Source organism: Bos grunniens, chromosome 3, assembly GCF_055505025.1.
Source record: "Bos grunniens cultivar Pamir isolate PY7600 chromosome 3, Bosgru_T2T1.0, whole genome shotgun sequence".
NCBI classification, from domain to species: Eukaryota; Metazoa; Chordata; class Mammalia; order Artiodactyla; family Bovidae; genus Bos; species Bos grunniens.
The window spans coordinates 10,857,479-11,075,213 of NC_141167.1; the positions used below are offsets into that span (position 1 = coordinate 10,857,479).

General features: G+C 37.8%; 1 protein-coding gene and 2 pseudogenes across 17 annotated transcripts; all 3 read left to right on the plus strand.

The window, feature by feature from the left end:
- The first annotated feature begins 45,586 nt into the window (after window positions 1-45,586).
- Window positions 45,587-211,438, plus strand: ZMYM4 (zinc finger MYM-type containing 4). Of its 16 annotated transcripts, XM_086378745.1 has the most exons (32): window positions 47,373-47,640; window positions 60,201-60,244; window positions 77,537-77,609; window positions 94,206-94,251; window positions 133,185-133,709; window positions 135,381-135,442; window positions 135,793-135,963; window positions 142,788-142,872; window positions 143,111-143,366; window positions 147,676-147,850; window positions 147,963-148,175; window positions 151,855-152,005; window positions 152,471-152,586; window positions 153,030-153,305; window positions 153,475-153,625; window positions 154,404-154,576; window positions 155,296-155,446; window positions 155,999-156,139; window positions 156,474-156,511; window positions 157,559-157,703; window positions 164,011-164,129; window positions 164,977-165,148; window positions 174,790-174,843; window positions 175,247-175,426; window positions 175,836-175,930; window positions 184,016-184,187; window positions 184,372-184,467; window positions 186,685-186,836; window positions 195,483-195,594; window positions 197,034-197,282; window positions 207,839-207,968; window positions 208,810-211,438. In XM_086378745.1, exons 3-32 carry the CDS (start codon window positions 77,607-77,609, stop codon window positions 209,015-209,017), a joined length of 4,617 nt encoding a protein of 1,538 aa, XP_086234871.1. In that variant the 5' UTR covers window positions 47,373-47,640; window positions 60,201-60,244; window positions 77,537-77,606; the 3' UTR covers window positions 209,018-211,438. The 16 variants fall into 16 exon arrangements, with proteins under 16 accessions (XP_086234806.1, XP_086234817.1, XP_086234828.1 ...); XM_086378718.1 differs by lacking the exon at window positions 77,537-77,609 and having other exon boundaries at window positions 47,237-47,640; XM_086378739.1 differs by lacking the exon at window positions 60,201-60,244 and having other exon boundaries at window positions 47,266-47,640; window positions 77,537-77,749.
- Window positions 85,766-91,879, plus strand: LOC147374973 (large ribosomal subunit protein eL6 pseudogene; annotated as a pseudogene). Its single transcript, XR_015155731.1, has one exon. The product of XR_015155731.1 is annotated as a large ribosomal subunit protein eL6 pseudogene (transcript).
- On the plus strand, window positions 102,348-102,507 carry LOC147374974 (U2 spliceosomal RNA; annotated as a pseudogene).
- Window positions 211,439-217,735: the final 6,297 nt, after the last annotated feature.

The following is a 217,735-nucleotide window of genomic DNA, read 5'->3' on the forward strand; positions in this document are numbered from 1 at the left end:
AAAAAATATTTTTGATCTGCAGTTGGTTGACTCCATAAATATGGAACCCATTGATATGGAGGGCTGTCTACAGTTTTGGTCATTATGTCTCCTCAGGCTCCTTTCCTTGTTTTTGATGACCTTGATAGTATAGGGGATAGTCAGTTGTTTAATAAGATTTGTTTGATGTTTTTCTCTCAATTAAACTGAAGTTATAGGTTTTAGGAAAGACCAGAGAAATAGAGTACCATTCTTATCACCTCAAGAGTCAGTCAGTTCAGTCAGTTCAGTCGCTCAGTCATGTCTGACTCTTTGTGACCCCATGAATTACAGCACGCCAGGCCTCTCTGTCCATCACCAACTCTCAGAGTTCACTCAGACTCACGTCCATCGAGTCAGTGATGCCAACCAGCCATCTCATCCTCTGTTGTCCCCTTCTCCTCCTGCCCCCAATCCCTCCCAGCATCAGGGTCTTTTCCAATGAGTCAACTCTTCACATGAGGTGGCCAAAGTACTGGAGTTTCAGCTTTAGCATCATTCCTTCCAAAGAACACCCAGGATTGATCTCCTTTAGAATGGACTGGTTGGATCTTCTTGCAGTCCGAGTACTTAATCACTTTTTGGTATGTTGTTCAGTAGCTAAGTTGTGTCTGATTCTTTGTGATGCCAGGACTGCAGGACACCAGGCTTCCCTGTCTTTCACTATCTCTTGGAGTTTGGTATGTTATTTTTGTAATAAAAAGTAATATGCTTTTTAAAGTTCTAAGAACAAACAATGCATTTTTATATATTTGTTAAGGATGAAAGTTTGGCTGTTACAACAGAAATAAAAAATATTAAAGCATGATAGAAATTAATTTCTTTCTCTCAAAAAGGTCTAGACAGAGCAGTCTAGAGCTGATGGGGCAGTTTGCTTTACAAGGTTGGCAAAAGACCCAGATTCCTTCTGTCTGATAGTTCTGTTTAACAAGTAGTCATCATGGCTACAATGGAAGTTTTGGTTGTTGTATGACTAAGATGGGTGCTCTAGAGGCTGCCACAGCATCCACATTCAGTAGAAAAAGGATAGTATACTCTTTTTTAAAGACATACTTGGAAGTTGCACAGTTCATTCATTCTGCTCACATTCCATTGGCCAGAACCTAGTCACATGGCCATAGCTAGCTGCAAGGGAGGCTGGGAAGTGTAGTCTCATAGTAGACAGCTCTGTGCTCAGCTAAAGTTTCTGTAAAGATTAAAGAAGAGGAGGCTGAATTTGGGGAAGACCATCAGCAGTCTCTGCCAAAGCTGGGGTGCAACCATCCTAAGAGTAGAAGATGGATCTGGGAAAATCCAACACTTTAATGGCTATTCATCATCATCTTCATTACATTACCACCAAAAATTCCCGTGAGAACACCAGACATTCCTTTTCTAATGTTATTTGGTTACCCTACCACTAAGGAATTTATACCAGCCATTTTTACTCCACATACTCTCCAACCTCATAACATTTCCATATTTCTCTGTCCCACCCCATTCTTCTTTCCTCTCCCTCTCAGGAGTGAAACCAAACTCCCCAGTTTGCTTGAAGTGGTTTATCCAACCACAGTCATCCCCTTAGGGGTTCACCTTCTACTTTAAGAGGATTATCAAGATTTTTTTTCAAGGAAAAACTTTTGCTTAGAAAAGCTGTTAAAATTTTCACACCTTTACACTAAGAACATCCTTTTCACCAACAGATGAGATAAAATTCCTTTGTGTCTGGCACTCTTTGAACATTTCTTCACGTGACAATCAGAAGTATCAGCTGAAAACAGTTGTTCTCAGTCAGCTTCCTGGCCCCATATAAACTGTAATGTTGGAAAAATTTGTTTTCAGATACCTTCAATTTTTCTCTACACTCTTCCCCTCTCCTTCCTTTTCCTTCATGTCACCCCCAAGAGGTCCTCCTGCCTTTGCTTTCCCAAAACAATTCATGAAGCACTTTGACTATGTCATACATAAGAGTAGGGTATCTAGTTACTAATGCCAGGGTTATTTTCATTTTAGTGTAGTAGTGTTAGTTGCTTGGTCATGTCCAACTCTTTGTGACCCCATGGACTATAGCCTACCAGGCTCCTCTGTCCGTGGGATTCTCCAGGCAAGAATATGGAGTAGGTAGCCATTCCCTTTTCCAGGGGTTCTTTCCAACCCTGATCGAACTCAGGTCTCCCACATTGCAGGCAGATTCTTTACCATCTGAGCCACCAAGGAAGCCCCAAGAAAACAAGGACTAAAGGCTGAAGCCTAACAAAGTGAAAATGAAGTCGCTCAGTTGTGTCCAACTCTTTGTGAGCCCATGGACTGTAGCCTACCAGGCTCCTCTGTCCATGGAATTTTCCAGGTAAGAGTACTGAAGTGTGTTGCCATTTCCTTCTCCAGGGGATCTTCCCGATCCAGGGATCAAACCCGGGTCTTCCACATTGCAGGCAGACACTTTACCATCTGAGCCACCAGGCATCTCTAAATGGGAGAATTTCAGGTATCTCAGTTCTTAGGCGGAAACTCTAAATCCTTGACAGCAAAAAAATGAGACAAAAACTAACTTTTACTGAATAACTGGTCCATACTAGGCATTATATACAACACTTTCACATAAATTGATATATTTAATCCTCATATTAATTATGAATAGCAATAGTATCCCTATTTTATGGATAAATCAGCCTCAGAGAGATGTCACAATTGGAACCCAGATCTGTCCAAATTCCCAAATTTGCATTGTTTTCACTATAGTAGCTGTGAATATTTGCCTGAGGAATAGAAATTAAGGATTACCACAAATCCATGGGCCAAATCTTCTCAGAAAGTATCTCCAGACAGATCTTGGACCAGAGTTAGCAATGTATGGAGTGGTTGTAGGAGATAATTAAATTCTATACCAGCCAGGCCCAGTCCCTTTTGCTGCATTTCTCAAGAAGTAGACTACATCAGAATCACCAGGGGGTCCTTAATCAAAATGTGCCCTCCTGAATCCCTTCCCAGACTACTGATTCCAACCCCCAGGGCCACAGTCCTGGAATCTGCATTTAAAATAAGACTGTAAAACACACTGAGTTTGCAAATCACTGGTTCAGTGAATAAACACTCCTCCTTTCTACACCTGCCCATATTTTTGTAATTTTATAGCTTGTTTGCACTCTTCTCAGAGACTGAGAGCCAGAAAGCCTAGGATTTGTTCTTCTAAATTATTCATTTAGCACTTATTTATTGCATGCTTTCAAATGTGCCAGGCATAGGAAAGCCAACACATTGCTTCTGAAATGTATTAGAAAGGAAGGCAAACAACTGGGGGAGAGAAATTTGAAAACAACGGTCAAAAGAAGAAATTGAGAAATTATTTGAATGATCAGTTACAGAGACGCTCAGGGTCCCCAGTGAGATAGCTGTAATAATCTGGGACTACACAGGAGTCACTGGTCACCCATGTGCTCTGTTTTATGGTAGTGGAGCATGCCTTCCTGGATATGCTGATCAAAGATAAGCAAGCAAGAGAGCCATTTCTCTTCTGCTTCCTGTGAAGAAGTCAGATCACTAGCTACTATCTAGCTTGGGAAGGATGGGTGTCTATATGCGCAATGGATCTAGGTTTTGTAAGAGCTGAGTTTCTACAGGCCCAAAGACCTGCTCCAAGAAAAACCATACAAAATTGTGAGTATAATATTAAGTATGAAAGTGAATGTTTGTTTAGAATGAGAAAAGAAGTCAAGACAAAGTATTGAAGACTCAGTTTCAGATCCCTCTTTTCTGAGATCTTCAGGCAATTTTTCAGAAATGCTTCTTGACTGCAAGCCGCTTCCTCTCCTCAACTCTCAGCCAACAAATCCCAGCAACTCCCACCTTTCATAGGGGCTCCTGCAAGTGAGGGACCCTGAAACTTAAACCTCATTGCTGCTGCTGCTGCTAAGTTGCTTCTGTTGTGTCCAACTCTGTGTGACCCCACAGACAGCAGCCCACCAGGTTCCTCTGTCCCTGGGATTCTCCAGGCAAGAATATTGGAGTGGGTTGCCATTTCCTTCTCCAATAAGCCTCATTAACTTCACAATAAATCTTATTTCCTTCCTTCTTTCCTTATAGGACAAAGTGCTAATCTTTGCTCCAGTGGTCTTTTGTTACCGACTGGCTCCAGCAAATGTGCAAAAGGCTCAGTCAGTTCAGTTCAGTTGCTCAGTCATGTCCGACTCTTTGCGACCCCATGAATCACAGCACGCCAGGCCTCCCGGTCCATCACCAACTCCCTGAGTTCACCCAAACTGATGACCATCAAGTCAGTGATGCCATCCAGTCATCCATCCTCTGTCGTCCCCTTCTCCTCCTGCCCTCAATCCCTCCCAGCATCAGAGTCTTTTCCAATGAGTCAACTCTTTGCATGAGGTGGCCAAAGTATTGGAGTTTCAGCTTCAGCATCAGTCCTTCCAATGAACACCCAGGACTGATCTCCTTTAGGATGGACTGGTTGGATCTCCTTGCAATCCAAGGGACTCTTAAGAGTCTTCTCCAGCACCACAGTTCAAAAGCATCAATTCTTCGGCGCTCAGCTTTCTTCACAGTCCAACTCTCACATCCATACATGACCACTGGAAAAACCATAGCCTTGACTAGATGGACCTTTGTTGGCAAAGTAATGTCTCTGCTTTTGAATATGCTATCTAGGTTGGTCATAACTTTTCTTCCAAGGAGTAAGCGTCTTTTAATTTCATGGCTGTAGTCACCATCTGCAGTGATTTTGGAGCCCCCAAAAATAAAGTCTGACACCGTTTCCACTGTTTCCTCATCTATTTACCATGAAGTGATGGGACCAGATGCCATGATCTTAGTTTTCTGAATGTTGAGCTTTAAGCCAACTTTTTCACTCTCCATTTTCACTTTTATCAAGAGGCTTTTTAGTTCTTCTTCACTTTCTGCCATAAGGGTGGTGTCATCTGCATACTGAGGTTATTGATATTTCTCCCGGCAATCTTGATTCCAGCTTGTGCTTCTTCCAGCCCAGCGTTTCTCATGATGTACTCTGCATAGAAGTTAAATAAGCAGGGTGACAATATACAGCCTTGACGTACTCCTTTTCCTATTTGGAACCAGTCTGTTGTTCCATGTCCAGTTCTAACTGTTGCTTCCTGACCTGCATAAAGGTTTCTCAAGAGGCAGGTCAGGGGGTCTAGTATTCCCATCTCTTGAATTTTCCACAGTTTATTGTGATCCACACAGTCAAAGGCTTTGGCATAGTCAGTAAAGCAGAAATAGATGTTTTTCTGGAACTCTCTTGCTTTTTCGATGTTCCAGCAGATGTTGGCAATTTGATCTCTGGTTTCTCTGCCTTTACTAAAACCAGCTTGGACATCTGGAAGTTCACAGTTCACGTACTACTGAAGCATGGCTTGGAGAATTTTGAGCATTACTTTATTAGCATGTGAGATGAGTGCAATTGTGCGGTAGTTTGAGCATTCTTTGGCATTGCCTTTCTTTGGGATTGAATGAAAACTGACCTTTTCCAGTCCTGTGGCCACCGCTGAGTTTTCCAAATTTGCTGGCAGATTGAGTGCAGCACTTTCACAGCATCATCTTTCAGGATTTGAAATAGCTCAACTGGAATTCCATCACCTCCACTAGCTTTGTTCATAGTGATGCTTTCTAAGGCCCGCTTAACTTCACATTCCAGGATGTCTGGCTCTAGGTGAGTGATCACACCATGTGATTATCTGGGTCGTGAAGCTCTTTTTTGTACAGTTCTTCTGTGTATTCTTGCCATCTCTTCTTAATATCTTCTGCTTCTGTTAGGTGTATACCATTTCTGTCCTTTATTGAGCCCATCTTTGCATGAAATGTTCCCTTGGTATCTCTAGTTAAACTGATTTTGCTGGGGGAGCAATCTTGAAAGAATAAAATCTGATGATGGTGGGGGTCTAGGCTGGGGAAAATGATTTATTGGATCTCACTCCATTCACTCTGGGGAATCTGAAAACAGCAAAGATGGTCTGTGAGGATTTCAATATAGTTTTTTTATTTGTTTCAGCTGGGCTGTGCAAGCTGGATAATAAAATTCTTTCAGCTTGAATTTGTTAATTAACTTAGCTTGCAAGAGATATCTTGCCCCTGCTATTCAGAAATACTTGCTGACTCTCACACCTTGTATGAGTAGTACACAAAGGAACGAGAATAAATGATTTCTTAGTAAATGCAATTTGTTTAGAAGATAAAAACACGGTGTTCAAAGGAAGCACCTTAGTGGAAAAATTTTCGGGAGTACTGTTCTGGTCCAAGCACCTCATTTTACAGATACTAAAACAGATACTGAGGTCAGAGAAAGAAAGAAATATGTTCAAAACCAAGTAAGCAGGCAGTAGCAGATCCAGAATAGAATTGCTGATCCAGGTTTCTCTTTGACCAAACAAACTTCCCAGTTGAAAATCTTGGTTTATGGACTCCCCTGGTGGTCCAGTGGTTGGGACTCACACTTCCAATGCAGGGAGCACAGATTTCATCCTTGGTCGGGGGAAAAAGAATACCATATGCTATGGAGCGTGGCCAAAAACAAAATCTTCGTTTCTAATAGCAGGCACAGGAATGATCTGGGAGGCAAACAAGAATAATCTGTTAAATTGGGTTTGGAGCTGCTGACAACCTGTTGGAGAGGTGATGGGCTAGGCTAGCCCTCTTTGATGGGAATGCAAATCAGCCTAGCACTACCAAAGAGTTATTTGGCAACTAGTATCAAGAACCATGAACATGTGCATTCCCCCCAACCCTGAAATTTTATCTTTTGGAACTGATTGTAAGGGCATAATCAGAAATAAGTATAAAGATATATATATTTGGGCTCCCCAGGTGGTGCTAGTGGTAAAGAACCTACCTGCCAATGCAGGTAGATATAAGAGACATGTGTTCCTTCCCTGGGTCAGGAAGATCCTCTGGAGGAGGGCATGGCAACCCACTCCTGAGTACTCTTGCCTGGAGAATCCCATGCACAGAGGGGTCTAGTGGGCTACCGTCTATAGGATCAGAAAGAGTCAGACATGCCTGAAGAGACTTAGCATGCACGCATGCCTGTGTATATGTATAGCAGCATCATTTATAATTTTAAAAATTGAATATTAAAGTTTTATATTATTTTATATATTATTATAATTATTTTAATTATTACAATACAGTATGTTGTTATAATATATAATTATTTATAATATAATATAATATATTATATATAATAATATAATATAATAATATATTATATATAATAATATAATAATGTATTATATGTTATATAATATGTGTTAATTATATAATTACATGTTATATAATATTATATTATATTAATTATATTACTATATTTTATATTATGTAATTAAAATATCAGTATGAGCTGGCTTTATGAAACCTAGTCATCCTTTTCCTACCAGTCCCTGCCCACTAATTCCACTCCCCAGACCTGTACAGCATGTTATCTATATTTTTTCCTGATAACTATTTTCATGTTTTTTAATCATATGCATCTGTCACTATTCGCTTCTTTTTTCTTTTTTGGCCATGCCATGTGGCTTGTGTGATCTTCCTCAACCCAGCTCATGACAGTGGAAGCCCGAAATCCTAAGTACTAGGCTACCATGGAACTCCCTCATACCATTATTTCTTGATTTTTCCTAATTTCGGACATTATTCATTGATTTTCACTATGTAAAGTGAGGATTTAACTCCTTACATTTACCTCTCCCTCTTCCTCTCTTCATTCTCCCAGTATCACAATTGTTTGTTAAATTGGTAAGCAGTACTTTATATTATTATAATTTAATAAGCATTATTCACTTCTGTGCCATGTGGTACAGAAATGAATAATAAATGCTTGAAATTTAAATTTTTTCTTTTTTTTGGCCATGCTGTACTACTTGCAAGATCTTAATTCCCCAACCAAGGATTGAACCTAGGCCATGGCAGCGAAAGTGCTGAATCCTAACCACTGGAGGACTAGGGAATTCTCTTGTTCTTTTGCTGTTTCTTCCTGCAGTTATTGCTTCATTTTTATATTTGTTTAGTTTTCAATAATCATAAAATTAGCTTGCTTTGAGTGTTCCATGGAGTCTGCTATATGTCTATCAATATTATTTTTCAACTGGTCAAACATATCAGATATTCTATCAACTTCATTTTTTTCCCCCAGACACCTCATTACTAGAGCCTCATTTCGTTGCTCTATTCTGGAGTAAGATCAAGATTTCTAGGGGCTTCCCTAGTAGCTCAGGGGTAGAGTCCACCTGCCAATGCAAGAGACACGGGTTCTATTCCTGGTCCAGGAAGATCCCACGTGCTGTGGAGCAGCTAGCCCCTGCGGCACAACTATTGAGCCTGTGCATTAAGCCGGAGAAGCACAACTCCTGAAGGCCTGCGAGCCACAGAACCTGTGCTCTGCAACAAGAGGAGACACCACAATGAGAAGCCCGCGTGCCACAACCAGGGAGTAGGCCCTGCTCACCACAACTGCAGAAAAAATTTTGTGCAGCAATGAATACCCAACACAGCCAAAAAATAAAGAGGAAGATTTCTAGATCTGACACAAACTATTTCCATAGCGCTCTTTTTCACCATTTAGCTGTATTGTGTCTTCTGTTTCCTCCGTCTTATTTCATTAGAAATAAAAGAAATTTATTTCATTAGACTTATTCCTTTGTTTTACAGGAACACACCCTCCAGTAGTTTCTCTATTAAGGGGGCATGTAAGGAAAATCTACTGAAAGCTTGTAAATGTCTTAATTTTACTGTTATATTTCACAGTATGGTAAGGTGAAGAAAACAAGGTTGATACTCCATTTTTTTCTCTCAGAATTTGGAAAGTCTTGCTCCATCATCTTCTAGCTTCCAGTGTTACATTATGATTTCAGAATATCATCTGTTTTCCTCCTCGCTCTGTAAACTTTTAAGAATTCCTTTTTATAGCTTGTAATCTGAGTAGCTATGGTTTTTCCAGTAGTCATGTATGGATGTGAGAGTTGGACTGTGAAGAAAGCTGAGTACCGAAGAATTGATGCTTTTGAACTGTGGTGTTGGAGAAGACTCTTGAGAGTCCCTTGGACTGCAAGGAGAGCCAACCAGTCCATTCTAAAGGAGATCAGTCCTGGGTGTTCTTTGGAAGGAATGATGCTAAAGCTGGAACTCTAGTACTTTGGCCACCTCATGCGAAGAGTTAACTCATTGGAAAAGACTCTGATGCTGGGAGGGATTGGGGGCAGGAGGAGAAGGGGACGACAGAGGATGAGATGGCTGGATGGCATCACCGACTCAATGGACATTGAGTTTGAGTGAACTCCAGGAATTGGTGATGGACAGGGAGACCTGGCGTGCTGCGATTCATGGGGTTGCAAAGAGTCAGACACGACTGAGCGACTGAACTGAACCGAACTGAATCTGAGTTCTTCTTTATTTTTTTAGGCCACGCCATGCAGCATTCAGGTTCTTAGTTCCTCAACCAGGAATTGAACCCATGACCCCTGTATTGGGAGATTGGGATCTTAACCACTGGTCCACCAGGGAAGTCGCTGTAACCTGAGATTTTTAAGAATGTATGCTTTAAGGTGACCCTCTTTTTTTCATTTGTTAGGCTTTTTCAATCTAGAGATAATTTCTCTTAACACAGTTTCAGTCTCTTACACGTTCCCATATTAAATTCTAAAACTTCCCAGACTTAGAAAATGCAGGGACTTTCTGGTGGTCCAGTGGTTAAGACTGCACTTCCACTGAAGGGGTGGCAGGTTTGATCCCTAATCTGGGAAACAGGATCCTGCATGCTACTAGGACAAAGAAAAAAAAGAGAGAGAGAGAGAAGATGCAGACCAGAAAGGGAGACATTTACTGAAGTTGTGAATGACCACAGAAATACTGAACTCTCCTTAAAATTGTTAAATCAGTACTCATTAACTTCAAGTGGAGTGTGATAACAAGCCTATGTTAAATATGCACATTTCCTAATTTTTTCTTCTTCAATTAGTTGATTGAATTTTGCATTTCCAGGGCTTTTGAATATGTATATGTCATTTCTTCTTAATTATTAAAACCACTGGATTTGAGGGAACCCAAGGATATGTTTACTTCCACTTAAAAATTTAAGTTTTAAATACTTTGGGACTTGAAGGAATCTTGCATTCTCACATAACCCTAGAATGAGAGAAGTATTACTTTTGAATATCTTAAATATCTCATTTAATTTTTAATATCTCATAGATTGTGTGAAACTTGCAGCCAATAGCCAAAAACATTATTCTACCAACTTTTGAGTGCCCAAGCTTCTCCAGGAAACCCTAAAAAGACTCACAAGACCAAATAAGCAGGAGGAAAGTCAGAGGACCATGGAGAGAAGACTAGATTTGCCTTGAAATAAAGAATCTGCTCCAGGTGTTCTAACAGCAACTGTTTGGTTCAGTTCGGTCGCTCAGTCATGTCCAACTCTTTGCGACCCCATGGACTGCAGCACGCCAGGCCTCCCTGTCCATCACCAACTCCTGGAGTTTACTCAAACTCATGTCCATTGAGTCGGTGATGCCATCCAACCATCTCATCCTCTGTCATCCCCTTCTCCTCCCACCTTCAATCTTTACCAGTATCAGGGTCTTTTCAAATGAGTCAGTTCTTCACATCAGGTGGCCAAAGTATTGGGGTTTCAGCTTCAGCATCAGTGCTTCCAATGAATATTCAAGACTGATTTCCTTTAGGATGGACTGGTTTGATCTCCTTGCAATCCAAGGGACTCTCAAGAGTCTTCTCCAATACCACAGTTCAAAAGCATCAGTTCTTCGGTCGGTGCTCAGCTTTCTTTATATTCCAACTCTCACATTCATACATGACTACTGGAAAAACCATAGCTTTGACTAGATGGACCTTTGTTGGCAAAGTAATGTCTCTGCTTTTTAATATGCTGTCTAGGTTGGTCATAACTTTTCTTCCAAGGAGTAAGCATCTTTTAATTTCATGTAGTCACCATCTGCAGTGATTTTGGAGCTCCAAAAATAAAGTCTGTCACTGTTTCCACTGTTTCCCCATCTATTTCCCATGAAGTGATGGGACCAGATGCCATGATCTTAGTTTTCTGAATGCAACTGTTAGGGCTTCATAATCCTAGTATTATTTATTAATAACCAATTCAAGATCACAGACATTTCTCTAAATCCCCTTGTGAACTTTACAATGCTTCCTATCAAATCTGTGGAGTCATCTGTTCATTCAACCTATACTGAGGGAGGCAAGGGTCTTCTCATTTATTGAAGGGCTACAGTGTGACTGGAGCTAGGCTAGGCATCCATAGACATGACCTTACTGAATTTCCCAAGAATTTGCAAGATGGAAATTATTATCTCCTCCTTACGAATGAGGAAACTGAAGTTAAGATAGCAGCTAATTTGCCCAGGTTCTGCCAAGAAGGCACTTTGCTGATTACGCTGTGAGAGAAACAGACTCACTCTGGAAGGTTTACAGTCTAATGGCAAGACAGACATACAAATGACTATAATATAAAGCAAAAGAAATAAATGAGAAGTTAAAAGTGCCAGCAAAATATCCAGAGAGCACACAGAAAGGAGAATTTTTGTCTGAGTTGGTGGGGACAGGTATGTTGGCTAGGCCCCAAAGGATGAGTAGAGTGTTAAATAAAATAAGAAGGTAGTCCCTACAATATTGCTTGAGCACAGCCAGTGAAGTGTTTTGTGTTTGGGAGATAGCAACTGTCTGTGTGGTTGAAGCACAGAGAAGTAGAAGCAGAGAAGGGAAGTGAAGCCAGATCATGTATGGTCCTGAAGGCTATAACATGGAGTGTGGGCTTCATTTTGAAGGCAATCAGGAGCCAACAGATGATTTAGAGCAACAGTTCTCAAGGTGTGGTCAATGGAAGTCCCTGAGACCTTTTCAGAGTGTCCGTGGGGTTAAAACTATTTTAATACTAATAAATATCTTGCCTTGGGACTTCCCTGGTGGTCCTGTGGCTAAGGCCCTGTGCTCCCCATGCAGGGGATCCAGGTTTTATCCCTCGTCAGGGAACTAGATTCTCAGTGCCACAATTAAAGAACTCACATGCCCGCAATGAAGATTGAAGATCTTGTGTGTTGCAACTAAGACACAGAACAACCAAATAAATAATTTTTTTTTAAATCAGCACACATTGCTGGGAGAAATATCAATAACCTCAGATATGCAAATGACACCACCCTTATGGCAGAAAGTGAAGAGGAACTAAAAAAGCCTCTTGATGAAAGTGAAAGAGGAGAGTGAAAAAGTTGGCTTAAAGCTCAACATTCAGAAAACGAAGATCATGGCATCTGGCCCCATCACTTTGTGGGAAATAGATGGGGAAACAGTGGAAACAGTGTCAGACTTTATTTTTGGGGCTCCAAAATCACTGCAGATGGTGACTGCAGCCATGAAATTAAAAGACACTTACTCCTTGGAAGGAAAGTTATGACCAACCTAGATAGCATATTGAAAAGCAGAGACATTACTTTGCCAACAAAGGTCCATCTAGTCAAGGCTATGGTTTTTCCTGTGGTCATGTATGGATGTGAGACTTGGACTGTGAAGAAAGCTGAGTGCCGAAGAATTGATGCTTTTGAACTGTGGTGTTGGAGAAGACTCTTGAGAGTCCCCTGGACTGCAAGGAGAGCCAACCCAGTCCATTCTAAAGGAGATCAGCCCTGGGATTTCTTTGGAAGGAATGATCCTAAAGCTGAAACTCCAGTACTTTGGCCACCTCATGCGAAGAGTTGACTCACTGGAAAAGACTCTGATGCCTGCAGGGATTGGGGTCAGGAGGAAAAGGGAATGACAGAGGATGAGATGGCTGGATGGCATCACCGACTTTATGGACATGAGTTTGAGTGAACTCCGGGAGTTGGTGATGGACAGGGTGGCCTGGTGTGCTGCAATTCATGGGGTCACGAAGAGTCAGACACGACTGAGCCACTGAACTGAACTGAACAGTTTCTATACACTAACAACTGATTATCTGACAACTTATAAAAAGTAAATATTTTGCCTTTTTAAAATGGTGGCAAAGAGCACATGCCATAAAATCTACCATCTTAACCATTTTTAAGTGTACGGTTCAATACTACTACTACTACTAAGTCGCTTCAGTCATGTCCGACTCTGTGAGACCCCATAGACGGCAGCCCACCAGGCTCCCCCGTCCCTGGGATTCTCCAGGCAAGAATACTTGAGTGGGTTGCCATTTCCTTCTCCAATGCATGAAAGTGAAAAGTGAAAGAAAGTCGCTCAGTCATGTCCAACTCTTAGCGACCCCATGGACTGCAGCCTACCAGGCTCCTTCATCCATGGGATTTTCCAGGCAAGAGTACTGGAGTGGGGTGCCATCACCTTCTCCGTACAGTTCGATAGTGCTAAGTATATTCATATTGGTGTGCCACCGTCACATCATCCACTTCCAAAACTTTTTTTTTTCAGAACTGAAACTTTATACCCATTAATAACTTCCTATTTCCCATTTCCACTAGCCCCTGCTAATCACCCTTTGACTTTCTGTTTCTGTGAATTGGACTCTATAGATACCTCATATAAGTAGTGAAAGCTTATGGTATTTGTCTTTTGGAAGTGAAAGTGAAGTCGCTCAGTCATGTCCGACTCTTTGCTATCCCATGGACTATAGTCTACCAGGCTTCTCTGTACATGGGATTTTCCAGGCAAGAGTACTGGAGTGGGTTGCCATTGCTTTCTCCGAGTACCCCTTTGAGATCCTACTTTCAATTCTTTTGGATATATATCCAGAAGTGAGGTTGATAGAGCATATGATAATTGGATTTTTAATTTTTTTGAGGAGCCATCATAGTTTTCCATAGTTGTCGCACCATTTTACATTGTTATTTGCCTTTTTAGCTACGTTAACATTTTCACTGACATTGTAAATCAATGGTGGGTTAATGGTGGGTCAGCATAGCCCAGTGGCCCCAGATTGAATCTGTATTCTTTGCATACAATCACAGTAAAACAAGTATTCTTGATGAAGCAGTAAAAAAAAAATTCTTAATTTTATTAAATTTTGACTCTCGAGCACATATCTTTTGAATATCCTGTTTGGCAAAATGTGATGAAGACATAAAGCACTTTAGCTGTGTATCAAACTATGAAGTTTATTTCAAGGAAAAGCTCTTGTGAGATTGTTTGAGCTGGGAGCAGATCTAGCAGCTTTTCCACATAACACCGTCTTTACTTGAAAGAATGATTGATGAATGATGGTTATACAGACTTGTGTAATTGGCAGACAAGTTCCCAAAATAGACTGAAATGCAACTATTACCTCAAGGAAAACAACTGACAATATTTGTTGCCAATAATAAAATCCAAGTTTTCGTGTGAAATTATAATTTTGGAAAACTTATATCTTCTATCATGACCTTGACAGGTTTGCAATACTTGAAGACTTTTATGATAAGGCTGATGGAGACATTAATGAATGAGATTTTTTATATTTTATAATGAAATGTGTCAGTGTTTGGAAGATTAGGGTAATGTGGTGAATCAATATTTTCCACGTGACCAATGCCTGATGCTATAAAATTATTCATGGGTGGAGCATCTATTCAGGGTGTAAGATAGATTGATGAATTTTAATGTAACAGAATACAGAATTCATTGATATGGCTTCAGATTCCACATTGAAAGTAGCCTTTCATAAATTACTCCGTGTATGTTGATTATTGGTGTCATGCCAAAGAAGAATATCCACATCCCAAAAGGCTTTTAAAATACTTCTCCTTTTCCCAATAATACATCTATATCAGATTAGATTTTTTCATAGACTTCAACCAAAACAGCATACTGCAATAGATTGAATGCAGAAGATATGAGAATCCAGCTGTTTTCTATTGAGCCAGACACAAATGAGGTTTGCAAAAATGTAAAACACTTCATTTTGCTCTCTAATTTTTTTTATTTTGGAAAATATACTTATTTTTCATAAGTTATATTAACACAGTGGATTTATTGCTATCCTCTTAAGTACATGAAAATATATTTTAATACATTCTAGTTCTAATTTCAGATATGGTAAATATACATAAACAAAAGCTCAATATTTATTTATTTTTGACTGTGCCGGGTCTTCATTGCTAGTTTGCAGCGAGTGGAAGCTATTGTTTACTTGCGGTAGGTGGGCTTCTCATTGCAGTGCAAGGACTTCTCATTGCAGTGGCTTCTCTTGTGGAGCATGGGCTCTCGGGCACATGGGCTTCAGAAGCTGTGGCACGTGGGCTCAGTAGTTGCGGCTCCCAGGCTCTCGAGCACAGTCTCAGTAGTTGTGTCCCATGGACTTTGTTGCTTGGAAGTATGTGGGATCTTCCCAGACAGGCATCGAACCCATGTCTCCTGCATTGGCAGGTGGATTCTTTACCACAAAGCTACTAGGGAAGCCCCCAAAGCTCAATAATTTTAAGAGTGTAAAGGGGTCCTGATATAAAGAACTTCAGGACTGGTGATTTAGGGGTCAGGTGCAACAGGATTAGGACTTTTAGGGCTCTTTATTGGCTGTGCCAATTCTTAGTTGTGGCACGTGGGGCCTAGTTCTCTGAACAGGGATCCAGCCTGGGCCCCCTGCACTGAACGTGAAGTCTTAGCCCCCGAACCTCCAGGGAAGTCCCGGGACTGCTTTTAAGAATATAATTCTGAAGATGGTGTTTGGAAGGCCTGAAAAAGGTGAAAATTTAGAGGTATTGAAGTCAGTGGGGAAACTATTAAAATAGTTGTGCTGAACATTCCACAATCTGAATGCAAAGTAAGAAAAGTGCGGGAAAAGGTTGCAGCCCAATAGAAACTTTAAGAACACTCACAATTAAAAGAAAATGCCATTTAAAATCTAACTGATTGCTAACTGAATGCTCAAGAAGTCTGATGATAGGTGAAGGTAGGTGAAGGTATAGAGATATAGTCCCATTTATACACAGCTGGGGGATGAATTGGGCTTCACGAAATATTAATATCTATCAGTATTTAAAGTATTTATGTGTGTTGACCCAGACATTTATATTAAGAATTTATACTACAAATATATGCACATTTGTTCAAAATTACACACACACATGTATTTATATGCAATGGAAAGAGTTTAAACGTTTGTAGAGGATGGTTAAATATTTGAGTTAAGCTATCCATACAATGTGGAGAAGGGAATGGCGGCCCACTCTATTCTCCCCTGGGGAATCCCATGGATAGAGTAGCCTGGCAGTCTGCAGTCTAGTGGGTCACAAAAGAGTCGGACGGGAATTAGTGACTACTAACACACACACACAAACCATGCAACGACATAGTATGAAGTCACTGAAAAGAAGGAATCAGTTTTTATGGGTACGAATATAGAACTATCTCCAAAATACATTGTTAGTGAAAATAAAGACTGAGAAAAATGTGCTATCACGTGTGAAAAAAAGTGTGTGTGTATGGTAGATTTGTAACCTCTCAAAAGATATACAAGAAACTGTGATAGTAGCTGCCTCTGAAGTAGAGAATTAGATGGCTGAAAGACAATAGTAGAAGGGAGATTTACTCTTCCCTATATAACCTTTTATATCTTAAAAATTCCACGTCAGATATATGTATTATGAGTCCAAACTTCACTTAAATGGTTAAGAACAAGAAGATAGTTTCAGTGACAGTAGGAGTCTTATCTATGGTCCTGCATGAAATGGAGAGCAGGAGATAGCACAGACGTTGTAAAAGTGGAATTGATTGGTTTTTAAATCTTTTTTTGGCTGTGCTGGATCTCAGTTCTCTGACCAGGGATTGAACCCTTGGTCCCTTGCTGTGGAATCGTGGAGTCTTAACCAAGCAAGTCCTAGAATTGATTAATTTTGATGACTGGTTTCATTTTGAAGGTATGAGTGGTGCTGGGGCTAAAAAGAAAGATAATAAGGAATTAAAGATGATTTCATTCTCCAGACAGAACGATTGATGGCACCCATAACCGCTGTGTGTGCTCAGTTGTGTCCGAGTTTTTGTGACCCCATGGACTGTAGCCCACTGGGCTCTTCTGTCCATGGAATTTTCCAGGCAAGAATACTGGAGTGGGCTGCCATTTCCTACTCCAAGGGCCATAACATTGAAAGAAACACAAAATAAGAAGCTGGTTTATGGGGGTGGTAGAGATGGGGTGAAAATTTATGAGTTTCAGGCCCAGATGCTCCAATCATTTATAAGAAGACACCTATAATTGACTAAATATATTGTTCACAAACATAGTCTCTTAAATTCAAACCAACAAACAAAATAAGTATATAAGGTAGGAATTACTACCCCTGCTTGATAGGAACAAAGTAGCCTCTACGATGTTAATAAACTTGCATAGGGCTGAACATCTATTAAGTGCAAGAGGTGGCTTTGAATTAAGTTGTTCTTGTTCTCCAAAAATGTTGTCCCCCCCATCTATCAGATGCCAGGTGTTAAACTGGCAGAAGAGGCTAAAAGAACAGGTTGTGGACTTGAATAGACTTGGATTCAGATCCCAATTCTGCTAATTCCTAACTGTATGACCTTGAGCAAGTTACCTAAGCTGTCTAAACCTCACTTTCATCTTGATGTTGTTTGGTAGCTAAGTCGCGTCTGACTCTCAGTGACCCCATGGATTGCAGCATGCCAGGCTCCTCTGTCCTTCACTATCTCCTGAAGTTTGTTGAAATTCATGTCCATTTAGTCGGTGATGGTATCTAACCATCTCATCCTTTACCACCCCCTTGGAAAATACCCTGATGCTAGGAAATATAAAAGGCAAAGGGAGAAGGGGGCGGCAGTATCTAGAAATGAGATTTAAATTAGATGACATACCGAAAGGTTTTGGCAGACACGCATGATGGCTTAATATATGGCAGATCAACTGTCATATCGATTAGATGTGGGACTTGTCATTACAGTAAACTGAGAGTAAGAATTTTACATCTGGAGTTAAGGGAGGAGTACAGATTTACCTCACATAATGATAACCAGTTTTTGCCATAATGGCTCTTGGAAAATTATTCGACTTTTCAGTCAATGACTCATTTTTCCTAATACTACAGTTTTTTCACTTAAAAATAGTAAAAGTATGCTCTATTTTTATTATGTAATATTTCAATCTTATGGTTTCCAGTAAAAATACACTCATCACTTTACTTGGCTCAACAGATTTAGTCAGAGAATATCATATGGACAAATTTGTATTGGACTCTAGATTTAGATGAGCACAAATGTTTTGTTTTGCATATATATACAAAGTGAGAAAAATGAAGCATCTTCTATGATCAGTTGAATGAGTGCTTATGTCATTTCCATTTTTCAAAGCACATTTGGAGTTAGCCTTTATTTTGCCCTAGAGATATTTTTCCTTGTTATAAATTTATTTCTAAGTGCAGTTCAAGGGCAAGAAAACCATGAGCTTCTAAAAGATTGAAAAAGTGGTACAAATGGCCAACAAAAGAATACACCTTCTAGAGAATAATTTCCCTGTATCCATCCTCCACCAACCACCTCTCACAAACAAGTCTTCTCTTCTTTTTTTGATAAGTTTAAAAGATTGATTGAATTATATTTTATCTACAAAAGATATTAACCTTCAAATAGCTGTTTATTTGAAGATTAATATATATATGTTACATGGTATGGGCTTTCCCTGTGGCTCACATGGTAAAGAACCTGTCTGTAATGCGGGAGACCAGGTTCGATCCCTGGGTGGGGAAGATACCCCGGGGAAAGGAATGGCAACTTGCTCTAGTATTCTTGCCTGGAGAATTCCATGGACAGAGGAGCCTGGCAGGCTACAGTCCATGGGGTCACAGTATCAGACACGACCGAGCAAGTAACACACACAGTATACCTCAAATAATATTATATTATGCAATGGTATATATTGCATTATAATATTATTATGCAATTATATATTGTATTATATGAAATGGTATATACATGTGATAGATATCATATAATATACCACATAATGGTATATATTTACAGATATATATTATATTACATTATACTATTATACATTATACATATACTATGGTATAACATAATTATGATACTTAAGTGAAAACAATTATATGTTATAAACCATGTTATAGCTATATATACCATCATGTAATGATATGTGTGCTCAGTTGCTTCAGTCACGTCTGATTCTCTGCATTCCCACAGACTAGCCTACTCCAGTACTCTTGCCTGGAAAAACCCATGGACAGAGGAGGAGCCTGGTAGGTTGCAGTCCACAGGATAGCTAAGAGTCGGACATGACTGAGTGACTTCATTTTCACTTTTCACTTTCATGCATTGGAGAAGGAAATGGCAACCCACTCCAGTGTTCTTGCCTGGAGAATCCCAGGGATGGGGGAGCTTGGTGGGCTGCCATCTATGGGGTCGCACAGAGTCGGACACAACTGAAGCAACTTAGCAGCAGCAGCCTACTAGGCTCCTCTGTCCATAGGATTCTCCAGGCAAGAATACTGGAGTGGATTGCCATGCCCTTCTACATGGGATCTTCCTGATCCAGGGATGGAACCCATGTCTCCTGCATTGCAGGCGGATTCTTTACTACTGAGCTACTGGGGAAGCCCAAAATGGTACACATATCATATAATCTATTGCATAATAGATTATATAATATAATATATATAATTTACATATGATGTGTTTGCTGTGCACCGTTATTTATTATAATTAATATATTATCTACTATAATAGATTATAATATATACCATTATAGTACATAATATATAAACCTATTTTCACTGCTTAATAAATGTATTTATTTGTTTATTTTTGCTTTAGTTGAATAATTTAATATGCAGATTTGGGACTCAGATCTTGAAGGAGGAGGCACAGCTGGCTGCTGATAGAACTTCAGGAGGGTGAAAAGAGGTACCATAGAGCTGGGACTCAGACCTCCAAAGAGGGATTGTGTGCTGCTGGGTCTAGGAATATGAAAAAAGCTGGAGGTTGGAACCAGTTGCTGTTGCCGGGGTGAAGTGATCATTGACGGGAACAGTGAAGGAGCCAGTCCTTTATTCTACCCCCAACACTGCAATCTCCCTCTACATCCTCTATTTCTTTACCTTTAAAAATTGTTTGCAAATCTTGGGTTCTAAGTTGGCTCCCAAAGTTTCCATCTCTTGGTATGCACATTTATAAAATCCCTACACTCAAGAATGGGTGGGATCTATAAATATGATGAGCTATAATGTGTGATTCTGCTGCTGCTAAGTCACTTCAGTCGTGTCCGACTCTGTGTGACCCCATAGCCCTCCAGGCTCCCCGGTCCCTGGGATTCTCCAGGCAAGAACACTGGAATGGGTTGCCATTTCCTTCTCCAATGCATGAAAGTGAAAAGTGAAAGTGAAGTCGCTCAGTCGTGTCTGACTCTCAGCGACCCAATGGACTGCAGCCCACCAGGTTCCTCTATCCATGGGATTCTCTAGGCAAGAGTACTGGAGTGGGGTGCCATTGCCTTCTCCAATAATGTGTGATTAGGTTATCTTAAACAGCAAAAGTGAGGAGATTTTTGAGATGTAATAAGGTTTCATGTATGGATGTGAGAGCTGGACTATAAGGAAAGCTGAGCACTGAAGAATTGATGCTTTTGAACTGTGGTGCTGAAGAAGACTCTTGACAGTCCTTTGGACTGCAAGGAGATCCAACCAGTCCATCCTAAAGGAGATCAGTCCTGGGTGTTCATTGTAAGGACTGATGTTGAAGCTGAAACTCCAATACTTTGGCCACCTGATGCAAAGAGCTGACTCATTTGAAAAGACTCTGATGTTGGGAAAGATTGAAGGCAGGAGGAGAAGGGGACGACAGAGGATGAGATGGTTAGATGGCATCACCGACTCAATGGACATGAGTTTGGGTAAACTCTGGGAGTTGGTGATGGACAGGGAGGCCTGGTGTGCTGTGGTTCATGTGGTCTCAAAGAGTCAGACAGGACTGAGCGACTGAACTGAAACTGAAAGTTTTCTAATCAGTTGACTTTAAGGTAATCAAAAGGGAGATTATCCTGGATGGGCTTCACCTAGTCAGCAGGGCTCTTTGAAAAGGGTTAGAGACAGAAAGATCTGAAGCACAACCGCCTTAAAGAAGCAAACTGCCCTGTTGTACAGTGGTCTATATAGCAGGACATTGTGACTGGCCACTAAGAGTTGAGGGCCTCAGTCCAATGACTGGAAGAAGTGGCATAGCCAACAACCAGCAAGTTTGGAAGAGGACCCTGAGCCTCAGATGACATCAAAGTCCTGGCTGACATCTTGATTTCAGCAGAGAAAGAACAGAGCAGAGGATCCAGCTAACCCATGTCCAGATTTCTGACTCATGTGTGTGCAATGCTTAGTCACTTCAATCGTGTCCAACACGGTGCAACCTGTGACTATAGCCCTCCAGGCTCATCTGTCCATGGGAATTCTCCAGGCAAGAATACTGGAGTGGGTTGCCATTCCCTCCTCCTAGGGATGTTCCTTTGGAGAAGGAAATGGCAACCCACTCCAGTGTTCTTGCCTGGAGAATCCTGGGGACGGGGGAGCCTGATGGGCTGCCATCTCTGGGATCGCACAGAGTCGGACACGACTGAAGCAACTTAGCAGCAGCAGCAACAGGGATGTTCCAGATCCAGAGATCAAACCTGCGTCTCTTATGTTTCCTGCTTTGGCAGGTAGTTATTTTACCACTAGGGCCATGTGGAAAATCTAAGACTGAGATAATGAATGTGTTGTTTTAATCCACTAAGTTTCTGATAATTTGTCATGCAGCAGTAGAATACTGGTATAGATGTGTATAAATGATCTATGGCCACAATAATTCTGTATAACAAACCATCCCCAAACTCAGAAGCTTAAAGGAACTACTATTTATTACTTCTCAGGTCACCCAGGCTGCTCTTTTGACCTGGGCTGGTTGAGGCTAATCTCAGTCGGACTTGTTCATGATATAACACCTGTTGAATTGCCTGGAAGTTGGCTAGTCTAGAAAGACCTGAGGTGGGATGACCTGGCTTCTCTCCACATGGTCCTTCATTTTCCAGCAGGCTAGACTGTGTTTGTTCTCATGGTAATAACAGGGTTAGAGAGAGGAATTAAAATTTACAAAAGCGAATTTCAAATTGTTTGCATCAAATTTGCTCAGTTCAGTCCAGTTCAGTCACTCAGTCATGTCCGACTCTTTGTGACCCCATGGACTGCAGCACGCCAGGCTTCCCTGTCCATCACCAACTCCCAGAGTTTACTCAAACTCACACCCATTGAGTCGGTGATGCCATCCAACCATCTCATCCTCTGTTGTCCTCCTTCTCCTTCTGCCTTCAATCTTTCCCAGTATCAGGGTCTTTTCAAATGAGTCAGTTCTTCACATCAGGTGGCCAAAGTATTGGAGTTTCAGCTTCAGCATCAGTCCTTCCAATGAATACTCAAGACTGATCACCTTTAGAATGGACTGGTTTGATCTGCTTCCAGTCCAAGGGACTCTCAAGAGTCTTCTCCAACACCACAGCTCAAAAGCATCAATTCTTTGGTGTTCAGCTTTATTAATAGTCCAACTCTTGCATCCATACAGGACTACTTGGAAAAACCATCGCTTTGACTAGACGGACCTTTGTTGTCAAAGTAATGTCTCTGTGTTTTAATAAGCTGTCTAGGTTGGTCATAACTTTTCTTCCAAGGAGCAAGCATCTTTTAATTTCATGGCTGCAGTCACCATCTGCTGTGATTTTGGAGTCCAAATAAATAAAGTCTGTCACTGTTTTCACTGTTTCTCCATCTATTTGCCATGATGTGATGGGACCAGATGCCATGATCTTAGTTTTCTAAATGTTGAGTTTTAAGCCAACTTCTTCACTCTCGTCTTTCACATTCATCAAGAGGCTCTTTAGTTCTTCTTCACTTTCTGCCATAAGGGTGGTGTCATCTGCATATCTGAGGTTATTAATATTTCTCCTGGCAATCTTGTGCTTCATCCAGTCCAGCATTTCTCATGATGTACTCTTCATATAAGTTAACCAAGCAGGGTGACAATACATAGCCTTGACATACTCAGTTCCTGATTTGGAACCAACCTGTTGTTCCATGTCCAGTTCTAAATGTTGCTTCTTGACCTGCATACAGATTTCTCAGGAGGCAGGTCAGGTGGTCTGGCATTCCCATTTCTTGAAGAATTTTCCACAGTTTGTTGTGATCCACACAGTCAAAGGCTTTGGCGTTGTCAATAAAGCAGAAGTAGATGTTTTTTTGGAAGTCTCTTGCTTTTTTTGATGATCCAACAGATGTTGGCAATTTGATTTCTGGTTCCTCTGCCTTTTCTAAATCCAGCTTGAACATCTGGAAGTTCACGGTTCATGTACTATTGAAGTCTGGCTTGGAGAATTTTGAGCATTACTTTACTAGCATGTGAGATGAGTGCAATTGTGCGGTAGTTTGAGCATTTTTTGGCATTGCCTTTCTTTGGGATTGGATGAAAACTGACCTTTTCCAGTCCTGTGGCCACTGCTGAGTTTTCCACATTTGCTGGCATATTGAGTGCAACACTTTCACAGCATCATCTTTTAAGATTTGAAGTAGCTCAACTTGAATTCATCCCATTAACTAAAGCAAGTTACATGAGAAAAGAAATTAAGATGTAGCTATATAGAGTTGTGAAAAAATATTTATAGTAGTTTTAGTAATAAGAGCCAACAACAGGAAACAAATCCAAATGTTCATCAATAAGAGGAAGAATAGACAAACTGTGGCATATTCACAAATGAAGTATTACTCAGCAATAAAAGAATAAACAACTGATACAAGTAGCAACACAGATGAAAATAAAAAATATTATGTTGCGCCAAAGAGGTCAGACCTAAAACACTGCATGTGAATAGATCCATTTATTTGAAGCTAGAGAACAGGTAAAGCTAACCTATGGTGATAGAAATCAGGATAATGGTTAAAGGATATGAAGGTTGAGTGGAAGAGGCATAAGGGCATTCTCTGGGTTCACAGAAATGGGCTTCATCTTGACTGGAGTGCTGGTTACAAGTATATATTAATTTATCAGAATTCACTAAACTTGATATTTTATGCTTTTAGTTGTATGCTTTAGATCTACACATTTCACTGTTATCAAAATTTTACCTTTAACAAACTGATGTAGTAGTAAGAACATAAGCTTTGATGTTAAAAAGCCTTATATTTGGATACCATTTCCAATTCCTAGCTACATAATCTTTTTTAAAATATTTATTCATTTATTTTATTTAAGACCTGAAGGAGGTCTTAATTTACACATGCTAACTCTTACTTGTAGTGTGTGAGATCTACCTGCTGCTGCTGCTGCTAAGTGGCTTCAGTCGTGTCTGACCCTCAGCAACCCGATGGACTGCAGCCTTCCAGGCTCCTCCGTCCATGGGATTTTCCAGGCAAGAGTACTGGAGTGGGGTGCCATTGCCTTCTCTGGGATCTACCTAGATAGCATATTAAAAAGGAGACTTTGCCAACAAAGGTCTGTCTAGTCAAAGCTATGATTTTTTCAGCAGTCATGTATGGATATGAGAGTTGGACTATAAAGAAAGCTGAGCACTGAAGAATGGATACTTTTGAACTGTGGTGTTGGAGAAGACTCTTGAGAGTCCCTTAGACTGCAAGGAGATCAAACCAGTCCATCCTAAAGGAAATCAGTCCTGAATATTCATTGGAAGGACTGATGGCTGAAACTGGAACTCCAATACTTTGGCTACCTGATGTGAAGAACTGACTCATTTGAAAAGATCCTGATGCTGGGAAAGATTGAAGATGGAAGGAGAAGGTGACAACAGAGGATGAGATGGTTGGATGGCATCAAAGACTCAATGGACATGAGTTTGAATAAACTCTGGTGATGGAGTTGATGATGGACATGGAGGCCTGGCTTGCTGCAATCTATGGGGTCGCAAAGAGTCGGACATGACTGAGCAACTGAACAGAACTGAGTTCCCTGACCAGGGATCGAACCCAGCCCCCACTGCATTGGGAACTTAGAGTCTTAGTCGCTGGATCACTAAGGAAGTCTCTAAAGTTAATTAACCTGGATAAGCTTTATTTATCTATAAAATAGGAAGTTCACAGTTTTTTTTGAAATTGTGGTCAAGTGTATATAACATAAATTTACCATTTGTGTATAGTTCTGTAGCATTTACATTCATGTCACTGTGCAACCCTTACCATCATCCATCTCCAGAACTTTCTCATCTTCCCTAACTGAAACTTTGTACCTGTTAAACAGTAAATCTCCATCATCCTCTTCTTCCAACCCCTGGCAATCACCTTTCTAATATCTATGAATTGGGCTACTCTAGATACTTTATGTAAGTGGAATGGTAGAAGATTTGTCCTTTTGTGATTGGCTTTTTTCACATAGCATAATTCTTCAAGGTTCATCTATGTACTGCATGTCAAGATTTCTATCCTTTTAAAGGTGGAATAACATTCTGTTAGATGGATATACCACATTTTGGATATACCACATTTTGTTTACCCTTTCATCTGTTGATAGACACTTGGATTGCTTCTGTCTTTTGGTTACAATGAATAATGCTGCTATGAATGTGGGTATACAAATACCTGTTCAAATCCCTTCTTTATTTCTTTGGAGTATATATCTAAGAGTAGATATGTTGCAATATAAAATAATTCTATGTTTAATTTTTTGAGGCATTGTGATGCCCTTTTCCACAGTGATTGAACCATTTACATTTCTATCAGCAATGTACATGGGTTCCAATTTGTTTGCAGTCTCATCAACAGTCATTATTATTATTATTATTTTTAATAACAATCATCCTAATGTGGGTGGAGTGGTATCTTATGGTGTTTTAATTTGGATTTCCAATGACTAGTGATGTTGAGCACCTTTTCTTATGCTTATTGGCCATTTATATTTCTTCTTTGGAGAAATAAAATCCTGTACTAACTTTTTTTGGGGGCCGTGCCACATGACTTGCTGGGTTTCAGTTCCCCGACCAAGGACTGAACATGGGCCATGGCAATAACAGCCTGGAATGCTAACTACTAGGCCACCAGGGAGCTCCCTCCTTTACTAATTTTTTAAAATTATGTTATTTTTGTTGTTGTGTTGAACTCTAGGAGTTCTTTAGATATTCTGGATATCAATCCCTTCAGACACATGATTTGCAAATATTTTATCATATGCGGTGGGTTGCCTTTTCATTCTGTTGACAATGTCCTTTGATGCATAAAAGCTTTGAATTTTGATGAAGTCTAACATCAAACAAAAGAAAAACATTTTTTTCTTTTCTTGCCTGTGTTTTTGGTGTCATGTCCAAACAGTGGTTGCCAAATCCAATATCATGAAGTTTTTCCCTTAAGTTCTCTTTTAAGAGTTTTATAGTTTTAGCTCTTATATTTAAGCCTTTGATCCATTTTGAGTTATTTTTTAATACAGTGTAAGGCAGGGGTCCAAATTTTCTTTCTCTTGAATGTGGATATTGAGTTTTCCCCGTACTATTTGTTGAAAAGACTATCCTTTTCCTGTTGAGTGTCCTTGCCCCTTACCTTGCTCCTTGCCTCTTATCTAAATTATTTCAGCAGGAATTCCTTGCTGGTCCAGTGGTTAAGGATCTGTTTGACAATGCAGAGGACATGGGTTCAATCCCTGTTCTGGGAGGATTCCACATACCTCGGAATAACTAAGCCTGTGTGTCCCAGCAAGGAAAATAACTGAAATGAGAAACCCATGCACCGCAACAAGAGAGTAGCCCCTGATGGCCACGACTAGAGAAAGCTAGCATGCAGTAACGAAGACCTAGTGTGGCCAAAAATTAACTAATTAATTGAAAAAAAAATCATTTGACCATATAGAGGAGGGCTTTTTCTGAGCTTTCTATTCTATGCCAATGATCTTTATGTCAGTATCACATTATTTTTTGATAAATTTTAAAATCAAGAACTATGAGTCCTTCAGCTTTGTTCTTCTCTCTTATGAATATTTTGGCTATTCCAAGTCCCCTGAGATTTTATATCAATTTTGAATGGGTTATTTTAGTTCTGCATAAAAGTTCATTAGAATTTTGATTGTAATTGCATTGAATCTGTAGATTTCTTTGGGTAGTGTGAAATTTTGACAATAATAAGTCTTCTAATCCATGACCATGACATGTGTTTAAATTTATCTATGTTTCTTTAATTTCTTTAAGGAATGTTTTATAGTTTTCATTGTATAAGTCTTTCAACACTGTGGTTAAATTAATTTCTAGATCAGTCAGTCAGTTCAGTCGCCCAGTCATGTCCAGCTCTATACAACCCCATGGACTGCAGCATGCCAGGCTTCCCTGTCAATCACAAACTCCCAGAGCTTGTCCAAACTCATGTCCATTGAGTTGGTGATGCCATCCAACCACCTCATCCTCTGTCGTCCCCTTCTCTTCCTGCCTTCAATCTTTCCTAGCATCAGGGTCTTTTTAAGTGAGTCACTTCTTCACATCAGGTGGCCAAAGTATTGGAGTTTCAGCTTCAGCATCAGTCCTTCCAATGAATATTCAGGACTGATTTCCTTTAGGATGGACTAGTTGGATCTCCCTGTAATCCAAGGGACTCTCAAAGTTTTCTCCAACACAAGTTTTTTCTCTCTCAATTCTTCGGTGCTCAGCTTTCTTTATAGTCCAACTCTCACATCCATACATGACTACTGGAAAAACTATAGCTTTGACTAGATGGACCTTTGTTAGCAAAGTAATGTCTCTGCTTTTTAATATGCTGTCTAGGTTGGTCATAGCTTTTCTTCCAAGGAGCAAGTGTCTTTTAATTTCATGGCTGTAGTCACCATCTGCAGTGATTTTGAAGCCCAGAAAGATAAAATCTGTCACTGTTTCCACTGTTTCCCCATCTATTTGCCATGAAGTGATGGGACCAGATGCCATGAACTTAGCTTTCTGAATGCTGAGGTTTAAGCCAACTTTTTCACTCTCCTCTTTCACTTTCATCAGGAGGCTCTTTAGTTCTTCACTTTCTGCCATAAAGCTGGTGTCCTCAGCATATCTGAGATGATTGATAATTCTCCCAGCAGTCTTGATTCCAGCCTGTGCTTCATCCAGTCCAGCATTTCTAGATATTGCATTCTTTTTAATGCTATTATAAATGGAATTGTTTTTGTAATTTTCTTTTCAAATTGTTCATTGTTAGTGTATAGAAATACAAATGATTTTGTGTAATTTTATATCCTGTTATAAAAATTTGCTAAATTCATTTAGTAATTCTGTATATCTGAAGTTACTGGTATTTCTTCCAGCAATCTTGATTCCAGCTTGGGCTTCATCCAGCCCAGCATTTCACAAGACATACTCTGCATATAAGTTAAATAAGCAGGGTGACAATACACAGCCTTGACGTACTCCTTTCCTGATTTGGAACCAGTCCCTTGTTCCAAGTCCGGTTCTAAGTGTTGATCCTGACCTGCATACAGATTTCTCAGGACGCAGGTCAGGTGGTCTGGTATTCACATCTCCTTAAGAAATTTCCACAGTTTGTTGTGATCCACAATTCAAAGGTTTTAGTGTAGTCAATGAAACAGAAGTAGATGTTTTTCTGGAATTCTCTTGCTTTTTCGATGATCCAACGGATGTTGGCAATTTGATGTCTGGTTCCTCTGCCTTTTCAAACTCCAGCTTGAGCATCTGGAAGTTCTCGGTTCGTGTACTGTTGAAGCCTAATTTGGAGAATTTTGAGCATTCCTTGCTAGCGTGTGAGATGAATGCAATTGTGCGGTAGTTTGAACATTCTTTGACGTTGCCTTTCTTTTGGATTGGAATGAAAACTGACCTTTTCCAGTCCTGTGGCCACTGCTGAGTTTTCCAACATTGCTGGCATATTGAGGAAAAGAGGAGTGACTCCACAAGAGACTGAACCAGACTTGCCTGTGAGTGTCCAGGATTCTCCGATAGAGGCGTGGGTTAACAGTGGCCTGCGGTGGGATTAGGGTCACTGAATAAAACAGTCCTGCACCATGCTGGTGTAAGTCCTTTTGATGGCGGTCACCATTAATGCCATTAGCCCTACAATAGTTTGACCTCAGGCCAATCTACAAGGAGGGAACACAGCCCCTCCCATCAACAGAAAATTGCATTAAAGATTTACTGAGCATGGAGCTCATTTCCACTCTATAATCGTAAGGGATTTCATTTAGGTCATACCTGAATGGTCTAGTGGTTTTCCCTACTTTCTTCAATTTAAGTCTGAATTTGCAAGATGGTGTTCATGATCTGAGCCACAGTCAGCTCCTGGTCTTGTTTTTGCTGACTGCATAGAGCTTCTCCATCTTTGACTGCAAAGAATATAATCAATCTGATTTCTGTATTGACCATTTGGTGATGTCCATGTGTAGAATTATCTCTTGTGTTGTTGGAAGAGGGTGTTTGCTATGACCAGTGTGTTCTCTTGGCAAAACTCTATTAGCCTTTGCCCTGCTTCATTCTGTTCTCTAAGGCCAAATTTGCTTGTTACTCCAGGTATTTCTTGACTTCCTATTTTTGCATTCCAGTCCCCTATAATGAAAAGAATATTTTTTGGGGGGTGTTAGTTCTAGAAGGTCTTGTAGGTCTTCATAGAACCATTCAACCTCAGCTTCTTCAGGATTACTAGTCAGGGAATCAACTTGGATTACTGTGGTGTTGAATGGTTTGCCCTGGAAACAAACAGAGATCATTCTGTCATTTTTGAGATTGCACCCAAGTACTGCATTTCAGACTCTTTTGTTGATAATGATGGCAACTCCATTTCTTCTAAGGGATTCTTGCATACAGTAGTAGATACAATGGTCATCTGAGTTAAATTCACCCATTCTAGTCCATTTCAGTCCCCTGATTCCTAGAATGTCGATGTTCACTCTTGCCATCTCCTGTTTGACCACTTCCAATTTGCCTTGATTCATGGACCTAACATTCCAGGTTCCTGTGCAATATTGCTCTTTACAGCATTGGACTTTACTTCCATCACCAGTCACATCCACAACTGGGTATTGTTTTTGCTTTGGTTCCATCTCTTCATTCTTTCTGGAGTTTTTTCTCCACTGATCTCCAGTAGCATATTGGGCATCTACCGACCTGGGGAGTTCATCTTTCAGTGTCCTATCTTTTTGCCTTTTCATACTGCGGCTGCATCCTTACGATTATACAAAGGACGTGAGAAATAGATTCAAGGGATTAGATCTGATAGACAGCGGGCCTGACTGCCTGAAGAACTATGGATGGAGGTTCATGACATTGTACAGGAGGCAGGGATCAAGACCATCCCCAAGAAATGCAAAAAGGCAAAATGGTTGTCTGAGGAGGCCTTACAAATAGCTGTGAAAAGAAGAGAAGCAAAAGGCAAAGGAGTAAAGGAAAGATATACCCAATGCAGAGTTTCAAACAACAGCAAGGAGAGATAAGAAAGCCTTCCTCAGTGATCAATGCAAAGAAATAGAGGAACACAATAGAATGGGAAGGACTAGTGATCTCTTCAAGAAAATTAGAGATACCAAGGGAACATTTCATGCAAAGATGGGCACAATAACGGACAGAAATGGTATGGACCTAAGAGAAGCAGAAGAGATTAAGAAGAGGTGGCAAGAATACACAGAAGAACTATACAAAAAAAAATCTTCATGACCCAGATAACCAGGATGGCGTGATTACTCACCTAGAACCAGGCATCCTGGAATGTAAAGTCAAGTGGGCCTTCAGAAGCATCACTATGCACAAAGCTAGTGGAGGTGATGGAATTCCAGCTGAGCTATTTCAAAACCTAGAAGATGATGCTGTGAAAGTGCTGCTCTCAATATGCCACCAAATTTGGAAAACTCATCAGTTGCCACAGGACTGGAAAAGGTCAGTTTTCATTCCAATCCCAAATAAAGGCAGTGCCAAAGAATGCTCAAACTACCGCACAATTGCACTCACCTCACATGCTAGTAAGGTAATGCTCAAAATTCTCCAAGCCAGGCTTCAACAGTACGTGAACCGTGAACTTCCAAATGTTCAAGCTGGATTTAGAAAAGGCAGAGGAACCAGAAATCAAATTGCCAGCATCCATTGGATCATCAAAAAAGCAAGAGACTTCCGGAAAAACATCTGCTTCTACTTTATTGACTATGTCAAACCTTTGACTGTGTGGATCATAATAAACTGTGGAAAATTCTTCAAGAGATGGGAATGCCAGACCACCTGATCTGCCTCCTGAGAAATCTGTGTGCAGGTTAAGAAGCAACAGTTAGAACTGGACATGGAACAACAGACTGCTTCCAAATCGGGAAACAAGTACATCAAGGCTATGTGTTGTCACCCTGCTTATTTAACTTATATACAGTGTACATCATGAGAAATTCTGGACCGGATGAAGGACAAGCTGGAATCAAGTTGCTAGGAGAAATATCAATAACCTCAGGTATGCTGTTGATACCACCTTTATGGCAGAAAGCAAAGAATTAAAGAGCCTCTTAATGAAAGTGAAAGAGGAGAGTGAAAAAGTTCGCTTAAACCTCAGCATTCAGAAAGCTAAGATCATGGCCTCTGGTCCCATCACATCATGGCAAATAGATGGGGAAATAGTGAAAACAGTGGCTGACTTTATTTATTTGGGCTCCAAAATCACTGCTGATGGTGACTGCAGCCATGAAATTAAAAGACACTTGCCCCTTGGAAGGAAAATTATGACCAACCTAGACAGCTTATTAAAAAACAGAGACATTACTTTGCCAACAAAGGTCCGTCTAGTCAAAGCTATGGTTTTTCCAGTAGTCATGTATGAATGTGAGAGTTGGACTATAAAGAAAGCTGAACACTGAAGAATTGATGCTTTTGAACTGTGGTGTTGGAGAAGACTCTTGAGAGTCCCTTAGACTGCAAGGAGATCCAACCAGTCTATCCTAAAGGAAATCAGTCCTGAATATTCGCTGAAGCTGAAACTTTAATACTTTGGCCCCCTGATGCGAAGAACTGACTCATTTGAAAAGATCCTAATGCTGGAAAAGATTGAAGGCAGAAGGAGAAGGGGATGACAGAAGATGAGATGGTTGGATGGTATCACCGACTCAATGGACATGAGTTTGAGGAAACTCTGGGAGTTTGTGATGGACAGGGAAGCCTGGCATGCTGCAGTTCATGGGATTGCAAAGAGTTGGACATGACTGAGTGATTGAACTGAACTGAACCAAACTGATCACATGGACAAAAGCCTTGTCTAATTCAATGAAACTATGAGCCATCCCTTGTAGGGCCACTGAAGATGGATGGGTCATGGTTGAGAGTTCTGACAAAATGTGGTCAACTGGAAAGGGGAATTGCAAACCACTTCAGTATTCTTGCCTTGAGAGACTCATAAACAGTATGAAAAGGCAAAAATATATGACACTGAAAGGTGAGCTCCCCAGATCAGTAGGTATCCAAGATGCTACTCGAGAATAGTGGAAAAATGACCCCAGAAAGAATGAAGAGATGGAGCCCAAATGAAAACAATGCCCAATTGTGGATGTGACTGGCGATGAAAGTAACATCCGATGCTGTAAAGAACAATATTGCACAAGAACCTAGAATGTTATTTCCATGAATCGAGGTAAATGTGTAGTGGTCAAACAGGAAATAGCAAGAGTGAACATTGACATTTTAGGAACCAGTAAACTAAAATGGACCAAAATTGGCATATTTAATTCAGATGACCATTATAACTGCTACTGTAGGCAATAATCCCTTAGAAGAAATGGAGTAGCCATCATAGTCAACAAAGAGTCTGAAATGCAGTACTTGGGTGCAATCTCAAAAACGACAGAATGATCTCTTTTTGTTTCCAAGGCAAACCATTCAATACCACAGTAATCCAAGTGTACTCCCCAGCCACTAATGCTAATGAATGGTTCTATATGACTTACAAGACCTTCTATAAGTAACACTACAAAATGATGTCCTTTTCATCATAGGGGACTGGAATGCAAATGTAGGAAGTCAAGAGATACCTAGAGTAATAGGCAAGTTTGGCCTTGGAGTACAAAATGAAGCAGGGCAAAAGCTAACAGAGTTTTGCCAAGAGAACACACTGGTCATAGCAAACACCCTCTTCCAACAACATAAGAGAAGACTCTACACATGGACATCACCAGATGGTCAACACCGAAATCAGATTGATTATATTCTTTGCAGCCAAAGATGGAGAAGCTCTATACAGTCAGCAAAAACAAGACCAGGAGCTGACTGTGGCTCAGGTGATCAACTCCTTATTCCCGAAATCAGAATTGAATTGAAGAAACTATGGAATACCACTAGGCCATTCGGGTTGACCTAAATAAATCCCTTACAATTATACAGTGTAAGTGACAAATACACTGAAGGGATTTGATCTAATAGAGTGCCTGAAGAACCATGGGTGGAGGTTCATGACATTGTACAGGTGGCAGTGATCAAGACCATTCCAAGAAAAAGAAATGCAAAAAGGCAAAATGGTTATCTGAGGAAGCCTTACAAATAGCTGTGAAAAGAAAAGAAGCAAAAGGCGAAGGAGAAAAGGAAAGATATACCCATTTGAATGCAGAGTTCCAAACAACAGCAAGGAGAGATAAGAAAGCCTTCCTCAGTGATCAATGCAAAGAAATAGAGGAACACAATAGAATGGGAAGGACTAGAGATCTCTTCAAGAAAATTAGAGATACCAAGGGAACATTTCATGCAAAGATGGGCTCAATAAAGGACTGAAATGGTATGGACCTAACAGAAGCAGAAGATATTAAGATGAGGTGGCAAGAATACACAGAAGAACTATACAAAAAAGATCTTCATGACCCAGGTAACCACAATGGTGTGATCACTCACCTAGAGCCAGGCATCCTGGTGTGTGAAGTCAAAAGGGCCTTAGGAAGCATCACTATGAACAAAGCTAGTGGAGGTGATGAAATTCTAGCTGAGCTATTTCAAATCATAGAAGATGATGCTGTGAAAGTGCTGCACTCAATATGCCAGCAAATTTGAAAAACTCATCAGTAGCCACAGGACTGGAAAAGGTCAGTTTTCATTCCAATCCCAAATAAAGGCAGTGCCAAAGAATGCTCAAGGTACCACACAATTGCAGTCATTTCACATGGTAGCAAAGTAATGCTCAAAATTTTCTAAGTGAGGCTTCAACAGTGTATGAACTGAGAACTTCCAAATGCTCAAGCTGGCTTTAGAAAAGTTAGAAGAACCAGAGATCAAATTGCCAACATCCGCTGGATCATAGAAAAAGCAAAAGAATTCAGGAAAACATGTACTTCTGTTTCATTGATTATGCCAAAGCCTTTGACTGTGTGGATCATAACAAACTGTGGAAAATTCTTCAAGAGATGGGGCTACCAACCCCTTTACCTGCCTCCTGAGAAACCTGTATGCAGGTCAAGAAACACCAGTTAGAACCAGATATGGAAGAACGGACTGGTTCCAAATTGGCAAAGGAGTATGTCAAGGCTATCTATCATACCCTGCTTATTTAACTTATATGCAGAGTACATCGTGTGAAATGATAGACTGGATGAAGCACAAGCTGGGATCAAGTTGCTAGGAGAAATATCAATAACCTCAGATATGCAGATGACACCACCCTTAGGGCAGAAAGTGAAGAGGAATTAAAGAGCCTCTTCCTGAAGGTGAAAGAGGAGAGTCAAAAATGCTGGCTTAAAACTCAACATTCAAAAAACTAACATCGTGGCATCTCGTCCCATCACTTCATGACAAATAGATGCAGAAACAATGGAAATATTGACAGACTATTTTCTTGGGCTCCAAAATCACTGTAGATGGTGACTGCAGCCATAAAATTAAAAGATGCTTCCTCCTTGGAAGAAAAGCTATGACCAATCTACACAGCATATTAAAAAGCAGCAATTTTATTTTGCAGATTAAGTTTCATATAGTCAAAGCTAAGTTTTTGTCAGTAGTTACATATGTATGTGAGATTTGGACCATAAAGAAGGCTAATTGTCGAAGAACTGATGCTTTTAAACTGCGGTGTTAGAGAAGAGTCTTGAGAATTCCTTGGACTGCAAGGACATCAAACCAGTCAATCCTAAAGGAAACCAGTCCTGAGTATTCATTCAAGGAATGATGCTGAAGCTGAAGCGTCAGTACTTTGGCCACCTGATTTGAAGAGCTGCATCATTAGGAAAGACCCTGATGCTAGGAAAGATTGAAGGCAGGAGAAGAAGGGGACAGAATAGAATGAAATGTTTGGATGGAGTCACCAAGTCAATGGACATGAGTTTGAGCAAGCTCTGGGAGATAGTGAAGGACAGGGAAGTCTGGAGGGCTGCAGTCCATTGGGTGGCAAAGACTTGGACAAGACTGAGAAGGAAGTACCCATTTTAGTTTTGGTCTCATATGCAGATATCCAAGATTAGAACAATGGAAACTGAAGAGGACAGACAATCAGCGCTTAGGAGGAAATGAATGGTCTTTTCCCTGTGATTTCCTCTTTTGCCTCCTGGGAGCTGGAGCCTGCTGTGCCTTCAGGCTACTCCTGTTGTTCCTGTGACGCTACAACGGGAGTTAACTGTGCTGACTTGTCAGCTCTGTGCCTGTCTGTGTTTTCAGTGTTCTTTTCCACCCAAAGTTTGCCTGAATGTCTTCTCTTATTGCTGTTCCTTATCCTTCACTTTACAATTAGGTGATATTTATTCGAAGCTTTTGGAGACATTACAAATAGTGGGCTTTCTAGGTAATTTTTCTTAGTTCAGCTCAGTGGCTTATTTGTGTCCAACTCTTTACAACCCCATGAACTGCAGCATGCCAGACTTGCCTGTCATCACCAACTCCCTGAGCTTGTTCAAACTCACGCCCATCGAGTTGGTGATGTCATCGAACCATCTCATCCTGTGTGGTCCCCTTCTCCTCCTGCCTTTGATCTTTCCCAGCATCAGGGTCTTTTTTCAATGAGTCAGGTCCTTACATCAGGTGGCCAAAGTACTGGAGCTTCAGCTTCAGCACCAGTCCTTCCAATTTTTGTTAGCCTATGTGGAAAGTTCAAAACTGTTTGACTTAATTGACAGCACTGAAATATTTGTAAATTTTATGGTGTGTCCATACAGGAGAATGTTATCCAGTTATATAAAGGAATGAAGTACTGATACATGTTACAACATGGATGAACCGCAAAAATAGTATGCTAAATGAAAGAAACTGTTCACAAATGCCACATATTATATGATTCCATTCATATGAAATTTCCAGAATATTGAACTTGGCAGAGACCGAAAGTAGGTTAATAGTTGCTTATGACCAGTTGGGTTGTGGGAGAGATTGGACAGTCAAAGTGTATTTTGGAGGTAATGCAAATGTTCTAAAAGTGATGGTGATGTTGGTTGTACATATCTGTGAATATAGTAGAAACTATTGAATTGTATCCCAGGTGGTGAAGTGGTAAAAAAAATTTACCTGCCAATGCAGGAGAGGCAAGAGACGCAGGTTCAATCCCTGGGTTGGGATGATCCCTGGAAGGAGGAAATGGCAACCAGCTCTAGTATTCTTACCGGGATCATCCGAAGGACAGAGGAGCCTGATGGGCTACCTATATGTGGTATCTAAATAGTCCAATTTATAGAAACAGAAAGTAGAATGGTGGTTGCCGGAGAAGGAGGAGATAGCTATTTTTTAAGGGGTAATAATAATAATTACTTATTTTTGTATTTACATAATTAACAATATTTTAAAAGTATATGATTAAGATTATTCCTCCCCCATCTTCCCTTATCTGGTCCCAAATAGGTAACTACTATTCATTTCCTGTGTGTCTTTCCAGATTTTTAAATGCATATTTGAGCAAATACATATTCTTTTCAGGGGGGTGATTTTTAAATTTAACTCTTTGAAACTTTCCTTTTGAAAAATAATTTCCATATTATTGAGAGCAATGTTGTTATTATTATCATTACTGTTGTAGTAGAAAATAAGAATATTTCGTGATTATTCAGCTGGCCTACGACAATTATTGTGACTGGCCAAGCTCTGTCCTTTATCTTTTCTTCCTGCAATTTCAAAATATCTAACTCATCAGCATTAAATATACTCATTTTTATCCTTATTAATCATGAATTTTACTCTCGTGCTAGGACCTGAAGAACAAGGCTTATAGAAGAAGCAGTACAATGATATTCACCTTCTTTCACAGAAATAAACCAATAACTATGACAACTCTGCAGGGCTTCCCCAGTGGCTCAGCGGTAAAGCACACTCCTGCAATGCAGAAGCCACAGATTCGGTCCCTGGGTTGGAAAGATCCCCTGGAGGAGAGCATGGCATCCCATTCCAGTATTTTTGCCTGCAGAATCCCATGGACAGAGGAACTTGGCGGGCTACAGTCCATAGGGTCGCAAAACAACTGACGGGACTTGGCATGCACGCATGACAATGCTACAGAATGCATTTCCCAAGGATTAACTGTTGGATGGAGCACTGGTTTCTGAAGATGGCTTGGCCCCATGATGCATGATTTCTTCTTTTTCACCCACCTCTTCATCCACTTCCTGGCCTTCACCTAATCTTTCAGCCTTGTCTCCAAAATTTGTGTCATCTTGAAGGCAGAGGTCTTTCATACCGTTTTGTCCAGATGATCTTTCCAATATATTTGGTGATGCTTTACTATTTGTAATATGCTTTAATGATTCCCATCTTTAAAAAGATCAACCCTCTTGACCCACAATTCTCCTTATAGTAGTATAGGGTTACTTGAAGGGACTTAGGTTCTCACAAGTCATGTCAGTCTCCATAGTTTGCATTTCATCTGTTTTTAGTTTCTTGAAGTATCAGTTTGGGTGGGGACAAAGTTAATGGGTTCAAGTTGAAACACCCTTGCATTAACTGGAGTCTAAAAAGCTTCAGTACACTTCCTCTGTGCTCCCTACCATATCAGGCTCATTTCTCTCGTATCACCGGTTTTAATTGTTTAATTACATGTCCATATCAATTCTTATCTTATTTATCTTGGTATCCTTAATTTCTGACAGATGCTAGGCTTATAAATAAGTAAATTATGTTAAATCATCATGTAGTGGATATGAGGTTCTAGAGCTCAGAGTAAGGCCTGCACTGAAGATGTCAATAGAGGTAGCCAATGAGTTATGTGATGGATAAAATTTACCAGGGAAAGTTCCCATCTTCCAGGCCTGTAAAGCTTACTCTGCTCCAGTCTCTGAGCCTCTCTCACATGCCTAGAGAATATTCATACCTTAGTGGGTCACTTTTTAGTGAAGGGAAATGGGGAAAATATCTTCACATGAGGACAATGTAATGAGCACTCATTGTTTGGGTGTTCAGTTCAGTTCAGTCGCTCAGTTGTGTCCACCTCTTTGCGACCCCATGAATTGCAGCATGCCAGGCCTCCCTGTCCATCACCAACTCCCGGAGTCTACCCAAACCCATGTCCATTGAGTTGGTGATGTCATCCAACCATCTCATCCTCTGTCGTCCCCTTCTCCTCCTGCCCTCAATCTTTCCCAGCATCAGGGTCTTTTCCAATGAGTCAGCTCTTCACATCAGGTGGCCAAAGTACTGGAGTTTCAGCTTCAACATTAGTCCTTCCAATGAACACCCAGGATTGATTTGCTTTAGGATAGACTGATTGGATGGACACTCCCTGAAAAAACTGAATTGAAAATGTGGGTATTCTGTTAATAAAAGGTACAGTAAACACGTCATAAGGGATCCAAACAACTTCAAGTCAGTAACAACTTCTCTGCAATTTACTGCATGCTATTTTTTTGAAAAATGACAAACAAAATGTCCCTATTGCTTCAGTGTACGTCAAGATGTAAGTCAGGAAAGATTCAGCCCAACACCCCATACCGTCTGTTAGAAAGTTAAGATGCTTGACTTAATAACCCAGCGGCACTACAAAATCTTAGACTGTCTTTAAACCACCAAAGCAAGATTAAATTCTAATCTGAATAGTTTTTATGTGAATTATAGTCTCATATTCTAAATTTTTGAAAATTAATTCATGCAGAACATATGTATTAACTATCAGTTAAACTGAATATTCACCATTTCTCCTGTCATTTTTGGCAGATAGTTGCTAATTTTATTTGTATTTATGTGTTAAGTCCTCTGAACCGCTCACCTCAGACACACAGGTCCTTGAAGCTGAAAAGCTTCCATGATCCTTCTTACTATTATTTTTTATTTTCTCACAAAGGAACAGAAACTTACTTTATTATTTGCTTAACTTTAATTTTTTCTATTGTCCTCATTTCAGAATGAGAATCTTTAAATTGTTTTTTAATTTAATTAAAAAATAAGATTTGAAGATCACTCTTTAAGACAAAATTTTCTGCACAAAGGTCTGGTACATGAAAAGGAGATAAGCATTATTTTCTCCATATTAGGACAAGAAAAATAAGAGTTATCCTTTAACAAAAGAATCCATCTTCAGTTTTTTTTGCAGCTAATTAAAAAGCTTTGGTTCAAGAAAAAGCTGTGGACCAGATTTCTGGATCTTCATTACTCAAAGGGCAGTGTTAAATTGGAGGATCAATTCTTTTTTTCCATCCCTTCTCTCCATTCCTACTGACATAATGGCAAATAGTCAAAACAGTGAGATTAAATTGCTACATCTCAACAGCAGTCACGTAAATTTATAGAATCAAAAAAACCTAGAAAGGGGGTAATTAGTAGAGCATTTAGCTTAGGGATGGCCTATGTAATGGGCAATGTAGTTCCCTCCACCCCTGTCTGATCTGTGGCAGACATCACTCATTAATTACTGAAACTAAACGTGTTTTCTAACATTCCAAGAGATGTTTTCTGCGTAACACCCCCAGTGGTCATTCCAGGTAATTGGCGCTACCAGTGAGACCCTACCTGAACTAATCACCTTACATTTGAACGTTGAGGCCCACAAAGGTAAGGTAACTGTCCCAAGGTCATTCAGTGACTGACATGTGTGCAAGTGTGCTCAGTGGCTCAGTCGTGTCCCACTCTGCGACCCCTTGGACTGTAGCCTGCCAGGCTCCTCTGTCCATGCAATTTCCCAGGCAAGAATACTGGAGTGGGTTGCCATTTCCTCCTCCAGGCTTATTTTCCACCCAGAGACTGAACCCATCTCTCCTGTGTCTCCTGCATTGCAGGTGGATTCTTTACCCACTGAACCATCAGGGACGCCAGTGGCTGACAGAGAATCCTTCTTTGTATAATGCAAAAATCTGCTCTCTCTGAGCTTTGAATCAATTGACTATGCTTCAGGTCCCAGCAATGGCAAATAAGAGTCTGTATACGGTAGACCATTTCTATCTGGGAAGACAGGTTCCTATGACATTAAGAAACCCAAGGGAGAAGCCAGGGATAAACAATAGATTACTCTTCTTCCTCATATTCTGCTGAAAGCAGGTGATACAAAGAGGGGAAATTCAGATCTTCTGCAAGTCTTCTAATTGTGGTATTCTTGAAACTGTCCTACCAACAGGGAAGGAAGGAAGGTGTCCCTCTATAAGCGGCAGTCCACAAAAGGGGCACCTAATTCCCTTTCTAATTGTTCAGGTTCCCAAAACCAGGGTTTAGAAGTTCTTCAGAAACTAAATAACTGAAGTAGCCCTACTCCATTCACTTTTTATCCCAGCACCCTGTTACTTTCTTTTAAACACTCTCAGAATTTATCTAATATACCCGAGTGTCCAATTTTGTTTAGGATATATTTGAATCTAAAGGATGGAATTCCTTTAGGTAATAACCTCTTTGGGGAAGAAACGCCAAGAACTTCCTACAGCTTCTTTCCACTTCTGCACATGTCCCTAAGATAGTGTTGTCGTGGTTGTGTAGGAAACATTATATTGCTGAGGAAGGACTTGGGACCCAAATGGACCTTGGGTCCATTTGATATCCTTGTACTGTTCTCTGACTTCTCTGGATGCCCAGCAACCTGTTCATCACGAGCAGTGTAACTTGTAGCTTGGCCTTACTAAGCTTGCTGGGAGCCAGGAAGCAAACCACAGTTCTTCCTAAGGTCTGGCTATTACTACTTTTTGTTCTCAGATCGAGCTGTAGAGTTATCTCCTCCAACACTTGCCAGCCAGTTCTCTTGGCTACCTTCCCTATTCCTCTGCAGGGTGTGTGGGAACTTCTGGATACATTCCATATCACACTGGAGCTAAAGGGCCACTCACTTGCATAGCTCCTTCAAAAACACTGTATCTAATAATTGTGTATATGGAATTTTACACAAATTGGGAAGATATAGACATATATCTCTCAATCATTCTCTTTCTTATCTTTCTTTTCCTTCTTCCCTCTACACTTTGAGTTAGGTTTAATGTCTGAGTATGTCATGGCTTCCTGACTGAACTGTCCTCGTTGGAAGCAGTATCATTTCTGGAGTGTGGAAGAATATGAGATTCTTCAGTTCAGTTCAGTTCAGTTGCTCAGTCGTGTCTGACCCTTTTCGACCCCATGAATCGCAGCACGCCAGGCCTCCCTGTCCATCACCAACTCCCAGAGTTCATTCAAACTCACGTCCATCGACTCGGTAATGCCATCCAGCCATCTCATCCTCTGTCGTCCTCTTCTCCTCCTGCCCCCAATCCCTCCTAGCATCAGAGTCTCTTCCAATGAGTCAACCCTTCGCATGAGCTGGCCAAAGTACTGGAGTTTCAGCTTTAGCATCATTCCCTAAAAAGAACACCCAGGGCTGATCTCCTTTACAATATACTGGTTGGATCTCCTTGCAGTCCAAGGGACTCCCAAGACAACACCACAGTTCAAAAGCATCAATTCTTCGGCGCTCAGCTTTCTTCACAGTCCAAGTTTCACATCCATACATGACCACTGGAAAAACCATAGCCTTGACTAGATGGACCTTTCTTGGCAAACAAATGTCTCTGCTTTGTAATATGCTATCTAGGTTGGTCATAATTTTCCTTCCAAGGAGTAAGCGTCTTTTAATTTCATGGCTGCAGTCACCATCTGCCATGATTTTGGAGCCCCCCAAAATAAAGTCTGACACTGTTTGCACTGTTTCCACTCTTTCCCCGTCTATTTCCCATGAAGTGATGGGACCAGATGCCATGATCTTAGTTTTCTGAATGTTGAGCTTTAAGCCAACTTTCTCACTCTCCTCTTTGACTTTCATCAAGAGGCTTTTTAGTTCCTCTTCACTTTCTGCCATAAGGGTGGTGTCATCTGCATTTCTGAGGTTATTGATACTTCTCCCGGCAATCTTGATTCCAGCTTGTGCTTCTTCCAGCCCAGCATTTCTCATGATGTACTCTGCATAGAAGTTAAATAAGCAGGGTGACAATATACAGCCTTGACGTACTCCTTTTCTTATGTGGAACCAGTCTGTTGTTCCATGTCCAGTTCTAACTGTTGCTTCCTGACCTGCATAAAGGTTTCTCAAGAGGCAGGTCAGGGGGTCTGGTATTCCCATCTCTTAAAGAATTTTCCACAGTTTATTGTGATCCACACAGTCAAAGGCTTTGGCATAGTCAATAAAGCAGAAATAGATGTTTTTCTGGAACTCTCTTGCTTTTTTGATGATCCAGTAGATGTTGGCAATTTGATCTCTGGTTCCTCTGCCTTTTCTAAAACCAGCTTGAACATCTGGAAGTTCACGGTTCACGTATTGCTGAAGCCTGGCCTGGAGAATTTTGAGCATTACTTTACTAGCGTGTGAGATGAGTGCAACTGTGTGGTAGTTTGAGCATGAGATTCTTAGGAAGTACTAAATTTCACAGGTTAAATGGAATTAAGGAAATTTAGCAAATTCGTTTTCGCTCCACTAAGTCTGTTCTAGGAGAAAAGGAAAGATATAAGCATCTGAATGCCGAGTTCCAAAGAATAGCAAGAAGGGATAATAAAGCCTCCCTCAGAGATCAATGCAAAGAAATGCAGGAAAACAACAGAATGATAAAGACTAAAGATCTCTTCAAGAAAATTAGAGATACAAAGGGAAAATTTCATGCAAAGATGGGCTCGATAAAGGACAAAAATGGTATGGACCTAACAGAAGCTATTAAGAAGAGATGGCAAGAATACACAGAAGAACTGCACAAAAAAAATCTAGACAACTAAGAAAATCACGATGACCTAGAGCTAGACATCCTGGAATATTTAGTCAAGTGGGCCTTAGAAAGCATCACTATGAACAAAGCTAGTGGAGATGATGGAATTCCAGTTGAGCTATTTCAAATCCTGAAAGATGGTGCTGTGAAAGTGCTGCACTCACTATGCCAGAAAATTTGGAAAGCTCAGCAATGGCCACAGGACTGGAAAAGGTCAGTTTTCATTCCAATCCCATAGAAAGGCAATGCCACAGAATGCTCGAACTACCGCACAATTGTACTCATCTTACATGCTAGTAAAGTAATGCTCAAAATTCTCCAAGCCAGGCTTCAGCAATACGTGAACTGTGAACTTCCAGATGTTCAAGCTGGATTTAGAAAAGGCAGAGGAACCAGAGATCAAATTGCCAACATCCACTGGATCATGGAAAAAGCAAGAGAGTTCCAGAAAAACATCTACTTCTTCTTTATTGACTATCAGTTCAGTTCAGTTCAGTTTAGTTGCTCAGTCGTGTCCGACTCTTTGCGACCCCATGAATCGAAGCACGCCAGGCCTTCCTGATCATCACCAACTCCTGGAGTTCACTCAGACTCATGTCCATCGAGTCAGTGATGCCATCCAGCCATCTCATCCTCTGTCATCCCCTTCTCCTCCTGCACCCAATCCCTCCCAGCATCAGTCTTTTCCAATGAGTCAACTCTTTGTATGAGGTGGCCAAAGCTAAAGCCTTTGACTGTGTGGATCACAATAAACTGTGGAAAATTCTTCAAGAGATGGGAATACCAGACCCCCTGATCTGCCTCTTGAGAAACCTATATGCAGGTCAGGAAGCAACAGTTAGAACTGGACATGGAACAATAGACTGGTTCCAAATAGGAAAAGGAGTACGTCAAGGCTGTATACTGTCACCCTGCTTATTTAACTTATATGCAGAGTACATCATGAGAAACACTGGGCTGGAAGAAGCACAAGCTGGAATCAAGATTACTGGGAGAAATATCAATAACCTTAGAAATGAAGATGATACCACCCTTATGGCAGAAAGTGAAGAGGAACTAAAAAGCCTTTTGATGAAAGTCAAAGAAGAGAGTGAAAAAGTTGGCTTAAAGCTCAACATTCAGAAAACAAAGATCATGGCATCTGGTCCCATCACTTCATGGGAAATAGATGGGGAAACAGTGGAAATAATGTCAGACTTTATTTTTGGGGGCTCCAAAATCACGGCAGATGGTGACTGCAGCCATGAAATTAAAAGACGCTTACTCCTTGGAAGGAAAATTATGACCAACCTAGACAGCATATTACAAAGCAGAAACATTTTTTTCCCAAGCAAGGTCTGTTTAGTCAAGGCTATGGTTTTTCCAGTGGTCATGTATGGATGTGAAACTTGGACTGTGAAGAAAACTGAGGGCCAAAGAATTGATGCTTTTGAACTGTGGTGTTGGAGAAGACTCTTGAGAGTCTCTTGGACTGCATGGAGATCCAACCAGTCCATTCTAAAGGAGATCAGTCCTGGGTGTTCTTTGGAAGGAATGATGCTAAAGCTGAAACTCCAGTACTTTGGCCAGCTCATGGGAAGAGTTGACTCATTGGAAAAGACTCTGATGCTGGGAGGGATTGGGGGTAGGAGGAGAAGGGGAGGACAGAGGATGAGATGGCTGGGTGGCATCACTGAGTCGATGGACGTGAGTTTTAGTGAACTCCGGGAGTTGGTGACGGACAGGGAGACCTGGCATGCTGCACTTCACGGGGTCGCAAAGAGTTGGACACAACTGAGTGACTGAACTGACTGAAGCCTGTTCTACTCACTCTTGATTAGGGAAATAAGTCTCAGAGCTACACTTCAGACAATAGTCTATACTGGAACATAACTTGATGAAGAAAATTAAAATAATATTCACAAAATACTACACCATTATATTCTACTTGTTCACAGAGAAGTCAGAAAATTTTATGTGATATTTGCATGTGAATTAGCCCATTTTAAAGGTTGGCATGCAGTAAATATTTTAAGTTAAAACATTTTTTAAAGTCTATAAAATGATATGGTCTTTTGGTGTTTGGAACCAAAAGTATCCTAAGCGATTTAGAGGTATTAACTAATTCTCCCAGCAACCTATTTTACAGATGAGGAAACCGAGGCAAAGAGCAGGTAACCTGACTAAACTGTACATGGTGAATCAAATACAACTACAGGAAAGATGGTGTGCAAGACTGCCAATTTGCAATCCACAGGTTATTACATATTTGCATAAGCTAGAAAGAAAAAGGCTTTTAATTCTGAATTGGTTTCTCTGCTGAATGGCCTTGGACTGTCACTTAACCTCTAAAATTCCCTCTACAAAATTCAGATAATATGAGTAACCTTGCAGTGCCCACTAAGCGTTGGTTTTCTCTTTTCTCCTTCCCTGACATGGATGATTGCTCTGAAAATTGATTGTATGCTTGTATTATCATGTGGAATGTACAAATCCCACCTATTGTTCAGGACCCAACACATTCACAATACCTCTAGAAACAGTTGGAAGTAAGAAACAGCTTTAGGCTGTCTGTTCCAGTTCTATTGTTGTTCCTAATTCTTTTTGTGATCTCAAGCAAGTCAAATCTTATTTCTGGGCCTCAGTGGCTCCATCTTTAAAAACGTGGAGGAAATAAATGGCTTTAAACTGTGTTCAGAGAAACACATTTCTCTAACAGTGGGAGGGGGCATGAAAGGAAAACACTGAGGGCAAGGGGGAAGCTGGGGAGCAGGCTTATAGGTTCCCCATTTCCTCTTCAAATTTAGCAACTCCAACTTCAAACTTAAGTCACCAGATTTTATTAGAAGAGATGACTAGACCTTTCATGTACCCATATTCCCTGAAATTTTCTTTTCTTGGCTGCTCTTTTTAATTCCTTCTTGTTCTTAACATGGAACTGAAGGGTCTGACATCTCTTTTTCTTTTGGGCTGAAACATACTTTTTTTTGTCTTTTTCTCCTCTTTCTCATCCACAAGTGAAATTAAAGATGAACAAGAGTGAGCAAAGATCAGCATGGAAACCTAGCAATCTTACACATTCTTTTCAATTAAGTGTGATGGATTATAAAACTTCTTAGTTTAAAAACATCTATCAAGCAATATGCAAAAATTAAAGTGACACACAAACATTACGTCCCATTATCTTGTAATTTTTGGAGTTGCTCATTTGCATCTAAATGTCTCTTGTCACGAGGAAAGACTCTTCGGGAAGCAAATTCTTTGTACTTCTTTCTTATATGATTACCCCTAGCTACAACTCCATTAGGGCAATTTCTCCCCACCTGGGGATGGGAGACTGGAATGGATCAAGTCCTCAGTTTCTTCAGCAATCTTCAGCTTTGGTTTCAGGGCAAATTAGATCCAAATCTATTTCACAGTTTTCTGCTTAAAGATGCTCATTCTTTAAGTCATATTCTCAAAGCTCCTTCAGTGGAAGTGAATGAAGACACACAGTATTTGCAAACCGTCACACATCTTCAGAGGATAATTACAGTATTCTTGAAATATCATGAATTTTCACTTTTAATCTTCTAGATAAGAATGAATTTATTTCTTGCTTCGAAGACAGTCTGGTGCGTTGAAAAGCCTGGAGGATTGTGACTCAAGTCTTGTTCTAATTACACACCAGCCTCTACATGCTTTGGGGCAAATGACTTTCCTTGTTTCGGCTGCAATTTTACCAATGGGAAAGCGTAGATGGTTCCTAAGATACTTTTCGATTTAGACAAAGGACAAATTTGAGAAAATTGTCTCCAGCTGTTGCTTCAGTCTTCAAAATCACCAAAGGCTTTGGCTTTGAAGTTAGGCTGTCAGAGGTGGCCCTTAATCGTCTACGCCCTGTGCTTCTGACCAGGCTGTCTAAAGGCAAGAAAGGTGGATCTTCTTGAGGTGACTGGCTTCTTCTCTTGTTGCTTGGGATTCTTCACATTCAGAGGTCCACGGTGAACTTCAGCTCACCATCATTTTCCCCTTACAATGGTATCACTGCAGTCAGGTCCAAGATGGTGATCTGGACCCCTCACTGACATTTCACCCAATACTCCAGATAGCCCTTTCACTAATTTCTTGCATTCCTCCTTCATCATTGCGTCATGGCCCCTTTAAGGAAGCGGCCATAGTTGAGTAGTGGGACCAGCTGCTGGCAGCAAAGAGACTTGCAGGATTTGGCCTACCCTGGGCTACTCAACGCGCACGCTCGGGACCGGGGGCTTGGTGGGAAAGGAAGGAGGGGCTTAGGGTGCGCCTGCGCATCAAGGGCGCGCGCAAGGGGCTGGTTTGGTGATCCCTTTAAGAAACCGCAGGCGGAGGAATTTCTCTGAGAGAAAATAATCCTACTCACGGGGCCCCTTGGAGGCCATTAACCCCCCGAGTCCCGGCCCCCCCCTTTCCCGGGCAGGCCCTACCGCCTACGCTCGCACCCGTGGGATCTCAAGATCTCCGACCCGGCGCGCGGCATCCGCCCCCTCCCCACTCTAAGCGCCAGGCCCGGCCAGGTTCGGGGACGCTGCCGCGAGGCGGCTATTCCTGCAGTGTGGGCGGGGGCCGGGGGCCCGAGAGGTTCCGCCGCCACCGTGCTGGGAGCCGCAGCGGTTCCGAGCGGGGCCCAACATGGCGGAGAGAGAGGTGGAGTCCGGCCCCCGAAAGAGGGTAGGTGAGGTGAGGCAGAACTCGGGCGGCGGGGGGCGGGGCGGGGGCCGCGTCCCGGGGCCCGGGAGGGGAATGGGCCAAGCGTAGGCTCGTGGAGGCGTCGCCGAGGCCCGGTTGGGGAAAGGTTCCGGGCAGGACTGAGGCAACCTTGAGTCTGGAGCGCGTTTAGAGTGGTCCTTCGGCAGGTGGGACAAAGATTTGCTGCTGGTTGGGAGGGGAGGGGGAGGGGCTGTTGTTTTTGTGTTTTTAATTTTTCCAGCCCTGTTGGTGGGTTATCTGGGCCGGGAGAGGAAAGGTGTCAGATACTTAAGTGCATCTTTAGTGAACCAGAGTCTGGAAGTTTTAACAGGAGAGAGGTCAGGTGGGGGTGGTGGTGGCGGGAATGAGTCGTGGAGGGGTCTTCTGAGGAATAACCAAGAGGGTGTTTCAGGAGTACCATTGCAAATTCATTTTCCTGCCTTCTTTCCCCTCCCCCCATAACCGTTATCAAGACCAAGGTGAAGGTGGTGCTCTTACCTAAGAAGAAATGGGTTCGTTGGCTTGTCCTGATTTAGGAGAAAGATGTTGGCAACTATAAATGTCATGTTCTAGTCTAGTCCCTTTAGCAACAATTAAGAATATGGAAGAGTGTGACAAGTTTTGTCATAACAAGGATGTATCCAACCAACCTGCAGAGGTGAAGCCAATTCTACATAGGAGTTGCTGAGTGCTTTTTAAAGTTTGTCTTGAAACTTTTCTTATTTAATTCTGAGTGATTTTCTTTTTTTCAGATGGAGAACAATACTGTACTGTCAATTGAGCAGTATTTTTTAGATTTTTCTTTTATCACCCGTCCCCCCCTCCCCCTCGCCTCCCTTCTCCCTTAGCCTGCGTGTTAAGCAGTAAGTTTCCTACCAGGAATCTTCCTTTTTGTAAATGGTGTCAAAATGATCAACTCAGTGTTAAGACAGCTGCCTAGAAAATTACTGCTTAAATCCTAATCTTTCGATTTATCATAAAATTAGCAATCTCAGTGATACTACAGCTAACATTTCGAGTGCTTACCATGTGCCTGGCACTGTGCTTTATAGGAAGAATTAAACCTCAACATTTACTATGGGCTTCCCTGGTGTCTCAGCTGGTAAAGAATCTACCTGCAGTGCGGGAGAGCTGGGTTAGATCCCTGAGTTGGGAAGTTGGGAAGATTACCTGGAGAAGGGAAAGGCTTCCCACTCCAGTATTCTGGCCTGGAGAACTCTGTGGACTCTATAGTCCATGGGGTTGCAAAGAGCTGGACACGACTGAGTGACTTTCAGGAGGAAACGTAGGTGTATAGGGGTTAAGTAACTAATATTAGAGAGCTAGTTAGGAGATTTAGCTGGGATTTGAATCCGTGTTTGTCCCAACTACAGTGCCCACATAGGGGTTTTTAAAGTCTATGTTTCTCTCCTTAAAAGCTTAAATGATAAATAACCAAAGAAGTGTCAAGTAGTGTTTTTTCCACAATTTATTAGGAAAATATTTTCAACTACTCAGCAAAACTGAAAAAAAAAATGCAGGATGTGTCCATAATGACCAACATTTAGATTCTGTCATTGACATTTTACTATACTTGTGTTATCAAATATTTATCAACATCTATCACTTTATCAGTTCTTATTTGCATTTCACTGTAGTATACTGAGCAATTGAAGTTTATCGTTGATAGTCTTAGGTTTAGAAAACTTTAGATCTCTCATGCAATAGTTAGATCTTCCTCATAGGACAAATTAAATTGTATGATAGTATGCCCAAATAGTTCACTTAGGATTAATATTGGTTATGGAATGCATGCATTTTGAAAGTTTTAAATTGTTGTTTATACTTTGAGCCAGTTTTAAACTGGATCCTCATTATGCTTGAGTGAAGGCATATGGCATGTGGGCCACCTGTTAAAATATAAAGAATAAATTATCTTAGTTGAGAATTCAAGATCATCTCTGAACCCAGTTGCAGCTAATACTGTTGTTATTTTCACCATAGAAGATAGAATGTTCTAGAAAACATCTGTGCACTTTAGTAACAAATTCAACTAGATTTTAAATACTACTTTCTCTTCTAATACACTTAAAAGGTGCTACACTGATATCAGTGTAAACTTAATATTGTTTTTAACAGCATGTAACATACAGAGCACTTGTATAGGTTTTCCATGTTATTTTACCAGTTTCATTGTGGAAGAAGGTTACAGCCAGTCTCTTTTAGGCTCCATAATCTATTTTGGTTTTGATATTTGGTTAGAATGTTTAGTAGAGTTGTTTTAAATGGTGCACATGATGCATGTGCTTCCCCCCCGCCCATATTTTTGTCTCCCTGCACTAAACTCTACATGGGTTCCATGTGTACATTCTGAGCAGTTAGTGGGAAGTGTGTACAAAAGTATAGTATCTTTTTAAAGAAGCTGTGGTACATATATAAAATGGAATATTACTCAGTCATAAAAAGGAACACGTTTGAAACAGTCCTAATGAAGGGGATGCATCTAGTGAGTCAGAAAGAGAAAAACAGTTACCATATACTAATGCATGTATATGGAATCTAGAAAGATGGCACTGATGAACCCGTTTGCAGAGCAGCAGTGGAGACAATAGACATCGAGTACAGACTTATGGACATGCCTGGGTGGGGGAGGAGGGGGAGTATGGCCAGAGTAACATGGAAACATGTATTACCATATTTAAAATAGATACCAAAGGGAGTTTGCTGTAGACTCAGGGAACTCAAACTGGGGCTGGATAACAACCTAGAGGGGTGGAATGGGGAGGGTGGTGGGAGAAATGTTCAGGCGGGAAGGGACATGGGTAAACCTATGGCTGATTCCTGTTGATGTTTGGTAGAAACAAATGTAATACTGTAAAGCAATTATCCTTTACTTAAAAATAAATTTAAAAAGTACAATATCTTTTAAAATAATCTGTTTGCCTTGAGGTAGTTTAAACTATATAGGCCTAGATAATAAATTTATTTAATCTGAAATTGCATTGATGTTGTTTTGGTGTTGTGTTTATGATACTTACTGCCTTTGACTTTTATAATCACAAGTCACAAAAAAATTGTTGAGTACCTGTGCCTGTTGGTGAACTGTGTTTTAGGCATTGTGCTACGGTATATGGTATGTATGATCATTTAGAATTACATATTCTGACTTGTCTGCTAAATTGTGAACTCCATAAGCATAGGGCCATTATATTCTTTTTTGAACCTCTAATACGTATGACCTCCATGTGATAGGGACTCAAAAATTGACTTTTGGTAGTTTACTTGTATTAGAGGCTCTATGGCTTGGGTACCAAGTTATCTGGTTTGTAGTTTTGCGACCTTCTGTTAATCTTTGATATCACCCTTTATATTCCAAATTCTCCTTTGTGAATTTAGATTTAAGGATCTTGTGATTGTTTTGGATTACAGTTAGATGGGAGAGTGTGTTTTAAAACCATTGACTTAACAACCTTAAATTCTTTGTAGGTCTGTCTCATGTCTTATTTTTATGTTTATGGGCACTTAGGACAATAGTAATACCTAAGGTAAGACTGATTTAATTGTATTCAGACTATATCTGAATGCCAGTCTCTCAATTTGTAAACATGGAGAAGCTGAATATGTGGGTGGGTGAGTACCACATCCATCTATCATCTCTGCTGTACAAAGAACCAAGTTCATATGAAGGCCAGTATTATACACACACACTCACATACTCTTTAAAGTCAGGATATTTTTCAGATATTATTTATGAGTTTGTTTAAGATTATAAAATTTTTATTTTCTGAACTAAGCTTTAAAATTCATAAGATAGGCTTATAAGTAGTGGGATTATTTTATGCATGGTTATTGTAATAAACTCTTATGAAGCATGAGCTCTGACTAAATCTGGTGACCATATTTTTTTGTGAAATTCCTTTATCTTTTCAAAGGTTACATACAAAATTATAATAACTTTTGTAAATGTATGTATTATTATCTGGTTTAGTAGATTGTATCCATTTTCTTATTTAAACTTTTCTGTATATTAACTTTGAGATATATGTGTGGCATATGTTTAAAAGAAAGAGAAAGCATATGTATATAAGTATTATACTTCCATTTTTGTAAAAACAAACTGACCTTTCTCTCCTCTTTACATATGTGTCTATACTTGTATATGTATGAGCTTGGAGAAAGTTGTGAAGGACGTATGTCAGCTGTTACCATTATCTTCAGCAGATGGGGATGAGAAAGGAAAAGGGAGACTAAGGGAAAATTTTGCAAAATGGAAAATTTCATGGGGTATAAAATTAAAGTGAAAATGTAAACTATGTTCTCATTGTAAATATGTTAAAATTGAACATGCATGTAGACAAGGAATAGAAAGTAACATGAACAAATGAAAACATTGATTTTACTATGTGATGGGATTATGGAGAAGTTTTGTTTTGTATTTCTGTTATTTTAATATTTTATAATAAAAAAATTGCAAAAGGTTAATCCCTCTTAATTCCTTAATGAACTTTTTATCTTTGGTTTTTCTATTAAATGTGTTGCTTAAGAACATGGTGGTACATATCATTAAAAATATTTGCAGTAAACATGTGCATAGTGTAAGTTATCTACTTACATATCTACTTCAAAATGCTCCTTATACATTGAGTGTATAAAGAGCATTTTGGAGAGACCATTCTAATGATGACAGTGATCCTGAATTGTTTTCACAGTGCGCATCTTGTAACTAGCAGAGAATTCTACAAATAATGATAATATTTATAAACATTTATGTGCCATTCTAAAGGTTTTACATGCAGTGTATTTTTTAATTCTCATTAATTCCATAAATAGTAGTCAACTATTACTGTCCTGTTTTATACAGGAGGAAACTGCAGCACAGAGAGAGCTCAAGGTCATGATATATTAGGCTAAAGTAAGATCAAGTGCCACTTGAAAAATTGTACTGTTTGATAAGTAGTATAGGTTAGAATTCATTATATTAACATACAGTAATTAATAAACATTGTACTTAGTTGCTCATGTCTGACTCTCTGTGGTCCCGTGGACTGGAGCCCAGTAGGCTCTTCCATCCATGACATTTTCCAGGCAAGAATACTGAAGTGAGTTGCCATTTCCTCCTCTGGGGAATCTTCCCGACTCAGGGACTGAACTCATGTCCTCTCTTGCATTGGCAAGTGGAATCTTTACCACTAGTGCCACCTGGGAAGCCTTTAGTAAACATATACATTAGTTATTAATATATGTGATACAAGGTAATATGTGTACATAATAGTATTGGTTCAGAATTCATTGTCTGGAATTTTTGGTTTTTAAAATAATATTGTAGTTAAGACTGCACTTCTACTGCAGGGAGCATGGGTTTGATCCCTGGTTGGGAAACTAAGATCCTACATGCCCTGTGGTGTGGCAAACAAAGCATTGAAATATATTTAAATCAAACTGATACAAATTATTTCTCAAGAAGCATCACATTAACTTTCTGCCTGTGAAATATATCTTGCGATAACCTTAAAGCATATCTTTGCATCTCACAGGCTTGTTTTTAAGAAATATACACTAAATATTTTAAAGCTATGATTCACTTAAAAGATAAAGCTTATGCTTCCTTTGAAAATGGAATGCTTTTATTATGTGATAAAATATAAGTAGATAAATGTACAGTTGCAATTTCTCTGGATATTTAGAAAATGTTTTTGAGCTCTGTGTTAGATCAATCACTTTTTTTTTTTAAGATCAACCACTTTTTAAAGAAGACTGACATTTCCTTTAAATATGCTGATTATTTTACTATGAGTTAACTGTATGTAATTATTTTCGCAAAAGAAAGAGAAAGGAATTTTAACATAGTATTAGGTTGTACCATACAGAATTGCTAATATTTGATCATTTTAACTACATAGATGCCTTTCCATGTGGCTCAACTCAGTAGTAGGAGCATGGACTTTACAAAGTCAGGTTATGTACAACCTCTAGTATTTAGCAATAGTATTCCTATGCCCAGTTTTTTATGCTTAGGGAATACTAATAATGTTATTTTAATTTCATTCATTCTGGTCTCACAGAAGCTTGAGCTAGCTGCCTTCCTGTCTTTGATGAAAGACAGTACATAAGCAAACCTTTTGTTGTCCAATATTTAGGCTCCCCACTATTCCTTGAGGCCAAGGATCACGTGTGTTCATTTTTTTTTTATATTTCCCAACATATAAATATACACAGTCACATATATACTACATATTCATAGGCAAGATTAAAAAACTGTACTGTATTTCATAATTCCGTATCAATGCCGAATATGAAAAATATATTGGGGCAGTGAATCCCCATGTTCTTAATACCCAGCTTTGACAAGTAAACAGTTATCAACATTTTGCCATTTTTTATCTCATCTTATTTCTTCCTGCCTTCCTTCTCTTTTTTTTTTTTGATGCAATAACTTCAAAGAAATCTCAGGTATCACATCATTTAATCTATAAATACTTCCGTATGCATTTTTAACAGGTAAACGACACAACCACAATGCTAAACAAAATTGATTTCCTTAATCCAGTTTAGATTTCTCTGATTATTAATAAGTGTCTTTTTACAATTGTTCTGTTTAAATTACTGTGCAAATGAGATTTACCTCATTTACTGTGCAAATGAGGCTTATATGTATCTTAAGTTTCTGTTAACTTTAACCATCCACCCTCCCACTTTTTCCCATGCTCTTTATTTGTTAAATATATTCCCTCTTTTGACCAGGAGAGTTTCCCACATTCTGGTTTTCGCTGATTGAATTCTCATGGTGTTTAACCTTTCATATTTCCCACAAAATAGATATAGAGCAGTTGTTCTCTATTTTGGCTGAAACATTAGGATTACTTGGAGAGCTCTTAAATATCTTGATTCTCAAATCAATTAAATCAATTCACAAGGTGGATTCTAGGCATCAGTATTTTTAAAGGCAATTTGATCTCTGGTTTCATTGCCTTTTCTAAATCCAGCTTGTACATTTGGAAGTTCTCGGTTCGTGTACAGCTGAAGTCTAGCTTAAAGTATTTTGAGCATAACTTTGCTACCTTGCGAAATGAGCACAATTGTATGGTAGTTTGAACATTCTTTGACATTGCTTTTCTTTGGGATTGGAATAAAAACTGACCTTTTCCAGGCCTGTGGCCATTGCTGAGTTTGCCAAATTTGCTGACATACTGAGTGCAGTATTTTTTTTTTTTAAACTTTACATAATTGTATTAGTTTTGCCAAATATGAGTGCAGTATTTTAACAGCATCATTTTTAAAGATTTGAAATAGCCCAGTTGGACGTCCATCACCTCCACTAGGTTTGTTTGTAGTAAAGATTCCTAAGGCTCCCTTGACTTCATACTCCAGAATGTCTGGCTCTAGGTGAGTGACCACACCATTGTGGTTATCTGGGCCATTAGGAGCTTTTTTGTATAGTTCTGTGTATTCTTGCCACCTCCTCTTAATCTCTTCTGTTTCTGTTAGGTCCATACTGCTTCTGTCCTTTATTGTGCCCATCTTTGCATGAAATGTTCGCTTGGTATTTCCAATTTTCTTGAAAAGATCTTTAGCCTTTTCCATTCTATAACTTTCCTCTATTTCTTTGCATTGTTCACTTATCTCTCCTTGCTATTCTCTGGGACTCTGCATTCAGTTGGGTTTATCTTTCCCTTTCTCCTTTGCCTTTCACTTCTCTTCTTCTCTCTATTTGTAAGGCCTCCTCAGACAACCATCTTGGCCTTGTTACATTTCTTTTTCTTGGGGATGGTTTTGAATACCACCCCCTGTACAATGTTATGAACCTCTGTCCATAGTTCTTCAGGCACTCTGTCTACCAGATCTAATTCCTTGAATCTATTTGTCACTTCCACTGTATAATCATAAGGAATTTGGTTTTTCCCTGGGTAGCGCACGTGGTAAAGGATCTGCCTGCAGTGCAGGATCTGAGTTTGATTCCTGGGTTGGGAAGATCCCCTGGAGGAGGAAATGGCAACCCACTCCAGTATTCTTGCCTGGAAAATCCCATGGACAGAGGAGCCTGATGGGCTACAGTCCATGGGGTCATGAAGAGTTAGACACTACTAAGCGACTAAACACTACCTGAATGGTCTAGTGGTTTTCCCTTATTTCTTCAGTTTAAGCCTGAATTTTGCAAGAAGGAACCTGTGATCTGAGGTCAGCTCTAGATCTTATTTTTGCTGATTGTGTAGAGCACTCCATCTTTGCTTGCAAAGAATATAATTAATCTAATTTTGATATTGACCATCTGTTAATGTCCATGTGTAGAGTCATCTTTTGTCTTCTTGGAAGAGGGTGTTTGCTATGACTAGTGTGTTCTCTTGGCAAAACTCTGTTAGTCTTTGCCTTGCTTCATTTTGTACTCCAAGGCCAAACTTGCCTGTCACTTCAGGTATCTCTTGACTTTCTCCTTTTGCATTCCAGTCCCCTATGATGAACATCTTTTTTTGATGTTCTAGAAGGTTTTGTAGATTTTTGTAGAACCTTTCAACCTCAGCTTCTTTGACATTAGTGATTGGAGCCTAGACTTGGATTACTGTGGTGTTGAATGGTTTGCCTTGGAAATGAACAGAGATCATTCTGTTGATTTTGAGATTGCATGCAAGTACTGCATTTTGGGCTCTCTTTTGACTGCGATGGCTACTCCATTTCTTCTAAGGGATTCTTGCCCACAGTAGTAGATAAAATGGTCATCTGAATTAAATTCGCCTATTCTGGTCCAGTTTAGTTGACTGATTCCTAAAATGTTGGTGTTCCCTTTTGCCATCTCCTACTTGACCACATCCAGCTTACCTTGATTCATGGACCTGAAATTCCAGGTTCCTATGCTGTTTATTTAACTTACATGCAGAGTACATCATGAGAAACGCTGGACTGGAAGAAACACAAGCTGGAATCAGGATTGCCGGGAGAAATATCAATAACCTCAGATATGCAGATGACACCACTCTTATGGCAGAAAGTAAAGAGGAACTCAAAAGCCTCTTGATGAAAGTGAAAGTGGAGAGTGAAAAAGTTGGCTTAAAGCTCAACATTCAGAAAACGAAGATCATGGCATCTGGTCCCATCACTTCATGGGAAATAGATGGGGAAACAGTGAAAACAGTGTCAGACTTTATTTTGGGGGGCTCCAAAATCACTACAGATGGTGACTGCAGCCATGAAATTAAAAGACGCTTACTCCTTGGAAGAAAAGTTATGACCAACCTAGATAGCATATTCAAAAGCAGAGACATTACTTTGCCAACAAAGGTCCGTCTAGTCAAGGCTGTGGTTTTTCCTGTGGTCATGTATGGATGTGAGTTGGACTGTGAAGAAGGCTGAGCGCCGAAGAATTGATGCTTTTGAACTGTGGTGTTGGAGAAGACTCTTGAGAGTCCCTTGGACTGCAAGGAGATCCAGCTAGTCCATTCTGAAGGAGATCAGCCCTGGGATTTCTTTGGAAGGAATGATGCTAAAGCTGAAACTCCAGTACTTTGGCCACCTCATGCGAAGAGTTGACTCATTGGAAAAGACTCTGATGCTGGGAGGGATTGGGGGCAGGAGGAGAAGGGGACGACAGAGAATGAGATGGCTGGATGGCATCACTGACTCGATGGACGTGAGTCTGAGTGGACTCTGGGAGTTGGTGATGGATAGGGAGGCCTGGCGTGCTGCAATTCATGGGGTCGCAAATAGTTGGACACGACTGGGCGACTGATCTGATCTGATCTGATGCAATATTTTATTCACAGCATTGGACTTCCACCACTTTCACAGGCACATCAACACCTGAGTGTTGTTTCCGCTTTGGCCCAACCTCTTCATCTTTCTGGAGCTTTTCTCTGCTCTTTCCTGGTAGCATTTTGGACACTTACCCTGGGGATTTATCTTCCAGTGTCATATCTTTTTGCCTTCTCATATTGTTCATGGGCTTTTCAAGGCATGAATACTGGAGTGGTTTGCCATTATCTTTTCCAGTGGACTATCTTTTGTTAGAACTCTCCACCATGATCCATCTGTCTTGAGTGACCCAAACCTGTGTCTCCTGCATTGCTGGCAATTATTTTCTGAATCACCAGGGAACCCCCTCAAATTCCACATTTTTAGATATTTATTGCAGCAGCATGCCTCTGTGTTCCAAAGGAAGTTGGTGGCTTTAAACAACAGAAATTTATTTCTACACAGTTCTGGAGGCTAGAAGTCCAAAATCGAGGTGTCAGCAGGGCCATGCCATGCCTGAAGACTCTAGGAAAGAATCCTTTGTCTCTTCTAACCTCTGGTGGCTCCACATGTTCTTTGATTTTTGTGGCAGCATAATTCTAGTCTTTCCCTCCATCTTCACACAGCCTTCTCTTTCTGTTTGTTCTTTTCTGTCTAAGGATGATTGTCATTGGATTTAGGGCCCACCCTAAACAAAGGTGATTTCGTTTCAAGATCTTTATATTAATTATATCTGCAAAGAAGTTTATTTCAAAAAGGTCACATTCTGAGATTCTAGGTACACAGATCTTTTGGGGGCCACAGTTTAACCTACAGCAGGATCTTTTACTTCCTGAGTCCTTTTTAAAGATGATTATTTTATATTTAAACAATTACTTGAAAAATTTCTTATGTCTTCAGTTAAGTTCAGTCACTCAGTCGTGTCTGAGTCTTTGTGACCCCATGGACTGCAGCATTTCAGGCTTCCCTGTCCCATTACCAACTCCATGAGCTTGCTCAAACTCATGTCCATTGAGTTGGTGATGCCATCCAGCCATCTCATGCTCCATTGTTCCCTTTGTCTCCTGCCTTCTATCTTTCCCAGCATCAGGGTCTTTTCCAGTGAGTCAGTTGTTCACATCAGGTGGGTAAAAGGAGCTTCAGCTTCAGCATCATTCCTTCCAATGAATATTTAGGACTGATTTTCTTTAGGATTGACTGGTTTGATCTCCTTGCTATCCAAGGGACTCTGAAGAGTCTTCTCCAACACCACAGTTCAAAAGCATCAATTCTTAGGTGCTCAGCTTTCTTTATGGTCCAACTCTCAAATCCATACATGACTACTGGAAAACCATTGCTTTGACTAGACGGACCTTTGTTGGCAAAGTAATGTCTCTGCTTTTTCACATGCTGTCTAGGTTTATCATAGCTTTTCTTCCAAGGAGCAAACATCTTTAAATTTCATGGCTATAGTCACCATCTGCAGTGATTTTGGAGCCCTCAAAAATAAAATCTCTCACTGTTTTCATTGTTTCTGCATCTATTTGCCATGAAGTGATGGGACCGGATGCCATGATCTTAGTTTTCTGAATGTTGAGTTTTAAGCCAATTTTTTCACTCTCCTCTTTCACTTTCATCAAGAGGCTCCTCAGTTCCTCTTTGCTTTCTGCCATCTGCATATCTGAGGTTATTGATATTTCTCCTGGGAATCTGGATTCCAGTTTGTGCTTCATCCATCTGGGCATTTCTCATGGTGTACTCTGCCTATAAGTTAAACAAGCAGGGTGACAGTTTCCCAATTTGGAACCAGACTATTGTTCCATGTCTGGTTCTGTTGCTTCTTGAAATATATATAGTGTCCAGTTTATGACTTTAATCATTTAAAATGTATAAGTCCGTGGCATTTGATACATTAACAGTGTTGTGCAACTGTTACCACTATTTCATCCCAAACAGAAACTCTGTATATTCATTAAGGTATAAGTCTCCATTGCCCTTTTCTCCAGCCTTTGGTGTGTTTGCTGCTTATTTTAGGTATTTCATATAAGTGAAATCTTAAGTATTTGACTTTTGGTGTCTGGCTTATTTCACATAGCATAATGTTGTAGGATATGTCAAAACTTCATTTTTTAAAATGGCTGAATTATGTATATAGCACATTTTGTTTTATCTGTTCCTCGGTTGATACTTTGGTTGTTTCTGCCTTTTGGCTGTTGTGAAAAATGCTGGTGTAAACGTTGCCATACAAGTATTTGAGTTCCTTCCTTCATTTTTTGGTTGGGTACCTAGAAATGAATTTGCTGGGTCACATGGAAATTTTATGCCTGTCGTTTTGAGGAGTCACCAAACTTTTCAACAGAGGCTGCACTGATTTCCATTCTCACTAGCAGTTCATGACTGTTCTGTTTTCTCTACATCCTCACCAATACTTGTTCTTTTCTTTTGGTAATAGCGGTCCTGGTGGGTGTGAAGTGTATCTCTTTGTGGTTTTTACCCCCAGTTTTATTGAGATCTAATTGACATACCAGATTGTAGAAGTTTAAGGTATACAGTATAAGGATTTGACTCACATACATCATGAAATGATTATCATAGTAAGTTTAGTGGACATCCATCATCTCATACAAATACAGACTTAGAAAAAAAGTTTTTTCTTGTAATGAGAATTCTTAGGACTTACTAACAACTTCCATATGTAATATACAGCAGTGTTAATTTTATTTATCATGATGTATATTCATTGTGGTTTTGATGTTTTTTCCAAGTATAATTTACAGTATTCAGTTGTACAGTAGGGTGATTAAATTATACAAACATATATATATATATGTATACATTCTTTTTCATATTCTTTTCTAATACAGGTTATTAGAAGATGTTGAATATAGTTCCCTGTGCCGTTCAGCAGGTACTTGTTGTTTATCCATTTTTATATACAGTACTGTGTTAATCCCAGATTCCTAATTTATTCCTCATTGTGTGTGTGTTTGTTGTTGTTGTTGTTTTGGCTGCCCTGCATGGCTTGTGGGATTTTAGTTCCCCAGCCAGGGACTGGGATTGAACCTGGCCCTCAGCAGTGAAAGCATCGAGTGTTGAACACTGGACCCCTAGGGAAGTCCCTGTTTTGATTACTGTAGTTTGTAAGAAGTTTGAAATTGGAAGGTACAGGTCCTCCAACTTTACTTTTTTTTCTAGATTGTTTTGTCTTTACTTGGGGTTTTTTAAAATTCGTAAGTTTAGGATTTTTGTTGATTTCTGCAGTAGTGCCATTGGAATTTTTATAGGCATTGGATTCAATCTGTGAATCTCCTGAGTAGTATGTTTCATCCCAGCACTATTAAATGTTGTGAATCAGTGAACATGGGATGTCTTCCAGTTTATTTAGGTCTTCTTTAATTTCTTTCATCAATGTTTTGTACACGTCCCTCAATGTGTAAGTTTTATACCTCCTTTGCTACAATATCAGTCAGAGTAATAGACCACACTGATAGAGTGAAGGGAAAAAGCATGATAATCTTTGTTGATGTAGGGGAAATAAAGCATTTGAAAAGAACCAACATCCTTTTATAAAAACACTCAAGAAACTAGGAATAGAAGGAAACTTTCTCAATATGATAAAGTCTATATATGAAAAATCGTAGCTAACATCATTTTTGATGATGAAAGACTGAAAAAATTTCCCCTCAGAGTAGGAATAAGACAGAGATGCCCTCTTTTGGCATTTCTGTTCAACGTGGTATATGAAGTTTTAGCCAAAGCATTTAGGCAAGAAAGAAATAAAAGATCCTAATTGCAAAGAAAGAAGTAAAACTATATTTACAGAGGATATGACCTTGTATGTAGAAGCCTGTAAAAATCCTCCTCCTCCCCAAAAAATCAAGCCCTCTGAGAAATTAAAGTTCAGGATACAAAAAATAAATAACTTAGTTTTATTTCTATATACTATCAATGAACAACCCCAAAAGGAAATAAAAAAATGATTTTGTTTATATTATAATCAAAAAGAATAAAATACTTGTATTTATCCTTTTGACTTAATTCCAGTAGTCCTCGAGTCTCCCCTTTTGGCCAAAAAGATGTTCCTAGGCTCATTGGCTCATCTTGTATATTACCACTTCAGCCTTGGAATTAACTCCAAGTGGGAAATGGTAGTTTATAGACCATAGACTGAACTCAGGCAAGTCTTTTGACTTTGGAGTTTTTTTGAGATGGTATCAGCTGAATATTTCGCATTTACTCCTCAGTCACACCTATGCTTTTCCTTCTGTTTCACCACTTAAATTCTCTTTAAAATCACTGAAATGACCTGATAATCACCAAGTCTAACGGATGCTTTTTCAGAACTTTCCTTTTTTGATCTTTGTTAAACATCTGACCCTATTACCCATTCTTTCCTTGAAACTTCTCCCTTAGGTATAAGATGGCATTCTCGTGGTTCTTCTCTTGAATTGATTCTTTTCAGTCACCTCTGACTTTGCTTGCCCAGTAGGTCTTGTTCCCCCAGCTGCATTTTTGTTGGGTAATTCCTTCTACAGTGATTTTAGCCATTACCCATTAAATACATTATGTGATTTCCTTCCTTTGCTTCTCTGTTGTCTCTAAAATTCAAAATCAGTGTTTCCAAATGTGAGCTTTGACTCACATTTTGATGTCTTGTGAGTATTGCTAACTCAGTATACCTAAAATGGAATTCTCTATATCCTTGACAGGTACTTAATCTTCCAAATAGTGCCCTATTCCTTCTGAACCTGTTTTTCTTCCTGTATTATCACCCAACTTAGAGACTTCTGAGTCATCTTGCTTATTCCTTTTCCCTTATCAATCCAGTTTAGATTGGTAAATCTTGTTGAGATTATCTGAAATTATTTTTAAAACTTCAGTGCTACTGCCAACACCCTAGTTCTAGTACTTAAAATGCTTTGTCTTTTTACTTTCTATGCCTTTACAATTCTTGTTTTCCCTTTCTGTAATCTACTGTTTCCTATTCCCCATTCATTTTATACACCGGAGACTGAAGTATCTTCAGAAATGAAAATCTGTTCATCTATAAGGTAACATGTTGACCCCCTCACTATTCTAATTCCCTTAGATACTCTTTGAATTCTCTCCCTGTGGCAAGAGGCAGGTTGCTTCACAGCTCTTACTCTCATCCTGGAAATTTTCTTTTCCTTCATGGGAGAGTTTCTTTCTGGTTGTCTTTGCTGCTATTATGTTACCTTGGTGGGGGTTCTGCTTGGGCTCTGCAACCCAAATATGGAGACAAAATCTTAGCTTAATTCCACCCAATACAGCTGAGACCAGGCTATGATTTTTTACACAGGACTATTAAAAAAGTTTGCTTTTAACTTTTAATAGAGAATGAGATGGCTGGATGGCATCACTGAGGCAATTAACATTTACTTGGGCTAACTTCGGGAGGTGGTGAAGGACAGGGAGGCCTGGTGTGCTGTAGGTCATGGGGTCTCACCGAGTTGGACACAACTGGGTGACTGAACAACAACAGTTAAAAGTTTAGCATAGTAGGAGGGAATTTGAAAACAAATATAGCTGGCTTTTACATAGGCTGATCTAGGAGAAATGGGTAACATTTACCTACTAAGCCTTCGGCTTATTGTCTAGTGAATAGAGGATGTCTTCTCTTTGCAACCTGGAAGCAGTTTGAGATCTGAGGGAAAGAACTTATTTCCAGGATGAGAGTAAGAGCTGTGAAGCAACCTGCCTCTTGCCACAGGGAGAGAATTCAAAGAGTATCTAAGGGAATTAGAATAGTGAGGGGGTCAACATGTTACCTTATAGATGAACTTATTCCTCTCTCCTTTCTTCTGAGGATCTAGCATCCTGACCTGTAATTTCTTGTTTTTTGGCTGACTAACATTGGGACTAGTTCACTTCAGGAGATTCAGTCTCCTTTCTGCAGAGATGTAGTGTTATGTTAGTCTTTGGCTACAATAGAGCAAACAGACCAACATTTGTGTAAGACAGATTGGCTTATTCAACATATATATAAGATGTGTCACACAGCCATGGAGTTTCAGAGTTGGACACGACTGAGCCACTGAACTGAACACATGGTTCTAGGTGCTGGAGAAATAGTAATGAACAAGAAAGACAAGGTTCATGCTGGTGGTGGGGGTGCAAGACAGAAAATAAGAAATGGATAAAATAATTTCAGGTAGTGAAGAAAATAAGAGAGCATAAGATAATATGGTAGTGAGTAATTGGGGTGGAAACAAACAATATTAGATATTTCTCTAAGAAGCCAGCTTGTGGTTTTTAAATAAGATCTCTTAAAAAGGTTCCTTTAGTTCCTGTGTATAGGGTGATCTTCAGGCAGCATGATGGGAAAGAGGATGAATTAGGAGGTTCTCGGTGTAATTTTTGTGTAAAGGTAACCATTGTTTGAGGAAGGTAGAGATGGTGAGAATTGGTTGTAATACATTTTGGAGATGGAGTCAGTACAACTTGTGGATTGATTGAATAGGGAAATAAGACTGCAGACCTCTGGGTTTTCACCTGGATGAGCTAGATACTTCGTGGCACCATAAACTGAGATGGGAAAATGGAAAAGAATACACATAGTAATGAGGATAAGGGAAGTGAAGTGAAGTGAAAGTCGCTCAGTTGTATGACTCTTTGCGACCCCATGGACTGTATAGCCTGTCATGCTCCTCTGTCCGTGGAATTCTCCAGGCCAGAATACTGGAGTGGGTAGCCGTTTCCTTCTGCAGGGATCTTCCCAACCCAGGGATCGAACCCAGGTCTCCCACATTGCAGGTGGATTCTTTGCTGTCTGAACCAGCAGGGAAGCCCTGGAGGTTTTACCAAGATAGGAAGAAACTGTTATTTCCTTACATTAGATTACTGGTCTAAATTGCTTGTGATAAGAATATAACAGCTTCACTGTAAAGTATACATCAGAGTCTCAACTTTGATATTGTTGAGGTTTTGAACCAGGTAATGTGTATGGGGTAGAGCGAGTTGCCCTGTGTATTTTGGATGTTTAGCAGTATACCTGTTCTTTACCAACTGCATGCCAGTAGCACTGACTCCCCATTGTGAGAACTGAAAATACCTCCAGGCATGGCCAGATGTCTCCTGAGGGGCATGATTGCCCCTCGTTGAGTACCACGGCTCTAGATATAGCCTAAAGACCTATCAAATGGTTCCAACTACTTCTCATTCCGTTCTCTTATATAAATTCTGTCAATACAGCTATGTTGATTGACATGCTACTTTTCTTGCTTTTGTGCCTTTTAAAAAAATCGTGTTTTATTCAGCCATAATTGTTTCCTGATTTTTTAACCTAAATTTTTACCCCGAGCACTGCTTCTGTTATTAAAAATATGCTTGTAAACATAACTTTAATGGCTTTAAAATGATAATATTTTTAAGTTGTAATACTTTATAACTTTAAAATATTTTAAATTGTAATAATCTGTGGTATAGATAGACCATAATGTGGGAATATCCTCCAATTCTTAGGTTGTTTAAAATCTTTTCCTGTTAAAAGTGAGGCTAAACTGGTTGGATGAAGCACAAGCTGGAATCAAGATTGCTGGGAGAAATATCAACAACCTCAGATACGCAGATGACACCACCCTCATGGCAGAAAGCAAAGAAGAACTAAAGAGCCTCTTGACGAAAGTACAAGAGGAGAGTGAAAAAGTTGGCTTAAAACTCAACATTCAGAAAACTAAGATCATGGCCTCTGGTCCCATCACTTCATGGCAAATAGATGGGGAAACAGTGGAAACAGTGAGAGGCTACTTTTGGGGGCTCCAAAATCACTGCAGATAGTGACTGCAGCCATGAAATTAAAAGACGCTTGCTCCTTGGAAGAAAAGCTATTACCAACCTAGACAGCTTATTAAAAACCAGAGACATTATTTTGCCAGCAAAGGTCCCTCTAGTCAAGGCTATGGTTTTTCCATTAGTCATGTATGGATGTGAGAATTGGACTATAAAGAAAGCTGAGCGCTGAAGAATTGATGCTTTAAAAAAAAAAAAAAAAGAATTGATGCTTTTGAACTGTGGTATTGGAGAAGATTCTTGAGAGTCCCTTGGACTATGAGGAGATCCAACCAGTTCATCCTAAAAGCAATCAGTGCTGAATATTCATTGGAAGGAGTGATGCTCAAGCTGAAACTCCAATACTTTGGCCACCTGATGCAAAGAACTGACTCATTGGAAAAGACCCTGATGCTGAGAAAGATTGAATGCAGGTGGAGAAGGGGACGACAGAGGATGAGATGGTTGGATGGCATCACTGACGCAATGGACATGAGTTTGAGCAAGCTCCGGGAGTTGGTGATGGACAGGAAGGCCTGGTGTGCTGCAGTCCATGGTGTTACAAAGAGTCAGACATGACTGAGCGACTGAACTGAAACTGGCTAAACTGGTTGGGGGATGTTGGGACCAGTGAGTGATAGCCAAGGGTTTGAGGTTTCCTCCTGGGATAAGAAAAATATTCTAAAATCGATTGTGGTCATGGTTATGTAACTCTGAGTATACTAACACTCATTGGGTTGTGTACTTTAGATGTGTGATGTGAATTATGTGGCATCTCATTGAAGTTGTTATAGAAAAAGGTTTAAAGCAAACAGCTTTCTGTGTAACTTTTTACAAGTTTTTTTTTTTAAACTATTTTATTTTTGGTTGTGATGGGTCTTTGTTGTTGGTCACAGGTTTTCTCTAGTTGCAGCAGGTGGGGTCTGCTCTTCATTGTGGTGCACCGCTTTCTCATTGAGGTGGCTTCTCTTTTTTTGGAGAACAGGCTCTCAGCACACGGGCTTCAGTAGTTGGGGCACAGAGGCTTAGTTGCTCTGTGGCATGTGGAATCTTTCTAGACCAGAGATCGAGCCTGTGTTCCCTGCATCGGCAGGCAGGCTCTTATCCACTGTACCACCAGGGAAGTCTGATTGTGTGTAACTTCTGTCTGTAACTCTAGAAGTGAAACTACTGATTCAAGGCATGTGAAAAATATATTTACGGTTTATTGAGGTATTCTATATGGAGTAACATTTATCCCTTTTACTGTACAGTACATTCTGTAACTTATTGAACTACCAACAGAGTCAGGATCCAGAACAGTTCCATCAACCCCCAAACCCTCATGTCCCTTACAGCCAGCCGTTCCCCTACCTCTGCCCTGATCCGTTTTCTCTTCCGCAATTCTGCATTTTCAGAAAACCATATAAATAACATCATACAGTATGCAGCCTTATGAATTTTGTTTTTTTCACTTAGCATAATGCATTTGAAATTTATCCATATTGTTGCATGTGTCAGCAGTTCCTTTTTATTGGTGACTAACATTCCTTTTTGTGGATGTACCAAAATCTATCAACTTTCCAGTTGAAAAACAATTGTTTCTAGTTTTTGGTGATTATGAGTAAAGTCATAATAAATATTTGCCTATAAGTGTTTTTTATTTGGCTGCCCTGGTCTTTGTTGTGGTGTGCTGACTTCTCTAGTCGTGCGTGCAGGCTTCTCTTTGTGTAGTGTGGGCTTCTTGTGTTGTGGAGCTCAGGCTCTAGAGTGCATGGAGTTAATTGCACCATGGCATGTGAGATCTTAGTTCTTCAACCATGTCCCCTGAATTGGAAGATGGATTCTTAACCACTGGACCACCAGGAAGGTCCCTGCCTATAGATTTTTTTCTTTTCCTAAGCACTATATTATTGCAGGGATATACTATAACACTTTGCTCTTTCAAAAAAAGTTTAAAGCAAAGTATACAAATGGGGAAAACCCCTTCATTTTCAAGAAGGAATTAATGAGGAAAAAGCTTATTACGTTGGGTGTAATTTCTTTATACTTGTTCATAATGAACAATGATTTTGAGGCAGTTTATGAAAAGATGTATAGGGAGAAAAGATTAAAAGAAATAAGAACCATAATAGGAAAATATAGATAATTCTAATGTGATTGATGAGAGAATACGGTTAGGTATGTATGTGCCATTATTAACTGGAGCAAACATTACTGAATCTGCTAAAAAAAACCAGTATCTTCTAGCACTTATTCTAAAAGTAATTTCAGACGTGAATCTTCAGTAGGAGACTCTGAGTAAAGGAACAATAACATCTCCTTTTCAACAGGAAACATCAGTCTGAACTTCTTGCTTATAGGTTTTTGTATACACATACATTTTCATTTCCTTTGGGTAAATAATTAGGTGTGGGATTGCTGGGTCATATCTGTTTTCTTATGTTGCATTTTAAGAGTTATTTTTGTATTTTGGATATAAATCTTTTACTTGATATGTGTTTTGGAAATATTTTTTCCTAGTCTGTGGCTCAACTTCATATTCTTAAGTATTTTTCAAAGAGTAGAAATTGAGATTGAAGTGGGTGAATACACACACAGACACAAATTTAATTTTGTGGGAATAAGCACGTAGATCATGTCAAAGGACCCAATAGAAAACATCATGATGTATTTCTTTTTTTTTGTTTCAAAAAAAGCAACTATTTGCATTTCCCTGAATGCTAGTGAGATTATGCATTTGTTTTGACTAGCTGTGTTTCATCTGCCAAGAATTATTTGCCTCTCCATACCATTTGTTTAATTTCACATTGGAATATTTCTCTCTTTATTGTTGGATTTGAAAGAGAACTTTATATATTGTAGATATTATGCCTTTGAATATTATATGCATTGCAGATATTTTCTTCCAGTTTATTGCTTGTCTTTTCACATTTTTAAATGGGTAGAAAATGTTTTCATTTTTATGTAGTTGAACTTGTCACTTTTTCTTATTTATGCCTTAGTAGTTTTCTGTATTGCTTAGAAATATCTTCCCTAGTTAAAGATCATAAAGAAGTTTCTACTTTATTTTCTTCTAGGAATTTTACTATGTTGTTATTTTGTTGGCATTGTTGTGCATTTATTTTTTTACATTAAATTATTACTTCCCCTGAAAAAAAAAAAACCAAAAAAACAAAAAAAGCAACTTGTTATTGAATTATAGTTGATTTACAGTGGTGTGTTAGTTTCAGGTGTGTGGCAGATTGAGTCAGTCATACATGTATTTATCTATTTTTTTCATATTTCTTTTCCATTATAGTTAATTACAAGATACTGAACATAGTTTCATGTGTCATACAATAAGTCTTTGTTGTTTATTTAGTATAGAGAAGTGTGTCTCTGTTAATCCTACATTCCTAATTTATCATTCCTCCCTTTTCCTCTTTGGTAACCATAAACTTGTTTTCTATGTCTGTGAGTCTGTTTCTGCTTTGTAAATAAGTTCATCTGTATCATTTTTTCAGATTCCACATGTAAGTTTCTAGATCATTCATATTGCTGTAAATGACATTATTTCATTCTGTTTTATGGCTGAGTAATACTCCTTTATATATTTTCATATATATACACACACACACACAGGCACGCGTGCACACATACCACATCTGGTTTCTGCATTCATCTGTCAGTGGACATTTAGGTTAATTCCCTGTGTTTATGTCAAAGAGTGTTCTGCCTGTGTCTTCCTCTAGAAGTTTATAGTATCCCGTCTTATATGTAGGTCTTGAATCCATTTTGAGTTTGTTTTGTGTGTAGTGTGTATCTGATTTCACTCTTTTACGTGTAGCTGTCCAGTTTTCCCAGCATCACTTGTTGAAGAGGCTGTCTTTTCTCCACAGTACATCCTTGCCTCCTCTGTCATAGATTTGTCAGACGTAAGCATATGAGTATATTTCTGGGCCTTCTGTCCTCTTCCATTGATCTAGTGTCTGGTTTGGTAATTTGAGTTTGATTACTGTAGCTTTGTAATATAGCCTGAAGTTAGGGAGTCTGACTCCTTCAGCTTTATTCTTCGTTCTCAAGATTGTTATGGCTATTCAGGATCTTTTGTGTTTCCATACAAAATTTAAAATTATTTGTTCTAGTTCTGTGAAAAATGCCATGGTAGTTTGATAGGGATTGCATTGAATCTGTAGATTGCCTTGGGTAGTATGGTTATTTTTAACAGTATTGATTTTTCCCATCCAAGAACACAATATATCTTTCCATTTGTGTTGACTTCAATGTCTCTCATCAGTGTCTTACAGTTTTTGGAGTACAAGCTTTTTGCCTCCTGAGGTAGATTTATTCCTAGGTATTTTATTGTTTTTGGTGCAGTGATAAGCAGGATTGTTTCTTTAATTTCTGTTTTTGATAATTTGTTGTTAGTGTGTAGAAATGTAAAAGGCTTCTGTATGTTAATTTTGTATTTGGTAACTTTACCAAATTCACTGATGAGTTCTAGTAGTTTTCTGGTGGCATCTCTAGGATTTTCTGTCTATACTATCATGTTATCTGCAGACATTGACAGTTGTAGTTCTTCCTTCCCATTCGGATTCCTTTGTTTTTCTTTTCTGAGGCTATGGCTAGGACTTTGCAAACTGTTGAATAACAGTGGTGAAAGTGTCCTTCCTTGTCTTGTTTCTGGTCTTGGAAGGAATGCTTTGAACTTTCCATTGTTGAGTGTGATGTTAGCCATGGGTTTGTCATATGTGACCTTTATTATGTTGAGATATGTTCCCTCTGTGCCTGCTTTCTAGAGAGTTATTTTCAATGGATATTGAGTTCTGTCAGAAGCATTTTCTGCATCTATTGAGATGATTCTGTGGTTTTTATTCTTTAGTTTGTTAATATGATGTACCATATTGATCTTTGGATATTGAAAAATCCTTGCTTTCCTGGGATAAATCACACTTTATCACGATGTATGATCCTTTTAATGTATTGTTGGGTTTGGTTTGCTAGTATTTTGTTGAGGATTTTTGTATCTGTTGTTCATCAGTGATAAGTTCAGTTCAGTTGCTCAGTTCTCTCTGACTCTTTGCGACCTCATGGACCGAAGGATGCCAGGTTTCCCTGGCCATCACCAACTCCCAGAGCTTGCTCAAACTCATGTCCATTGAGTCGGTAATGCTATCCAACCATCTCATCCTCTGTTGTCCCCTTCTCCTGCCTTCAGTCTTTCCCAGTATCAGGATGTTTTCTAATGAGTCAGTTCTTCGCATCAGGTGGCCAAAGTATTGGAGTTTCAGGCAGCATCATTCCTTCCAATGAATATCAGGGCTGATTTTATTTTAGGATTGACTAGTTTGATCTCCTTGCAGTCCAAAGGACTCTGAAGAGTCTTCTCCAACACCATAGTTCAAAAGCATCAATTCTTTGGTGCTCAGCTTTCTTTAGAGTCCACTCTCACATCCATACATGACTATTGGAAAAAACATGACTTTGACTATATGGACCTTTGTTGGCAAAGTAATGTCTCTGCTTTTTAATATGCTGTCTATGTTGGTCATAGCTTTTCCTCCAAGGAGCAAGTGTCTTTTAATTTCATGGCTGCGGGCACCATCTACAGTGATTCTGGAGCCCAAAGAAATAAAGTCTGTCACTGTTTCCATTGTTTCTCCATCTGTTGCCATGAAGTAATGGGACTGGATGCTGTGGGAGCTTCGTGTTTTGAATATCGAGTTTTAAGCCAGCTTTTTCCCTCTCCTCTTTGACTTTCATCAGGAGGCCCTTTAGTTCTTCATCGCTTTCTGCCATGAGGGTGGTGTCATCTGCATATCTGAGGTTATTGATATTTCTCCCAGCAATCTTGATTCGAGCTTGTGCTTCATCTAGCCTGGCATTTCTCATGATGTACTCTGTATATAAATTAAATAAGCAGGGTAACAGCATACAGCTGTTGACGTACTCCTTTCCCAATTTGGACCAGTCTGTTGTTCCATGTCTGGTTTTAACTGTTGCTTCTTGACCTGCGTGCAGATTTCTCAGGAGGCAGGTAAGGTGGTCTGGTATTCCCATCTCTTGAAGAGCTTTCACAGTTTGTTGTGATCCACACAGTCAAAGGCTTTGGCATAGTCAATAAAGCAGAAGTAGATGTTTTTCTGGAATTCTCTTGCTTTTTCTGTGATCCAGTGGATGTTGGCAATTTGATCTCTGGTTCCTTTGCCTTTTCTAAATCCAGCTTGAACATCTGGAAGTTCTCAGTTGAACCCTAGCTTGGAGATTATCATCAGTGATACTGGCCTGTAATATTTTTTGTGTGTGATATCTTTGCCTGCTGTTGGCAGAGGTGTTCCTTTCTCTGCAATAAAAAGCAGTAGAGAAGATAAATGAAATTAAAAGCTAGTTCTTCGAAATGATAGACAAAATTGACTAACGGTTACCCAGACTCATCAAGAAAAAATGGAGAGAGCTCAAATCAGTAAAATCGGATGAAAAAGGTGAAGTTGCAACTGACTCCACAGAAATACAAAGGGTCATAAGAGACTACTGTGAACAGCTGCTGCTGCTGCTGCTAAGTCACTTCAGTCGTGTCCAACTCTGTGCGACCCCATAGACAGCAGCCCACCAGGCTCTCCCGTCCCTGGGATTCTCCAGGCAAGAACACCGGAATGGGTTGCCATTTGCTTTTCCAATGCACAAAGTGAAAAGTGAAAGTGAAGTTGTGCCCGACTGTCAGCAACCCCATGGACTGCAGCCCATCGGGCTCCTCCGTCCATGGGATTTTCCAGGCAAGAGTACTGGAGTGGGTTGCCATTGCCTTCTCCAACTGTGAACAGCAGCATGCCAATAAAGTGGACAACCTAGAAAAAGTGGACAAATTCTTAGATACAATCTCCTAAGACTGAAACAGTAAGAAATAGAAAATATGAACAAACCAGTTATCAGTACTGAAACTGAATCAGTAATTTAAAACAAGTCCAGGATCAGATGGCTTCACCGGTGAATTCTACTAAACATTTAGAGAAGAGTTAACATCTGTTCGTCTCAAAGTCTTTTAAAAAATTTCAGAGGAAGGAACATTTCTGAAGTCATTTTATGAGGCCACCATCACCCTTATACTCAAAGCAGACACATTTATCACAAAAAAACAAAATTCCAGACTAATATCACTGATGAGCATAGATGCAAAATAGTCTTCAACAAAATACTAGCAAACTGAATCCAGCAATATATTTGAGAGATCATACACACTGATCAAGTGGGATTTATCTCATGGATATAAGTATTTTTCAATATCCAGAAATCAATCAATGTAATATACCACATTAACAAATTGAAGAATAAAAACCATGGTGTATTTTTCAGAATCCCCTGAAGGAATTCACCACCCGTCCCCCCTTTACAATACACAAATACCCATCCAGTTTCTGTCTATCCCAGACCTTTTGAAGTAGAATATGGGGGAGAAAGTGGAAGATTGCAGAATAGGAACCATTGACAGTAGAATTTGGCCCTGGTCCTTAGCAGTAACAACAGTTTGTGTTTCCTTATGTATAAGATGGAAATAAAGACACTCTAACTCTCTTAGTAGGTTTCAGTAGGTTAGTGCACATGGAATACATTAGGTGGTGATTTCTAAAAGCAAAGGGAAAGACTAAGAGCCAAAGATCTTGTCATGGAAGGCTTTCAGATCATTGCCAGAAACTGGTAGTGAACATTAGTCTTTTCTTCCTTTCCATTTCTGTGTGGTGCTTGAATTATTTAAGAAGCAAATGTTTGTTTCAGTTTTTCTCTGGTTCAGTCCATTTATTCTCCTGAAATTGACTATGTTGTTTTCAGAAGTTCTTGAATTCTAATATAGCATAGTAAATTTTTTGCTTTTTTATATGCTTTTCATATGAGTTTTGATGAATTTATATCAAAGTTGAAATGGTCCACTAAAGATAGTTTAAAAAAATATGCATGTTTACTGACGTTCAGTTATTTTTCATGCTTGATGTCTTAACATATGTATTGGAGAAGTAAATACTTTTTTTACTGTAATTTTTATATATGAAAAATAATTTCACTTTAATTGAAAGAGTATTCAACCATGATAAAAAGGAAAAAAGGGTCCTCTGCCTGTTACCAAAAGAAGATGTGCTTTGTTTTGTTGCCATTTGTTGGATGAAAGGAGTAAAGAAAGGCCCCCAAATAGTTATTTTTCAGTTCAGTTCATTTCAGTCGCTCAGTCGTGTCTGACTGTTTGTGACACCATGGACTGCAGCACGCCAGGCTTCGCTGTCCATCACCAACTCCCAGAGCTTATTCAAGATCATGTCCATCGAGTCGGTGATGCCCTCCAACCATCTCATCCTCTGTCGTCCCCTTTTCCTCCTGCCTTCAATCTTTCCCAGCATCAGGGTCTTTCCATTGAATCACTTCTTTACATCAGGTGGCCATAGTATTGGAGTTTCAGCTTCTGCATCAGCCCTTCCAATGAATATTCAGGACTGGTTTCCTTCATGATGAATGGTTGGCTCTCCTTGTAGAGAGTCAAGGGATTCTCAAGAATCTTCTCCAACACCACAGTTCAAAAATATCAATTCTTGGTGCTCAGTTTTCTTTATTTTTTTTTTCTCTCTCTTTTTTTTTAAATTTTATTTTATTTTTAAACTTTACAATATTGTATTAGTTTTGCCAAATATCGAAATGAATCCGCCACAGGTATACCCGCGTTCCCCATCCTGAACCCTCCTCCCTCCCCTCCCCTCCCTCTGGGTCATCCCAGTGCACTCAGTTTTCTTTATAATCCAACTGTCACATCTGTACATGACCACTGGAAAAACCATAGCTTTGCCTAGGTAAACCTTTGTTGGCAAGTAATGTCTCTGTTTTTTAATATGCTGCTGAGGTTGTTCATAGCTTTTCTTCCAAGTAGCAAGCATTTTTTAATTTCATGGCTGCAGTCACCATCTGCCATGATTTTGGAGCCCAAAAAGATAAAGTCTGACATTGTTTCCACTGTTTACCCATCTATTTCCCATGAAGTGATGGGACCAGATGCCATGATCTTCATTTTCTGAATGTTGAGCTTTAAGCCAACTTTTTCACTCTCCACTTTCACTTTCATCAAGAGGCTTTTTAGTTCTTATTGGCTTTGTGCTATAAGGGTGATGTCATCTACATATCTGAGGTTACTGATATTTCTCCCGCAGTCTTGATTCCAGCTTGGGCTTCTCCCAGCCCAGCGTTTCTCATGATGTACTCTGCATATAAGTTAAATAAGCAGGGTGACAGTATACAACCTTGACGTACTCCTTTCCCGATCTGCAACCAGTCTGTTCCATGTCGGGTTCTAACTATTGCTTCTTGACCTGCATACAGATTTCTCAGGAGGCAGTAAGGTGGTCGGTATTCCCATCTGTTTAAGAATTTTCCACAGATTGTTGTGACCCAAACAGTCAAAGGCTTTGGTGTAGTCAATGAAGTAGATGTTTTTCTGGAACTCTCTTGCTTTTTTGATGATCCAAAGGATGTTGGCAATTTGATCTCTGGTTCCTCTGCCTTTCTAAATCCAGCTTGAACATCTGGAAGTTCATAGTTCATGTACTGTTGAAGCCTGGCTTGGAGAATTTTGAGCATTACTTTGCTAGTGTGTGAAATGAGTGCAATTGTATGGTAGTTTGAGCATTCTTTGGCATTGCCTTTCTTTGGGATGGGAATGAAAAGAAACCTTTTCCAGTCCTGTGGCCACTGATGAGTTTTCCAAATTTGCTGGCATATTGAGTGCAGCAGTTTGACAGTATCATCTTTTAGGATTTGAAATAGCTTAAATGGAATTCCTTCACCTCTGCTAGTTTTATTCGTAGTGATGTTTCCTAAGGCCCACTTGACTTTGCATTCCGGGATGCCTGGTTCTAGGTAAGTAATCACGCCATCCTGGTTATCTGGGTCATGAAGATATTTTTTTGTATAGTTCTTCTGTGTTTTCTTGCCACCTTGTCTTAATATCCTCTGCTTCTGTTAGGTCCATACCATTTCTGTCCTTTATTGTGCCCATCTTTGCATGAAATGTTCCCTTGGTATCTAATTTTCTTGAAGAGATCTCTAGTCTTTGCCATTTTATTGTTTTCCTCTATTTCTTTGCATTGATCACTGAGGAAGAGTTTCTTATCTCTCCTTGCTGTTGTTTGGAACTCTGCATTCAAGTGCATAATATCTTTCCTTTTCTCCTTTGCCTTTTGTATCTTGTCTTTTCTTAGCTATTTGTAAGGCCTCCTCAGACAACCATTTTGTCTTTTTGCATTCTTTTCTCTTGGGGATGTTCTTGATCACTGCCTCCTGTACAAATGGTTTGTTAAAAGAAAAAGTGGCTTGTTTAGTGTGAGGAATACAACTTTTAAGAGATTTCTACTTGATTACTACTTTGCTTAACCTTTGTTATGAAAATTTTCAAACATAAATGTGAGTAGATAAACTAATGCTCATGTATTCATCATTCATCTTTTTAAAGATTCATCAACTTTTTGCCTCATTTTTCATCTATTCTTCCCACATTTCTTTCCCTACAATATACATGTGTGTATGTGTGTGTGTGTGTGTGTGTGTGTATAAAGTATTTATTTGGCTACACCAGGCCTTAGTTGCAGCGCACAGGATCTTTGATCTTCATTGTGGGCATGTGGAATCTAATTACCCAACCAGGGCTCAAACCTGGGCCTCCTGCATTCAGAGCGCAGAGTCTTAGCCACTGGACCACCAGAGAAGCCCCTCCCTGTCATATTTTAAAGCAAATCCTGGACATACGTTTTTTTACCTATTAATACATAAAATATGTATCTCTGAAAGATGAGTCTCTTTTTTACAAAAAATAAGCCATAAATACCATTATCGCACTTAACAAAATCATTAGTAATTTTTCAGTTTCACTTAATGCCCTGTTCATCTGTTGAAACTGTTTCAGAAAGTTAGTAGCTAAAATAAGATTTGTGTGTTGCTAAAACAGAGTCTGTGGGTTGTTGTGTCTTTTCAGCCTCTTTTCATCAGTAAATCTTCCCCCATTAAAAAAAAAGCCATTTATTTTTAGAAGATACTGTTTGATTTGTTGTACAGCATTTCCTACATTCTGTGTTTTGCTGGTTATATCCTGGTGTCATTGAACACATTCCTCCATCCCTTATGTTCCCTGTAAGCTGTTAGAAGTATGATTAGATTCATGCTTAATTGTTTTTTTTTTGCAAAGACTTCTTCATAGGTGGTCCTGTGTTCTTTCTATGACACTGGCAATGGTAGCACATCACTCTTCGTGATGTTCATCCTAGGTCAGGTGATATCAGCCTAATTCATATATTAAAAAGTTCTCCTTCAGTTTTGATCTAATGCTTTTATCATTCGTTGATTAGTTCTTGATTCACTATTTAATTAGTAGTTATAAAATGATCGTTTCCTGATTCTTTTATTTCTGCAGTATCTGTTAACTGTAATAGTTCCTTGTCAGTTAACTCTCTCGTTTTCTTATTGCTTTGAAATATTGTCAATGCAGGAAAGACAAGATAAATGCTTAATTCTTTTTTTGTCATTTTAAAAAATAAGTTGATACCCTCACAGGCTCTACAGATGACAGGTAAAGGTTGTTTTTTGGGTGGGTGGGGGAATGAGGGAGCTATCCTGGTAAGTCATCAAAAATGGATTTATGTATTGTTTATTGTACTGTATTATACTTCATGGCAAATAGATGGGGGAACAGTGGAAACAGTGACGGACTTTATTTCTTTGGGCTCCAGAATCACTGAAGATGGTAACTGCGGCCATGAAATTAATAGATACCTGCTCCTTGAAAGAAAAACTATGACAAACCTAGACAGCATTATTAAAAAGCAGAGACATTACTTTGCCAACAAAGGTCCATATAGTTAAAGCTGTAAAGCTATGGTTTTTCCAGTATTCATGTATGGATGTGAGAGTTGGACCATAAAGAAGGCTGAGCTTCAAAGAATTGATGCTTTTGAACTGTGGTGTTGGAGAAGACTCTCGAGAGTCCCTTGGACAGGAAGGAGATCAAACTAGTCAATCCTGAAAGAAATTAGCCCTGAATATTCATTGGAAGGAATGATGCTGAAGCTGAAACTCTAATACTTTGTCCACCTGATGTGAAGAACTGACTCATTAGAAAAGACACTGATGCTGGGAAAGATTGAAGGCAGGAAGAGAAGGGGACGACAGAGGTTGAGATGGTTGGATGGCATCACTGACTCGACAGATGTGAGTTTGGGCAAGCTCCGGGAGTTGGTGATGGACAGGGAAGCCTGGCGTGCTGCAGTCTATGGGGTTGCAAAGAGTTGGACATGATTGGGCGACTGAAATGAACTGAGAACTGATATACGTCAGTTGTACCATCTGTGGTCAGTAAAATCCTCAGTTAGCCCTTGAGTCATTCTGTCATGACTTCAGTAGTCTTTGGTAATTTACTTGCTTTTTGATGCAGGATGAAGCACCTTGATGCTGGGAATGATTGAAGGCAAAAGGAGAGAACAGCAGAGAATGAAGAGGATGAGATGGTTAGATAGCATTACCGACTCAATGGACATGAACTTGAGCTAAGTCTGGGAGATGGTGAAGAACAGGGAAGCTTGGCATGCTACAGTCCATGGCAAGGAGTCAGACATGACTTTGTAGCTGAATGATGAAGCAGCTTCATGTGTGTATTCCCTATTCTGGATCTGAAATCAACCATTTCTGCCAGGAGTCCTGATCCCTCTTAGTGGGAAATAGTATTTAGGGAACATAACACTTGATAATCTTTTTTTTTTTTTTTGACTGTACTTGGAAGATGTTAGTTCCCTGACCACAGGTTGAACCCATGCCCTTGGCAGTGAAAGTGTGGAGTCCTAACCACTGGGCTCCCAGGGAATTCCCAGGACTTTTTAAAGTTATATCATCTTAGTTTCTAGATTTAGGAAAGTTCTCTGGAGTTTCTACCGAGTGTGGGAATCTGTGTCCTAAGCATTTTGCACATTCATGGTTGGACTCCTTTGGAGCCCATTTAAAAAAGTTAGGTGATCAGATTCTTTTGTTCAGTATGAGCTCTACTTGATGTTGCTCATAAGAAATCTAAAATGAAATGAAACTAAAAAAATTAAAAATAAAACAGTGTATATAAAGCATATGCAGCAAAATCAGAATTTTAATATTAAAAGAAAACTATGTAAAAAAATGATCTGCCACAGATTTCTGACTTTATTCATAACAGATATAATTCACTTTGAGAATGTAATTGCCATGAATTTTTATGTATCAAAAAGCCTTGTAGTGAAGTATATAAAACAAAAATTTAAACGGTTTAGAGGTTTATAGTTTAATTGAACCTGGTACAGAATGAGGAGACATTGCCTTTTTACATTCTCATGGAACATTTACAGAAATTAATCATAATTTATACTTTGAAGAAGATTGCAAATTTTAAAACCTTAGAATTTAGAGATTACATTCTTTGACCATAGTGCATTAAAACTGAGATGAGTAGAGTATCAATTAAAACAATCCAACAGTTTTGAAATTTTAAAACTTTTAAGCAACTCTTGGGTTAAATAAGTTATAACTAGCTTCAGTTGTTTATAGAGTATAATAATGGTGTTATATGTTAATTATACCTTAGTAACAAAAAGAGTATAGCAATGAGAACATGCCATATCACAACTTGGGATATGAGCAGAGCTATACTGTAAAGAAAATATTTAAGGCAGTTCCTTGGCAGTCCAGTGGTTAGGAGTTTGTGCTCTCACTGCCAAGGGCCCACGTTCAGTCCCTGATTGGGGAACTAGGATCCTATAAGCCAGAAGATGGGGCCAAAAAAAAAAAATGGGAGTGGGCAGTCCTAACTACTGGACTGCCAGGCAAGTCCCTGTAACCACTGTGCTTTGATGACTCTTGGAAAAAATAGAGTAATATATCATGTTCCTGGATGGGAAAACTCAATGTTATTAAAATGGGACACAGTATGCTATAGTGGAAGGGGCATTGCAGTTTTAAACAGGGGCATCTAAGCAAAAATCTGAAGGAAATGAGAAACCCATACAAATCTCTGAGAGGAAGAACATGATAGGAGAGGGCAAACAAACAAGGGCAGTAGCTCTGAAGCAGAAGAGTACTGCGCATGTTTTATGAGCATCGAACAGGCAGTTGGAGGTGAAAGAGCAAGGTGGTGAACAGTCAGAGAAGAGATCAGGGAGATAACTGTCTAGATCATGTAGGGTCTTTTAAGGCCAGATAATTCTTTGCTGTGGTGGCTGTTGTATACATTGATGTTTTGCAGCATCCTTGACCTGTACCCACTAGATGTCAGTTGAACTCCCTAGTTGTGATGACCAAAAATGCCTCCAGACACTGCCAACTTTTCTAGATTTGGGAAGTGAAATTGCCCCTGATTGAAAACCACTCCTTATTAAGTGGCTGTGGATCCATCTTGGGGGAGGCTTGGAGGAAGATTTATGGTTGTGTTAGGGGCTTCCCAGGTGGCTCAGTGGTAAAGAATCCACCTGCCAAGCAGGACACATGGATTTGATCCCTGGGTTGGGAAGATCCCGTGGAGAAGGAAATGGCAACCCACTCGAGTATTCTTGCTGGGGAAATCCCATGGACAGAGGAGCCTGCTGGGGCTTTAGTCAATGGGGTTGCAAAGAGTTGGATATGAGTTAGCCACTAAACCACTACCACCACCACCACTTGTGGTAATGGTGCAGAGTCCTTCCTCAAGAGAACCAAATCTCCCCACAATTAAGAGGCAATGGGGGACTTCCCTAGTGGTCCAGTGGTTAAGAATCTGTCTTGCAATGCAAGGGATACCAGTTCAACCCCTGGTCTGGGAAGATCCCAGCTGCGTTGGAGCAGTTAAGCCTGTGTGCCACAACTACTGAGCTTGTGCTTTAGAGTCTGTGAGCCACAGCTTCTGAGCCCATGTGCTACAACTACTGGAGCTCCATGCCCTAGAGCCCGTACTCCACAAGAGAGAGTGTGCGTGCAGTTGTGTCCAACTCTTTGAGACCCTGTGGACTGTAGCCCGCCAGGCTCCTCTGTCCATGGAATTTTTCCCGGCAAGAATACTGGAGGGATTTGCCATTTCCTAATCCAGAGGATATTCCCAACCCAGGAATTGAACCTGCATCTCTTGTGTCTCTACATTGGCAGGCGGATTCTTTAGCACTGTGCCATCTGGGAAGCCACAATAAGAGAAGCTGCCGCATTGAGAAGGCACAGTGAAGAGTAGCTCCCGCTCTTCACAACTAGAAAAAGCTTGCCTGCAGCAACAGAGCCCCACTATAGCCGAAAATCAATCAGTCAATCAATAAATCTTAATAAAAAAGAGCCAGTGAGTCAGTTAATTAACTTGGTCTGGAAACTGGTCACATGTCCTTAACTTCCACTCTGATGCCTTAAGTGAGTTTCTGGCAACCAGATTTAGACATTTTTCTGGTAGATTACGCTGCCCATGTATTTCATTGCTAGAATCATTGTGAACAGTTAGCCACTGCCAGGCTCCTGCAGGCCAGGCACTCTGATTACTGGTGCCTCTCTGCTGCCCTTATCTTGGGGTTGAGTGCTGCCACTTGGCCTTTGCTGCCTGGGCCCCCATCTCAGGGGGCTGGCTTCCATATCTGACTTCCAAAAGAGAGCCGCCACACAGCTTCTCAGGGTATGCGCTTCTCTCACTAGTGTAGCGTCCTCTGGGCCTTCTCAGAGAATGTAGTTGGGTAATAGGTGTGTAGGTTGCAGAGGATAAATGAACGATGTTCCTGTCTCCCTGAGCCTTTGGATTTCCTCTCCTACATAATGCCAGTGGAACTTTGCTCTCTCAGTCTCTAAACTTTATTACATCTTCATTGTTAGTGTAGTTTTGATTTGCATTTCCCTAATGATTATCAGCTATTGTTGAGTATAAGTTTAAACCAACAACTAAGCCGGTAGAGCCACCTCCAGCTGCACAGCTAGCACATTACATTCTGAATCTGTAGTTATCTCACTCATTTTAATGAATTATATAATCTCCTTGGTCTAATACCCTCAGCATCTGTTTTCACACGCAGTCCCAGGTTTTTGCCTTTATATGTTAGCAAGGTTTTGGCATTTTGGACATGTAATTTCTTCCCTGTTGGGTCATAGTGTGTATTTGTCTTACTGCAACCAATTCGTGGGTCTAGTGATAACAGGGTTGGTTGTGGTTGATCTTGAAGAGAGTTAACATCTTCTCGCAAGTCATTTGTGTCACATAAGGATGTCACAGATATTCAAGAAAAGAAAGGCTGTTCTTACATACAGGATGGTAAGTTATTTCTCCTGGAGATTTGAAGTTGTCTTTTTCATTCTGGTTCAATCACACGTTCCCATTCCAGGTTTAAGGATCCATTCTTTTCCTAGTCATTGCCCTTACTTTCATATTAGAAATGGTTCGACTGTGAATTCATGTGATAATTGTAGTTCAGCTGTTTGCACAGTTAGATTTTGCATTTCATTTTTAGTAATACCAAGCTAGGAAAGTGGAAGTGAAAGTCACTCAGTTGTGTCTGACTCTTTGGGACCCCATGGACCATACAGTCCATGGAATTCTCCAGGCCAGAGTTCTGGGGTGGGTAGCCTTTCCCTTCTCCAGCGGATCTTCCCAACCCAGATATCAAACCCATGTCTGTCACATTGCAGGTGGATTCTTTACCAGCTGAGCCATCAGGGAAACCCTTCAACCTATGGTTATAAGAATTAAGACTTTTTTTTTTAATACCATCATGAAAGTGCTCTGTTTCTCAGACTGTGATTTGATTTGAGAGTTAATGGACCTGAACTTGTTATTCTTTAACTGCTGAAGAGCACTTGGAGAATCCATCTCATAAATCTGTTACATGAGATGGATATAACTCATCATTACTGCCTTAACAGTTAAGTGTAACAACTCTAATGGCACTGTGTGGCAGGGATTACTAGCCTCCTATTTCCTCTTTGAGCCCAATGCTTAAACCCAGAGACACAATCAAGCCAATCTCCAAATCTCATCCTTGTGGGTCTGTCTACTGTCAACACTGCCACTACCTACCCTGTATTAGTCAGAGATCAGAAACTGAAAAGTAAATTGAATAAGAAAAGTTTAGTGTAAAGAATTATCAACCAGTAGCAGAGAATTATGGAGAAGGTGATGGCACCCCACTACAGTACTCTTGCTTGGAAAATCCCATGAACGGAGGAGCCTGGTGGGCTGCAGTCCATGGGGTCGCGAAGAGTCGGACATGACTGAGTGACTTCACTTTCACTTTTCACTTTCACGCATTGGAGAAAGAAATGGCAACCCACTCCAGTGTTCTTGCCTGGAGAGTCCCAGGGACGGGGGAGACTGGTGGGCTGCTGTCTATGGGATCGCCCAGGGTCGGACACGATTGAAGCAACTTGGCAGCAGCAGCAGCAGCAGAGAATTAACTCTTAAGGGCAAAAGAGAATATTAAAGTTTACAGACTAGCAGGTAAAAGGAGTAGCCACTAGCTGTAGGACTGAGGCAAAGTACCAGTGATGGAAAGATGTGAAGATGCCTGTCTCCCACCTTCAGGGCTGAGATTCAAATTTTGGAGAGGGTGGAATGCCAGTAGATGCTGAAGAAGTTTTAGGTGCTGCAGATTTTTGCTGGCAGGGAGGAAACCTTCCTCGGGTGCTGACAAAAGTCACTAGAAAACCCCTTGCTGAACCTGAGAAGAAGCCACCTGGAGTATCGGCATAATTCTCTGGGAAACCTGCTCATTGGAGTACTGCTGAAACTTGCTTGGTATGCTACCCTCTAGGGAGCTGACCAAATCTGATAGGAAACTGCCTGCGGGTGTGTGTGTGTGTCTGAGTAGGAAACCACCAGTGGAGTTGTGTGTGTGTTGCTGAGACTGGTGGGGAGTTGGCACCTGGGGAGAGGGCCATCGACTGTCTCATAGACCACTGGCCTCCACTGGAGCCAAGCAGATTAGAGCACAGTGCAATGAGAAGAGGACCCATTCTTTCCAGAGTATTCTTTGGGTGCAATCTGTTGTCAAAAGTTAACACTGCCAGATGACAAAGGAGAAGTGTTTATAGATGCCAAAAACAAGGCAGAGAAAATCAGATTTGAAGTTGAAAGACAGTAGGTATATAGTTGGTAACTCAGATACTTACATTTCTTGTGCTCTTCATTCCTTTGAAAATGAAAGTGAAGTCGCTCAGTCGTGTCCAACTCTTTACGACCCCATGGACTGTAGCCTGCCAGGCGCCTCCACCCATGGGATTTTCCAGGCAAGAATACTGGAGTGGGTTGCCATTTCCTTCTCCAGGGGATCTCTCCGACCCAGGGATTGAACCTGGGTCTCCCGCAATGCAGGTAGACTCTTTACCATCTGAGCCACCAGGGAATCCCTCATTCCTTTGGGTTTACCTTGATTTCCATGTGGTGTAATTTTTCTTCTTTCTGAAAAGTGAAAGTGAAAGTCGCTCAGTCGTGTCCGATTCTTTGTGACCCCATGGACTGTAGCCTGCCAGGCTCCTCCATCCGTGGGATTTTCCAGGCAAGAATACTGGAGAGGTTTGCGATTTCCTTCCTAATGAGCTTGAGGTCATATCTCATTGTAGTTTTGATTTGCATTTTTCAAGTAATTAGGGGCATTGAGTATCTTTTCTCCTGCTTATTGGCCATCTGTATATTTTCTTGGGAGAAATATCTGTTCAAGTCCTTTGCCCCTGTTTTTTTTAATCAAATTTAATTTTTGGTGACACCACACAGCATGTGGGATCATAGTTCCCCAACCAGGAAATGAACCCACACCCCTTGCAGTTGAAGCATGGAGTCTTAACCACTGGACTGCTAGGGAAGTCCTGCTTTTGAATTGGGGTGGTTTTCTTGTAGGTTTTAGGAGTTTTCTATATATTCTCAGTATCCTTTATCAAAAAGGAGATTTGTAAATACAGTTGACCTTTGAACAGCATGGGGGTTGGGGCACCAGCCCTCCATGCAGTGGAGCACCCCACATGGAATTTATAGTTGGCCCTCTGTGTCTGTGATTTTTCCATATCTGTGTAGTACTGTAGTATGTACTGTTAAAAAAAATGCAGACCAACCTAGATGGCATATTCAAAAGCAGAGACATTACTTTGCCAACAAAGGTCCAGCTAGTCAAGGCTATGGTTTTTCCTGTGGTCATGTATGGATGTGAGAGTTGGACTGTGAAGAAGGCTGAGCGCCGAAGAATTGATGCTTTTGAAGTGTGGTGTTGGAGAAGACTCTTGAGAGTCCCTTGGACTGCAAGGAGATCCAACCAGTCCATTCTGAAGGAGATCAGCCCTGGGATTTCTTTGGAAGGAATGATGCTAAAGCTGAAACTCCGGTACTTTGGCCACCTCATGAGAAGAGTTGACTCACTGGAAAAGACTCTGATGCTGGGAGGGATTGGGGGCAAGAGGAGAAGGGGATGACAGAGGATGAGATGGCTGGATGGCATCACTGACTCGATGGACGTGAGTCTGAGTGAACTCTGGGAGTTGGTGATAGACAGGGAGGCCTGGCGTGGTGCGATTCATGGGGTCAGAAAGAGTCAGACACGACTGAGCGACTGATCTGATCTGATAAGTGGACCCATGCAGATCATATCTTTATACATCATGTGCCTAAAAACATAAAGTAAGAATTTTAAGTTTCATTAATGTCTTGAATTATGTAGAAAAATGACTTGAGTTATAAACCAAAATTACAGTAATTCTAAGTTTTTTAATTGCCCATATATTTACCTTTATTAAGATCTTTATTTTTTCATATGGCTGTGAATTACTATATTATTTTGTAAAATTATTTTTAAATTTTCTTTATTTTTAATTGGAGGATAATTGCTTTACAATATTGTGTTGGTTTCTGCCATATATCAACATGAATCAGCTATAAGTTATGTATATCCCCTCCCTCTTGAACCTCCCTCCCACCCCATTCCCACCCCTCTAAGTTATCATACAGAGCATCAGATTTGAGCTCCCCGCTTCATACAGTAAATTTCCGCTATCTAGTTTTATATATGGTACTGTATATGTGTCAGTGCAACTCTCTTAATTTGCCCCACCTTCTCCTTTCCTGCTGTTTCCACAAGTCTGTTCTCTATGTCTGCATCTCCATTGCTGCCCTGCAGGTAGGTTCATCAGCACTATCTTTCTAGACTCCATGTGTTTTCATTAATATATAATATTTGTTTTCTCTTTCTGACTTCCTTCACTCTGTATAGGTTCATCCATCTTGTTAGAACTGAGTCAAATATGTTCCTTTTTATGGCTGAGTAATATTCCATTGTGTACATGTACCAGAACTTCTTTATCCATTTATCTGATGATGGACATCTAGGTTGCTTCCACGTCCTAGGAATTGTAAATAATGCTGCAATGATCATTGAGGTGCATGAATTTTTTTCAGTTAACGGTTTCCTCAAAGTATATGCCCAGTATGTGAATTACTTTCTATTGCCCTTTCATTTCATTGTCCTTCAGTAGTATGAACTTTCTCAGGCTTTATTTATTTGGTAATGTCTTAATTTCTCCTTGAAGGAGAGTTTTACCGAATAGAAGATTCTTGGTTATCTGCTTTTTCTTTTAACATTTTGAATATATCAGCCTGCTGGCATACAGTCTTTCTAATGAGTTCAGTTCAGTTCTTTCACTGAGTCATGTCCGACTCTTTGTGCCCCTGTGGACTGCAGCGCACCAGGCCTCCCTGTCCATCACCAGCCCCCGGAGTTTACTCAAACTCATGTCCATTGAGTCAGTGATGCCATCCAACCCTGCTTACATACTTACTGCGGACACCTTGTGTGTGATGAGCCAGTTGTGTCTTGCTGCTTTCAAGATTTTCTCTTTATCTTTGGCTGTTCAAAGTGTCTTTATGTGGATCTCTTTGAGTTTATCTTTACATGGTGTTTGTAGAGCTTCTTGGACATTTATGTTCGTGTTTTTCATCAAATTTGGGGACGTTTTCAATTATTAATTTTTCAGATATTCTGTCTGCCCCATTTTGCTCTTTCTGCTTCTGGGACTCCCACAATACATATGTTGGTACACTGCTTTGTGTCCTATAGATTCCTTACCGTGTTTATTTTTCTTCTATCAGTTTTCTTTCTTTTCCTCAGACTTGATAATTTCCATTGTTCTGTCTTCAAGCTTGATGATTCTTTTGTTTGCCTAAATCTGCCTTTGAATCCATTTAGTGAATTCCTTTTAGATATTGAACTTTTTGTCTCTAGAATTTCTTTTTTGGTTTCTTTATGTATTTTCTCTTTATTGATATTTCTGTTTTGTCTGTATAACATTTTATTGATTTTCTTCATATCTCATATCAGTTTTTCTTGCTAAGTGTTGACCACTCGTCATTCTGGTTTGTGAACCATTGACTCAGGTCATTTAAAAAATTCTGAAGTCAGACAGTTGATAGAATTGATAATCACAGTTAATAACTATATTATTATATATTATATAATAACTATATGTTATAGGTTCTTCAAAAATGAAAATGAAAATGAATGTAAATAAAACAGCAAAATACAAACTTAAATGAGATAACATCTTTTTCCTACCAAATGGAGGATGATGAATAAAACTTTATGCCAAGTAGTGGAAGAGTTCTGTAATACTGTATTTGGAAAGAATATCTGATCACAGAACTCTTTTTTTCACTTAGGGCCTCATGCAGGTTTTGTATAACAAATATTGAGAGATGCAGAGTTACGGTATTCAGTTAATAAAAAAGATACAGAAAGGAGATACAACACAATATGCTAGGACCTGTAGGTATCCCAAGATGAAAAAGATTTATCTAGAAAGTGATACTGACACATATATGTTAACTGTGCCACAAGTAACTGTAAGTGAAATATAAATGTAGTGCTACAGAGAAGTCAAGACTTCTAAATGGTTTATCAGAAAGTTTAAGTGAAGTCGCTTAGTCGTTTCCGACTCTTTGCGACCCCATGGACACTAGGCTCCTCCGTCCATGGGATTTTCTAGGCAAGAGTACTGGAGTGGGTTGCCTTTTCCTTCTCCAGGGAACTTCCTGACCCAAGGATCAAACCCAGGTCTCCCACATTGTAGACAGACGCTTTACTGTCTGAGCCACCAGGGAAGTATCAAAGAGCTTTATTTTAAATAATTATTGGAGAGAATTCCCTGGCAGTCTAGTGGTCAGGACTCTGGGCTTCCACTACTGGTGACTTGGATTCAGTCCCTGGTTGGGGAAGTAAGATCCTGAAAGCTGAGTAGCACCTCTTCCCCCGCCGCCCTCCACCCCACAAGAAAAGTAAGCATTGGAATTTCATCTGGTAGAACTCATTCCCAGTTGGAAGACAATAGTATGGGAATGGTATGATGAGAACTTTAGTGAGGAGTAATAAATAACCTTACGCCATAACCAGAGTAATTGTTTTCAGAACTTAGATCTCCTTTCTACTGTCTCCTTCAGTGTTTTTACTTAGGATAAAGTCCAGCGTCTAAACATGACTAATACTTAGGGTGACAAACTGAGACAGTTTTGAGAGTGAAAGGGAGCATGTTAATGATTACATGGGGATAGTAGGCATAAGCTGCGATGCTTTGGGCTAACTGGAATATGTGGTCACCCTTTCCATAAAGAATGTCCATTGTTTGGCCCATGATTTGTCATCAGCTTTGTCTTACAGTGCTGACTTGCTTTAGTCCCAGAATTCTTACCCACCTAGCCTTTCTGTTGTTTGAATTTTCAGTTTTTTCCTGCTAAGTTTTTTCCTTTACATTTGCTGTTCTTCTCTTGAATCTTTTCTTCTATCTTTTCACTTAATTCTTAGTTATCCTTCAGAAATTAAATTATGGAACAGTTTCTATTTCTTTCTTGACCTCCTCTATAGGTTAGCTAATCATGGAAAGTTAAGATTTATCTAAAACTGAAGATGTGTTAGAAATAGAAATGATAGTTCTTACGATCAGCTGAAGCGGGTGGTGGTTTTAGTAGGTAAGTCATGTCCAACTCTTGCAACCTCATGGACTGTAGCCCGCCAGGCTCCTCTGATCATGGAATTTCCCAGGCAAGAACACTGGAGTGGGTTACCATTTCCTTCTCCAGGTGATTTTCCTGTCTCAGGAATCAAACCTACATCTCCTGCATTGCAGGCAGATTCTTTATGAATGAGCCACCAAGGAAGCCCAATTGAATGGCAGAAAATATTTTGAGAGTTCTTTGAATTCTGGGGTGTTGGGGCTCCTACTGAAATGAAAAAAAGGAATCAGTGGTGAAAAGAGTAAATTTTAGAGAAGAAGACAGTGAAAGACATTTGACAGTTTTCAGTCTCTACTTAATCATTGAAAAATCCAGGTTCAACTTTCTGAAAATAGAGCTTTTGGTTTAGTTTTCACTGAATAAGTTTATCATATAAACTCTTAAATTGTTGCAGATATTAAAACCAGTTTGAGAAAGGTGTTTATGGTGTTAGGCATTTTAGCAGTTATGTCCAGAGAATTTGCAAAATTGTATGGTGGATTTCCCTCATAGCTCAGTTGGTAAAGAATCTGCATGCAGTGCACGAGTCTGCCTGCAATTCAGGAGATCTGGGTTCGATCCCTGGGTTCGGAAGATCCCCTGAAGCAGGCAGTGGCAACGCACTCCTATGGCATTCTTGCTTGGAGAATCCCATGGACAGAGGAGTCTGGTCGGCTACAGTCCATGGGGTTGCAAAGAGTAGGACATGACTGAGCAACTAACACACACATGGTGGATAAAAGAGAAAATTAACATTTTAAAATAAAAATTATTGGTCCAGGATTCAATAAATTTCTGTGGGTTTTTTTTGCCCACACCACACTGTGTGCAGATTTAGTTCCCCAACCAGGGATGGAATCTGGTTCCCTTGCAGTGGAAATGTAGTGTCCTAACCCTGGACTGCCAGGGAATTCCCTCTGTGATTTTTTAAATGTTTTAATTTTTTCCCGCAGGTGGTCATGGGTGGTATTTATCAATTCACAGTATATTGGGATTTTTAGCTCCCTCTAGGGTTAGGGAACTTTAGTGTTCTATTTGGTAAGTAAAAATATACTTTATTCCCAGTGCTTAATTTTTGGAATAAAGAGGGATAAGTCATTTCCCCAGTGCTTTCCTTTAATTTTAAGCAGTGGATACATTTTTACAAACAAATGTTGTAGTGAATCCTAAATTTTAAGATAAGGGAGGATATCTTTTATTAATGTCATCTTATTGCTCCCTGGTGGCTCAGACAGTAAAGAATCTGCCTGTGATATAGGAGATGGGTTCAATCCCTGGGTCAGGATGATACCCTAGAGAAGGGAATGGCTACCCATTCTAGTATTCTTGCCGGTAGAATTCTATGGTCAGAGGAGCCTGGTGGGAGTTGGACACGATTCAGTGACTAACACTTTCACTGCATATTTCTGATTTGCTAATCATATGCTAAATGCTTTTCATTTAATCATGCTAACAATTCTGGGAAGTGTAGGTATCACTATATCTTTATTTTATGGGTAAAGAAATTTGAAAGTAAAAATCCCTTAAAGTTGTAGCATTTATTTTATAAGTTTAAATATGCAACAGTTACATGTTTTGAAAGGGGTAGAACCCATAAGACTATTTTGGTAACTAAAAATGAACTGGTATTTTTTGTCTTAAGTTAATATCCATATTCATTTGTTTATTTTTTTAATATTAGGTTTTGTGGTATTGAGAAAATCCTTGCCTATACAGAATAATTATTACAGATTCTTAAAATCAGCTTGGCTTTTAAGTCCAGTTAAATCTTTTATGAAACTTGAGGATTGAGTAATAACATTATTCAAAGCTAAATTACAGTTTATATCTAATTCTTATTTGTAAATATACAGGTTAGACAAGAAGCACCCAGACACATTTAGCAAAACCACCGTATTACAGTCTTACTTGTACATTTGTTGTTACCCCAATGTTAGATTTTAGGCCAAGCAGGTGTTCTGCAGTTCTGATGTAGTCCATATTTGAGAGTAGTGTTAGTGTTAAGTGAGCAGTCACCAACAGATTTGAATTAAAAGATCAAAAAGCCAAACAACCCAATCAGAAAACGAGCAGAAGGTCTAAATTAGACATTTCTCCAAAGAATACATGCGGATAGGCAACAGACACATGAAAAGATGCTCAACATCACTATTATGGGTTTTTAAAAAATTTATTTAGTTTTACTTGGAGGATAATTGCTTTACAGTGTTGTGTTGGTTTCTGCCATGTATCAGCATGAGTCAGCCATAGGTATACGGATGTTCCTTCCTTTTTGAACCTCCCTCCTACTTCCCACCCCATCCTACCCAGCTAGGTTGTCACAGAGCACCAAGTTGAGCTCCCTGCATCATACAGATCTGTTTTACATATGATAATATATATGTTTCAATGCTGTTCTCTCAATTCATCCTGCCTTCTTCCCCTGCTGTGTCCACAAGTCTTTTCTCTATGTCTGCTTCTCTATTATTGCCCTGCAGATAGGTTCCTTAGTACCATTTTTCTGTTGTTGTTTAGTAGGTAAGTTTTGTCTGACTCTTCTGTGACCCCATGGACTAGCCCACCAGGCTCCTTTGTCCATTGGATTTTCTAGGCAAGAATACTAGAGTGGGTTGCCATTTCCTTCTCTAAGGGACCATTTTTGTAGATTCCATATATATGTGTTAATAAACGATAATTGTTTTTCTCTTTTTGACTTAATTCACTCTATGTGACAAACTCTTAAGTTCATCTACCTCACTAGAACTGACACAAATTTGTTCCTTTTTATGGCTGAGTAATATTCTATTGTATATAACATCACTGCATATTAGAGAAATTAAATCAAAATTATAGTGAAGTGACCTCACACCAATCAGACCTCACACCAGTCAGAATGGCCTCATGAAAAAGTCTACAAACGGTTCTTTCCCATCTTGCAAGATGGCGGGTGAAAAGGCTGAGAAGCCAGATACTAAGGAGAAAAAACCTGAAGCCAAGAAGGCTGATGCTGGCAACAAGGCTAAAAAGGTGGAAAAGGTGAAGAAAGTTAAGAAGGGGAAGCCCCACTGCAGCCGAAATCCTGTCCTGGTCAGAGGAATTGGCAGATATTCCCGATCAGCCATGTACTCCTGAAAGGCCTTGTACAAGAGAAAGTATTCAGCAGCTAAATCCAAGGTCGAAAAGAAAAAGAAGGTTTGTGTTCTTGCTACTGTCACAAAACCAGTTGGTGGAGACAAGAATGGTGGTACCCGAGTGGTCAAACTTCGCAAAATGCGTAGGTATTACCCTACTGAAGATGTGCCTCGAAAACTGTTGAGTCATGGCAAAAAACCCTTCAGTAAGCATGTGAGGAAGCTGCGTGCCAGCATCACTCCTGGGACCATTCTGATCATCCTCACTGGGCGCCACAGAGGCAAGAGGGTCGTTTTCTTGAAGCAGCTGGTCAGTGGCTTGCTACTTGTGACTGGGCCTCTATCCCTCAATCGAGTTCCTCTGCGTAGAACACACCAGAAATTTGTCATTGCCACCTTCACCAAAATCGATATCAGTGGTGTGAAAATCCCAGAACATCTCACTGACACTTCAAGAAGAAGAAGCTGTGTAAACCCAGACACGAGGAGGGCGAGATCTTCGACACAGAGAGAGAGAAATACGAGATCACAGAGCAGCGCAAGGTTGATCAGAAAGCTGTGGACTCACAAATTCTGCGAAGAATCAAAGCTGTCCCTCAGCTCCAGGGCTACCTCCGCTCCGTGTTTGCTCTCACAAATGGAATTTATCCTCACAAAGTAGTGTTCTGAACTTCTTGCAAAGAACCTAATTAAATAACTTGTCATTTCAAAAAAAGAAAAAGTCTACAAACAATAAATGCCAGAGAGGGGATGGAGAAAAGTGAATCCTTCTACACTGTTGGTGGGAGTGTTCTCCATTTCACTATAGTAAATCAACTATACTCCAAGGTAAAATAAAATTCTGTAAATAAGAAAAACAAAAACAAAATCAAAGTGAGTCAAAAGTAGATTCTCCCTTAATTGAAGCTCTACCATAGTAAGAAGTTCAAATACACAGAGAGGCTAACATTAAAAGGAGATAACCACATAACACTGGAAATTGTACTTGAGGGGCTTCAATGTATTGAAAATATTATTTATTTAATGGATTTGAATATATATTTTGAAAATTTCTGTTTAAAAAATACTGGCATATGCTGACATACCGTTTCCCTAGTTACTCTTGTTTCATTTGTGCCTTTCAGTTTTTAATATGCAAGACTTCATGGAAATAGTTTTCTTAATGTGTTTTTAGAACAGCTTAATAGAGATGTAGTTCATATGTCATGCAATTCACCCATTTAAAGCATATAATTCAATAGTTGTATTTTCACAGTTGTGCAACCACATCAGTTTTAGATCATTTTCATCACCAGAAAAAGAAAAAGGCAGTGTTGTCCAAAAAATGCATTTTCTTCAGACACTCAAACCCCTTTTCAGTGTAGCCCAGTGCTTTCATTCTTTGGCTTGCAGAGTCATGTCTCCCGTTTCCCTTTTATTCACATAGCTCATTGAGTGGAATGGTAGGTAAAGTGGCCTTTACTGTTTCTTTCCTTTTTCACTGTTTATATAGTTGAATTCAGTTATGTTAAATGTGTTTAATGAATCATCTGCATGATAATTTTTTATTTTTCTTTTTGTTTTCTTTTTGAAATTTTGAAATTTCACCAGGATGTGCCTTCCCGCCCCCCACTTTCTCTTTGGTATTTGGTATACCCATTCAATCTCAAATATCCATTTATTTAGTTCAGGGAAATTTTCTTCTATTATTTCACCTGTTTATTGTTCTCTTCCTTGGATTTGCCTTTGAGATTTCTTTTATACCTAATTGCTTAATCTTTCATGTTTTCATATAAAATATCTTTCAACTCTAACTTTTTGTTTTGTTTTTTTTTGGAAGTTTTTAGAACTCTTGTCAAAAGCTTGCCCAGCAAAATTTTTATTTTCTTGTCTGCTAATATTTTCATATGTCTCCTTTTCATGGCCATCTGGGTTTAGTTTTTGTATCTGTAGCCTCTCACGTATCTCAGCACTTAAAAGTAGAAACTTCTTTTCTGTAAATTGTTTCCTCCTGGAGTGGTTATTCTTTAATTCTTCTTGAACCTTCTCTTTCACATAGTTAATTTCTTTCAGAAATCTGGGATCCTTGATTGTCTTTTTGTTCAATGAATCTTAGATATTATTGATTACTATAGCTAGCTGTTGTGTTTTATTTGTAGTTATGTAGGTAGCTAGGTAGTTCTTTTTCCCTGAAGTTTCCCCTTTGAATGGGGAGACTCACCTGTAGTTTAGTGGGTTTATCATGAAGCAGAGTTACTTCTCTTCTTGCCTCATGGATGAATAGTAGGTAGGGAGGCAGGAGGTTGGAATGCTCACACTGCCAAAATGAGGAGGGCTTTAAAGACTAGAAGTGAAAAATGCTAGTTGTGTCTTTATCAGCTTCTGAGTGGAGTTCCCTCTGCTTTAGATTTCCCCTTCTCTGTGTCTGTTTTAAAGGTCTGAAGTTACTTTATACTTGGCTCTGTTTCTGTATTGGGCCCTAACATACTCAAAAAGGAATCGTTTCTGTAATTTGACTAACTTTGATTTAAAGAGCAGCAGATTTCTGGCTTTCGCCTGAGAGTAAAACCTATTGATGCGATTGTTCTGTTCAGTTTTGATTAGAAGTTTAACATAGTTCTAATAATAAGTGTTGAAAGTTCTCAGTAAGTGTTGGCTGTGTTTTATTATTATTACAAATGTATATCATCTTTTGTGTTATGTGATAGAAAAGTGATTTGTAGCTTTTCCAAATCACTTTGTTGTATACCTGAAACATTGTAGATCAACTATACTTCAGTTTTTATAAAACCTTAAAAAATAGCTTTTTTAATAGGGAGAGTATGTATGTATCTCTTAACTTTTGGTTTGGAAGTTTTGGCCTGAGAACCCTTTTATCCGTACTAAATTTTTGTTTTACTCTATTTGGTAGTGTTTTTGTTTATATTGTTATGAATTTGCATACTTTGGGTGAAGATTACGACTCTTAAGGGAGGAAGAAGGGATACTAAAAAGTATGAATGAAGAATGATAATAATGTTACTTTTCTTTTTTTGCTTTTTCAGTTTGAGCAGAAAACTGGTGCAGTTTTTGATGAAATTGTAGAGAACTGTAAGTACCATTCTTAAAAAAAAACCCAAAACAGTGGTGTCTTAGATAATAAATACAAGTCTAGAGAAGGCATTTATCTATCACAGTGATTAGTTAGGGCTAATTAGTGTGATGGTCCAACTTGATTTGGTTTAGATCTTTCCACACCATCTTAGTGTTTTAATAAAGTTAATCTGACTTGTAAGAATCTTACTCTTTTCTTTAAATATTCTTGTAGTTACTACTATTGAAATATAGCCATGGTTTGTATATGTGTGGATCATGTTGAACTTATCACTCAAACTTTGTTTACAGGGTCTCTTAATTCTCTCTTCATATTTTTTCCATTGTTACATGATTTTCTTAAAAGAAACTTTGTTTCTTAGATTATAAAAGTAATACATTCAATTTTATAATACAAAAATGAATAAAGCAGAAAATAAAAACCTTTATCTTTACCATTCTCCAAAGAGAATCTGGTTTGAAAGTGTAATATATATCTTTCCAGACTTTTTTCTATGAATGTAAATACATATCTTTATGTGATGGGCGGGAAGAGTGTACTGTTCTTGCATTTTTCATACAACTGCCTGGACATCTTCTGTTAGTGTTTATGGACCCATTTTATCCTTTTTAGTGTGTACTCAGTATTTTATTGTCTCACTGTACTGTAAGTTAACCAGATTCCTCTTTTACATGTGTGATATTATTTTCAACTTTTTACTGTTACAAACAGTGTTAAGTATGCATTTCTGTACACGTTTTTGTCTACTTATTGAAGTGTTTGTGTAGAATAAATTCCAAGAATAGAATTTTTTCTTCCAGTTTTATTGAGATATAATTGGCATGTTTTGACTTATGTACATCATTAAATGATTGCCACAGTAAGTTTAGTGAATCTAAGAATAGAATTGATGAATCATCAAAGGATGTTCATGCACTTGCTTATGATGGATAAATTTCATCATCTAAAATTCCTAAGGCAAGGGAAATGGGCTTTTCTTTTGTTTTGTTTTCTGTTTACCTTCACTAAAGGGATCTAGTAGTACCTTCCTTCTCTTTGGAATTAGTTTGTTAATATTTTTTGGGTGGTAACAGTTCTTTAGATTGCATATTGAAAAGTAACTAGCGTTCCTGATCTTCAGTGGATTTAATTATTAAATGTCCTTTTTATTGCATGCAAGTTTCAAAAATAGACTTTTGCTTGCTTGTCTCAAGAAAAAACATTTAGAAGTGTACTGGGGTATTTCACAAATATCAGGGAGGAGATAAAGAACACATTTCCTCCAGGGAACTCAATGAAACGTGATCATGGGCCTGCTCTGTCTAGTACTGCCAAAAAGCAGTTATGCTCCAGTGACTTTTAGTCTTTTTGTTTATCCATTTTAGATTTTAAGTTCCTAGTAAAAAGATTATAATTGGTCCAGCTGGTGTATCTTTGAACCAGTTGTCTGTGGTCGGGGGAACAGGGTCAAAAAGTAAAACATGCTGTTAGAAGGTATTCCTCAGCCATTGCTTCACGTTCAGCAAGTAATTTTTGATTTCCTGCTTCTGGATATGCCTTTGCTCAAGTCTGTATGCCAGAAATAGTAATTAATAGTAATAGTAATTAATCAAATAGCTTTCTAATGATGCTTTTGATTGGATACTTCTTTTGTGAAAGATGTTGCAGTACCAACAGTTTTAAAGCAGAAATCTTAAGGCAGTGAAGTACTAAGCATGCTGCTCCATGTGGCTCTTGACACACAACGTTTGGAATTTGTATTTCTGGTGCAGGTACTCTTTTTTGCTCCAGCCCTGCAAGCATTTTTAGGCTAGGGGTTTGCATGCAGGGGATTTTAAACCAAATGTTGAATGCAAATGGTGTGGTAAAGATTACCGTTTATCTCCCTCTTTCTGGTAGTTTATAATTAAGGGGCTGTTGAAGGCAGAGAAGTAACTAGCTTGGAAGAGGAGGCTGCTCTGCCTCCATAAGGGAGCTCAGGAACATAGACCTCTACATATAGAGAGAAGGGCAGACCACTATATAGATGGTATTCTGGAAGTTTCTGATTCCAAAGATGGCCATTTGAGGCCTACCATTTTGTCTTGATGTCCAGAAAAAAAGGAGATTCACTGTATCTCAGGCAGGTGCCTGAAAATGTTTTGTGTAATACCAGACCTAACTGTGTGTTCATTGCCCAAGACCACTAGGATGGGAACTTCAAGTATTTGTTTTATAAATCAAGTTCAGCCCTTCTAGGGTGCAACCTTTCAGCAAACTACAGTGTCTGCTACTGTAACCCTATCAGTGAGGCCTTCGGGAAATTTGGTTTAAACATGAAAATAGTTAAATTGGCGTTCCAAATATATAGTGTTTTCAATGAAAGAGATTTAAAAGAAAAAAAAAATCTTTAATATTTTATGCAAATCAGAAGAGAAAGTAGAGTTGTCCACCTTCTAGTTTGTCATTTGTCTGGAGAATTGTACTGTCGATTTTTTAAGGTAACATGTTGGTAGTGGAAATGACTGATGTATAACTGATGTTCCTTTAACTATTGCTTCACATTATTTATGTGCAGTTTGAAAGAAGTTCAAAAATAATTTTTATTGACATATAGTTTATTTACAATGTCAATTTCTGCTATACAGCAAAGTGATTGTGTTATACATTTTTTTAATATTCATTTCCATTTATAGGATATTGAGTATAGTTCCCTGTGTTTATACAGTAGGACCTGGTTGTTGAGAGATTTTTTAAAAAATGCTTTTAGATAACTGCTTCTTTAAATCAAGGACTTCCATTGACTGAATGGCTCTAAGGTAACCACCAGGGAAGAATCCACCTGCCAGTGCAGTTTCAGTCCCTGGATTGGGAGGATCTCCTGGAGAAGGAAGTGGCCACCCACTCTGATATTCTTGCCTAGGAAATCCTATGGACAAAGGAACCTTGTGGGCTACAGTCCATGGGGTTGCAAAAGAGTCAGGCACGACTTGGCGAGTAAATGATAATAACAAAGATAACCACTTGGTCATTTACCAGTGGTTAATTTTCTTACTAATAGAAAAAGTTCATTGAATGTAACAAACTCGACAACTTCAAGGGAAAAATAAGAGCATTGTTGAATTTTCGTGTGCAGTCTTTGGATTAAAAAACTATTCTTATTGTTTTGATCACTTGCAGTATACTAGTTTATTTGTGAAAAACTTTACGTGTATTACTTTTTTAAAATCTTGATCATTATATAACTGGTAGATTAGATTCAACCATGTGTTGATATAACAGAAACACAATAGAAAAACTTATTTATTTATTTATTTTTTAAATTTTATTTTATTTTTAAACTTTACATAATTGTATTAGTTTTGCCAAATATCAAAATGAATCCGCCACCGGTATACATGTGTTCCCCATCCTGAACCCTCCTCCCTCCTCCCTCCCCATACCATCCCTCTGGGTCGTCCCAGTGCTCTAGCCCCAAGCATCCAGTATCGTGTATCGAACCTGGGAAAAACTTATTTTCTATGTGAAAAAAGCCTAGATGAAAAAATGCTCTGGTTATCAGGAATACAGGGTATTCTGGTTTTCTTTATCACTTCCTTAGTGTTTGGCTTCCATTCTCTGATGTTCTGAGATTCCTGCTGTGTCTTCAGCTTGTGATGGGTTAGGGAGGAAGGCAAAAAGGCATACTTCTCAATGGAATCAGCCTCTTAAAGAACTTTCCTAGAAACTCTACATATATATATTGGTTTCCATTTCATTAGCCATCCTGATTTTGAAGAAAACTAGGATTGTCCTTTAGCTGTGCCTGTTGGTCCAGCAGTAAAATTAAGGATCTCTTAATGAAGAGAAAGGGAATTGTTACCAGGTGTGTAATCTCTGCCATAACAACCCTCTGGATGAAGATATTACAGCTGTTTCTGTGTTACTAAGGAGGAAACTAAGGCTTAGAGACATCATTTAAAGTGGTACAACCAGGATTTGAATGCAGGTTTATCTTAACTCCCAAGCTCCTCTAAGCTCCTCTTAAATCTCTTGTTACCTAGTTCTGAACTGCCCCCTGGTTCACTGGAATCACAGGTCTTGAATAGTAATTGTTATTCGGTAGAAATAAAAGAATATTTTGTAAAGTAATTTAGAGATATTTTAATGAGTGTTAACCATGACGAGTTTTTGGTACCGTCTATCAGCAGTAAAGAATCCGCTTGAAATTCAGGAGACACAGGAGACGTGGGTTCGAGACGTGGGTTCAATCCCTGGGTTCGGAAGATTCCCCTGGAGTAGGGTGTGGCGACCCACTCCAGTGTTATTGCATGGAGAATTGCCATGAACAAAGGATCCTGACAGGCTGCAGCCCATAGAGTTGCAGAGAGTCAGGCACAGCTGAAGCAACTGAGCACACAGAGTGTCAACATCAGTTTGTGTTTGAATTATAAAACATCTGTCTTATCAGTGCAGTTCAGTTTTTAAAAGAACTAATAAGTTGAGCAGTGTTGTTTTTTTTTTTAACCTCAGAGCTACTTAAAAATTTCTGTTTATATGGCCTATTGCTGAGTATTGTTTTTGTCCTTCCAGCATTTGAAGGAATATCTTCTTTATGAAAATGTTGAAATCAAAACCTAGAGTTGTCTTTAAAGATAAAAACATGGGAATAAAACTGAGATGACTTTAACTTAAAACACCTCACCATTCTTAATAATTTTCTAGTTTATTAAATAAAAACATAGTTTTTTTTGAATTAAGCATTGTATTAAGTTTTTAAACTAATTTTTTCTTTATTTCTATGTTGCTAAAAGGAATATGTATTTGAAAACAAGTTACACTTTTATTTTAAGATTGTTATCTTTAAAACTGAGTGGTGACAGGAAAACTTAGAGACTGAAAGGAAGACATGAGTTGCATATGAATTTTAGTTTATGTTGATAACTAGTATAAAAGATTGGTAGAGTTGAAAGTATAAGACAAATTTTTAAATATAAGATGATTCAAATACAGGGTTCTCATCCATTTTCCAATGAAAAGATCACAACACTTAAGTTTTTAATTTCTACAGTGCATGTTGTCTTAGACATATAGATGAAAATCAGGTGTCTGTTGATCCATGTTAATTCAACTATTGTTAATTTAAATATATACATCTTTAAACTTCATGTTGCTGCTGCTGCTGCTAAGTCACTTCAGTTGTGTCCGACTCTGTGCAACCCCGTAGATGGCAGCCCACCAGGCTCCTCCGTCCTTGGGATTTTCCAGGCAAGAGTACTGGAGTGGGGTGCCATTGCCTTCTCCAAAACTTCATGTTAAGTAATATTAATTTAGAAAATACTTCTTTTCTCACAGTTATTTTGTGAAAGAATTTTAAGTACCTAACATGCATATTTTAGAAATTTGACTTTGTTAACACTAGTGTCATTTCTTAAATCAGTTAATAGTTTTCTAGAGCCTGCTGTCTAAATTATTTAAGATAAAGCATAGTTTGAATTTGCATTCTTATTACTGATAATGTGCTGCTTAACAGATCACCATAGTGGTTTAAAACGACAGTTTTATTATGCTTGTCGATCTGTGGCTCAGATATTCCGAAACGATACACGTGAGATGTCTTGTTTTTGTTCTGCAATATCTTGGTTCTTGGCTAGGAAGATTTGGAAACTCAGTAGGGAGAATCTGGAAGTGTGTTGTGTATCACATTTATCCTTTCATCTGTTGATGGACATTTAATTTGCTTCTATGTCTTAGCTGTTGTAAATAATGCTGCTGTGAACATTGGTGTGCATGTATCTTTTCAAATTTGTTTCCTCTTTCCTGGATATGTGTCCAGGAATGGAATTGCTGGATCATATAGTAACTTTTTAGTTTTTTAAGAAAACTTCAGATTGTTTTCTGTGGTGACTGTCTCAGTTTACATTCCCACTAACAGTGTAGGAGGCTTCCTTTTCCTGTACACTCTCTCCAGCATTTATTATTTGTGAACTTGTTGACGATGGCCATTCTGACCAGTGTGAGGTCATTGTAGTTTTGATTTGCATTTTTCTAGTAATTAGCTATGCAGAGCATCTTTTCATGTGCCTGTTGGCCATCTGTATGTCTTTAGAGAAATGTCTATTTAGGTCTTATGCCCATTTTTTGGAGTGAATTGTTTTTTTGATACTGAGTTGTATGATGTGTTTGCTTATTTTGGAAATTAAGCCTTTGCCAGTCACATTGTTAGCAAATATTTTCTTCCATTCTGTAGGTAGGTTGTCTTTTTTTTTTTTTTTTTAATGGTTTTCCTTTGCTGTGCAAAAGCTTTTTAAGTTTGGTTAGGTTCCATTTATTCTTGCTTTTACTTCTTTTACCTTGAGAGACTGATCTAAGAAAATTTTATGTCTGAGAATGGTTTGCTTATGTTCTCCTCTAGGAATTTAACGTTTCATGTGTTATCTTTAAGTTTTTAAGTCATTTTGCATCCATTTTGATGTCTGGTGTTCGGGAGTGGTCTAACTTTAGTGATTTATATGACACTGTCCAACTTGCCGAACACCACTTACTAGAAAGACTGTCTTTTCTCCATTGTATATTGCCCCTTTGTTGAGGATTAATTGACTGTAGGAATGTGGTCGTATTTCTGGCCTCTCTGTTTTGTTCTGTTGATCCATATATCTGTTTTTGTGCCAAAACCTTCATGTTTTGATTGCTGTAGGTTTGCAGTATTGTCTGAAGTCTGGGATGTTGTTCCTCTACCTTTGTTCTTCTTCCTCTGAACTGCTTTGGCAATTGTCGGTCTTTGTGATTCTGTGTAAATTTTAGGATCATTTTTTCTTTTAGGATCGTTTGTGGAAAATGTCATGGATAATTTGATAGGGATTGCATTAAATCAATAGATTGTGGTGTATAGTGTGGCCATTTTAGCAATATTAATTCTTCAAATCTGATGTCAATATTTTATAGTTTTCAGCATATGTCGTTTACCTGCTTGGTTAGGTTTATTCCTTTTTTTTTTGGTTTAAACAATTTTAAATGAGATTATTTTTAAACTTTCTGTTTGTGACTTCATTGTTAGTGTAAAGAAATGCAACAGATTTCTATATATTGAACTGTGTCCTATTATCTTGCTGAATTCATTTATTCTAATTGTTTTGTGTGGAGTCTTTAGGGTTTTTTGTATGAATATTGTATCATCTGCATACAGTGACAGTTTTACTTCTTCCCTTCCAATTTGGATATGTCTTCTTGTTCTTGTCTTTGCTGTGGCTAAGATTTCCAGTACTGTGTTGAAGAGAAGTGATGAGGGTGGACATGCTTGTACTGTTGGAGAATTTAGCAGGAAGGCTTTTAGGCTTTCACTGTGGGGTGTTACATTGACTGTGGGTTTGTCATAAATAGCTTTTATTATGTTGAAATACGTTCCCTTTGTACTTGTTTTGGTAAGTTTTTAATGAATGGGTGTTGAATTTTATCGTTTAGAGTTTCTGTTGCCTTATTGGTTTTCAGTTTGGACAGTCTGTCCGTTGATGTCAGTGGGGTTTTGAAATCCCCTACTGTTGTTATGTTCCCCTCAGTTTCTTTTTTATGTCTGTTTGTACACTGTTTTATGTGTTTAGGTGCTCTGTATTAATGATCCTTTTGTTATTATATAGTGTCCTTCTTTGTCTGCCTTTACGATGTTTGTTTTAAAATCTTTTTTTTTTAATGTTGCTATCACTTTGTTGTCATTTCCATTTACATGAAATGCAGTTTCCATTCCCTCACTTTCAGTCTGTTCATGTCTTTTGCCCTAAAGTGGGTCTCTTATAGGCAATATGATTGTACATTCTTGTTATCCAATCAGCTATCATGTGTCTTGTGATTGCAGCTTTTACTCCATTGACATTTATAATTGTTATTGATAAATATGTATTTATTGCCATTTTTCTTTGCCTGTCTTTATAGTTTTTAACCACATTTTCATTATTGATCAGTATATTGTTTGGTTTTGCTTATTTATGAATTTTGTATTATTTTTGAATCATTCTATATGTTACCACTTTGTTTTTTTCATTATACTTGGTATTTGTCTGTATTCATTGTTTAGCTCTCATTCATTCATCACTGATGTGTAATTCATTATTAACGCCCACCCTAATAAATTTCTGTTTATTCATTTTTAATTGTGGTAAAAATCGCTTCTCGGCCTTTTGGCTAAGATCAAGTGTAGTATCTGTTCTTATCAGTTTAATTGTGGTAAAAAACACATAATGCAGAATTTACCATCTTAATCATTTTTAAGTGTACAGTTTCGTAATATTAAGTACATTCACATTTTTGTGCAACAAATCTCTGAAACTATTTTGTCTTGCAAAACTGAAATTTCTATACCCATGGAACAAAAATACCCTCCCGTCTTAAGGTTTTTACGTGTTGTAACATGTATTAGGGTTTTCTTCTTCTTTTTTTTTTTTTTTTTTGGTTTTCTTCTTTTTTAAGAATGAGTAATACTCTGTTGTATGGCTAATACCACATTTTGTTTATCTGTTTTATTGATGGGCATTTGGGTTGCTTCTGCCTCTTGGTCTATGTGAGTAATGCTGCAAATACCACCTTTTGATATGCTTGTTGGCCATTTGTGTTCTGGCAGAAATGTGTTTTTCAAGTCCTATGATCATTTTTGATTTTTTATTCTTACTGTTGATTTATGAGTTCTTTATGTATTCTGGGTATTATTCCTTATCAGATGTATGATTTGCAAATACTTTATTCCATTCCATGTGATGCCCTTTTACTCTGTTGATAGTTTCTTTGGATGTGCAGAAGTTTTAAAAATTGTTTGTCCCATTTGTTTATTTTTGCTTTTGCTGCCTGTGCTTTTGGTGTCATATACAAAAATATATTGCCTCTTCCAATGTAATGAAAGTTTTTCCCTGTGTTTTCTTTTAGGAGTTTTATACTTTTAGGTCTTCTGTTTAAAATATATCACAATTTCAAAATCTGCTTTACTGTTTATAGACTGCTTGATATTTCTAGTTTTTCCATTGCCAGTCTTTCCTCTATGAACATCCTTGTATGTCTTTTGATTCATTTAAGAAAGTATCATGTGTGGAATTCATGTAAAATCTATTATGGTGAGTCTCTGTCAAAAAACAAACTTAGAATCTTTTGGTTTAGGATAGGAATTGACTAACTGTTTCTCTAAAAGACCAGATAGTTAATATTTTAGATATTTTGCCATCTCTGTTGCAGCATATTCACCTCTGTCTTTTCGGCATGAAAGCAACCATAGACAATACATGAAGAGATTAGTGTTTGTTTCCAGTGAAACTTTATTGGCACTGAATTTTGAATTTAACATTATTTTCATGTGTCTTTTTTGTTTTTTAACTGTTTAAAAATGTGAAAATCATTCTTAGCTCATGGGTTATGTAGATAGGACACAGGTGGCTTTTGGATTTAGCATTCAGACATAATTTACATACCCCTGCTCTAGAGTGCATATGGAAGGTGATTGCTCAGGCATTGGATGTGTACATTCTCAACTTACTAGAACTGCAAAATTTACTGTTTTCATTTGTTTATATTTCTACCATTATTTAGAGTTTTGGTCACTATGCATCTGGGCAACACTTATTACTAGACTTAAATATTTTGTAATTATAGTAGAAGGAAATGGCAGCCCACTCCAGTGTTCTTGCCTGGAGAATCCCAGGGACGGGGGAGCCTGGTGGGCTGCCGTCTATGGGGTCGCACAGAGTCGGACATGACTGAAGTGACTTAGCATAGCATAGCATAGCATAGCAGGTATAACATGGAATTCATTTTTAAAATATTTATATTTAACTGATTAATAATTTAGTTGAATATTTTTTCATGTTTTTGGCTCTTTCTGGTTCCTCTACTGCAAAATCTGTTGCCCATTTGCTGTTGCACTGCTGACCTTTTCTTAACTGCATTGTAGGAGTTCTCTAAGTATCCTAAAGAAGAAACATGTCAGTTATAAATATTAAAAAAGAATTTTCCTAACTCATGACTTGACCTAATAAGTCTTTACATAAGCTGAAATTAATTTTAATATATTTGAATGATAATAAATATTAGAGTCTTTTATGATTTGATTTTTTAAAAATTTTATTTAGATAAACCTTTTCTAGGCTGACATCAGAAGGATATTTCATGTTGTTTCCTAAAATGTTCATTGGTTTTACCTTTAACACATAGCTCTTTGAATTCTTATAGAGTTAAGTGTTTCAACTGTTTTATGGTTTGGGTTAGGGAATTAATTTATTTCTTGCCATAATACTAACAAATTATCTCATTACCAATCATCAAATACTGTTTTCTTCACACAGTTACTTGAAAAGCTATTCTGTAGTGTATACCTATGGGCTTTCCCCCACATTGTCCAGTGGAATTTTTGTTTATTTCTGTGCCATGTTCTTTTAATTAATTTAGCTTTGCAATAAGTCTTGTTTGATAACCTGATAGTTCACATATCCTTGAAAATTTTTCTTCAGGAATGTATCACCTATTCTTGTTACTGTTAATTTTAGAAATACTTTACCAAGTAGCTAACAAAACAAAATTGTAAGAGCAGAATTTTGATGGACTGTTTTTTGAGTCTGTCGATCAACAGACAATTGGCATGTTTATGATATTGACTGACTGTGAACTTTGTGTGTCTTTTTATTTATTTAATTCTTTATTGCCTTTCAATAAAATTTTATAATCTATAAAGATTATCTTGTAAGCTTTTTATTTTATATTTTAGCATTTAAATCTTACTTAATTTGATATTTATTTTTGTATGCAGGATAAGATTGGGGTACAGTTTTTTCAGATGAGTAATTACTTGTGGTAACATATATTAAATAACTTATCTTTTCATCTAAATAGTTGATATTCATCAGTGAACTCAATTGGCACTACTGAGATGTATTTAAGTCATATATATGTGGGAATCTTTTTCTGAATTTCTTTTACATTCTGTTAACATTTACATAGTAATATTTATCATAAACATATATTTATTGCTATATTATCTTCAGTGATTTCATTAATAGTATGTATTATTATAAAAATATGTTAATACTGTATACTTTTTGGATTTGAGGTATTGGCTTTGCTCTGCTCTGTCAAGCCAGTGTCTTAGTTTTAATCTGTTAAAGCTTTTCTTTAGGCTCTTCACCCACTAAATTTTAATATGATTTATTGAATATCTGAAAATAGTCTTTTGGAATTCTGATTGAAAATACATACATTTATATGTTATTTTTTTGGAGAATCAGTATTTTACTATATTTTTCTGTTCAGAAACAAACTAGATTTTAATACAGATTTTGATTTATGCCATTTACTTAATTTTTAGAGTTGCTTTCAAGTAACTGTATTGTGTTTTTCTTCTATCATTTATTCTTAAATATCTTATTTTTGTTAAGTGTAATAGTTCTCATATTTTATCACTTAGGGATAATTATTGTTGGTTTCAGTCACATTTGCTAAGGCTTTATTACATTAAAAACTCCCCATTTTACAAGGAATGGCCGAAGAATATTTATATATTACTGAACTCAATTTGCTAATATTTCATTAAGGATTTTTTCTGACAGACTTTGTGTACAGCTAGAGTTATATCTTCATTAAATGTTTTATAGAATTCATAGGAAAACCACCTTGGCTTACAGATTTCTTGGTATGAGGTTTTTGGTTTTAAAGGCATACATTTCCCATTTATTTTAAAATTTTGAGCATAATTGTTTTCCAAAATATTTTTGATGTCTGTTGTAGAACTTCTCGCCATGAAACCTCAGTTCCTGACCCTGAAGTGCTACTCTTTTCTGTGAGAATGAATGTGCCTCCAAGGGACCTGGCGCATCATGCACTTTTCACAAGGGTGTGCAAGAACTAATAAATCAGTCCTTATGAGATTGAATATGCATTTGGTATGCACTTTAATTTTCCTAGGTATATAGAATACTCTTTCAACTTTGTCCTTTAATACTAAAGGAAAGAAGAAAACCTATGCATGAGTACTAAAAAATCTGATCTCCAGAAATCAAAACAGTATCAAATAACAGTTGTCCTTCAGAACCAAATATGTGACTGTTAGTTAGTGATTTTTTTTTCTTTCTCATTCTTTCTTTTGAAAGTGAAAGTCACTCAGTTGTGTCTGACCTTTGCGACCTCATGGACTGTAGCCCACCAGGCTCACCTGTCCGTCGAATTTTCCAGGCAAGAATACTGGAGTGGGTTGCCATTTCCTACTCTGTGCTGTGAGGTTTTAAGTTATGAATTCAAAATTTTCAATAAATACAGGATTATTTATATATTTACTCTTGTGTCAGGTTTGTTATGTTTTCAAGTAGTTTGTTCATTTCACTTAACTGGTCTTTTCCTTTTAGGTTATAATTATTTTAAAAGTGGGAAGGAGGGACTTCCCTGGCAGTCCAGTGATTAAAACTCTGCCTTTCAATGCAGGCAGTGCAGGTTCAATCGCTGCTCAGGGTGCTAGGATCCCACATGCCTAGGGGCCCAAAAACCAAAATATTAACCACATAAAAAATATTTTCCACATAAAAAATATTGTATAACAAATTCAAAAAGACATAAAAAAGCTGGTTCCCATCAATAAACTCTTTCTAAAAAGTAAGGGAAAGGATGGATACTTTGCTGACAAAGGTCTGTCTAGTCAAAATCTATGGTTTTTCCAGTAGTCGTGTATGGATGTGAGAGTTGGACTATAAAGAAAGCTGAGTGCTGAAGAATTGATACTTTTGAACTGTAGTGTTGGAAGAGATTGTTGAGAGTCCATTGGACTGCAAGGAAATCAAATGAGTCAGTCCTAAAGGAAATGTGTCCTAAATATTCATTGGAAGGACTGATATAGAAGTTGAAGCTCCACTACTTTGGCCACCTGATGTGAAGAACTGACTGACTGAAAAAGACCCTGATGCTGGGAAAGATTGAAGGCGGGAGGAGAAGGGGACAACAGAGGATGAGATGGTTGGATGGCATCCCGAGCTCGAGTTTGAGCAGGCTCCTGGAGTTGGTGATGGACAGGGAAGCCTGGCATGCTGCACTCATGGGGTCGCAAAGAGTTGGACACGATTGAACAACTGAACTGAAGGATGGATAGTGGCAACTGTTTATGGTTTTAATTTACATTTCCCTGCAGACTAATGATTTCAAACATTTTTTCAGTGTGTGTATTAGCCTTTCTTAAAATGTTTCCTTTGTAAAGTGTCCCGAGTCTTTGCCCATTTTTTGAATTGTTGGTTTGTTTTTTCTATTATATTATTATAAGGGTTTTTTACATATTCTGGATATGAATCTTTTATTTTGTAGATGATTAGATAGAAATAGTTTCATTGAGTTAGACAAAGCTGTGGTCCGTGTGATTAGATTGACTAGTTTTCTGTGATTATGGTTTCAGTGTGTCTGCCCTCTGATGTCCTCTTGCAACACCTACCATCTTATTTGGGTTTCTTTGACCTTGGACGTGGGGTATCTCTTCACGGCTGCTCCAGCAAAGTGCAGCCGCTGCTCCTTACCTTGGATGAGGGGTATCTCCTCACTGCTACCCCTCCTGACCTTGAACGTGGAGTAGCTCCTCTAGGCCCTCCTGCACCCGCGCAGCCACCGCTCCTTGGACGTGCCCTGCCCTAACTAAGCCATGCCCTGTGGGGCAACCCAACGGGCAGGTCATGGTGGAGAGGTCTGACAGAATGTGGTCCACTGGAGAAGGGAATGGCAAACCACTTCAGTATTCTTGCCTTGAGAACCCCATGAACAGTATGAAAAGGCAAAATGATAGGATACTGAAAGAGGAACTCCCCAGGTTGGTAGGTGCCCAATATGCTACTGGAGATCAGTGGAGAAATAACTCCAGAAAGAATGAAGGGATGGAGCCAAAGCAAAAACAATACCCAGTTGTGGATGTGACTGGTGATAGAAACAAGGTCCGATGCTGTAAAGAGCAATATTGCATAGGAACCTGGAATGTTAGGTCCATGAATCAAGGCAAATTGGAAGTGCGCAAACAGGAGATGGCAAGAGTGAACATTGACATTCTAGGAATCAGCCAACTAAAATGGACTGGAATGGGTGAATTTAACTCAGATGACCATTATATCTACTACTGCGGGCAGGAATCCCTCAGAAGAAATGGAGTAGCCATCATGGTCAACAAAAGAGTCCGAAATGCAGTACTTGGATGCAGTCTCAAAAACGACAGAATGATGATCTCTGTTCGTTTCCAAGGCAAACCATTCAATATCACAGTAAGCCAAGTCTATGCCCCAACCAGTAACGCTGAAGAAGCTGAAGTTGAACGGTTCTATGAAGACCTACAAGACCTTTTAGAACTAACACCCAAAAAAGATGTCCTTTTCATTATAGGGGACTGGAATGCAAAAGTAGGAAGTCAACAAACACCTGGAGTAACAGGCAACTTTGGCCTTAGAGTACAGAATGAAGCAGGGCAAAGGCTGATAGAGTTTTGCCAAGAGAACACACTGGTCATAGCAAACACCCTCTTCCAGTAACACAAGAGAAGACTCTACACATGGACATCCCCAGATGGTCAACACCGAAATCAGATTGATTATATTCTTTGCGGCCAAAGATGGAGAAGCTCTATACAGTCAGCAAAAACAGGGGGCTGACTGTGTCTCAGATCATGAACTCCTTATTGCCAAATTCAGACTTACATTGAAGAAAGTAGGGAAAACCACTAGACCATTCAGGTATGACCTAAATCAAATCCCTTATGATTATACAATGGAAGTGAGAAATAGATTTAAGGGCCTAGATCTGATAGATAGAGTGCCTGATGAACTATGGACAGAGGTTCATGACATTGTATAGGAGACAAGGATCAAGATCATCCCCATGGTAAAGAAATGCAAAAAAGCAAAATGGCTATCTGGGGAGGCCTTACAAATAGCTGTGAAAAGAAGAGAAGTGAAAAGCAAAGAAGAAAAGGAAAGATATAAGCATCTGAATGCAGAGTTCCGAAGAATAGCAAGAAGAGATAAGAAGCCTTCCTCAGGGATCAATACAAAGAAATAGAAGAAAACAACAGAATGGGAAAGACTAGAGATCTCTTCAAGAAAATTAGAGATACTAAAGGAACATTTCATGCAAAGATGGGCTCAATAAAGGACAGAAATGGTATGGACCTAACAGAAGGAGAAGAGGTTAAGAAGAGGTGGCAAAAATACACAGAAGAACTGTACAAAAAAGATCTTCACGGCCTAGATAATCATGATGGTGTGATCACTCACCTAGAGCCAGATATCCTGGAATGTGAAGTCAAGCGGGCCTTAGAAAGCATCACTACGAACAAAGCTAGTGGAGGTGACGGAATTCTAGTTGAGCTATTTCAAATCCTGAAAGATGATGCTGTGAAAGTGCTGCACTCAATATGCCAGCAAATCTGGAAAACTCAGCAGTGGCCACAGGACTGGAAAAGGTCAGTTTTCATTCCAATCCCAAAGAAAGGCAATGCCAAAGAATGCTCAAACTACTGCACAATTGCACTCATCTCACAAGCTAGTAAAGTAATGCCCAAAATTCTCCAGGCCAGGCTTCAGCAATACGTGAACCGTGAACTTCCAGATGTTCAAGGTGGTTTTAGAAAAGGCAGAGGAACCAGAGGTCAAATTGCCAACATCTGCTGGATCATGGAAAAAGCAAGAGAGTTCCAGAAAAACATCTATTTCTGCTTTATTGACTATGCCAAAGCCTTTGACTGTGTGGATCACAATAAACTGTAGAAAACTCTTCAAGAGATGGGAATACCAGACCCCCTGACATGCCTCTTGAGAAACATATATGCAGGTCAGGAAGCAACAGTTAGAACTGGACATGGAACAACAGACTGGTTCCAAATAGGAAAAGGAGTACGTCAAGGCTGTATATTGTCACCCTGCTCATTTAACTTCTATGCAGAGTACATCATGAGAAACGCTGGGCTGGAAGAAGCACAAGCTGGAATTAAGATTGCTGGGAGAAATATCAATAACCTCAGATATGCAGATGACACCACCCTTATGGCAGAAAGTGAAGAGGAACTCAAAAGCCTCTTGATGAAAGTGAACGAGGAGAGTGAGAAAGTTGACTTAAAGCTCAACATTCAGAAAACGAAGATCATGGCATCTTCATGGTCCCATCACTTCATGGGAAATAGATGGGGAAACAGTGGAAACAGTGTCAGACTTTATTTGGGGGGCTCCAAAATCACTGCAGATGGTGATTGCAGCCATGAAATTAAAAGACGCTTACTCCTTGGAAGAAAAGTTATGACCAACCTAGATAGCATATTGAAAAGCAGAGACATTACTTTGCCAACAAAGGTCCGTCTAGTCAAGGCTATGGTTTTTCCAGTGGTCATGTATGGATGTGAAACTTGGAATGTGAAGAAAGCTGAGCGCCGAAGAATTGATGCTTTTGAACTGTGGTGTTGGAGAAGACTCTTGAGAGGCCCTTGGACTGCAAGGAGATCCAACCAGTCCATTCTAAAGGAGATGAGCCCTGGGTGTTCTTTGGAAGGAGTGATGCTAAAGCTGAAACTCCAGTACTTTGGCTAGCTCATGCGAAGAGTTGACTCATTGGAAAAGACTCTGATGCTGGGAGGAATTGGGGGCAGGAGGAGAAGGGGATGACAGAGGATGAGGTGGCTGGATGGCATCACCGATTCGATGGACGTGAGTTTGAGTGAACTCCGGGAGATGGTAATGGACAAGGAGGCCTGGTGTGCTGTGATTCATGGGGTCACAAAGAGTCAGACACGACTGAGCGACTGAACTGAGATAGGAATAGATGTGGATATATCTGTCTCCATCTATTCAGGTATTCTGTGGCTGATGTTTTCATTATATTTGGTGTCTTTTGAAAAGCACAAGTTTTAATTTTGATTAAATTCCATGAAATTCGATTTTTTGTTGTTTAGCCACTCAGTTGTGTTCGACTTTCTGACCCCATGGACTTCAGCTCGCCAGGCTTCTCTCTCCTTCACCATCTCCCGGAGCTTGCTCAAACTCATGTCCATTGAGTTGGTGATACCATCCAGCCATCTTGCCCCCTGTAAGACCCTTGCTCATTGCTCATTGCTCATTGCTCATTGCTCATTGCTCATTGCATAAGGTGGCTAAAGTATTGGCGCTTTAGCATCAGTCCTTTCAATGACTATTCAGGGTTGATTTCCTTTAGGATGGACTGGTTTGATCTCCTTGCTGTCTAAGGGACTCTTTTCCAACATCACAGTTTGAAAAGTATCAATTCTTCAGCACTCAGCTTTCTTTATGGTCCAGCTCATACATCCATACATGATTACTGGAAAAATTATAGCTTTGACGGTATGGACCTTTGTTGGCAAAGTAATGTCTCTGCTTTTTAATATGCTGTCTAGGTTGGTCATAGCTTTTCTTCCAAAGAACAAGTGTTTTTTCACTTCATGGCTGCAGTCACCATCTGCAGTGATTTTGGAGCCCAAGAAAATAATCTTTTTTCTGATTGATTTATTTTGATACTTTTTTGAAGATTAAATGTTCTGTATGTTTGGTTTTATTTTGGGCTCATACTGTTCCAAGGATCTATATGTCGTTCCTTATGTCAGTACCACATTGTATTAATTACTTTTAAGTTTTATATGAGATCACATAGTCTAAGCCATTTTTTTCAAAAGTTGTTTTTTGTATTCCAGATCTTTTGCATTTTCTTGCAGTTTCTTAGAAACACCTTGTTATTTTTCTATAAAAAAGCTTCCTGGGATTTTGATTGGGATTCTCATCTATAGATGAGTTTGGGGAGAATTGACATCTAAAAGAGTTTTCCTGTTCATGAATGTTTTGTATCTTTTAAAAAATTTATGTAGATCATCTTTCCTTTTAGCAGGGTTTTGTAATTTTTAAGTATGAGTCTTATGCATATTTTGTTATCCCTGTACATTTAAAATTTCTTGTGCTATTGTAAATGAAATTAAAAAAATTATATTTGCTGATGTATAATTTACATATAAGATGTACTATATCATGAAATCATTTTCAACTTTTTACTTCAAAATAATTACAGACTTATAAAACAAGTTAGTGTAAGCCATTCATTTCTTCTTAAAATTTGCTTTGTGTATTTAACTCCTTTGTATTTACACAGACATTTTATAATCAACATGTAAAGGTATATAGATAAACCATTGGCTATTTGATTAGAGTTGCATTAAATTTGTGGATTAATTTGGAGGAGAATTGACATCTTAAATATATCCATGAGCATTGCATATTTCTGAGTTTATTTAGTTCTTCTTTAAATCTGTAAATAATAAATTATTTAATTTCTAAATAACCTTTTATAGTTTTAGCCTATAGATTTTGCATATATTTAAGAAATTAGCATTCCTGTTTTTCTTTTGGTCTTTTAAATATTTTGCTTCAGTTTTGTGTGTATTTGGATAAATTAAGGGACAGTTTTCCCCCATACTATCCAATTTTTCTCTTCCAAGTCAGTTAATAACAGTCCATTCTTTCCTTACTAATTTGAAATTTAATATTCCTATTTTTTATTCTATTATAATGATTAAAAAAATTTTTTTTCATTTTCCAGTTGATGTTTATTATCTTTGTAGATGCCTTTTCTCTGGTTGAGGACCTTCTCTTCTCTGTATTTGCGAGATTTTTTTCATGAATGACTATTTTGTCAAATGGTTTCTTTTCATATGCTGAAATGATCATGTGTTTTTCTTTATTGTGTTCATGTAGTGAATTGATTTTTGAATCTTAAACCCACCTTGCATTTGTGATATAAATCGTACTTTGTCATGATCTATTCTTTGTTTTGTATCTTTTAAAATCCAATTTGCTAATATTTTAAGTATTCTGATTTTTTAGCACCTATATTTATGAAGGATATTGGTATGTAGTTTTTTTTTTTTGGTCACATCTTTCTCTGGCTTTGGTTCCAGGATGATAATGGCCTCATAATATTAGTTAGAAAGTGTTCCTTTCTCTTATATTTGCTGAAAGAATCCATGTAAGGTGGGTATTACTTCTTCCTTAAGTATTTAATTTGCTAGTGATGTCATCTAGTCTTGATGTTGTTCATATTTTCTATTTCTTCTGTGTAATTTATACTTTTCAAGGCATTTTCTCATAAGTCAGCACAGTCTGGTAGAACTTTCTCTGACTATTGAAATATCTACATTGTACTACACCATTAAAGTATAGTAGCAACTGTCTGTGGCAGTAGAGTACTTGAAATGTGATTAAGTGCAGAACTGAAGTTCTAATTTTATTTAAGTGTGTAACTGGTGACTTACTGTACTGAATAGTATAGATCTTAAGTTGTTAATTTCATTTCCATAGAATTATTAATAATTCTTAAATGATTGTCATATACTGTGAATAATAGTTTTAGTTTATGTTCATAGTTTTAAAATTTTTTTCTACATAATTGTTCATAGGGAATTCCCTGGTGGTCCAATGGTTATTAGGACTCTGAGCTTCCACTACAGGGAACCTGGATTTGATCCCTGCTTGGGGAGCTAATGTCCTGCAAGCTGTGTACTGTGGTAAAAAACACAGACACACACACAATTGGGAGATATAAGGTTGTTTTTAATATTAACTTATTTTTACTCTAATGAAACCTTTATTGCTGTCTCTTTTACTCCTGAGGATTGGTAATTTGTGTCTTCTCTTTCTATCCTTTCCTCCTCTATGTATTTTTTATTAAAATATTTTAAGTGTAAAAATACACATAAATTAAAATTTACCATTTTTATCATTTTTAAATGTTCAGTTCAGTACTGTTAATTACATTTAGATTGCTGTGCAGCCAATCTATTAACTTTTCATCTTGCAAGACTGAAAGTCTGTGTCTATTACACTCCCTATGTATCCTTTCAGCGGTGTTATCTACCTCTTTACTGTCTGCCTCTATGAATTTTACTCTTCTGGGTACCTCATAGAAGTGGAATTATACAGTATTTGTCTTTATGGGACTGGTTTATTTCATTTAAAATGATGTCCTCAAGGTTCATCTGTGTTGAAGCAGATGTCAGAATTTCCTTCCTTTTTAAGACTGAGTACTATTCCACCATGGGCTTCCCTGGTGGCTCAGCTGTAAAGAATCTCCTGCCAACGCAAGAGACATGATTTTGACCCTTGGGCTCCAAAGATCCCCTGGAGAAGGAAGTGGCAACCCACTCTGGTATTCTTGACTGGGAAATTCCATGAACAGAGGAGCCTGGCGGGCTACAGTACATGGTGTTGCAGAAGAGTCAGACAGAACTTAGAGACTGAAAGCAACAACAGCGACAGTATTTCATCATATGGATATACCACATTTTATCAGTTCAGTCAGCAGTGGACAGATACTTGAATTACTTCCATCTTTAAGCCATTGTAAATAATGCTGACTTCCCTGGTGGCTCAGACATTAAAGCATCTGTCTACAGTGTGGGAGACCTGGGTTCAATCCCTGGGTCAGGAAGTTCCCAGGAGAAGGAAATGGCAACCCACTCCAGTACTCTTGCCTAGAAAATCCCATTGGACGGAGGAGCCTAGTGTCCATGGGGTCGCAAAGAGTCGGACACGACTGAGCGACTTCACTTTCACTTTTTCTTTCTTAAGCCATTGTAAATAATGCTGCAGTGAACATGGTATACCGATATAAATATCTCTTACAGACCATGCTTTTTATTCTTTTGAGATGATGTGGTAATTCCATTTTCAACTCTTGAGAAACTGCCGTACTGTTTTATGTAGCAGCTGTACCACTTTCCATTCACACCAACAATGTGCAAGGGTTCCAGTTTCTCCACATCTTCACCTCTGTGGTTATTTTTGCTTTTTTGATAGTAGTTAGCCTACTGAATGTGAGTTGATACCTGATTTCAGTTTTGATTACGTTTCCCAAATACTTAGTGATGTTGAACATCTTTTTCATATATTTGTTTGCCTTTATTATTTCTCTCTGTTTATGGTTAATTTGTCTAGAAGCTTATCATTTTTGTTCTTTTTGAAGATCTTGCTTTTGGTTTTTCTTTACTGTTTATTGTCTGTTATATAGATTTTTCTTTTTATCTTCATTACTTCTTCTGTTGAGTTGGCCAAATGTTCATTTGCTTTTAAGTAAAATTAAAAGACATTGATATTTTCACTTTTACCAAGAACTTTATTGAACAGTGTATTCACTAACCAAATAAACTTTTTGGCCAACCAAATGAACTTTTTGGCAAGTCCAATCAATACTTGTGCTTAATTTGATTTTTTTTCTTGCTTATAAAGGTGGAAGTTTAAGTCATAGGTTTTAAATGTATAAATCTGTAAGTTCCCCCTCTAAGGACTTCTTTTATTGCCCTTCTCAAGCTCTGTTGTGTGTTCATGAACTTTATTAAGTTCATGTGCATGCATGCATGTTAAGTTGCTTCAATCGTTTCTGACTCTTTGCGACCCTATGGACTGTACCCACCCTGGCTCCTCTGTCCATTGGCATTCTCCAGGCAAGAACACAGGCATGGGTTGCCATGCCCTTCTCCAGGAGATCTTCCATACCCAGGGATCGAATCCGTGTCGCTTGTATCTCCTGCACTGGCAGGTGGGTTCTTTACCACTGGGTTCTTGCCCACCTGGGGAGCCCCTACTCATTTTATAATATTTTCTAATTTTCCTTGTGATTTCTTTTTTGACCAGTCACTTTTTTAAAATGAAGTTTTTATTTCTAAATATTTGGGGTTTTTTCACATGTGCTTTTGTTACTGAGTGCATTTTGGTCAAAGTAATTATTCTGTATGAGTTCCATTCTTTGATAATTCTTCCATACAATATTTCCATCACTTATCACGTGATCTATATTGGTGATTGTCCCATGTATATTGGAAAAGAGTATGTGTTTGCCATTTATGGGTTAACATTTTATAAATATCAGTTAGGTTTAGTTGGTTGACAGCATTTTTTTGGGTCTTTTATATTTTTGTTGATTTACTGCTATTCAATTAATGGCAGAGAAGTGTTAAAACTATTCAGATATTGCAATAAAGTTATCTACTTTTTCCCCTTAAATTTTATTTATTTATTTATTTTATTTGGCTACATGGGATCTTCTTTGCTGCACTATGGCACGGGGGATCTTTAGTTACTTCATGAAGAATATAGTTTTCTGACCAGAGATTGAACCTGGGCCCCCTGCATTTGAGAGCAGGGAGTCTTAACTACTAGATCACCAATGAAGTCCCTATTTTTACTTTTAATTGTGTTTGTTTCCAGTATTCCTTGTCTAGGTCTAGGTTTCCATCCGGTGTCTTTCTTTAGGCAGAACTTTCTTCAACATTTCTTGTCATATAAGTCTGCTGATAACACATTCTTTCATATGTAATAATAATAATATAGTTTTTTTTTTATTTCTGTCTCCTCCTGTTTACTGTTTTCATCTGTATAGTCTAATGTACAGTTAACTCATTCAGTTAAATTTTCATTTCAGATATATTTTTCAGTTTTAGAAGTTTCTTTTTTAAAAATATAGTTTCTACTTTTATTCTCATTAAGATCATGCTTTGCATTAAATCTTTCTACTTTTTTAAAAAATAACTTTTGAAGTATTTTCTGCTAATCTAATCCCATCATTTATATTCTTTCTGGCTCCATTTCTGTTGGCTGAGTTTTCTTCTGGTTATGACTCTCATGTCTTTTTCAAATGTGTTACAGTTTTTGATTGGATGTGGTATATTGTTAATGTTACATTAAGTGTTAGATTATATTTTATATTTCATATTATATTTCCTTTAAGGAGCATTGAGTTTTATTCTGACATTCAGTTTGCTTTGATTCAGCTTGATTTTTTGTTTTGTTTTGTTTTGTTTTTGAGATTTGCTTTTAAAGCTTGTTAGGACAGCTCTAGGGTTGGCTTTTGTAGCTCACTTGGTAAAGAATCTGCCTGCAGTGCAGGAGACCTGGGTTCGATCCCTGGGTTGGCAAGATCCCCTGGAGAAGGAAATGGCAACCCACTCCAGTATCCTTGCCTGGGAAATCTCATGGACAGAGGAGCCTGGTGGGCTACAGTCCATGGGGTCGCAAAGAGTCGGGCACGACTGAGCGACTAACACTAACCCCAGTCCTACTTTTAACGTGTGACTTTTTGAGGTCTCCATTGATTCTCCTAGTTGTTTGATGAGGTTTCTTGCCGGGGTCCAGCCCCGACTGATCCAGGGTATTCGAAGGGGAGACGGAGTCGGCGACTATTTACATATTTATCAAAGATATAAAGAGTAATAGAATGAGGATAGCTCAGTAGGAAAATTCAGTGGAGAAAAGAGGCTGAGTAGCTTGGTTTACGCGGGAGACCAATAAAACTTCAAGACAAGAAGTTTGCACCAGTTACGTAGGCCGCAGGCGCCCTCTTGAATAGCGGAAGGTGCCCCACCCTAGACACCTTCTCGAGTGGGTCTTAGAAGCCCAGGCATAATAAGTAAGCATGGTGGGTTCCACGCTCCAGATGGAGACTCCGCTGGAAGTTAAAGGGAAGAATGACATGGGGAGACCAAGCGTTGGTGAGCAAGGCCTGTAGCTTTATTTTCAACAGGGGCTTATATACCCTAAGTTACACATAGAGGATAATAGGGGATGCAAAGTCAGCAGTTTTTGATCCTTATCAAAAACCAGGGTTTCTTTCCTGCGCATTTATCGTATACAAATGGTTTAGGTGATTTACATCATCTTCTGGCCAGAAGGCCTATTAACATTTTATGACTCTTGACAAGGACTTATCAACAAAGACTTATTTTCTCTAAGAGTAATTATTTTAAGGTTTGGCGCCATCTTCCAAAGATAACATTGCATTCCTATAGGGCGGATGTGTAATGGGTTTACAACAAAGGAAAGAATTTATTACCTTAAGGGTCTAAAGTTACTAACACCAAGGCCACTACTTATTTTTTCTACATACCAACTGTATTAATTAATACACATTCAAGGATACAATTCAGGGGATGTGGAAACTTGGCAACAAGCATTGGCTCATCAATGAAATCTTTTACTAGTTTTATTCTGACAGTTTCTAACTCTCTGAGAGGCTCTAAGCTATTTGAATATCTTAAGCTTCCCGTGCCTCTCGAGGCTGGGAGACTGTAAACAATCGTATGCATAGCTGTAGGAGTCCGAGTAAACTTGTCAGGCGAGTTAGAGAGCCATCTGAGGGGTTTGGATTTAAACACTCCTAATTGCCCAGGAACTTTATTAATTGGAGCTGTAAGTTAACTCTTTGACAGAGAGAGCGAGATGGTGGTGGGGGACAGCCCCCAGTAAAGTCAGAGGTGAGAGCACAAAGCAATAAAGTAGGCAGACTCTGGTTTTTTGGGGGAAGATGCTTGAGAATATCTGGGGAGACTCCTGAGGCTCAATCCCGCCTTTGCCTTTGCGTATGCCGAGCCTCCTTCCTCATGACCTTTGTCACGAGCGGAATGTCTCTCGCCGGCTCCCGGCAGTTTCTTTGTTTTTTTAAAGATAGGCTTTAATTTTTAGAGCATATTTTTAGGTTCACAGCAAAATTGCGCAGAATGTATAGAGTTCTTATGTGTTGCATTCTCTCACAGAACCGTAACCTTCCCCACCTTCTTATGTGTGGCTTTCTGTTCAGCCAAAGAATTTCTAGGGCTCTTTCAGTGTATATTTGTCTCTTCTTTTTGGTGGCGTGTCCTCCAAATACCATCTGCTTCAGTTTTCTCAGTCTCTTGTCTCCCCAGTGTACTGAGCCTGGTGTGCTCTGCTTGAGTTTTCCCTCTGTATACTGGACCCTGCTAAATGTCCCCAGGCAGAAGGTGGAGGCTACTCACCTCAGTAGTTTATTTTGTTGGAGATCACAGTCTTGTGTTTATTGTTGTCCATACTTTGGGTGTATTTGTTTTATATATTTCGTCAAATTTTTTATTCACAGCAAAAGGGTTATTTGGGTACCAGAACTCTCCTAGAGATGCAAGTAGTTTTATGATAGTATATTATACCTAGTGCCTAATTTGCAGTTGCTTTGTTCTGAATCATTTTGGCTGTAACTCAAGAGATAGTTCTGTAGATAATTGCCCTGAGGGCTTTTCTAAGCCTATTTAGTGCTGTATGTTTTCCTAGCATGATGCAAATTATATTGTGTGAACTACACTCAGCAATATTCCTATAGATAGGGGTCAGGAAACCTTTTTCATAAAGGGCTGAATGGGAAACATTTAAGCTCTGTAGGATGTAGTCAAAAATAGGGTCTCCCATGTATTCTTCTCTTCCTCCTCTTCCCTCCCCTCTCCTTTACTTCTTTCTTTTACTGTCTCAAAAATGTAACTATTTCTGGCTCAGGGGCCATCCTTTGATCAAGAGTTTACCAGCCCCTACTGTAGATAAAGTTGTTCAAGTGGGATTTTTTGTTTCTCTGTTTAAATCTCTGTTGACATTGTTGCAGGTAATATGAGATAGTAGAATTGATGTTTCTGAGTTTAATGAGTTCAAGAGAGTAACAGCATGAAATGGTTATAAGTTTACTAATGCCTTTGAAGACAGAAAAATGAAAGTTACTCTAGTTCTAGGGCTTTAAAGCTCTTAAAAATGGCTATTTTACCATTGCATTTTTTCCCAGTTAAATAGGATGGGATAAAAAGTAAGGTTCAGGACTGGAACAGATCCTTGTTTATCTGTGCAGAAAAGGATATTCAGCTAAATTTGGTGTGGCAAGAAGGGAGAGAAGATGAAAATTAAAACATTGTATTTTATATATAACAATGGTATCACAGAAATTTAGAATTAGAACGAATAACAGGGAAGTTGTAGAACTGTAGATTGGGACACAGTTGGAACTGGCTCCTCATACCTCTGTAGAATTGTGCTTCTGCAGCTATTAGTATGAATTATTTTTGCTTTTATTGTTTTGTTAAAATTTCATTGTTTTCTCCTTATAGAAGTAATATACTCTCTAAAATGTTATTAAAATATATAAATATTATACTCGATTAAAATGTATGATATTCTGTTGTAGTGATATGCTTCAGTTTTAACAGACCCTGGACAGTTTTTAGGTACATTCTGAATATTTCTATTTATAGACATCTCTAATCTTCTTGATCATTGCTTTCAGAGCACTGTAAATATCAATAACCATTCAAAAAAACTAGTCTGTTGTATTTGCTTTAGTTGTTCTCACAGTAAAGAACAAATAGTTACTTGTTTTATAATGTGTGTTAAATCTTTTTTTAGCTCTAAAAATAGTATACATCTGGACTATTGAAATTGACAAAATCTAACCAATTTCTGTCAGAGGTGTTAGAAGTGTTCACATTTGTCATTCACCTTTTAGCAAGTTATAAAGTCAAATTGTTCTGGATATTCCCGTTTTTCCCCAGTGTGGGAACAAATAAAAGCAAATTAATGAAAAGTTCTGTGAATCTCACTTGGGAGTCTCATCTCTCTTCATTGAATGTATAGAATCATCAATGGCATTCTTTAATAATTCCACAGTAACAATACATATTTAAATGAAAATAAGAAAGGAGAGCAGTAATCTCGAGTCATGACTCCCTGAGAAAACTAATTCATTTTCATTAGTACTTAACATGGATTATTTTTGAACTATCATAAATAGTTCATAAATGGTTCATCTGTTGTATGGTGGTAGATCATTCAGTGGTTCATCTTTGTTGGTTTAACATTCAGAGGGATGGTTGACCATTTAGGGTTTTGTGAAAGAAATTCAACCATCTGATAACAGATTGGACTTGATGAAGATTGCTTTCAGCCTCCGGGTATAGTGTTTTATTTTCTGATGTTAATTATGCCTGGTTCATAAAAACTAGAGCCTATTACCTCAAATGTGGTAGGGTATTAGCATCACCTAGAGCTGTGTTAGAAATCAGATTTTGACTGCCACCCTTGACTTGCTGAGTCAGGATCTTGAGAAATTAATTTAGGAATCCGTTTCCAAGCTCACCTAGAGAGTCTGATATCCAGTAACCGTTGAGAAGCATTGCTCTTTAGTTCAGTTCAGTTCAGTTTAGTCGCTCAGTCGTGTCCAACTCTTTGCGACCCCATGAATCGCAGCACACCAGGCCTCCCTGTCCATCACCAACTCCCGGAGTTCACCCAAACACCTGTGCATCGAGTCGATGATGCCATCCAGCCATCTCATCCTCTGTCATCCCCTTCTCCTCCTGCCCCCAATCCCTCCCAGCATCAGGGTCTTTCCAATGAGTCAGCTCTTTGCATGAGCTGGCCAAAGTACTGGAGTTTCAGCCTCAGCATCAGTCCCTCCAATGAACACCCACAACTAGTCTCCTTTAGGATGGACTGGTTGGATCTCCTTGCAGTCCAAGGAACTCGCAAGAGTCTTCTCCAACACCACAATTCAAAAGCATCAATCCTTCGGCGCTCAGCTTTCTTCACAGTCCAACTCTCACATCCATACATGACCACTGGAAAAACCATAGCCTTGACTAGACGGACCTTTGTTGGCAAAGTAATGTCTCTGCTTTTCAATATGCTGTCTAGGTTGGTCATAACTTTTCTTCCAAGGAGTAAGCGTCTTTTAATTTCATGGCTGCAATCACCATCTGCAGTGGTTTTGGAGCCCCCCAAAATAAAGTCTGACACTGTTTCCACTGTTTCTCCATCTATTTCCCATGAAGTGATGGGACCAGATGCCATGATCTTCGTTTTCTGAATGTTGAGCTTTAAGCCAACTTTTTCACTCTCCTCCTTCACTTTCATCAAGAGGCTTTTTAGTTCCTCTTCACTTTCTGCCATAAGGGTGGTGTCATCTGCATTTCTGAGGTTATTGATACTTCTCCCGGCAATCTTAATTCCAGCTTGTGCTTCTTCCAGCCCAGCACTTCTCATGATGTACTCCACATATAAGTTAAGTAAGGAGGGTGACAATATACAGCCTTGATGTACTCCTTTTCCTATTTGGAACCAGTCTGTTGTTCCATGTCCAGTTCTAACTGTTGCTTCCTGACCTGGATACAAATTTTTCAAGAGGCAGGTCAGGTGGTCTGGTATTCCCATCTCTTTCAGAATTTTCCACAGTTTATTGTGATCCACACAGTCAAAGGCTTTGGCATAGTCAATAAAGCAGAAATAGACGTTTTTTTGGAACTCTCTTGCCTTTTCGATAATCCAGAGGATGTTGGCAATTTGATCTCTGGTTCCTCTGCCTTTTCTAAAACCAGCTTGAACATCTGGAAGTTCACAGTTCACATATTGCTGGAGCCTGGCTTGGAGAATTTTGAACATTACTTTACTAGCTTGTGAGATGAGTGCAATTGTGCAGTAGTTTGAGCTTTCTTTGGGATTGGAATGAAAACTGACCTTTTCCAGTCCTGTGGCCACTGCTGAGTTTTCCAGATTTGCTGGCATATTAAGTGCAACACTTTCACAGCATCATCTTTCAGGATTTGAAATAGCTCAACTGGAATTCCATCATCTCCACTAGTTTTGTTCGTAGTGATGCTTTCTAAGGCCCACTTGACTTCACGTTCCAGGATATCTGGCTCTAGGTGAGTGATCACACCATCGTGATTATCTGGGCCATGAAGATCTTCTTTGTACAGTTCTTCTGTGTATTCCTGCCACCTCTTCTTAATATCTTCTGCTTCTGTTAGGTCCATACCATTTTTGTCCTTTATCGAGCCCGTCTTTGCATGAAATGTTCCCTTGGTATCTCTAATTTTCTTGAAGGGATCTCTCATCTTTCCCATTTCTGTTGTTTTCCTCTATTTCCTTGCATTGATCGCTGAGGAAGGCTTTCTTATTTCTCCTTGGCATTACTTGGAACTCTGCATTCAGATGCTTATATCTTTCCTTTTCTCCTTTGCTTTTCACTTCTCTTCTCACAGCTATTTGTAAGGTCTCCTAAGACAGCCATTTTGCTTTTTTGCATTTCTTTTCCATGGGGATGGTCTTGATCCCTGTCTCCTGTACAGTGTCACGAACGTCCGTCCCTGTTGCTAGGAGGGATTGGAGGCAGGAGGAGAAGGGGACGACAGAGGATGACATGTCCATCACTGACTCGATGGACATGTTTTTGAGTAAACTCCGGGAGTGGTGATGGACAGGGAGGCCTGGCGTGCTGCAATTCGTGGGATCGCAAAGAGTCAGACACGACTGAGCAACTGAACTGAACTGATTTTGAGTCTGAACTATGTTTCTGTTGTAGTCTATTTAAAAAAAAATTACAGCCCTGACTCATTAATGAATTGACACTTTCAGTTTGAGAGAAGAATGGTTTGTTGTATTCCAATTATTGTTTATTTCCATGAAAAGTTTTCTGTTGGTTATTGACCTGTTAATAGGCAATATGCTTTTTACCTTAGGATCATAAGCTGAGATTACAATCTTTTTGTTACTATAAGTGTGCCAAATTCTGGGAGATGGTAGGGACAGGGAGGCCTGGTGTGCTGTAGTCCATGGGATCACAACTTAGCTACTGAACAGCAATAAATGTGCCCCAATGAGAATGAGGGCCTGTCGTTAAGAGAGGAAGCTAGAATGACTGTTGAAGAGCATCTAGTAGTTTCAGAAGAATACAACTTGATTTAGCTTTTGATGAATTGAGTGCTTACAAGAATCAGAATTTCCTATATTTGTTTATTCTAGTGGTACTTTTTATTGTAATTAATTTTAGTTGTACCATTTTTGACAATAATGAAATTTCCTCTGAAAAGTAAAATTGTTTCTGTGAATAATTTTAATGCTTTAGGAAGACTTAACTCGGTCAAGTCAGTAAAAACGTGGAGGTGCCTTTATTTTCTCATTCCATTCTAAAGAAACCAAAGTTGCGATCTGGAAGGTTGTTTTAGGGCTGTAATTTGTTCAAGGAAGAACTCAAATTAGCAAACCCATTTCCAAAGTCTTACTGATCATCAGTGATAGGTCAATGTGCTTTTTTTATACATACCAAGTAAAAATAAATGTTTAAAGCATGTATGTTTCATTTTTAATTCCTGACTTTATTGGACTTTTAACTGGTAAACTATATTGCTGATCTTATAGTTTAAAGGGGCTTTTATTACATTGTTGTTGTTGTTCATTTGGTGAGTCATGTCCAGCTCTTTGGAACCCATCGATTGCAGCATGCCAGGCTTCCCTGTCCTTCACTATCTCCTGGAGTTTGCTCATTGAGTTGGTGATGCCATCCAGTCATCTCCTCTTCTGTCATCCCCTTCTCCTCCTGTGCCTAATCCTTCTCAGCATCAATGTCTTTTCCAGTGAGTTGACTCTTCACGTCAGTTGGCCACAGTATTGGAGCTTTAGCATCAGTCCTTCCAGTGAATATTCAGGATTGACTTCCTTTAGGATTGACTGGTATGATCTCCTTGCTGTCCAAGGACTCTCAAGAGGCTTCTCCAGCACTGCAATTTGAATGCATCAGTTCTTCAGTGCTGAGCCTTGTTTATGAGTCAACTCTCATATCTGTTTATGACTACTGGAAAAACTATAACTTTGACTATATGGACTGTTGTTGGCAAAGTGATGTCTCTGCTTTTTAATATGCTGTCTAGGTTTGTCATAGCTTTACTTGCAAGGAGCAGGCGTCTTTTTATTTTGTGGCTGCAGTCACCATCTACAGTGATTTTGGAGCCCAAGAAAATAAAGTCTGTTGCTGCTTCCACGTTTTCCCCATCTGTTTGCCATGAAGTGATGGGACTGGATGCCATAATTTTAGTTTTTTGTATGTTGAATTTTAAGCCAGCTTTTTCACTCTCCTCTTTCATCCTCATCAAGAGGCTCTTTAGTTCCTCTTCACTTTCTGCTATTAGAGTGGTATCGTCTGCATATATGAGGTTGTTGATATTTCTCCTGGCAGTCTTGATTCCAGCTTGGGCCCTACATTTTGCGTGATATACTCTGCATATAAGATAAATAAGCTGGGTGACAATATACAGCCTAGACGTACTCCTTTCCCAATTTTGAACCTGTCTGTTGTTCCATGTCCAGTTTGCTTATTGACCTGTATACAAGTTTTGCAGGAGGCAGGCAAGGTGGTCTGGTATGTCCATCTCTAAGAATTTTTCCATGATTTGTTCTGATTCACACAGTTAAAGGCTTTAGCACAGTCAATGAAGCAGATGGTTTTTTTTTGAAATTCCCTTTTTTTATGATCCAACGGATGTTGGCAGTTTGATCTCTGATTCCTCTGCATTTTCTCAATCCAGCTTATACATTTGGAAGTTCTCAGTTCATGTACTTTTGAAGCCTAGCTTGAAGAATTTTAAGCATTATCTTGCTAGCATGTGAAATGAACGCAATTGTACACTAGATTGAACATTCTTTGGCATTGCCTTTCTTTGGGATTGGGATGAAAAGAAACCTTTTCCGGTCCTGTGGCCACTGCTGTTTTCCAAATTTGCTGGCATATTGAGTGCAGTACTTTCACAGCATCATCTTCTAGGCTTTGAAATAGCTCAACTGAATTCTATCAGCTACACTAGCTTTGTTCGTAGTGATGCTTCCTAAGGCCCAGTTGACTTCACATTCCAGAATGTCTGGCTGTAGGTGAGTGACTACACCATTGTGGTTATCCAGGTTGTTAAAACTTTTTTTGTGTAGTTCTTCTGTGTATTCTTGCCACCTCTTCTTTTTTCTTAAGTTATTAAATTTATTTTTAGTTGAAGGATAATTGTTCTACAATATTGTGTTGGTTTCTGCCAGACATCAACATGATTCAGCCATAGGTTTACCTATGTACCCTTCCTCTTGAAACTCCCTCCTCAGCCCACCCATCTAGGTTGTTTCAATGCCCTGGTTTGAAGTCATATAGCAAATTCCCATTGGCTATCTGTTTTACATATGGTAATGTATATGTTTCCATGTTACTCCCTCCATCCATCCCACCCTCTCTTTCTCCCCCTCCCCCTGTGTCCATGCGTCTGTTCTCTATGTCTGTGTCTCCACTGCTACCCTTCAGATAGGTTCATCAGGACCGTCTTTCTAGATTCCATATGTATGCATTAATACACAATATTTGATTTTGTCTTTCTGACTGACTGCCGTTTGTTGAATAGGCTCTAGGTTCATCCCCCTGATTAGAACTGACTCAGATGCATTTCTTTTTATGTTGCCACCTCTTGTTAATCTCTTCTGCTTCTCTTAGGTCCTTGCTGTTTCTGTGCCCACTTGGAGACGGTTTTGTCACCACCTCCTGTACAGTGTTTCAGACCTTCGTCCGTAGTTCTTCAGGCATTCTGTCTACCAGATCCAATCCCTTGAATCTATTCGTCTCCTCTACTGTATAATCATAAGATTGTATTTTATTGGAAACAAAAATAAATCATCTTCTAGAACTATTTCAGTGTCAAAGCAAAATGCTAATTTAAAAGTTTAAAAGGAACCAGATTACCTTGCTTTTATGCTTGCTGTTGTTTATTTCTGCGTTCTTTGGAGTTTGTGTTTTTTCTTTTGATCCTTTATTTCTTTAATAAGAGAGAAAAACAGTGTCAGAATTATTAGAGAACCATCTTCTAAGGTTGAAATTACAATTGACATTATTTTATTTCTGAAAGTTATCATTTATTGAAATAAAAATATATAAAATTAATTTATAATATATATTATTGGAAATAATATATTGGAGTAATATATTGGAAATGAGTAATAGCCCTTTCATAATGTTCATTTATGTAGGTTCCTTTAATGAGTTCTTTAGTTGGTGGTTGTACTTTAAAGTAAAATGATTCTTGGGTATAGTATACAAATACCAATATGCCACTAAATCAAAAGCAAAAAGAAGGACAAGGCATAAAAGTTCATTTGACCTCATGAAATTTAATTTCATATTCAAACACACATAATTGTACTTAAGTGCTTTAAATAACTTTCTTTCTTCTTTCTGAAAATCTTAACAGCCTACCTGCATTTAACCAGTATGCTCATTTTATTTTTTCACAGAGGAAATTTATGTACTGATCACATCCCTGTTGCACAGATTTTCCCTTTTAATAGTTTTTCCCTTTATTGAAAAAATATTTGTTTATTTGGCTGCACTGGGTCTTCCCAGGTGGCGCTAGTGGTAAAGAACCTGCCTGCCAGTGCAGGAGATGTAAGAAACTTTAGTTTGATCCCTGGGTTGGGAAGATCCCCTGGAGGAGGGCGTGGCAACCCACTCCAGTAGTCATGCCTGGAGAATCCCGTGGGTAGAGGAGCCTGGTGGCCTATAGCCCATAGGGTTGCAAAGAGTTGGACACGACTGAAGTGACTTAGCGTGCAAGGGTCTTAGTTGCCGCTCTCAGGATCTTCAGTCTTTGTTGCACCACACAGGATCTTCAGTTGCAGCATGTGGGGACCTAGTTCCCTGATCAGGATCAAACCCAGGCCTCCTGCACTGAGAGCACAGAGTCTTAGCCACTGGACCACCAGGGAGCTCTCCTCCCTCTTTTTTTTTTTTTAATAAATTTTTCTTATTGGAATACAGTTGTTTTACAGTGTTAATTTCTGTTATACAGCAGAGTGAGTCAGTTATATATGTACAAATAGCCACTCTTTTTTAGATTCTGTTCCCATTGTTATTCCCTCTTTATTGAATCATTCCTAGAGGTATGCTATAAGCTGTGATAGTCTTCATCTTAAAAAACAAAACTCCCCCCTCCAGAAAACTACCCAAAACAACGAAAACAAAACAAAAATACAGAGTCAAAAGAACTTTTCAGTCTAGATTTTACTCCAGTTTCTGCTCATTTTCTTTAATTTAGAGCAAAACTCCTCTGTAGAGTTGTTTGTACTTAAAGTTCTCTCCTCTGAGTCTCTTTATGGGATCACCCCATTGCAGCTTTTGTGTATCCATTTTCCACTGATAAAGCTCCTGTCAAGTAAGAAGTTTGTTTCAACTTTGCCAATATTAATAATCAGTCTTCAGCCTTCATTTTTCTGTGTTAGCTCAGCAGCATTCATGAAGGTTGCCCACTTCTTTCTAATTGAAATATTTTCTTCACTTTGCTTCTGTAATATCACCTCCCTAATTTTCCTCCTACCTCATTGGTTGTTCCATTTTAGTCTCTTTCCCTGATTCCTTCCTTTCTACCAGATTTCTAAAAGTTGAATGAAGTATCTCAGGACTCTCAGCTCTCTTCCATCAGTAGTAAGTTCAATCACTAGGTTATCTTAACTAGTCTCATGAACTTTAAGTACCATCATTTCATCTATGACTCCCAAATTTATATATCATTTTTTGACAAGAGTTTCTTCTTTACCTCGTTAATATGTCCAGTTGCCTTCTTGATATCTCCATTTTCAAGTTTTGTAAGGTTCTCAAAATTAACAGGTCCAAACCAAACTATTCATGCTACCCCTCTCAGTCTGTTCCTCCCTTAGTGTTTACGTCTCAAGACATGGCACCCTTTTCTGCTATTTTTGATTCCTTTCATATACAGCTTCTCATATACCAGGAAATGCCTCTACTTTCAAATTATATCCAAATCTGAGTACTGTTGCTCACATCCACCATTCTATCCTGGTCTGAGCCACCAGTTTTTCCTTGGATTACTGCAGTAGCCTCCTACATGATATCCTTGCTTCCCTTCTTCACTCCCTGTAACATTTAACAGCTTTAAAGTAGTCCTGCTACTTTACATCCTGTTCCTTGTAAAACATAAATCATATTATTTCCTCTTCGGGATCTTTTTTGTATGGTTTGGAAATTCCTAATATATCTGTCCTGCATTTTCTCTTTTATCATTTTTAAGAACTCTTCCTTACACTTATTCATTTCCAGCCTCACACTTATTCATTTCCAGCCATATACCATTTTTTCCCTCAAACATACCGGTCCAGTTCAGTGTCTAAAAATTAGGTAGGAGTCTTTTGTGGGAAATTTGCTTTCAAGTGTTTCATTATCCACTTGTATCCCCAAATACAATTTAGTGTTGTATTTTTTCTGTAGATGTAGGCTCTGAGAAACAGAACCTATTTCTTTTATTTGGGCCACAAGGATGAGTACAATTCTGTTCTATTTAATTATGTATACTAATAGAACATAATTTAATCTCATGTACTTTTATTCAGCCTGTAGATTTATTGTGTGATAACTATCAAAATTGCAATTCAAATTAGATAACTTAATAGCAGTTGCCACCTCTGAAAATCTTGAGTGCATTCTCAAAATGAGAATAAATTTTGTTTTTTTCAATAGATAATAGATGTGCTTCAAAACTCAAGATACAAAAGGATATGTTTTGAAAGTTAGTGTTTCTGTTTCATAGCCACCTGATTCTGGTGTCACAGAAAATCAGTGGAAGGTATATTTAACGTATACACAAACATACACAGAAATTATAAAACATATAGCAGTGATAGCCTAATATATATATATATATATTCTTTCTCAGTTTAGGTATTTTTACTAATTGACTCTGAGAACTCTTATAAAGCTGCCTCATTCTTTTTACCAACTATATAATATTCTGTTATAGGTATGTACTATAGTTAATTGAGCCTCATTGTTGAACAGATAGACTGTTTCCAGTCTTTGCTGTTTATTCATGTTCTTTTTCATAGATCTTTTGAGAAATGTCTATAGGATAAATTCTTAGAAATTGAATTACTGGATCAAAGGTATGTGTAAAGTCATATACCTATTACCTGTTTGCTTTTTTTTTTTAATGATTGTGCCATCTTATCCAGTGTTCTTGCCTGGAGAATCCCAGGGACGGGGGAGCCTGGTGGGCTGCCGTGTATGGGGTCGCACAGAGTCGGACACGACTGAAGTAACTTAGCATAGCATAGCATAGCATACTTTGCCTATTAGGGATTATAGTAGGGATTCTCTACTACAGGGATTGACAAACTTTTTTTTCTCTTAAGGGCCACATAGTAAATATTTTAGGCCTTACAGCTCACATATGGTCTATGCCACACTGTTTGTGTATTTTTTGGCCTCGGGCCATAGTTTGGCAGCTTTGGCCAATAGCATAGCTGCCAGGCTGTTATCAAAACCTTAACTGCATTATTAATTTGCATTTCGTTTATGAGCAAAGTTCAACCTTAGTGTTTCCATTCTTGTGAAATGTTCATTTAGATCCTTTGCTTTTATAAATGTATTTGGTTTTGGTATCTTTAGTGAACTAAGAGTCTAATCTTTATCCATTAGGGAAAGGATCTGTTGTGATGTAAAGTGCAGTAAAATGTTTTTGACAGCTTTGTCTTTGATCTTTTGGTTTGCCTTATGTTTCCTTCTCGTTAGGAATTTTTTATAGTCACATTTGGTCTTTTATTCTTTTATTCAGTCAGTTTTTTATTCTGGGTTTTGTGTCATTCTTAGAAAGGCTTTTCCCTAAAAATAATTCTTCCATTTTTTTTTTAATATTAGCGTTTTATTTTTTTATGTCTAAAAGTTAAATACATCTGGACATCGTTTTGGTGTGAGTTAGAGATCCAGTTCTTTTCAGGTGGTTCCCCTTTCCTCCCAATATCATATCCTGAATTTAAACATAAAGATTTTGGAAGTCTCTTGGCAATATTACATTTTAGTTGATTTCTTATATACTGTAGTACTTAGATTAAAATGTTGATCACAGGAATGCATATTCTTTCATTCATTGAACAGTTACTGAGCATATATCATGTGGTCAGGTAGTAAGGATAAATTTCTGTAGAGAAGGCTCTAACCTTGACCTTTGGTTGCCTTATGATCTGGTAAATTTATCTCACTATGTGTGTGTTTTAACACCTGCTTCTTTATATTTTCTCCCTATTCTTCTGTTACTAGGAAAATTTTCAAATAAAACACTCTAAAGAATAAAAATAGTATAGTGAATATCTGTGCTATTGTACATACTTTCTCTTCCCTCCATGCTTTTCTTTGTGTGTTATGCTTTCTTAACTATGTGAAAGTAAGTTGTGGAAATTCATATGATTTCACCATCTTTATTTAAAATTAATTAGTTATGTGAAAATGGTGATTTTCTAATTTTATTATTTTCTCTGTTTCTCTAGTTCTCTGAAGAGAGGGAATCACAGCTATCTTTTCCATCATCATATCCCTAGAACGTAGCAGAGTAGTTACCATGAAGCGATTTCCTAATAAATAGGTGCTGAATGAATGAATGAGTACTTTTAGGCCAAGGGATATTTTTGAAGGATTTCAAGTGAAGGTATAATGTGGAATGGTTAATGGTTTCAAAAGATAGTTCTGATATCTTTATGAAGGGGGCAACTTGAAGAAAGCTTTCATTTGGACCCTATATTAGTTAGGACTTGATTAGAAGTATTCCAACTCAAATCAGTTTGAACAAAAAGAGAAATTTATCCTGGATCATGGAACTCAGGGAATGATTTGAAGATCCAGCCACATGAAATAAAAGCAAAGCTGTTGGTGCCACTAATATTTTTAGTTTTTGCTTCACTCTGTGTTTTCACCAGTTCTAGTTTGTTTGCTCATGGACCAATTAAATGTGGTTTGAGGGCAGGATTTGTAAGAATGTGGTTGCCTACTAGATATGCTGTGGATTGAGTTAGTGCACTGTCAGTAGGAAGAGATGTGAAGTGTTGGAATGGTACCAAAGAAGGAGATGAATTTGAAAGAGATATTAATACAGTTAACAGAATTTGGCCAAGAGAAAGGAGAATTGGAGTGAGTCTTTTTTTTTTAATCTTGATCAGTCTGCTGATTTGGCAATTCTATTAATTGACAGAAATAAAGTACAAGAAAGTATTCTTGGGATGGGTACATGATGAATTTGATTTCAGAGGTGTTAAGTTGAAGGTTCTTAGGGGTCCTATAGAAGCTAGTTGAATATAGACATCTGAAGTTTGGAGGAAAGTTCTAAGCTAAAACATTTGGGAAGTCATCAGCAAAAGTCAAGGCTATGATGGTGAATAAAATGGTCTGAGTATATGAAATGAGATGATAATTGGAATATTGAACACATAAAATAGGAAGACAAGAATGGAATAAATTAATAGAATAGTAAGTGAAGTGAGTGAAGTCGCTCAGTCGTGTCTGACTCTTTGCGACCCTATGGACTGTAGCCTACCAGGCTCCTCTGTCCTGGGATTTTCCAGGCAATAGTACTGGAGTGGATTGCCATTTCCTTCTCCATAGAATAGTAAGGAAAATAGGAAATAGTGCATGTCAAAGAAACCAAAGTATTTTATCTTGGAGGGATATGACACATAAAGATTGAAAAAATAATTGAATTTGGCCATGAGGAAATCATTGATGATCTTAATGAGAAAGGTTCCAGTGTGAAATTGGGAACCAGACTGCAATAAGTTCAAAGGATTAATGACTGGGAGATGAAGTAGAAACAAACCAACGTAAACTTTTCCCCTAGAAGTTTGGGAAAGAAAGGTGAATTAGGGCAGGAAAAAGAAATGCAGGACTGAGTTTTCTTGTTTGTTTTATTTTGGAATAGGAGAGACTTGAGCATTTAGTTCAAACAGTAAACAGGTTTTAATATTTATTCTGACCTGGATAAATTTTATTTTTATGTTTTAATATTTACTACTGTAAACAGTAACTGCTGTGTTTATTAAGGGTTAGTGTAGGGAAGTTAGGACTCTGAGGTCAGAGAACTGGGTTCTGATCTCAGCTCCCCAGAATAGTCTCTATGATAACTGTAATTATCACTTTCATATTCCCTTCTGTGTGTCAGTCTCTATGTTAGTAGGCCCTTTATACATACTATCGTTAAACCTCACCACAAATTAATCTGCAAGGTGAGTATTACACTGTTTTATAGCTAAGGAAGCCTTAGAGTTTCTTCTCAGTATCCCATAGATTTTCAGTAATTATGCTATGATTCCAACACACATATGTCTCATTCTGAAGTTGGTACTCTTTCTTTCTATATTGCATTGACTTTCTTTCGAACTTAAAATAGTTTCTCAAGTTTTATGTCCCTGTTTCCTTATCTGTCAGATAGGGCTATCTGTCACACCTATTGAATATTGCAGTATTATTATCTATATTTTGTTTGAAAAGAAAAAATATATAATTTGTTATATGCCAGACAGACCTTATAAATATGGTCATCTTTAGCACTATCATTTGTCTAAACAGTATTTTACTTTTTAAGGTGGTGGTATCATGGATACAGAAATGTCTGAAGATATAGACCACAACTTAACTCCTACCCTTGACAGCATGTCTTATGGAATGCCGAATCAAACAGGATCTGAAAATTCATTGCTGGATGAAGATGATTATTTTTTGAACTCTGGGGATCTTGCAGGAATTCCAGTCGTTGGTAGTGACAATGAGGATGAACAGGATTTTAGTTCAAAGGACAATCTTGTTTCTTCAATTCATACTGATGATAGCTTGGAAGTAGAGAGAAGAGTCACACAGCATGAATCAGACAATGAAAATGAAATACAGATTCAAAATAAATTAAAAAAAGACTTTCCTAAACAATTTGATCAGGTTTCTGTCTTTAAATCAATACGGAAAGATTTTAGTCTAGTAAGAGAAAACAGCAAAGAGACATTTTCTGGAAAGGAGAAAAATAGAGACCTAACTTATCATGAACGTGAAAAACGGTTGGATAAACCCCATAAAGAGTTGGATTCAAGGTTGAAAAGCAGTTTTTTTGATAAAGCAGGTAATAATTGTTGGAATAGAGCCATAAAACACAATAAATAACAACATACTGATAATAATACAGCTTTTATTACTTCTGATACTAAGCAAAGTGTGAACAGTTAAATTCATTGTAAGCTTGTCATTTTTCTTTTATCCTTGTTCTTTGCAGAGTGACTGAATTTCTCCCAGTAACTATTGGTAATGGTATAAATGGTTGAAAAATAGCTCTAAACCTCATTTCTCCCTCCCCTGGTTGCAATATTTTGATGAGAAGGCAAGATACTCGAATCACCTGTTCATTTTCTTTGGTTGAACATTGGAACCTGAAGTTGGATTTAACTTCTTTGTGCTGTAAGCACTAATTCAAACTGCTGTCCCACCAATTAGTCCAATTTAGGGAGGGTTTTCCTTTTTGATATCATTTCTATTTTATGTTTTAAAAGTTTCTTGAGACTCCTCTTGAGCCTCTTTGCCCAGCATACCCTATACTGTAGCTTCAGTTCCATTCTTGAATATACATTTTCTTATTTCTATGCCTTTCTTTTCTCTTGCTGTTCCATTTGCCTGCATGTCATTTTCTCTCTTGTATATGTGCCTGTAAAAGTGCTTCTTATCTGACAATACCTAACTCATAAACCTCTTCTACCCTGTGGTCATCCCTAACCTCTCTGCATCAAGAATGTTTGTTTCCTCATCTATATTTCCATAGCATTTTGTTTATGCCTCATTTATTTATAGTAATTATCACATAGTATCATAGCTGTTTGTTTTGCCTTTCCTTGTTAGTGTGAGAGTTTATTGAGGGCTGGACTGTATCTTACTCATTTTTGTGTTCTTGGGGCCTAACCTGGTGTAGTGAAAATAGTAAAATTTCAATAAATATTCAATAGGTGTGAAAGAAAGCAAGGTTGAATATTCTAGTCCTTGTATTACTATTTCTTCTGACAGTGCTAGGAAAACTGTGATAGAACAAATCAGTATCATTATAAAGAACAATTAGTTTAAGTATCTATTATGTACAAGGGTATACTGTGTTTTTCAGTATATATTATTTAATGCATTTTCAGTATGCCTAGAAGGGATAAATTATATGGGTACTTATCTTCAGGGAACATAATATCTAGTAGCAGAAGGGACAAGTCAAGTAGTTGAAGTGTTAATGACCAGTTGAATAGCATAAAATTTAATTTATAATTGAAGACACTGGTAGAAGAGTTTTTAATAAAGCAGTACAATAATATTTCTTTGAAATAACTGAAACTGTGTTTTAGGTATTCTTAGAAGAGAAATGATTTTTAACTTAGTGGCCAAGGGAAGGTTTTCTAGAGGAGAGGTGATTTTTGAACTGAGCTGAATCTGGAAGACTGTGTAAAGATTAGGATAGTGGGGACTTGGAATGATATAAGCAGAGATGGGGAAGAACAAACTTAAGTAATTTTTAGAACATAGTGAATAAAGTAACCACTTTATTTAGGTTTGAGCAAGGAGATAGCTAAAAGTTAGGTGGGGCCAGATTGTTTATTTTGAGTGAAACTACCTGTGGGTATTTTTTTGTACCCTTTTCACTCTAAGGAGCATCTTTGTTGGAAAGAGAGGTGATTATCAAGTAATAGCTTTTTAGGTCACTCTTTGTAAGATTTGTTATTCATATACATATGTTTGTTTTGTTTTGTTTTTTTTCTTTCAATAGCTAATCAAGTTGAAGAAACATTACATACCCATTTACCACAAACCCCAGAAACAAACTTTAGGGTAAGTTTTCAGTGTGTATGTAGATTGCTGTAACTGTGGCAAGTGTCAAAGTTTTCTTTATGTGATTTTCTAAACTGTAACTATATGTATTAGGTAGAGCGCTGGTTTTTTAAAATTCCTTTATTATTCGGATAAGGACATCTTTGGAGATGTGCTAAGAAGTCTTTGGTCTTAGATTCTTTATTTGTGTTTGATATTTGGACATATATCACATTTACTTATAAGCATAGGGACTCTAATGAACATCCATAGAGTTCTTCATTTCCAGTGAGCTTTTCTTTGGGTGTTAAACCTGAAGAGGAATAATTTAAAAATCTGAATATTTATTAATCCTTTATATTGTGTTTTAGGATTCCAGCTATCCATTTGCCAATAAAGAATCCATTGGTTCGGAACTGGGAAATTCCTTTGCATCAAATATTAGAATTAAAGAAGAACCTTTGGATGATGAGTATGACAAAGCAATGGCACCACAGCAGGGACTACTAGACAGAATTAAAGATGAACCTGACAATGCTCAAGTAAACATTTCACCTTTTTTCCCCCTTCTTTTTTGTTCCACACATGCATTATTCATTCAAGAAAGGAAGTTTTTGATAAAGAAGTGTTTTGTGGATGGGGTGAGAGGAGACTCTTAATGAAGATTGAGGAAATTGAATTATCTTAAGAATAATACTAAGGAATCAACCAGAGTTACAGGAAACTTTTTCCAAGTAGTAATTAAGGCTTCTAATTCACTTTGTCCCTTAATAACGTTGTTCTGTGATTTTTAACAATTTTAGTGAAGGATTAGGGAAAGTGAGTCTTCAAGGATTTGAGATTTACAATAGCAGACATGGCTGAAGTTTATGGAGGTTTATGAGTTTATGGTGTGATTGTTTATATAAGGTAGTAATAAGCCTTTTACAGTTATTGCTAATGAAGTATGTAAAGATTTAAGTGTTTCTCAGGAAGGATTAATGGACAGGTTATCTTTGGAAGAGTTAATTGATTGAGGAACCAGTTCTTTAGATCAGTGGGTTGAAGATAAAGGAGGCTTTGATGGGTCGTATAGGATTCCAGTTTTGAGGTGTGTGAGTAAAAAGGGTAGGGATAGAGCTCTGTTATTTCAAGGTTGTTCTAGAGATGAAAGTTAGAGAGATCCTGTAACTGTGAATCCTGAAGTCAGTGAAGTTATCCATGCAGTTAATGACATAGCAGTGGTTGGAACAGAATAAAGATGGTGTAATCATTTAAGAATGTAGAAAAGGACCAAGGGATGAATATGCAATAGCAGCAATTATTTGAGAGTGTTCTGTATTTTATACAGATGAGAAGTAAAGATAGCATGAATTAGCTATTTTTTTGAAATGACATTTGATCTGGAGAAAGCTTACCTTTTCCTGTCTTTGTTTTATATTAGGGTGGTTGAGAATGTGAGACTGTGTGGAAGAGATTTTTTTCACTCGGATGTCTCTAAGCAGGGTTTCTCAGCACTGTTGACAGTTTGACCCAGATAGGTCTTTGTAGTGAGGGGCAATACATCCTAGGCATTATAGGATATTTCGTAGCATCCTTGACCTCTACCTACTAGTTGCCAGTAGCACCATGTCCTCAGACATTGCCAAATGTCCCGTGGGGGACAAAATCCTCTGGTATTGAGAACCACTGTTTTAGAGTAGGAAAAGGCAAGAGTTATAAGTGATTTATGTGAGTCAGACTGATGCCTCAATTAAACAGGAATTCCATGGTGCCCAGTGGAAGGTAGCTGTATAGGGTAGTGATGATAAAGCTGTAGAGTTGGATGAGTATGAGTGTGGTAGCTACAAAGAAGGTGGTAGAAGTTAGATTGAAAGAACAGTAATAGAAGCAGGCAAAATAGAGATACGTGAATTAGAGATAAAGAAATGTCCTGACACCTAGGGGAGATCCGTATGGCAGTGTATATTTCAGAAGACTACAGTTATGTCTGTACAGAGCAGATCTCCATCCTTTACGTGCCCCAATGTGGACATGAGAAATCCATAAGGAATCGCAGTGCTGTCAGGGTACCAAAGACATCAGTTTCTCCCTGTACATGACCCAGTGACACTCCTTGAGATGAAAGACAGTTATAGGAAAGACTACATACATTAGGGGAAGGGGGCATCAGGAAGGGTTATTTATTTGTATTACTGTTTTGAAAACAATCAGATATTCCAGTAACTGGAGAACAGCAATAGGATGGAACTGTCAGGACCCAGAAATACCTACATTTTTATCAACTATTCAAAGTGAATAATGTGTTATAAAATACCAAATAGGAAGTTTCGCCATGATTTTGGGGAAGAACTTCCGTAAGAACTCACTACTTGATTGACTGGACTCGAGAACCAAGCAGGAATGTAAGTCCAAGGCATAAGGTCTAGAAGCATTCTTTATGCTGACCCCAAAATAAGGAAGTTCCAACGCGTGAGTGGGTAAAGCTAGGTTTTCTCTGAGAAGTCTGTTTTCAGCTACACCAATCCTGTGGGACCAGACCTTCATCATTCTTCTAGAAATTCCTCAGGGGACCTCACGTTAAACTATGGGTACCGGATTCTTTATTTCCCTTTCCCTTCCTTACCCTTCTCTCCCTTTCTTTCCTACTTCCTCTCCCCACTCCTGTTTCCTCTCCCCTTCTCTTGCTTCCTTCTTCATTGTTCTGTCCTTTTTGATATTTCTCCTCAGTGATCATTGGAAATCTATTCATTTTTCAGTACTACCTAATGCTTTATCACTCTTCATTTCCAAAAATAGGTTGGAAGGAGGAGTTCCAGTGAATTATTCTGAAACAGTACTATTAACCTAATGCTCATAAAATACTGATAGATTTAACAGCTGTGGTCAGTCTTTACTTTTGACCATCAGTTACTTGTAATAACTTTTCTCTTGACTTAATAAGATCATAGCTTTAGCTTCTGGCACCTTATAAAAACCTCCCTTGGCTTTTCTCTTTGCTTAACTTGTAGCTTTGTTTCAACTTGCTTCCTTTTTCTCCACTTTACACAACTCATTTTGGTCTTAGTTTTTTTACTTTCCCATATAACTCACTAAGATATGGAAATATGTTTATATATGTTTATCCACTTCTTCCCAATTGCTCTTGATTATTTTTCAGTTAAAATTTTCTGGGTTTTCCAGTTATCGTACTCCTTCCTCTGTTACTGGCATAGCATCGTTTGTCCTCCTGGTTACATTTCTTCATTCAAATCCTATTGCATGTTACTATATTTTCTATATAATATTTACAGTTACAGATACTTTTATATGTACTACATTGTTTCATCCTCCAGAATAAAAAGGCCAGAGTAGATGATATTAAGTCCATTTATAGATAAGAGAACTGAGGTTTGTAGAGGTTAATAAGTTATTCAAGGCCATATGGCCAGGAAGGAGCCAATCAGAGGCCTTCATCAAGGCCTTATTATTAGTCTACCAAACTTTGTTCTATAAATAAAAGTTGTTTCTCATTTTTTCTTTTCCCCTTTTCTATAGATTCTAAAACCTGGGAATTCAGTAAATATTACTTTTAAATAATGATTTTTTTTTTCTTTTTGCTCATAATAAAAGGAGAGCTAATCTATAATCTCATTGAAATAAATGGATTAGAATGGGAAAGCAAATCAGTTAATTGTGACAATAGTGAGTCATATAGTTGTGGAAAGTAGGATCCAATAATTAAATATTGGAGCTTGTTTTTTAGCTATGTCAAGTTAACTTGGTTATAGAATCTGGGTTTTTCATTTCTGAAACACTGTCTTGTAATACTGATATATACTTTATGGTAAACAAAGGGAAAGTAAAGATACTGGTAAAGGATTTTTTTGGTTTTGACATCTGTTTATCTGCTTCTGAGAGCTTTTGGATCATAAGATTTTCACTTCTCAAGTTATTAGTCATTGATTTTTTATTAAATATTTGTGAAATTAGTTATTGTTGGGAGGATGCTAACACAAACATGGTTCTGCCTTGAAAGCATTGTGGGGTGTACAAGCAGAGTACTTAAGATATATGTGTATTTTACTATGTTACATAAGTAATACGTACTTGAGGCTTAAGGAATATAGCAGAAGTTTTAAATAACTGTCATAGACTGAGAAAGAGAGCTGATTGGAGACCATTAAAGTATACCCATGAATATTAATTTTTTTTTTTGAATTTTCTGAAATTAGAAAAGATTTTTACTTGTAATATGCCTTAATATACTATATAATGTAGGAATGTTAGAATGAGTCAGTATTAGAAAATCTCTTAATGTATAACTTCATCAACAGGTCAAATAAGACTAGATACATAGATAGATGCCAAAAAAATTTCAATGTAATTCACTATACATTTCTTACAATAGATACTCTCTTGATCAGGTAAGGAAATACCTACTTCTGATCAATAACAGTCATTGAATTTAAAAGTAAAATGATGGAAACCTTCTGTTAATAATTAGTAAATGAACACATATTACAGATGTCAGTATTAATTATTATTTAACTCTTGTTGGATTTTCGACCCAACACATGTTAAAGAAATTAGAAGAAATAATGGAAAAGGGGAGACAAAATTATCATCATTTGCTGATAAGGATCTTTATTAGAAAGTTAATAAATTTCATGAAAGTTTAGTTGAGTGGCTAGTTGAATTTTAATTATGTAAAACAGAGCAGTATTTCTATAAATCAGTTTCCCACCTAGATAATACAGTGAAAAGATACACTATTTCCTATAGCAAAGCAACTAAAAAGTGCTGTATCATATAAAACAACTTGAATGAATGGATAGACTTTCTTAAAAAAAGTAAGATATTAGTTATTCCTAAAGTAAAATATAGTTCTGATACAATTCTGATGAAATATCAATGGTTTCTTATGTTTTGAAGAAGAATAAATAGGCATGCACACACACATTATATGTATATTCTAGTAATTAGAGATATGGCAAACTATTAAATGATTAAGCATCTCACAGTTATTTTCATTAGAATAGTGTGAAATCGTAAGAGTAGTAGCCTGATAATGATGCAGAATAGATTGCCATAAAAGAGGTATTTTTAGAGGAATTTGATATATTAATTGTGAGTGAAAGGAATTCACCAGCTATTCAGAGAAAGAGAAAGAAAAATGCTCATTATATATCAAAATAAATAAATTCTGGATGGATTAAAATAGGAGTTGACAAACTGTCTTACTAGCAGCAGGCTAAATCCTGCCTGTCCTCTTTGTTTCTGTTTTGTTTTTGTTTTTCTGTATACAATTTTTGTAAATAAAGTTTTATTGGTTATTGCCACAGTTGTTCATTTATATATTATCTATGGATGCTTTTGGTCTACCAGGGCAGAGTTGAGTAGTTGTGATAGCATGGCTTGAAAAGTCAGAAATACTTCGTATCTGGCCTTTTGCAGATAAAGTTTGCTGACCTCTGGATTAAAGGACTCTATAAACAATGAGAGCATTTTCTTAGCATTTTATCATGGAAGTAGAACTTTGTAAGAAATAGAAGTGAAGTGAAGTCGCTCAGTGGTGTTCAACTCTTTGCGACCCCATGGACTGTAGCCTACTGGGCTCCTTTGTCCATGGGATTTTCCAGGCAAGAATACTGGAGTGGGTTGCCATTTCCTTCTCCAGGGGAACTTCCTGACCCAGGGATCGAACCCGGGTCTCCCGCATTGTAGGCAGACGCTTTACTGTCTGAGCCACAAGGGAAGCCCTTTGTAAGAAATAGAAGGAATCGCTAAAACTAAAACCATTGATTTTTTTGGCAAAACATGGGAACTTCAGTATGTAAAATTTTAACTGAACTTATTGAGGAAATACTGATAACAGATGCTATAGGAGGTTAATATTATTACCTTATAGTGCTTTTTTGTGAATGGATATTGAAAAAATTGGAAATTATAGCAAGAGTGGGAAAAGACTAAGTGGCTTTTTTCACAAATTGCTGGAATAAATGTAGTTAAATTTTTAAAAAGCAATCTGTCATTGTGCACCAAGAACCTTTACTATATACTTATCTACCTAGTAATTCCACTTTTAAGGTTCTTTCCTTAGGCGATAATCCTAAATACGAATGTATGAGCATTCACAAAGATGTACATCATGGCATTAATGATTAAAGCAAATGTGTGGAAACAAATGGACCAGCACTGGGTTGTGGTTTTGTAATTTCAGTGCCATACAGGGCTATCACCAAATTGGAGACTAAGGCCAAGGGAAGAATTAGTAATGGTATCCTGTCTTTACTTATTTAAAGTTTTGAAATATTATCATGGAGTTTTGCATTTAAAAAAAATATGACTGAGAATTGGTGCCTAAATTTATACCTGAGGCAAGGGCCTTACCTCACCCCAGTCTCATCCTTGTGTAATCTGTTATGTCTATTAAATAATATATATCAGTATTTCTCGAATTTGAGTAATGTACAGACATCTGTTGCCACAAAAAAGGGAGTATGTTGGAGTTGCCTGAGAATTCCAAGAACATGACATCTTTTGGGGTTTTGCAAGTTTCAGTGTGGTAAACAGTGAATTAAAAAATAAAAAGTTAATCTATTACTTAGAGGTTTCACAATGCAATAATATAATTGTAAAAGTTAAAAACAGTATTATAAACTTGTAGTATAACTCAGTTATATGTGATTATTCATGACTGAAAATAAGCTTAATTCAAATTATAAAAAATTACTCAAAAACTCAAAATTTTTTTTAGAATTTTCATACTGCTTAGAGTACCTTTATATAGATCTCATGGATTCTTGGAATCCTCCTTTAGAAACACTGATACTTAGCCACTAGAAGTTATTTTGGAGTAAAGTGTGGTAATATGCAAATATTCAGTTGATTCAAGTGACCAAAAAAATCACTTTATAAAAATGATATATTCAATATAACTACAGCTGTGTTAAGAAACACATATCGGAGGGGAAAAGACTGGAAAGAAATATACCAAAAGAATAACAGTGGTTGGTTGTTTGGGGGTAATGGAAATATTCTAAGAATTTTTTTCTGATTTCTATTTGTCTAAATTTTGTATAGTAAGTGTGTATTACTTTTATAAATATAAATACTTAAAATACTGTAGTAAACTAAGAATTAAACAATAGCTTGTGAATATCTGGTAGTGCTGTAGGCTAATTAGATAGCTACTTTGATTTTTTACCTCTTAAACTCTCAGCATGTATCAACCTGTTATACCCTCATTGTAATTATAGTTTGCTTGCTATTATTTCTTACTAATGTAGTAAACATTTTCCACCCCTGTATAGACTTAGTAAAATGTCTTGAATGTTTCAATTTCTTTAGACACATTGTATTCATTTTTTATTTACATATTTATTTATTTTTCTTTTTTAAAAAGGAGTATAGTCATGGCCAACAGCAAAAAACTCAAGAGGGGGAACTGAAAATTAGCGCTGTGTTTTCAGTCAGTGGCAGTCCTCTTGGTAAGAAACAGAACTGAATGAATGAATCATGTTTGTTTATTCTGACCAGTGTGAGTGAGAGGAAGTACCTACTTATATTAGTAAACTAGGCAGTTCTCTCTGCCTGTTTAGAATGGCTTTAATTGTGCTTTGGCATAATTAGTGTTGGATTTCAAAACTAGATCTAGAAGAGAAAGAAAGGATGCCTACTTAAAATTCATGGTAAAAAGTAAAACTTTTTTTCAATTTTTTTTTAAAGCTCCACAGTTGACTACTGGCTTTCAGCCTTCACTGGCGTCATCTGGCATGAATAAAATGCTTCCTTCAGTTCCAGCCACAGCTGTTCGAGTTTCCTGTTCTGGTTGTAAAAAAATCCTCCAGAAGGGGCAAACTGCTTATCAGAGGAAAGGGTCTACGCAGCTGTTCTGCTCTACATTGTGCCTCACTGGATATACAGTTCCACCTGCCCGCCCACCGCCTCCTCCCACTAAGAAAACTTGCTCAAGTTGCTCAAAGTATAGCAGAATTCTAAATTATCTTCTGTTTCCTTTCTTTCAAGATGCTTTGTTCTTATTTGTGCATTGTTTAATTTCTACCTTTCTGTGTTTTTTGAGAAATATCACACATTGTTTACTACAAACTTGTTGCTGCTGCTTTCCGTCTTTTAGGATGAGAGGTGCTCAGCTTTCTTTTAACTTTAATTAATGTGCATTTTATATAATAAGAGATACTTTTGAAACATATTTTAGCATCTCTGTTAGTTGAGATGCTTTATAAAACAAAAACTGCATAACTTAGAGTAATATGTGACTGAAGTATTTTATAACTGTAGGCAATAGACACTTAAGTCCAACAAATATTTAATGCTTGTGTGTATTTCTTGTTTACATAGTTGGAATTCATTTAATACTTTTCATATTAACTTTAATTAGATTCAAGTATATTTATTTTTATCTTCTCAGTATTTCTGAAGTATCTCAGAGGTTATAGTTCAGTGTTTAACAACAAAAAATTATGACAGGATCATTTGAGGAATATGAACTAATTTTGCAGGGTGGTCATTAGACACTGTTTAAGTCAGAAAAAGATGAATAATGCTTTTGTTCTGAAACAATTTGGCTTCTGTTATTAAGCTACTCAAACTATGATTTATTTGTATCAATACTTAGATCAATACAAGGATGTTGCCCTTTTCTGACTAGAAAGGGAAAAAGATGCTCCCTCTTCTAGTTCAGTTGGAAAAGGCATACAGAAAGAAACTTCTAAAAGAAATTTGAGTATGGTTAGATGTTCCAGAAGTTATATTTGCATTCCTTTAAGTTTCAAGTTAAATTTAGTAAAAGTAGACTTTATTTATACTGTTTGAATTATGAAATATGCTTTAAAAAATGATTACTTACAGACCACATATCTAATTATTGTATTTTAGTAAATTTATCATCTTTCTAAGGCTAATCAACCTGAGAATTAGACTTTTTATAAGGCTTTTTTCAGTTTCCTATTTTGCCATGAAATAATTTCATGTAATAACTTCCTTTTATGTTTCTTTATTTAATTCTTGAGCAGTCAGCACTTTCTAAAATTTCAGCGATTTCTCCTTTCATAATAATAGTCATAGATATTTATTGCAATGATTTATCAATGAATTTCAAAATGACCATAGGAAATTCATAGAAGTTAAAATGTGTGCCCTCTTTTTGTGTTTTTGAATTCTTATCCATACATGTTGCTCTTCTCATCTAAATTCACTGTATTTCTTTGAGCTCTGGTATTGACTTCCCATTATCTGGAGATGGTTATTTTTACCTGCATGTCATTCCTTAGTTTTGATCTTACGTAGTTTAATTATTTTTAAGATTACATTTTCTTCTTTTGTAATGTTTGGTCTTACCCATAAATTTCAACCTGTCATTCTATGACTTTAAACTGTTCTACCTCTTCCTTCACTTACTCTGTTACCTTTTGTTAAATCCTTTGCTCTTTCCTTTACCCCTTTCTGGTCTTTTTTCAGGTACTCCTTGCCTGCTTATCACCTCAGTTTTTCTTTTTCATTTTCTGTCTTCATTTCCCCCTTTCTCTTATTACAGAGTACCTTTTTCACTCGTTTCTCAATCCTCAATCATTTTTATTAGTTTCATTTTCCTTTGTATTCTGTTTCATTTCATTTTCTGAACTACTCTTTCATCTCCATTTCATCACTTTTCCTTTCTCTTTTTTTCTCTCTTGTTTACACAGTCATTACAACAGTCTGGAATAGTCTGGTTTTTCTGATTATAAAATTATTGATATGAATTGTGCCTTAAATATAAGGAAATTAGAGTCAAAGAAGTTAAATGATTTACTCAGTGTCACGTTTTAACAGCTTGTTTTGGCACATTCATTTTCCCCCCTTATAGTCCATTTAGTCAAGTAGGTTTAATTTGTAATTCAGTCCCTGTAAGAAGGATTTTTACTTTAATTTGAATAGGTGGAGATAGAAAAGATTTCTTTTCCGATAAGCTTACTGCTATTTTTATGTTGTTGTTCAGTCGCTAAGTCATGTCCGACTCTGCGACCTCATAAACTGCAACCTGCCAGGCTTCCCTGTCCTTCACTATCTCCCAGAGTTAGCTCAGATTCATGTCCGTTGAGTTGAAGATGCTGTCTAACCATTTCATTTTCTGCTGCCCACTTCTCCTTTTGCCTTCAGTCTTTCCCAGCATCAGGGTCTTTTCCAGTGAGTCAGCACTTCGCATTAGGTAGCCGCATCCCATGGATGGAGGAGCCTGGTAGGCTGCAGTCCATGGGGCCGCTAAGAGTTGGACATGACTGAGCGACTTCACTTTCCATTTTCATGCATTGGAGAAGGAAATGGCAACCCACTCCAGTGTTCTTGCCTGGAGAATCCCAGGGACGGGGGAGCCTGGTGGGCTGCCATCTCTAGGGTTGCACAGAGTTGGACGTGACTGAAGTGACTTAGCAGCAGCAGACTGGTAGAAATAATAGCAGCAGCACTTGAAAGAAGCTACATCACTGTTTGGAGTAACAATTTTATTTTTTAGTCTTTTATTAACCAAATCTCTTAGCATCTTGAATTTAACCTAAAGTCTGAATATATTTTGGCTAATCATTTAATCTTTAGATTTCATTGGTAATAAGGATGTAACAATTTATTTTAAAAAACTCAATTTCACATCCTACACTTTCTGATTTTTTTGACATTTACTTCGTGTTTTAAGTATATAGAGAAACAAACATTACTAGAGTAAGTTGAGATTTTAATCCAAAAAATAGGCAGATATGAAAAACATTTTTCACATTCTCCCACATATCCTGTCTTCATTTTTGCCTCTGTCTTTGCTTTTGTCATCAAATTCAACATTTAAAAGAGATAATTTGGATAAGGATACTTGTCTTAATTAATACCCATAGATCAGTTTTCTAGATATAATAGTACTCAGAGAAGTAACTGTTTCAGGATTGTCTGTACCATTTCTGAATTTTTGCTATCTGAAATGATGTTGCTCATTCTCATTCTGACATAAGATGTAATCTGTATCAATAAAATGTAATGCAGCTGGATGTTAAACATACTAAGAGCTGGGAGAAGTAGCTGTTTTTATGCTTCTGTTGCCTCAATCCATGCTGTTCCCCAACTCTTATCTCCTTAGCCTTCTAGAAAACACCTATTTAAGGTTCAGATAAAATATCATAATTTTCATGTCACATCTTGTCTAATATTTCAGTAGTACATTTTATGTATATAAATATATTTGTCAAAATTATTATACTATTTTAAGAATACTTGTTACAGTATTTAATATATCATTTATGTGCTTGTCTCAGTATACAAGCTCCTTGAGTGCTTGTACCATTACTTCGCCTAGGGTTGGGCTAGTCCCTGACTCAATATAACTGCTCATTAAATACCCTTATAAATGAAATATAATAAATTAAAACCTAATTAAAAATAGCTATAAAAGGTGAGAAAATGCAGATAATAGAGCAGTGTTAAGCTTCTGAGTATTGAAGATGAGGTGTGGTGTTACGAATTACAGTATTGTGATGAATCCCACTGTGTTCACTGTTTTCCTGTATTGAAGCAGGGGTATTTGTAATCTTTTCTAAAAAATACTGTATTAGTGTAATCTGTTGAAAATGTAAGAATGAATATAACAGTTTATTTATTATTATGTGAGTGTATACTCATGGGACAGAGGCATTGTTTAAAGAATTACTGGTTTTTAAAATGGTTTGCACTTAAACTATCTCATAAACTTCTATGCAGTAAGACTGATTTGGGAGTGGGATAAAGGGTGGAAAGGTAGGGAGTCTTAATTATCACAGTTTTAACCTTCATTGTCTTTTACTAATGCTTACAGATCGAATCACTTAGATATGAAAATGTTCAATTCAATATAATCTTGATAGAATATGCACTGTGTAGTTTTAAATGTATTCTTTTAAAAGATAGTGACTTCAAATTTTTCAATGTAATGTTATTTGAAGAGTATTTTGAACATACAGGAGACCTGAGTAAAGAAAATGAGAATCTCCTATAATTCTTCCTCCTAGAGATAGTAAATGATAAGTATTTATCTTAAAACATAGTATACTGATCCTCACAACAGTTCTATGAACTGTATTCATTTCATTTTATACAACAGAGTTTGAGGATCAAAGAGATTTATCAGTTTATTCAAGAAAACCCAGGTTTCAGGTTTAAATTTCCATGCCCTTTCCCTACACTTTTAATTGCCCTTGTTTCATTTGATATTTCTAGTTGACAAAAAGGAAAAAAATGAATTATGTTGTGGCTTATTTTATCTTTGTTGTCATTTTTAGAGACATTTTAAATCCAAAGGATGTGATCAGTGCCCAGTTTGAAAATACCACCACTAGTAAAGATTTTTGTAGTCAGTCGTGTTTGTCAACATATGAACTGAAAAGAAAACCTGTTGTTACCATAAATACAAATAGCATTTCAACTAAATGCAGCATGTGTCAGAAGAATGCTGTTGTAAGTTATCTTTTTTACTGTGCTGGGGGAAAGAGTCTGGTATTTGTGCTTAAACGACAGCTTTTGATGATCTTTGCTTGTTGTTTCTAAGTTGTTACTTTATAATTTCTAGATTCGACATGAAGTTAATTACCAGAATGTGGTACATAAACTTTGCAGTGATGCCTGCTTCTCTAAATTTCGCTCTGCTAACAATCTCACCATGAACTGTTGTGAAAACTGTGGGGGTTACTGCTACAGTGGCTCTGGACAATGCCACATGCTTCAGATAGAGGGACAGTCTAAGAAGTTTTGTAGTTCAACATGTGTCACAGCATATAAGCAGGTATGTGACCATACTTCAGAAGGATCTATTTTGGTAGAAATTATTTATGAAAATGTCACAAAAATATTAAGTTCTTATTATTAGCTTAATTAATATTTTTGCATCTAAATAGTATTTGTGAAATGCTTGTATGTTAAACACTCTTGTTACGGAGCTTTATAAGTACTAGTTGTACCCCAGTGTCCATGGGGGATTGCTTCCAGGAACCCTGAGGAAACCAGAATCAGAAGGCCTGCTGCTGCTGCTGCTGCTAAGTCGCTTCAGTCGTGTCCGACTCTGTGCGACCCCAGAGACGGCAGCCCACCAGGCTCCCCCGTCCCTGGGATTCTCCAGGCAAGAATATTGGAGTGGGTTGCCATTTCCTTCTCCAGTGCATGAAAGTGAAAAGTGAAAGTGAAGTCGCTCAGCCGTGTCCGACTCTTAGCGACCCCATGGACTGCAGCCCACCAGTTGTATATTATCTACATACATTCTCCTGCATACTTTAAATCATCTCCAGATTACTTATAATATCTAATACATTGTAAATGCCATGTAAATAGTTGCTGGCATGCAGCAAATTCTTTTGCTTTTTTGAAACTTTCTGGAATTTTTTTCATTAAATGTTTTTGAACAGAAAATGCAGAAAAGCACGAAGAAGAAAATATAATGCATCTCCCAGAAATCCCCAGTCTCATCATTTTGGTTTATGCATTCTAATTTTTGCATCTGCTAATCCCAAACTCCCAATCCATCCCTCTCCCACCCTCCTGCCTTGGCAACCATCAATTTATTTTCTATGTCCGTCCCTCATTCTGTTTCTGTTTCATAGATAGGTTCATTTGTGTCCGATTTTAAATTCCACATGTAAATGATATCATATGGTATTTGTCTTTTTCTTTCTGGCTTACTTCACCTAGTATGATAACCTCTGGTTGCATCCATGTTGCTACAAATGGCATTATTTTGTTCTGTTTTATGGCTGAGTAGTACTCCATTGTGCACATGCACCACATCTTCTTTATCCTTCATCTCTCAGTGGACATGTAGGTTGTTTCCATGTCTTGACTATTGTGAATAGTGCTGCTGTGAACAGTAGGGATGCATGTATCTTTTTGAATTACAATTTTGTTTGGATGTATGGACAGGGGTGGGATTGTGGTATCATATGGTAATTCTGTTTCTACTTTTCTGAGGAACCTCCGTACAGTTTTCCACAGTGCTGCACCAATTTACATTCCCACCAGCTGTGTGGAAGTGTTCCCTTTTTTTTTTACACCCTCACCAGCATTTGTTATTTATAGACTTTTTAATGATGGCAGTTCTGACTGGTGTGAGGTATAGTTTTGATTTGTATTCCTCTGATAATTAGCAGTGTTGGCAGTTTTATTTATACTGCTTATATTTTGTTGATCAGTTTTGATTTAAAAATCCACTTTAAAATTGATATGAAAGATAGTAAGAAGTTTTTAAATTTTCAGTTTTATAATACTTTCCTGTTTCACTGCATCTACTGATCATTCTTTTTCATAGAATAGTAAATTTTTATATAGTTTATGAAAACTGGTGAATTTAATAATGTTGATTGAGAAATTTCTTTTAAATTGTTCTTAAAACTTTGCAGTGATCTTGAAATTTTAAACATTCTAGTATTTCCGTTTATTTCTTGGTAATGTGCAAGCATTTTTAAAGGACTTAGTTCCTAGTTAATCCTTCCTTAGAAACACTTCGTTTTCATTTTCACATGGGAAAAAAATCCAGCATCTTCATTTGCTTTATCTTTGTCCAAAAGACTGTTTTCCTGATACTGTATCAAGTTCTAAAAGTTACTTCTATTCGGTCTATTGGAAGATGGTAGTATGGTCCACCAGAGGAGAAATACTTTGAAATGCCTTAAGTTTAAGTTTATTACTTTTAATTTAGCTAATACCTATTAAACTTTTCACTTATTAGTGTGTACTTTAGAGAAAGGATGTGGATTTAGAAGTAAATGGATTTTGATTTGATTTCCAGACTTTCTATTCAAATAGAATTTTATATTGGGGAAAGCGGTTAAACTCCCTGACTGCATTTTCTTTTCTATAAATGAATGTGTACTACCAGTGTCACTGGGATGTTTCTAGGATTATGTGAAGTAAGAATGAGAAAGCACCTAGTATACAGCCTGAAATGCTGAAGATGGTCATTTCTGCTACTTTTCTTTTCTTCTATATAATTGTTAAATTTATTTAACAAGCATTAGATGTGGTTCCTGTTTTGAGGTGCTATATGTTCCTTGGGGAGATACACATATAACTGTGTAGAGATGCTATGTAATTATTAAGGGATTCAGAAGGGCACCGCAGAAGCAAGGTCAGTTCTGCTTGGTAGTTTCAGAGATAACTCTTGACCTAATTCTTACAAATGAAGTTTGTATTTGTAGCCTTGATGGAGGAAGAAAGGACAAATGGGGTTGGAGATGCTGAAGACATTCCAGAATGCAAGAATGTGCTCACTTGAACATGTATTTATTTTAATAGCAAGTCTTACATAGGAATCTTGAAATCTTTTAATTGGTGCTAGATATACTGTATAAGTTATCCTGAATGTATGACATGTTAATAGTATTTAGCATTATTTACTACTGATTCACAGAGTGGGAACTTAAGATAACAGATTCTTTCATTGTCTGTATTGGACACTTGGGATATCCAGAGTTTCTTCTCACTTTATTGCTTAGAGTGTGCTTTGCTGTTATTATTAATTTATTTTTTGGCTGTGCCATGTGGCATGTGGGATCTTAGTTCCCTGACCAGGGATCAAACCCATGGCCCCTGCAGTGGAAGTGTGGAGTCTTAACCATTGAACTGCCAGGGAATTCCCTGTGCTTTGTTATTGTTAGAGGTAGTATATTTGAAAATGAATTTTTCTGGTAAGTTTATTGATTTCCTTGGATTCACATTTCATTGCTATATGCAGCACCTTTTGTGGGAAAGTTCTTCCAATGTTTTGAAGAGAGTAAGAGCATGAATTCTCTGTTGTGTAATTTTTAAAATAGTGGGGGGGGATTTGTTTGGTTGGAGTTTTGTATGGTATATTCTTATAGCTAATTTACTTTATACATAATACTGAATAGTTTGTACTTAACCCCTTATGCTTATCTTGAAGTGAAAGAAAGTGTTAGTCACTCAGTGTGTCTGACTCTTTGTGACCCCACAGACCTGTAACCCACCAGGCTCCTGTGTCCACGGGATTCTCCTGGCAAGAATACTGGAGTGGGTTGCCATTTCCTTCTCCCAGGGATCTCCCCAACTCAGGAATCAAACCCAGGTCTCCCACATTCCAGGCAGATTCTTTACAATCTGAGAGGGAAGTCTAAAATAATGTTTTTAAAACAGTAGTTGCAATGAATTAATAGATCCCAAAATTAGTTGCTAAAGAGCATTGTTTTTTAATGAAGATGAGTAGAAAGGAAAAATATCAAGCTTATCACTATATATATTATTTTATGAAACTTTTCAGTTTTATGTACATGCTTATTTAATACACAACCACAAAACATCAGAAATCTAAAATATATTTCTTACTGAGGATTGTAATCATAAAAGTTTGGAAGCCACTAATTTAAAATATTTCAACAGTGTTAAGTATAAACATTTAAAAGAATTATGCTTTCACTTGTAATTTGGTAAAAATGAATGTTATTTTATTCTCTTAATAGAAATCAGCCAAAATTACACCGTGTGCGCTTTGCAAATCATTGAGATCCTCAGCAGAAATGATTGAAAATACCAATAGCTTGGGAAAGACAGAGCTTTTCTGTTCTGTTAATTGCTTATCTGCTTACAGAGTTAAAATGGTTACTTCTGCAGGTAATATTGGTTTCATAAACTTTATAAATATAATATTTGAAAAAATTATGATTATTGCTTTGTTTTTGTAGTACAGATTTTTGTCCATATTTAATTGATTTTAATGCAAATTAAAATATATCAGATCTGTGTTGTAAAATATCACCTATTATCTTGATTGCGTGTTTTATGTTTATTTTACTTGCTTGCCTATTTGTACATCTTCCTTACCAAAAGAATTTAGGGCTTTTTAAATGTACTTTATTCACACCTAATTTATTTCAAGATTTGTTATTTTTTAGTTTTAGGGTGTAGACCGTGACAACTTTAAATCATCATTTAGCATTGTTAGTTTTTGTCTACATGTGAGGTAACTAAGTTTAATTTTAGTTCCTGCAACATGACTTGGCCCTTGAATTTTCATGTATTGTACTTTCTCATACATTTGTATGTATTACTCATTAGCTTTTATTTTGATTTGCTAAGGTGTACAAGTTCAGTGTAACAGTTGTAAAACCTCAGCAATCCCTCAGTATCACCTAGCCATGTCAGATGGAAGTATACGCAACTTCTGCAGCTACAGTTGTGTGGTAGCTTTCCAGGTATGGCTTCAGGACTCTTCCTTTTCTCCAGCCAGTTAGTAGCCTACAATAGTGAAGTAAACTTATTAGGTGTTTGCTACCTGCCTGGATTGCCGACATTTCTGTCTCAGTTTTAGTAAATAAACTAGGGTTCTTTGGTCCATCCTCTATTTGGATGCATGTTATTTAATTGCTTCCTGTGAAATTAAATGATACTATTATTACCTAGATTATCTATTGGGAGGATATTATCTTTAAAGATTATCATTAGTTAAATTATTTTATTTTTTGGATGTAAATAACACTCCCCCCATTCAATTATAAGCTACTGAAAGGCAGGGATTTTTGCCTGTTCACAAATGTATGTTAAGTGCCTAGAACCGTGCTTGATATAGGTAGGTACTCAGTGCCCTCTTATTTGAAAAAGTGAGTAGATTGATCTTTTTATTTGTTTCTTCTTTCAGAATTTGTTCAACAAACCAGCAGGAATGAATTCTTCAGTAGTGCCCTTGTCTCAGGGCCAAGTAATTGTAAGCATCCCTACAGGTTCAACAGTGTCAGCAGGAGGGGGTAACACCTCTGCTGTTTCTCCCACTTCCATCAGCAGCTCTGCTGCAGCTGGTCTCCAGCGTCTTGCTGCCCAATCCCAACATGTGGGGTTTGCACGAAGTGTTGTAAAACTCAAGTGTCAGCACTGTAACCGTCTTTTTGCCACAAAACCAGAACTTCTCGACTATAAGGTAAAGTATAGGAGCGTGATAGAGAGTTTGGGTATAAAATGATCAATTTGTAAACTTACTTCTGGCTTTTCACCTTTCAAAATTACACTGTTTCTTTGAAAGAGAGATAAAGATTTCCCCAAGATAAAAGCCAAATGTTTAATTAGTACTTAATCTTATTTCTTTGCAGGGTAAAATGTTTCAGTTCTGTGGCAAAAATTGTTCTGATGAATATAAGAAAATAAATAATGTAATGGCAATGTGTGAATATTGTAAAATTGAGAAAATTATAAAGGAGACTGTACGATTCTCAGGGGCTGACAAGTCATTCTGTAGTGAAGGTAAAGATAGAAGATTATCTTCCCTACCGAGCATGTTGGTTATTTGAAAAGTAGTTGATAATTTAAGCTGTCACTGTGTAAGTTTTATCTATTTCATCCTTTGTATATAACACCAAAACCTTTTGTTTTGTTTATACTTGTTCACTCTTTTCTGGTATAATCCTTCATATTATAAAGATGTTAAAATGAAGGAAAAGATCTTCACAGTATATAGCAAAAATGATGGTGATGGGAGAAATGTTTAATGTTATTAGATTGATGAGCATCTTTTAGTTCTTATATTTATTTCTAAAAGGAACTGCTTAAATTTTCGTAGCATCCTAAGATTATACTTTTTTTTTTAAACATCCATTATATTTCTGAATATGCAAATCAGCATGTCTTCCTTATTTAGATGACTGTAAGTTTAGAATGTTTTGTTTTACTCTAAAACCATGCAGAAGTAACCTCCTAGTCTAGTGGCTTTCAAACCTCTTGACCACATGCAGAAAACATACATTTTACATTGTGACCCAGTGTATGATCACATACCCAAAGAAAACAAGTTTTATAAAACAAAACTGACTTTTATTATATATGATGGACTGTAATATTTTGCTCTGCTGTCTTATTTTGTTTAAAAAAAGAAAATGGTAGTATCAATCCTCTAAATTGATTTCTTGATCTACTAATTGGTGAGAACCCAACTGTGCAAACTTTATCATAGGGCATTTAAATTAAAGATGTAAATACTTACTATTCTCTCTAATGTTAATTTTACCTTCTCTGATTTTTTTAGGTTGCAAATTGCTTTATAAACATGACTTGGCAAAACGCTGGGGAAATCACTGTAAAATGTGCAGTTATTGTTTACAGACATCTCCCAAATTGGTACAGAATAATTTAGGGGGGAAAGTAGAAGAGTTTTGTTGTGAAGAATGCATGTCCAAATATACAGTTTTGCTCTGTCAGGTAAATATGATTCACATTCCTGGTTTTTCAAGTTAGGGCACATTTTTCCCTTCTTTTTTTCTTTCAAATAGTATAAAGGGCAATTAATGATTTTCAGTGTTAAGTATTAATGTAGGATTTAAAAAGACTTTAATGTTACTGAAATTACATTGCTTTTGTTTTTTAATTTCCTTGTAGAAGACATATGTCTTAAAACATTAAAATATTTAAAATTATAATTATTCACTTTAAAATAGTCTTCTGACGTGTTTAAGGAGGATCAATCTATTTCCATTTCACTTTTTAAAAATTGCTATTTTTGGCATCTCTATAATGTGACTTTTTTTAATATTGTATAAGATTGTTGACATAATTTCCAATTTCAGAATCATTAACCTTCATTTTTTCTTAAAAAAAGCTGAATTATAGTATTATAGTAAAGTACTAGGTGTGCAATACAGTGATTAACAATTTGGAAAGGTTATACTTCACTTATAATTATAAAATATTGCCTATATTCCCTGTGGTGTACAATATCTTTATAGCTTATTTTCTGCATAGTAGTTTGTACCTCTTAGTCCCCTACTGTATATTGCCCCTCCCTCCAGGATAGTTAACCTTCCTTTTAGTGATCTAAATTCTAAGCAGATTTCCTCACTCGTTACCTGGGACCTTTTATTTAATCAGTCCATAGATAATTTATTTCTTACTTCTTTACTGTCTTCTGTTTCTTTTTTCAGATGGCAAAATGTGATGGTTGTAAGCGACAGGGTAAGCTCAGTGAGTCCTTGAAATGGCGGGGAGAAATGAAACATTTCTGTAACCTGCTTTGTATTTTGATGTTCTGTAATCAGCAAAGTATGTGTGACCCACCTTCACAAAACAATGCAGGTAAAATTAAACTTGAGTCTTAGGTCAATGCCAGGGACTAACTACTCTTCCACAGATTGAGAACTTTAAATAGTTGTAAATAATTTCATGAATTGTAGATTTCATTCTGTTCAAATCACATTAACATGTAGATCCCTTTTGTTTAACACCTTAGGTTAATGCCCTAAATTCTTTCAGTTTTCTCTGAGCATATTTAGTCAAATAAACTCTGTAAGAACTTTATGGGAAAGAATGGCAGGTAACGTTTTATAGTTGAAGATACACATCTTGACTTCTTTAGAAAAGCACTTAAGATTATAACAAAGAACATGGAATCTAAACCACATAGCCTTTTGTATATACCACATGCATAGTTAGGCAAGCGAAAGTACATGGAATACTTTTAAGGTTTAGTAATTTAAAAATAGAAAAAAATACAGTTAATCTTGAAGTGACTCTTTAATCTATTTTACTCTAACATAAAAGCATTGTTTAACCATCTTAAGATGTTGGTTTCTATGTATGTTCATATAAATTACATGAGGTTTTCTTATTTTTGTTTATTTTAATCAGCAAGTATTTCCATGGTGCCAGCTGCTTCAGCAGGGCCGCCATCTCTAAGAAAAGATTCAACTCCAGTTATAGCTAATGTGGTATCATTAGCAAGTGCTCCTGCTGCTCAGCCCACAGTGAATTCTAACAGTGTCTTACAAGGTATGGCTTGATTTGACAGCAGTTATTTAGCCTTTTTGAGGTTGACGACAGTGGTCCTCTACCTTTTTTCTGTCTGTAATCATTGTCATGTGTTTGTCACATTCATATTAGGAACGGTGGTTCCCTATGTGCTGCTTTGGCATTAAACAGTGTTTTTGTAGTTTCCAAATCTATTTTTCTTGTATAATACTTTAGATGCTACTCTTCCCCTGAATAAAATAAAAGATAATACATATTTTTATTATAAAACTTTGTGTTTGTTTTCTGAAAATCAGCTGTTAATGCTAGTGTTTAAATAATAAGATCCTAAATTTTATATTTTTATTTATATCAGGTGCAGTTCCAACAGTAACAGCAAAAATCATTGGGGATGTAAGTTTTATTATTTTTATTGTTATTGCTACTGTCTTTTCCATCTTATGCAGAATGAATATGTCTAAGCTGATTTGCCCTTATTCATTTTTTATTTATTATATAAAATAAATTTCATGAGTTCATTTAATCTTGTTCAGGAACAGGATTTCCTGGTTATTTAATTAGGTCTTTTATGCACTTCAGTTTTTTTGAATGCTTTATATAGTTACTGAAAATTTTTGTTTTAATTGTATAGAATTAAATCTTATAGCATTTAGGCATACAAGGATTTGGGGCATTTTGTAATGTAGTCAGATTGTAGATGAAGTATTTGTAGAAAGTAGCTTGTTTCCCATTCAGTGAAGATTATGCTATAAATAAGCATTCTTTTTTTTTTTAAAGCTAAATATTTTTGTCTCTTAAGGACAAAATCAATAATGAGAAAAACTTAGGACTAGAACAGTGGCATTTCTAAAGTCTTTCCTAGTTTCTGGGACAATTATCATATCATCTTTTCTCAAGTTACTTATAGGATCATGAGTGATATTATTATTTCTAGTTACCTTGAAACTGGTTCTTCTAAGATTTAACCCAGTCAAGAAAAAACAGTTCTGATTTTAAGCTCAACCATCATTGTTACTGATCAACAATATTTCATTAATACAAATGGTATTTTTCTTGGTTAATAGAACTGGTAATTAGATACATTCAGAGTTAATATGTAGTTATCAAGGTATTCCTTTATTGCTGTTGATATTTTAGGAATTTTGTATTTCTTACATATTTAATTGAATATTTATATTCTGTGTCTTCCATGTGATTCCATTATAGCATTTCTTTTGAAATTATAATACTTTGAAATGTAACATTATGTAGTGAAGTGTTAGTCGCTCAGTCGTGTCTGACTCTGTGTGACCCCGTGGACTGGGGCTTACCAGGCTCTTCTGTCCATAGGATTCTCCAGGCAAAAATACTGGAGTGGGTGGCCATTTCCTTCTCCAATGATATTATACAATATTTCTCATAATTAGTAAGCTTTTCGTTTCTGATGTATTTTTTTACTAGGCAAGTACACAAACAGATGTCCTAAAACTGCCACCTTCCCAGCCTCCAAGACTTCTGAAGAATAAAGCTTTATTGTGCAAACCCATCACACAGACCAAGGCCACCTCTTGCAAACCACATACACAAAACAAAGAATGCCAGACAGGTATGTTCCTTGTGTTTTCTTTGTTTAATTTTTCCTAAAGGAAAGGAATGTGGTATGTGCTTACATTAATTGTGTCTTTTATTTCATAGGTGATGTATTTCATTGCTTATATACATTGCACAATTGAGTCCTTACAGTATCCCCGTGGGTTAGGTGTTTTCAGTACCTTAGTTATGGCAGAGGAAAGGTAGTTGATAATACCATACCATGAATGCTTCATTTCATTTCATTATTCATGACAGTTATTTATTATGGGAAATATATCCAAATTCCATAGCTTTTGGAATTATATATACAGGGTCTTAGTTAAGAGGAACTATTATTTTCCAGAGCACCCTTCAGTTCAGTTGAGTTCAGTCGCTCAGTCGTGTCTGACCCTTTGCGACCGCGTGAATCGCAGCACGCCAGGCCTCCCTGTCCATCACCAGCTCCTGGAGTTCACTCAGACTCACACGTCCATCGAGTCAGTGATGCCATCCATCCATCTCATCCTCTGTCGTCCCCTTCTTCTCCTGCCCCCAATCCCTCCCAGCATCAGAGTCTTTTCCAATGAGTCAACTCTTCGCATGAGCTGGCCAAAGTATTGGAGTTTCAGCTTTAGCATCATTCCTTCCAAAGAAATCCCAGGGCTGATCTCCTTCAGAATGGATTGATTGGATCTCCTTGCAGTCCAAGGGACTCTCAAGAGTCTTCTCCAACACCACAGTTCAAAAGCATCAGTTCTTCGGCACTCAGCTTTCTTCACAGTCCAACTCTCACATGCATACATGACCACTGGAAAAACCATAGCCTTGACTAGACGGACCTTTGTTGGCAAAGTAATGTCTCTGCTTTTCAATATGCTATCTAGGTTGGTCATAACTTTTTCAAGGAGTAAGCGTCTTTTAATTTCATGGCTGCAGTCACCATCTGCAGTAATTTGGGAGCCCAAAAAGATAAAACTCTGACACTGTTTCCACTGTTTCCCCATCTGTTTCCCATGAAGTGATGGGACCAGATGCCCTGATCTTCATTTTCTGAATGTTGAGCTTTAAACCAACTTTTTCACTCTCCACTTTCATTTTCATCAAGAGGCTTTTTAGTTCCTCTTTACTTTCTGCCATAAGGGTGGTGTCATCTGCATATCTGAGGTTATTGATATTTCTCCCAGCAATCTTGATTCCAGCTTGTGCTTCTTCCAGCCCAGCGTTTCTCATGATACACTCTGCATAGAAGTTAAATAAGCAGGGTGACAGTATACAGCCTTGATGTACTCCTTTTCCTACTTGGAACCAGTCTGTTGTTCCATGTCCAGATCTAACTGTTGCTTCCTGACCTGTATATAGGTTTCTCAAAAGACAGGTCAGGTGGTCTGGTATTCCCATCTCGTTCAGAATTTTCCACAGTTTATTGTGATCCACACAGTCAAAGGCTTTGGCATAGTCAATAAAGCAGAAATAGATGTTTTTCTGGAACTCTCTTGCCTTTTCGATGATCCAGAGGATGTTGGCAATTTGATCTCTGGTTCCTCTGCCTTTTCTAAAACCAGCTTGAACATCAGGAAGTTCATGATTTGCATATAGCTGAAGCGTGGCTTGGAGAATGTTGAGCATTACTTTACTAGCGTGTGAGATGAGTGCAATTGTGCGGTAGTTTGAGCATTCTTTGGCATTGCCTTTCTTAGGGATTGGAATGAAAACTGACCTTTTCCAGTCCTGTGGCCACAGCTGAGTTTTCCACATTTGCTGGCAAATTGAGTGCAGCACTTTCACAGCATCATCTTTCAGGATTTGAAATAGCTCAACTGGAATTCCATCAACTCTACTAGCTTTGTTTGTAGTGATGCTTTCTAAGGCCCACTTGACTTCACATTCCAGGATGTCTGGCTCTAGGTGAGTGATCACACCATCGTGATTATCTGGGTCGTGAAGGTCTTTTTTATACAGTTCTTCTGTGTCTTCTTGCCACCTCTTAATATCTTCTGCTTCTGTTAGGTCTATACCATTTCTGTCCTTTATCGAGCCCATCTTTGCATGAAATGTTCCCTTGGTATCTAATTTTCTTGAAGAGATGTCTAGTCTTCCCCATTCTGTTGTTTTCCTCTATTTCTTTGCATTGATCGCTGAGGAAGGCTTTCTTATCTCTTCTTGCTATTCTTTGGAACTCTACATTCAAATGCTTATATCTTTCCTTTTCTTCTTTGCTTTTCGCTTCTCTTCTCACAGCTATTTGTAAGGCCTCCTCATTTTTGCATTTCTTTTCCATGGGGTTCATCTTGATCCCTATCTCCTGTACAATGTCACGAACCTCTGTCCGTAGTTCATCAGGCACTCTATCAGATCTAGTCCCTTAAATCTATTTCTCACTTCCACTGTATAATCATATGGGATTTGATTTAGGTCATATCTGAATGGTCTAGTGGTTTTCCCTACTTCTTTGGTTTAAGTCTGAATTTGGCAAGAAGGAGTTCATGATCTGAGCCACAGTCAGCTCCTGGTCTTGTTTTTGTTGACTGTATAGAGCTTCTCCATCTTTGGCTGCAAAGAATGTAATCAATCTAATTTCGGTGTTGACCATCTGGTGATGTCCATGTGTAGAGTCTTCTCTTGTGTTGTTGGAAGAGGGTGTTTGCTGTGACCAGTGCATTTTCTTGGCAAAACTCTATTAGTCTTTGCCCTGCTTCATTCCGTATTCCAAGGCCAAATTTGCCTGTTATTCCAGGTATTTCTTGACTTCCTACTTTTGCATTCCAGTCCCCTATAATGAAAAGGACATCTTTTTTTCATCTTGATGACAAAGAGTACCCTTAGGTTTGGACTTTTCCACACTCTGTTTCAAATAAAGTCAGTTCTTTTGGGAAGAGCTTTAGGGCTTTCTTTTCTTATAAACTGCCTCTTCCTTCTTTGACCTACTGCTTTTCTGGATTGTGGGCACAGTGTGAGCTTCTGACCTTCTTAGCTGGCCTCTGCTAGCATGGAATCTCTGCCCTACAGGTGAACTGGGATGAAGGTTGTTCAGACCCTGGCTTTGATAGCCTTGCTGTTCCTGTAGTTGTTGATGTTCAGTTCCTCAGTCATGTCTGACCCTTTGCAGCCCCATGGACTGCAGCACACCAGGCTTCCCTGTCCTTCACCATCTCCTGGAGTTTGCTCAAACTCATGTCCATTGAGTCAGTGATGACATCCAACCATCTTGTCCTGGGTTGTCCCCTTCTCCTCCTGCCTTCAATCTTTCCCAGCATCAGGGTCTTTTCCAATGAGTCAGTTCTTCACATCAGGTGGCCAAAGTATTGGAGCTGCGGCATCAGTCCTTCCAGTGAATATTCAGGATTGATTTCCTTTAGGATTGACTGGGTGGATCTCCTTGCAATCTGAGAGACTCAAGAGTTTTCTCCAACACCACAGTTCGAAAGCATCAATTCTTCAGCACTAAGCCTTCTTTTTGGTCCACCTCTCACATCCCTACGTCACTACTGGAAAAACCATAGCTTTGACTCTACGGACCGTTGTTGGCAAAGTAATGTCTCTGCATTTGAATATGCTGTCTAGGTTTGTCATAGCTTTTCTCCTAAGGATCAGGCATCTTTTAATTTTATGGCTGCAGTCACCGTCCACAGTGATTGTGGAGCACAAGAAAATAAAATCTGTCACTGTTTCCATTGTTTCTGCATCTGTTTGCCATGAAGTGATGGGACCGGATGCCAGGATCTTAGTTTTTTGAATGTTGAGTTTTAATTCCTGTAGTAGGTTTTCTCTTTATGGGTGGTAGTGATACGCACTAGGAAATTAACCTTTCTGTCCTGGAGTTTGAGGGAATAAGAGATAATGGTGGCCTGCCCCTCCTGGTGAGATACAGTAACCTTGAATTGGGAGCTGAAGGAAGAGCAGCCCATTCTTGTTGGTGACATCCATTCCAGAGTAGAGTTTCTGTCATATTGAGCTGGGTGAAGCAGGGATGTGGAGCAGGTGGTAGATCAAATGTCATAGACTCCTACTGTTCTTACTGTATTTAGTAGATTTTCTTAAACATTTCTCCATTTGATGTGTACCCTTTGGACAATTTCAAAATAATTTAAATGGTTATTTTTTAGATTTTCACCAGCTTTGCTTGTTTCCCTAAAGAATGGATCTCTGGAGCTCCTTATGCTGCCATCTGAAAATCCCAGAATTTTTAAAATAGAAAGGAATCTTAGATTCTTAGACCTGGAAGGTTATCCTCTAGGCAGTACTTCTCAAACATGAACATGCATATGAATTACTTGGGAATGTTGCTATGTAGATTATGATTTAGTGGAGCTGAGGTTCTGCATCTTTAAAGTTCCTGAGTAATATCAGTGCTGGTTCATGAACCATGTTGTATAGCAAGGCTATAGATAAGATAGTCCTGTATTTTTATTGTGTCAATAGTACCTTTTTAAAAAATTATTTTTAATATTTTTTTGCAGTAGGTCCTTGTTGGATATTTATTTTAAATATAGCAGTTTGTACATGTCAGTCCCAAAATAGTGACCTAGTTTACCACCATGTAGCTTGGTTACTGCATGATAAATAGAAGGGGAAAAGATGGAAGTAGTGACAGATCTTCCTTTTTTGGGGCTCCAAAATAACTGCATATGGTGACTGCAGCCATGAAATCAGAAGATGATTGCTTCTTGGCAGGAAAGAGATGACAGACCTAGACAGCGTGGTGAAAAGCAGAGACATTACTTTGCCAACAAAGGTCCGTATAATCAAGGCTCTGGTCTTCCCCGTGGTCATGTATGGTTGTGAGAGCTGGACCATAAAGAAGGCAGAACACCAAAGAGTTGTTGCCTTCGAACTGTGGTGCAGGAGAAGACTCCTGAAAGTCCCTTGGAGAGCAAGGAGATCAATCTTAAGGGAGATCAGCCCTGAATATTCACTGGAAGGAGTGATGCTAAAGCTGAAGCTTCAGTATTTTGGTCATCTGACACGTACAGACGACTCATTGGAAAAGTCCCCAGTGCTGGGAAAGATCAAGGGCAGAAGGAGAAGAGGGCATCAAAGGATGAGATGGAAGGAGAGGAGGGCGTCAGAGGATGAGTTGGCTGGACGGCATGCCCGATGCAGTTGGCATGAACTTGGGCAAACTCCAGGAGATGGTGAGGGACAAGGAGGCTTGGTGTGCTACAGTCCATGGGGTTTCAAAGAGTTGGACGCAACTGGGTGACTGAAAAACAGCCGCGTGGTTATCAGACGTCTCTAATCGTAACTTTTTTTTTATGTCCACTGTACCATGGTAAAATTGATCCCATGTTATTCCCCCCTTCTGACCCTAGACAAATTGTCAACTTTTCAGTTCTCCTTACTAGAAATACCTTTCTCTTGCATTAATGATTTTACAGTTATCCAGCATATGTTTCTGGCCTACAGAAAAGACTTTAGATGGTTGTTAAATAATTGAATGACTCCTACCTCCATCCTTCCCATTTTTTCCTTACTCATGTATAAGTTAGTGTCCAAGTTCTATTTAATTTTTTAATATCTTGGACCCTCTGCTGTGAATACTTACTCTTTTTCTGCAGCTATCATAACCACCCTAGTTCAGGCCCTCATTGTCTTAGCTCTATATATTGTAGTTGCTTTGTATACTTTGTATTCCATCCAAAGATGGCAGCAAAATTAATCTTTTTTTTTTTTAAATTAATCTTTTAAAATGCAAATTTTATACCATTACTTTGTGCTAAACAATTTGTAGTACTTCCTACTGTTTACTAGAAATGATTTTAAATGTGTATTATAGCCTTATGAAAAGGGCCCTTCTATATATTCAGTCTCCTCTTTAACATACACTACTATTCATGTTAAGTTTTCTATACCTCCCTTCTAAGATCACTGTTCATTTATTCATCGAGTTATAGCCACCATTCATCTTATTCTTGTGTCATTGATAATTATTGTGTTGCCCACTTTTTGTTAGTGCTTTATACTCAAGCCTTTCTTCACAATTTCTCCTTTCTATGAACTCCTAGTATCATGGGTCTGGGGTACATGCTCAGTCACTTCAGTCATGTCTGACTCTTTGCACCCTATGGACTGTAGCCCACCAGGCTCCTCTCTCCATGGGATTCTCCGGGCAAGAATACTGGAGTGGGTTAACATGCCCTCCTCCTGGGGATCTTCCCTACCCAGAGATCGAACCTGTGTCTCCTGCATTGCAGGCAGATTCTTTACCCACTGAGTCACCTGGGAAGCACCCTAGTATCATAGATATTTCTTTTGAAGTACAAAAAAAATTTTTTTATTAGAATGTTGTTTCTAACCCTCTTTGTTTTTGTGTGGGTTTTTGCTTTTATTTTTGTTTTTATTAGAAGACACTCCAGCTCAGCCCCAAATTATTGTGGTGCCAGTTCCAGTACCAGTGTTTGTACCTGTACCTCTTCATCTTTATACTCAGTATGCACCAGTCCCATTTGGAATTCCAGTTCCAGTGAGTAATCATTGAGAGGTTAAGGCTAATCTAGTGCACGTTTTTCTCAATTAAGATTTAGCAGCTCCATAAAAACTTCTCACTTGTTGGTAAAATATACCTGACTCATGTTGGATATCATCATATTACTTTAATTACTTGAACATGGAATATATAAAGGACAGCTCCTGATTGTATCCTGCCTTCTCAGATAAGATTATGATTGATAATGTGGTTATTTATGTTAGCTGTTATCACTAAGCCAAGTGAAGTGTGCATCAGAACTCCGTGCTGTCTTTATAATTTATTGTACTACTTTTTTTTTTCAAATAAAAAGTAAACAATAAAAAAACTTTACTTCAAAAAAGAATAAAATAAAATAAAATATTTTAAACACAATAAGGCCACTAACATAGAAAAAGATTGGAAATGGTGTGTGTTAGAATCTTATATTCTAGCATGGCTGAAAAGAGGAGTACTGTGATTTCCAGGATTCTCACTTTTTATGAAAGAAAAATGTATTCATTTTTTATCAGAAAATACATATTTTCTTGGTACTGAATTCTTACGAGAAACACTTGTGTGAAAATATTAAACAAGAAATATAATCAAAAATAAAAATGAATTGCTTAATTATTCTTTTAAAGGATTCAGAGATACTTTTTTTGAGTGTCTGAAAAGCACTTACTGAGTTTTTATTTAAGAGACTGTAGTCTTATAAAAACAAACTAGCAAGGCTGTTTTAATTGTTGGCCATAGAATATCTTGGATTTGTTTATTATTTTTGTATTTAAATGATCTCACAAGTAATAGTTTTGATGATAGACCATTTCCCGAGAAACTCTTTAGTCTGTCCTTGGTCTTTCAGATGCCTGTCCCTATGCTTATTCCATCCTCAATGGGTAACGAAGATAAAGTCACTGAGAGTATTGAGGACATTAAGGAAAAGCTTCCCTCACATCCTTTTGAAGCTGATCTCCTTGAAATGGCAGAAATGATTGCAGAAGATGAGGAGAAGGAGAAGACTCTATCTCAGGGAGGTTGGTATAATTTTAAAGGAAATAAAAAAGAAAAGCACATCTGCAGACTTTCAGGTCAATGAAAGTGCAAGAGTAATTTTAAGTATTAGCCAGTCAGGAAGTTTCTAAAAGCTTTTGCTGTTATTCAGCCACTAAGTCTAAAAGCTTTACTTGTGTTTAAATACCAAGTCTGTGGGCTTGTTAAACTTGTTAACTCTGAAACTCTGTGCAGTTTAGGAAAAAAACTAAGTTTTGATATAATTTCTGGTTCTTAATGTTTCCAGAAAAATAACATACAAATCCCTGTTTCATGATCATATTTTTTTTTAATACTTGTTGTCAAAGCCTGTGTGCTCAGTTGTTTAGTTGTGTCTGACTCTTTGCAACCCCATGGACTATAGCCCACCAGGCTCCTCTGTCCATGGGATTTCCCAGGAAAGAATACTAGAGTGGGTTGCCATTTCCATTTCCTTCTCCATTTATTTGTATTTTGTTTATTATTTTTGTATTTAAATGATCTCACAAGTAATAGTTTTAATGATAGACTTATTTCCCGAGAAAGTGAACCCGGGTCTCTTGCATTGAAGGCAGATTCTTTAGTGACTGAGCCACTGGGGAAGCCCCTGGTCCCCAAATAAAAATTCCTGTTGTATAATAATCAGCTTGTTGGTAGAAGGTCAATAAAATTTTAGGATGGAAAAACATTTAGTTCAAAATAGCCTATAGATAAATCCCATTTATGAGTGTATAATAATGATAATAACAGTAGTTAAGATTTATGTCCTTGCTGTACGCTAGGCATTGTCCTAAATGCACTTGTATACGTCACCTCATTTAATCTTTACAACTACTCCTTGAGGGAAGTATTGTTTACTTTAGATTCTTCTTTTGGAAAATAGGCTAGCCATGGTTATACCATCAGGACATAATGAAACCAGAAGTTGAATCCAGGTCCGTCTCACTTCAAAGAAAGGATTTTGACTAGAACTCAGTAGTATGTATTCCAGAATGGTTTCCAGCCTTAATTACCACCTTCTTGATTTATGGATGAAAGAAGAGATATAATCATAAGAAAAGATAGAGGAAACAGTGTTTAAGGTAGTTGAAATGTACAGGTGAATTTTTGTAAAAGCAAAAAAAGCAGAGACATTACTTTGCCAACAAAGGTCCATCTAGTTAAGTCTATGGTTTTTCCAGTAGTCACGTAGGGATGTGAGAGTTGGACTGTAAAGAAAGCTGAGTGCCGAAGAATTGATGCTTTTGAACTGTGGTGTTGGAGAAGACTCTTGAGAGTCCCTTGGACTGCAAGGAGATCCAGCCAGTCCATCCTAAAGGAGATCAGTCCTGAGTGTTCATTGGAAAGACTGATGTTGGAGGCTGAAACTCCAATACTTTGGCCAGCTGACTCATTTGAAAAGACCCTGATGCTGGGAAAGATTGAAGATGGGAGGAGAAGGGGACAGAGGATGAGATGGTTGCGTGGCATCACCGACTCAATGGAAATGAGTATGAGTAAACCCTGGGAGTTAGTGATGGACAGGGAGGCCTGGCGTGCGCTGGTCCGTGGAGTCACGAAGAGTCAGACATGACTGAGCGAATGAACTGAACTTTCACATATCATTGATGACCCAACAAATTATTCTTTTCTGACAACTTTTTTCCCATGATGGCTTTTAGAAAGCTAGCCACTGGGTTCTGATTTTGTATAATACATTCTAGAGATTTTCTGAACAGTTTAGCATTTGAAAAAGCTACTGTCAACTTTTCAGTTGTGTTGCCACTGTATTTTTAAATTATATATACTTTGAGAGATGGATAAAAAGCTTTTTGTCATTATCGCAAAGTTTCTGGTCTCATTTTGCTCTTTGGTGTATAATCTGATAGTTGTGACCCATTTATATATGGATGTTAATATCTTAGAATATTGCTCCTGTGCTTGGTCTTCTAATATCTGATACTTATTTTGGAAGTTCAGGCAATTTCTAATGATAAACCTCATTTTAACTTGTCTTCTCTATTCGCATTAATAGTCAGCATTTATCAGATATTTCTTCTATACAAATATTGTGAGTTTGCCTTAACTTGCAGTGGAGTCAAACAGAAAAACTTTAAGCTTCAAGCCAGTTTTAATCATCATAGTGTAAGTAAAATCAAATGGTCTAGAAATATAACAGTGGGAAAAATTAATTCCAACTGAAAGGATCTGGCTCATTTATCTTTGATTTCAGGGAAGAGAGACAGTTTTCCTTGGTTTTTAAAAAAATCTGATTTTTTAATACTCTGAATCTTTAAACTTTTTACATTTATTTTTTAATATATGTATTTTATGGACATTTAGTTGACTTACAGTGTTTCAGGTACATAGCAAGGTGATTCAGTTATACATATACAGATATAATATTTTTGAAATTATTATCCATTATAGATTATTACAAGATGTTGATTATAGTTTCCTGTGTATAGTTTGCTGTTCTATACAGTAAAACTTTTCTTGTTGCATATCTATTTTTTTAGTTAGAAATCTAGCATTCTATTCATTCTAAGTCAAACAAGTGGTATTAAAATGTCATAAATTTTTTAGTTAGGCAAAAATTCCTAAGTTTTCTGAAATGTATATATTGTACATATTATTTATATATTTATTTATTTATATATATTTATATATTTATGGACTGAGGTTTGTGACATTGTACAGGAGACAGGGATCAAGACCATCCCCATGGAAAAGAAATGCAAAAAAGCAAAATGGCTGTCTGAGGAGGCCTTAACAAATAGCTGTGAAAAGAAGAGAAGCGAAAAGCAAAGGAGAAAAGGAAAGATACAAGCATCTGAATGCAGAGTTCCAAAGAATAGCAAGAAGAGATAAGAAAGCCTTCCTCAGCGATCAATGCAAAGAAATAGAGGAAAACAACAAAATGGGAAAGATCTCTTGAAGAGATCTCTTCAAGAAAATTAGAGATACCAAGGGAACATTTCATGCAAAGATGGGCTCGATAAAGGACAGAAATGGTATGGACCTAACAGAAGCAGAAGATATTAAGAGGTGGCAAGAAGACACAGAAGAACTGTACAAAAAAGATCTTCATGACCCAGATAATCACGATGGTGTGATCACTCACCTAGAGCCAGACATCCTGGAATGTGAAGTCAAGTGGGCCTTAGAAAGCATCACTACAAACAAAGCTAGTGGAGTTGATGGAATTCCAGTTGAGCTATTTCAAATCCTGAAAGATGATGCTGTGAAAGTGCTGCACTCAATTTGCCAGCAAATGTGGAAAACTCAGCAGTGGCCACAGGACTGGAAAAGGTCAGTTTTCATTCCAATCCCTAAGAAAGGCAATGCCAAAGAATGCTCAAACTACCGCACAATTGCACTCATCTCACACGCTAGTAAAGTAATGCTCAACATTCTCCAAGCCACGCTTCAGCTATATGCAAATCATGAACTTCCTGATGTTCAAGCTGGTTTTAGAAAAGGCAGAGGAACCAGAGATCAAATTGCCAACATCCTCTGGATCATCGAAAAGGCAAGAGAGTTCCAGAAAAACATCTATTTCTGCTTTATTGACTGTGCCAAAGCCTTTGACCGTGAGGATCATGATAAACTGTGGAAAATTCTTCAAGAGATGGGAAACCAGACCACCTGACCTGCCTCTTGAAAAATTTGTATGCAGGTCAGGAAGCAACAGTTAGAACTGGACATGGAACATCAGACTCGTTCCAAATAGGAAAAGGAATACATCAAGGCTGTATATTGTCACCCTCCTTATTTAACTTATATGTAAGTACATCATGAGAAGTGCTAGGCTGGAAGAAGCACAAGCTGGAATCAAGATCACCGGGAGAAGTATCAATAACCTCAGATATGCAGATGACACCACCCTTATGGCAGAAAGTGAAGAGGAACTAAAAAGCCTCTTGATGAAAGTGAAAGAGGAGAGTGAAAAAGTTGGCTTAAAGCTCAAGAATCAGAAAATGAAGATCATGGCATCTGGTCCCATTACTTCATGGGAAATAGATGGGGAAATAGTGGAAACAGTGTCAGACTCCACTTTTTTGGGCTCCCAAATCACTGCAGATGGTGACTGCAGCCATGAAATTAAAAGACGCTTACTCCTTGGAAGAAAAGTTATGACCAACCTAGATAGCGTGTTGAAAAGCAGAGACATTACTTTGCCAACAAAGGTCCGTCTAGTCAAGGCTATGGTTTTTCCAGTGGTCATGTATGGATGTGAGAGTTGGACTGTGAAGAAAGCTGAGGGCCGAAGAATTGATGCTTTTGAACTGTGGTACTGGAGAAGACTCTTGAGAGTCCCTTGGACTGCAAGAAGATCCAGCCAGTCCATTCTGAAGGAGATCAGCCCTGGGATTTCTTTGGAAGGAGTGATGTTAAAGCTGAAACTCCAGTACTGTGGCCACCTCATGAGAAGAGTTGACTCATTGGAAAAGAGTCTGATGCTGGGAGGGACTGGGGGCAGGAGGAGAAGGGGACGACAGAGGATGAGATGGCTGGATGGCATCACTGACTCGATGGACATGAGTCTGAGTGAACTCCAGGAGTTGGTGATGGACAGGGAGGCGTGGCGTGCTGCGATTCATGGGGTCGCAAAGAGTAAGACACGACTGAGCAACTGAACTGAACTGAACTGATACAAAAGCTTTTCTACTACACTTGATAAGGACTTGAGAAAGAACACCCAAAAAAAAAAAAAAAAACAGAAGAGGTGGAGAAATTGGAAAACATAAACTAAATGAAATGGGAGCACTGAATATGAAATAGAAAAAGTGAAACAAACTAGATAAAAGTTAAAAAGACATCGCTGTACCAACAAAGGTCCATATAGAGCTATGGTTTTTCCATTAGTCATGTATAGATGTGAGAACTGGACAATAAAAAAGGTTTTTCCAGTAGTCATGTATAGAAAAGGCTGAGCACTGAAGAATTGAATTTGTACTGTGGTCCTGGTGAAGACTCTTGAGAGTCCATTGGACTGCATGGAGATCAAACCAATCAATCCTAAAATAAATCAACCCTGAATGTTCATTGGAAGGACTTGATGCTGAAGTGCCAGTGCTGTGGCCACCTGATGTGAAGAGCTGACTCATTGGAAAAGACCCTGATGCTGGAAAAGATTGAAAGCAGGGGAAGGGGACCACAGAGGATGAGATGGTTGGATGGCATCACTGACTCAATGGACATGAGTTTGATCAAGCACCAGGAGATGGTGAAGGACAGGGAAGCCTGGCATGCTGTAGTTCATGGGATCACAAAGAGTTGGACACAACTGCGGAACTGAACATCAACAACAAAAGTTATAGTCCAGTTGTTTTTAAACATCGCTGCTCATTAGAAATATATCTGTAGCTCTGGAGGGGAAAAAAGCATACCTGTACATTTGTATTTTTCAAAAAATTCCAAGATAGTGGACTTCCTTGGTGGTCCAGTGCCCAAGACTCTGTGCTTCCGATGCAGGGGGCCTGGGTTCAATCCCTGGTCAGGGAATTAGATCCCACATGCCACAACTCAGAGTTCCCATGCCACAACTTAAGATCTTCCTTTGCTGCAAGAGAAGACTGAAGATCTACATGCTGCAATTAAAACCTGGTGCAGCCAAATAAATAAATATTTTAAAATCCAAGATAATTCTGATAAGCATCTGGATTTTCAAAAGTGTTTACAGGTTTTTGTATTAAATGGTAGTTTTGGTGATACAGAGTTCTATCATTTTTCTGTTGACCAATCATGATACAGTGGTATTAAGTGAGTAATAGTTACATAATCACAATAGTGAAAGATGTTTATCAGTTTTCACAATCAATATCCAGACAAAAAAATAAAACGTAATTACAATTGCAAACCATAATGGGAACATGATTAACCTAACAGTATGAAATAATTACATACAGTTTGGGGCATCAAGCAGAGTGATGTAGTAAGTGGAAATGCAAACACGCACATATTTTCTTCCATCCAGCCAGTCTGTTTTTTGGTTGGTGCATTTGATCCTGTTACCATTTTCTTAATTATTTGGGGTTTATTTTCTGTAGATCTTTGCCTTCTCTTGTGTTTCCTGTCTGGAGAAGTTCCTTTAGCATTTGTTGTAAAGCTGGTTTGATGGTGCTGAATTCTCTTTAACTTTTGCTTGTCTGGAAAGCTTTTGATTTCTCCATCAAATCTGAAAGGAAAGTCTTGCTGGATAGAGTTTCCTTGCTTATGGGTTCTTCCCTTTTATCACTTTAGATATACCATGCCATTTCCTTCTGGCTTGTAGAGTTTTTGTTGAGAAATCAGCTGATAGCCTGATGGGAGTTCCCTTGTATGTTATTTGTTGTTTTTCCCTTGTTGTTTTTAATGTTTATCTTTGTCTTTAATTTTTGTCAGTTTTGAGTATTGTGTGTCTCGGTGTATTCCTCCTTGGGTTTATCCTGTCTGGAACTCTCTGTGCTTCTTGAACTTGGATGACTATTTCTTTTCCCTATTAAGGAAGTTTTCATCTATTATTTCTTAATATTTTCTCAGATCCTGTCTCTGTCTCTTCTCCTTCTGATACCCTTCTAATGCAGATGTTGGTGTGTTTAATGTTGTCACAGAGATCTCCTTGGCTGTCCTCATTTCTTTTCATTCTTTTTTCTATATTCTGTTCTACAGCAGTAATTTCCACCATTCTGTCCTCTAGGTCATTATCTGTTCTCTGCCTCAGTTATTCTGCTATTGATTCCTTCTAGTGTATTATTCATCTCTGTTTGTTCTTTAGTTCTCCTAGGTCTTTGGTAAACATTTCTTGCATCTTCTCCATTGTCTTCCAGATATCCTGGATTAATTCTGAATTCTTTTTCTGGAAGGTTGCCTAGTTCCATTTCACTTAGTTGTTTTTCTCGGGTCTTATCTTGTCCCTTTATCTGGAACATAGCTTTCTGCTTTTTCATCTTGTTTAACTTTCTATAATGTGGTTTTTGTTTTAGCTGCTGTAGGACTGTAGTTCTTGCTTCTTCTGTCTGCCCTCTGATGGAGGAGGCTAAGAGGCTTATGTAAACTTCCTGATGTAAGGGATTGGTGGTGGGAAAAACTGGGTTTTGCTCTGGTGGGCAAGGCCTTGGTCAGTAAAGCTTTAGTCAGATTATCTGCTGATGGGTGGGGTTGTGCTTCCTCTTTGGTAGTTGTTGGGCCAGAGGTGACCCAACCCTGGGTTCCACAGGCTGTATGGTAAGGTTAATGGTGACCTCTAAAGGGGCTATGCCAAAGGGGACCTTCCTGGACTGCTGCAGCCAGTGCCCCTGTACCTTTGGTGAGCCCCTGCTGACCCATCCCTCCATAGGAGACCCTCCAACACTAGCAGGTAGGTTTTGATTCAGTCTCCTGTGAGGTCACTGCTCCTTCCCTCTAGGTGTTGGTATGTGCAAGACTTTGCTTGTGCCCTCCAAGACTGGAGGACTGTTTCCCCCAGTCCTGTGAAAGTCCTTTCATCAGATCTTGCTGGCCTTCAAGGCCAGATTCCCTGGAGATTCCCAGACCCTTTGTCAGAGCTCCAGGCTGGGAAGCCTGATGTGGGGTTCAGCACCTTCACAGCAGTGGGAGGTTCAGCAGTGGGTGCTTCACAGCAGTACTTCTTTTGGTACTGTTATTCTGCAGTTGTGGGTCATGCACCTGACAGGTATGGGATTTGATTTTATTGTGATTGCGCCACTCCTTCTCACTGCAGCTTCTTTGTCTTTGGATGTGGCTTATCTTTTTATGGTGCGTCCCTGTGTCCTGTCAATTATTCAACAGGTAGTTGCAATTTTGGTGCTGTCATAGGAGGAGATGAGCATGCTTCCTTCACCATCTTGAACTGAAAGTCCTAAACTCTTTACTTTTAAAGTACTTCTACAGGGACTTCCCTGGTGGTCCAGTGGTTAAGACTCTGTTTCCACTGAAGAGAACACAGGTTTGATTCTTGGTTGGGGAACTGAGATCCTGTATGCTGTGTGGTGCAACCAAAAGAAAAAAAAAAATAGTAATAATAAGGTAGTTTATAATTGATAGAACTTTGTTCTGTTTAGTTTCATGTGCTTATTACTAATGTATTTATATTCTGTTTTCCATTTCACGGTACATCTTTTTTTTCAGGGGGGAAAGCAATGTAGAACAGATTTTCGAACCTATGAGTAAATAAAAATTGTGTGTGTTTGTTATTAAAAAAAGAAATTTCATAGTCAGAACACTCGATGACATAAAGCAAGATCCTCTATGACCCACCTCCTAGAGTAACGGAAATAAAAACAAAAGTAAACAAGTGGGACCTGATTAAACTTAAAAGCTTTTGCAAAGCAAAGGAAACTATAAGTAAGGTGAAAAGACAACCCTCAGAATGGGAGAAAATAATAGCAAGTGAAACAACTGACAAAGGATAATTTCCAAAATATACAAGCAGCTCATACAGAAAAACAAACAACCCAATTAAAAAGTGGGAAAAAGACTTAAAAAGACATTTCTCCAGAGAAGACATACAGATGGCTAACAAACACATGAAAAGATGCTCAACATCACTCATTATTGGAGAAATGCAAATCAGAACTACAATGAGATATCATCTCACACTAGTCACAATGGCCATCATCAAAAAGTCTACAAACAATAAATGCTGGAGAGGGTGTGGAGAAGAGGGAAGACTCTTCACTGTTGGTGGGAATGTAAATTGATACAGCCACTATGGAAGACTGTATGGAGACTCCTTAAAAAACTAGGAATAAAACTACCATATGACCGAGCAGTCCCACTCCTAGGCATAGACCCTGAGGAAACCAAAATTGAAAAAGACAAATGTGTCCCATTGTTCATTGCAGCACTATTTACAATAGCTAGAACATGGAAGCAACATAGATGTCCATCGACAGATGACTGGATAAAGATGTTGAGGTACATATACATAATGGAATATTACTCAGCCATAAAAAGGAATGCATTTGAGTCAGTTCTGATGAGGTGGATGAACCTAGAACCTATTATACAGAGTGAAGTGAGTCAGAATGAAAAGGATAAATATTGTATTCTAACGCATTTATACGGAATCTGAAAGAAGGGTACTGAAGAATTTAATTTACAGGGCTGCAATGGAGAAACAGACATAGAAAACAGACTTATGGACATGGGGAGAGGGGAGGAGAGGGTGAGATGTATGGAAAGAGTAACATGGAAACTTACATTGCCATATGTAAAATAGATAGCCAATGGGAATTTGCTCTATGGCTCAGGAAACTCAAACAGAAGTTTTGTATCAATCTAGAGGGGTAGGATGGGGCGGGAAATGGGAGGGAGGTTCGAAAAGGAGGGGAAATACGTTTACCTATGCCTGATTCATGTTGAGGTTTGACAGAAAACAAATTCTGTAAAGCAATTATCCTTCAATAAAATTTTTAAAAATATTTTAAAAAGTAAAAGAAAAAAAAAATTTCAGATAGCATAGAATCCAAAATAAACATCTCTTGGCTTGACTTTTTTCATACTGCTATTTGGAAATATAACCACTGTTACCCAGTTGTAATTTAACTATTTATCGCTAGTGCTTAATTTTTATTAATGAGTTATTCTGTATATGCAGGGTATTTTGCAGTCATTTCATTTGAGATGCAGTTTGTTCACATGTACATATAAATTGACAGTATGTGCTTTTCTTTTTCTTTAGAATCCCAAACTTCTGAACAGGAACTCTTTTTAGACACCAAGATATTTGAAAAAGGTTTGTAATTGTAAATACATTATGAAACTTAGAAATATTGTATCTTTGTTAGTGATACAAACCCATGAAGTATTAGCAACCTTGGATTTAATATTTATAATTTAAGCTGTTTGTAAGGGGCATCAGAGAACTGTGAATTTGTGGTAATTTATAAAGAGACTGATAAAAGGTACCTCAGATACTGGTTTTAGAGATTAATTGAACTTATGTACTAAAGTGTATACCAAGAATATAAATCCGTTTCTGTGATCCTGGTGAACAAGTTGCTTCATTCTTAAGGGTAACTACAGAATTGTCCAGCAACTATACCTGACTTTTTGTTATTTAGGATTTCAGGGAGATGTATGAGCATATCAGGAGTCTTATTTCATTTTGAAGGCTTGTTTGTTTTTTATTATTTCAGACCAAGGAAGTACTTACAGTGGTGATCTTGAATCAGAGGCAGTATCTACTCCACATAGCTGGGAGGAAGAATTAAATCATTATGCCTTAAAGTCAAATACTGTGCAAGAGGCTGATTTAGAAGTGAAACAGTTCTCAAAAGGGGAAACTGAACAGGATCTGGAAGCAGATTTCCCCTCAGGTTTGTTCAGTGTAACCTGACTGCTGAAAGTCCTTTTTTAGAAGATAGGTACAACTCTGAATCGACATTTTGAAGCAGTTATGATGCGTGATTACTATCTAAAGGCACAGATGGTCCCTGACTTCAAAGGTATTGATTCATACCATCTTCTTCTTTACAAAAGTTTGGTTTGTTTTTGTTGTTATTGTTAACTTTCCCACAGTAATCATATAGGGGATCTTCTTGATTGTTAATAAAGTTTTTATTCATGCTGTATCTCCTCTGTTTCCTCAAGTATATAAGTAAAATCTGTATTTTATCAAAACAAAATAATATAGTGATGATTACCTGGTATTTCCTCCTCCAGTCTGAGACTTTATTTAACTGTGAGTTATTTATCTCACATTATGCTTTCTCCTGGTTGTCACAGAATCCTTTGACCCATTAAACAAAGGACAGGGAATCCAGGTACGTTCCCGAACGAGAAGACGACACAGAGACGGCTTCCCTCAGCCCAGACGAAGAGTAAGCAGTAGCTTAATTTTTCTAGCATTTTGTTTTATTATTTCCCAGTCTTGAATTTTCATGTTTTTGCTTTTTGAAGTAAAAAACCATATCTTTTATTTTACATTTCTTTAAGAGGGACTTTTTCCACAATTGAAGGATTTTTCTGTTTTGTTTTTTATAATCCTTGTTATAGACTTTCCTCTTTTTTTAAAGTCTCTAAATTTAGCTTTTAAATATAATAATGAGGTTTCCTGTTTTATTTAGTACAGTTATAATAGTGAGGTACACAAAGACGTTTTCATGGTGACTGGGGTTTCTCATACTAAAATTTAAACAATAATAGCCTTTTAAAAAAAATCTCCATTGAGTTGTAATTACATTTAAAAATTCATAAATTTTAAGTGTACAGTTTGATGACCTTTGATAAATGTATACAGTACGTATACATTTGATAAATGTATACAGTACCTCCACAATCACAGTACTTCCCTTGTGAAAAAATTTGCCTTGTTACCATTTCCAGTCAGTCTTCATCTCCAGCTCCTGACAGCCACTGACTGACCTGCTTTGTGGACGGGTGTAAAATGGTACTGCTTTCCCTTTTCTAAAATTCATATAAGTGCAATCATATAATTTGTACTCTTCTGTATCTGGGTTCTTTCAGTTAGCATAATGTTTTTGAGAGTTATCCATATTGTTTCATGTATCACTAGTTCATTCCTTTTTATTTCTGAGTATTTCATTTTATGGATGAACTACTGTTTATATAATTGTTTAATAGCTACTGGAAATTTGGATTATTTCCGATTTGGGTGTTTTTAAATAAAGCTGCTGTGAACATTCTAATATAAACATCTTTGTGAAGAATATATGTTTTTCATTTGGGGAAAAATATCCAGGGATGGAATTGTGGGGTCTGTTGTGTATTTTTAACTTTGTAAGAAAGCTGACAAAGTGTGTTCCAAAGTACATGTGCCATCTTGAATTCCCACCAGCAGTCTGGGAATTCTATCTGCTCCATGACTTTACTAACAATTATCAATTGTTATTGATAATAACAATTATTATCAGTTGTTATCAGTTATTATCAATTGTTATGAATTATAATCAATTATTATCACCTGGTATTATCAATTTTTAATTTTAGTTATTCTAGTAAATGTGTAGTGATATTAATTTATAGCTTTAATTTGTATTTTCCTCATGACTAATGTGTGGGCATCTTTGAAATGTATATTGCTGTTGGTGTATCTTTGATAAAGTGTGTGTTCAAAACTATTGAGCATTTGGTGGGGGTTAGGTGTCTTATGGCGGAGAAGGCAATGGCACCCCACTCCAGTACTCTTGCCTGGAAAATCCCATGGTAGGCTGCAGTCCATGGGGTCGCTAGGAGTCGGACACGACTGAGCGACTTCACTGTTCGTGCCAGTGTTCGTGCCAGGAGAATCCCAGGGACAGGGACAGGGAAGCCTGGTGGACTGCCATCTATGGGGTCGCACAGAGTTGGCCACGACTGAAGCAACTCAGCAGCAGCAGCAGCAGCAGGTGTCTTATGGAGTTGTGTTTTTTTTTTAATGGATATAATTCTTGTATCAAATATGATTTGCTCCTATTCTGTGACTTTTTCATTTCTTAACAGTGAAAAACAACTTTTTCCCCCATTTCCATGGTTCATTTTATTTTTCTTCCAGTTTTACTAAAACATATTCGACATCCAGCACTGTATAAGTTTAAGGTATATAGCATAATGATTTGACTGACTTACATTTCATGAAATGAATAGAACAATAAGATGGTAAACACACATCATTTCATATAGATAAAGAATTAAAGACTTTTTTAAAAAAAGTTTTTTCCTTATTATGAGAATTCTTAGGGTTTACTCCTAACAACTTTCATATGTAATATAGAGAAGTGTTCATTATATGTATCATGATGCACATTATATCCGTAGTACTTCCTTACCTAAAATTGGAAATTTGTGCCTTTTGACTGCCTTCATCCAATTCCTCCTGCCTCTCCCTTGTGCCTCTGGTAACCACAAATCTGATCTCTTTTTCTAAGAATTTGTTTGGTTTTGAAATATAATAGACCCATAACATTATGTTCTTGGAGTACAACGTAGTGATTGGACATTTCTACATATTTCAAAATGTTCACTAGGGTAAGTCTAGTTACAGTATGTCAACATACAAAGATATTACATAATTATTGTGTGACTGTATTCCCCACACTGTGCATTTCATAACATGACCATGACTCATTTGCTTTGTGACTGAAGTTTGTACTTCTTAATCTCCCTCACCTGTGTCTCTCATCTCTCCATCACCCTCCCCTCTGATAACCCCATGTTTATTCTCTGTATGTTTGATTCTGTTTCTGTTTTATTGTATTTGTTCGTTTGTCCTATTTTTTAGATTGCAGATATAAGTGAAATAATATAGTATTAACATTCTATCCAGTTTTTTTCTCTTACCTTAATATTCTCTAGGTCCATTTGTGCTGTCCCAAATGGCAAGATTTCATTCTTTTTTTGTAATTGATTAATAATTCCATTGCATGTAACTGTGTGTGTGTGTGTGTGTGTGTATACACACCACATCTTCTTTATCTATTCATGTAGGACACTTGGCTCTTTCCATGTTTTGGCTGTTGTTGGTAATGTTGCAGTGGATATAGGGGTGCATATATATCTTTTTGAACTTGTGTTTTTGTTTTCTTTGGGTAGAAAATACTGAGAAGTGGAATTTCTGGATCATATGATAGTCCTATTAATATTTTTAATTTTAGAGAAAGCTCCATGCTACTTTCCCCGATGGTGGTACCAATTTACATTCCCATCAAGAGTGCACAAGGGTTCCTCTTTTTACACATCTTCATCAACACTTGTTCTTTATTGTCCCTTTCATGACAGTCATTCTGAAAGGTGTGAAGCGGTATCTCGCATTGGTTTTGACTTGTATTTTCCTGATAATTAGTGATGTGGAGGATCTTTCCAAATGTCTGTTGGCAGTCTGTTTGGAAAAGAGTCTGTTCAGCTCCCGTGCCCATTTTTTAATTGCATTTTTTTTCTTTTTATGAGTTCTCTAAGTTCTTTTTATATTTTGTATTTTAACTCCTTTCCAGATAGGTACTTGGCAAGTATCCTCTCCTGTTCAGTAGGGTGCCTTTTCATTTTGTTGAGTTTCCTTTGATATGCAAAATCTTTTTTATTTGATGAGGCCCCACTTGTTTATTTATTTTTGTTTTGTTTTACTTTGCTTTTGCTTATTTTGTCTGTACCTGAGGAGACAGATCTAGAAAAATATTACTAAAACCGATCCTAGAATTTCCTGCCTGTGTTTTCTTCTAGGAGTTTCATGGTTTCAGGTCTTACATCTTTAATCCATTTTGAGTTTAATTTTGTATATGGTGTGAGAAAGTAGTTCAGTTTCATTTTTTTCCATGCAGCTCTCCAGTTTTCCTAATACCTTTTACTGAAGGATCAGTCTTTTCTCCATTATATTTTCTTGCCTCTTTTGTCATAGATTAATTGACCATTTGTTTTAGTTCTGTGGAACATGCCATTGGTATTTTGAATTGTTTGCATTGAATCTGTCGTTTGCTGTGGGTAGTATCATTATTTTTACAATATTCTAATTCATGAGGATGATATATTTTTCCATTTATTTGTTTAACCTTCAGTTTCCTTCATCATCTTACAGTTTTCTGAGTCAGGTCTTTTGCCTTCTTTATTAGATTTATTCCTAGATATTTTATGCTTTTTGATGCAGTTGTCAGTGGGATTGTTTTTAAAATTTCCCTGACAGTTTGTTGTTAGTGTATAGAAATGCAGATTTTATATCAGGCAACTTTACTGAGTTCATTGGTGACTTCTCATAGCTTTTTGGTGGTGTGTTTAGGATTTTCTATGTACAGTGTTGTGTTATCTGCAAGCACTGACAGCTTTTCTTCTTCCTTTCCAATTTGGATTATTCTGTTTAGATTATCTTAATTTCTCCCAACAGTATTTTGTATGTTTCGTTGTACAAGTCTTACACTTTGTTAAATTATATCTAGTAAATATTTTAATATATTTTTGATCCTGTTGTGGGTAGCATTGTTTTTAAATTTCCTTGTCTAGTGTTCTTCACTCACATATAGAAATAGAGATGGTTTTGTATATTGACTTTATATGTGGCAGTTTTGCTCAACTAAAATCTGTGGGATTTTCTACCTACACAGTTGTATTATCTGTGAAGTAAGAAAGTTTAAAAATTTTTCCTTTATAATCTCAGGGTATTTTCTTCTTTTTTTTAAAAAAATTATTATTTGTTATTTTACTTTTTTTTTTGACCATGCCATGTGGCATGTTGGATCATAGTTCCCCAAACAGGGATTGAGTCTATACCACCTGCAGTGGAAGCAAGAGTCTTAACCATTGGACCACCAGGAAGCCCCTCTTTCTTTTTTTGATTTATTGCATTAACTGGGATCAATGTTTAATATGAGTGCAGACTTTCATGACTCTTCCCAATTTTAACGAGTTCAGCCTTACAATGTTAAATACAATGTTAGCTGTATACTTCCTGTTGTTGTTGTTCAGTTGCTCAGTCATGTCTGATTCATTTCAACTTTATGGACTGCAGCACACCAGGCTTCCCTGTCCTTCATCATCAGAGTTTGCTCAAACTCATGTCCATTGAGTTGGTGATGCCATCCAACCATCTCATCCTCTGTTGTCCGCTTCTCCTGCTGCCTTCAGTCTTTCCCAGCATCAGTTTTTTTAAATGAGTCAGCTCTTCACATCAGATAGCCAGAGTAACTAGAGCTTCAGCATCAGTCCTTCCAGTGAATATTCACTGGATTGATTTCCTTTAGGGTTGATTTCCTTTAGGATTGATTGGTTTACTCTCCTTGCTGTTCAAAGAACTCTCAAGAGTCTTATCCAGCACCACAGTTTGAAGGCATCAGTTCTTTGGCACTCAGCCATTTTTATTGCCCAGCTCTCACATCCATACATGACCACTAAAAAAATCACAGCTTTGACTAGACGGACCTTTGTAGGCAAAGTAATGTCTCTGCTTTTTAATATGCTATCTAGGTGATCATAGCTTTTCTCCCAAGGAGCAAACATCTTTTAATTTCATGGCTGCAGTCACAGTCCACGGTGATTTTGGTGCCCAAGAAAATAAAGTCTATCACTGTTTCCTTTGTTTCCCCATCTGTTTACCATGAAGTGATGGGACCAGATACCACGATCTTAGTTTTTGAATGTTGAGATTTAAGCCAGCTTTTTCACTCTCCTCTTTCACCTTTATCAAGAGGCTCTTTAATTCCTCTTTGCCTTCTGCCATAAGGGGGGTGTCATCTGCATATCTGAAATTATTGATATTTCTCTCCACAAGCTTGATTGTAGCTTGCCCTTCATCCAGGCCAGCATTCTGCATATAAGTTGAATAAGCAGGGTGACAGTATACAGCTTTGACATGCTCCTTTCCCAGTTTGGAACCAGTCCATTGTTCTATGTCTGGTTCACTGTTGCTTCTTGACCTCGATACAGGTTTCTTGTAGATGACAGTCTTTCTCATAGATGACCTCTATCAAGCTCAGGAAGTTTTCTTCTGATTTACTCAGCTTTTGTGATTGTGTTTTGAACTTTGTCAGGTGATCTCTTGAGATGATCATCTGATTTTTCTTTTGTAAGTCTTTTTAAATGGTGAAATACATTGATTTTTTTTCAGTGATAACTTTGCTTTATAGGATGAACACTACTCTCTTTTGATGTTTTTATATTTATGTATATTGCTGAATTGAGTTTGCTGGTATAAGTTTTTAAGTATGTCAGTTTAAAAGATCTATTGATGTGTCAGTCAGTCATTTCAGTCGCTCAGTTGTGTCCAGCTCTTTGCGACCCTGTGAATCGCAGCACACCAGGCCTCCCTGTCCAGCACCAACTTCCAGAGTTTACCCAAACTCATGTTCATCGAGTCAGTGATGCCATCCAGCCATCTCATCCTCTGTCATCCCCTTCTCCTCCTGCCCCCAATCCCTCCCACCATCAGGGTCTTTTCCAATGAGTCAACTCTTCGCATGAGGTGGCCAAAGTACTGGAGTTTCAGCTTTAGCACAGTCCTTCCAGTGAATACCCAGGACTGATCTCCTTTAGAATGGACTGGTTGGATCTCCTTGCAGTCCAAGGGACTCTCAAGAGTCTTCTCCAACACCACAGTTCAAAAGCATCAATTCTTCGGTGCTCAGCTTTCTTCACAGTCCAACTCTCACATCCATACATGACCACAGGAAAAACCATAGCCTTGACTAGACGGACCTTTGTTGGCAAAGTAGTGTCTCTGCTTTTCAATATGCTATCTAGGTTGGTCATAACTTTCCTTCCAAGGAGTAAGTGTCTTTTAATTTCATGGCTGCAGTCACCATCTGCAGTGATTTTGGAGCCCAAAAAAATAAAGTCTGATACTGTTTTCATCGTTTCCCCATCTATTTCCCATGAAGTGATGGGACCAGATGCCATGATCTTCGTTTTCTGAATGTTGAGCTTTAAGCCAACTTTTTCACTCTCCTCTTTCACTTTCATCAAGAGGCTTTTTAGTTCCTCTTCACTTTCTGCCATAAGGGTGGTGTCATCTGCATATCTGAGGTTATTGGTATTTCTCCCGGAAATCTTGGTTCCAGCTTGTGCTTCTTCCAGCCCAGCGTTTCTCATGATGTACTCTGCATAGAAGTTAAATAAGCAGGGTGACAATATACAGCCTTGATGTATTCCTTTTCCTATTTGGAACCAGTCTGTTGTTCCATGTCCAGTTCTAACTGTTGCTTGCTGACCTGCATACAGGTTTCTCAAGAGGCAGGTCAGGTGGTCTGGTGTTGATGTGTAGTTTTCTTGTAATGACTTTATCTGCCCTTGCTGGCAGGATAATAGTGATGTAAAGTGAGTTACTGTTCCTCTTCTGTTTTCTGAAATACAATTTATATAGTTACTTTTATTCTTGGGTAGACTTCAGCAGTGATGTCATCTGGGTCTGGAATTTTTTTGTGGGAAGGTTTTAAAATATAATTTGAATTCCTCTGGCTGTTTACATTATCTGTGTCTTCAACAGCAAGCTTTGTTAGTTTGTATCTTTCAAGAAATTTGTTCAGTTTTTCTAAGCTGTCTAGTTTATTGTCATAATGATGTTCACAGTTTTCTTTTGTTACCCTTTATTTTGTCTGTGGAATCAGGTGTTGATAATTTGTGTCTTTTGTCTTATCTCTATAATCATTCTGGCTAGAGATTTATCCATTTTTTTAACCTTTTAAAATTACCAGCTTTTTTGTCTTACTAATCTTTTCCTCTGTTTTTTAATTTGTTTTTGCTCTTATTTTTTTTTTACTAATTTGAGTTTTAATGTAGTCTTTATTCTAGTTTCTTAACATAGGAGCTAGCTTATTGATTTCAGACTTTCTTCTCATATAAGCATTTTAATAGATATAAATATCCTTATAAGCACTGCTTAGCATTATTACATAAATTTTGATATGTTTTGTTTTCATTTTTACTTAAATTCAAAATATTCTCTAATTGCATTTTTGATTTCTTAACATGTGTTGTTTAATTCTAACTTTTATGGATTTTTCTAATGTTATTCTGTTATTGTTTTATAGCTGAATTCCAGTGTAGTTAGGGAGTTGATTGAGGGTTGTTTTATAGCCATCTGTTCATCTATTCCATTAAATAGACCTGAATGTAATAACTGTTACTCATACCTCATACCTCATTTTGTAATTCTAGTATCTGGAAAATAGTAAATAAATACTCAAATATTATTGATTATTACAGTATTATTTTCTACACTTCAGTTTTCTCTTTTTTTTCTCCTGTGGATAGGATTAGATAACTTCTAAAACTCTTTCTAGCTATAAGAACTCTGAATCTCAGGGATGTAATACTGAGTTCCATTTTCTGTAAATTTATGCCCATTCTATGTTTACGAACCATGATTCTTAAAGATCCAAAACTAAATTTATATATATATATATATATATTATATATATATATTATATATATAAATTATATATATAATTTATAAATTATAAATTTATATAAATTTTTGGAAATTCTTACAGGGACGGAAGAAGTCTATAGTATCTGTGGAGCCCAGGAGTCTTATTCAAGGAGCCTTTCAAGGGTGCTCAGTGTCTGGGATGACATTGAAATACATGTATGGGGTAAACGCCTGGAGGAACTGGGTTCAGTGGAAAAATGCCAAGGAAGAGCAGGGGGACCTGAAGTGTGGCGGTAAATATGTGGCGTGAATTTGTGTCTTGATTTAGGGGTGGGAGGAATACGGATTAATAAATCCATAAACCTACTCAAAGGGGATGAATGCTAGGTCGGAAATCCCATAAAACTTTGATTTTGGTTTGCTTAATTTTTTTTGGATATTTATTTAAACTTCTCATTTACTTTTCTTTTCATGCAGGAGTTGAACATGCCTCATCTAGCCCGTGTTCTGACCCGTTAGGAAGTACTCAAGAGCATGCACTCTCTCAAGAATCTTCAGAGCCAGGCTGTAAAGGTAAAATACTTATCTCCTTATGATCTGAATTGCTTGTAATATCATCGTTGATTTTAAATTTATAAATGGAAATTTAAAATTCTTTAAAATTTGAAGTTTATGTTTAAAAAGCGAAATTAATCTCCACTCTCAGTTTTAAAGAACTTGTTATTAAGGGAAGGTTATTATCTTCAGATCATGAGTTTCTTATACAAATATAAGAAATTTTGTGACTTTTTCTAACACTGTGCAAGTGACTCAAATCTCTTTTTTGAGTCCTGTATCTGTAGAATAACCCGTGTGGAACCCAGTGTAACACTTCATTATTGTTGTTGTTAAGACAAGTGCCTGGGAAAGCCTTGCTGTTTCTATAGTTTCTCTCACCAAGGAGCTGTATATGACTGACCATGTTTGCAGGTTTCACATGTGGTGCCAAGAAATTTGGAACCCAATCAGCAGTTCAAATAGAGCAACACTGTGTTATTTTAGAACCCTAATCATTAGATTTCTTCTTTCCAGGATTTTGTTTTATGTTCTAAATTTTGTTTTCAGTTTGTGTTCTGCTTTTTAATTTTGTTTATATATCATTTGTATATTATTTTATGAAGTCTTTGTGGAATGAGATAGGGCAGAATGCATGAGTATGTAACTAAACTTTTCACCCATTTCCAACTGTACCTTCTCTCTGATACCTGGGTGACTGCATGTATTCTTGGCTTCACCTCAGTTTACCCTCATTGGAGCAGTTAGTTGCTGCTGTGGTCTGTGACTGACTTACTGAGTTCCCACAGATCAAGTGTAATCTCTCTGCTTCAGAGTGATGTAAAAATGCTCACGTCATGGGGGTTTACTAGGCCTTTCACTTTGCACTTTGAGCCACAACATTTTTGAGAAAGAAGGAGGAGGGGTAGTGAGAATGGAGAAGTAATATGGTGTTAGACTGCCAGGCCTAAGTAGTAGCCACACAGGATGCCTACTCATTTCTACTGCTCACTCTTCCAGATAAATACTTACTGTATTTATCTGTCATGTATCAGGCATGGTGGTACGTATTCAGGTAAAAAGGTCAAACATGGTCCTTGCCCTCATGAATGACCTGTTTAAATTTGCAAAGCCAGCTCAGGGAAGCTTGAGTGTGCCATTGGAAACGTGTAGTCTTTTCTACATGCAGAAAAGCAGGAACTGGAAAGGGTGTTTTAACTCATCCCACAGTGTGGACCAGTCTGTTACCGTAAGATCTCTAAAAATCAAATTAGATAATGCTCCTGCCTAAAACTAATTCGGGTCATATGTGCGTGTGCTCATTTGCTCTATGTCCAACTCTTTGTAACACTGTGGACTGTAGGCCACCAGTCTCCTCTGTCCGTGGAATTTTCCTGGCAAGAATACTGGAGTGAGTTGCCATTTCCTCCTCCAGAGATCTTCCTGACCCAGGAAATAAACCCATGTCTCCTGTGTCTATTGCTTTGGTGGGAGGATCCTTTACCCCTGAGACACCTGGGAAGCAATTCAATTCTTAGTTGTCTTCAAAATCTTAATATATATATATGAGGCTTACCGTGATCTGCCCTCTTTACTTTTCTCCTATATTCCTAAGTCCCCAAACCCTTTCACTTTTGTGGCTGAGCACACACTGTATTTTCCAGCATTTTCAAAAGCATGAAGTTGTTAATATGTAATCTGAAATGTACTTTATTCAAATAAATACGACTTAAAGTTAAATAGCATTCCTTTTACAGATATCTTCCGAGCCTTTAATATATTAAAACATACTGTGAATTCTTCATAGGCAGATATAATATACTGCTGTTTTCCAAATTTATCAGATCTTAGAAACCCAGTTTTATTGAGCTTTCGCAGGGTTAGTATTTTGTGGAATATACTTTGGGAAATCTTTTTATATCCTCAAGTTGAAATTCTTAATCTACGTGTTTAATTCTTCTCCACCTTTCACATCTTCTGGAATCTAACATGACTCTTCACTATTAGATGGCCTTTATTTGTTTTCATAGAATTTTACTTAAATAAGACATTTTATTTAAATGTTACATCAAATGTGCTGAATTATCTTTATTTCTTTAAAAAAGCCTTGAGATGAGTATCTGTCTTTAATCCATGTATTCACTAGTGTATACCACTATACCTGGGGCAGTGTAGTCAGTGTTTATTTAGTGAATTGAGTAATGTTATTATTTTTCTTATAAGTTAGTATTTCAGATGTTTTCTACCTTTCCACAGTCCGCTCTATCAAGCTGAAGGAAGATATTCTGTCCTGCACTTTTGCTGAGTTGAGTTTAGGCTTATGCCAGTTTATTCAAGAAGTGCGGAGACCAAATGGTGAAAAATATGATCCAGACAGTATCTTATACTTGTGCCTTGGAATTCAGCAGGTATGAAATCAGTTATGTAAACTATTGCATTTTTAATAATTCTGGTAGAACTTGTAAATTAAGCTGAGAAAGTATTGTATGTATTGTCTGTTTGGTATTGCTCCTATACTCTCTTCTTAATGAACCACTGACCCTGATTTAAAAGTCTTAGTCACGTAAAGCTTTTATAAGTTTAATTGAGACTGTTAGAGTAATAGAAATTGAAGTTGGTTCATTTTATTGCTAAATGGACAAAAAAGGCCTAATAGCAATTCACAAAAGAAGTGAGATAGGTGACTCTGTGTATATATGTATGAATTTACATGAATTTCGTAGTCTCATTTAAACTTTAAATTCACATTAGAATAGATATGTCAATATTTATCTATCACATTAGCAAAAATCAAAAAATTATAATACTCATTGTTGATATGAGTTCTGTGAGATGGAGGTTCACCTTCATGCTGCTGCTGCTGCTAAGTCACTTCAGTCATGTCCAACTCTGTGCGACCCCATAGACGGCAGCTTACCAGGCTCCCCCGTCCCTGGGATTCTCCAGGCAAGAACACGGAGTGGGTTGCCATTTCCTTCTCCAATGCATGAAAGTGAAAAGAGAAAGTGAAGTCGCTTAGTCGTGTCCGACTCTTCGCAACCCCATAGACTGCAGCCTACCAGGCTCCTCTGTCCATGGGATTTTCCAGGCAAGAGTACTGGAGTAGGGTGCCATTGCCTTCTCCAAAATACATTGTTAATTTATCTTGAAAGTGAAAGTGAAGTCGCTCAGTCGTGTCCGACTCTTAGCGACCCTGTGGATTGCGGCCCACCAGTCTCCTTCATCCATGGGATTTTCCAGGCAAGAGTGCTGGAGTGGGGTGCCATTGCCTTCTCCTCACCTTCATAGTTGATGATAAGTTTGTAAAAAGCAGTTTTGAGCGTATGGTTCAGGAATACTTTTGAATGTTCATATTATTTCACCAATGATTCATTTTTGGGGAATCTCTCAAAAGTCTGAAGTTCAGACATCATTGCCTAGAACTGGAGATCACCTCAGTGTCCACCAAAGTAAAGTATAGTATATTTATAAAGTTACATATTATGCCCCCAATAAAAATGGTTTACAAAGTGACTTCTGCTGCTGCTGCTGCTAAGTCGCTTTAGTCGTGTCCGACTTTGTGCGACCCCATAGATGGCAGCCCACCAGGCTCCCCCGTCCCTGGGATTCTCCAGGCAAGAACACTGGAGTGGGTTGCCATTTCCTTCTCCAGTGCATGAAAGTGAAAAGTGAAAGTGAAGTCGCTCAGTCTTGTCCGACCCTCAGCGACCCCATGGACTGCAGCCCACCAGGCTCCTCTGTCCACGGGATTTTCCAGGCAAGAGTACTGGAGTGGGGGTGCCATTGCCTTCTCCATAGTGACTTCTAGTAACATAAAAATCTTAATACTAAAGCATTAATGAGCAAAGTAAGAGTGTATGTGTATCACTATATTTTAACATAGTGGTTTATAAGCCATTCACATAAATAACATAGTAAAATGAAATATATGAAAAGTATTTATAGTGGTTATTATCTTGGAGTGATGGAACTCTGAATGTAATTGATTATTTTTTCTCTATTTGCCAAATTTTATTCCCTTTGTATTTCAGGGGGTATTATTTAGTCATTTATTTGTTGTTAAAGTTTCATTTTTTAATTATAAAAGTAGTATGGGCTCAGTTAACTGTTAAAACAGTAAACGAAGGCATAATAAGAAAAATTAATCTGTCCATTCCCACTCCCTGAGGTAATCAGTGTTTGCAGTATGATATATGACCTATATCTTCTTTTTTTGTAATTTTTATTGTAGTGTTGTTGACTTATCTCATTATCTTCTATGCAATATATGTTTATACATGTGTATAGATGTTTAACAGTTTTTTTTTGCTTAGTTTTTTCAAAATGGGGCCTATACTATACCCACTTTTTGTAGCTTACTATTCTCAATCTGTGTATCCCTTGAGATGAATATAAATCAAATTCCTTGCTTTAAAAAAGAAAGTCACATAATATTGCAGAATATGAACATAATATTTATTCAGCCTTTCCTCTTTTATATATTCAGGAGTTTCTCCCTCCTCTTTTCTTACTCTTGCAAACCGTGCAAACCGTGCTTCAGTAAATATTTTGTTTGCAAACCTAATGAACTGGTGCTTTTATTTCTAGGTTAAAGCATATATTTTTCTAATTATAAGATATTTTCAGATTACTTTCCAGGATAATTATGGTAGCTTATGGTTTTACCAGCAGTGTGATGCCTGTTTCTTGAATCCTCTTTACCAGTGTTCTTTCTAATGTTTATTATTCTGATGGAATTTTTTAAAATGTTAACTTGTGGATCCAATATGTGTTTTTCCAATTTTGTGAAGTAAAATGTCTTTATGTTGGTCATTTGGATTTTTCCTCCTGATCTGTAGGGTCTCTTTTATATTAGGGATATTGATTCTAATATGAGATTAAATTTTTCTAGTGTATTTTTGTCTTTTGGTTTTTAGGTATGTTTTACTAAAGGTTTTCATTTTTATATAGTCCAGTATGGATATATTTCCCTTTGTAGTTCCTATATTTTCCATGTTGCTTAGAATGGTCTTTGTACTTAAATATTTAAATTCTCTTCAATTTCTAAAATATTTGGAGTTTTTTAGATCGACATTGTTAATATATCTGAAATTCATTTTTATGCATGAAATAAGTATGTTGCTGATGAATAACATATCTGAAGTGTAGCTGGTTATGCAAGCAGCTACATGGAATCACAATGGCACCTGTTACTTAATAAGTTTCCCCTATATTCTGATCCAGTTTCTAGGTGGTAAAATATATTTTTAAAAGTCACATATAAGAGGACTTCTATGGATTCTTTCAGCAAAATTTGAGAACCTTCTATGTGTGTCAACATGCATTTTGCTTAGGTAAAAATCGCAAAGATTCTGGACACACTTTGTTTGGAGTTTATAATATGAAGAATCTAAAGAACATTTCCTAATTTTATTAATACATATGTCAGGAAATAAGATGTTTTTAGTATTTATTAATAATCTAATGATATGAATATAATCAAAACGTATGTACTCATTGCTAGGAATTTCAATAAAAAACATTTGAGTACTTTACAGGTAGACACTCTGCTGTATGTATTCTATTTGTGAGGTGAATCATAAACCTGTTACGTTTTTTCCTAGTATATTTCTCTTGTTATTTGTTTATATTAATAAATGACTTTCTGTAACAATTCTATAGGTTAACAAATTCTCAGATGACTTATAGAAAGTAAGTAATTACAAACTTGTTAGCAATTTTGGCAAGAAATAAACTTTCGTTAACCTATAACTTATTCCTTATAGGGAATTTTAAAAGTTTACTTACGTTTACATCTCAAATTTGTTTCCTTTTTTATTTTTTCCTCATTATAAACATATGGTTATGCTATAAAAGTTGGCATTATAAACATATGGTTATGCTTAAAAGTTGGCTTAAAACTCAGCATTCAGAAGACTAAGATCGTGGCATCCGGTCCCATCACTTCATGGAAGATAGACAGGGAAACAGTGAGAACGAGTGATAGACTTCAGAGCACTGCAGATGGTGCTGCCGCCACGAAGTTAAAAGACACTTGCTCCGTGGAAGAAAAGCTGTGACTAGCCTGGACAGCATTAAAAAGCAGCATATTACTTTGCCAACAAAGGTCCGTCTAGTCCAAGCTGTGATTTTTCCAGTAGTCATGTATGGAGGTGAGAGTTGGACTATAAAGAAAGCTGAGCTCCGAAGAATTGATGCTTTTAAACTGTGGTTTTGGAGAAGACTCTTGAGAGTCCCTTGGACTGCAAGGAGATCCAACCAGTCCACCCTAAAGGAAATCAGTCCTGAATATTCATTGGAAGGACTGCTGCTGAAGCTGAAACTCCAGTACTTTGGCCACCTGATGCAAAGTACTGACTTATTGGAAAAGACCCTGTTGCTGGAGGAGAAGGAGACAACAGAGGATGAGATGGTTGGATGGCATCACCAACTCGATGGACATGAGTTTGAGTAAGCTCCAGGAGTTGGTAATAGACAGGGAAGCCTGGCATGCTGCAGTCCATGGGGTCACAAAGAGTCAGACATGACTGAGCAACTGAACTGAACTGAACTGAACTGGTGCTAATTGTAAAGAGTTTTGAAAATACATAAGCATGTAAAACAACAGCTTTAATATCAATGCCTTGACCACCATTGTTAACGTTCTGTAGGAGGGGTAATTGGCAAAAGAAACAGTCAAGTAACAGAAGAAAATCAAAAGATTGCTAATAGATAAAATGTATCAGGAATATTTAACAATCATTTACTTTGTATGCCATATTTTAATATAAGCCCATTTCATATATTAACTTACATAATTGTTAGTGTACACTTATGATGTATAAGAACTAATATCATTTTCTGCTGAAGAATCTGAGGCACAGTGAGTTAAATAACTTGCCTAAGGTCTTAAAGGTAGTAAGTGGCAGGGCCAAGGTGTGAAGTGAACGCAGGTAGCTCAGCTTTAGGGTCCGTGTTATGATTACTGTGTTGGGCTGCCTCTCTAATATAAAATAGTGGTCAGCTGTAATCAGCGAAAATTTTCACCTATCAGATGGATTAAAAAACTTGAAAGATTGAGAAGTTTGATAATACTAAGTATTAGTGAAGACACATGTGCACTGTTGGAGGCCTTTTCAGAGGGCAAGTTGACAGTGACTATTAAAACTTGAAGTGCATATAGATTGTTCAGTCTAGCAAATCTATTGATCAGTATCTTTCCCACAAAGAAATTACTACAATTACCTAGAAAAACACATAATAGTGTTTTCATTGTAATGTTTTTAACAGCAAAAAACTAGAAACCCCCTTAGTGTTCATGAAATGATTCAATTAAATATAGTACATCCATACTATTAAATATCAAACAGTAGTTTTAAAGGAATGAATTGGTTCTGTAACTTCTATATGTTTTGACATGGAAAACTTTTGGAGACATACATTTTGAAAAGTAACTTGAAAAATTGTATGTGTAGTATTTATAGTATGGTAAAATACATATAAAATTTACCATTTTAAAGTATATAATTCACTACATTCATGATGTTGTACAACCATCATCACTATCTTGTTCTAAAATTTTATTTCTCTAAAGGGAAACCTCTTACCCATTATGCTTTCACTTCTTACCTCCTCCATCTAGTCCTTGGCAACCATAAATCTGCTTTCTGTCTCTATGGGTTTGCCTATTCTAGATGTTTCATGTAAGTGGAAAGTTACAGTTTATGGACTTTGATGCCTTGGTTCTTTCACTTAACACGATGTTTTCAAAGATCATCCATTTTGTAATATGAATCAGTACTTTGTTCCCGTTTATGGTTGAATTATTCTGTTGTTGGAAAAGTGTTGATAGACATTAGAGTGCTGTCTATCTTTTGGCTGCTCTGAATAGTGAGTGCTGCTATGAGCATTCATATATGTTTTTGTTTGAACACCCATTTTGATGTCTTTTGGGTACTGTATGCCTAGGAGTGGAATTCTAGAGTCAAATGGTAACTCTTTAGCTTGTTGAGGAACCACCAAACCATTTTCCAAGATGACTGCACCATTTTACATCCCCAGCAGCAACTTCTGAGTATTACATTATCTCCATATACTTGTAAACCCTTGTTAATATCCTTAAGAAAAAAATAGCCATCTGATGGGTGTGAGGTGGTATCCTATTGTGATTTTGATTTGCTTTTCCCTAATGACTAATGACACTGAGCATTTTTTCATGTACGAAGCCATTTGTGTAGTCTCTTCAGGGAAAATGTCCAAATCTTTTGCCTGTTTTAAAACTGAGTAGTTTGCTTGTTATTGAGTTGTAGAATCTCTTTTTATAGTCTGGATAGTAAACTTCTATTAGATTTGTGGTTCAAATATTTTTTTTCCAGTTCTCTGGGTTTTCTTTTCAGTTTCATATACTTTCTTGTACTTTCATTTTTAATTTTGATAAAGTTCAGTTCATTTTTTCTGTTGTGGCTTGTTCTTTTGGTGATATATCTAAAGAATCCATTGGGAAGTTCAAGTTCATTAAGATTTGCTTGTGTTTTCTTCTAAAAGTTTTATGGTCTTAGCTCTTATGTTTACGTCAGTGGACCGGTGTTTAGATCCTCTGTTTTGAATGATTATTCTATCAGGTGAGCCACCAGGACTTCCCTGGTGGCTCAGATGGTAAAGAATCTGCCTGCAGTGCAGGAGATCTGGGTTCAATCCCTGAGTCGGGAAGATACCCTGGAGAAGAAAATGGCAATCCGTTCCAGTATTCTTACCTGGGAAATTCCATGACAGAGGAGCCTGGCAGGCTACAGTCCATGGGGTCACAAAGGGTCAGACACAACTAAGTGATTAACACAGGGATATATTGAATTAGGGATAACTGGATATGTGGATATCCAGTTCTCCTGGCATCATTTGTTGAAGAGTCTGCTCTTCATTCATTGATCTTGACATCCTTGCCAAAAATCATTTGACTAAATGTGTATGTGCTTATTTTACACTCTCAGTTTTTAATACTTTTTGGTCATATGAGTATTCTTGTGGCAATACACACTGTTTTGATTACTGTAGCTTTGTAGCAAATTTTGAAATTGGGAAATGTGATTCCTCAAGATTCTTTTGACTATATTCCTTACAATTTCATAATAGTTTTAGGATTGACTTTTCCATTTCTTCAAAAAAGAAAATCTGAACCTTTGGGATTTTGATAGGATTGCATTGAATCTGTAGTTTACTTTGGGGAGTATTGGTATTGTAATAATACTGTCTCTAGTGTAATAATACTGTCTCTAGATCCATAAATACAAGATGTTTTTCTTAGGTCTTTAATTTCAGAAGTTCTATATAGTTTTAAGTGTGTAAATGTGTATCTCCTTGGTTAAATTTATTCTTCTCAAGTATTTTATTTCTGATACTGTTGTAAATGGAATTTTCTTAATATTCTCTTTGGATTGTTGATTGCAACTGATTTTATGTTGCTTGTATTCTGCAGCTTTATTGAGTTAATTTATTAGCTCTAATTATTTTTTTGTGGACTCTAGAATTTTCTATATATAGGTTCGTGTCACTGCAAATAGAGATAGTTTTACTTCTTCCTCTTCTATTTCAATGCTTTTTATTTCTTTTTCTTGTCTGGTTACTCTGGCTAGGATTTCCTATCCAGTGTTGAATAGAAGTGGCATTTTTATCTCATTCCTGTTCTAAGGGAGAAGTGATTTTTTTTTAATATTTCTTTTTATTTTATTGATATATTTATTTGGTTGCTCTCAGTCTTAGTTGAGGCATGGGAACTCTTAGTTGCAGCATGTAGGATCTAAATAATTCCCTGACCAGAGATTGAACCCGAGCCCCATGCATTAGGACCATGGAATCTTAGCCACTGGACCACCAGCGAAGTCCAGTGATTTTTTTTTTTAACCCATGTATTTTATATGTACTTATATTTGAGTTACTGTATAAAAACTCAACTCTATATATTCATAAAGAAAAATTTTTTAAAGATTGATAGTTGATTGTAGATAGTAGTTGCTTTTGAGTAATAAGTCTGAACGTACTTTTCTTCCACCTTTTCTATATTTTAAACTCTTTTCATAATGAGATATAATATTTTTAAGTTGTAAAAATAACTTTATTAAAATAAAAAGGAAATGAATACTTTTCAACAACAAAACTGTAATCTGGCAATATGATCATAAATTGCCTTTAAAGAGACCTGTAAAAGTGTACATTGAAATGGTATATAATCTTTATTAGCCAGAATAATACTTAAGTGGAAATAAAAATTTACAGCAAGTCATACATAGATCAAGAAAGCAGGAAACCAACATAGCCATAGATAAATGTTTAAAATACTAGATCTTTAAGACACCAAGATTTTTAGGTTATAATTATGCTACTTTGTGTTCTTCTCATATTCTACTGATTTTATTTCTCTGAGTGATTTCATCTGACCTCACCTGCACCCTCAAAATAGTTAATAGTAATTTACTCAAGCTATTGCTTGTTTCCTCTCTGAAATGATTCTTGATGGTTATAATTAGCATAATTTTATGTCCTGTAATTAGACTTGAACTTTGTGAAGGCTGGCTTGTGGGGCAGAGAGTTGAGAGCTGTGGTTAGAAGCCTCCAAATAAATAGTTTTACAGTTTCAGTACCCTCGGGTCACCTGACACTAGCTAACTGTATTATTTTCAGGAAATGATCTTATAACTAGATTCAAAAGCAAACAAACTTCTAAGAGTACATCTCAGATGCTGAGAATTAAAAAATGATTTGAGAAATATGAATTAAGAACAGTGTTTAGTATATCAGTTTTATTAAGTGACTGAAAGGTACTGATTTATTATTATTATTTTAAATAATTGTTTTTAAAAGGAAATGTAAAACTTTACCTTACAAGCTCAGTGGTCAAGATAATGTTAATTCATGTGCAAAGGATCTTTAGCTTGAATTCTTCTGTTTTGACTGTATCCTTAAAATATTTCTCAGTATTGTAAGGACAGAAACTAAGGGTAAACTATATTCCTAAACATATATTTTTTACATTTTATGTTTTCTTTGTATCAACATATATGTTTCCATTTTTTCTCTTGTAGTACCTGTTTGAAAATGGTAGAATAGATAACATTTTTACTGAGCCCTATTCCAGATTTATGATTGAACTTACCAAACTCTTGAAAATATGGGAACCTACAATACTTCCTAATGGTAGGATGATTATATTTTGATTCTTTTCATGATATGCCTTCTTAAATTGCTTAATTTTTATGCTTATCTTTTGTAAATTGTTCCTTTTATATTTGTCTTGACTTATATTTGGACTTTTGAGGAGAAAATCTTTGGTTTATTATCAGTTACTTAATAAAACTATATCTTGCATATAGCACATGAAGAGATAATGACTACTCGATATAAAAAAATAACTAAAGGCTACATTTACTTTTTAGAAACCATTTTTGATATGGTAGTATTGGTAAAGTTGTACACTATACCAGTAGCTGCCACATATACTACTTTTAGACTCTGTTAGCAGTAGATCTTCTTCAGTATTTTGAAAAAAGTACCCTGAACTTGTTAAGAGAGTTAAGTCTTCATCCTTGAATTGTCTATGACCATATGTCTTTGGACAAGCCCCTAATTCACTCCTGCTCTCATGCTCCTTGCCTGTGAATGGAGAGGTTGAATGTAATGCCCAGAAATGTGGTCCCCTTCTTTTGGGCTACAGAGAACCTATGAAGCATTAAAAGGAATACAGTGGCGTGATGCATTTAGCTTTTAAAGGAGGAGCTAAGAACCTGTATTTGGAAGTAACAAATAATGTATTCGTGGGCAGTCTCCCAAGAATAGAATGAGAGGTGGTAACAAAGATGATTGGGGAGAGAACATTAGGAAAGACCTGAGTTTAACGGATATCATGAGGAAGCTGTGTTTAAAAGTATACTAATTTTAATTCTTCTGACCTGTGCTTTTCAGGAAAAATACAGATGAACTATTGTGAAGTAATTTCTCTTAATATAAGTTTTAAATAGGAGCTGCTTTCTAATGTTGTTAGCCAAATAAAACTGAAGCAGTTAACAGTAAGCATAATGATCTCAAACAAGAGTCTGCTAACTGCACCTCATGGTTGGATCTGGCCTCTTGCCTGTTTCTATATAGTTTATCAGCTAAAAATATTTTTTTACATTTCTAAATAGTTGGGGGAAATTAAATTATATTTTGTGACATGGGAAAATTGCATGAGAATCAAATTTGTTTCTATAAATAAAATTTATAAATAGCCATACCTATTTGTTTCTGTATTGTCTATACTTCCTTATCTTTCACAACAACAAAGTTGTTCAGAGCCCTTATGGCCCACAATGCTTAATATACTTATCATCTGGCTCTTCACAGGAAAAATTTACCATGCCCTGGTCTAAAATAACAATAGATTAAAACTGTTTTAGGGGAGTGCTCACTATGTTTGTTTCACTGGAATCATCTGCCCTTTTTTTTGCAGTGCTTTTTATATTTTTATGTATGAGGAAGAGGGACAAAGAGGAGCAATCAGTGTTCTCCTTAGTATCCTCCTGTCTGAGAATTAAAGAAATTACATAGTCCCTTTTAGCAGGAGCTTAGTGCTGTTTCTTTGCCCCTGTTCTGTTCAGGTTACATGTTCTCTCGCATTGAAGAAGAGCATTTGTGGGAGTGCAAACAGCTGGGCGCTTACTCACCAATCGTCCTCTTGAACACCCTCCTTTTCTTCAATACCAAATACTTTCAACTACGGAATGTTACTGAACACTTGCAGCTTTCTTTTGCCCATGTGATGAGGCGGACGAGGACGCTGAAGTACAGCACCAAGATGACATATCTGAGGTTCTTCCCACCTTCACAGAAACAAGAGTCGGAACCAGGTGTGGCAGAGTTTTCAAGATTTCTTTCTTTTTTAATTGAAATATAGTTGATGTACTATATTATGTTCGTTTCAGGTGTGTAACATAATGACTTGACATTTAAATACGTTATGAAATGATCACCACTATAAGTCTAGTAACCATCTGTCACCATACAAAGTTATTACAGTAGTATTGGCTGTATTCTGTATGCTGCATATTACCTCCTCATGACTTATTTATTTTATAACTGGAATCTCATACCTCTTAATACCCTTCACCTAATTACCCCCACCCCTCTTGCCTTTGGCATCCACCAGTTTGTTCTCTGTAGCTGTGAGTCTATTTCTGTTTTGTCTGTTAATTTTTTTAGATTATACATACAGATAAAATCATATGGTATTTTTCTTTTTCTCACTGACTTTTTTCACTTAGCATAGCACACTCTGTCTTTTAACAAATGGCAAGATTATATTCTTTTTTATAGCTGAATGAATTAATCCTTCTATTGATGGACACATCCATATTTTGGCTATTGTCAGTAATGCTGTATTGGACATAGGGGTGCATTTATATCTTTTTGAATTAGTGTTTTTGTTTCCTTTGGGTAAAAAATACCCAGAAGCAGAATTGCTGGACCATATGGTAGCTCTGTTTTCGGTTTTTGAGGACGCTGTGTGCTGTTTTCCACAGGGGCTGCAGCAGTGCACACTCTGACCAGCAGTGTGCAGGGCTCCCTTGTCCCTTTCATGATAGTCGTTCTGGTAGATATGAGATGATATCTTGTTGTGGGTTTTGACTTGCATTTTCCTGATGACTAGTCATGTGGAGCATCTTTCCATTTGTCTGTTGGCAGCTTGTATGTCCCTTTTGGAAAAATGTCTATTTAGATCCTCTGCCCATTTTTTAATTGCATTTTTTATATTGAGTTTTCTGAGTTTTTGTATGATTTGTGTGTTAACCCCTTTCCAGATGTATACTTTGCAAATATCCTTACCCATTCAGTAAGCTGCCTTTTCATTTTGTGGCATTTCCTTTGCCATGCAGAATCTTTTAAGTTTGATTTGGCCCCAGTTGTTTATTTTTGCTTTGTTGTCTTCATCTGATGAGACAGCGCCAAAAAAATATTATTAACACCAATGTCAGAGTTTCCTGCTGGTGTTTTCCTCTAGGAGTCTTATGGTTTCAGGTCTTACATGTAAGTCTTGAATCCATTTTGAGTTTAATTTTGTACATGGTGTGAAAAAGTGGTGCACTTCCATTCTTTTCCACGTAGCTGTCTGGTTTTCCCAATCCGTTTGCTTTAGAGTCTGTCTTTGCCCAGTGTGTATTCTTGCTTTCTTTGTCATACATTGATCGTCAAAGGATTGGTTTATGTCTGGTCTATCTGTTCTGTCCCACTGATTTGTGTCTCTGTCTTCACACCACTACCATACTGTTATGATCATTGTGGCTTTGGGTATACAGTTGAAGCTTAAGCCAGCAAGTTGAAAATCTGCATATAACTTTACAGTCAGCCCTCCTCATTTACCATTTCATGTCTGCAGATTCAAAAGCCATGTATTGTGTGTATTTATTGAAAAAAATCCATGTATGAGTAGATCCATATAGTTCAAACTTGTGTTTTTAAGAAACAATGGTAGTTTGAAGTCAGGAAGTGTGAACCTCCAGCTTTGTACTTATTCAAGATACCTTTGGCCATTTGTGGTATTTTGTGAGTTCATATAAATTTTAGAATTACTTGCTCTGTCTTTGTGAAAAATGCAAATGGTATTTTGTTCAGTTCAGTCACTCAGTCATGTCCGACTCTTTGCAACCCCATGAATTGCAACACGCCAGGCCTCCCTGTCCATCACCAACTCCTGGGGTTCACTCAAACTCATGTCCATCGAGTCGGTGATGCCATTCAGCCATCTCATCCTTTGTTGTCCCCTTCTCCTCCTGACCCCAAATCCCTCCCAGCATCAGTGTCTTTTTCCAGTGAGTCAACTCTGCGCGTGAGGTGGCCAAAGTATTGGAGTTTCAGCTTTAGCATCAGTCCTTCCAAAGAACACCCAGGACTGATCTCCTTTAAAATGGACTGGTTGGATCTCCATGCAGTCCAAGGGACTCTCAAGAGTCTTCTCCAACACCACAGTTCAAAAGCATCAATTCTTCAATTCTTCAGCGCTCAGCTTTCTTCACAGTCCAACCCTCACGTCCATACATAACCACTGGAAAAACCATAGCCTTGACTAGACGGACCTTTGTTGGCAAAGTAGTGTCTCTGCTTTTCAATATGCTATCTAGGTTGGTCATAACTTTCCTTCCAAGGAGTAAGTGTCTTTTAATTTCATGGCTGCAGTCACCATCTGCAGTGATTTTGGAGCCCAAAAAAATAAAGTCTGATACTGTTTTCACTGTTGCCCCATCTATTTCCCATGAAGTGATGGGACCAGATGCCATGATCTTCGTTTTTTGAATGTTGAGCTTTAAGCCAACTTTTTCACTCTCTTCTTTGACTTTCATCAAGAGGCTTTTTAGTTCCTCTTCACTTTCTGCCATAAGGGTGGTGTCATCTGCATATCTGAGGTTATTGGTATTTCTCCCGGAAATCTTGGTTCCAGCTTGTGCTTCTTCCAGCCCAGCGTTTCTCATGATGTACTCTGCATATAAGTTAAATAAGCAGGGTGATAATATACAGCCTTGACGTACTCCTTTTCCTATTTGGAACCAGTCTGTTCCATGTCCAGTTCTAACTGTTGCTTCCTGACCTGCATACAAGTTTCTCAAGAGGCAGGTCAAGTGGTCTGGTATTTCCGTCTCTTTCAGAATTTTCCACAGTTTATTGTGATCCACACAGTCAAAGGCTTTGGCATATTCAGTAAAGCAGAAATAGATGTTTTTCTGGAACTGTCTTCTGTTTTTGATGATTGAGCAGATGTTGGCAATTTGATTGCTGGTTCCTCTGCCTTTTGAAAAACCAGTATTTTGTTAGGGATTGCATTGAATCTGTCAGTTATTTTGGAATAGACATTTTAACACTGTTCTTTCAGTCTATGAGCATGGTGTATCTTCCAATTTATTTGTATCTTTTTATAGTTTTTAGAGTACAGGTCTTTCACCTCTTTGGTTAAATTTCTTCCTAGGTATTTTATTATTTTTGATGTAGTTGTAAATGGGATTGTTTTCTTAATTTCTGTTTCTGATAGATTGTTATGAGTGTATAGAAATCTGAAATATTTCTACATGTTTTGTATCCTGTAAAATGTATTTACTAGAATTGATTTCTTCTTACAATTTTTTGGTAGTGTCTTTAGAATTTTCTATATATAGTATATCTGCAGGTAGTGATGGTTTTACTTCTTCTTTTCCAGTTTGAATTTTTAAAAATATTTTTTGTAACCTGTGATGTGTCTTTTAGTATTATTTTAAAAATATTTCTTTATTTTATTTATTTGGCTTCTCCAGGTCTTAGTTGTGGCACCTGGCATCTTCGATCTTCATTGTGGCATACAGAATCTTTAATTGTTGCAAATGTGGCATCTAATTCCCTGACAAAAGATTGAACCTGGGTCCCCTGCATTGGGAGCATGGAACCTTAGCCACTGGACCGCCAGCAAAGTTGTTGATTTTTAAAAATTTCCTTTTCTTGTTTGATTGCTTAGGACTTTGTAGATTGCCTCGGTCTTTGTAGGATTGCCATGGCTAGGATTTCATCCAATACTATGTTGAATAAAACGGTCAGGAGTGACCATCTTGTCTTATTCTCCAACTTAGAGAAAATTTATTCAGCTTTTCACCATTGGGTATAATGTTAGTTGTGAGTTTATCATATATCACATTTATTGTGTGGGTATCTTCCGTCTGTAGCTGCTTTGTTGAGTTTTTATCAGAAATGGATGTTGAATTTTTTTCAAAAGCTTTTTCTGCATCTGCTGAGATTACCTTATGCTTTTTATCCTTCATTTTCTTAATGTGGTGTATTATGTTGATTTGTGAATATTGAATCATTCTTGTATCCCTGGGATAAATCCCATTTGTTCATGGCATATGATCCTTTTAATGTATGGTTGAATTCAGTTTGCTCATATCTTGTTGAGGATCAGTGATATTGGCGTGTCATTTTATTTCTTTTTCTGGTGTCTTTGGTTTTGGTATCAGGGTTCTGCTGGCCATGTAGAATGAGTTTGCAAGAGTTACTTCCTCTCCTGTTTTGGAATAGTTTGAGAAGGATAGGTATTAACTCTTACCTAAATGTTTGGTAAACTCATCTGTGAAGCCATCTGGCTCCAGGTTTTGTTTTTTGAGAGTTTTATGATTATTGATTCAGTTTTATTATTGGTGATTGGTCTGTTCATGTTTTCTATTTCTTGCCTGATTTAGTCAGATAGTATGTTTCTAAGAATTTATCCATTTTTTCCCCTAGGTTGTCTAATTTGTTGGCATAGAACTGTTCACGGTAATCTCTTGTGATCCATTGTGTTTCTGTGGTGTCAATTGTAACTTCTGTTTGAATTTTCATTTTATTTATTTGAGCCCTCTCTTTTTGTTTTTGATGAATCTGGTTAGTTTTATTCATCTTTTCAAAGAACAGGTTCTCTTCTGTTTTTTTGTTTCTATTTTATGTATTTTCACTTTTGATCTTTATTATTACTTCCTTTACTAACTGGTTTTCGGCTGTTCTTTTTCTAGTTCCTTTAGGTATAAAGTTAGATTATTTGAGTTTTTTGTTTCCTATGGTAGACCTATATCACTATAAACGTCCCTCTTAGAACTGTTTTTGCTGCAGCTGATAGATTTTTGTCTCAAAGTACGTGTTTTTTTTTTAATTTCCTCGTTGATTTCTTCAGTGATCCGTTGATTGTTCACTAGCATGTTGTTTGGACTCCACATATTTGTTTTTTCCAGTGTTTCCCCTTTAGTTGCTGTCCAGTGTGATAGCATTATGGTCGGGAAAGATGCTTAGTATGATTTCAGCTTTGGGGTGACAGAGGATGAGATGGTTGGATGGCATCACTGACTCAGAGGACATGAGTTTGAGCAAACTCCGGGAGATAGTGAAGGACAGGGAAGCCTGGTTTGCTGCAGTCCATAAGGTCATAGAGTCAGACATGACTTGGCAACTGAATACAACAAACTTATTGAGATTTGTTCTGTGGTCTGATGTGATGTATCTGGAGAATGTTCCATGTGTACTTGAATATTATTTTGTTTGGGGATGGAACATACTGTTTATTAAGTTCATCTGGTCAAATGTGTCCTTTAAGGCCAGTGTTTCCTTATTGATGTGTCCATTGATATAAATAGGATGTTAGAGTCCCCCTGCTGTTGTGGTATTATTGTCACTACCTCCTTTTGTGTCTGTTAATATTTGCTTATTATTGTATTTAGGTACTCCTGTGTAGGATGCATACATACATACAAATGTTTTGTATTATTGTTGAAACGTTGCCTTTATCGTTATGCAGTGTCCTTCTTCCGTCTTTGTTTTAAAGTCTTTTTAGTCTAATGTAAAGTACTGCTACCCCAGCTTTCTGTTTCCGTTTCCATGGGATATCTTTTTCTTTTCCCTTGCTTTCAGTCTGTGTGTCTTTAGGTCTGAAGTGAGTCTCTGATACGCAGCATATATATGGATCTTATTTTGGTATCCATTCAGGCACCCTGTGTCTTTAGATTGCAGCATTTAGTTGATTTACATGTAAAGTAGTTATTGCTATGTACAGGACAGGGAAGCCTGGCATGCTGCAGTCCACAGGGTCACAGAGTCCAACACAACTTAATGACTGAACAACAAAAATGTATTTATTACCATTTAAAAAATTTTTATGATTGTATTGTTCACATCTGTTTCTTTTCTTCTTGCTCTCTTCCCTTGCAGTTTGATTACTTTTTAGTTTTGTTTGTATTCTTTTTTCTTTTTCGTGTGTGTATCTGTTATTTGGTTTTGGTTAGTGGTTATCATGAGGCTCTTATATAATAACTTATGTATATAGCAGTCTATTTTCAGTTGATGGTTGCTTAAGTTTGTGTGTGTTCTAAAAGCACTACATTTTTACTCTCACCACCCCACCCCATCTTTTATGTTTTGACAAATTTTATTTTTTTAATGTTGTATTTTCTTTAATAGATTATTTGATCTTACTACTTTTATAATCTTCATACTAGCTGCATAGATGGTTGAGTCACTACCTTTAGTATGTGCTTGCCTTTACATTGAGTTTTTTTCTTCCATAATTTTCATATTTCAAGTAATGGCCTTCTTTTTATGTTCAAAGAAGTCCTCTGAACATTTGTTGTAGGGTCAGTTTTGTAATGATAAACTCTTTAACTTCTGCTTGTTTGGGAAACTTCATTTCACCTTTAGTTCTGAATGATAATCTTGACAGAGTATTCTCAGTTGTAAATTTTTTCCTTTAACCATTTTGAATACCTCGTGCCACTGCCTTCTGGCTTTAAAGTTTCTGCTGAAAAGTCAGCTGATGGTCTTGTGGGGGCTCCTCTGTATGTAACTAGTTATTTCTCTCTTTTGCTCAGTCATGTCTGACTCTTTGCAACCCTGTGGGCTGCAGCACACCAGGCTTCCGTGTCCTTCACCATCTCCCAGAGCTTGCTCGAACTCACGTCCATTGAGTCAGTGATGCCATCCAGCCATCTCGTCCTCTGTCACCCCTTTCTTCTCCTTGCTGCTTTAAATATTCTCTATCTTTAACTTTTGACATTTTAGTTATAATGTGCCTCAGTGTAGGTTTCTTTGCATTCATCTTGTTTGGGACTCTCCATTTCCTGGAATTGGATGACTTTATACTTTTTCAAGTTAGTGAAGTTTTCAGGCAGTTTTTTCTTCAAATAGATTTTGTTTCTTTCCTGCCTTCTTTGGGAATCCTTAGTTTTTGCCTATTTTATTTGGAAAAATTCCTTTGTCTCTTCAATATTCCTAGCTCTCTGCGTTTGTTTCTATGTACTAGATAGATCAGCCACATCTGCCAGCCTTTAAAGGGTGACTTTATGTAAAAGGGCTGCATGCACCCTTCTCTGTGGTTAGGCCATGATGGCTGTAGGTTTACTGGTGTGCAGGACTGGACCCTGACAAAGCTGGCTATAATGGTGAGTTGTGACCGTTGAAGGCAGTATGGTTTGCAAGGCCATCTCCTAGGGTGGAGCTGCTTTGGAGGGGCTCTAGTGCTGGCCAGAGCCATTTGCTAGGTGTAGTAGTATAGCTTTGGAGGAGCGTCAGCTTGGATGGATCTACAGGTGAGCCTGGGATGAGATGGGGAGAGTCAAACTGGCACCCACCAGCCCTGGACCAAGTAGGCGTAGTTCCTCAGTGGCTACAGAACCAGAGGAAATTATAAAAGTCCCTGGCTCTGCTGCACACACCCTAAAATCAGTCAGTGACTCTCCTTCACATATGACCCAGGTCCTCTTCAAACTGCTGCCTCTGGGACTTGGGGCAAGAGAGTTTTTGCATGTGCTCTTTAAGTTTTAGTTTCCTACAGACCTCTGGATGTAAGTCCCACTGGTTTTCAAATCCAGGTGTTATGGGGGTTTGTTGGCTTATCTCTCTGGTGCTGATTCCCCCTCGGCTGGGGAGCTCGATGCGGAGTTTGGACACTTTGCTCCTCAGGAGGACCTCTGCAGCTGTGATGTCCTCTCTGCCTGTGGGTCCTGGCCAGATACCATTTCTGCCTCTCTTACCCATCTTAATGGTGATTTTCTTTTTATCTTTAGTTGAGGAAAATCTTTTGTGCTGGTCTTCAGGTCTTTCTCAAGGATAGCTGCTCCGTGTATAGTTGTAGTTTTGGTGTGTTCATGGAAAGAGATGAGCCCAGGATCTTCCTACTCTTGCATCTTGTCCCCTCCTTGTAAGATTTCTATTTGAAATCTTATTAGTATTCAGATAGACACTTATTAGAGAAGAGGAATTGCAAATTCTAGACATGGAAGAGTATAGCTTTAGTTTAACATTTAAATGCTTTCTCTATTGTTAGGGTCATATTAAAGGCTTGACTTAAAATTAGAAGAATCAGTTGCTTCAGTATGCTTTTATTGGTGGGCTATTTTGGTGGAGGGGAGTGGTTGCCATGTTGCATGGCTTGTGGGATCTTAGTTCCCTGACCAGGATTCAAACTCATGCCCTCTTCAGTACAGAGTATTAATCACTTAAAAGTCCTCTTTTATTGTCATTTAAATTAGACATTCTAATTTAATTCATTAGGGATGTAACCCAGATAATCTTCAGTTTAAAACTTTGCAAGAAATTGAAATATACAGCCAAGATTGGGGATCATTGATTTAGAGGCAACAGATGGGTCAATTACTAGTTAAAAGGAACTTGCATAACTTTTAAATCTAGTGTTTCTAAAAGTTTCGGGGTTTTTGACCAGAGTACTCCGTTTTAGTTAACTCATTATTGACCACAGGATTTTTGTAGAAACTAACACCTGTGGCTGGTGGTTTTTATTTTGACCAGCCAGGTATTAATTCTGTTATTTCACTAACGCTTTGTGGGTTCTTGATTCAGTAGTTACACTTGACACACCTGTGAAGTCTTCTAATTTTCTTGAAATGTTGTCTTTAGTCCTCTCTCCTGTAGAAGCAGAGGTACATTCTCTAGCACCATGAGTTTCCCTGTATGTATCAGAATCAATCACTACGGCCTTTTGTCTTATTTTTTTCCTAATATTCGCATTGTTTGAATCAGAACTATATTTTGAAGAACTGTCATCTTCCAAGACACTAGTATATATGTCACTTGGAAAATCAGAGAAAGTCCCTGTATAAAATTCACCAAAAAATTCTTCTTTACTCAAAAATTTTCAATGTGTCAGTTTTGAAAATGTTACGTTAATATACACAAGGCTGGTACAAAAACCTAATGGAGCAAAACGTGAATGATAACAATCCTAAGTTACATAATGAATCCTTGGTCAGTTTTAAACTCTTAACAGCTTCACCTGGTGATGTTAATTGTATCACTCTCTAAAAATGTGTTGATACGTCTCTAGTCAATAATATGTTAACGCTGTAAAATTCTGAGGGAACTTAAACCTGTCCTAGAGTATACTGCCGTCATACACAGTAGAAAAATATCAGCAGTGACTGTTTTATTAGAAGGTTTATGATCTTGCATTCTAAAAAATCTGTTAATAATTTGTTATTAATATTTAAAAATTAATGTTGTTATTATAGAACTAGAAATTATTTTGAACAGAATTGCAAGTTCTGCAATTCCCAAAACCAAGCTGTTATTTCCTTGAGATAAGAGTGAAGTATATATTTTGAATGTAAGAATTTTAAATTACTGAAACTAGAATCTGTAAAGAATAATTGTGATGTTCATCTTGTATTTACTTTTTTCTCAGTTGCTCGTTTACTTTAGAAAATACTAAGATTATCTTGCTTTTTCCACCATGCATTCATACCCTCGTATGTTTTGTTTATATATAGCCCACTTTATGCTCTTAATGGATATTAATTCAGCGACTTCCCTTGTGGCCCAGTACCTAAGAATCCACGCTCCCAACGCAGGGGTTGCAGATGTGATCCCTGGTTGGGGAACTAGATCTCACGTGCCATGGCTAAAGAGTTCACGTGCCACAGCTAAAGATTCCACATGTTGCAACTAAGACCTGGTTCTGCCAAATAAATAAAAATAGATAACTTTAAAAATTTATATTAATTCAAGGAGGTAGAGACAATGGGACAACATTTCCCTGTTTTCTGATTAGGTGCTTGACCAGATTGGTAGTAAATTTAGCTTCTTTTATGAATGAGCAGGTAGCATATTTTCTATTTAGATAGTCTCTAAGTGGAAAACTGGATGACATATGCCTAATTCAGAACTAATACGGGAAGCTGGGGAAATTTTTGGATCAGTTGTTAAAAGCAGATATGAGAAAAGAAGAAGAAAACCTTTTTTCCTTCGGGTTTCCAGATCCACCTAATGTTCTCTTGAAGTTTGAATGGAGAAAGTGGGAAGGAAACAGCCTGCTTTCCATGTCTTTACCCTGGCTTCTTTCTGATAACCCTTGGCCTCTGCACAACTCTGCTGGTAAAAAAGGGATTGCTCTTTCCTTATCAAATGGTCAGCTTTACTGAGAATTCTTTTTCTGACAAAAGATTTCACTTCTCATAATACTATAACAAATGAAAGAGACTTAAACAAACGCCCAATGGACACTGGTGTCCTACAGGAGAACTGTTTTCAGAGAAAGAGGTGCCAGCTTCTGTTTTGATCTCTACTATAGGAGAAAAACATGCAGAACCCTTTTTTCTCTTTATTTTGCTATGGATTAAGAACCCTACGCCTAATAAAATTGCCTAACAAAGTCAGGCTCAGAATTGAGACTTACTCTCAGGCATCATGCTTTTTGTCATGCTGCCCCAACTTGGGTAAGGATAAAAACATAAATTCTACAGGACAGGGACTTTGTTTGATTAACCCAGCACTAGTCTAGTGCTTCCATAGATCCTCAATAAATACTTGTTGAACACGCGAGTAAGTGAAAGGAAGGGAAAGGGAACCATATAAGTGGGTGTCTTAAGATTTGAAGAAAGACTTTTCTAATTCTTTGATTATAATTTTCTGTCTCAAGATAAACTAACCATTGGCAAGAGGAAACGAAATGAAGATGATGATGTTCCAGTGGGTGTGGAGATGGCAGAGAATACTGATAACCCCCTCAGATGCCCAGTCCGACTTTATGAGTTTTATCTGTCCAAATGGTAAGTGATTTTCCTCTGAACTTGATACAGCACTCTTCAAAAAGTAATTATTATATTTTAGATTTCAGATGCTCAAATCCCAGAAATGTAGCTGGTCTGTGACTTTAAACAAAGATTTACTTACGGTTTCATTTTTTTCCCCACTTTCATATCTGCCTGGATTTTGAACCAAGAAACAAATTGCTTTATCTTGAGCATTTTCCCCCAAAAATCTCTTAAAAAGCAAGAATCACTGTCATTGTTTATTCTGCTATGAATTTGTTATTTACATAGAAAAATAGGGGAAAGACTGTACTGCTACGTCTATAAATGAGAAAACAGTTTTTAAAGAATTGACATTTTTTGAGTGGTCTTTTTCTTACAGAAACTTTATGATTTTAAAAAGTTGCAAGATCCACAGTAAAGCCAATTTTTTTCCCCAAAGAAACACAGTGACTGGGTTTGCTCTTCAGCAGAGCTGTGTGGAGTATTCTGGGGATTCATTGCAGGGTATTGGGCACTGAGGATGAGTCTCAGCCATAGTGTCACTTGTGAGTTGAATTTTTTTTTGCTCCTGGTAAGTTTTAAGTACTAATACTTGTGAAGGATTTGCATTTTGTCATCTATTAACATTATACTTACTTCGAATCCAGTGTGATTCCTGAGTGTGGGGGAAAAATATGCAGTTACAGGTTGCTCCTGGAGCATAAATGTCTATAAACTTGTTTATCTCTGTGGGTACATTGTTTACGATGTTAGTCATAGTAAGAAAGATAGAGAGCCATTATACTTAAAGAGTAATTACATGTGTGCTGTACTCTCTGATCCCAGTTTTCTTTCTCTCTTTTCTTTCCTGTGATAGCTCTGAAAGTGTGAAGCAGAGGAATGATGTGTTTTACCTTCAGCCTGAGCGCTCCTGTGTTCCAAATAGCCCCATGTGGTACTCCACATTTCCCATAGACCCTGGGACCCTGGACACCATGTTAACACGTATTCTCATGGTGAGGGAGGTACACGAAGAACTTGCCAAAGCCAAATCAGAAGACTCTGATGTTGAGTTATCAGATTAAAGTGGAAGTAGGGTTCCTATTTTCATACGTGTTGGTATGCACCAAACTGTGAATGCATCCAGCTTTGGAAAATGATAAGTCCCAAGTCCTCTTGACTTGATTATGAGGTAATGGAGAACAGACAGCTCGTGAACCAGTGTGGATGTACAAATGGCAACTGAAGGAAAGAATGTGAGCTGAGAAACCTTGTTCTCCAGCAGTGATATTGCTCTTAGACATCTTCAGAATGACTAACCAATTTCTCTGAGTGGTGCATAATCTTATTTTGTTTGGGAATAACAAATTGTGGAATATTTTTAAGGAAAACTGTTGTATAAAATTCTACCATAGTAACCTTAGACCTTAGAGAGGTAGCTTTGGAGTGAAGCCTTGGCTGCAGTAGGCTACTTGGGCAAGCCCTCTGTAAGAGTCAGGGCAGAAATCAGTACAGAGCTAAGAGTGGCATCAGATGAGGACTGTGGGGCCCAGACTTGAAGACCCAGTAAAAATACTCAGCCTTTTTTTTTTTTTAAAGGTAGAGAGTGAAGTGGTCTTGATTTTGATTTTCACTGCCAAGCCAATTCTGTGAAGGATAGAAGCCTCTGGTGCTTTTGCCATAGGGTCCCTCACATCAGGGGAAAAGGCCTTCACTGCTGTTCATACAGTAATGTGTCCCCTTCACTTTCTGGGTCTAGCCTTCTCAGCTGTGGGTCTGGATGTGGGTAAATTAAGTTAAAGGGGCTGAAACTTGCAAAATAATTATGCACACAGAAAATCTGTGGCACTTGTTAGACCCCAGGTGTTTTGAAATGTTTGTAGAAAACCCACTAAAATGCCCACTTCTCTGGGTGTCAGCCTTTATTGCTGCTGTCTCACAGCATGAGCTGTGGCGCACAGAAGTGGGGGTTCTTTTGTTTTTATTTTATCCCCAAATGGCAGCTTTCCTCCTGTTGTTTTATCTTCCCGTTTCCCAAATAATTTCTGTTATTTTGTCTTTTGCACCAGTTTCTGGAGGCCCTTGTCATTTCAAAAAGAAGAGTCTCTCCTTTCTCTGGCAAACCTGTGGGTGATTCCACAGAGACACAGTGTTACTTAGCTATCAGAATTATGGTAGAAGAAGAACTAGTATTTTCCTATGTAAAGCATTGGAAGATGACCTTGTTACCCTAAGACACTTAAATAAATAAATAGGATTCTGGGGTTAGTATACAAAGACACTGACAGTCTTGCAAAGATCCACAAGGTCCTCTTATAGCATTATTCCAAACTCTAGCTGTTTTAGTAGTTTGATGAGGATCAAGTCATAGGAGTGTTTGGCAAATGGATCCATTTCCTTCTTCTCCATTCTGTTTCTTCCCCACAAAATTTTGAATCAAAGCTTCTATAATATTGGCCAATCACAGAATTTCCTTAGGTGAGGTTAATTTGATCCTTTAATAGAAATGAGAGAAGTCTAAAAAGCCTCTTAGAAATTTTAACCTTGAAAGACTTTACTATATGTCCCATTTTTTTAGATGGGAGTGGCAGGTGGTTTTTTTGTTTTTTAATAAATAAATTTAAATACAATGAAAATTTTAAAGTAGGCCTTTTGACATTGTGTACTTATGGTTCTGTCCTGTAACAAATCTTGTTTTTGTTACCAAGAACTGTGTGAAAGAAGTAAATCCGCCCCAGTTCTGTATGACTAATTCCATCTGTGTTTGTCATTTCTGACTGGAAAACTTACTTCCAGACCTTGTTTGATATGGAGGAAAAACAATTGGATTGTCTGATAAGTCTGCCAATAAACTATCCAGAAACATCAGGTGTAATAGTCCCCACTAAGAAATTTTATGGTTTATATAAACACTAATGTTTCCCCTTCTGTAGAAATGCAAATTTATGGCATAGTAGATAAACTATTATAAAACACTAGAGAGAGGAAAAAATTCTGTATCTTTTAATTGAGAACAGCCAATATCCAGGTAAATGACTGTATCAAGATGTCAATTGCATGTTAGTCCACAGAGTTGTCCAGATCCTGGAATAATTTGTAAAAGAAAATATTGATTCATTATTGGTCATTCCTCATAAGCATAGCTGTTGATGTGTGTGTCCAGTTATTTGCTTTTTTAAATTTTATTAAAATAATGTAAAATTGGTTCTTTTTCCCCCAGGGGAGGAAAAAATATCAAACAAGAGAAACATTAAATTATCTGTTGTTCTTTGTTTTTTAAACACTTTCGGGTTTTCACCTTGCAGAAACCACAGAAATATTCCCTTAGAATAAAATAGTATATTTGTATTTGATGGGTGAATTATTCATTTTCTTTATGTCTTGAAAGAATTTTAAATATTTTTTTCTGTTTGACCCTATTGGTATGATACAACAGATGGTATATTACAAAGAAAAAGATCAGTTTTCAGAAAATAAATTATTTGGTTTTTACTCAGTCCAGAAAACATTGTTTCATTGCAAAATCTTTTCAATTGTTTTTTTTCCCCCATCAAAGACTTGTTCTGGTTTTTAATTTATTACTGTTTTCAAAGCCCTGAAAGCTAGAAGTATCAAGTATTAGGTTGGTGCAAAAGTAACTGCGGTTTTGCATTGTTGAACTTTGCTGTTTGATATTAATGAGCACATTCTTAAATGTGGTTATATTATACATTATTTTAATGCACATTTCTTTTGCTAATGACTTATTACTTGCTGTTTATTTTAGATTAGGGAAATGATGATGTTAGACAAAAAGCAAGTTCTAGTAATTTTCTTATTTGAGTTCAAAATGGGTCATAAAACAGTAGAGACAACTCACAACATCAACAATGCACTTGGCCCAGGAACTGGTGATTCAAGAAGTTTTGCAAAGGAAACAAGACCCTTGACAATGAGGAGTGCAGTGTTTGGCTGTGGGAAGTTCACAGCAGCAAATTGAGAGGATCATCGAAGCTGATCCTCTTACAACTACGCAAGAAGTTGCCGAAGAACTCAGCGTGGACCACTCTATGGTCATTTGGCATTTGAAGCAAATTGGAAAAGTGAAAAAGCTTGGGAAGTGGGTACCTCACTTATCTTGCGGCTGACTGCAAATCAAAAAAATCATCATTTTGAAGTGTCATCTTAATTCTACACAACTACAACAAACCATTTCTTGATCAGATTATGACATGTGACAAAAAGTGGATTTATACAAGGCAACAACCAGCTCAGTGGCTGGATCGAGAAGAAGCCACAAAGCACTTCCCAAAGCTAAACTTGAACCAAAAAACAGTCAGGGTCAGTGGCGGTCTGCTGCCCATCTGATTCACTGTAGCTTTCTGAATCCCATCAAAACCATTACATCTGAGACACATGCTCAACAATTCGAAGAGATGCACCAAAAACTGCAATGCCTGTGGCCAGCACTGGTCACCAGAAAGGACCCAGTTCTGCATGACAACACCTGACTGCACACTGCACAACCGACACTTCAAAAGTTGGATGATTCTTCAAAAATTGGATGAATTGGGCTGTGAAGTGTTGCCTCATCTGCCACATTGACCCGACCTCTCACCAGCCAACCGTCACTTCTCCAAGCATCTCAACAGCTTTTTACAGAGGAAATGATCCCACAACCAGCAGGGGGCAGAGAATGCCTTCCAGGAGTTCTTCGAATCCTGAAGCACAGATTCTTACGCGATGGGAATAAAACTTGTTTCTCATTGGCAAAAATGTGTTGATTGCAGTAATTCCTATTTTGATTATTAAAGATGTACTTGATCCTACTCACAATGATTTAAAATTCATAGTCCGAAACCGCAGTTATGTTTGCATCAACCTGATCTGTATTTCATTTTAGGCAGACTTTTTTTTAGATTTACGCAGCTTAACCTAGTTCAACTTGAATCATTTTGAAATCATGAGATTAGAATAAAGAATATATTCTTAAGTATGAATACATAGTTAATTTGGGAATGTAAGACTAAGTGGTATTTTCCTTAGACTTTCTAGTTATCTTGGTATTGTGCAAATATACCTTCAGATTCCACATAGATTGTTTTTACCTACCTGCCTTGTGGCATTCCTATTTTTTTTAACAAAGTTTTCTGAGAAGTTTTAAGTTAAAATGAAATTATGTAAATGAGTCCCAGTTTTTCTATTAAATTCAAAATTTAATTTTCTATGCAAATAGAAAAAGTCCTTGTGATTCTGAGTTGAAATAAGCAACAGTACCCCCAATTCCTCCTGTCTGTCATCATCATACCTTATTTCATCATTGAAAAATAATTGTGAGCCTTCGTTACAGAGCGGGAAGGTCGGAAGCTCTGGAGCCTGGTCTTTACTGTTTGTATAGCCTTAAGTTAGTTACCTAGCTTCTCTGTGCCTCAGTTTTCTCTTAAACTGGGAATAATATCAACTTCTGTAAGTTGTGCTTGGAACATGCTAGGTTTTCAATGTCAACTCTTTTTTACTATAACACCTGCAAATTCTAGGCATATAGTAAGATTTTAAATATATGCTAATTCCCCCACTACAGCCTGAATTTTCACTAAATTCAGTGCTTCAGATTCTGTAAAACATAATACACAGCATCATCAATTCAATATATTGGAATGAACTATTTAGAATACCTAAATATTCTATATACACTGGTGTATACACTGTATACACTAAATCATACATTCTTCACTCATGTGCTTGCTTACATGCATATAAACTGTAATCGACGTTACAGAAATGCTTTGATGCACTTCACTACGTCAGTGGATACAAGAAGAGCCTGTGATAGTTTACCCTTTTTTTAATTGAAATTCTGAGTCTGTGAGATTTCATCATTTGACAGTAGTTCTGTACCGTCAGAGGAAGAGGCTGCTGTACAATGGGTGCTTCACACTCCTCATTAGGAACCTGCGTCCCCTACCTTTTGGGTAGGCAGCAGCTTCCTGGTATGTGACTGTCTTCCAGCCTATCTTGCAACTGGATGTAAACAAGTGACTAGGTTTTGACCAATGGGATGGAAACAGAAGTACGTAACATCCAGGCCGCATCCATAAAAGGGAAGAGTTTGCCCTCCTTTCTAATTTTCCTCTCCCCATGCACCAGGATGTGAATGTAGTCAGTCGGTGGTTCTGGCAAACCAGTTTTTCCTACCTGGGAACGGGCGATACAGCGAAAGTACGGTAACCATATGGGGCAGCCACTTACCCCTCAGCTGCCTACTAGCTCAGACCTTCACATAAAAAGACCTTCCGTCTTACTGAAGCCATCATTATTTGGTTTCTGCCAAAGTAGCCAAACCAGTATCCTAACAGACCTACTGTGCCCAGTATCATGCTACTGCTTAATACAGAACTGGAAGTTCTGATCCAGAGTACAAAGAGCTTTTCAATATTGGCAAGTGAGAAAACCCATTATATTTAAGTCATTATTTTCAGGTGTAGAAACATTTGCAAAAAGCCAAAAGAGGGAATTCTCTGGCAGCCCAGTGGTTAGGACTGCTTGCTTTCACTGCTCTGGGCCTGGGTTCAATTCCTGGTCAGGAAACTAAAATTGCAAAAGCCATGCCATGAAGCCAAAAAAAAAAAAAAGAGAAAAAACATACCATTAAAAATAAGGCTGCTGCTGCTGCTGTGCCCAGTCATATCCAACTCTGCACCATGGACTGTAGCCTACCAGGCTCCTCTGACCATGGAACTTTGCAAAGAAGAATGCTGGAGCAGGTTGCCATCTCCACCAGGGGATCTTCAACCCAGGGATCAAACCCAGATCTCTTGTGTCTCCTGCATTGGATTCTTTGCCACTGTACCACCTTTAAAGCCCTAAGTTTAAGCTTGCAAACAATAAGTTTATAAAAAAGCATTTTTCCACAAGAGCAGTACCCAATTAGATAATGTAATTAAAAGGAAAAGATACTAATTTTTAAAAAACATAACTTCACAGTAGCAATGCAAACTGTACAGTATTTAGTTACTAATCATATCTGTAAAGGATGGCAAACATGACAGGCTGAGAGAAGATACTTGTGTAAGACCACCAAAGGATTTATTCCTAGAATATAAAACTGCTAAATTGTAAAGAAAGTTAAACAAAGATATTTCATAGATCAGTCGCTGAGTCGTGTCCAACTCTGCGGCCCCATGGACTGCAGCACGCCAGGCTTGCCTGTCCATTACCAACTTCCGGAGCTTACTCAAACTCATGTCTGTTGAGTTGGTGATTCTGTTGAGTTGGTGATGCCGTCCAACCATCTCATTCTCTGTCATCCCCTTCTCTTCCTGCCTTCAATCTTTCCTAGCATCAGGGACTTTTCAAATGAGTCAGTTCTTTGCATCAGGTGGACAAAGTATTGGAGTTTCAGCTTCAGCATCAGTCTTTCCAATGAATACTCAGGACTGATTATCTTTAGGATGGACTGGTTGGATCTTGTTGCAGTCCAAAGGACTCTCAAGAGTCTTCTCCAACAAAACAGTTTAAAAGCCTCAATTCTTCGGTGCTCAGCTTTCTTTATAGTCCAGCTCTCACATCCATACATGACTAAATCCATAGCTTTGACTAAATGGACCTTTGTCAGCAAAGTAATGTCTGCTTTTTAATATGCTGTCTAGGTTGGTCATAACTTTCCTTCCAAGGAGTAAGTGTCTTTTAATTTTATGGTGGCAGTCACCATCTGCAATGATTTTGGAGCCCCCCAGAATAAAGTCTCTCACTGTTTCCATTGTTTCCCTGTCTATTTACCATGAAGTAATGGGACCGGATGCCTCAATCTTAGTTTTCTGAATGTTGAGTTTTAAGCCAACTTTTTCACTCTCCTCTTTCACTTTCATCAAGAGGCTCTTTAGTTCTTCTTCGCTTTCTGCCATAAGGGTGGTGTCATCTGCATATCTGAGGTTTTTGATATTTCTCCTGGCAATCTTGATTCCAGCTTGGGCTACATCCAGTCCAGCATTTCTCATTATGTACTCTGCATATAAGTTAAATAAGCAGAGTGACAATATACAGCCTTGACGTACTCCTTTCCTGATTGGGAACCAGTCAGTTGTTCCATGTCCAGTTCTAACTGTGGCTTCTTGGCCTGCATACAGATTTCCCAGGAGGCAGATCAGGTGGTCTGGTATTCCCATCTCTTGAAGAATTTTCCAGTTTGTTGTGATCCACACAGTCAAAGGCTTTGGCATAGTCAATAAAGCAGAAGTAGATGTTTTTCTGGAACTCTCTTGGTTTTTTGATGATCCCACAGATTTTGGCAATTTGATCTCTGGTTCCTCTGCCTTTTCTAAATCCAGCTTGAACATCTGGAAGTTCACGGTTCACATACTGTTGAAGCCTGGCTTGGAAACTTTTAAGCATTACTTCACTAGCGTGTGAGATGAGTGCAATTGTCTGGTAGTTTGAGCATTCTTTGGCATTGCCTTTCTTTGGGATTGGAATGAAAACTGACCTTTTCCAGTCCTGTGGCCACTGCTGAGTTTTCCAAATTTGCTGGCAAATTGAGTGCAGCACTTTCACAGCATCATCTTTTAGGAAATAGCTCAACTTGAATTCCATCACCTCCACTAGCTTTGTAGTGATGCTTCCTAAGGCCCACTTGACTTCGCATTCCCGGATATGTGGTTCTAGGTGAGTAAGCACACCATCGTGGTGTGATCTGGGTCATGTTATCATGGGTCATGTTATCTAGGTCTGGTTATCTGGGTCATGAAGCTCTTTTTTGTACAGTTCTGTGTATTCTTGCCCCTTCTTAGTATCTTCTGCTTCTGTTAGGTCCCTACCATTTCTGTCCTTTATCGAGCCTATCTTTGCATAAATGTTCCCTTAGTATCTCTAATTTTCTTGAAGAGATCTCTAGTCTTTCCCATTCTATTGTGTTCCTCTATTTCTTTGCATTGATCACCGGTGAAGGCTTTCTTATCTCACCTTGCTATTTGGAACTCTGTATTCAAATGGGTATATCTTTACTTTTCTTCTTTGCCTTTCGCTTCTCTTCTTTTCACAGCTATTTGTAAGGCCTCCTCAGACACCCATTTTGCCTTTTTGCATTTCTTTTCCTTGGGGATGGTCTTGATCCTTGCCTCCTGTAGAGTGTCACGAACCTCTGTCCATAGTTTTTCAAGCACTCTGTCAATCAGATCTAATCCCTTGAACCTATTTGTCACTTTCACTGTATAATCATAAGGGATTTCATTTAGGTTATACCTGAATGGTCTGGTGGTTTCCCCTACTTTCTTCGATTTAAGTCTGAATTTGGCAAGGAGGAGTTCATGATCTGAGCCACAGTCAGCTCCTGGTCTTGTTTTGCTGACTGTATAGAGCTTCTCCATCTTTGGCTGCAAAGAATATAATCAATCTGACTTCGGTATTGACCATCTGGTGATGTCCATGTGTAGAGTCTTCTTTTGTGTTGTTGGAAGAGGGTGTTTGCTATGACCAGTGTGTTCTCTTGGCCCTGCTTCGTTCTGTACTCCAAGGCCAAATTTGCCTGTTACTCCAGGTATTTCTTGACTTCTACTTTTGCATTCCAGTTCCCTATAATGAAAAGGACATCTTTTTTGGGTGATAGCTCTAGAAGGTCTTGTAGGTCTTCATGGAACCATTCAAGTTCAGCTTCTTCAGCATTACTGGTTGGGGCATAGACTTGGCTTACTGTGATACTGAATGGTTTGCCTTGGAAACAAACAGATCATTATGGTGTGTTTTAGATTGCATCCAAGTACTGTAGTTTGGACTCTTCTGTTGACTGTGATGGCTAATCCATTTCTTCTTAAGGGATTCTTGCCCACATT

What these genes read in the sequence shown, in the direction of transcription:
- ZMYM4 (XM_086378680.1), top strand. Translation starts at nt 47,602, where the DNA reads ATGGCGGAGAGAGAGGTGGAGTCCGGCCCCCGAAAGAGGGTAGGTGAG. An exon ending in CCCGAAAGAGGGTAGGTGAG is followed by an intron (nt 47,650 to 94,205) that starts GTGAGGCAGAAC and finishes TTGCTTTTTCAG; the next exon opens with TTTGAGCAGAAAACTGGTGC. An exon ending in GAAGACTCTATCTCAGGGAG is followed by an intron (nt 165,149 to 174,789) that starts GTTGGTATAATT and finishes CTTTTTCTTTAG; the next exon opens with AATCCCAAACTTCTGAACAG.